At 37.7% G+C, this 288,358-nt stretch overlaps 4 protein-coding genes across 6 annotated transcripts; 3 read left to right on the top strand and 1 right to left on the bottom strand.

Moving 5' to 3' along the window:
• Window positions 1-71,571: 71,571 nt before the first annotated feature.
• On the bottom strand, window positions 71,572-85,000 carry NMBR (neuromedin B receptor). The gene is made up of 3 exons (XM_008494096.2): window positions 84,582-85,000; window positions 74,308-74,656; window positions 71,572-71,984 (listed from the first exon to the last, which is right to left on the bottom strand). Exons 1-3 carry the CDS (start codon window positions 84,995-84,997, stop codon window positions 71,583-71,585), a joined length of 1,167 nt encoding a protein of 388 aa, XP_008492318.1. The 5' UTR covers window positions 84,998-85,000; the 3' UTR covers window positions 71,572-71,582.
• Window positions 85,001-92,813: 7,813 nt separating this feature from the next.
• Window positions 92,814-94,478, top strand: GJE1 (gap junction protein epsilon 1). The gene is made up of 3 exons (XM_030447542.1): window positions 92,814-92,852; window positions 93,462-93,644; window positions 94,083-94,478. Exons 1-3 carry the CDS (start codon window positions 92,814-92,816, stop codon window positions 94,476-94,478), a joined length of 618 nt encoding a protein of 205 aa, XP_030303402.1.
• A 3,586-nt stretch (window positions 94,479-98,064) lies between these two features.
• On the top strand, window positions 98,065-136,489 carry VTA1 (vesicle trafficking 1). Of its 3 annotated transcripts, XM_030448326.1 has the most exons (9): window positions 98,187-98,270; window positions 108,837-108,925; window positions 110,438-110,532; window positions 112,128-112,255; window positions 112,917-112,992; window positions 118,591-118,702; window positions 125,409-125,588; window positions 127,345-127,425; window positions 133,762-134,915. In XM_030448326.1, the coding sequence occupies exons 3-9, from the start codon at window positions 110,452-110,454 to the stop codon at window positions 133,905-133,907; spliced, it is 804 nt and encodes a 267-aa protein (XP_030304186.1). In that variant the 5' UTR covers window positions 98,187-98,270; window positions 108,837-108,925; window positions 110,438-110,451; the 3' UTR covers window positions 133,908-134,915. The 3 variants fall into 3 exon arrangements, with proteins under 3 accessions (XP_030304184.1, XP_030304185.1, XP_030304186.1); XM_030448324.1 differs by lacking the exon at window positions 108,837-108,925 and having other exon boundaries at window positions 98,065-98,270; window positions 133,762-136,489; XM_030448325.1 differs by lacking the exon at window positions 108,837-108,925 and having other exon boundaries at window positions 98,081-98,270; window positions 125,412-125,588.
• A 39,979-nt stretch (window positions 136,490-176,468) lies between these two features.
• Window positions 176,469-288,037, top strand: ADGRG6 (adhesion G protein-coupled receptor G6). The gene is given in 27 exon segments (XM_030448117.1): window positions 176,469-176,643; window positions 182,570-182,670; window positions 219,448-219,506; window positions 219,508-219,790; window positions 225,456-226,076; window positions 230,886-230,954; window positions 234,044-234,127; window positions 241,230-241,315; window positions 242,663-242,715; window positions 242,796-242,849; window positions 254,068-254,207; window positions 254,912-255,026; window positions 257,029-257,090; window positions 258,591-258,798; window positions 259,275-259,440; window positions 262,838-262,978; window positions 265,903-266,019; window positions 267,037-267,082; window positions 268,836-268,942; window positions 271,076-271,203; window positions 272,417-272,685; window positions 274,185-274,299; window positions 275,389-275,672; window positions 279,492-279,593; window positions 281,942-282,094; window positions 282,805-282,851; window positions 285,126-288,037. Coding segments are annotated over 26 exon segments (3,579 nt in total). The 5' UTR covers window positions 176,469-176,641; the 3' UTR covers window positions 282,819-282,851; window positions 285,126-288,037.
• The last annotated feature ends 321 nt before the right edge of the window (window positions 288,038-288,358 follow it).

Below are 288,358 nucleotides of genomic sequence, written 5' to 3'. Positions count from 1 at the left end.
GTACTTTCCTGTGAGGGTGGTAAGACACCGTGACAGTTGCCCAAGGAGGTTGTGGCTGCCCCCTCCCTCGAAGTGTTCAAGGCCAGGTTGGATGGGGCTTGGAGCAACCTGGTCTGGTGGGAGGTGTCCCTGCCCATGCAGGGGGGTTGGAACTAGGCAATTCTTAAGGTCCCTTCAAACCCAAAGCTTTCTATCATTCTGTATCCCTTTACCTGGAAAAATGAGAACTAAGTAATTAAAAACTTGCTAAGAATTTTGCAATTGGGTCCCATGCTACTTAACATACTAAAGCAACCATCAGACTGTGTAGGCACACAAAACAACAGAACATCTGGAGGATGTGAACATAAAAAAAATTTACACTGATGTCAGAGTTGGTCCAAGTTAGTAGTTGTCTACAACAGTCCTTTTTCTCTCAGGATTTGATCAAATGAGTAAAATCACTACCCACCAAGACTTTCAATAGGACTTAGCGCATATACCTACAATTCTCAAGATACAGAAGCACAACAACAAACTTCTGTTTCAAGGAAGTACAAGAAAACAAAATCAGACAACCTTTGTAATGTTAGGGGAGTTGGTACAAACAGGTTTTGTGATAACTGGAAACTAATACTGCAGGAATCCCAAAAATAGCTTTATTAACACTTAAAAGATGACAAAAAGCAGTGAATTAAGAAACACCGATAAGAAAAGATAGAACTGTCCATACACAGACTTGTTACAGTATCCATAAGTATTCCACAGTAAGTACTTTTCCTAACAATCCCAACCAGGAATTAAGGCTCAGCTTCTATATCCTGGACAACAAATGTCCCAGTCAGGGAGGAAGATGTAGCAGAGAGGAAAGCAGATCTCCACTGCATCTTAAGAAGGACAAGCAAGCAGCCAGGGGTCACAGTACTGTCAATCTTCATGTACAGTTACTTGTTTGAGTAGTAATGAACAGGAATGGTTTGAACATATTCCCCAAAGCAGAATAAAACTATGATGGTCTGTAAGGAGCCACTGAAGAAATTGTAATAACACAGATTCATCCAGAGCAGAATCTCCAAGAGGCACTCTCTGCGTCAAAAAACCTACAGGTTAATTTTTTATCAGGGGGTTAGTGGGATCTTTGAGCTGCAAGGAAAGAGACAACTACATAGTCTCTTCACTTTCCTGGTGTTGGAAAGTGCGAACATCAAAGTAAGACAGCACCCAAAGAGGAAATAATAGATTAGGGGAAAAGCAACAGAGCTGAAAGATGAAAATAGTCAGGTTAAAAACAGAGGGCTGAATCTCACATGGTATTGTTATTTTTCAGGTGCATTCTTTGTAGCCAAAATTCAGTGAAAGCTCTTAAGATGACTTTTATAGAATAGATTTTTTCTGAATTTCAAAGCCCTTCTATGCTATTTTATGTGTCCGTTTCAAGGAAGGACTAAAATAAAATCAGTATGTTTAAATATAATTAGGTGTTTATTGTTACAAAATATGGTATTGTGTTACTCTCAAAGGGGCAATTTATTTCCAGCTACTGCAAAGGCTACAGAGAGCTCTACTCGATTTACTCCAGGGAAAACTTTGCAATTCAAAGTAAACCTAGGAAAAAAATACCATTGTTCCTTTTAAGGAAGTGGAAAAGAACTGTTTTGGGTTTGTTTACTCTCGTTTTTTATAGAGATACAAGCTGACCTCACTAAGCAGGGTGCAGCTAATCAGAGAAATTAGTACATGAGTGGATCTTATTTTGTGCCCCAGGAAATATACTTAGCATTAGGGATGAAGCTCTATAGGGTCAATGCCATACTGCTCACATCTGTGAAGAGTGGATTTTTTTAATTTAATCTCACTTGAAATGCTGAAAAGAAAGTAAAAAATTTTGCACCTAATAACAAAAATACAAGAAGCAAGATGCAGGTCACTTATAGTTCTCAGGTGCTAAAAGGTGTGTTTTCTTCAGTGCTATATCATCACCAGGAGACAGAGAAAACCAAGCCTGATATATGCCAGCAAAGGGCATCCTTACATATGTATCTACCAGTTCTCCCCAAAAATCACCAAGAGCAAAAGAAAGCTACTTAGTTTAAGCAGACAGGTGCAAGATGCAGAGGTCCAGCATACAGGTCTAGAATAAACTTACCCCAGTATTCTTTTACAAAGCTGTGTTAAGCAACATCAGCTGTCTCTGCTTTTACTGAGGTCTTGTCAGGAGGATGCAGTATGTCAGCAGGCTAGGCAGGTAAGGCATCCAGCTCTCAGCATCATCACCAAAGGCAGGAAGAGTAAAACTCATGGAATATCCTGCAGGTGTGCAAAAGGCATCAGGTGTGCAGGACCACAGCAAAGTCTAGGCAAAAATTTTTGTTGTGAGGACCCAGGGTTTTCCTCTATGTATGAAGCCTTTATCTAGAGACACATATTTGGACTTCATCTGAAATTAGAGAAATCTTTGATTGGTCTAAAAATTTATTAAAAATTGGTATTTCATACATGTCTAATATCTGTCCAAAGCATTACTTCTTTTGACTTTTGTTTTCCTGCTTTATCTCATGTTAAAATTTGTTTAGTGCATTTTATACTTTACAAAGGTTTTTGTAAATAAGGAAAATCTGATTACAGGGAATAGTAGCTAAGAATTCAACTATACAGAAAGTAGGAGATAGAGTCCTTGGAAAACAGGCATGTAAACAGGCAACCATGAGAATGTAAGTTTCTCTTTGTTTTGTAATTCACTTTATGACCTGCAATTGGTTTTAACATTGACAGATATAATAAATCTGCGAGACAAACAATGCAATTGGAGTGGAATTGAGAGATTATTTTTATATAAAATATATGTACAAGTGGTGATAGTAAATTACATGCTTGATGAATTGTTCTGGCTTTGGTAAAAATTATTTGGGACAAGATATTTATCATCCTTTTAGTGATATAATGTAGGTACTATTACTATAGGAGAGAGTTTGGATTAATAAAAAATACATTACTGTAACAGCTGCAGAGACGAATATTTGCATGCAGAATCATAACCAATATTTCCTCCTCCTTCAGTTTTCTTTTCAAATAATTTATATAGTGATTCATTTTAAACTTAGCTCACCATTCCACTTCATTAATAGTTAAAAGAAAGATGAGATCAGAAAGAGAACATTCTTTTTGCCTTCAGACTGTTAGCAAAGACTGCACAGAAATCCGCAGCCTCATTTTTTTTCACTGTAATCACACTTAAGATGCATCTTATATTTTCTTGCCTCCAGTATGATTTTACTGGCGCAGTGATGGATGATAAATTTTGTCAAGTTGAGAGTCAGTACAAAAACATACTAAAAATGCAATACCACAAAGAATATCAAATGCACTTAGTAAGGTGACAGTTACAGAAGCTTTTGAAACATACAGAAACAAAATAATGCTCAGTGCCTATCAAATTTAAAATGTGAGGGATCTACAAGTGATTTTTTTAAAAAAACCTATCCACTGTGCTTTTATGTGTGAAGATACATATATGTGTATGTATAAAATTTTTGAGAAAGTAAACTGCTAATGAATAGTTTATGTATTCTCGGCTATAATAATTACAAGAATATTTCTTTAATTCATAAAATTTTTACCTTCTTATTATAAAAGGAATAATTTGACTAATATACTACAGGTTATTAAAAATTGGTTTTTTAGTTGACTGTTTTGTTTCCAAGACGGGAAAACTAGTGGAGATGGGCTGATACTCAAACTGTGTTATTGAAAATCACATTTTGAGAAGTCAGCTCAACATGACCATCAATGCTGTCCTGAGGTCCTGTGAGGAAGTTCCAAGACCCTGCAGAAAATATTTCTAATATTTATTTCTAATTTGTCACTTCTCCTTGGAAGTGTTCAAGGTCAGGTTGGATGGGGCCTTGAGCAGCCTGATCTAGTATAAGGTATCCCTGACCATGCAGGGGGGTTGGAGCTGGATGATCTTTAAGGTCCCTTCCAACGCAAACCATTCTATGATTCTATGATTCTACAATGAGGCAACTGTGAGCCTGTAGTAGTTGGCCTGTTATAGTTGCACAGAAAAGATAGCAGAAAGGCATTGCCATGGGGGTGTCCTGGTTTGGGCCAGGATAAAGGTGATTTTCTGTCTTGTACTTTTGTTTTTAGCTGGGTCTCTTGTAAGTAGTTGCACTTGCTGAAATTAACAGCAAGTTTCTCAGACAGTGTGTGCTTCTAGAACTGATAACACTTGATGTTTATAGTTACTGCTAGAAACTGGTGTGCAGAGCCAAGGACACTGCTCAGCTCTGAGGAAAATATTTTACCGTCCAGGAGGATAAAGAGGTCCCACCTGCAGCCCTCCTTTGGGGAGGAACGGACAAGATAGACGCCAGAATTGACCAAACAGAGTATTCCATCCCATATACATCACACTCAGTATAAATTTGAGGGATCACAAGGGCCAAGCCGGATTTCCGGATTTCCTGATTTCCTGCTTCCCTTCCTTCAGCCGGCATCCTGGAAGGATTCCGTCCGTTCATCTGCCTGTGGTTCTGATCTGTGCCAGCCCATATCTGTGTGTTCCCGCCTCCAGTTCCCGACTGCTGCCGACTCCAGGAGTCCAGCCTGGACTTTCCCAGGGCTGCCCTGCAGCCTCAGTGGTGACGTGAGAGTTACTGGGGGAGAGAGGGGAGGAATGTGGTACCCATTTTCCTGTATATTTGTATATATTTAGTAATTTTTCCTATTTATCATTACTGTTTCGTTAAAGTTGTGTAGTTTAGTTTCCAACCCATAAGTCTCTCTCCCTTGTTTTCTCTCCTTTTTTTATCAGGGAGGAGAGAGACATTAATAGAGAGCCTCTGTTATTCGGTTTAATTGCCGGGCCAGTGTTAAACCATGACAGGGGGGAGCCAGTCAGATTTCTCAGAAGTACTTCAGGTTTCAGGTACTTTTGGGGAACTCAGTAGATGTTCTCATTCATTTGAAAACCTTTCACAGAGCTGATGGAGAAAATGTTGCAGAGTGATGATCAGAGTCCCATTCTCATACGTTCTTCCAGTTCAGTAGGAGATTTAGCATGAAGAACTCCTTCCCATTCTTGTTTCTAGTGAGATTTGGAGCCCTTCATTCTCCCTCAGACTGGAATAAAGATAATGGGGCAAATTTTAGGATGTTGAGGTGTTACTTTCAAAAATGTTCTGACAGATAGAAATTACAGTGAATATCCTCTTTTAATACAGCCCAGGATGCCATACATATAAAAAATAAAGGCTGATTTGTGTCTAACTGGATTCCTGGTATTCAAAGGTTTATGTTGTAATGCTTCTTGTTTCTGGTGACTTAAATGTTATAAATGTGGATGTGTTTAGCAGTACAAGACATTGACAGGCAATATTGTCTATCATCCTGACAAAGAAAGGCAACATCTCTATTCAAACTTAACTCAAAGTAGGATTTGGTCAATTTTTGAAATCCAGGTAGGTTTTCCCACCTGTAAATTGAGGGATCAAGAACCCTGGATGCACTGAATCCACTCCACAATAATGTCCAAGATAAGGCAAAACTGCTGGATACTGCCCAGTTTGGACCTGTAAGGCTCCACTGGGAAACAGCCCTGTTTGTCTCTAAACTTCCTCCACCTTCATGAACTTTCTGTATGATGCTCTTCATTAGCCAGAGCCCAGGACCATGCCATCAGTGTGTGTAAAAGCAGGAGAAGGATACAATATGCATGCTAAACATATTATGAATTTTACTGGTCAGTTCCTCAATGAAGAAGCTATAAAATTTCATAGTTTATCTCTTCCAAATCATCCTCAGATGTGGGTGCATCCCACAGGCCCACTTTTTGTATGCCAACAAAAAAGACTTGTTGGGTTTAACAGTCCCTTCAATTTTATGGTTACTGGATGATAAATGACATAAAAATGTCCCGTTCTTGTCTGTACTTGTTTTAACACAGTTTCACTAGACACTTTATAGTCTAAAAGTAATCAGCATATTCTTTGGAGTACGTTAACTTGGGAGATATTTTACTGGCAGATGAAGGAAGTTTGCAAGCTCCTGAAAGTCACAGACCTGGGATTACTCGTACATCCTGATTTTTGCCCACTTCAGAGCTCGACGTCTCACTGCTGCAGGAGGTATGAGGAACTCCAGAGGAAAGAGTTACGTCCAACATTCCCAGATGAAAACACAAGAGCAATTACTTCTCTGTGTCACAGTCAAATAACACCAAGTTTCAATTTAATAGCAGGTGGCAATCTTATTTCTATTCTTGTTTCTGATTTACTTGTGGCTTAGGTGATATTTTTTTCCCCTGTTTAGTAAAACTATGATTTGGAAGTGGATTAAATCCCCAAACATGCATTGAAAAATACCTAAGAAACACAGAAGAACAATGTTAGAATATGACTCAAATGCATTTTAAGATACAAGAAGCTCAGGATGGTAATGGTCTGAGTGGCTTCCAAGCACATGCCTGATGGGGTTCTTTACACCAGGAGACCACAGTAAATCTATCAGAAAGAAGACTTGCAAAAAAATAAAAAGAAATTAAAAATGTGCTGCTTTGATATAGGGGCCCAACCACTGACTGCTTTGATATACAGATCTGTTCCCTGTGTGCCCAATTACTCGCTCATAAATGAATGACAGAGGAGACATTCCTTCAGGGAGCATTGGTTTCTTATTTCCCACCATATAAACCATAATTTAAAGCTGGGAAGATTGGTAGAAATGTGTGCTGCAACCATGTCTTGAAAGCAGGAGAGGACTTAACCTCTCTTTTGATGCAATAGCTGTAAGTTGGTTGCCATGTCACAAGATAAGCCTACAGCAAAGCTGGGGTAGGGCTTTTCACACAGGTATATAATGAGAGGACATGGGGAAATAGCTTCAAAGTTGAAGACAGAAGATTTAGGCTGGGCATTTGGAAAAAGTTCTTTCCTGTGAGGATGGTGAGACACTGGCTCAAGTTGCCCAAGGCAGTTGTGGCTGCCCCATCCCTGGAAGTGTTCAAGGCCAGGTTGGATGGGGCTTGTAGCAACCTGGTCTAGTGGGAGGTGTCCCTGCCCATGGCAGAGGGCTTGGAACTAGAAGATCTTTAAAGTCCCTTACAACCCTAACCATTCCATGATTCTATGAAAGCATTGCTCCAGTTCCTGTAAATAAGTGAGGCTGGGGCAGAGAGGACTTCTGCCCTCTCTTGCAAATGTATGTTACAGGTAAGTGAGCTTTGGGTGGCTTTAGGCAGCCTGAGTACCGGTAGGACTCTAGATGTGGCATCTGAGAAATTACATTTGAGATATTCATTCACCAGCACTGACATAAGAATATGTATAATCTTGAATGACTGATGTGTAAAATGTGATTATGGGATGTACTTTATAAATTATGTCTGCTATGGTGTGGAATGAAATTTTCACATTAGGAGCTGTAAGAAGGATTATCAAGTGCAGCAGGACAGGAAACCTCACCGTGCAATAACCTGTTCAAAGGGAAAACTTCTTTTCCCTTTTCAGTAATTTCTGGCACAATCTTATGCCTCAAACCAAAGGGATATTATTACTTTGCAGTTCCACATTCTTTACATAAGACTAGGTATTCAACTGCATGTAGAAGTATTAAATTCACTTTTATTCAGATTAAGCAGCTGAACTCAGGAATGTCTGCTGACAGCGAATTGCAGAAATCATTTCTGTGCTGTGCAAAAATAAGAAATGGGCCTGGTTCTTAAGTATAAACGAAGACACACTGAGCTCTTTCTTCCATCTGAAGAGGGAAGAAGGTCCATGACTAGAAATCCTCAGTCTTTTTCAGTTTTCACTTCAAGAGCTGTGAGAATTATTATATGTCCTTGAAAAATGATTGATGTTGTAGGTACTAAGGTACTTTCTCAAACCTCAAACTTTTATCAGTACTCATTCTTCTTTTGATACCCACAAGACATAAAACACAGAAAAAATATTTACTGATTTATCCTGGAAAAAAAGTCTTTCACTCAGTCATGCTGAGCACCTCATGAGTGGGTAATCCTTGGGATACATAACCTACTTGTATGGTACTCTATTGCTAATTCTACTGCGTAACATTCCCTGGTTAGGTCAGGCTGGATCTACCTTTTGTGCTCCCCAGTAAAGCTATAGTTGTTCTAAAATAGTTGCAATACCAAGAAATCATCTTTAAGAAAAATGAAAAATGTTCCTGGGGTTTTTTAAGAGTTTTTGACTTCTGAATGTTTTGGTGACTTCTGAATGTTTTGTTATGGGTGGGCAGCTACAGGAGAGACATGAGAAACTTCTTGGTCTTCCTGAGACTTGACACAGTGGGGCAATCACAGAGTATTTTCTACAAACATCTATGTAAGACCCAAATCTAATAGAAGTCCAGTTTGAGTGGCAAGAACACCAAATCCTTGTGACTGCCTTTAAGTTAGCATAACAAAATTTCCATTGTTTTATAAGACTAATTTTATACAATTAAACCAGCAAGGAACATAGTTAATTAAACTTGAGAGAATGAAAATGAAAATAAAAATGAAACTCAGGTGGTATTGTATATATCTTTCTCAAGGAAAATCTTGAACTATAATTGTTTTTCTGGGCTAACCTTACATAAGTTTATTGCCTTTAGGGAGTACTAAGGACTAAGAATTCCTAATAATCAACTAAGAAATGTTTGTTCAGACCTTCCTCTACCACTCAATGGCTCCCATTACTCTCTCCATCAGGGACCCCTCCTTTTATCTCCAATTTTTCTTACGAAAAATAAAACAACCCACAAAGCAAAACACTTCTTAGGCCTACTGGTTTAGCCAGCAAATCACCATCTACTATCAGCCCACTTGCTTTATGTGAAAGAAATCCCTTGGAAATACCCCAGGCTGCTCATGAGAGCACAGACACATCAACACTTTCCCAAGTACTGGGTGGGCTGAACATGGACAGGGCCACCTCTGCTACATTCATGGCACAAAGAGATAACCCTGAACTTCCAAAGCACCGCACAGACAGCTGAAGCCCAACCTGTGTAAAGTAACCAGATGCCAGTTTATTGTCTTGCATCCACATTTCCACCATCTCTATGTGATTTTCTTGCCATTGAAACAGAGTCTTACTGGGATTTTTTGCACTTCATAATAGGCTGTCAGAAAGGGTTGGATACGTTGACTGTTCCCTGCTGCTGCAAGTTCCCTGAGCCTGTCTGGTTGTTTCAAGCAGATGATTCCTGTGAACACTGGAAAAATACTTGGCATCAGACTGTGAAAGTTTGGGAAATCAGAAGCTTATACATTTAGTTAGCTTGTCAAAATGGAGAAAATTGAATTGAAATTGCCATGCTCACTGATGTCTTCTAGAAATTGCGCTGCAAGACCAGTTATTCTTTCTCATAAATAGTTAAGAAACCAATATGTTGATGGAGTACAGTGTCTATACCTTAACTATATTAAGGTAAATTAACAACAAGACTAATTTAGCTTAAGATGTTCAAAGTAGGTGTCTTTAGTAGGCTATCAGCAATACCCTATAACATACAGGATGTAAAGGTATTCTTTTTTATATATGTGTGTGTGTGTGTAAAAATGTATGTCTTTGTATGTATACATACATATAAGTATATATAATCCAGGATACTACTAATAGATGAAGTATTGCTTCATATGCATAACTATGTATGTGTAACTGTTAGATACAAACATATACATATTTGTGTGTGTATGTGTATATAAATATCTTTTTTTTATTATTTAAAGATATAAAAAGATAAACAGCGTGCAAGTATCATCCTTATATAAGATACATGCAATCTAAATTGCTGCTGTTTTAGGAGATACTGTTGCAGCTCACTGCTGTTGGAAGGAGAAAGAAGATAACCCTAATATGTCTGACTGAGCTTTATTTATTCTTTGACTTTGAGATGGCTCCTTCCATTGCCTTCTAGTTTTCTATTGTAAAACTGTTAAAGCTTTAAGTTGCTTTACTGTAGAAGGAAAGGCTAGGAATGAGGACCCAGCTTTTTCCTTATCACAGGTAGCTATTAGGAACCTCTTCAGTTAAAATAAGAGGGAATCTATTCTGTTGTATGATTTGTTATATTTGTCTTGGTTGTTCAACATATGTTGGCTTGCACACTGCTGAAATGTCTGCTAAATCTTGCAATGGCACTATTGAAGGGTTAAATATTTGAAAATTTTCAGCGTCCCATGTTGCATTTTGGATTCCATACTATGCATGTTTCTGTAATCTTAGAATGTGATTTTTGACCTTCAAGTTGGAAAAATCTGATAGAGACTATCCATCAAACTGAAAACAGATAACATTTTTCTGTAATATTTCCTTTGCTTTCAGAAATTCAAGTTTATTTAGGTATGTTTTATATATTTTTTGTCCCAGCCTTTCAACACTGCAAGAAAATTACTGCTCATAGATACTTAATGTAATGCTTCCACTATTCTTCAGAGAAATACAACTTAAATAGTTTTCTAGTAACAGAGGAAAACCGAATCCAGAGCTTTAGATATTGCATATTCTTATTCTTCTTATATTCATATAAACTATATTGTAAGTTTATCCTTAACATTATTTTTTTTTAGAAATTTAATTATTTAGAAATAAATGGACTCCTTATAATGTCATCTGAATGTTGTAAATCCATTTCATTTTCATCCATGGTATTTTATTGTCTTACTTGAGAATTACTTTCTATGTTAAAATCTAGCACTGTTACCAAGTGTAGGTGTTTGCTTGCAACATTTCAGTGTCCTAAATTCTCTACCGTAGTTCTGAAACAATGGAGAATGAATCCAAAACAATACTGTATCGGGGCTTTCCATTCAAACCTATGAGGATTGAACAAGCACAAATCCAAGTAATAATATTTTCTGCTTTTAGAACTAAAAGTTACAATAAGTAATCTCATTAAATAATTTCATTTGCTAGTTAGTTTTAGACTGAATTTTCATTAAAAATTCAGTGAACTTGATCTGACATGGTCATTTAATGATTAATTTTTCCTGGAAGTTTTCTAGTCCCAGACTTTTCAAGTCATTATGGAAAAATAATGACTCACAGCATTTGTTTGCATCTCTTTTCTAAGGGAGAAGAAAATACCTGAGGGACCTTTAATTATTGAGAAATACAAGGTATTTTCCTTCCCTTCACTTTTAAAGCAGTATAATCAAATGTCTGCTTATTTTGCAACTATAGTAGAAATTTCTAGGTGATTAGTAGAATTAATTTAATTTCAGAGTAATTTAGAAATGTTTTATTTAAGAACAGAATAATTACATACCTTTTCAATAATGAGCTACACCTAATTAATACTTTAATGTTTCATTTCATAATGAAGAAAACAAGAAATGCTTTCAATTTTCATTGCTATCCTTCTCATAAAGTGCATATTACAAATGAAGATCACATTTCTCAGTGCTCTAATCAATCATTTTTGATATGTGCTAACTTGTATATTGAGAAATAATACTGCTGGAAATAATTTTCAAAACAGCTTAGAACACCGTGGGATATTTTTTTAAGCAGCATTGCTGCTTTTGCAAATGACTTAACTAACACTTATTTTTAAGTCACTGGAACTGCACAAGCTGAATAATTAGTTCAAATCTTTCACAGCACTCCACGGGTTGGTACATTTGTATGCAACAGAAGGGACAGTCAGATGAGTTATTTACTCAGCAGTTCATTTTTGCTCATTTTGTGGATTAACTCCCTGTGTGTCCTACAGAAGTGCTGGGGACCGTGTGCTGACAGTGGGCATTCCTCTCTCTGACTGCCATCTCTATGTTTATGTTCAGGGCATTTGGCTTCATGAGTCTCGAGCCATTATACCTTTTCCCATATCATTTGACTTCTGGCTTTCAGATATGAACAGTGTCTGAAGAAATCCATTGGCTCTATGTTTCTTAAGCTGGTGTGAGAAGAAAAAGAATAGCAGGAAATTAACAGAGCTAAGATGCTTCCAGTGACTTCAATAATTTATAAATTGAAAGAAACTACACATGGAGTCTAGGCCTGAAAGGTAGCTGCATCAGCTCCAGATAAGGAGAATAAATTTCACAGGTTCATATATAAAATTTATTTCTTGAGAATTTGTTTTTAACAATATTCCTTTTCAATGGAACTCTAGTTGTTTTGTTTTGGTTTTTTTCATACACAGCTACCAATAGCCCTTGAATCATGTGGAAAAGTCTTCAGAAATCTATCAAGAGATAATTCATTCAATGGGAGTTAAGAGCCAAACATCTCAGCTTGAGTATTTGTCCAATTGGAGGTGCCTCTGGAAGTCAAACTGCCAGTTTCCTTTCCTGAGTAATGCAAGACATTCATCTGAGTTCTCATCTGTAATTTCAATCTATTATGTTCATGCATCTGATTATACCACTGTCCAACTTATAAACATGAAAAGATTCTAATTGTAGAGGAAATCTTTAAAAAACTCTAGCACAAGAGGGGACAAAATGTCAGAATTTAGCAAGCTTTTGGAAACATGTTGTCCTTATTAAAATTATACTATCTGTTCTGAATAGGTATCAGCCAAATAAATACAACCGTTTAGATGATATGAATAGAAAAGAAATTAATGAATCTCTAGAGATCACAAATATGAAAAAAAATTTAACTGATAGAATTTGGGCTTTTTAAAGTGAGATTATAACTATGTATAATTTGTAAATCAGCATGGTTTTACTGCTGATGAATTTTTTTAAGAATTTTTTAAAGAATATTTAGGGTCTTTTTTTTTACTTAAAAAATATAAAATCCACAGATCTATTCCAATCACTTAGCTTATCATCTACACAGAACTCAAAAGAAAAGAGCATCCTCTATGTACAATGGCATAATAATGCTTGCGAAGCAAAAGGTATCTTAACCATGAAGCTCCCAGCCCACAGAGCTGTCTGACTGCAAGTCCTGCTTCGAATGAGAAGCTCTAACACACATCAACAAGATGTTTGTTTATAGTATAGCCATATCACTCACTCACTATACATCATCAACACTGCAGATCTCACTTCTTAGGGTTTTTTTCACTGCCCTTCTGCTTCTGTCACCTTTCTCATTTTGCTTTATCCTGGCACTTATTTGCACTGAAACAAAATCCATCTTCTCCGTTTTCTCAGTTCATAATCACTATTACCAGAAGCAGAACAAAACGTAGCTTTTACATCTAGGTTTTCAGAAATATATTCTCAGCCTTCATTCTTTCAGAGTAGTACCCCACCGTCTAAAATCACCACTTGAACTATAATAAATTTTATCTTTCGTTTTCCACTTTAACAGTTTGAATGTGAAAAACAGACTATGAAGAAACAATGGCAAAATTTCCAGAGACTACAGTTAATTAGAATGATCACTCAATTGCCTAAAATCATCAACCACATTTTATAGAAGTCCTTTCTTTTTCAAACTGCACAATTCTCTACAGGAATATTCAAACAAATCTGTCTAGTAAGTGGGGTGGGACATCTGAGGCCCTTATAGTGGATTGATAATTCAGTGCTCTCTACTTGCTGTATTTCTTTGTGTGACATTCAATGATTACATTACCCATTTTTCAAAGTCTTTCCTCTTCTCCTTTCCCAATATATTTTCTCTTTAACAGTCTTTTGCTTTTTCTCTTTGGATTTTTCTTATTCATTTTGTTTCAATTTTCTAAACTTCTTGCCAGCTGCTATTTTTTTAACCTCTGTTCTTCCTCAGAAAAGGAAGACCTTTAAGAGTGGAGGTGGAGCTGCAAATATATCATTTTGCTTCTGCATTCTGTGGAGCTAGAAAGGAAATATGCTCTGGCAGGCTGCACCCATACTCCACAGTTGAGCTTCCCCTGAGGTAGCTCCTAATATAAGAGAGGTAGAGTATGCTGTGATGTCTGTACATCTCAAACTGACAGTTCAATCAGAATCAGGAGCCAGCTTTAAAAAAGGGGGGAAAAAAATCAATTCTTTAATCCATGGGTTCCCAAGTGGAGATCCAGGGGTCATTGTGATATAATTTCTGGGTCAACGTCTTATAAGTTTCTTTGTTCTCTTCCATTTTAATTCCTTTTTTCTAGTCTCCCTCTTTTTGCTGATGGTGGGTGTCACACAAGTTAAATAGTTTTAGAAATACATGCATTTTAAATGGTGATTCTGTATTATAGAATCTTTGTTTTAAAAGTGTCACAAAGATGTCATCCGTGACTCTCAGATCAAGTTTCCTGATCATCAGAGAAAACAGAACTTGCTGACAAATTTAGTTTAGGTTTCAATAGATGTTTTTCATTACTAAAGAAGCTTGACAATCATGGTGTAATGCAAAGACAGCTGAAACCTGACAAGAATGTAGATGCAAAGCAGGAGGGAAATGTTCTTTTGAAAAAAGAATGGAGTATCTGGAAGTTCATACCATACCAAAAAAATTACACTGTTACTAGTCAAGTGGCAAAATCTGAAGAAGACACAAAGATAAATATATATTTATACAAATATAATAAATAATTATATATATATATATACAAAAGTGAGAAGAATCCTAGATAAATTAGAAAGAGTTAAGTGATCTAACCAAATAGGTGCTGTGTCAGTAAGCACAGAAAGATAAACTACAAACTTCTTCACAGGATCTGAGAAGAGGTGCTGGCCTCTTTACATATCCTGTATTTTTTATATTTTCTACAAGATCATTTACTAAAGACTAATGTTTAACCTGCATCAAGGTTAAGAAATTTAAAAAAGGTAAGTTTGGCATGAGATGGTGATTAATATGAAAAACACAATCACAGAGTCATCAAGGCTGAAAAAGACCTCTAAGATCAAAGAGTCTAACTGTCACCCCAGAAAAAAAAAAGACATCTTGCCCACTACAGCTTGTCCTGAAGTGCCATATTTGCATATTTTTTTAATACCTCCAGGATGTTTACTCCACCAGCTCCATGGGCAGCCCATTTCAACATCCAACTGCCCTTTCAGTAAAGAAATTCTTCCTAGTCTATACCGCTACTGCTGCAACTTTGGGTCTGATCATTTACTTGGGAGAAGAGGATAACACCCATCTCATTACAACCTCCTTTTAGATAGCTCTAAGGGGCAATGAGGTCTCTCCTCATCTCCCTCTTCTCTAGGCTTGACAAAACCAGTTCCGTCAGCCTCTCCTTGTAGGACTTGTTCTCTAGACCTTTCACCAGCTTGGTTGCTCTTCTCTGGACACACTCCAGCAATTCAAAGTCCTCCCTGTAGTGAGGGGCCTAGAACTGAACACAGAACTCAAGATGCAGTCTCATTTTCAGGCATGGCCAAATGCAACATACCAAAATTTGCTGTAAAGCCCATTCTTCACAGAACAGGCAGATGTCATCTCACAGTAAAGCCTTAGAGATTAGCTTGTGTAGAACACGGTCACTTTCTTTTCATGCAGTTTTTTAATGTTTGAACTGTATTAAATTTGTTTTCTGAAGCCATCCAGTTTCTGACCATAATTCATGCATACTCATGATGGAAAATGTCAATGTATGTTGTAAGTAATTAAATCGAAGAGATGTTGCTGATGTTGCTATTTTCAATTGATTCCTTGTCTGAAAGTTAATAAAAGTTTGTTGCCAACAATTGAAAATTTAAAGACAGAACACTGAATGATCTACCAGGGCTATGGTGTCACTTGTAGTATCTTCCCAATGAACTGAGAGATTTTAAGATACTGAAAGAATTCTAGTGGGTATTTTTGTATCCTCTGGAAACAGATTCATAATTTCACAAGTTTTCATCTCCAGAAAGATGAAATGGTACTTAAACTGCGACCTGTTACACACCTTCATGCTGTCCTTTTCTCTTGTTTTTCTTACTTGGTAATTGAAAAAATCAAGAGCTCACATTCTCTGCTAAAAACGAAAATCATTGAACCAAAAATGCCACATTATCCTTAATTCAGAATCACATGCCTAGCCTGTAATCATCATTTTTACCACTGAGGACTATGAGCAATACCTGATTAATGTCTAAACCTGGTACCTACCCAATAGATTAATAGTTTTCTAACTTCCCTTCTTACATTCAAGCTCCACAAGAGTAGTGTGTGGTCCTAATGTGAATTATGCAGTTACAGCTGAATGCTTTGTTCTAAAAGTCCCGTTATTTGTCTTGTTTGTAATTATTGATCACGTATATGTGAAAAGAATGGTTGTATCTAATTTTACTTTGAACATTAATGGAGCTAAATGTCAAACTATCAAGTCTCCCTATAACAAGCTTGATAAATGTAACATAGATTGCATTTTAAAATTACTGAAGCTGCCAGCAGCATTTCAGCATTTTAGTACCAAATCCAACTTTGCTGCCAAGCAAATACACACTAACAAAAAAACAGTAAGAAGACCACACCTTTAAAAAAACACTTGAGTTGATTGGTTTTTAATTTCTAAAAGTAATAGCCCAGGCCAGATAATTGCATGAGAAACAGCACTGAGCTGTCATTAACACTCATGAACAGTACTTCAGACATTCAGGCTCCATTAGCCAGTCATTCACTCCCACACAACACTCAGTAGTGAGCCACGTATTCATATAAAAAACTTCATTAAAAATTACAGTGAATCACACTTTTCAGTCAAATGCTTGACTTTATAATTAAGGTCTATATATATTAAGGTAAAGTTATATTTGTAATGCATTTATATAAATCATATCTAAATTTATATATTTGTGCATATTTATATAATGTTTGTAAGTTCAGGCAAAGTTCTTAGTTAAGTAATTATTAATTGAATCTTAGCAGTGGAAGTCTGGAAGAAAGATAATGCTGCAGGGCTTTTTCTTTATTCTTGATTTCTGCTACAAGAACCAACAAGTTCACACATCTAAACTTGTCCCATGACTGAGGAAGAGAGAGTGTTTATTACTCTGTAACAGAGAGTAAGAGAGTAAAAGAGAGTAACAGAGAATACAAAGCACTGCACAAGCAACGAACAGCATCTGTGTCAAGGAGACTACAGTCTAAATAAATCTCTGAGTTGCACAACATTATGTGGTTATTCCTGGCAAGCCACAATACTGAAAGAAATTAACTGCTGGTTACCTACTGGAAGAGATTAGCTGATGATGATTAAGATTTTTCCAAAACAGATTTTTTTTTCTCTTTTTTTTTTAAAGAAGTTTTTTTTTTTTTTTTCAAATCTAGTACATAATATCTGTAACTCAGTCTGTCTTCAAGCTATCAGATTAAGGACTTCTATTTTCACTTCTTTTCTGAAATGTGTTTGGATTTAGTTACAATGAGCTATTACTCCAAATCCACCAATGGTTAAGCTTTAAAAAAAAGATCACAGAAAAATAAATTTAAAGCTGAGTGAAATCATACTGCCAGGGTTAGACTTAGGGTTAGGGTTAGGGGTTAGAGTAAGGGTTAGTGTTAGCATTAGGGTTAGGTTAGGGTTAGGGTTAGAATAGGGTTAGAGTTAGTGTTAGGGGTTAGGGTTAGGGTAGGGTTAGGGGTTAGGTTTAGGGTAAGTATAGGTTTAGGGTTAGGGTTAGGTTAAAGGTTAAGGTTAGGGGTTAGGGTCAGGGTTAGGGATTAGGGTTAGGGTTAGGGTTAGGGATAGGGTTAGGTAAGCGTTAGGGTTAGAGTGAGGGTTAGGGTTAGGGGTTAGGGTTAGGGTTAGGACTAGGGTTAGGGTTAGGGCTAGAGTTAGGGTTATGGTTAGATTTAGGGTTATGGTTAGGGTTAGGGTTAGGCTTAGGCTTAGGGGTTAGGGTTAGGGGTTAGGTTTAGGGTTTAGCTTAGGGCTAGGGATTAAGTTTAGGGTTTGCATTACGATTAGGGTTAGGTTTATGGTTATAGTTAGGGCTAGGGTTAGGGGTTAGGGTTAGGAGGTTAGGGTTAGCGTTAGGGTTAGGGTTAGGGTCATTAGGGTTCGGGTTAAATTTAGGGTTAGGGCTTCGGTTAGGGTTAGGGTTATGTGTTAGTTTTGATGTTAGTATTAGGGTTAGGTTAGGGTTAGGGTTAGGTTTAGGGTAAGGGTTAGGTTTAGGGTAAGTTTTAGTGTTAGGGTTAGCGTCATTAGGGTTAGGGTTAGGGTCATTAGGGTTAGGGTGTTAGGGTTAGGTTCAGCACTGTAACCATATCTTTTAGTCCCATTTAATGGAGTTCCTTTCAGTCACAATGGATGGCACAATGGTTGAGGGAAAGTAGCATTAAAAAAAAAAGTTACCAATCTGTACAAGAAATTGATATTCTAAAGGCAATTTATCTATTTGTTACATGATATGTTGAGTAATAATGAAGATTTTTTTTTTTTAAACACAATTTTTTTATGAAGAAACTCCATGGAGTGTCAAAGCTTCACGTGCTTCTGTGGTTCATAGGGAACTGGTGACTGAAGAGCTCTGTCTTCAACCTCTTCAGTGACACATTAAAGGTGCCTGTGATCTTATTTTGTGGCAATAAAAGTCAAAACAATATATTGTTTAAGTTCCACTCACAGATTCTTTATTTGTGACAGGACAGACAGAGCTGAAAAGGCAGAGCTAACAATCAATGTTTCTGCCATTGGAAGGCACTATATGTTAAATAGAGGCAAAATTTCCTGCAGAACTCTGCTCATATTTATGGACAAATGACATTGTGTGTTTATCAGATATTTCCCATTAATAATAGCACTAGAGAGCATGGATCTCCTTGCCGTGCTTGTCTTATTTTCTTTGCAGCAAGTAGCATCACATTTTCCCTCATATCTGAGCAATTGCAAACTTTGTGCAAAACTGCATTTGACAATGCAATCTCCATATTTTTTTCTCTGAACAAGAAGTTATATAAACTAGAGCACACTGCTAGATGTAGATACAACAACGAAATATACTCCTAATAGTTTCCAAGAAAAAAAGATATAGTTAAGGGATAACTCAATATGCTCATTAGGCTACATGTTTGTAAACCATGTCATGTAGACTGTCACCAATTATATATAGCACTGTAGGTATCAAACAGATGCAACATTTAGTAAAGAGAAGAATGAGACAACATTAAAATAGGGTACATATCATCTTCAGCTAAACATGCTCTTTCAAAGAGCTGCAAAGAATTTAAATTAGGCAGCTACTACCACAGTGGCATAATGTGATAAGGAGTTGTTTGACAGCCTCTGGGAAGAAACGGGAGCATTATTAAGTTGAGGGTTTTTTCCTATGATCACTGTCTTGGTAAATTGGCAAATTAATCTTCTCTTTATCATGCAAAGTCTTGTGATGGGCCTGTAGTTTATTTTTCTGTTAAGATCTACACACAACTTACACTGTGTGTATGCATACAACCTACAACAGTGCCTACTGTTTTATTTCAAGACCTACTTTAAAAAAGATTGCTTTCAAACTTAGCTAACATCACTGGATTATAAAAATCAGGAGTCTTTTGGTTTTGTCTCTGTAAGAACTTTCTAAATGGAAATAAACATTTCCGATATCAATGTTCTCTGAAATTACTTGAGTGAACATCTAAAAAGGAAGCAGCTTAAAAACTTTAAAGGACAGTCTTTTACTGAATCATTAAAAGACTGGAAATATATTTTTTATCATTACTATTTTAAAAGAAAAATTTAATTAATCTCTGGGACTGTTGTGAAGGAAGTTTTTCAGTTTAATTCCTGTGAAATGTGCCTCAAAAGAATTGGTATAGGTAAACTTGTTCATGATTATTCTAGTAGTCTCAGGACCACAATATACTATCAGATGTTTCAGCTCCTGACTAAGAATGAACATCACTTTTAAGTACTCTTAAATGGAAAGAATGTTAGGAGTCAACAATAGCCAACAAGAAAAATACTGTAGAGAATTTCAAATACTTTACCTGCTTACAGTATTACTTGACTCCAGCTATGGAATAATGTGACTAAGTCAAAATATTTCATATTTAAGTATCAAAATATTCACTGATGTGGGGATGTCTCTGTGGAAGGCAGCTAGCATGATGATGAGCACATCTGCATTCAGTAAGTAAAATCTTTTCAAAATCTTTCCAGAATAAAAGAATTCTAGCTGAGTTTGAGAAGTTCAGTTCCCTTTGAATTTCAATAGGATCAGGTTACCAGATTCTTTAACTTCTTTTTCTTGTTTCCACAGCTTTAAAGTGATGACAGTATTTTAGTATTTGCACTCTCCTTTGATTTGTTTTTGGACTGGTATTGAAGAGTGATTTTCTTCAGCTTACTCACAAATTTAAGCAAGTCACTGTGAGATTTGCCAAGCTTCAGTTAATAACCAGTGTTCTGTTACAGTCACAGTGGGAAAAAGGCAGCTCTTTATTCTCAGGCACTAACATTTGCAGTGTTACCAACTGGACACTAGCAGTTTATAGGTGAACACTGTCCTTATTGATGCACTAACTTACCTGGGGTTAACTTGGATCAATGGTATCATTACACAGGATAAAACACCAAATGCATATTATTTCTGATCGCATAGTTCTATGAAATTTACTTGAGGAGAAACAAATTACTATCAGTCTCAGTTAAGGCAAAGTACATGCATTTCAACATTCTTGAAACCACACCGTAATTCCTCTGTGTTCTGGAGCACTGATAATCCAATGTTCATTTATTGTGTTCTCTGAGTAAAACTGACAAATACCTTCAACCCTCCTCAAAGAAGTTATCCAAGGGACTGGATAACTGAATTTTTTTATTTGATTTTCTTATCAAAAATATACAGTCCTCTAATGCTTCAGGTCTTTAAGAAGCCAAATAGAGGATGCAATGTCCAGTTCCTCAGTATAAGCACTGGGAGTGTTTTGGCTCACTTTCAGGTATTTAGGCTCTTACAAATCAGGAAAAGGATTTGCTTTACCCTAAACATCTTCAGAAATCCCATATCATTATGTTCCCCAACATTAAAAACTTTGAAGAGTATCTCCAGCAATTTCATCTCAGCATCTCTGTTCATTTTAAAATTATATAGAAGTGCTCCAACTGTAGAGTAGCAGAAGTGTATTTCCATTTCCATAAGCAATGTAATATAAACAGCCGTTTAATCTATTTTTAGATAATATGTTTTTCCTTCCCAGATACAAAAAAATCTGCATAAAAAATAAGTTCTTTTACTGTTTTTCTTCTCTGCATACTTATAAATATGATGTAAGGAAGGCTTTCAAGGAGACTGCCTGAAATATTGTTGTTCAGTTAAAACCCCAGAAAGCCATTTGTATTAAGTTTTTTTTTACCAGTTTTTGTTCTTTACACATACTCATTGCATTTTATTTCATATCAGATTGTAATGGTTTTGGCAATGCAGCTTACAAAGCCCAGGAAACAGAAAGTGCTGGAAATTAAGCATTACAGCTGTGAAACAAGTTTCCTGAGGAGATTAGAAATGGATGTGCTGAAATATGCCTCTTTATATGGAAAATCCTTAAGATTTCATTATTTCTAAATCTTTTGGTTATCTTTCCTAACAGTAATACATCTAAAATGAAGAAACAACGTGTAATATCCCTCTGCAATACCAGTGGGCTCATTGCTCCAAAAACCAGCAGAATTAAATACTCTGTGGTCAAATGTATAAAGAATTTACCTAATTAATCCAGCCTGATATTTGCTAATCTATATGCTCTTCTTCCTGCCAAGAACACTTTCCACATTTTTCACAGACATTTGTGTATGTAAAGGAATTCAAAAAGTGACAAAATCTTGTTCTTTACTCTGAGCCAAGAATAACACATAGTGTGGAAACAAGATCTTGCAAGCTACTGAGACACAGCTGCACAAATAAATACTACGCTTGCACAGAGTGTTCTGGGTCTACTCTGGACCCAACATTTTTGACAAGATGACGTCCCAGAGTACTTGTCAGAAGATGATTTGCATAAAATAGACACCAGTCTGGCACTGGCACTGGTCACTATGAATGTTTTCAGACCCAGCTTATTATTAAGATCCAAAAAGTATCCATGAATGTGAATTTTATTCTCCCACCTGAAACAGAAAAGTATAAAAGTTACAGGAAATGCACTTTACTATCTGGATACATGATGTGAAGCAAAGACATAGAGCAGGAATAGCATACATGATTCTTCCTTTGTTGCAGTGTGAACCAAACTGAAATCAAGCTTGTTTTGTATTGAGAAAGGAACTCTTTATAAATTATTATGGAATTATTATTGTTGTTGTTGTTATTATTATTATATACAACCAGGAAGAATTAAAATTAGTTGTTAGAGTTATATTTTTATTGCAGACTTGGAAAATTAAATAGCTAGTAAAAGTGAGGTAAATAGAATTGGCAAACTCTTTAAGGAGAAGACTCCTTCATTGTGAAGAAAAAAAGAGAGCTGTTTCAGACTTATACCATGAATACTTAGGCAAGCACTAAATTTTAAACATATATACAACACTGTGTTTTTATTGCTCTAAAGGAGAAAAAAAAAACAAAGTATCTGATCAGGGAAGGAATAGACAAAATGTCATTAAATATAAACTTGTGAGTTGTTCAATAAATATTTCTGAGCTGTGCTTGGAAAGAAGCAAGAAAATATATTGCATATGAATGTTGAAGTTCTTTTCATTAAAATAATTTTTAAAGGCTTTAATCATCTATGAAGATGTTGGAGAAATAATGTGAGGAACCTCAGACATTTTAATCAGAGTAGCAAAAGGTCTAGCTAGTTTACTGATGCTTATTTTCAGTAAAGTCTGGAATATTTGGCAAGTTCCTGATGACAACTAGCAACTTATTCAGCTGTTCTGATCCAGGCTCACCCATGAATTTATTTCATCTGGACCAATGTTTTTTTTCAGGGAAGGAAAGATATCCTCAGGATCCCAAGCATTCATCAGGCTCCCAGCCCCCTTGTCATCTCCTGAGTATCCAACCAGCATTCCCCAAACAACGACATGATGGATGGCAATGGCAACACAATGTGCTGCTCTTGTCTGAATCAACTTGGTCTGGGGGGTGGTGACTGCTACTATGGCACTTTCTACTGAGAATACCAAGATCCAGCTGTTGCAGCAGCTGAAGATGGACCAGTCAGTATTTGTTTGCTCTATTCATGCCCTGGAACATTTGTATGTAGGCCCATTGGTCCAGCCATTGAGTCTGTAGATGTATAAAGAATTAACTTCAATCTCATAAAGAATTAAAGAGAAAGCAAATAGTGAGTATCAGTCAGCACAGTTTTATGGAAACAAGATCCTGTCAAACAAGCATGGTATCCCTTACAGTGGGCATTAGACATAAGAAAGGCACAGTATAGGTTGAACCAAGATATTCAGCCGAGTGCTGTGTCAGTCTGACTGAAAAATGAGGAGTAGACACAGCATTCATGAAATTTAATAGATGAAAATTTATACAATTAATGGATGACAAAATGCCATTCTCAAGGGGGGGAATCATCATAAAATAGATGCATTTCTAGCATTTACAAAGCCCCACAATAGACTGAAAGCTCTGAGTACTTCAGTGATGTGAACCACATAAAGCAAATCCAATAATATTTGTAGATGATACAGAACTGACAAATACTGATAAGGCATATCAGAGAGACTGCTCTGAATTGCTTGTAAATTAAACTTGTTTAAGCACATTTCAGTACAGCAAATGCCAAGTAATAGATCAATGTCAAGGACAGTATCCTAGAAAGCAGTATGTAACATTAATCGTGCAAAATCAGAACTTTATTGAGATTACAAGTTATAGTCCAAAGGAGGGCCATGAAGATGACCAGAGGGCTGTAGCATCTCTCCTATGAAACAGGCTGAGGGATTTGGGGTTGTTCAGCCTGGAGAAGTGAAGGGTTTGGGAAGACCTTTTAGAAGCCTTCCAATACCTGAAGGAGCATACAGGAAAGATGGGGAGGGGCTTTTTACAAGTGTATGTAGTGATAGAAGGGGGGGATGGTTTCAGTCTGAAAAAGGGTAGATTTAGGTTAGCCATTAAGAGGAAATTTTTCACTGAGAGGGTGGTGAGCCACTGGCACAGGCCGCCCAGGGAAACTGTGGATATCCCATGCCTGGAAGTGTTCAAAGCCAGGTTGGATGGGGCTTTGAGCAGCTTGGTCCAGTTCGAGCTGTCCCTGACCATGATGGAGGGGTTGGAATTACATGACCTTTAAGGTCTCTTTCAAAAATACCCATTCTGTGATTCTATGATTCCAAATTTTATTCTTCTATGAAGGTATAATAGATTTATTTGCATTTGGTTTTAATTTATTCTTTATTTTAAAATAAGTTGATTGAATGATATTTTAAATGAGCAAAGACACAATGAATGTATCAGTTTATCCATGCTTGAAACTGACTTTACATGATGAAATCTTTCAATGATGAATTTACATCTTGCAATTCTAATGTGTCAGGGGTAGTATAGAAACCTGGACAGCATTTGTAGCCTTTCTGTGAATTTTCACATGGGAAGTTATACAGCTTGTTATGGGTTTTCCTGTTTTTGAGGGTACAGTTTATGCTGTTTTAAATACAGAGAGAAGCTTGCATTTGATTGCTAACCTTACCTTTCTTCTTTCCAGCACACATAGATTTAACTGTTGTTCAGACTGGAACCTCTGTAGACCAGTGACTGTCACGTCTCTTTTCTTAGCACAATTGAACCCTGGTGCACTGCAAAGCTGCACCAGGACACCAAAAGACCTGAATGGTTTGGCTATGGCAATTCATACAATAAGGATATATTGGTTCAACTGAATTTTTCTTTACCTACTTTGCTTGAGTTCAGTAGCTTAGTGACTAGAAGATCGGTAGCACTGATCAATACTGAAATTTCCACAAATGTCTTTATTACTTTGACACACTCAGCTTATAATGATGAATATAATTAAACAGATGGAGTAAGTAATCTAATGTTATCATAATTTTTTAAATTAATTACCTTTAAAGTAAAATTGGTATAAAACAAGGTAAAGTAATTTTATGTCTAAAACAACTAGTTAATTAATTATTTATTCAATATGCCATCAATAATTTTATTCAAGAAAAAATAAGAAGATTATTACAATACTGCATATAGAAGTACAGAGTCAGCTAGAAGCTAATGGAAACTGTCCTCAGCAATGCCTAAAGGCATAATATTTATGATACGCTGTGTCCTAGGTTTATTGGAGCAATACGTTATTCAGCTGTTGCAATCTGCAAAAATTTGTCCAAAGATGATGAGCTTTGTGCAATGCAAGGTCATCGCTTCCATTTTCTGCCCATGGATTAGATAAATGTCCATAGATTCCTGTGATTCTCAGAGAATTGCAAGCTGACATAGGAAAGTTCTGCAAGATTAATGCTACTGTGCCTTCTAAAGTTTTAAAGTCCCCTCCTTGACAGCAACAAACATTCTGACTGTGCTTGTGTTAGTCAAAACTTAGACAGATGTTACTTTCTGTACTAGAGCCGAGAATTATATCCCTAGGATATAAGGCAGACACTTGTCAGATATAGTTAACAATTTTTAAGCAGAACTGGAACTTCTTAATCAGATATTGAGCAAACAGAAAATCTGTTGGGAGTGAGATGTTCAACAATAGGTTTATTTTCAGTTGTTATTTGAAGTAAATTGCTATATGAAAGTAAAAATTGCTTAAAATCTATTGAAAATAAACCCAGCTAGCTACCTGCAGAACAATTCAATCAATTTAAAACTTCAGAAGTTAGCTGTTCCATTAAATAGGCTAGGTCACTCAGGAAATCATGTGTATCACTTACAGTAAAATGAAAATTATTGCACTGTCAGGAATTGTATCCGTGATAATTAAAAGACTAGAGAAAGGCTGTGCAATCAGGGCTCCACATGTGCAATGAAATCATTATAACTGCTCAAAATCTGGCCAAGTCCTTTTTGTAGAAGATAGCTAAAATGAAAATGAAAAGGTGGATAGCATTTATGGATTATTAAATACAGTGATTCTTTCAGAGATTTAAACAAAGAAAAACAACAAAAAACCTTGGAAGCATATAGATATAGACAACCAGTTTGACTCTTTTCATACATCAAATAAACAGAGATGCTGGCATGCAGATATTCATTTGGTAACACCTAAACTATCTGTGGTCTGGGTACAACATAAATGCATTTGTGTAGGACCTGCTATTGAGCCTGAAGCAAATGTCTGCTTAGTGCTGTGCCACACTACACAAGAAAGGAAAAGAGAAAAATTCACTGCCTTAGATGATTTCTACCCAGTACATCTTCACCATGATGCCGTCATGCCACAAGCATATTTTTAATTACAGTTCTCTCTTCCAGAAAGCCCTCTTTACTTTTCCAGACATTTGAGGTGGTCTGTGCAGCCCTGTCCATCTTGCATCTCATTATTTGCTCCAACATGTGGTGTGGGACTGCTTTATGACCTAGAAGGATACCATGTACTTCTGTCCTAATACTACACTTTACAGGAAGCAAGAGAGAAGCAGGAGATATACAGGAGATATATATAAATATATATATATTTAAATTGAAACCAGCCTTGGCAGTGAACCTGAAGTCACTTATCAAGGACAATTCTCAAACTGTTTTTTGATAGATTTAGTACAGAAATTTAATCTTACATAACCATATCATACAGAATTTTAAGATTAACTATGCAATCCTGATTTATCCCTCGTGTATTAGGGCACAGTCTTTAATTTTATTGCAGTTCCTTTTTTTTTTTTTCACTCAGGACCCTTGGCCCATTCAATACTCCAACTAAAGATTTTAATGGCATTATAAGATCTGAAAATAAATTAGAGCATCAGAAGCAAATTTGGTATGATCTTTGTCATCTACAATAATTATTCTGAAGATTTTTTTCATTCAGTTAGAACAGGGACCTATACTATGCAGTACATTACTGTCATTCAGAATTAGTAATGACAACATACAGTTTGGCTTCCTTACACAGGTAAGACCTGACTAAGCAGAAGTGTCTTAATGTCTCTCCTATCCTTCCCTCTCAACTAATATTGCAAATGTGCCTTTAACTCTAGAAAGGTGTGGAGAAAAGTTTGCCTCACCTTGGCAGAGTGCTAGGATGCTCTGACTACCCCAGGCTCTTTCTGACAGTAAATGCTGCCTTTCTTTCACCTAGAGAATAACTTGGATTAGAAGGAAACAACTGTGTTATAACAGTGTGATTCAGAAACAGTGGAAAGGCATCATGCCATGAATATTTTAAAATCAGTTTGGGACAGTTAGGAAAAACATAGTGCAAACAGGAACCCTTTCATCCTGAAAAACTGCACAGAAGAAGCCACTTTTACGCTTCAGAATACTACTGCTTACTTCTTGTGCAGCAGCTTTACAACAAAGGAGCAGACTTGAAGAGATCATGAGACTGATCATCAGGCTAGAAAACACCACTGCAAAATGAACTAATATGAGTGGAAATCACATAAACCTTGCACACAGTGCATCAGCAATACTCAGCTCACTTATTTACAGATGAAGGAAGGATGCAGCAGCCACCTTGGGTCTGACTTTCTGCAAGCAGAGAAAGCCAGGACAGTGTCTCTGCATCCTCAGTGTGGCTCCCTCTGGAGATTGCTGGAGCTGCAGTCCTCCAGCAATCAGCTACTTGGTACATCTCTGCAAGGACTGGACCAAATCCCATCTCTGTGATTTGCCATTTATAACTGAACTGCAAGACATTCCCTCCCTTCTCCCCACTGCCTCTATGCATCTCTAGTTACTGCTACTGGTTAGTGGTCATTTTACAAAATGTTTCCACAGTTGTTTTGGTAGAGGATAAAACCTGTTGATTATAGAGAGAAATTTTCACTGACATTAAATCTCAAGTTTTCGATAAAGTGGTTCACCTAAAAAATTTTGCAAATGTAATCCAGAAGGAGCACTTCAGTATTTACAGTTTGTCTTAGCCAGTTGTGGAAGAATTAAAAATAAGTTAGTGGAAGCTGTCAGGCATAAGTTCCATGTGTGGCAGGAAAGCCAAGAGGCCCAGAATAGCTTCTATTTTCTCTAGGATCAGTGTGAATTAATGTGTGCTCTTTGAATTCATTTTGCCAGTCTGTGTAGGTTTACAAATTAAGTAACAGTGGGCATTTAAATTGGTCTCAGGGTTGTTTTTTTTTTTCTTTGTTTCATTATGTTTTAAAAATTCTAAGTAGCTGTTTTTTTAGAAAAAAAGAACAGGAGAAAGGAAGTGTTTCTACAAATAGTATTATACTGGAAGCTGCTAATGACTGTTTGCCAAGAATCAGTTGGATCTATGAGGATTAGAGACTCAGTCCAATGAACACATCAAAATTGTAGTTTTGGCTCAGAAGATGGAGAGGTTCAGGCGCCTTAAAATAGTGAGCACAATGAACGGGCAGGCCAGTGCAATTATGTCAGAGATAATCTATGTGAGTTTATGGATCTGCCAAGCTGCAAAAGTGGAAGGATGAAGAGTGAACAGAGGAGCAAGTGTATGAGGTGGAGACAGAGAGTCTGGAACAGCTGCTTAAGGTCAAAATAATTCCAGAGGGAAAGAGGCTGCCTGGAGCTGTTAGGTCAAGAGTGGACATCCTTTCTCAAATGCTCTGTTATTCCTGATGATCTGTGGATTAGGAAAAAAATGTTCACACTGTGCTCATGAAGAGGTAAGTGCCAGATAGTTGGTTTGTGGCACGCCAAGCTCACTTATATCCACAGAAAAAATCTCTATTGAAGTTGTGCTAGACCTGTTGCTTGTGTGTAAATGTGTGAATGACTACTGAATGACTAGTCTAGACTTGAGACCAAGATTGAGTATGTGCTGAGTGATCAATCTGGAGTGTCCTGGGCACATAACTGAAAAATTTGGTGGGTTTCCAATTATTAATTTTAATAAGTTTGGAATTGGTGTGCATCAGTGAGAAACAACAACAGCAAAAATAGAACAAATCTTGGATAGTTCTTGTTGCAATTAGTTATGGCAATAAACATTTTGGTTAATGGACTGAGTTCCATCTTGAAACACCTCTAAACAAAAATGAAAGTAGGCTTACTTGTCAGTTAGAAACCTACTGGTTTACAAAACAGACTCATTGACTAATACATACAAAGTATCTGCTGTGTTCAGTGACATGTAGATTTGCAGTTTTGCAAGTCCCATGATGTCCAGTTACTGTAGCTTTCAGCAATATTTTCATTTACTCTAATTTAGTGTCTTGTTTTATAAGTTTAGAAACATCACAGTTGTGTTTTATTTATAATAATCAATTTTTAATCACCATGGAAAAAAAAAGCCATGTAACAAAATGAGGAATAAGATTAATGTGATGAGCCATAGGTCTATTACCAGAAGAGGTTCAGGAAGGAATCTTGCCAGGGGCAAGAACACCTATTTCTGAAAAGGTATGAAGAATTCACACCTTGTAATAAATTTCAGGACAAATCCTCTTCAAAGGCTCCTATTTTGTTAGAATGAGACCGACAATTCCTAGACACAGATTCAGATGATATTTTGTGATATTAATTAACCCTTCGAGGAAGCCCTGAGAGAAGTAAGAATCAGAATTTTTGTGCCTGACTGACGATGACAACTGGAGGCCACTTGACCTTGACAAAGCACCTTATGCAGAAGACATCTGTACCATCATTCCCTATGCAAATGGAGAATGGCTGTGAGAGATTATAGCTGCAGAAATCCAAATCATAGAGTTTTTCATGCTCCCTTGATATGCCTTCGTTGTGATCTTTATACTTAATAGTGCTGATGAAAACAAATCAGGTTTTTATCAGTTTTGAATTTGCTCTGTGAATACAAGTTGATTTTCTCTCCTTCAGTCACCCAAATGTAATGTAACATCCCCCTCTTCCACATATAGCATTTTCTCCTGAAATCAAATTACATTCATTTTTTACCAATTACATTTTTAGGCTTTGCACTCTAATATGAGCATTATGCATGCTATTCTGTTTGCTCGTAACTCTGCCAAAAGCAAAAATTATCAGTTCCTGTAGTGTGCAACATGAACTTAATTAGGCTGATGTTCAGGTTTGGTTTTCAATTTTTACACTATTAGGAACATGCAAATTGTAACACAGCAGGTAAATAATAATCTGAACCTTTATTTAATAGCAATTACAAGGAAGCCAAAGTACATGTGTGAGTTACAAATGGATTTAGAAAGCACAGTGGGTTTAATGACTTAATGCTTATATGGATTATGAATCTGTGGTGTTTCTAATAGTCAAAAACTCATTAACCTTAGTATAATTTGTACAACAGAAGAGTGCCTTTTGATGAGAAGACAGAGAGATCTGTAATACTACTTCCAGCGCTACATATACAGGACAGGGTAAGTAGTTTACATCCTTGTTACAAGAAGATGGAAGTAAAGCTTCAATCTCCATCAGTAGACCTGATGAAGAACCCACTGGAAGAAAGCAATCATATGCATAGATTTGACCAGTCTGATGGAAGTTCTGAAAATACATTAGGTAATAATGAGATGACTCAATATGTGCAGCTGTCATAGTACCACCTGTTCTTGTGGCAAAATGCTGTGATAAGAGGGTGACACTGATGTGCAGTACCACTGCTTACTACTGGCTCTAGAAAATATAGTAACCACTGCATTCAGAAATAGCCCTGTCTTTATTAGGATTGACCATTAAAGTTGGTTTTTAATAAGTTGTAAACTAAGACGTCCCTGTTTCTTTTTCAACTTTCCTTCTAAATTCTGCCCAAGGCCCCAGGTTTTTTCCAAGAGATTGTTTTAAGAGCAAGAGACACAGGTGTGACAGTTTGTAGAACTTCAGTAATTTAAACTATTTGTACAAACCAGCCCTTATCCTGAACCTACATCCTTATAGGTAGGCGAGCTGTTGTCACTACAGATGGGGACATTTGCATCATATCTGAACAATAACACTATAGATAAGGATATTTGCGCCATATCTGAACAATATGTCCCATAGCAAAGAAAAAAGGCAAACCTGTAGCATGCAGATATTCTCTCAGATCAATTACAGAGGATGGTAAAACAAAGAAAATATTATTAAAAAAAATTAAAAACAAAAAAAAAAACACCAAAGAAACAAACATCCGCTACCTAAGATAAGAAATGCTTCATAAGAGGTATCATGTGAACTAAATAACAGCTTTTCCTAAATGATTAGGTTTAGGCTACCTTGGATCCTTTTTGCTATCTTGTGATAGTTTACGATAAATTACTATTCCCTGTAGCTACCAATTTTTCATCCTCACCCCTAAATTTTATGATGTCTTTGACAGATATAAATGTAATTAGCCTGACAGTCCAGGCATGAAAAGAAACAATCTCTATACTGGATTTTATCTTTATATAGAGTGTTCTGGCAGGGCCAGGAGGAAAACATTCAGAAAGATAAGACCAAGACTTACAAAGCTCTTTGTGAAGGTGGACCTCAATATATCCAAATTATGAGCCATTCCTCTAACACACCCCAAATGAAATATCCCTCACTGTGTTAAGAAAATTTACAGGAATTATTTTTCATTTCTGATATCTGACCTATGAAAATGGAGTTGGAACAGGGCTTGAGGTTTTTTTATTTCCTGAAAACTCTGCAGTGTAACATTTACGAATATTACTTATTTATTCCATATTTACTTCTCTACATGAGATCAATGATAACATATTTTCCCTAAATATCTCTATTTATATATCCTTTAGAATTTCTCTGAAACAACAATTGATTCTCAGTTTTCCGTGGGATGGGGATCTTTCAGAGACAGCTCCTTTGAGTCAGTAACTCTAATATGTCTCTTGTCTTGCAACACTCAGCAAGGTAAAATTTCTCATGTGTACTCTGAATTTTTTCTTTCCTAACAGATACATAATGAAATATTTACCCTATCAGTCAAATTCAGTAATTTCTCTCTGTTTCTTGAAAAGGTCTCTGAATAAAGAGTTCTTGTTCATATAATGGCAATAAGTAGCAATACACTAGGATTGTCAGTGTTATCAAATGCTGTTGACATAGCTGAGCTGAAACCAGATACACTGACCTCATCCCTGATGGCCTGACACATCTTCTCATGTGCATTTAAAATGCAATTGGAGACCTGGTATGAGATCTTTCCATGCCTGCTCAGTGTCACCCAGTCTTCTGCAATCTGGCCCCTTCAGTCAGGATTCCTAACTTGATTTATACCCTATTCCCATCCCTTTTATGAAGATTAAATCCAAGAAACCTCTGTAGCAGAAACTGGAAACATATCAAACTGCCTCTGCCCCTCCCATTTTTTTGCAATATTGCTAATGAGATACAAGGTCAACATCACAGCTTTCCCCAGAGGATGTTGGCCTTAGTCTAAACTTTCCATTAGAAAATATGTTTGAAGATTAAGTCCTGTTTGTTAAATCTGCTCCCTCAATCGTAAAACTAGTAAGATGCAATAAATCCATTTTAAGAAAAAAAATATTAAAAATGCTGTCTTAAAAATACATGAATTTCCAAGAGAAAATAGGATTAAACAAGTGACACAGGAGTTGCACAAATATAACAGGTCAGAGATAATGCAAGAGAAGTATATGACTGAAAGAGGCAGCCTTTTTTCCCTCTCTCCTGCAAATGGTAGAGCAACTAAAAGGAAGCAACAGAGCCTGAAAATTAAAGACCAAGTATATGAAAAATGGGAACAAAAGAGGAAATTAATAATTTCCTGTACAACCAGAACAAGATATTGTATCTTCAAGGTACACAATAGGTTTAGAAATTAAAACAACAAAGGGAGAAAACGTTTCTAGAGACCATTCTTTCTTCTTGGAGTATCAAAAAGCAGAAATTCACTGGATGCTTGAAAAGAAGTCATTTTGAGAAAAAGATTTGTGTTTGGGTCAAATTTAGCAAATATGTGTCCTTGTTCTTTTTTTATACAATTAAGTGACTCTGAAATGTATAATAGCATTCATCCCATAAAATATATCATAATAACAGCTTTTCATGTGGAGTCTAAAAAGAGACAGCTAGAATGCTTTATGCATAAAATTATGTGACCTTATTTATGCTAACTATGCTATTTGCTTTAAATAGCAAGCTAAGGATACTTATCTAGGACATTATTAACCCATGAATAAACATTTTGGTAACATAGAGTATAGGAACACTTTTAGGGCATGATAGTTCCTAATCTCTAATGTAGAGGAAAACACTCTAAGAAGCAGAACACAGCATGGGCTAGCATACATTGCTACAGCTCTACTCATGTTGGTGACACTGGTTTACATCAAGTGATGGTTTGGAATCAAGCACTCTCTTTTTCCCATCAACAGCCACCAAGAAAAGTAGATGTAGATATGCTCCAGGGCAACTGAGTGATGTGGTGCAAGAGAGTTGATCTGTGGCCTTTTAATCTCCTGCAGCTTTCAAACTTCTCCAGATGTAGCTCCCTCCAGGGCAAGGTCACACAATTAGAACTGAGATTTGGTGTCTAAAGATTGCCAAGCAGTTCAAATTTTCAGTTTTGGAAGCACCTGAGCTAAATACAGGGTAATGAGTCTGATAATCATTGACTGCTTTGATGCCTGAAGGGACCTCTTTCCACAGCAGAACCCATAAATATGATTCTGTGATATACAGCTCTTTGCTTTGATTTTTGTGTCACAGTAAATAGCCAGCACAGTGTAATGGACAGACACTCAGGGGATAGAAACTCAAGGCAGAAAATTTGTTCAAATGTTAGATTTTGATCCTGGAAAACTGGCAAAAGATACTCCTAGCTTGATATTCAAAAACTGAGCACTCATTTGGTATCAGCTAAAATCAGTATTTCTTCTTATTGCTAGGACTGTACCAGAGATAAGACTGCAAATAGTGCATAAGAGAATAGGAAATGTAGGATTAGTTTTTCTGTTTCAGTGTACTTCAGTACTTATGAATGTTAACTTATTTTGCTGAACACTAAAAAATTTAAAAGGAGTTGCAAAATAATTTCCAGGCCAGAGCAAAATGGCAGGTAATTCATAAAGACTATAGAACCTCCTACCAGTTATGCTTGACAAGCAAGACATGATGAGTTTCTTCACCTTCATTTCCCCTACTATTTTGACATGAAAATGAGAGAAGGATGTGATGTGTTTGCAATGTGTATGCAAGAAAAGAAGAGGAGGGGCTGATTTTTTTCTGCTTAATTACAAATCATAAATAGACATTGTACTAAACTTCTGTCTTTAAATTTAATTTAAATTTTAAAAGAAGTTGAAAAAATTTATGTTTAAAAGAATAAAAACCATAGAAATAAAGAATGTATAGATGACAATTTTCTGTTTGCTTGAGGTAAAAAGGATATCATCTATCCCATATGCTGGTTACACCGTGCTTAAACTGAAAGCTCATTTCAAAGGATTTGCTGGCCTCAAACTCACACAATCTGAAGTACTTCAGCCTTACTGTGCATGTAACACTGCAAGAACTTCCTAATGGGACCAAAAATGTGCCCCAAAGAATGTTGTAGATTTTAAGCTAGAACATCACTCATTCCCAGCAGCTGTCTGAGTTTACCTCATCAAGATAACAAGGAGTTCAAGCATCAGTGATTTTTTGTGGAATACCTCAGCCACTAGAGGTTTTTACTGATTCAACTGCAAAAAGTTTTTAGGATTTTTATTATGTATTTAAATACCAGCTCTGAAGGAGTTTGAACATTATCAGTGGTGCAAGCCATTGGAAGCTGATGAGATACTCTGGGGGTTCATTAAGCTAATAATTCTATTTAACACAATTATGTAATAAAAGATGACACAACTACTTTAAACAAACAGAACAACATGCAGGGATTACAATTATTTGGCTTACAAACTAATCCTCCCATTAGTCCTCTACTAGCAGATTAATTTTATAAACTCATTATGCATGTCATTCTATGATTCATGGGGTCATTAAACTGTGGACTATATGTAAATTTCACCTTCTAACAGAGAACCCTTCTGGGATTCTCCTGTGTGACCAGAAGTGTTCTGTTTTAGTTACTGAAAATCCTCTGAAATACTAGTAGTTAATAAAAATCAAAGCCCAAAAACCTCCTGGGTTTGATTCAAAAGGTCATTAAAATCAGAAGAAAGTTTTCATGGGTGTCATGGTTTAGAAGCAAGTGACAGCACAAACATTAACCGGATTTGGATACCAAACCTCCAAATAAATGCAAATCATTTTAAATCCCAAGCTTCCCTGTTCAGTGGGAGAGTCAGTGCCGTCCTGGAGGGTAACCAAAGGGGAGTTACTGTCATGGCCCTCATCACACCACAAGCTGATCAAGGAGACTAGGACTAACCTGTGATCCAAATAAGTTCAGGTTTAGCAATATAAAATAAATTAATAGAAATATGAATGTTATAAATCTTCTAAACTCTCTGGTGGATTAGATCAAATAGTTTCCCAGGACTGAGAATTTAAACCACAAGATTCAACCTCATTCCTGCCCTTAGTTTTAAGTGCGTAACTTTAAGATCTTCCATTCTTAAATTTGAAAAAATCTGTTGGAAACAAACTAGTTTTCAGTCCTGTGCAGACATAATCTCTATTACATAAATTATTTTATTAGAAACCCCCCTTTTCTCCCTCTTTTCATGTCATGTATATTTGTGAAGGCTGCAAAGAACAGTATCTTGATGACTGTGTCTGAATTTAGTACTCCTATACTTTTATTAAGGCTCGTGTGTTTTTCAATAGACAGACACTTACTAAAAATTAAGTTCTGCCTACTCAATGTCCATTATGACATATTGACAATGCAAACTCATTTTCACTGTGTAGTTAAGCTGTACTCATGATGCCTGGAATCGTCAAAGAATTGTGGTCAATCCAAGCATTTCTTCTTAGTGACACTTGTGCTGTAGATTTTAAGCTGAATATCAGACTTGAAACTTCAAATACACACTAGAACTTGCTACTCACAATGACAAGTCATAAAAAGTTGTAATTGTTACTTACTAAATAGTGTTCTGTGTAAAGAGACCTCATCCTCTTACAATATCCAAGTAAGCAGGTTTATTTTGAAGGTATATAGAGCCACTTTACATATTTTTGTACTGGTATTTTCAGTCTGGATTTGACTTATGTTTCTTTGTACTGACTGCATGGTTACTGTAAGCAGAAAATTGATGCAATTTTTCACCAAAAGAAAAGATATTCCTATGAGAAAGGTAAGTATAATTTACAAGATTTCATTTAAGCTTTTGTGATACAAAAGGATTCTCCTTATGACCAGCAAGAAATAAATATTTTGATCTAGAACTTTTCAAAATTATTCTTATAAATATGTTTTATGTGTTTAATGTGGTTTAATATCTTACCCATGTAATAAAATGCAAAATAAAAACTAAATTACCAGTCTGTGACTTCACAGTATTTTCTACATTCATCTTGCAGAAAATTCTGAACTACTGAGTTATAACTTGTGAACATTAATTTGTACACAGGTGCTTTACATTTAAAAAGCAAAACTGAACTTCTTGCTAGTTGGTTCATATAGATTTTCAGAAGGCATATAATTTAAAACTCTAAGACACAGTGTGTTCAATGCATGAACACTCAATAAGGGTCCTGTGGTAATTTCCTGGGGGAGAGTACGGTTTGTTCTATGTGGTGGTTTAAATCATGGCTCTCCCTCACCTGTGATGCTACAATCAGAAATTAAAAGTGAGAGACGTCAGAGAAGCAGAAAGCTTTTATAACTTGATGAAGTAATTTTAATTGGGAAAAAAACTTCAATAGAGTTGTATTTATTGCTCTGAATAACTCCTAATACTCTTAGAGTTTGAAAAACTGTCTGAAAACTCTTATTTTCACTCTTCATAATTTTAATAAAATGAAGACTCTTGAAGAAAACAGTAGAGTTCACACTGTTTCTCCTACAGCTATAACTACACACAATTCTGATAGGAAACTGATAAAAAGAGAGGGTGGCACAAGAGGGCCTTGTGGCTGATGTCTGTATTATACAGTTGTTACTAACAATTGCCAAGGATTAATGACTTTGATTTGCATTATTTATTTGCACCAAATGCAAACTGCTTCTCATTTTATTTTTATTTTCAGTCATAGTATCTTTAGACTTTTTTGTTAGAACTGGAATGAATGCTATGAATCCACAAAAAAGCAATGCCCTGGATGGGGGAAGTTTGGTCTTAAACCGAAAGAGGGTAGATTTAAGTTAGACATTAGGAAAAAATTCTTCACTCTGAGGGTGATAAGACACTGGAACAGGTTGCCCAGAGGATCTGTGGATACCTCATCCCTGTAAATGTTCAAGGCGAGATTGGATGAGGCTTTGTGCGTCCTGGTCTAGTGGTAAGTGTCCCTGCCCGTGCAGGGAGGTTGGAACTAGATGACCTTTGAGTTCTCTTCCAGCCCAAACTACTCTATGATTCTGTGATTCTATGAAATTATACAGCACTTCATCTCACACAGCTAACGAAGACATGAGTCATTACAAGGAAAATATAAAAGTGCTTACAGGAAATTTAGCAACATGACAGTTGCCCTCTAGTTTACCAAACACGGTATGAAAGTAGAAACAGAAGAGTAAGGTAAATGGAACACCAATTCTTTTTTCCAAGCCTACATTTGCACCCCACAATCAACATTTTTTAAAACACACAAATACCTGAACAGGTCTTACAGTGTCAGTAATAACAATAAAATAGAGTTTCATTAGCCTTCATTTTCAGTAGCTTCACAGGTGATTCTGAATAGAGTTTGGAAAGAGTAGAAGCAAGAAAGAAGCAGTCAGTAAATGTAGGAAATCCTAAAAATATTCAGATGTAGATTTTCATTCATACACAAAGGTTTATTTATATCTGTATATATTATACATATTATTTTGTATACATGAAGTATAAACATAGAACATGCACAAATATGTAGATGTTCATATGCACATAAACAGATAATTAGATTATGTTACCTGATATATAATAAGCCATAAATAAATTTTGTGCTATAATGTAGTATATGGAGAGAGAAATCCTGTGTTTGTAACATTTGACATCTTGGCCTTGAGTGCCCATGAAACTTTTGGTCTGAGAGCCTATGAAACTTTGATCAAACACCATTCTTTGGAAAAGATTTGCCTCTGTAAATAATCCCTATTTCTGGAATTTTTAATTTTGTGACAGACATTTTTATTTTCATAACATGTATGCACAATCTTTTTGCAAAATGAGGAATATTTTTTACATAGCTTTAAAGTATAATTGTAATTAACATTATCACTGGTGACAGTCTTTGGTTACTTGACACAAAAGCAAAGACTAAGCTGTTGTGCCTCTAAAACTGCCAAGACTAAAGGGGGAGACATCAGGCAGACTATTTGCATCAAAAGATTTGCAAATTAAGAGTACTGACAGTAATTTTAACTGTATCAAAGAGGCTAAAATTGTAGTATCTGAATACAAGCTTCCACTGAGCCTTAATATTTTGGCTTCAGACCTTTGATATAATCAAGTTCACATAAAGGGGGGAAAAGGAACTTTTAAAAATATTGCAGTTGTTCAAAATTTTTATCTGTGTTCAGATGGATTATATGATATATTATTATTACATATATTACATAAGCATATCCCATTCTATGTCCCCAGTTTCTGTGGAAATTTCTAACAGTAGAGAGAACAGAACACATGAGAAGTTGGTGACCCAGGTGACAGTGAACTATGTATGTCTGCTCATCTCTGGAGACTGGATTGCCTGTATCAGCTAGGGACAAATGAAGCTGAATATAGTAAATGTCTGCCAAAACCCAGCACAATTTGGCTAATTCTTTCCTCCTAATACAATTATGCATTTAGCTCAAGAATTACCATATTCATTATAATTCTGAACATCTCCCCCATCTATATTAATTATCTGGATAATACTGTTTAAAACACAGAGCTCACGGAGTCACATCACCAGTCAGGGAAGCATATTAGCCATAGGCTAGTTGCTCAAGAAAATTTTAGTGCTTCTCTATATATGGTTTGGATCCTAATTCTGTTCACAATATAAATTATAGCTGACTTTGCCTAAACTATCCTTTCAGTAGAAGTTCTTATGCATGCTTAAAAGAAGGAAGTTTCTTCCTGTACAGATAAAGAAAAAAGGTTTCATTTATCTTCAGGTGTCTGTAATTGCAATGGTCATCCCCTCAGCAGTGTCTGTGCCCTTTTATCAGGAGATGGAGGCATAAGAATGAAAGAGAAAAACAGTATACACACAGATTTAATGGGATCTTGCTTCTTAAGCCCTTTGTAAATCTAAGCAGCAAGTGTATTCTGCTGCATAAGACAGGATAAATAGGAAGTGATAAGGTAGCTGCAATGCAAAACAGAGAAAGATAATTATATCAGTCATAATTGATAGGGCAATAAGCACTGAAAAATGTGGACACATCTAGCTGGCTTTGTTGACAATCAACCAAAGCCATAAAGTTCATGAATTTTAGCCTTGCAGAGGGGACTAGTCTAGCTGTGTTTTGCAGAGCAGACTGCAGAGCATATTCCCTTGCACAAGAAAAAAACATCTGACATATCTGAATACTCTAGCAAAACATAAAGTGAATAGACACCAGAAGCCATCCTTCTTGGTACAATTAATTTGAAAAATTATAAATGCAAACCTGGTTTTTCAATGATTCTTTCCATTTCATGTGTAAAATGGCACATTTTTAAGACATCATGACTAAGTTGAGTGGGATTACAAAATAGGTCAGCGGTTAAGAGAAATGTATTACATCTGCTTTAAAATCAATTAGGTTCTGTGAGGGGAAGTTTGGGACTCTAGAATAGGCAAATTTACATCACCAGATTCAGTGAAATCAGATCAAATCAGATTCAATTTGGGATATATTTTCAGTCCAAAGATGTGTTAGGAACAAGATGTACAGCCATTTACACAAGCAAAATTTTAATTTTATAAACTGTTCTTACCTTGTAACCAGTCACAAATGAAAATGGTTTCTGTCTTCTTAGACTTATAAATAGAATCATAGAATCATAGAATTGTCTGGGTTGCAAGGGACCTCAGAGATCATCAAGTCCAACCCTTGAACCACCGTTGCGGTTGCTAGACCATGGCACTGAGTGCCACATCCAGTCTCTTTTTAAATATCTCCAGGGGTGGAGAATCCACTACTTCCCTGGGCAGCCCATTCCAATGCCTGATCACCCTCTCCGTAAAGAAATTCTTTCTAATATCCAACCTAAACCTCCCCAGGCACAACTTAAGACCGTGTCCTCTTGTCTTACTGAGAGTTGCCTGGGAAAAGAGACCAACCCCCACTTGGCTCCAACCTCCTTTCAGGGAGTTGTAGAGAGTGATGAGGTCTCCTCAGAGCCTCCTCTTTTCCAGGTTGAACAGCCCCAGCTCCCTCAGCCTCTCCTCATAGGGTCTGTGCTCGAGTCCCTTCACCAGCCTGGTTGCCCTCCTTTGGACCTGCTCCAGGACCTCGATATCCTTCCTAAACTGAGGGGCCCAGAACTGGACACAGTACTCAAGGTGTGGCCTCATCAGGACTGAGTACAGGGGCAGAATCACTTCCTTGGACCTGCTGGCCACACTGTTCCTGATACAGGCCAGGATGCCATCGGCCTTCTTGGCCACCTGGGCACACTGCTGGCTCATGTTCAGCTTCCTGTCAATCCAAACTCCAAGGTCCCTTTCTGCCTGGCTGCTCTCCAGCCACTCTGTGCCCAGCCTGTAGCTCCCCATGGGGTTGTTGTGGCCAAAGTGCAGGGCCCGGCACTTGGCCGTGTTGAACCTCATCCTGTTGGAATCAGCCCAACTCTCCAGTCTGTCCAGGTCCCTCTGCAGAGCCCTCCTGCCTTCCAGTTGATCGACACTTCCCCCCAGCTTAGTGTTGTCTGCAAACTTGCTGATGATGGACACAATCCCCTGATCTAAATCATCAATAAAGATATTGAACAGAACTGGGCCCAACACTGACCCCTGGGGGACACCACTAGTGACCAGCTGCCAACTGGATGCAGCCCTGTTCAGCACCACTCTCTGGGCCCAGCCCTCCAGCCAGTTCCTAACCCAGCACAGGGTGCTCCTGTCCAAGCTGTGGGCTGACAGCTTTTTCAGGAGGATGCTGTGGGAGACGGTGTCAAAGGCCTTGCTGAAGTCCAGGTAGACCACATCCACAGCCTTCCCCTCATCCACCAGGCAGGTCACCTGATCATAAAAGGAGATCAGGTTGGTCAGGCATGACCTGCCCTTTCTAAACCCATGATGGCTGGGTTTAATCCCTTGCCCATCCTGCAGGTGCTGTGTGATTGCACTGAGGATGATCTGTTCCATGACCCTGCCAGGCACTGAGGTCAGGCTGACAGGCCTATAGTTTCCTGGGTCCTCTTTCCGGCCCTTTTTGTGGATTGGCGTGACATTCGCCAACTTCCAATCATCTGGGATGTCCCCAGTGAGCCAGGACTGTTGGTAGATGATAGAGAGAGGCTTGGTGAGCTCTTCTGCTAGCTCCCTCATCACCCTTGGGTGGATCCCATTCGGTCTCATAGACTTGTGGGTATCCAAGCATCTCAGTAGGTCACTGACTGTGTCCTTCAGGATTACAGGGGGGCTGTTTAGATTCTTGTCACCTTCTATAAGCTCCAGAATCCATCTGTCCTCAGGGTAACCTGTCTTGCTGTTGAAAACTGAGGTAAAGAAGGTGTTAAATACCTCAGCCTTTTCTTCATCTTTGACAAATAAAATACGACTCTGGTGGGACACCTTAAACATATCTCCCCAAACATGACTGGTAATCTGCAGAAATGGGAAATATCATTTTCTATGGTGTATGACACAGCCCTGCACTGTTTCTGTTTGCACTTCACTTCCCCTTGGTTAAATGATCCTTCAGCACAGCAAAAGGCTCATTCTGAAATTTTCTTAAAAACAGACAGGTTCCTTTGATGTTTGTTTATAGTCTTTCTGCTGGCTTCAAACAGCTTGGGATTGGCTGTTTTAGATAAACAAGGGGGAAAAACAAGGCTAAAATTACCTTACAAAAATGATGTTGGTATTCTTAAATGCATGTGATAAAGAAAGGTGTTGTCATGTAAAAATTGCATCATAAACAATCCATTTCCCATGCAGGGGCATTTCAGAGGAAAATATCACAATTATCAGGTCTGTAGACAGTATATTACTGAAACTAATGCTTCAATATAGCACACAACTGAGGTAAATTTTTCCAGAAGACTTTCACTCCAACAAAATCCTCATTGCTACCTATTGCTACCATGACTCGAACCACCAAAGCTTATACTGGGAGCTGTGTTCACCTAAGGCTGCCTGTAAACTGACATGTCCAACCTAGTGACAGCACCTCCTGACTACGATGGACCTGACATCCTACACCTGCACAGTATGTCTGCCAGGCTGTGTGAACTTGTGTCCAATGTTAGATTAGGAACTCTGCTTTGGTTTCCATTTGTACCGCAAGCATGCTCTCAGGCATCCTGACCATTAATATTCCATGGTATCTGATGCTTCTGAAGATGTTAAATTAATCAGGAAATTTCATCAGAACAACACAAACATGGCAAGTATTCCTGGCTGCTCCCAGTTGGCTGAGACTTGCCCATTGCAAAGTGATCGTTCTTCTTGTAAAAAACCTTCAGTAATTAAAGGATTAGGAACCCTTCTGCATGAAGTGATTTTTGCTTTATTACGATTGTTTTCTAATCCTAGGCTGTTGTTTTGAAAATCAGCAGCTTAGAATACTGCAAACTTCCACAAAGCAAGCCACAATCACAGAATTCCACTGCTATAAGCAAGGTCCTGATGTCAGCTACAGTGTTGCTCTGACTGTCCATCTGGTCATGTTTTTCTTTCTAAAAATTATGTTTTCTCATATTTTGGAGCAGAAATTAGGAACAGAGGAGCTTATTACCACTTTCCAAATTATATTAGATATCACAGCTGTTTTTGAATGGATACATGAAATAGCCTGGCCCTGTCTCCTCCAATATGCTTCATGAATTTATCAGTTGAACTGGCAAGTGCTACCTGTAGTTCAGACATGGTAGTATTTTGCTAAGTATCATCTCCATAGTGCTTTCTTACCCATCTAAGATAAATCTTTCTCTATACAAGCTTGCAATTAAGAAACTACCCTGACAGTTTTGGTGAAAGAGAGGAAAGGAGAGAAAAAAGTATTACAGGAGATGCAGATTTTCCCTTTCTACCACTACTTGTTCCTATACACACCCCCTTTATGTCTGTTCCATGCAGACTGCTGCATACATACACAGTATGCTCTAAAGATAGACCTGAAAATGCTGATGCAGAACATGAAAGCTGGGAAGGACTAGGAATTTCTTTAACTTCTAATATAATTAAATTTCTCAGTTTTTCTCATGTTAACTTCAGTAATTTGCATTTGGTCAACATGTTTTCCCAGAAATAGTTCAAACACTTCATTTGAAGAACTTAATCAATAATAACTGTCATAATAAAAATACTGCTTATCTTAGTAGCTTGCATAATTGAGTAATTATGACTTTTGTAAAAAATGTGGTTAATTTCACGTCAGTTATTCAACTTTAATTCCAGATCACTGACTGTCATATTTTATTTTCTAGTGAGCTGAAAAAAAATTTTAATAAAACTTGTCTCTTCTTCTCCTGCAGATACTTGTACAAGTGAATCACAATGGCTCTCAGTCTTCCTTTTGATAAACTAAAGTGAATCTTTATATTTTTTAAAAGGAAGCCATGTGTTAAAGACATTTCATCACTTCTAGTTTTCATATCTCCCCCTGTGCAATTTTCCATCATCCTAAAAATGAGGCTAGCCACAATATTCACAGTATGTTTCTTCTGTAGGAAAAAAAACTTACATAGGTAAAGCCATGTTTACATTTGCCAGTTGCCTCCCTCTATAAATAAAAGTAATGCTAGGATTTTTGCTACGATGTAATATTGTGGTTTTATTCTTTGTTACTTGCTTCTTTGGAAAATGCATTTTACCATTACAGAAATGTAGAGGAAGTACTTCTGTACTTGGGTCTGGTAATGCTTACACATCCCTTTCTCTGGAAATTATTTGACAAACTTGTGAGAATGGCTGTCTGGACTTTGTTGTTTGCCACTCAGTGGCACCTTTGTGTAATGTGTACATTTGTATTAATGCTATTATCATTTTCTAATCTGGTTCTTGATTTAAAAATGCTTGTTGAAAATTCTCAGTGGAAACTGCAGCAGTAGCAACTCCATTCACCTGCCATATCTTATTAATGACAAAGACTGAGAGCTCCAGCTCTCAGCTCCTCATCGTGTGCATAAATTCCAGTTTTCAGTCTGAAAGTCACCAAGAATAAATCAAACTGCTTACCAAAGGCTTTATGTTTTACAGAGCCTTTATCAGCCAAACTTGTTATCTCAATTTAAGCTGATTATATATATTGCAAAACAGCTGTGATCTGCACTGGGGGAAGCTTGTGTTCTGTTTCTAGGGGGGTGGTTTGCTTTGGGGTTTTTTTTCCTCACAGGAAGCTACAGTGGCTGTCACTAACAACATTTTCTCTACTTCTTTATGGATCTAATCCAGTCTGATTTTTTCTGCTATGGCTTGAGAGCAGACTGTGACTGTCCAAGCAAAATAATGTGCAGGAGCAGTGAAACAGCGTTTGATGCTTTTGTCATGACAAGGTGTCTACAGAAAAAGAGCAGGATTGTTGTTCAGGGTAATACAAGCAATAATAGCCAGCATGGCTGATTATCTTTCTAATTCACTGAAATTTCAGAAACTGGGAAAGTTACCAACAAACCTTCTACACACTGCATAAAGCCTTGCATTTCACAAGACACTCCTACTTCCTAAAATTTGTTGTATCCATAGAAACACAACCCAGAGATTTCAAATTTTCTTATCTGTGACCCTGATCCCTGAGTTTGTATGAACTCAAAAGCTGAAAGTATCTTCTAAAATTTGAACACCAGTGATTTTGCTCTTTAATTTTGACTCAACTCAATCAGTTAATTACAGCTTTTGAACATATATGCTTACTTTTGTTGCTATGATTCCTGTTGCCATGTTGAACAAAACCCCAAGAAGATAATTTGCATTTTGCTGAGAGAAATCTATCTTCTTCTCAACAGATTATTTCTCCATGACATTTCAGTCTCTTGCTGAGAATATTGTCTTAAAATCACAGAGAATGGTCACCTTATATGACATGGCAATATCAAGAAATATATCTGATTATTCTTGGAACAAATATATTATAAAGATAATTAAAAAGAACACCTCGATCTTAGTTTTTCTTTTTTTCTTTTCAGATAGAAACAAGAATGTATGGGAATACATTCAATGAAATACAGAAAATTTTACTGCTTTTATTTTCATAATTCACTATTAGAAAAAAAATCAGTCGGATATCACAAGAAACTTTCAAATACTTTAGGTTTTCACCCCAAAAAGGAACAAAAAAATAAAAATAGGCTATTGTTTTTATATAAATTTTGTAAGCTAACATTTTGTCTTACAGTCTGATGTACTTAATACTCAGAAAATCTGATATAAATAAAGTACTTAATGGATTAGGGAGTATCACTTACAAATTTATTTCATCTCCTGAACTGATTGCATTTATAGAGAAAAGATGAATGTATATTGTAACTGTCAAAAGATGAGGTGCTTTGTGGTGCTATTGAAAATGCAGAGATATGATTTTGCTTCAGAACACTATATCAACCTAGAAGGAAAAGGCAAGTCTAAATTCAGCTCAGTACCAGGATTCAAGTGAGATGCAGAGACATCCTCATACACTGAGGATTTATCATTTGTTCCATCTCTCAGTAGGCAGAGAGATTTGGAAGTAAAGACTATAGGACCCTCTGGGTTTTCTGTCCATCGATGTGCTGTTGCTAGTCTAACTTAAGGCAATTTACATACATATGGCTATGGCATGTGTCAGCTTGACATGCTAATAATTACAGTAATAGTGGAGATGCTATGTGACTAAACCTATGCCTTTGAGCTGAGCCATGGTTGAGTTTCACATTGTTAAGTTTTTGTTCCAGTAAACAATGGATGTACCATTATTTACCTGCAATAATGATTATGTTGTTCTTTTTTCACTTCAGGAGCTTTTATTATTTGCTGGTTTACACCATATGGGAACTTGGTCATAGAATCATAGAATCATAGAATCGGCTGGGTTGGAAGGGACCTCAGAGATCATCAAGTCCAACCCTTGATCCACTACCGTTGTGTCACAGTCCAAGACAGGGACCCAGTTTGATGCAAACAAATGTCCAACTTTATTGAATCAGAAGGCAATATTTATACACTAATCTAAGAGCTAGTGCCACGTATACATATTGCTGATTGGTGATTTCTACATCTCGTTACACACGTTTTAACTTGATTGGCTACAAAGCATTTAGCAACAATTAACTAACAAAGCTTATCTTTCACACATTTGAGCTTCTTTGTAGACATTACAATCGTGCCGAGTCCCTTAATCTAATCGTCTTGCTTACTCCTTAACCTTCGAGTGTTCTAACGTACTGGTCCCTGCGGTTACAAAAGTTGCTTCAAGCAGAATTGTCCTTGCACATAGCCCAAAGCTTATGTTGAAATTATCAGCAATTGTTCGGTACTGACAGTCTGAGGCTGTACTGCCTCACCGTTGCAGTTACCAGACCATGGCACTGAGTGCCACATCCAGTCTCTTTTTAAATATCTCCAGGGGTGGAGAATCCACTACTTCCCTGGGCAGCCCATTCCAATGCCTGATCACCCTCTCCGTAAAGAAATTCTTTCTAATATCCAACCTAAACCTCCCCAGGCACAACTTAAGACCGTGTCCTCTTGTCTTACTGAGAGTTGCCTGGGAAAAGAGACCAACCCCCACTTGGCTCCAACCTCCTTTCAGGGAGTTGTAGAGAGTGATGAGGTCTCCTCAGAGCCTCCTCTTTTCCAGGTTGAACAGCCCCAGCTCCCTCAGCCTCTCCTCATAGGGTCTGTGCTCGAGTCCCTTCACCAGCCTGGTTGCCCTCCTTTGGACCTGCTCCAGGACCTCGATATCCTTCCTAAACTGAGGGGCCCAGAACTGGACACAGTACTCAAGGTGTGGCCTCACCAGGACTGAGTACAGGGGCAGAATCACTTCCTTGGACCTGCTGGCCACACTGTTCCTGATACAGGCCAGGATGCCATTGGCCTTCTTGGCTACCTGGGCACACTGCTGGCTCATGTTCAGCTTCCTGTCAATCCAGACTCTCAGGTCCCTTTCTGCCTGGCTGCTCTCCAGCCACTCTGTGCCCAGCCTGTAGCTCCCCATGGGGTTGTTGTGGCCAAAGTGCAGGGCCCGGCACTTGGCCGTGTTGAACCTCATCCTGTTGGAATCAGCCCAACTCTCCAGTCTGTCCAGGTCCCTCTGCAGAGCCCTCCTGCCTTCCAGCTGATTGACACTCCCCCCCCAGCTTAGTGTCATCTCCGAATTTGCTGATGGTGGACTCAATCCCCTCATCTAAATCAGTGAGGATATTGAACAGAACTGGGCCCAACACTGATCCCTGGGGGACACCACTAGTGACCGGACACCAATTGGATGCAGCACCATTCAGCACCACTCTCTGGGCCCGGCCCTCCAGCCAGTTCCTAACCCAGCACAGGGTGCTCCTGTCCAAGCTGTGTGCTGACAGTCATAAATAGGAAATACCTGTGGCTCTGTGTACATGTTGTCCTTTTTATGTCATCTAAGACAGAAGGCATATTCAGACATGGAAGTAACAGAGCTGGCTGACAAACTCTAGGGAACTGAGCTCACTTTTTAATGTTTAACCATATTTTGACTGTGCAAATTAATATGCCTGCACTCCAGCAAATATTAGGTTTACCTAGTACTAAGTTGCTTTCAAAGAATGAATTACAGTTGTTGGAAACAATACTTTATGAAAAAATGGGTTGATGGAGCTCCACTACTATGTTAGCCAAGAACACTGCCTCACAAATGAGGCACACTTTCACAACGGCAGATTTGAAGCCCTGCAAGGCCACACCTTTTCCATTCACACTAATCCCTCCAATGAGCCTGCATATACTGCAGATGCACCTAAAAGTAGTGGGAGTAATAATAGGAGGAAGGAAACATGAAATAACCACTCTCTTCTTCTTTTCTAAAGCAGAAAGGAAGAGTTTAAACTGCCCTCTTTAGTGAAATGTGGACTTTGGAGTGACACTGCACTCTGCTTCCCTCCTTCCTCCTCCAGGCTGAGTGAAGGAAGGACAGGGCAGTCACAAGGTAAATGCTAGTGCTGTTCCTAGTGTTAACAGGTCTGAATGCTAGCATGTGGAACTGTGACTTTTGTCAGAAGAGGAGAGAAAAGTTATTTCCTACAGGCCCTCAGGCAGAAGAAAATAGACAGGACACCACGGGGATCTCCAGAAATGGAGGGCATTACTAAATTCTTCTTTATGACACTAGGAAGTAGAGAACAAAATCAAAACATAGTTTGGGAGATATACATTTTGAAATGTTCACAATGTTTAAAACCATTCTTTATAGTATCTGCCTAGTGTCTTATAAAGCTGCTTATTATTCCAGGCCTAGCCATCAGAAGATGGTTCCATCTTAAGGTTTTAATGTATGAATCTGATCAGTAGATCAGCTCTGTGAAGTATTTAATATAATACCCAATGCTAGACTTAGACTGAGCACCCTCAAGCCTTACAGGATTAGAATGCTTTGGCAGAGTATTTGTGCCTAAGACCAATTATCTACTCAGAAAGCAAATCAGAGAGCACCTGTGCATGAGCTGAGCTTGTAAGAGCAAAAAATCCACTTTAGCTTCATGAAAAAGGGCATTCTTCTTCAAAAGCTCAGTCAGATGTCTGATGACAGCCAGCAATTATTCAAGCAGATAAGTCAACATTGTGTTGCTAGTGGAGACAGTAATAGAACTGCATTGATTAATGTAATTAAGTCTAATTCAACATTCAGACTTGCAGTCTGAGTTGGCATTAAGTATTTTTCACACTTTTATCTTGTAAGAAGCTCCACACAAACATATTCTCTAAAAAAGATTAGAAGATATTTTGCTGTTGCAGGTACTGGCTCCTAGAGAGATTTTTAAAAAAGGTTGTTTTCACTGTATAGATAAACACAGATGCTGAACGTATTGGGGTAAGTAAAGTTATAGGTAATTCTATTTTCTTTGGTGTCCTTGACATATTGTAGTATACATGTCTCAGAAATACACAGCTTTTAAGACCAGAGCAGGAAAAGCCACCAAATAATTTGCTCTGTCTTTGTATTTAACACAGTGATATGAGCACAGCTTCCTACTTAAAGATAGCAGAACTTGAGAACAAAAGAAGATAAGGCATAGCCCTTAAAAAACACAGAAAATTATTTTTCCCTCTTTTCCTATGGTAAGCAGATAGAAATATTTATATTTTATTTGAATCCAAAGTACTAGTACAGACACCTCCATTTCCCACCTCATTCGGGTGACATTAAATGTGTGTCATCAAGGAACAAACTGGGACCTGTCTGGCCTGGGTCCCTGTCATGGCTGAGGCCCTGATGGTATCAGCCAGACCTCTGCTCACTCATCTCTACCCCCTCACCGTGGGACAGGGAGGAGAAAACCCACCTTAAGGCTCAAAAGGGAGGTTTGCATCCCCCAGTTATGGTAACAGGCAAAAAGCAGACAGGTTCAACTTGTGAAGAAAAAAACTAATTTAACCTACAAGGAGAAAGGAGGAAACATGGCCAGATCTTAACACCCTCTCCTCCCACCCCTCCCTTCTTCCCAGGCCTGGATTACTTCACTCCTGCCTTCCCCTCAGCGGTACAGGGGAATAGACAGTGGAGGCTTAGGTTTACCACTCTTTCACTGCTCCAACATGGGATCCATCTCATGGGGGAAAATCCTTCACAAACCCCTCTGACATGAGTCCCTCCCACAGGTGCCGTACCTCAGGAACTGCTCCAGCCCGGGCTGCACACAGAGTCAAGGCTGCTGAGGGAGCAGTCACCTCCTCTGGCACGGGGTCCTCCATGGCTGCAGATCCACATCTGCCCCTCTCAGCAATCCTGCACTGGCTGCTCTTCATGTCTGCCCACTTGTGACACTTCAGGGGCTAGGAATCCACATTTACCCCACCGTGGCCCTTCAAGGACTGCTCCGCCATGCTGCTTCAGGGACTGCTCCCCGCGCTCCTCCACGGGCTGCAGGGGCACAGCCGCCATCTCACCACAGGCTGTGGGGAATTCAAGCACCTTTCCCCCTCCTTGCTCACTGACCTTGACATCTTTTCTCTAGCATTTCTCTCTCACTTAATTCTCTACTCCGCCCTGTGGGTCCTTTTCTTATATTTCTACAGTTTCCTTTTCCCTTTCTTGAATATGTTACTCTCAGAGGCCCATCCAGCTTCCCATATCTGCTTTGCCTCAGGCAGACGTGGGGCAAGGATTGTAACCAGGGGAGCTTCGAGCAGCTTCTCACAGGAGCCACCTCTGTGGCCCCCCTGCTTCCAAAACACCACCCCACTAACCCAAGACAGTCATGAACATCACAGGATACAGTGTTTCCCTGTAACCATTTGGATCTCCAAAATTGTTGTTTAGATTCAGTGTGAGATGACAGATGGTTTTTTACCCATGATTACTTCTATTTTACTATTTGAGAGACAGATTAATTAATAATCAATGAATTAACTTTATTAATTCAGATAACTTCCTGTGCCTTAATATTTTTTTTTATTCTCTTGAACATGTAGGTCCTCAGAATCCCATTTTTATTTGTTGTGTCAACAGCAGATTTGTAAAAAGGAATATAAGTTTTACAGGATATGAATACATCAACTACAGTCAAAGAAGCACTGCAGAGTGGAAGGACATTCAGCAGCATAGTCTTCTGTCAACACAGTAAGGTGTTTAAGGCTTTTTTTTGATTCGCAAAGGCATATCTTGTCTGGGAGAGGTGGTGGGAAACGGTGACATGCTGTCCAGGGACGGTAAAAATGTTTAATAGTTTAGATTGTGCTCCTAGAAGCACTTCAGCTACTCACAACAGTATTTCGAGGAGATTGAAACAAAAAGCATTTTGTGATCCTCTAGAGTGAAAACCAAAATATATCATGATAATTTTTTATTATTATTATTTCTTGTGAACTGCCTTCTTTTTTTTTCAGTTAAATTCAAGAGACAGTCTAAACTAACATTTTAATTAATATAATTAAGAAGGCTAAAAAAATAACATCTAGGGAATGACAAAAGGATCAGAGGGTTCTTTCAGTAACACTTCTCTCAGTAAATGATTTATTATGGAAAAGAGGAATAGGAGATAATTCTGTCTAAGGTCATGTAACTCAACATTTTAGGACAGGAACAGGCCATTGTAGTTACTTCAGAGGAGAAAATAAGTTACTGTCCTACTAATATACAGAAGAAATATCTGAAAGGAAGTTCATTAGTGCCAATGTATCAAATATAAGGTCAAGGGTACTTATTGGCAAGGCAGATTATGGTATCATCCTTTTATTTCAAGCTAGACTCCATATTTCTTTTATCAGAGGGTAAACTTTCTGTGATAGAGAACTGACTAGGCAAGCCCTTAATTTTTTTTTCAGTTCATGTTATTTCAGGTTTCTCATGTACTTCTCTCCTTTTACCCCAAGAGATAAACAGTATTATTTCAGCCTTGGAGAAAACTGCATTTGAGATTTCCTGAATCCTTCATTCTGGAAGTTAGTGAAATTCTTTAAATGTATTTAGGAAAATCAGTCTTCACAAGTGATTTAAACTTATGTCTGAATTCCACTAAAATAAGTCCATTACCTGTGAAGAAGCTGTGATGAACAGATAAAACAGACAAAATAGATTTTTCAAATTGATTTAACTTTCCTTTTACTACAATGATTGTCTTTTATTTTCTATACTTTTTCTGCTATTCTTCCCTTTTCTTCTTTTTCTGCACACTCTTGGCTACAATAATTGCAGCAATACTAACTCATGCTCTTTCAAAAACCACATGGTGCTCATCTGATGAATAGGGTGATTAAGAAAGTGATTGTAGCAACAGTTCTTGAGCATTTGTAGGATAAAATCTTCTATCTTCTAATAGACTCTGCTATGTTAGCAATGCATATAAATGACCAGACATACAGAAATGTCGTAGTACTGATAAGTGAAAATAAAACAGAGAAAGGGATTAGATAAGTATTTACAGTGCCTGTGATTAGCTTTGGCTTTCTTCCCAAAGAAATCAAATGTCTTCAATATTATTAGAACTGGTATTCAGCTGAGAAGGCAACACATTCTGTTAACTTATCAGTGGATCTTCATATTCAGATCTAAATGAAAGATATTTCCTTTATAACCATCCCCTCTTTTTCTGATTTAGATTTTTTTTCTTATCACATTACTGACAATTAGTTTACCCATCTTTCTATCATCATTGGCAAACAATTTGGTGAGGAAAGAACGCCTCAAGTCTCCTGTTTGACTTGCTGGCTCTTTGGGCCTTGTTTTCATCAAGAAAAAATGCCCTTTAACTGTGTTCTAGCTGAAACACAGCAACTAACCCTAGTAAAGGAAAAGCAGTCTTGTAAATGTCCCATGAGTTAGCAGACTGTAGTAAAGAATCAGAAGAAAAAAACATACATCTTGAGCTGATATCTTGGTAAGAACTACTAATTTTAAAACTGTGTCACCCCGTGGCTTTTCCATGGCCGTCATTAAAAAATGGAAGTTTTGCCTTAGATCACAACTAAGTGTCCACCATATTATAAAATGAAATAGCTAGAGCGAAATAGAGCAAGAAAATTTATTGTCTCTGTTACTATAAGATGAAATCCATCTCCCACGGAGGTGGAAAGAATTGCTAGTAAAATTGTTAATACCCCTTTGGGGTGAGTTAATAAGTGGCCCTAGTTGTGTCAACCAGCTACCTATCTTCTCTTAACATTGGTTCTCTAAGGTTTGACACTGAAATTTTGTTTTCTTTTCCAATTGAACCTTTCTATCAGGTACTAAAATTTCAAAAATGAAATAATGAATTCTGATATATCAGCATCAATGAATTGACAACTAAAGTAATTTGTTAGATCACTTTGTACCCACATATTATCTTAAGGAGACTGTCAGTCACACACAACACCACCCACAAGCTTTGGACTGAATGATTTCAACACAGTAAGCACACAGAAAACAATCTCCTATTGACACTTAAGAACTTGTTAGATAGAAATTTTCATTATAACGGTCTTTATACCTTCATTTGTTTAACCTGGTATTCAATTATGCAAATTTTTACAACCTTAAAAATAGTTTTGTCTTTATAATACCCTTATCTTAAGCAACAGGAAACAACTGTTGCTGGGTTGTTGCTAATCTACACTACATAAGTTAAAAATAATTTTAAGCAAAATTATTTTCAGCAAAATTTTTTCCTCTTCCACAGAAAAGTGTTTATTCAGGGAAGGATGACTAGAAACTATGAAGCATCATCTCCTGGTGCTATGAGTTGACCTCTGTTTGCTGTAAGGTTATACCAGGTGAGAACTGGAAGGACACAACTGCACAGCCTTTCTGGGATGGACCCTTCCATCACTGCAACTGGCAGTAAAAGGAATGTAAACTAAAGAAGTTCTAACACAGTTTTCATTTGAACCATTTTTCTGTTAATTTTTACTGGCTCAAAAAACGAGATGAAATGGAAAACCCCACAAAACACTTTCCAAAAATTATGAGATATCATTTAGCCAGCTGCCTGGCAAATGTTTTTAAGGCAGACACATGCACAAGGATAACAAATATGTTCTATCTAAGAAACTACTGACTCTGCAGCTCATGGTGACAGTGAGCAGCTGCCAAGTGAGCCAGGATATGGAGTTAGAAGCAAAGGCACCCAAGGCTTCTATCCAACTTGAAGCTTACTCTCCAAGAGAAATTCTCAGTGTAGTTTCCTCTGTGCCATGGAAGCTGTTGCAGAAAATACCTGAATGTTTCCTGTAGCACAGATCCTGAAGGATTAGGACTGGCTAGTTTTCATTGGCCATATCCTGAGAGAAATCAATATCCCTGATACTAGAATCAACATTCTTAATTACCTCCACATAATTAAGGAATCATGTGATTTGGCCTCAACCTGCAAGTTTCCTCCCTTTGCACCCTTTCCTTAATGGACAAGATCCAATTTCCATTGTTTCCCTCTAGACCCTTGAATTTCTTTCACTTTGATGCTTATGTGATACTATTCTTACTATTGTAAGATCTCCCTTTGGTCCTTCTAGAAGTTGCTTTTTAGCTGCAAGCTGCTTGTTTGACCCATCCACCCATGCAGAAGATTTTATTTCCTGGCATTACCCAGTTGCTTTCAGGAGAACAAGCCTCCAGAGACAGCCTCAGGATCCAGGCAGCACCACCAATAACTAAACAGCTTTCCTTCTTATTTCCCAGCTAGACCTTTTTCACAGAAAACAATATAGAGTAAATTGAAAATAAATCAAGCTGTTACAGAAGCTGCCAGAAGATGCTGCACAGTTTTATCACTATAGTCATCTCCTCTTAGTGCAGCTGTCTTTCTCAAAACTGTGAGAGCTTCCTCATGGCCAAAAGGCATATGTGAGTACTGACACACATCCTGAGGGGCTTCAGCTTCCCCTACCCCAGCTCCTTACTACCCAGTTTCCTCTTCCCCCTCTAGTGCCTTATCTCCAAGCTGCTGGATCCCAAGTCACTGCTTGTCCTCATCTGTCTACTCCAGAATTTCCTGCATGTCTTCTCACATCCCTATTACCATAGGGCAGCTTCTTGGCATCTCTCTACTCTACACAGTTCATCAGCCTTCTAATCCCTTCACCAGTCCACTATACATGACACTGGTAAGCAAGTCATTAATTTTCCCCCCTCTCCTTCCCTTGCCATTTGCTCTCATAATTGACCTAAAGGCAAAGATGGTCATGAGGAGATCATCACTTTTATTCTACTGGACAAATCATTTCAGATTTAGGATCCACAATTCAGTATAGTATGTGGAAATTGCTGCTGGTCCACATTCTGTTAGGATTACTGGCTTCCCTGGAAGGCTTAGTTGATCACATGCCTTACAAAAGATAAACCAAACGGAAAGAAGATGCAAGATAGGATGGGAGCATACCCCATGCATGTTATCCAGAAGCCTAACTGGAGAATTACCAGTCTTAAATTCATTGTGAATTCTCAGAGAAAGTGGTAGATTGGTAGAGTATACTAGTGAATAAGATTTAGACATTGAAACTGTCCCTATAGGTTTCAAACTGTTGTCTACTTACCTCAGTAGTACCTATTCTGATGCTTTCCTGCACGCTCTCTGCACTCAGGGAACTCTTCCTCTCAAGTTTTTGTTGTGTGATTTGCAGAGCTGAAGCCACTTCATGAGTGGTGGACTCAGCTATTGCTACTTACATTCAGTCACATTGCTAGAGACAAACCAAAAGAGACCCCGTTGCCAAAGAAAGATAATTTTTTCTCTTTTTTTTTGTGAGGGTGACTCTTCAGCTTCATTTTTTCCTCACAAACAGCTTTAGTCTTCTCTGTGTTTATATTTTTGAAACATCTTCAGCATCACAAAATAGTTGGCTTTAAGCAAACAGCTAGAGAATTAATTATCTGAGACAGAAATATATATTTGGATACCCATTTGGTCAATTCCAAGTACACAAATACTTTGGAAATCCCGCATCATAACAGGTTATCTTTTCTGCAGCACCAGAACATCCTCCAAGAACTAGTACAATGTAGCAACCCTGATTAAAAGTACTGTGCTGAAAACTTCTGAAAAGATTAGGTGTGAGATACATATTATGAAATACTATTCTAGGAAATGACTTGGCAAATGTGAGGGGCCAGTTGTTGAGGGAGTAAGTAACCTCAAATTCCATTCAGCTGTATCAACAGAGTCTAGTCCACTGTGGCTTACTATCAAAATGTGAAATTCACAGTCTTGGAGAGAAAAACCTTAATTAGAAAAGCTACCAAAGTATGAACTAATCAACCCTCTTCTTGACAGTCTGTACAGCAAGGCCCACAGCTGAATGAACACCAAGTCTGGGAACCAGGAAATTGTTGACAGTTTTTGAGAATAGGAGGTCCAACTGAGACTTATTTATTATAAGTTGTAGGTATTGAATATTGTCATTAGGGGAGAGCCATTGTATTGAACTAAGACAAGTGATTAGGCCTCAGATTTGTCACCTTCTTTTTCCCATAATAATCACCTTTGTGCATATTGTTTTAATCTTTTCTTACAGCTGGATCAGTCAGTTTCAGAGAGAGGAAATAAAGAATCAAGCAACACACTTTTTGCCAGTTTAATACAAATACTTTCAAATTACAACTAAGATGCATAGTTCAGACTAACATTGTTTATTCTGAGATTGTATATATCATGCTGAGATAGGGAAGAGAAAAAAAATAGGAAAATATTTCACACCAGAAAAAAAAAATAAATATATCTATATAAATTAATGATGCATCCACTTGTCTTCTGAGTAAAGAAGACAGTAAGGTTGAGTTTTTAAAATGTTCTTTTAGAAACAGACCATAAGACAAGTAAAATTCAGGCTCCCAAAATTCAGTTTGCTGTCCCAAATGAGAAAGCACTGAAGGTCACAGAGTGTACAAAAAGCAAGCATATTGTACATCAGCGTTTACAGAGAAGAATTACACATTAGGTATTTTGAGCAGAATTTAACGAAAACATTCGTCTAACATTACATCCAGATGTGAGAAATAGGTAACACGACATTATTTTTATTAGCACTGGTTTCATTATGTGAATGCTTAAAACATCAGTAAATGGTAGGCACCTTTGAAGGTTTCTGCAGGCATGTATATTCACATGATAACCAGATAAGCCAGTGAAAGAGGAGGAAATGAACTGATCTTAAAACATATTATTGCCAGGAATAAAATGCACCACTATGTCATGTTTGTGATCATCATGCTGGACCAGTGGAACATCTTAGCAGTGACCTGCACTGTAATGCACCTAAACCTGCCTGGGACTGGGTACATGACCAGGAGAGTGCAGTCATACAAGCATGCAGAGCCAAGCCCTGAGCACAAGCTGCCCCTCACACAGGAGTGCTCAGCTGGTGTCCTCAATGGGTCCCAAGGCTGTTCTGTTTGAAGCAAGCCCAGCCAGTGCAAAAAGTGCATTCATTGTAGTGAGTCTGACTTTTGTGGGGCTTCCATATTGAACAGGTTTTGAACATAAAAACTGGAAAGAAGGTGTTGAGATAGCTTTTGCAAGAGTTTGAGAATTACTCCAGATATTATCTGCCCTTTTACTTTTGTTTATCTGCTCAGGGTGAGATGACAGTGTCCTATTTCAGTAAGGCTTTTAAAACAAATATAGGATCCCATCTATCAATACAGGATGCTGAGATTTACTTCTGAAAGTAAATAATAGTATTTTATGACCTTTTCATCTACCCCCTCAGCTAGTTTCCTCTCTCTCTGCTACAATTCTAATGAAGCGTTCATCCGAATCACAGTAAGGCTCCTAGCACAAAGAACTACCATCCTATATTAAGATAATCACAAAACAATAGAAGTTTTCTTTTTGGTAAAACTCCATGTATGTGGTAATTACTGTAGAGAACAGCTTCAATGATACTGTATTCTTTCCTCCTGAAATGCATACAGGTGCTGTAAGACATGCCTGTATTACAAGGTACTTCCTAATTCTCAACTTTCGGGTCTGGATGAATGCCCTACCTACATCTAAACTTCATATCAGTGGAAGACCTTGGCACATACTACATTTCCCACCACATCACATAAGTACTCTGAAGACAGCTTAAGTAATTTGCCTTCGTAAGCCCAATAAACTTTCTGTAGCTAAAGTTAGTACTCAATAGTCTGGGAATTCTCATATATTACTTCCTAAGGCTTAAAGGCTGGTCTCAGGTGGCTCTTTTCACCACTCCATAAAACTATGAACCTTATGAGGACCATTGATTTTTCAAGTTAATGTTTCATCTTCAGCTTTCACCATAGCAAAAATGGTTTTATCTTTGCACCATGGAGCTTTTCCAGAATGAAAAACACTAACGCTGCCGCAAGAATGGGGAAGGAGAAAAAAATCCAAATGTTATTTACCACCGTAGCCTAAGGGCATAAAAGCAGACTGAGAATATCATATTCCTCTGCTTTTCTCTTAAGGCATTTCTATCAGGATATTATTATATGAAAGATTAATTTATGGGTTTGGGTTTTGGTTTTGGTTTTTTGTTTTGTTGGGTTTTTTTCTCTTGTGGAGGTGAAAAACTCACTGAATTTAAATAAAAAGAGAAAAAATATATCTCTAAACTACTAGAGTACAAAATACAGCACATTAAATTTTCCAGTTTCTCATGGTGGTAATGATGAGATTACCCGGTAGAATGGAAAATCCTTGTGTGTGCATGACATGGTGAGAAATGCCCGCTGAAAGGGAGCAAGAGAAGCTCTTTCTCTGTCCAGAATCCCTGATGAAGGATGTATTGCTGTATTTCTCCTCTTTGCTCACAGCACACTGTACCCATGCATCTTCTTATAGAAAGGGCTCTCCTAGCAGGCAGATGGACAAATGCCTACATGGCATTGACCTGTTCTTGTCCCCCACCCCCTGAGAAAATATAAGATCATTGAACTACATGTCCAGTTCCCCCTGGGCTGTAAGTCCCAGCATGAAACAGTAACACCTTTCCAGAGTAATGTCTCCTGTTTTGGGAAAGCTTAGGAGCTTATTCTCTGGTACCTTTCTATTGTCTTCTTTCCTGTTATTTTCCATCCCATGTCAGAGGAACTCATAGAATTACCTTGGCTGGAAAAGAAGTTCAATATCATCAAGTCCTTCTGGGTGGCCATGTCACTGTAGCACACAGGTGAGAGCACACACAATGCCCAAATTGTGCATGCTGAGTTGCTATTAAATTATGCAGAAAAGTATGCAGGACTGATCAAGCTGCCTTTTCCAACCATGGAAGGGGGCTGTTGTTTAGGGCAGTCAAAGAAGCAGTCACTGTGGCCATGGTCCAGTGTTCTCCGAGATGCCCAACCCCTTCTGCCTTCAGCACTAGTCTTGCAGAGGTTATGACTTTCTCTCTTGTCAGAACACCACTATTTACAAATCGTGGAATATTTCTGTTATCAAGTCTTCAAAAGAAGGATGGATTTCAAACTTTTTTCTGTTTTTTTTCTCTCTCTTCCCCCCACCTTTTTTTGGTTGTTTTTTGGGGTTTCTTTTTTGTTGTTTTTTTGTTGTTGTTGTTGTTTGGTTTTTGTTTTTGTTTTGACAGCAGTTATGATGATTATGATGAGCAACTAAGACTGTGTGCAGAAACTAGAGTGTGTTCACTTGTGACTGCCCAGCAAACCCCTTCTTTCTAGTTGCAGGACTGTATAAAAATCCAGGAATTTGGGCTGTGTATTACTCTGGATAAGGGCATAGACATCTACTGTGCAACACACACTATAGAAGCTGGATTACGAGAAGCTGAATTATCTGGTTTATGAGGAGAGGATTGCAATTAAAATTAGCACCAGTTCTGGAAGACATGTCTAGCCTACCTTTGGATGAATGCTTACAGTCAGATGAAGTGCACTGTTAGTATTTACACTACCATTGTTAGTGTTAAATTAATATTTAAGATCTGTGTTTATTTATCAAAAGACTGATGCTGGTCTGGTTTTGAGGGGTTTGTCAAGTCCATTTTCCTGATGAGTCCTGTGCTTTTAGCTGCCCCCACTTCTGACCAATGCCAGAAGGCAACGAAGTCTCTGAAGGGTACAGAAGCCCCCAGAAGCTCTGTATGAGTCTCTGCTCAGCAGTATCAGCTGTGTGAACATGTTTGATTCTCTGCTGAGTATGTATGGCTTGTGAAGGGTTTATGCCTTTCTAAAACTATTTGCCTCTTAGCAAAGAAAGCACAATACAGATACACTGCAAAATCAGCACTCTCCCATTGTTTAGACCACCCATGGTGCTTTCTGCTTGTTTGTCATGCTTTTTTCTTACATTTTTGAAAACATAGAACAATTAAAATTCACAGGCTTGACCTTTTCTTTTGTTCTTTATGAGCATTGTACACAGTCATTGATCCAACAAGACTTCATGAAAGACAATTTACAAAAGAGGAAAGATTTTAATCTTCTTTATATGACTCAAGGGTATACCGAGGTCTGGATCTGCTGTGTACATTTTTTTTTTCAATAAGAAGAGAAACTGCTTTTGCATTAAAACTTTGTCCTGGCTCTGCAGTCTCTGGAAAATGAGGAAAGGTCCTGATGTACTATGGTTTCACATGTCTGATGTAACACTTTGTCAGAAAATATCTTTATTTTTACCTGATAGACTGATGGACTAATCATTTCTACTTTCTGCCTTTCAATCAAATTATTATGTTGTGTTTGTTCATAGCAATATCTTTCACACAAAAGTCATAGGTAACAGCTAAAAATAAAGGAGATTCTCTAGTACAAATTCTCTGGGGATAGGACATATCCTTTAAAACTTGACCTTTTGCACATATCACTACTGCATGAGGACTGTCAAACAATCCCTTAGATTTAAAAAACAGTGCCAGAGGATTTGACTTTGGTAGTTTGGGTTCCTCTGCTGCTCAAAACCAGAAAACCTCTGGCATTAATTACAAGATATGATTTCTTTTCTCTGCTTTTTGCTTAGATTGAAAGTGGACTGACATTTTTCTTAATAATTTTTTTTTTTTTTTACATAAAATGTGACATTTAAAAAAAAAAGTTGAGGTTTTCTGTATAACTTATTTTCTTGGAAAGAATTTCCACTTTCAGGCAATCCTAGTGAAAACCAACGTTCAGGACACCTCAGCGTGGTTTTCAGTTGTTCTTTGTTGGCTTTGTGCTTCTGTGGGAATTATAGAGGCTAAATCAGATGAATAAATGGATTTTAACAGGCTTATCACAACGAACACTTGCCAGCATGTTCTCAGCTTGAAAAATAAAGCTCTTAAGATTTAATTTTTTAGCAGCCTTTCTCCAAATGTAAAATTGAATTAGAAACAAATTACATTGAAATTGAAGTAACTGCTGAGGTAGTGCAATGAATACTCAGTCCCATATGGTCTGATTTATAATCCACAAGCACTTTGAAGAACTACCTTGTTGTCTTATCTACATTTATATGCTTTTCCTATTAATATCAATAAGAATTGTACTGCTGATTTGCATGCATTTGATGAAAACTGAGAGTCATTTAAGAACCCCTATTTCACTATTTATTTACTGTAGCTTTACATTGCCAAGAATAAACATGCAAAAATTCATGTTAAAATTCAGAACCTTTAAGCTTCTGTTGAAAAGGTAGATAGGAAAGCAAGTGAATATTTTAGAAACACCAGTGTCAACTTAATTCTTTAGCACGAAATCCCTTCCTAGAAAATAGAGTAAGGTTTCCTATTTTTCATCTACTTACAGCAATATGAGCTCAAAATAATGTGTTTGAACTTGTGATTTCTCATAATCTATATGCCAATTCAGAACACAAAACTTTTAAAAACAAAGAAACAAACAAAACCACACAGATATTTTGACAGCCTATTTTCTTGCCTTTCATCATTTTTCTATGAGGGACTTCCTGACACCTCTAAAGGGCTTGTACTTGGGAATACTAGGTAATTACATGACCAGAACTTAGAGCAGAAAGCATATTTATGTTCTCTACATAAGGGACAGCATGACACACAAGAAAACAAAGAATCAGGAAGGACAGGAAAGAATCACTGGAGGGACACCTGGTCCATAGAAATGGCCATTCTTAACTCATGCTCTAAATAATTTTAAGTTCAAATGAGAAGCAGCTGCAATTGCTTACCCAATTGCTTACCTCTTCATATCTAAAAGGAAATGTTAATAGTTCAGTTGGCTATTTGCTCAATTAGCATTTCCTACAAGGTCACTCTGATGTGGATTTAGGCTACTTTGTTAAGATCAAGCTGTTTTCTCCAGAGATTATTTTCACAGAAGCATAGAATGTCGGGTTACAAGTGACCTCAAGGATCATCTGGTCCAACCCTTCTAGGTAATTCTATTGTTTATATGAGGTGTCTCAGCACCCTGCTAAGCTGAGACTTAAAACTCTCCAAAGTGGGGAAATCCACCACTTCCCCTGGGAGACCATTCCAATGTCTGACTGTCCTCATGGTGAAAAATTCACCTCATGTCAATTCAGAATCTCCCTAGGAGTAACTTGTGCCCATTTCCCTTGTCTTGTCCATGTGACTCCTTGTAAGTGGGGAGTCTCCATCTTCTTTGTAGCCAGCTTTTAAGTGTTATATTATTCTGTATTTTCAAAATTATTTCCATAATAGAGTAACCCACAGTTGTTATAAAACAATTTTCTCTGTGATTATCATGATGATCAGATTTAGCAGGGTAACTAAATGGCAGAAAGACAAAAAGTGAGTGTACTAAATAGGTGTTTCCTTAAAACCTAAAAGACCTATTTTTTGTAACCAAAAGCTCCTTTCTTACACCCTCTCATCTAATGAAGCTTATTTCATCTGTTTTCCCAGAAGTTCCACAGTCCTACTGCAGATCCAACAGCATCATGGGAACTGGCAACAGTTCTGAATGTCACTGAATGCTAAGACTGTATGTTACTCTGTAACTTCTCAGACCACACATCTGCAATCCAAACACTTCCTCAGAAAGCTAATGAATGCTCCTAGGAGGAAGCAGGACTCTACAACCTCCCCAAAAAACAGTCATTGATCTTCAGCCTTCAATGGTTGAGCACACCCTGTTGAGAGCTAGGAAAGTCTATAGTGATGTGCTCTTTTATTTATTTATTTATTTATTTATTTATTTTTAACCCAGTTCAGGCTGCTACTGTCATTATAAAAGCATCATAAAACATGTTTATATCTTTGAAAGGAACTTGAGAAGTTGGTTATCTTACTTGCTCATTTGGGAATCTTGCAGGGTGTGATCAACAGCACACTGGCTCATCCATATACACTGTGTGAAAGGACCATTTCCTCTCCTCTGCACGTAGTCTCTGTTCTCTATTGCATTTGTGGGCAAAAGAGCCAAACCACGAATTTACATCTGCTCCGGTTTTAATAATATTATTCTGTAATAGTTGCTTTTCTGGTCAGGCACTGCTAAATCCTGCCCAGGTATAAGTTGATTTGAAGCTTTGATGTTTAACTGAAATGTGTTCCTTGAGTCTGTTATTAGTGTTGGCCAGCGTGCTGGAAAATGCAGCCTGGCTTCTTGTGGTACATGTTGTTAGGGTGACCCAGCCACTTTGTTTCTATAAAAGCTAAAACCACAAAAACACTTGCTCTGTAAACATCACACAGAAGATTAAAGAAAATCATAGTAGAAGGTTATTATTTGAATTGCAAAGCAAAGCTCTCAAAATTAAGTAGCGCTGGATTTAGAGGGACCCTTGCTATCTTTAACTCCTGCTCCATGCAATGAATGGAAGAATCTGTGGTCATAGAAATAACAACCTCAATGATGTCTCACTCAAAAGTTAAGTGAGGAGAACCAGTGATTTTCACTTTTTCTTCTTTTTTGGTTCTTCGGTCCAGTAGTTGAGACAGGCTAGTAGAGCAGTCACAGATACAATGTTAAATTCAGGTACAGGAGCTCATATATGGCTTCTGAGGGTACAGAGGTGGTTCAGAACACTGTCATTCCTCCACCGAGTGGAGCACTGCTATAGTCTCTGGGTTTTTCATGCTGAATATGCAGGAAAGTGGTAATAATGAAACATCAGAAATACATCTGTCTTTTCCTAGAGAGGAAATTTAAGCAAAGAGTGTCTAGACATAGAGGCATTTAAATGAGACTGTGCACACAGTAAAAGCCATAATATTTTCCATTGCTGGCATTCTCTCCCATGGATACTTCCCCTGCTGTTGACAGCTCCATTCTCTGCAGTTACAGGATCGGATCAGCGAAGTTGCTGTAGGCTCATGAGCCCACCCAAAGATGTTCTGTGCTTTTCTGAAGTGGCTTCACTGTTACAGAAATTAAGTAAATCTGCTCTCAGGCTGGCAAAGCTGATAGGGAGCTTGGCAGCACTTAGGTTCAGACATTGGGATTCTGAAAGTAAAGATACTTTGTCACTTTAGAACTGACAAAGCTTTTAGATCATATTGATTTTATTTCACTGTCTTGAGATAATATACTCTTAGCTGTAAGTATAACTCCAGGCTCTCATGACTCTTGAAATATATACAGTCCCTGACAATGCATAACTTAAAGGTGGAGTGCACACCCCAGCTTGTCCTGGGCAATAGGTTGTGCACAGCTGTGCAGAGCACTGCAAAAAGTCCAATAGAGGATACATACCACTGGGAACAGTGGTGCTCAGACAGGAACAGTCATGGCACTTATGCAGGGGCTATTTGTCCATGCCAGGTGCTGCAAAAAGTTTCAGCAAAAGGAGGCAAATCTTGGGATGTGCTTAGAGGCTTTAAGTAAGTCTGGGGTTGGCAGAGAGAAAATTGACAGTCACAGTGATGGAGAGAAGGCACAAGGTGCTCTCAGGCACTCCTCTTTTATGCCTAAAATATATATGACATTTCTATTAGTAGTTCACATGGTCCACAGCCAACTACATGAAGCACAGCTAGCTTTCCAAGACTTCACCCATGGTGGTATGGATTTCCCGTTACTCCCATTTTTCATATAGGGAGGGGACAAGCATGTATAGGATACATCTGAAATACTGTCCTATCCTTTTTCTGGTCTCCCTTTCTAATCCCCAGCTACTGTGAGAAGGTGGCTGCCACATGCCTTGAGCATGAAATGAGAAGATGGTGAGAGAACTGATATGAAAAGGACCTTATGTAACAGGCAAGTAAGTACTACATGGTAGAAACACTAGAGAGTCTGTCTACTGTAAAGCAAGGTTTTCCAGAACTGGTAATGTCAACAAGGATATCTTGTCTCAGATGCCACGTAGATGGGACCCCTATCTTTACAGAAGCTAAGGCAGAATGTTGCAGCGCACCTCCACAGTGGGTCTGCTGGGGGCAGACTGCTGGAGATACGTGGGAAATGCATTCTGTAGGCACTGGGCTGCAGTTATGTAGATTGATTCATAGAGAAAAACTGAGAAGGACTAAAACCAGCTATGCTGGTACCATCCTTCTTGAGAGACAGCATTACTATCTTCTTGTGTTCTGTCAATAGAAATGACTTTTCTGAATCAAACATGAAGTACAAGATAAAGCTGCGATGCATTGAGGCAGTAATGACACAGAGGTTGACTCACAATTTGTTCCATTATTTAACAAGTTCCATTATTTAACAAGAAGTAACAAAATCCCTCTCTCAGTGGACTAAAACCAGTTCATCAGATTAGTTAAGCATGGCCACATTTTTTGCCTTATCTGTTCAAAATCAATATTATAGAAATTTGCTAACTGCATCATGTTGTAATACAAATCCAAACCTTTTTAACATACCTTATGTATAGTCCTCACTATACCCTCCAAAAGAAAAAAAAATATATTTTCATCTCCAGTATATTGCCATTTTTCTGTTGACTTAGGCCATAAAAGTCATTAATGGGTGCTTTTTGAAAGCAAACACAATCCTTTTACATTGTTGCTTGTCACTAAGTTAACAACAGTATTGGGAGTCAGAAATTACAGTTTTTCAAAACTGATTTAAACACCTGTCTAAATTAAGTGAGAAACCAAAAGCAGACATGTCTAGGCAATGCACTTTTTGTGCTGACCTACCTGTTCAGTGGCTGCAAAATGTGCTGTAATATAAAGCATGGGTCAAGCTCTTAGCTCTTCACTTAGAGAGTCACAGTTCCTCTTTCACTCCACTGGATCAGTACCAACCAATCCCAGAAGTATCTGAATGTACTTGTGAATTGTATTTGGTTTTACCTTTGTTGTACATTTCCCTAGCTTGAAATATGAAACTTCTTTAGGAACCCACAGCTCTTGAGCTAGAGCATGCACATTTACAGTTGTCTTTTTCTTTTATCCAGATCCCAAGGGACCTGCACCCTATGAAAACATTTCTGAGTTTGGACTCTGTTTCCCAAAATGCAATCACTCTGGAAATCTTTGATCTAGCAAAGAACATTAGAAGACATATCTTTTTTGGTTTATCGTTGCTCTCATTCTTCTTCCTCCTGTACCCCCTTGCCACACAGCACATGTGGTCTCTCCAGCCTTACCCCAGCAGGAGAATGAGAAGACTCATCATTGGACCAGAAAGGAGGAGGAAGCCTGTAGCATGGACAACTGAGCATCTGTGCAGAGTCCTGGGGCACAGGTGGATTTTCAGAGATATCCAGTGATTGTGTTAGGTTGAGTTGTGACTTCACTGAAAGGAAGTGAGCAACGGAATCTCATTTAGAAATAAGAAAATAAATAAGTGGTACTGGAAATCAACACTGCAAATTTTCAACTTACTATGAATTTCTTTAAATTATGAAAAAGCATTTTTCTCTGCTACCCTGAAATTGATTTTTCTTGTGTTTATACATCAGTAAATTTGTTTTGACTGAGCTAAGAAAAAGATCTATGGTGAAGGTATGTTTTGAAAAATAAGGACATTTTTCTTTATTTTAACCAGAGTGGGCTTGTTGAAGACAACTATCACTTCATGCACCTAAAATTTAATGAGGTAACTGAAGTCTCTTGAAAATTCAACCACACCAACACTTCCAGTTGCAATGTTGTAACATTTCTTTTCCAGGTAGGGTAAAGTGACAAGATGCCATTAAACATACTTGGTGCTAGATGCAGTTTAAACAAAAAAACAATAAAAAAAAAAATCAAAATAAAGTCTTACAGAGTCAAATGAGTAAGTACCTCTATTCTCTCGTTTTTCAGCGAGTGAGAAGAACTGGTAGTTTTCTTAACCACTGCAAAAATATTACTGAAAGAAATGTATGGTTGGGCTTGATTTCAGAGGTCCTTTCCAACCATGACTATTATGAGATTCTGTGAAACCAAATTGAGGAGGGGAGGACTGAAAGGAATGGATGTTTCTGTACTAAGAATTTTTTCACAACAGTAAAAATAAAAATAAAAAAATAAAAAAATAAAAAAATAATCAAATGTTATTTTAACAGTCATTTTGACATAGATCTCAATGTAGTACCTGAAAAGTTGACATGATCTCATTTACTCATTTACATATTTTCTTTGTTTCATTGACTACGGAGTTAGAAGAAAGTACTGCATATAATGTATTCTACAATCTTTTTTTTTTTTTTAATTATTAGCAGGCAGTCTGCAAATACCATAGAGCTGCACTTCCATATAACGTATACAAAAGCACAGTAGCAGACACTTCCAAAATGTGCATATTGGGTTAGGAATACACTTAGTAAAACTCCAGACAGATTAAATAATTCCTCTACATCATGCTACAAGAATTTGAGAGGAGGCACATACAATTTAGGTTACTTATTCAAAACAGGCTTTCAGTATTTGGTCTTGGAAATAACAAAACAAAATCGCGTTGACTTCCTGACAATAAGGTGATAATCTACTTGGGAATACCTCCCCTGCACAAAGAAAAACAAATAAACAAAAGCAAACAAAAACAAACAAAAAAGAAAAACAACAACAAAAAACTAAAACCAAACCAAAACACAAAAAACTGCAAAAAAACCCTGTAGCTTACAGTTCTGCCAGAAGGCAGATTTATGCTGCCCATACCACACATAGCAATTTAAGATATTGAATGAAGAGTATAAATGAAACAAAAGCATCAAATGTACTATAAATTAGATTATTATTATTATTTTTATTTTTCTGGTAAGGTACTTGTGTCATCCAGTAATGTCCACAGCAAACAAATGCTTTTAGGAAATAAAAACCACAATGGATTTAGAAAGAAATGTTATGCCATGTAGGGAGAAATATCCTGGTTTGGGCCAGGATAGAGCTAATTTTCTGTCTTGTAATTTTGATTTCAGCTCAGTATTTGTAAATAGCTGTACTTCCTGAAATTAGCAGCAAGTTTCTCAGTCAGTGTCTGGTTCTAGGACTGATACACTCAATGTCTACAGTTATGGTTAGAGAACAGTATGCAGCACTAAGGCCACTGCTTAGTTTTGAGGAACATCTTATTCTCCAAAAAGAGAAAAGGAGTAAGGAGGCCACACGTGTGACACTCTTTTAGGGAGGACTGGACAAGATAAATGACCAAAATTGACCAAAGGGAGTATTCCATCCCATATGCATCATACTCAGTATAAATTTGAGGGATCACGAGGGTCAAGCCCCTTCCTCTTTGGCCTTCACGTTCACCCTTCTTCACCTGTTCCTGTTTGCTTTGGCATCCTGGGAGGATTCTGTCCCTCTGTTTGCCTGTGGTCCTGATCCATGCCATCCTGAATCTGTGTGTTCCTGCCTCCAGCTCCCAACTGCTGCTGACTCCAGGAGCCCAGCCTGGACTATCCCAGGGCTGCCCTGCAGCTTCAGTGGTAATGTGAGCGTTACCTGGGGAAGGGGGGAGGAAAGTGGTATCATTTTTCTGTATATTTGTATATATTCAACCATTTTTCCTTTTTATCATTTCTGGTTCATTAAAGCTGTATAGTTCAGTTTCTAATCCATAAGTCTCTCTCCCTTATTCTCTCTCCTTTCTTTATCAGGGAGTGGGATAAATAGTATATATTCAACCATTATTTGTATATTTGTATATATTCAACTGTTTTTCCTTTTTGTCATTTCTGGTTCATTAAAGCTGTGTAGTTCAGTTTCTAATCCATAAGTCTCTCTCCCTTATTCTCTCTCCTTTCTCTATCAGGGAGGGGGATAAATAGAGAGCATCTGTCATTCGGTTAATTGCCAGCCCAGCATTAAGCCGTGAAACCAAACAAAATGAGATGCAGGGAACTAGAAAAAAAATGCAGAAACAAAAGAGAAACTTGATCAGCCAAGTGTGAATTAAAAAAAGGAAGCTTTTGTGCTTTGTGGGTGTAAAATATCTGAGAGTAAAAATTATTCAAGACTGATCAGAATAGAGGAATCCAAAATTCTGGTTGGAATCCAGGGATAATTAGTGGTATAAAATGAAAAAGGAGTACTGAGAACATGTGGGGTCACGTGGAATTAAGTCATGAGGAAAAAAAGAAGGATATTAGGAAGCCAATGATGACAACTTCCTAAACTATTACATAGAGAAAGATCATGTCTATCTTCTCCTTCCTATAAAGTCTTCCAAGGAACCATTGAAACCACAGAGCCACTAAAGTCAGATAGGGCAGACAGTATGGAGCTGCTCCACTCTAAACTTCACAAATCTTGTCATTTGAACTTTGAACACAACTTTAACTGCATTACATACTATAGGTTTCCCCCATTCCCCACACTGGTTGACATTCAGAGCTTTCTCTGTTGAGTGCAAACAGCTGCAGATTTTTATCAGGTAATTAGATGAAATTGTATACAGATTACATCAACGTACCCTCTTGTTTTTCAGGCTGGGGGAGGGGGATAATTGGCCTTGAAAGTATGTGAATTAGGAAAAAATTTTCAACTACAGCTGGTCCCACATATTTACAGATAGAAGTAAATTATCAGAAAGTGCATTAAAAAGGGAAAAAAGGAACTATAAGCTGCTACACTGTAACAGCACTTCAGTTTTTGAAATTATATGACCAGCAACTCATTCTGAAATCCAATCTAAATTTCTAGTGTACTTTCTACTGCTCACCTTAGAGAAGTCACTGCAGAAGCACCAGCTACAGCATTGTAACAGAGGCAGTTCTGTGCAGGAGCAGTTCCACACAATAAGGGAAAAAAAAAAAAAAAAAAAAAAAAAAAAAAAGCTATTTAAATCACATTTGGCTCATGAACTGGCCATGAGAAAACTGCTTCCACAAGGTGCCATCAGACCCATAATGGAGCCTGCCCCAACTAACTACTCACCTGGCTTGGGAAATGGTTATTATTAGTCTGACAGTAGGGAGAATTAGTTCTGACCCCATCAGCTTTTTCAGCAAAAGCTAATGCAGCCATACAATAGATTAGAAATATTCACATGGGTGGTCTTACATGAGTTTTTGCAGCAACAAACTTCAGTCACTGTGTCTGTTTTATTATCCGTGTTGCTACATAAACTGATTTTTTTTTTTAAAAAAAGGGGGTTAAAAAAAAAAAAAAGCCATTTGAAAGCTGACCTTGTTTTCTTGTTGTCTGAAGGGCAGCTTTGCAAGACTTGTGTAAGGTATCTCCAGCAGAGGAGTATGAATGAAAAGAGAGAGCAGTAAACCCTCCTAGGAAATTTAGTCTGGACTGGATGGTAATTTACAGCTACAGCCTCACCCAGCAAACCCTGATGTTTTAGTTCCAGCTCTGCCCTTACCACATATGCTGAAAATGTTCTCCTGGAAATACTGACAAAAACCTCAGCGCTGTCCATAGCACTGGAAAAACTCTTAAAAAAACATTTGAAAATCTTTCTTTTAGGCAGCCTATCTAGGATTTCAGAAGTGAAATGACTATTTATATACAAGAGCTTAAAAGAAAAGAAAAGGTGCCTTTTAAAGGAAGATTTTTGACAGTATTTCAGTACTGTTTAGACTGGTAAACAATGTATGCAAGAGGAGTAGTAGATCTAGAAAGCAAAACAGCTGGTATGGAGCCACCAACTAAAGCTACCCATGTCTCATTGTTTAGCATTTATTTAATACTAAAGCTTGTCTGGTCCCTCAGGCTGGATGATGATTAGTGATCACAGTGTGTCAGGTGTGTTCCTGCAAGGCATCCTTCAGTTTGGTTTTATCTGGCAGTAATCTGAGTTTTGCACTCTGAGACTGCTCTGAGCTGTATGAAGCCTTGCCACAGACACTCTCTGAAAAAGCTGCTTAGAACTTTACCTCTGTGAATGTTTAATCATTCCATTAGACTTTGCATCTTTCTTAGCCATCAACAGATATCAGCAAAATCAGTTAGTAGCAGCAAATATAGAGCAAGTAGACACTCTGAGCCAGTGGCACAATAGACATAACAAATCAGAGAAATTAACTTTCAGACACTGAGTTCTAGAAAACCTGCATGTTTTCACGTTGCACACATTTTTCTTTCAAGATGCTTATCATTAAAAGAATGTAATTTTAACAGAGAAATTTCTGACCTCAACAGCAAATGGAACACTCAGAAAGTAAATTCTCATCTGCATGTCTGCCAAAGTGAAAAAACAAGGCGTATTTAAATGAGGTAAAGATCTGGCACTTAATACTTGAATATTTTTGTTTTTGAAACTGGAATCTATACATTGTGATGGCTCCTTAATTGGTTCAAAAATGCCTACCAATCTTAGTGAATAATGCTTGTACACACAGCACAGCTAAAATCATGTAAAATCTGTTAGAGTAAGACATAAGCTGAGATCAATATTCAGTTAAAAACAAGTTTTTTCAGATCAGAAAATCTATACTTTTGAAAGCAATGTTAGATCAGCCACACCAATATTCACACCATTATTTTGCTTCCTTATATGTTTAAACATATATTAGCATCTCCTTTGAAGTACCATATGAGGTCAGTCAGTTTTGTTTTCTCAATAAAACACACTGATTGCTTCTTTCTAAAAGTATGACCAGGCATGAAATAACCTCAGATGACTCAGGCTCAAACAGATCCTCAGCTCTGAGGACTCAGACAGTCTAAGCATACAAGAGACAAAAGTGAGTTAGAAACTGACAAGAAAAAAGTTCAGATTTGTTCCACAGCCCAAGTCACACCTATTAAATCACAATGACATTTCTTGTTTCAAGTTGTGCCCATTCACTTGTGTCATGCTAGTCACTGTGTTCCTGGTATTGCTTTTCAGAGAGGTCATTTGAATGGCGGAAGAGTTGTGCAGGTAGCTGGCAGATCTCTCTTGCTGAGCTCTCCTCCTGCAGCGAAGCTGGTTGTTGAAATGTCTTCTAAAACTCTCACTGAGAAAATACAGTGCAAAGGGGTTGACACAAGAGTTGCAGAAGCTTAGCACTCGGGCCACTAAGGTAACCACCATATGTCCTGTTGATGGATCAATCTCATTGTAATTAAAAGATCGGTACATGTAGAGCACGTGATTAGGAAACCAGCAGATTGCAAAGAAGCCAACAAAAACCAGAACAATTTTTGCCAGACGTTTCCGAGTTTCCATCTAAAAAAGATTAAAAGAACAGGAATGAACAGCAATGAATATAATTATTCCACATAACTTAATTATAATATGCAGCATTTTGCACAACTATCATACATAAGTCAGGCCAGTAAAGATGTTTCCTTCGGGCCTTCAGAGGCAAAATCACTATTTCTATCTCCTTTACTTTCCTTTCCCATTTTGGGTTTACTTTCAGTGAAAGATCCTAGTTGTTTGTGGTTACAGAAGATTGCTCTCTGTATATGATACATGCAGCAGGAGTGATTCATGACTCAAGTGAACATTGCCTTTTAGCCTGAAAGCACACACCAAAGGATGCCAGGAAACATAACCTTTTCTGATGAGATCACAGCACAAGGCTTGAAGGTTACCTTTAGTAAAAAAGCTATTTAGAAAACATTGGCTTTGTAATGTGGAGACAATGAGAGTCAAATAAAGAGACATTTCTAGGGTGTCAGCTATACAATGCTACTTGCATCCCATTATTTTGCCTCAAATGCCTCAGCTTGCACCTCTTCCCTAGATTTCCTGCATTGCAGAAGCTGAAGCACCTTAATTCCAGGGTAAGTGAGAGGTCTGGTTAGTTTTCAACAATGACATAAAAGAAACGTACCCTATTTGCATCTCCAAAGTATAATTGGATTACAACATACTGAGTATGCTTCAGCCACTGAGAGTGGCTGAGAAGTTGAGAGGAAATGAGCCTACTCAGTGGTTTCAAACTGAGAGGAAGTGAAACTGGCCAGGTAGAAGGCACAAAAAGAGAGACAGAAACTTTCTACATATTTAAGTCTAAAAAATCTAAAGATTATTTTAATATGCCAAGTGCCAAAGTTTTGCAGAGGTAGGAAAGCTTTCTGGCTTTACTCAATTTTCTAACAATTTTAACCTGAAAAAAACGCAAGTGTATTTATTCTAAAAGGGTTTCAAAAACTGTGAAATAAATCTGTAAGTAGTTTTCTTGGCTCCATCTAAACCAAAACCAGTGGGGAATTCACAAAAGATGGGAAAACTCTATCATTACAATTTGTCAGGATTTCCACTCAAGCAGATTGCAATGGCAGACTAAAAGGCACAGAGCTATAGTGTGAAAATTATACTTCTTTGCTACAGCCTAAAGAAATGCGAGTTGATGGCAAAAGTCTGAATTTACTTCTTCTTCATGGGAAATATGTAAGCACACTGGAATTTTCTATTCTTCTGAGCCTCATATATTAACAAAAAGAAGAAAACTAAGTAGAATAGAAAAAAACACATTCTTATTTTGAAAATACATGTGAATTCAGAAATGTGATATAAATTACACATTGTTCCACCCTAAGAGTTCAGCCAAAAGGCTCACTATATTTCACAGGAAAACAAAATAATACATGAAGTGCTAATACATCTGAATTTTTGATAAAGAACAGGCTAGAGTAGAAATGAAATGCTGAGCAAAAAAGGACATGAGGGAATGTGGTCTTTCTTTTTAAAAGAATATATATATTCTATATATGCAAAAAGATTTCAGTGAGTATAAAGGTACTTTCTGACATATTGGCAGAGAAAACCCTTGAAACTATGTATTTGCCATAAGCATTTTTCTCAATCAATACTAATGCTTTTGTAAAGTGGTTGAGGTGCTTTCATTGCAAAAGCAGTTGTTTGTATATAGAGATCTTCTTGCTAATTAATAGCCTCTTGCTACCTTATTGCTTTCTGTGTCTTACAGGGAAGCTGGCTTTGTCCAGCATTTTAAAAATTTTTGTCTCACAGGTATACAGAACCTAAACCTAGTGTTTTATAGCATCAACTGAGAAAAAAAAATAGTTCATGCTCTATGTTCATATTTTCAGCACTTTTTGATCTAAGAAGAATCTTAGATCCCCATAGAAAATTTTCCCTCCCTATGATGGGTTTTTGCATTTCCAAGCACAAGTAAAAAAGGAAGAATTCTCAAAAAGTTTATGTAAGATTTCTTCCCAAAATGGCTGCCTGTATAGATAGGTAAAAGCAGTATTATTAACTACAAAAACATTGTTCCTCAGTAAGAAGACAAGTAATGGTCACAATAGCAACACATACAAATATAGTAATCCTGTTTCTTGTTAGAAATATGTGTTGATGTCACTGAATTTATTCTTTGCTCATATTCATATATGTACTTGGCTTAATACTGCATAATTGTGAAAATTTTCAGATAATCATTGGCTTAGTTCATGCATGTGGAAACTGAATACTCTGCCAAGTCCAACAATTTGGAAGGTTTAGTTGCTGTGCTTTCATTTATAAATGTATACACCACACAAGCACTTCATCAGGGTGTAAAAAGCAAATGGCTTACCTGTCTTCTGGAATGCTCGCTGTATTCTCCAGGGATGTTGTGAGCACTTTTTATCAAACTCTTTGCAATATGATAGTAATAGATACTAATAATGGCAAGAGGAATAAGGAAATACACAAGGAAAATCATCACAGAATGGATCTTGGGGTGCTTATCATCTGTCATGGGGTATGGTATGCATGCTGTGAAAGTGACATTATTCATGTCATTGATGTGTGCCAGTTGGGAGAAAACCACTTCAGGGACTGCTAGGAGCATGGAGATCACCCAGATGGCAATGGCTTTGACACAGGTCCATAGCACTGCACTGGAGGTCTGGATGTCCATGGGATTTACAATCGCTTTGTACCTGAAATCGATCAAAATGCAGATGTCAATTGAAAAGTATATTTCAAATTCAACATGTGCTTCATAAGGCAAATTCAAATTCAATTAAAATAGTGTCTAAGTTGGTTGCAATTTGAAATGTTAATGGGTTTCTACTCTTCCTTCCATCTGTATTCTCTAAATCTCTACCTTCATCCACATATCTAACCAAGAGAGGTGGCAAAAGGAGCCCTGGATGCAACCTGCAGCTGGAGATGCCCATTCTATGCTAGCCTGGTGAAAGTGCAGAAGCAGCCGTGACTCCACTCTTTCACTCCTCAAATCCTCCCAGCAAATTCAAAAACATGCACCCTACCTCTGTACTTTCACCTCACTCCCATATGAGCACATTCATGCTACACTCTGTCTTCTCAGCTCCCACAGGCCAGGACACCACAGCCCACCACAACTTTCCCAATCCCAAAAGTCACCAGCCCCCTGGAAGTGCAGGACAATTATGAGCATCAGCCACCTCTTTTCAGACAAGCAAAAATCACGGCTGTGGAGACTCTTGCCTATCCACCCACCACACAAGACATACTGTCCCAATTGTAATGACATCTTCATAAATTCAGGTAGGAATGACTCCCAATGGCCTGTGCAGAAGTATTAAATTCTTAAAGAAAGTAAATATTTCTACATCACTAGTTGGATGTTCCCTATCTTGTATTTTGGGAAGCTGTCTCATGACATATGATTATATATAAGCCTTTGCAGCATTGATAATTTCATAAGCATTACAGCGCAAACAGGAAGTATTGGGATGAATGAAACACTACAGCAAAGTAAAATAAATGAGCAGCAGTAAACTCAATTCAAAAATTCTTTTATTAAAAAAATTTGTTACAGAAGGTGATACAAAGTGAAAGCTGCCACAAGAAAAGTCAAAATATACTTTGAGAAAAATGTTTCAAGTATACCTTAATATTTTGCCTAGATTTTTAGTTTATTTTAAAAATGTTTATTTTCAAAATTTAAGTAAATTATAGACTCATAGTCAGAGAATCACTATGGCTGCAAAAGACCTTTAAGATTGAGTCCAGTCAGCCCACTACTAAACTATGTGCCTAAGCACCACTTTTATAGTTTTTATTAAAAAAAAAAAATTGAACAAAATATTTTTGTTTGTCTAAGCTGTGGTTATTTGGAAGTCTGTTTTATCTGATATTCTTGGTTTTTTGATTTTTGGTGTGTGGTGTTTTTTTTTGTTTTTTTTTTTTTGCTGCTTCAGGATGGGGATCTTTTTAGTTTAGGTTTGGGACAGGTGAGTTTGTTTGTTAAATTGCAAAAGTTTCAAGAAATGGAAAAGTGATTCTTCTTTAACATCTAAAGAAAAGTTTAACAGGAAGAAGGGAGTCAGGACAGATTTTTATTCCAGATACATAACTTTATTCATGTTAAGGTATTTCTAGCCAGTGGAGATTTCAAAGGGTGAATCAGGTTTTAGGTGCATTACATCATGCTCTGAGGCACTTTTGTTTTTTTCTCTATTAGCTCTACAGTGAGCTTAGAGTGAGAACTGTAACTTATAAGTCTCTACTTCTATCCATGCATGTAAATACATATACATGAATATAAATAAGTAAGGCTATGAATAGGTGTCTAAATACATACCCAGGGTTAGCCTATGGTTAAATATAACACTGCTGCTAAAGGTAATGCTGAGAAATGGAGTTGTGATTGCAAATGCCTTTTATGGCTGAATTGCAGGCCCTGACAGGTACGCCATAACCCCTCAAAATCCTGAGCAGATGTTTGAGAAACTGCAGATAAAAGATGTGTCCCTATACAGCAAGCTGTGAGTTTTCTGTAAAGCAGAAGTGGAAACAGCTATGCCATGAGAATGCCTGGAGCAGAGCTCTGTCTGGGTACTCTAGCAAACTTTTTCCTTGGAGAATATTTGAATCAGTATTGGAGTTCTCTTTATCAGGATTGTGATAAATTGTCTGATCAGTAAATAATTAAAACTAATGGTTATTTTTGTTCATACCCTCTCTAAATTCAGAGAGAGGAATTTTGCTGTGTCTTCACTCTTATAACGGAGTAGAAAATTAAACTCAGTAAAATGTTGATTTATGTTTACCATTTCTTCTAAGACACAATGGGAAAATCCCTCGACACCAAGGCGTAAAGAAATCCTTTTTACTGGAAAGGATAGAAGTTTCTGCACAAAGAATGAGTGCTCTTCAGATCAAACTGTGGCCTTATTATTCAATAATTTGCTTCCTATTGCTGTCTGCCTTGATTTCATTATATAAAGACAGACCTATTTCATTTCATTCAACAGAGGTGACGTCAAGTCTTTCCATCTGCTCATTTCTTTAAAAATTTATATTGCTGGTTAAGAGCTGATCTGGGGATTTTGTGGGGCAGAAGAGAAAATATTGGGTGAAAATTACATTATGTACTGTAGATTTTTTTTTCCTTTCTTTTCCTGTCGCAATCCATCGAAATATTTTCACCACAGCACTGTAACACAAGACAGTGAATGTGTCATAATTCATTGTTTCAGCAGCACTTGGTCAGGTTAATATCTAGATAGGAGACAGAAAATGTGGCACATATTTGTGCCTTGGCATATAAAGCTGTTTCAGCAAATAGCATGCTTTCCCCTGAGCTATGACTGACTCCAAGTTGGAAGGCACTGGAGCAGAGTGCCCTTTTTCACAAAAACATCTGAGTTCAGCCCAAAAAACTTCTTTAATCCTATCAAAATTCTGCTTGCTACTTCAGCTACAAGATGGCACTCTTGCCAGGGATTCAGCCCTCAGCACACAGTCACAGTGCCAACGGGAAGGAAAAGGCACTGAAAGTACTCTATAGAATCTGTCATCTTGTTTATATCTCTGAAAAGATACAGAGTGGAGGCAGGTTACAGATAAAATCAAACATAAACTGAGTGAAATCAGAAATGTTCCCAACATGAACACCCAGCCTCTTCCTTTGTGTAAAACCAGCGCAGGGCTAAAACATAGCACCAACCATTCAAACTACAAAGTTCATATGTTCTATCAATAAAACAACACTTAAATCAGAGTAAAGGGGCAGATTATTTAGTGAAATAAGTAAACATAAGCCATTTTTTCCTTTACTTCACTGGTGAAAAAAAAAAAAAGATAATTATAGGTTGCGATGAAGATCAGGAAATATAAATATGCACTTGGTTTTAATGAAAAGCCTTCATGTAAATTCTGTCTTTGTACATCCTCTATCATTATCAAAGGCACTCTAACCCAGGAAAAACTTTTGTAATGCCTCCTTTCTTTGGAGCTGTGCTTTCTGCCAACAGATACAAGCACACACTTGCCCATTCTGCGGTACTGAAGTTGTTTGTACAGCGCATTTACAAAGCGATCTCCTCCCTTCCATACAGCCCCCAAAAATGATGAAAGAATATCCTCTCACTCAGGAGCTGAATCATGTCTTACAAACTCCACTATAGCTTATCTAGTCCTTACATCTGTGTTCCCACTGGCCTTTGTAAAGGTGTTTCTTAGCTCCCTGTTAGTATGGGAAGCTCTACCCCTGTCTGCTGAGTCCAGGATGCTATTCCCCTCCCACACACTGGACTTCAGAAGAAGCCACTTCATGATTAGTCTTAAACTGTCCCTCCATTGCAGTGCTATCTCTTTTTCTACAGTACTTTTTTGTGACACCCTTCAAGAAGAAAATAAAAATACAAACCAAAAAAACCTAACCAATACTTAGGCAGCCACTGAACTATGATTACAGACTACCATTTTTCATAGTTAGTCACAAGATTTTTGTTCTGTGCTTATGTCTTAAGTGCAGAAAACTGCATTCAACAGTAATGAGCAGCTCAGAGCAGGCTGATAGCTGAATATAATGAGCACTATTTGAAATTAAGACTACCAAACCATGTGTAAAGACAATTAAACTCAATGTCAATGGCATGTGTTCTGTGTCTCTCAGAGGGAAAATCCTAAGAGGAATAAGGGATAGTCCTAAGTGGAAAAAGTTAATCCACTCTATAGAAATACACTCTATTGAGCCAAAAACTACCAATTATATTTAAAAAAAAAAAAGTCTGATTTAGTCTTTTGGATGCTGATTTATTAACCCTAAAAGTAACCAAAATGAAATTTTTCTAAGATAGGTTTGATGTTTTTCTTTTTTTTTTTTCACTGCGTGAAATATATTACCTGTCTGTCCACCAAAGTGTTTTAAAGGAGTTCTTCCTTCTTGTCATTTTCTCTTCCCTTGCTACTTCCTACTCTTGCTGCTCACCTCACATTAGCTAATCATATTTCTTAGAAGCTAGCACAGATCTTGCAATGCTAGCTTACTGCCTGCAATCTGGCTTTTCTGTTCTGCTTGCCTAACCCCATTTACTTATAACAGCACTAGTTAAAAGCACCACTTTTAATTTGTTCAGTTGTTCTCCCAAGATCAATAATAGTAAATTGTTCCACTGACCATTATTCAGAACCATTCATACATGTCAGTATCCCCATTAGATTTATACTTTAGTTGGATAATGGCAAGAGTCACTGATGAACATATTTTTACATATTTTCAGACTGACAAATATGTCCTTACTGTTGCTGTTTCTGCAAGCTTCTACTGTGAAAATGACAGGAGAGGGGAAGGAAACAAATTATCCTTTTTGAGAAGGAAGCTTGATAGATCCACCACTCTGCACATATATAAAAGATATCTATTATTCATTCCCTAACAAATTTATCATCCCAGAAAACATATGAAATCTATTCCTCAGAGCACTGGTAGAGCATATTTAAGCACTGACATTACTTCCAAGGACCCGCTGAACACATACTGGAGGATTCCCATAGTCCAATTTGGATAAGCCCATTGCAATGTAATATATAAGAGAATTGTGTGCCATGTTATGGGAAGAGACAAAAATTAAACTTATAAAGATTTACATTCAGGCCTGCTTGATAAGAATTCAGCTTGGACCTGCTGTTTAGCAGCTATTTCATCTGTCACAGGCACAGGCTTTTACTGAACTGATCAAAGACACAGAAAATAGGAGAAATGGTTTTGTAACAGTTTCTCATGGTCTAGGTTGCAGCATCTGAAAGGCTATCTGATAGAAGACTGTCATTTTCACTAATTGCAGCACAGTTGGCTGCTGCCAGCACAACACAGTCCTTGTATCGATCACTGGCTAGGCTAAGTACCACAGCCATTTCTCACCTCACCATCCTCAGTACTGAGCTGTTCCATATAAGCTGAAGACCACCCACAGACAGGACACATGGAGAAAGAGGGGAGTTTAACAGATGTGAGTGTCTGCATGAAGCTTGAGAAAAATTTGCCCAGTCTGGAAAATTGTTTTGTTACCTGGTAAATCAATTATTTGTTTCACCAATGGTGTCTTTCTGACTTTTTTTTTTTTTTTACTTTTTTTTTTTTTAATACAAAGATGCTATTTCAATTGCAGTTGCTCCAGTGTTCAGCTTCACTGTCTTCATTAGAGTGCATCAAGACTGTATGTGAGCTAACACATTTAAACCTTTCATTAGAATATTCAACCTAGAAAAAATTAGAATCAAATTTAATCTTATTTCTAGAGATCATATAAAAATTTAAGCATAAAAGACAGCCAAAGAAAAAAGGAAATTCCAGGTGGACAAATTTAAAGTTGTTTTAATTTATTCCTTAAAGTCTATTCATCCCATGCCCCTTGGCATTTTGTGGGTACAATAGTTTTCATCAGCATGCACAACAATGCAACACTGGTCAGAGGTGAATACTGCAGCACTAATCTTTAATCCACTGTCCCCACTTCTCCAGCCACCTCTTCACACTGTACTTTATCCATCCCTCTAGCTCTGAAAGGCATTGTGGAAACATCTGTCTGTATTTGTGCTCCACTTCCTTACCTTAGAGTCCTTCCCAAGTACAAAATGGCAACATCTTCATGATAAGAAGAGGGTGAGGAGCCCCATGGGTCCAGTTTACACTCAGGGCTAACTACTCAGGGCTACTACTACTACATGGCCCAGGGACGATGTAGATTGGAAAGACACTCCCTGGAGCTGTGAACAAGTTCGTGGGATGGCTCAAGTCAGACATAATTGAAGTCAGGTTCATCTCTGGCTTCTGTCCTTGTTGCAGTGAGAAGATGCTGTCACACATTTTCTTCATGTGTGCCATGCTGCAGTCCCTCTGCCTACACGTCTCTCTCACCGCTTTATTTTTACTTTCCTTGGTGTGGTCTTGGGATACTCTCATCAATATCCATTAGCCTGGCCAAAGCTGCAGCCTATGTCCCCTGTAGAAACAAGCCTGACAGGACACTCATTTAGTTCCTTGTCCTGCCCTACCTCTAGAAAGTGCTCCTCTAGCCACCACACACCAGCTCTGTGTGCACTTTCAGGGTGTGCTGAGAGCTATTGGGAGTGTTCTTTCCTGTGGTCCCTTTGGTTGCCTTTTTTTTTTCTGTTGCTGTTGTTTGTTTGTACATTTTTGTCCCTCAGCCCCCCTCCTTTTTTCCATTTGTCATCCACTGTAATTGCTATAGGGTTTGACCCATAACAGAAACAGTGCTCATGTTGTCACACTGCAAGAGCATCTGGTTTGCAGCTGGGTACTTCAAGCACTTAGGACATGGTTCCATATGTGATTCCCTATGTAAATCGCCTTGCCTTTCAGAATGAAAACTAACATTTTAAAAGCCTCTTTCTGTAATATACCCTCTATTTTTTCTTGTTTTGTTTGTGTTTGTTGTTTTTTTTTTTAAACCAGAGAAATATCAAGGTTTCTAGAGATAGAGTGGTGTCTCCACAATAGAGGAAAATCAACAGAAACAGTAGCTAGGAGGGGAAGGAGTGCTGTCCCTTCACATCTCCTGTGTGGCACTGAGAGAGGATGACTGGCTCAGCAGCAATGCTCCTGTGTTTCCTTCTACACGCCAGAGGAGAGGGAGAACACACCCCCTTCTGATGCCAACACACTGAACTGCCAGTGCCACCATTGAATCATCTCTGCTCCCACCATCCCCACGATTGCTGCTGACCTCCCAGTCCCCTCTGCCTCAAAATGCATGGGGCTGCAACAGGGCATCACTTCCCCCCCCGCCAACCAAACCCACCAGAGCCTTAGGGCAGGAAGGACTGTTTGGTGGGACCAGCTGCTATTCCTGGGATGGGGATGGTCAAGATTGGCCAGATCTGCTCTGTGATGCCAATTTCAGTCCACAAGTCTGCTCTAGGGGAGTGTGGGAAGCACTGTTATCAAATACATATCCTGTTTGTATATTTAAAAAATCAAAACCCCAATAATCTCAGTACTAAATAACAAGGCTTCCAGATAGAAGGCGCATATTTGTCACACTGAAAGCACTAATGATGATGAGAGAGACTTCTGTGGCAAAAAGCCATATGAAATACAGCAACTGTAGAAAAGATGTATGTGTAGTGAATACTACTTTTTCCTTCCTGTAACTTCAGTTTGTAAGTAATGATCATTTAGAGTTTATTGCTTCTGTAATCATTGCTAAATGCCATCACATACACGTAATTTGCCACGAAAATTTCCACATAAACAGTAAAATGCTAATTACACTGTGGAAACAAAGACAACCTCCTTTTTTTTTCTGATTCACACAAACACACTGTAAAGAGTTTTATAAATCTGTTCCTTAGTGATATCCTAGTATCTGGAGTTCTATTCAGTCCTGTTATCATAGGGAGTAAAAACAGGAAAGGCTTTAAGGATCGTATATTAAAACATACTTTAAGCTTTACCTCTAAAAGAAAGGGTCACTGCAAAGACATTTTATACCAGACCAAATAAGAACTGGATTATATTGGAGCTTTTTTAGAGATATTACCACTTCCAAACTGCTAACATCCCATGTTAGATTTTCTTATCTGAAGATAACCAAGCCTGTCCACAGCCAGGCCTTGCCTCCTCATCACCTCTTAGGTGCAGGATGCTGACACCACCTCTCAAGTGCTGACATATTTACCTATACAGTTTCCCCATAACCAAATCTAGTCTAGATGACAGATGTTAGGATCTGGCTATGAATGACAGTGACAAATAACCCTCTGTACCAGTGCCTCCACTTTAGTCCAACACAAGTGTCTGTCGTACAATAAGTAGACCTGACTCCAACCCATACCCAGCTGAGTACAGCCAGCTTCGCTCCCTGGGAGATAAAATACTGGTCTCTGAAGTCAGTGTCTGATCTTCTGACTGAAAAAAATGGTTTTTATTCTCAGTAACTGAAAGTATAAATGCAGGGGTTAAAGAAACAGTTGTTAAATCCTTGCTATAGTTTCTGGTATTTATATATATTATGGACTCTGAAATGCTGGAGGAAAGTAGCTATTATATGTAGCAGCTTACAGTCACAGCAAAACCATCTGTAGCTGTTTCCCAGGATGTATAATTCTAAATGCATTCAGTGTAAACAGATTCAGCATTCTTGTGTCTCGAGTGATATTAAAAGGATGATATAAAATTATATGGAAAAAGCAAACAATTAATGCTCTAATAACTTCTTCAGTTTCAAATAAGATACCACAATCATAATTTTAAACAATAGAAATGGAAAAGGAAGAAAACTTCAAGGTTTTCTTGGCTCTCCATGGACAGTTTTCAACATACTGTTTAAATGAGGTAATCAGAGAGTTAGAAGTGTTTACTGTATGGTATATTTTGCAAGTTCTTAAAAAATATAATCCATTTTCACAAGTTACAAAGTCTTCATACACAAGTATTTTAAGTCCTGATTCAAATACCACTGAAAATGATGGCCACTGAAGACTGCCCTCAGGTGTAATCAAGCAATTTACTGAATTGGCTAAAACAACAAAAAGCTAAAAATCACAATTATACTCTATTAAAAGAAAAAGGATTAAGGGTTTTAAAGAAACATCACTGGAAGTGTGAATATAAATGACTGAACTCAAGACTACATCATGCAATAATGTAATGCGTTGGTTCAGTTTAAAACCCAGCAAAAGAAAATGGGGTAATTCCAACAGAGAAAGAATTAAAAATTTTAATTTCTGGCTAAAATAATTGCTTGGATAAGGGAAGAAAGATAATTTAATTTAATTTAAGGTTGCCAATTACACTGGGGGATTTTGTCTATCAGAGTTTGAAGCACAGTCCAGCAATGACTCGGTTACTATAAATCCCTTAAGTACCCATTTATAGTAATTGAGAGGGAAAATCTGGGGTCCTGGTCTTTGTTTCTTCTGAGCTTGACAAGTACTGGAGATGGAAGTGTTACTTTCTGGTATGTTGGGGGGAGGGGGTACGTTTTTTTTTCCTTTTTTTTTTTTTTTTTTTTTTTTTGTAAGTTCAGAAGAAGCTAAAACAGAACCTTAAACAGAAGTCTAAGGTTGACAGTTACAACAAAGCAGTTTGGTTTCTCCAGATTCCCAGAGGCTGAACTAGTTCTGGCAGTCACTTCTGGTAACTTGTTCTTCTATTAGGGCTCAAACACACACACACACACTCACACTTTCTCAGCAGAAAGAAACAAATGGATTAAAAATAACTATGCGCTTGACTTGATTTAAGCTGCTCACTGCCTGTTGACATATCACTGTGACTTGGCATGGGTCAGATGTAGTGTCTGAAACTCTGATGAATAAGATTGCAGTACATGGGATGTTAAAGAACCATCTCAGAGGTGCAGAAGACAGAACTAAACCCAGTTGTCACATTTGGCACCCTGGAGGCCCAAGCACACCCATTTTCAGAAACCCTTTAGCTTCAGTTAGTATCAGACTTGCCCTGAGTCAGTGAGGGAAGCACAAGCAATGAGCACCTCAGAAGTTGCAATGAGGTGATTGCAAACCAGGGATACATTTTCAGAGATGATTAACCTTTCATGCCAGGTTTGACAACCCTTAGCCTAAGCTGCAAAGAGCCAAGAAGGGGGAGAACAGCTTTCCTACCTGTCAGCACTGAGGACAGTAAGGGTGAAGACGGAGACACCAACGGAGGTGAGCTGGATGGCAGGTATGAGCTTGCATCCCACCTCCCCAAAGAGCCACTCCTCAGAGAAATACCGGGAGGCATCCACAGGCACACAGGTCACTAGGAGCAGCAGATCACCAGCAGCAAGGCTAGAGATGAAGATGTTGGGCACACTCCTCATGGCACTGTTGGATATGAAGATCTTCATGAGGGTGATGTTGCCCAGCAAGCCCACAGTAATGATGAGCAGGTAAAGAGAAGGGATCACGCAGCGGACGATGAACATGGCTGTGTCCTGCACCGAGGGCAGCGGGGCTGTGGCTGTCACCAGCCGGGCACTCCCATTCACCCCGAGGGGCATTGCAATGAGCTCGAACTGCAGCTCTGGTTCCATCCTCCAGCTTCAGGCGGACCGGAGGTCTCCAGCGTGAAGTGCAGTGGGAACCACTGCAAACCTTCACCTCTCTGTAAGTCAGCGAACTTTCTCCCCTTTCTTTCCTGTCTCTCTTCTTTTCCTTTTTTCTCTGCCGAGTTTTCTCCCTTCCGAAATGCAGAGGAAGCACTGCCCGCCGGCGCAGTGGCGGGGGGAGGTAGAATGAAGAATCCCGTGCCGGTCCCCCTCAGCTCTTTGGACGAGCCCTCAGCCCCGGGACAGAACCTGCCATCAGGACGGCAACCCGCCATGTACCCCGGGACCACCCTCGGGCTCTGCCTCCGCGGAGCCGTCCCCCGCCTCCCCTCCGCCCTGCGCCGCACCCGCCGGGGCCTCAGCGACCGCCGGGCGCTGTCGGGGGCCGGGGCCGCACTGCCGCGGAGCCTCCGGCGCTGTCCAGCCGCTCCGGTGCTGCCTGAGTCCGGTCCGGCGGCGAGGCGCAGACGAAGCCCGGTCCGTCCGCTTCAGGTCCCGTTTATTTATACCTGGTGCTGGGAGGAGCCGCCCCGCCTCTAGTCCGGCGAGCGCTTCTGTCCTCGCCTCAGCCCCGAGACGCCGAAGCGGGGGCACGGAGCCGTCCCGCGGTGTCCCGGACGCTGAGCGCTGTGGGGAATGACGTGGAAGCAGTGGAGGGAGAGAAGGAAAGAAGGGTCTTTTCCTCCCGACGCTGCCCTGCACAAGCAGTTTCTCCCCCACCTCCCGGGAGGAGCTGCCCAGCAAACCCGAGAGCTGTCCGCCACGTCGGGCGGAAGGCGGGATCGCCTCCGCTAAACCCTTCCTCCATCAGCAGCTTTGAAATAGAGTCAAGGGGATCGAGGGACTTGGAGATGAAGAGATTTTTATTGCTGTCATTCAGATGTGGGTTCTGAATGGAACCTACTCAAAGACATCAGCTGCTTTTAAAGTTTCAGGGTTTGACTTGAAAAGTTGCATTTCACATTATTCTTGACTATGAAAATGGTGACAGGTGATGTTTTTTTATCCATGACTTACTATGCAGTTGGTATAATACAGTGGAGAATAAATGCTGTTTGCCTCTTAGAAGTGTAGCTTCTGACCCTAGTAATTTTTGCTTTTAGTGAGGTAGTATCTACTACTTCCTAGTGTTTGCACATGTATAGACTTTCCAAACAGCTTCATCAGTTTCCAGCAGAAGTTGTGAATGTAAGCAGAGCAAATATGCTGACAAACAGACAGACCAACTGGAGCTAAGATAAAGCTAAGGTAGAGAAATGACAGCATTTGCCAGTAACTTTCTCTGCAGACTGATTCTTTCACTTCCTCTTCTCAAAAAGAAAGATGTATGAGCTTCTATTATTAAAATTGTTTTAAAATGGAAACCCTATAGATTTATGAAAGGTATATGGAGAAAGCAAATGAATGCACGGAGGACTTGCTGCAGTGGAAGAAAGAGTTTTACCACTGAAATACCAGAAGAAAGGCATGTCACATGGCCAGTAATACAGAGCAATGGCATGCTGTCCAGTGTAGGAACTAAATTTAAAACTTATATTTACTTTAAGTAAATGTACTTTAATTCTTAAATTGCCATGCCTTAAATAACCTTTTACTAAGATTATCATACATAAAGTATTATGCTTCTTAAAAGTTACACCTCTCTGTGTCTATTGATTGATCTTTATGACTCTTTCCTCTTCCCTGATTTTATGAATGTGTTACAGTCTCATGTAAATTGCTGATTCATATAATGCTGATTAATTTATTAGAAAACCCAGCCAGTGCTCATCCTCAGAAATGATCAAACTAGAGACATCACCTTTACCACAGGACAGCTGATAGGACTCATCACAGAGCTCCTCTGGAAGGGATTCTTGCTACTGACCAAGGTTCCTCCCCCTCTGAGACAGCCTTACTGTCAGCTTGGATATTTATCACAATTCAACTTTGCTGGATGTACACAAACTTTTCTAGGACCATCAGTATTCAGGTTTCTGCAAGCAGACTGGATCAGTCTTTCAGTTCCCATTGTCTGGATCAAATATGTGCCTTTGACACTTCAGTCTCTGAGTATGGTCCTTTTAGACCTTTCACATTTTTTCTTTTTTTCTTTTTCTTTTTCTTTTTGTGAATGGGTTTGTATTTGAACAATCAGTATGATACCCATTTGAAGAATAGTTTAAAGTCAACATGTCTTTAGTATTGATTAACCTGAGACATCAAGAAGCTGAGTCTTTTTGCATTAGTATCAACTGAAGAGCACTTTAAAAGCTTCTAACAGTGGCATAAACTTCATGCAATGTTGCACTGAGAAAGGTGGGATCACTTGTTTTTTGTTGCACAACACCACCATTCACATTGCTGCCCTCCAGGGGAATTTCTTCTAGCCCAATAATTTTACCTGTCCTTCAGTCCAAAGGATGGAATTCCTATGGCTGAGGAATAAGAAACATATTCAGTGGAAATTTATGTTCCTGATTTTTGTCATTACTTGGTTTTATTTACTCTGTATTTTCAGAACTCCAAACAGCAAGGAAATAAGCTTTGGAAGCTGTGAGTGCCTCCAGCTCAAAGGAAGCAAAAAATCAGATTATGCTTCTAATGCCATTCTACAGGTGTCTATGTAAAGACAACGGAAGTGGAAGATTCACAGATCCTGACTCAAGCCATCTGTAATTCAGATGCTCACATACAAACTGGTTGTCATTCTCTGTTCAAACAAAAGGATCCATCTGACTCTTTGGATGGTATTTCAGATTATACCTTATTGAAAATCTCATCATGCAGCTGTTGAGCTGCACTTATCACAGGAGCAAAGGAGACAGTGCCACAGGTAAGCCCCCTAAGTGGGAAATAAACTGTGCAGAAGCTGAAATAATCCTGTGCAGATGAAACATATCTGAGAGTGCAACACTGCAGAGCAGGGACTGCAACGACTCAGAAAGGTGGGAGGCAAAGCCACTTCATCAGTAATTGCCAAATGCAGAGATGTCAGAACAGTCCCTGTAGGAATGAGGAACTCCATGCATCTCACAAACGCCCTCTGCCGAGAGCTGCTTCCAGCTGGGAGAAGAGACCTTCTGCTCCTTTGTGCATCTCCAGGCACTTGGCATTTCCAGGGCTAACTAAAGGTTTGCCCATGACAACAGACTTTGTGTAGTCCCATGAAGTCTAAGTTGTATCTGCCAACAAATCTACCTGCAGTAAGTAGCCTTTAATTACGTATGCATGCCTACAAACTAAATAAACACTGTATTCAAACATAAACCTGAAAGTGATCATGTCTGAAGGCCTGATCATCAATCATTCATAAAAAGAAACAAGGCACCCAAAAAGGAACAACTACTATTGGATTTTATAATACTGAGGATTAGGAAAATGGTCTAATCACACATCAAACCAGCAGATACAGCTGGAAAAAGCAGACAAAGATTAGAGCAGAAAGTGACTTCTCCCAGGGAGTTAGATGAACAATAACTTAAAGTAAGTCATGTATTCTTTCTTGTTACTTGAATACAGGTTTTCTTAATTTGGTGGAGATGTTTTTATGGGGCAAACATCCATTACGTTTCAGCTTCTTGAGTAAGAAGCTCTATTCAAAGGACAAGAGAATACAGAAACAGATTGCTTCCTCTGTTCTGAGGTTTCAGAATGCACAAGGGGGTTTGCTACTGATACTATGTGGGTGGCTGGAGAAGGGTCCAAGAAGCATCTGGAAAGAATAAGGGATGGAAACAAGGACTCTGTACCTGGGTATAAGGCTCTCCATATTGTAGAGACTTGAAGACGGACAGACATCTAAGGCTTCTAAGGCTACATCTCTAAGGCCAGACCTCAAATTCTTAGATTAGGTATCTCAACATCAAACCTTTGTGACCGACCCTTTGACTAGTTAAAGAGCACTGAAAGTTAATCACTGTAGACAATGCCAGTGCATTACCTAGGAGAAATTAATAAGAGAAAAATTACTCTAAAAAGAATTGTTGTGGTCTTGAGTAGAGAATGTCACAAGTGTCATAAACTAGCAAACTAGATATGTTCAAAAGAGAAATGCTGAGTTCAGCTACCATTGCTCAGGGATAAGATCTAAGAAGCAGCTAATAGAAAAGATGTCAGATGTGTACATGCAGCCCCTTTCTCTTCAAGAATCCAGATAACAGAAGTAGCTACACTCTCTGGTCAGAGCTGAGCTGTGTCTACCAGCAGCACTATGTGCTCAGAGCACTAGGCTGCAAGTAGGAGTAGTTTATGGCTTCCCAAGCCTCGCAAAGCTGCAGAAAAAACTAATATGGAAATTCCTCTTTATTAAGCCTGCATGACTGGCCACAGTGACAGCAGAAAACTAGAGTGATTCATCATGCTTATTTCTTAATTTCTCAAAATACACTTTTTTAGATCAGAAAGGCTTTGCATTAATTTTAAAAAAGCGGTGAAGAAAGTTTTACATGGAACACATCTCCCCAGTCCTAGCACCATGTTTAAAGCCCAAACTCCTGTGCAATAAGCCCAGGCTTTCTTTAGTCCAGCCTTCTCAACTCCCAGACTTTGCATCCTGCTCACTACACTTCATGCTAAACATAAACCAGCAGGCTGTCAGGAGGATCTGAGGAAGCCACCTGCCTCCTAAGCCTCCTAACCTAGCTGAAGGTGAGGCAACCTGCGTCTCAGGAGCACATTGCAGTGGAGGCACCACTCTGCAGTTAGCAGAGGCCTCCACTAGGTCAGTGTGGAGAAGCCTGCAAACCAAAAGAGAAATTCAACTACTTTCATCACTAGGTAAAGCTAGAAAGCTGGCAGAAGAGGCTGTTCTTTAAAATTTAGGAATGCAAGCTCTCTTTCATCAGGTAAAAACTTACCTTATTGATACCAGTTCATTTTTTGTTCCTTTTTATTTTGTGCCATTTCCATGGTGACGTTTTTTTCACAGCACAAGGAGAAGAGGGGCCACTGCATTTAACTGCACTATGAAAGCAGTGAACTGGGTGCCTAATGTTAAACTTGCAGATCATTCTTCTAAGAGCAAGGGGAGCTTTATGCATGCATTTAATTTCCATTTGTTTAACTGCAATTATTCAATAGGACTTCAACTCATTAAAAGGTGAAAGAGCACACTGCTGAGCTTCAACCTTGGGCTGAAAACTAGGCTTAGAATTCGCTTAGAAATAAGTGTGATATCATCTCCCCATTTGTACATGACAGACAACCAAGACATCCCCTCCTGCAGATTCAAAACAAATTATTTTCTGCCAACAAAGTCATAAGGAATGGCTCGAGTTGCCTTAGCAGATTGCATTCATCAGGACTGTACAATGCCTGCTTACTCTACTCTCATCTTGAGCCATCCTCTTAATGTGGTGTTACGAAGCACATTATTGAACACACATGAAAAAAAGGAAAAACATTGCTATTAGTTCCTCCTAGTGTGAAGATAATGGGCTTCCTGTGCTTCAGATCACGTGGCACTTATTGAGCCACTTCAAAGAAACCAACAGTTTTATTGTGGGCCCATTCGTCATGTTCAGCAGGGCTTGAGTGCAGAGACCCATGGGGTTTGTATTTGGTTTATTTGGCAACCCCTCTAGAATTCATGTTTTTATTTCAAAGAAGCTTTATTACTTATGTGTTCCCAGAACTAATATAGAGCATTGTCAGGTAAGTTTTTTAGCATCTTTATTACAGAACAGAACTTCAAATTTCCATGTTACTGGTGTAATACAAAGAATTATTTGATTGTCTTAGATTAGATGATTCAAGTCGGATAACTATATTATCACCACCCAGCAATAAAAAGATACAAAGTAACATTTGTATAGTGCAGATTTTTACCCAAAATGCGTTCTTAAATATTATTTCTTTTTATAATGAAATCAAATGCTTCCTGACCAAACTTAAAGATTATTGTGGGTTTACATTCATTGGTTAATGTTAAAATAATGGCTACTATACTAAGAATAGTAAAAAGCATTGAAAATTTTTTCTCAGGTTAGAAACTAGGTTAGTTTCTAACCCATCAACCCATTGTTGATTTTTTTAAACATTTCTGCTTAAAAAGATTGTAAGAAATACCAATATAAGTATTCTTTGAAGTACATTCAACACTAGGTTTCCAATAACAGTTAAGATTTTAAAGGAATTAAATGATTAAAATATTACTGGCATTAAACTTCTGTTCAGCATGATGAGATAATTTAGTAATTTTCTAGTATTGTAGAAGTATTAAAATTCTTTTGTATTAAAATTAAGCTCCATATGCATCACGAGCAGAAGACAAAAAATTCACTGTAATCACAATTATTTCATTGTTATGAAGGTTAGGCACACACCATGAAAACAACAGCATTTTATTGCAGATCTTATACCACTATGAGGTATTGCTTTTAGCTCTGTCAGTATATATACAAATATTCTCTCTACACAATAGAGCAGCAGATTGCATTAAAAAAGTTTAGAAACCCCATCTCAGTGCTACTAATGCAACACCTTTAAGAGTACTTCAGCAGACAGACATTTAATTAACAGCCTGAAAAAGGAGCTGCAGTAAATAATACACACTTAATGAAGTGTTTTTCACCTTCTGCACCTGCTACTTCAGCAGATGCTGGGCAGCTTCCCCTTCAAAAGTTGTTCTGGAATCTTACAGCAGTTATGCTAACTATGTCATTAGTACAGTCATTGTCATATCTTTTAGAGCCACAGCAGCCAAATCCAGACATAAAAATGAACCCTGATTCTCTTCTCCTGTCTATTTCCATGCCTGCTAATACAATCACAGAGCAGGCAACTCTTGGTTACATCTACCTGAAATCACCCTGCAGATGAGAGGCTCTTTCATGAGTTTAGAGGCACAGGAGTAAATGTCACTCTTGGATTTGGTGTAGTTTTTACTTTCCTGTGCTTTTTTTTTTTTTACTTTTTTTTCTTTTTTTTCTTTTTTCTTTTTTTTTTTTTTTTTTACTTTTCCTGTACTTTTCCTCTTCAGAATGCTGAATAAACTACTGTGAATAAGCAACTTAATTTTAAGATGCATCTTACTCTCTTCTGCTTTCCCATCTCTATCCATTCTCTCTCCACCTCCTCATAAAACTCCCTCTTAGCTCAAACTAAGATATTGAGGTATGTCCCTGTGTTTCACTCTGCACTTCTTCAACACCAGCAGTGTCTGGTGCACTCACAGCCCTTTTGAAGTTCTCTCAACTGTCCATATGCAGTAGGCTGACAAATTACTAAAAGCAAGTATTGCCATTAGTTATTTGCTGTAATATTGGAGGTGTTAATATTACTTTATTCAGTTTTGTTATTTATTTAAACTCAGAATCTTGTACCTACAGCCTCCAAGTAGGGTTGCATCCTTACTCTTTATTCGACTTTCAAGTTATTAAGCTCCAGATAGTGTACATCGAAGGTGACAGCAGCCCAGGAAGCTGCAAGAGTGTTGAGTGCCCCAAGAGTAAGTGCAGCGTTGGGGCTGCTACTGCTGCCCAGTCCCTGGCTGGAGCCTAGAACCGGGAGCAAGGCCGGACCTGGGACGGCGACGGGCCCCGGTCCCGGTGTGGGGTAACAGTCGGTGCTGCAGGTACCCCGAGGCAGGGGAGATGCCGGCGAAGGGCAGCGGGGCAGGGGAGAGCCCGGTAGCGGCTGCCGGCGCTGCTGACGGTGCTGAGCGGGGATTACCGTCCGGCTCCGGCTGGACCCGATTTTGCTGCGCCCGCTGCCTGCTGCCCCAGAGCCGGGGCCCGCCCGGGGGCACAGGGCGGAGCGAACCCGGGTCCGGGCGTTTGGCTCCGGCCTCCACTGCCCGCGCAGGGCGCTTGACCCAGACATGTCCCCCAACTACATGCGGAGCTTCTCGGAGGGATGTGTGAGTACGGTGGGGAGGACTTGGGGCCCGGAGAGGGGTAACGGGGGTTCTGGACCCAAAGCACCAGGGAGCCGCGTTGCCCCATCACCCAGCAGCGGTGCTGGATGCCGTCCCCCAGCGGCTGGGCTACCCGGGCGGGACCCGCCACCCACCCCAATGGGCCTGCCTGGGTGCTAGAAATGCCTCTTTGGGGAAGTTGTAATTCAATTTGCGAGAATGAGTATCATTAAGTTTGATGGTGGCACGGAGGTCCTTATTTTGGCATCACCTGACATCGCGTAAATTGATAAAATAGCAAAACAAATGGACTTTTCTTTCGGTCGAAGCTCAGCTCCATCTGGTGCATTCTGCAACAGCAGCATGCAGATAAATGCAGCGAAACAAATTAACTAGTAACTGCCAGACGAATGTTTTTATAAAATTGTTAGCAACAATAAAGTGTTCTAAGCCAATATTTTGTTAGAAAGCTACTGCAGCCTACACAGACAAGCTCCTTTTTAAACAGGTAGAATAAAATAAATATTTTGGATAATGAAAAAGAAGAAGTAGGCCTCCAACAATAACGCTGTTCATTTTTATTTTCATGTTGAATAACCCTGTGATTTACAGCTCAGGCCACCGACGGTAATTGGCCAATTCCACACTCTTTTCTTTGGCTCAGTCCGTATGTTTTTCCTTGGCGTTTTGGGTTTTGCTGTTTATGGAAACGAGGCCTTGCATTTCAGCTGTGACCCAGACAAGAGAGAGGTTAATCTTTTCTGCTACAACCAGTTCAGGCCTATAACTCCTCAGGTAATTTTATTTTATTTTATTTTATTTTATTTTATTTTATTTTATTTTATTTTATTTTATTTTATTTATTTTATTATTGTAGAAATCCAATGTAGAGAAAATAAACTGCAAAAATGAAGCATAACTGTTCCATATAAGAGGTAGCAACTCATTGAACTTATTATCACTTAGCTTTTTCATGAGTATTTTCTTTTTAATAATCTTTTATCTGTGACTAAATATGGAACTGTGTTTTCTATCCTTCCTAAGAACAACCCTCATGTTTCAGAAAGGAACTGAGCTTTTAAAAGTAAAATGTAATAGTGGTTTTTGCTTTCTCATGTAAGTGTTTATAAATTTGATATATGTAAAAACAGACAAAATGTTCAATATGAGCACATTTTAGCTGTCTCAATGCAGTTGTAAATGACCCGGCAACTATGTTTCTGCTACACTTAGGTATTCTGGGCACTACAGCTGGTGATTGTTCTGGTACCTGGAGCATTTTTTCACCTTTATGCTGCATGTAAGAGCATCAAACAGGAAGATATCCTCCAAAAGTCACTCTATAGTGTTTTTTATATCTTCTCTGTACTCTTAAGGATTATCCTTGAGGCTGTGGCTTTTTGGCTGCAGATTCAGCTTTTTGGTTTCAAAGTGAATGCAATCTACATTTGTGATGTAGGAGCACTTGAAAAAAAGTTTAACATTACCCGGTGCATGGTGCCAGAGCACTTTGAAAAGACAATTTTTCTTATTGCAATGTACACGTTTACTGTTATTACAGTGGTCTTGTGTGTTGCTGAAATTTTTGAGATCTCATGTAGAAGGCTAGGTTTCTTTAAAAATCAGTGATGTTAATCACTTCTAGTCATTTACCACCCTGTCCATCTGCCATTTTGTAACAAGTGATTTCAAGCTGTGTAACAAGTGATTTCAACTTCTCCTATCCTCCATGCAGTGTTGCAGAAGAGAACCACACTCATGATTATGACTTAGTTTTAAGAGGTTTAGAAGTGTCAAAAGACAATCTCAGAGAAAAGCCTTTTCTGGGTCCAGTCATGCCTTGATTTCAGTGAGAGTTTTGCTTGTGTGTGACTATAGAATTGTCCCCCAGAACTTTTTGCTGTGTGTATCACATCAAACTTCCTATTGCTCTGACTGCTTTTGCTAGAATGACAATTAAATGACAATTAAAAAATCTGAATACTAAAATTTCAGGCAGTAAATGTATTTGAATAGGTTAGATTTTAAACTCTGTATAGGTATCAGATGTTTTGGTGTGCCAGTTTCTTCTTGAGGACAAATAGACTTCTTGAACTTAGAAGTAATTTCATTCCATGTGCAGAAGTGAGATATGAGGGGGAAGGGTGGGGTGCAAAAAGATTTCAGAATGGGAAAGAAAGGAAGAAGTTTCCTGCCTATAAAATAAGGACAAACATAAACCATAAAAATTAGGTATTTTCTACTTGTTTTTCAAATATTCTGAATTCTAGGGAAAAAAGGGTGGTTTCTTAACCTTTCATCATTTTTTACCGTAATTAAACAATTCCTGTTCTGAATCTCAGTAAGACAAGTGAAACACTACTTAATAGTGATCCAGGAACCAGCAAAGTCCAAAGGAATCTGTCAGAATCTTTAGAAACACTTTGAGGCCTGTAACACTGAAATGAAGAGCATCTCTGCTGCTTTAATTAAGTTTAACTTTTGTGGAAAAAAAATTGTAAAAAAACCCTGAGATCCCAGTAACAGTGTTTGGGTCTTTTCAGGCAGATTTGGAGAATTCTGGAAAATTTACTGCAAAATCGTTTAGCACCAACAGCTGGTTAAGCAGTCCTAAACAATGTCATGTTATAATAAGCTTGTAATCTACACTCCCAAAAGGAGTCCTTGTTACGTAAATGGAATTGCATGATTTAGGTGTCATGGTTTTGATTGAATCTGGGACATCTAGATCAGCAAGGCTCACAACTAGCTGTGTGATTTTCTTTAGTATGCTGATCAAGAACAAGATGATAAATTTCAAAACACTCGCTGCATAAAAGTATTAAAGTTGTGTTATTTTTTTCCCTATGGAAATAAGTTATATGTTGTCTTAAAGACATGTCCGGTCAACACTACCAGATTTGTGCAATATTAAAATACTTACTTGATATTTGCAAGCATAACAAGTGGAATAAGAATCACTGTGCTAACTTCTTGTTTGCCTAATATGCCACGGACTTTGGTTAATACATGCTTTATTTTTTTGCCATATTCATTGGTATCCATCTGGAATTATTCTTTGCAATTTAAACTTATAATCTCAGGAAAAAAAATCTTTATATTTATAAATAAAATACAATATATGCGCTACTACTAAAGAGAATTTATGTACGTGTGCTTGGTACAGTTGTGACCAACTTAATCACACTTAATCACATACTTGTATAATAATAAAGTAAGTACATCACAATCTTGTAAGTATTTTCTCTAGTGCTTATTCTTTCCATTGCTTGCTCTTCTTCTTCTTCTGAGATTTCAAAACCTCTCAGAAAGGTTAGAGGAATTCCAAAGCCACTAGCCCCTCAAGGGGTCTTCCCTTTTACCATCAAGAGACAGGACTGGCACAGGACTGCCTGAGGACCTTGACAAGGTTTCTAGGAGGTGGATGACCACGGATCACCATGCCCTTTCCCACGGTTGTCAAAATCTGAAACAGGTAAAAAATGTTCTTTTTCCAAATCAGATACAACACAGATTATTTTTTTTTCTGCATTTCCTGTTAAGATTGTCAAAATCCTCATTTTCAGTTTTTCATTTAAAAATTATGTTCATTATTGGCTTTTAGTGCACATTTTTTTTTATCTGACTGATTTCATCATTAGTCTCTGGAACATGCTGATGGAGATATATCCATGTAAAGAAACTGTTTCCCCACGGTTGTTAACCATTTTCTTTCCTATATTTGCCATTTTTTTTTCCCTGGCACTCATTGTATTCTCAAGTCTCTAAACTTTTCTTTCAGATTCCCACCACTTTTATCCTCATTTACATCACTTTTTCTCAGCTTCCTTCCAGCCTTATTCCCTCCGAGATTTATAACATGCCTGCATGCATTTCTCAGTGTTGTACTGATTTTAGCTCAAATGCTAAACAAATGTTTTGAGATAATCCTGAAAGCTGCTTTTTTTTTTTTTTCATTATGAAAAGAATTACATAATACACTTGGGTTTTTTTTATTCAGTCCAATTTCTTTACACAGTGAACATGAAGTCATTGTCTCACAGAACACAGTAGCAAGTATTTTTGCTTACACTAGGGCCACATTGTAAGTGCCCCTTTGACCCTTTCATTGTTAGCCACCATACTCTATCTGCCTCATTTTCACAGAGGGAGCACTTAAAGCGATCCCCAGCTTACGAGTTTGCAGTCAGTTTTGTCTCTAGCTAGCCATCATGCCCATTTCTGTTTTCACTTAACAAAGAGCCATAATTGTTCCCTCCACAATCTCCAGTGAAACCAGCTGAATCAGAAAGTGACGTGACTGCCTTTACATCAAAAGTATCATTGCTCTGGGCCAGCCAGCTTCTAGTACACCACCACCACCACACTTTCCGTCCTACAACTGTTCCTTGCCCTGTACCTTCCTTGTTTTCCTTTCTACTGTTCAGGTATCATTTCCCTTCCGTTGTCTCTTTGGCTCTCTCCCATGACAGCAATGAGACAACGCTCCCACCTGTCCCACTCCGTGCCGCCTCCCTCTAACACGCATCTTTCCTTATGCTCAGGAACACTGATATCCTCCTGCCTTGGAGACAACAGTCTTGAGACCAGGAGGACCAAAACAGGGCCAGAAAAGAAGTAGAAAAAACCCAACACCCCCAAAAAACCATAAAGCATTCGACTACACTATCAGGATAAGATGGCAGACACCAAAATAATTCACACTGCAATGCGTGAGGTCCATTCGAAACCATTTTGCTTCAGCAGTTCTCCGTTCCTTTCTCGTTCCTATCCCCTCTCTCAGCCAAAAGACAAAAGCCTTGGGGGTTTCTTCGAGGAAAAGTTATCTGGGAAGTGGTGATGCTGTGAGATGTACTTTCCAGGGCTTCCAGACCCGCTGACAGCCGCTGGGCTAGTAGCCAGGCCACCAGCCGCACAAGGCTTCTCCACAGCACCCCAGCGGAGAGGAGAGGCCTGAGAGCAGAGCTGTGGTCCAGCCCTCGAGTGTCTCCTGGACCTCCGGTGAGCCTCGGGGCAGCCCAAGGGAAAAGTTTTTCAAGCTGAAAAGTAATTTTACTTGCAGCGGGAGGAGCCCTCAACGTGACTGTCCCGGGACCAGGCCAGACGAGGAGTCCCACCTCATTTCGCCCCCCGCTCCTCCCGCTCAGCAGGGGGCGCTCCTGCCAGCCTCGCCACCACCAGTAGAAACCCGACCACCGCGCATGCGCCTCGGTGTCCCCCCCGCCGGAAGCGGAAGCGGCCGGCGCCGGCCCGGTGAAAGGAGAGGTTGTGTCAGCTGCCCGTGGTCGGCGCTTCGCGTTGCCGCCCGCACGATGGCGGCCATGGCGCTTCCTCCGCTGCCGCCGCAGTTCAAGAGCATCCAGCACCATCTGCGAACCGCGCAGGAGCTGGACAAGCGCGAGCCAGTGGTGGCGTACTACTGTAAGTGAGGCGGCCACAGCGCCGCTCCGCCCCGTCGGCCCCCGGGCTGGGCCCGGCCCGGCCCTTCGTCTCCTGGTCCTCCCTGCCCTCCCCTGCCGTCGCTTTCCGCGGGTGGGACCGCCACCCTCTGCCTTCGGTGCGCCCGTCCCGCTGCCTCCATGGCTCGTTGGGTTGCGTGGCGTGGCCGTCGGGTGTGCTGAGGAGTGGAGGTGACGGGGGAAGCCCCATTTCGTGGGGCGGTGCGAAGTGTGCGTGGTCTCCCGTGTCTGTCGCTTGAGCTGCGAGCCCCAACCCGCCTATCGTGGGCTCTATTTTTGCAGGTTTAAGCCTCTTTGCAGTCGTAATGGTTATGTGGGCAGCCTAAATACATGATGTCACGCAAGTGTACGATGAAGTCAAGTCTTTGATGTTGGGGTAGTCCTAATAAGTATCGCAAAAAACTAACATTTTAGAGACTTCTCAGAGCTTTGCTGATGGGAAAGACCTGCTTTCTGTCCTGTACCTGAATACGCAATTTAAATTTCAAAGTCTTTAACTCTTTTAATAGTATTAATTTTCTTTTCTGTGAGCCTTTATCACTTAAGGGTTTTCTAAGGGGAAGAGTGGGTGGCTCTTCTTTTAAATGAACATTGCAAAAGTGATTTTGCTGTAAATCTTAATTTGTAAATTTTTCAAGCTAACTTGAAAAAGCTAACTTGCTGGCTTCTAGGTTAATACTTGTCAGGGTGTCTGTGAGCTTTTCTAAAAGGCTTTCCACAGTTAATTAAATGAAAGCCTGTTAACAGTCTTGGGTTCTTGTCACAATTAATTAATTCCTGTCACTTGCAAAATCTTTAAGACTAGCAGGTCACCAGAAATGTGTGTTATGTTTTGTTGTTTTTTTTTTTTTCTTTTATTGTGTCAGGAGGACTTAATCCGGGGGAATTACTTTTCAATGGCTTGTCTTTGGAATGTTGAGAACCAGAGGTTAAAATCGGTCCTTTGACTTATAAGGGAATATTAGGTTTAGAAGGATCACCTTTAAAAATTCATGCTTCAGCAAGCTCTGAAAATATTGCCAGCTGAGTTTCAGAAGAACAGTCTATGTGGTATGCAGGAATACTGTTCTAATATGAAAAAGTGCTACCAAAGAAGTGACATGGCAACATATTGGAACACTGAATGCTGTGAATTGTACTAGCTCTTTTTCACTGGGAAAACACAGGACAAATCATGACTTGCTGTGGTAGGAGGCACCAGTTAAGTTGCATTTTTTTTTGTTTTTCTTAATTTGTTTGGGTTTGTTTTGAGTTTTGTTTGTTTGTTTTACAAGATGAAATAGGCTGCCTGGCTATGTAATAAAAATACTAGCATTTACTATCTGTAACAAAATGCAAGTCTGTATTTATTTTAGAACAGAAATGTGGCTTATCTCTATTTTCTTAATGTCTTTTCCATTCTGAAAATCTTGGTGCACAGGAAAAAACAACTGTGCTGAATGATTAACATTTTGTTAAGTTCTTTGCATTATCTGTTTTGAGTAGCCTGAAAATTTGCATATTTTATTTTTTCATTTGAGTACATTAGTACATCTTACTCATTCCTGAGTATAGGGAAGACTATATTCTAGCAATATCTGTCTCATTGTAGTATTACATAAAGTAAAAAAGCAGTGGCACCTTTTTTTCAAGACAGGGCTTGCTTGGATCCTTTGTTCTTATAAGTACACAAAGGAGAAGAATAAATTTTCACCAGTGTTCCACTGAGGACACTTACTTCATCCTGCGGGTGATGAGTTTGTCTGGATTGACTAAAATACAATATTCCTGTTCCATAGGATTTTTTTTTTTGTTATTTTAGTTCTGTCTTTGAAGCAAAAGTAAGGTTTATGAACCATTATTTTTGGACATTGTGAGTTTGGAACAATTATGTGGAATGCCAAAGTATTAATTATCAGTATTTCTACTGTAGTGCTTCTAGCTTATTATGAAGAATAAAAGCTTTCCTAAACAGGTAGTAAGTCTGGGTATACTAAAAAATAAAAATAGTTTTCAGATGACGTTTTGAAAGCAGTACAGATTTTATATGGAGTTTAAGCAACGTTTCTGATTAGATGCTTTACTGAAAAAATCCTGAGCATCTCTTTGTTGAACCTTTGGGATGTGTTTAAGAGGATCTCTACGCTTTGCTAGGATGTGTGGCAGGAATAGCTTGAGGAAAGCTTGGGAACGTGCACGAGGTGTTCTCTGGGCTGGCAGCTCCTCTGCTGGCTCCGCCTGCAGGCGGGCTCCCGGCATTGCAGGTGTCCTGGCCTGGGAAGGCGGCGTGAGCTGCAATAGCCACCCGAGGGGATTTTGTGGTGAAGGTCGTGGGATGGGGCAGTGCTGTGTGTTCTGTCACAAGGCTGCTGGCACACTCACTGTGTGAGGAATTTTGGTTACATCGTGGATGTAATGAGTCTGAAAACAAGAGTGAGGTGTTTCTAGCTTTTGAACGTTGCCAGGAGTAGTTCATCCCTAGCCAAAAGCTTTGGTCCTAGTATGTTTCCATGGCACACAGTACTTCTCTGTATGGATATATTTGCAACACTTTCAGTTGTGTTCCTTTTAGCTCAATTCCACTTTGTATGTTTCTGATAATAAGAGCTGCTACACAAACTGATTTGAATATTGGAAGCAAATGAATGCTGCTAAGGTATGTTTGCAACCTAAAATACTACTTCCTTTAGCTCAGCATTAAAATTATAAGGAACAGCTGTTAATTGCTCATCTTATTCTTTTTGTTTCTCATCAGCATCCACCAGTCAGTATCAGAGGTGTGCACTTAAAGCTGTGAATTTGAATTGCAGTTACACATTTCTTTTGCAAACACCATTTTAATTGTTTTCCTTCTATGTTTTTTGTTTCATTTAAAGCTTTAACCTAGCATAAATCAGCACTGCCACCTAAAGAATATACTGTAGCACCCTGGCTTCTCAGTCGCAGCACTCATGTGCTTTAGAGGCAAACATTGATGTAATTGTATGATGAAAAATAACAGTAAGCTGGTTTTTGTCCAGGCCTGTTCACTACTGCTTAAACAGCTGTTCTCCCACACAGAAACAAAGACACAGGGCCTTAGTTAAAGTACAGGGTGAAGACAGGACTCCTGCTTTTTTGATATTGCTAGCATATGTTGATTTAAAGAAATTGTACTTTGAGGAGCATGAATCTCTATTACACACAATATGGATAGCTACAGCAGAAATTATTTGTAATTTCCAACTGCCATATAATTTTCCTCATGAAAAATAAAACATTGAAGAACAACTTTGTTGCTCTTGAGCACCAAACAGATCACAGATGCCTTTCGTTGTGGTACTTGATTAGGTACATAGCAAAAATGAAAAAATGGTTTTATGTCTGTTAGTCTTCTATATTTCTTTCAAAACCTTCAAGCTTTACTCCATTTTCAGGTATTCAAATTCAAAGCAACATATAATCAGTAGCTTTGTGTTGTTTGTAAACTGTTACCTTTTTTACCCCTAGCTAATGTTAGTAGAAGGTCATAATTGATTGAAGCAATAAAAATATGTTCACTTCCTGACAATATGTACCATAAATTTACATGGCTGTAAAATTTGTGCTGCTTAGAAAAGAAATTGCAGAGAAATAAAGAAACCAGGCTTATTTTTCTTCTTTTTTTTTCTTTTATGTTTTACAGAACACAATCTTACAAAATTTTTTAAATAGGTAAGATGCTTTATGGTTAATAGGTGTTCAGGCTGCAGTAATCCACCACTTCTTCTTAATATGCCTCCCCATATGATACTTTTCTCCCATTCATATTATTTTGTTAATCACTGTCGTTAATTATCTAGCTGTTTCAGGTTCACTAAGGGTCAGCTGAGTGAATACCTAGAAGGGAAAACCATTAAAGGATGTTACACTGATTGCTTAGCAAAAGGAAAATCAGTGGTTGGTGGTCAATAAAGTAACTTAATTTAAAAACTTACTCGAGTCTGACTGACTACTTCAGGATGTTTTTCAGCAAACACAAGGAGGCAGGCTTTGATTAAAAACATGGTCTGACCTGTATAATGACTAAAGAAATTATATCTCTAATGCTATAGGTAGTTTGACTCAGAAGTTATTTTTGGAAGAATTGCAAGGTTTAAAAGGTAGTTTTGTCATCTGGAAACTTATATTTTAGTGTTTAAAGCAAGACTGTTTTAAACAGTTGTTTCAGCCTCTTAGTAATGTTGTTTAGCTGATGGTGATTAGTAGTTTGTTTTATACTTCTGTACTTATTGGCCATTGATGTTCTAATTGAAAAGTATTGAGAGAACTTCAATGGATGGCTAGAAAAGTGCTGATGTTTTGTTATATATAACATCCTAACATCCAGTGCTTGGATATCCAGTGAATACCACATGAAAAAATACTGCAATGGCTTCAGAAAAACAGGGCTGTGATGTTTTTTTGCTTCACAGTCTGCTAAGCTTCAGTAAACTTTCATGTGAGATCAGTAGATTTGGGTCTGTTTAAAAAAGGTGTGAAGAAAATTGTGGAGATAGAAAAGCACCTGAGAAATCCTTCTGAAGGATCTTACCGTTCTGTTGACATTTCTGTTTTTGTGGGATCAAGCAGGAGAAAAAAGCAAGAGAATTTTTTTCCCCCCAACTAGTTGTCAACCATTTGAATCAAGTAATTTAGCTTTTAAGAGAAATACCCACCTGTTAAATGTGACTGTTTTGCTTTCAAGTTTAGTCAGACATCCACAAAACAAGCTGCTCATTACATAACAATTTTAAGACTATTTCTAATTTTTAAAAAAGATAAAAAATAAAGTTCATTGCCTGACTCAGAAGTAAAATTACACAGTAACTATATTTCCTGAGTTACTGTTATTATTTTACTGATCCTTCGTCAAAGCAGAGGACGAATTGCAGAAATATTCAGTTTTTAATTTATTCTATTTTTTATTGTATCTTGATGCATTTTGAATTACTAATTTAGAAGATACATGCAATTCAAAGGTATTTAAGTGAAAGTAACTCGTGTTAGCTGTATTTCACTGTAGAGGTTTGACACACACTGGTTTCATTTAACTGAGACGTTGTAGAGCTGAAATGCATAAAATAACATTTTTTATAACATTCTTTATATAGAAAGATTGAATTCCTCATCTTTACAGTTTAAATATTCTCTTTTTTGGTACTTTTTTTTTTTTTAAACAATATCTTCTTGAAAATACATTTTACATATTCACACGTTGCTGGTGGCAGAAAACTGTTGTCTGCTACTAATCCTACAAATTATTTCAATCCTATTATTAGAGATTACATACTGAAGAACAGATTTAATCTGTTCTTTACACGGGATAAATTAGTCAAAATGATCAAATATTTTAAGAACTAGTTATCTATTTTGTCATGTACTGTGAGACTTGTTTTGGTTGTGCTATGAGTATAAGCTAAAAGTATTTTATTTTTTTTCTCTGTGCTTTCTGTTTTTTCTGTCTCCAGTCTTAGATTGTTTGCTGTTATTTGTTTCAGAGATTTGTAAAACTCTATTAAAATTCTGGTTTGTCTGTGACAGAAAAACAGTGATAAGTTATTGGAATAACAAAGATAAATACTTAAACCCCATGTTCCTCAAAGCAAACTGTGTGCACAAGAAAAAATTAAAGATTATTGTAACTGTTGTGTAGTATTTTTGGCACTTGCTTTGATTGGATGTGTAATGCTTAAAAATAATGAGCTCTGCCAGGGATAGAAGGGAGAATACAAAATAGAGCAAGTGAACTTCAGAGACTGAAACTTTATTTCCTAGGTATGCGTATTTATATAAAACCGCCAAAGTTCAGTTGTATGGTATAAACATACTAATATGCATTTTTCCACCATGTAGTTCACTTTCTTTGGGATCCGTCTTTATGCTGCTTCAAGCTCAGAAAGCAGAATTAAGAACTGTCTTTTCCTGGCTGAGGTTTTCTGCTGATTCTGACAAAAGGATTCCTGGATATCAGCATCAAGTTTGTAAAATCACAGAATCCTTGAGATTGAAAGGATTGTTGCACATCACCTGGTCCAATCCCCTGTTTAAAGCAGGATTAATAGTGCAGGTTGGCCAGGACTGTGTCCAGGCAGGTTTTGAGTCCTCCAAGGATGGTGGCTTCACAACAGCTGGAGAAGATTTTTTTCTTACACTTAAATGTGTTACATTTTGTGCCCTGTGTCTGAAGGCACCACTGAGAAGGTACACACCACTGAGAGGGCACCACAGTGGTATCCCTGCACTTTTCAAGTCCTATCATTCCAAGCTCTCTGCTTTCCTGGAGTGACAGAGGTTCCTAGCCCTTTATGTGGCCATTGCCTCTTGTCTCTTGTACTGGAAGCCCAGAGCTAGAACCAGCACTCCAGTTGTGTCAGACCAGTACTGAAAGGGAGAGATCGTGGTCCTCAACCTGCTGGGAGTGCTTCTCCTAATGCAGCCCTGGATGGATGCTTTTTGCAGTTAACATCAGGATTGGACTTGGGAAACTTACTTTGTGGTCGTGCCCATCTGTGCAGATTTGTTTCACCTCATAGGGTAGTTTGAGTGTATGAAATAGGTTTAAACTTGCTGTTTAAACTAAAGTGAAGATTATTCCATGGGAGTGCTTTGGATTTGTGCTCTAGTCACTGTAGGCTGGTATGTTCATATGCCTTGACCATGACTAATCCAGAGTTGCTGCCTTCTCCTCCATTTGCCTTCTTGAGATTTCAGTTGCTATAAATCCTACAGTTAAAGTAGTTTTCCTGTTTTAATTAGAAATATTTCATTTTCTTTATTAGGCTATAGACTGCAGCTTTTAAAAATACTGGTAGTTCAAATATTGTGCAAAATCTTAGAAACCCATGAAATCTACATCCAGTCTTACTCAATTTTTTCAAGACCAGAAGTGGTCCTTAAGCCACACTGAAAAATGATAGTGTAGAATACTGGGTGATTTTCTAGGATTCAGAATGGGTATGTTTTTGTCACCTATCTTTAATAATTTCCAGTTTTGTTTGTATTTGCAAATATTGTTTCAAATATTTAGTTCATTTACAAATTGCTGTTCTTCAAATAACTGTGAATTCTAATATAATTTACTATAACTTCCAGTAATTTTTAATAAGAGACACTTTTACTCGAGCTAGTTTTGATGTAAAGTTTGTCTGGGTTGCTGACATAAACTGGAAATATACTGCCATCGGTCTGGTTTTCTTGATAGGATTTAGAATACTATGAAAGAATCTGATAAGAGGGGATCATTCTACTTTTTTTTTCTTCATATTAAATTTATGTGTAGTCTTCATTCCATACATTTTGTATCAAAATATTTTTTTTGTCCATTTTTCCTTACACTAATTTTACTTGAAAATAATTATTTTAAAGTTTTGTTTTCTATGGAATGTTTCAGATTTTGTATTGATGCTGTCAGCTTCATACTTGCCTTGGGTTTTGGCAGTTTCAGCATCATATAATGGAGAGAAAATATCAGGCCCTTCAGATCTGGTTTGTCAGTGCTATTAGATCTATTCTGAAAGTCTTTGAATTCAGACAAATTTACTTAGCCATATAGAAATAGAATATATTTATGATCTGAATTTAGAAGTTACATTAATGAAGTATGATACATTAATGTTCATGAAAGCAAGAATAACTGTTTTTTTTTTCTTGGCAGATTCCTTCTTTATGAAAATACATGTACAGTAGTTTGAGTACAATCCAATTTAATGGTTTTTTATACCTTTCTTCCCGCATTTGTATTCCAACTGTTGTCTTCCTGTACCAAGCAGTTAATAAACATTTTTCTTTTAAAGGTTTGACAAAGGGAAGAGAAAGGTGTAGAATATTTATGAGTAATAAATTACAGCTTGGAAAAGCTTTCATCTCTTAATCAGAATCAAAATATGTTTATGGCAAATTTTTATTATGCTGTTTAATTTTATCAGTCTTAAATGTCAAAAATAGTCCAGTTCCTAATAATTTTCTTTCCTATACAATTAAAAACATCTGGGGGAAAAAAACCTAATCTTTTGATCCTGTTAGTCTGGGAAAAAGAAAGATGGATAGTAAGTCAGAATGTAGAAGTTAGACTCAATCAATTATGCATACTTACTAACTGGAACTTTTGTCCTCCAGTATTTTTACTTGGCACGGAATTAATTTAAAGTGGGAGTGAGGGGAGTTTCAGTTGTTATCCAAACATAAATCTGGAGTAACTTACTGTGTGTTAGGAATGAATGCCTGGCTCGTACTAGAGACAAAATACAGCTCTGAAATTGTGCTGTGTATTAGCAGAGGAAAAATAACTTGGTATTACGTGACATAAATAAAAGCAGAGAAGTTTCTGTAAAGCTCACTGTATAATTCCTTCCAGCACTCCCACACTTAGTATTTGCTGAACAAAGATTAAGGGCAACAAATCAAGACATAAATTTTGTAGTTGTCTTGGCTAAACATCTTTCTGAGAACGATCACTTGCCAAGTCTTTATGAATTTGAGGATAAATGTCCTGTCTGCAAACCGAGAGCAGGCCCTCTTTTAGTTAATAATTGGCAAAATAGTTCTGTCTTTGTGCATAAAAGATTACAAATTACTTTAGCTCTACTAATGATACTAATTGCTATTTAAACATTAGCTCTGTGTAGCATCCTTTACCTATTTCATGTTTTACTTTATGCATATGCTACCATTGTCGGCCACACAAAAATCTTTCTAATTTGATTTGAATAAAGGAGGCAAAAAATGTAGATTGTATCTGTTATTAAACCAAGTACATAAAAAAAAGCTAAAAACAACCATTTATTTGTTTCCAGGTATTCCAGATCTTCATTACAAACAGTGGAGACTGGCTTCATTCTTCAAATACTTCATTTAGGCTTTAAAAACTTGAAAACTTCTGCAACTACAATGTATGGTTTTAATTGTCTTTTTAAATCGGAATTTCCAGCAGCTTGGCTTTCCAGAGGAAATTTTTTTTTTAAAGTTATTAAGCAAATACTCCTGTAAGTTTTACAGTATATTGCTGTAGTCATTAGGGACATGCACTTTAAACATTTTTTCAGTGTGTAAAGAGAGGTTCTGAAAAGAACAACTCTGAAATAATTTTCATGTAAAATTACATCTCAGGTATGATGTTTTTAAATGGCAAAATAATGCAATTGTAATAGAGAACACTAAGATTTTTTTTTTCTGTGGTGTTTGTACCATTCCTGAGATTAAGTTGTAGTTATTAGAAGCTGAACCACTTGCATCAAAGCAAAAGTTTTGTGACCTAGCAAGCACGGTAATACATTACCAAAATCTTGTTACATTTGGCTTTCTCAGCCAGAGATGTTGAAGGCGGCAAACTTCTAGCCTTTTGCTTATGCATTCTTTACTACTGAGATTACCTGTCAACATAAACACGTACGGCAGTTCTTTCACCATTAATTGCCAGTATAAAATTTCAGTAATAATATTAATACAGGAAAATTGTTTTGCTCAATGCTGCAGAAAATTAGGTAATGAAGCAAATTTGCCCATTGTATCATTGCAAGTAATGATACAAGTTTACCTATTGCTTACAGATTCACTCACTTATTGCTCTTTATACCTGTAATTTCAAAAGCAAAATTTAAAAACATTAAAATAATATTTTAGTGTATGTAGAGGCAAATAACAAGTTATTTCTCTTCATCCCCTTCCATCAGAGGAATTTCTAGTTCTTTCAGTTCAAGTATTTCACTTGCTGCAGTGAAATTAAACTTCATGAGTTTAATGATTGTTGATGGAGATTTTCCAACCCCCAAGCTTCACTTTTGAGTCTTGACACTTGTGGCTTCACTTTTGATTAAAGGAGTTAAGTGTGCCTATATGCATGCCAGAATCACTGAATGGTAGAAGCTGAAAGGGATCTTGAAAGATAATTGAGTCCAACTTCCCTGCCAGAGCAGGATCACCAAGTGTAGGTCCCATAGGAACGCAGCCAGGCGGGTTTTGAATGTATCCAGAGGAGATTCCACAACCTCATTGGGCAGCCTCTTCTAATGTTCTGTCACCCTCGCAGTGAAAAAACTTTTCCTTATGTTTACACAGGAACTCCTATGCTCTAGCTTGCATCTGTTATCCTTTGTCCTATCATTGGGCATCACTACTTTTCATTTTTTTGTCACTGCTGAGTTTCAAACATGGGAGAATATACTCTCCATCTGCAACTTCCGTTCATCAATTGAGACTGATGTTTTGGGAGAATTAAAGGGTTCAATCTTTTGACCTGGCTATTTTAGTGAAGACTGCCTTTCAGCACTGCATGCCGCTAGTTAGGGATTCTCTGTCAGTAATAGTTTTCAAAAAAGTCTTTTTAATCACTACTTGTTTGAGAAGGAGGGAGTAGCTTTTGCCCTTACCTCAAGTGATTACTTCATCAGAGGGCAGCACTCCTATCCAACATTTTACTGTAGTGAGTATGTATAAATTATGAACTTTGAAAGTTCTTAAAGACTGCAGTAAACTCTCTTGTTAGGGTAACTTAAGCATGTCTGTTCTTAGTCTGTAGAGCTGGTGCTAGAGTAACTTCATGTTTTCTTGACAGGCTGTGTATGCTTTGGATAAAAGTCCTTCGATCCTGAATGACCTGAGGACTCTTGGGCACCTTGGTTCCAGAGTCTTGATAGCAGGAAGGTATTATTGATATCGAACACTGATTGATGTCACTCACAGTGTATATTTATATATGGACAAGAAAAACATGTTTCTTATCTGTAACTCTGTATCTCTGTGTGTTCAAGGCTCACTCACATTTGTTCATCGGAATGCGTGGAGGAGTCTTCAGGTTTTTCTCAGTTTCTGAAATCCTAAGAGGGAAGGGGGATGGCTATTCAGGGATGCCTGTGAAGCACACAGATGTCACAGTACATGTAACTACACCCCTTTGGATATTATTGAGGAGAAAAAAAAATTTTTTTTCACTATGTAAATGGATGTATTTGCAATGAATGTGAGGAAAAGCCACACGTACACCATCAGTGCAGTTTAAACCAGCTGTGTTTATATTCATGTTTACTGAGATAATCTGAAGGGAAAAGGCTGTCACTAATGCATAAAGACTTAGCTTGGAAGGAAAGGGAGGAAGAGTGTTCTACTTTGGTTACTGAATGCTTTTGTCCATATTTTTTTTTTCGCATCTGTTTTTGTGTGTGTTAATCCTAGTAGATAATAGCTGTTTGGCTTTATCCACAATTTCGCGAAGCATATGAAGTTCTGTGTGCATATCTATAAATCATAGATTTATTTTTTTTTTAAATAAAAAGATAATTTTTAATCAGAAGATGTTAATCATTCCTTTTCAGGATCACAAGAAAACCTGGCAATTATACTTACAGGGAAAGTTTAATAAAATCTGTCTTGTCTGATTTAGAGATCAGGTTTGCGTCATGTGTCTTTTGGTGATATGTAGCATATACGTGGATATAATAGGTGCTTAATTCAGTTTGTTAATGTGGAGTTTAATGGTAGGTAGTTCCTGCTATACGAATTTCCACTTTTGAGATATATCAATGCACTCTATTCAGAGATACGAAAATTATTCAGCTAGCAATAAAAAGTAAATATAAAATTCCTATTTGAGAAAATTGCAAATGAGGATGGTGGCTCTACAAAAGCACTAAATAGTACATCCTGGTGATACAAACATGAATCTGAAATCAGTAGAAATAGTCACTGAGAAAAATAAAGCATAAAAATACTTCCTAGTATCTCTGCAAGGCTGAACTTACTTAGATGGAAAAGGTTACATTTAGGTTAGAGAAAGAAATTCTTCACTGTGAGGGTGGTGAGACACTGGCACAGGTTGCCCAAGGAAATTGTGGCTGCCCCCTCCCTGGAAGTGTTCAAGGCCAGGTTGGGCCTTGGATGGGGCTTTGAGCAACCTGGTCTGTTGGGAGCTGTCCCTGCCCATGCAGGGCAGTTAGAAATAGATGACCTTTAAGGTTGCTTCTAAACCATGATTTGTTCATGATTTTGCTCTTAATGATTTTGCTGTCATTGCTCACTGGTACTGTTGTAGTACGTTGTTAAGCAAGAAGATGAGTTAGTCTTTCAGATGTGTTGGGAGGAGCATTGCTTTGTTTACTTACATGTTTTACCTCTAGGTAATAACTTTCGGTTTTTTGGTGTGTTTTGTCTCCTTTAAAGGTCGTTTGTATGCAATGCAAACCGGGATGAAAATTGACAGCAAAACCCCAGAGTGCCGTAAATTTTTATCCAAACTTATGGATCAGTTGGAAGCCGTAAGTAGAAATTACTGCTTTTCTCCAAAATTCTTCACTATATTACTTTAATTTTTATTTAAGCTCTGCAAATACTATCTTTGCTTTGTCACCAGTCATTGATGCAGCTATTCTGTATGCAGACATACTGAATGAATTCAAGTTGTATGTAATAAATTGACAGGGGGTTTGAAAGGAGATAAGCCTATATGTGTATGTTTGTGTATGTATTAATTTGCAAACATAACTGAAATTTCATACATCAGACGTTTGCTGTAATGTTTTGTATAAATAATATGAATTACAGTACTTTATTCACACATACGATAAATCATAATTATATTATTACAAATTAAATGCAGGAGTTGTAGCAGACTTTTTATTGGTTTGTCTTTGATTTTTTTTAAGTCTGTTAGAGTTACTTTCACTGCTACAGTACTGGCTTTCCTGGGCTGTTCATAAATACCTTCTTGGTTGTTTTTTTGAAATTTTTAAATTAATCAGCTTGGCTTACTTTAATTACTTGAGTATATTGAGAAGCACATGTCATTTGTGCATTGAAATAATCTCTGTTAAATATCAGATCAAGTATAGCAGTAAGTTATTTTCTGAGTGTAAGGTGCACATATAGGCTGGTGGAATGCATAAATAATTCTCTTCTTCCATTGATTTCAGTGTTCCGTTTCATGTATATATCATGCAGTTTACAAATTGTCACATGCTTAAATACCTTTTGAAAACTATGTAGAATATTAGTTTGACAAAAATCTTCAAAGTTCAAGTTCTCTTTTGAAAGTTTATATTTCAGTGCTGAAATCAAGTAACTTTCCTGGCAACATTCTGTGTATTAAAAAGTTGGCAGCCATCTAAAAAACACAGAAAAGCAGCCTGCATGATTAAACTTTCTTCACACGCACAGTGAAAAATAACTGCTATTCAGAGATTGTTTTTAGTTCTTTTGGCAAAATAAAGGTTGCAGGTTAGTATCATGCAGTGTTCCTGTTTTTGTTCTCTAAGGATAACCTGAGATTTCCTTATGTGTGAACAGTAAGCCTATTCAGAAGCTGTAAATTCACCTGTTGTAACTTTTAGAGGGTTATTTGCTTTACTGATTTTTATTAGGAAACCTCAGAATTGTACTTTAACTTCTTTGAGACAAGGTCTTTGTATAGCACTACACTGCTTACACTGAAAATTCCAGTGAATCCATAGGTCATTAGACCAGTCAAGGTAGGCCTCAGAAGCTTTGAAAGATGTATTTCACTACGGTGAAATAACTTCATAAGAGAGAAGATGCATGATCACTCTGACCTACAGTAGCTTTATAAAGTGTTCATTAATTCATCAGTTGAACCATGCTGAATCCTAACACAGGTTTCTGAGTGCTTGGACATTTAGGTAGTAAAGGGAAAAATACCTCTAGTTGTTACTTCACAATATTGTAGTGGTGTTTACTTTTTACTTTTTGTTTTGTTTTTGCTTGAGTTTGTTGTTTTGTTGGGGTTTTTTTAATTGCACTTGGTTTTGTCTAAATAGCAGCTTCTTGTGTTTGAAATGTATTGCAGAACTGCTAGGGTCTAATAAGGTAATGAATGTATTTTTTCAACTTTTTTCAGATGAAAAAGCAATTTGGTGATAATGAAGCAATTACTCAGGAAATTGTTGGTTCTGCTCATGTGGAGAATTATGCTTTGAAAATGTTTTTGTATGCAGACAATGAAGACAGAGCTGGACAATTTCATAAGTAGGTGAAAATTTTTGGTTATTGGAAATAAGTGATGAGAAAAACTTGGCTATCACAAGTGTTTTAATTTTACTGGAAACAGGACTTATGCTTTAATGCATTTATTTCTCTTTCATAAATTTTCATTTGTTACAACTTGTATATCTCTAACTTCACACATTAGCTGATTCCTCACTTCTGTGTTCTTTAGGAGGTTGCTCACCTACTGGCAGGCCTTCTAAAACCTCAGGCTAATACTGAGCTTGAGCTTGGCATCAAGCGTATTATAATTTTTACTGTCCACTGATACTAAAATAGTTCTGATGATACATTGTGTGGTTTTATTTACAGCAATTACCACAGCATGTCGATGCCTTTGCAAGGCTTTTTTTTTTTCCTTCAGTAATATCCCTGTATTGAACATTCCAAACTAGAAACTAAGTGCAGAACAGATGACCAGTGTTGAAAAATAACAAAACCTTTCTACGTAGTAGTCCAGAGACTATCATATATTGCTATAATTTAAACATCATGAAGTAAGCTCTGTAACATCAGAGTAAAAAAAAATAGTAATTACTGGCTTGCAGTAATCCAGTGTTATCTAAAATACATACTTTTTACATGTGATTCTCAGACACTTGACATTACCAAGTTAATGAAATGGTTTGGGTTTTTTTTACAGAAACATGATAAAGTCCTTTTATACTGCAAGTCTCCTGATAGATGTTCTAACAGTATTTGGGGAGCTCACTGAAGAGGTAAGAAATATCAGTGTATTATTTGATTGCTTTTCCTAGCACAGGTGCAAATTACTGTTGTAGTTCTATGGAGGGTTTTTTTTTTAAATACGTGTACATGAATTTCAAAGAACATAGGTTTTAATTGTGCAGCGAAATACCTGTCAGTCACAAGGAATTGTGGTAACTGTTTCAAATAAATTATATGTGAAACTTTATTAACTCATGACTTAAAAGGCTTCATAACTTAAGTATAAGAAATGTTGTGGAGTACATAGCATTGTGTTAAGCAAGTAGGAATGATTCTAGGAAAAAATGATGCAAGGCTTTTTCCACCTTCATGGTTTTTACTGTGCAAGCAAGAACTTCAGTGCTCAAGTGGAATTATATACAGTTTCAGTTAGAACAGATATTTTTGGGCTTGCAATATACCACACTTTTAAAAGGTGATATGTTAAATTGGAAGAGTATGAATTTTCATTTAAAAATGGATTGCTACCCAGCTATTAGGACATTAAAGTTTTAATTAAAAATTATCTACTTAAGTAACTAGCAGCATGCTCTTCATGGCAGGTAATTTTTTAATCAAACAAGCATTCCAGAATTGTCAGAACAGGGTAATCATTACTTTTATTAAGGCACACCAGAATAATCTCTGGTCTGTTTTAAAAAAAATTATTCTATTTGGCACATATTCAGCTGCTCTCTATTTTTCATACTGTACAGAAAAAATAAACTTGGATATAGAGGAGCAAGTACTCTTAAGTATTTTTTGTTCTGAAAATTAAAAGTGAGGTTTGCTTCTTAACTGAATAAGAAGCTCATTTTGGAAGTGTCATTTATAGTTGATAACTTTTGGATAAGGAAAAAAATATAGAGAAAGCTGTTACTGAATCATGAAGAAAAGTTTCAAAGGTTGTTCAAGGAAGTTTAAAATACCTGGGGAAAAAAATAAGAAACAGCAGTGATACTAAAGAACCTTAAACAAAAGCAGGAAATTCTGATTATTTGTCAGGACACCTGAATCCACACAAGAAATCTACGCTTTTTTTTTTTTCAACATGATTCAGTGTTACAGGCTTCCATGCTGACACTACTAAAAGTGCCTTAGAACCCTAAAGTTCTGCTGCTTTACAGGTTCATAGCAAGCCAGTGGTTGTGTTGTTCCCAAAGTTTTCTATGCCCTTTTTGGAATTCAGAGACTTGATATGGATGCATGCAAATTGCTGATCTGATAAGCATGCCTACTGTATAAAATGTAGCCACCATGGCTACTTTCATTTGTACATGTTGGTAGGAAAGTAAAAGAATGGTTGTGATAGGATGCATTTCTTTTATTTTATGAGATATAGAAATATAAGTGTAGCTATTGTCCAAGAAGAACACTTACCCAAGTGTTCTTGCAAGATTCTGCATCTTCCATAGGCTGAGACTATACCAATATGCAATTTCCATCTATCAAAAGGGTAAGATTGTTCTTTTGTGTGATCTCTTAAAATTGGTTGCTATGGATGCTCACAGCCTTTAGGCTAGCAAATAACAACAGGTTTTAGAGCCAGAAAGGGAATGCACATTTAATTGGACTGAAAAGACATATTAAAAAGTCATATTAAGACTGGAGGAATCCAGTGCACAGGATAGTGCACTGATTTGGTGATTCCTCAGGGGTCCTGAAGCAATCCTTCTTGTAGATGGAAAAAAATGTTAAAAATGTCTATGTGGAATGCTAGCAGTGGTGTGTTTACTACTGAGTGTGGGGGTGGGGCCTGATGCTGAAAGGACAGAAGTGCTTTGTAATTGGAAAGAAACAGAATTATCTCATTTTGATTATTTAAATAGTTAAGATGAGATTAAAAGAGAGTGCAAGAAATACAGTAAAAGGTTTGCACTTCTGGCTCATATCACTGTGTTTTAACAGTTTCCCTATCCAATATCACTCAAAGGAATGGTGTATAAGTAGAATGTATTTTGCAAAAACTTTTGTTAAGTAAGCTAAGCCTGACACCTGATCATACAGTAAGACATCTAAACTCATTCATATTTTTCAGACATTGTATGTCTTTACAGTATGCAATTGCCTCCATATGTATGGAATATCAGCTATTGATTAAAAGGCTTTTGAATCAACAGCAGAAGGCATAGAAGGCAGATACTTGACACTTAAAATTAAAAAATGGGTATTGTAAATATTATGTATATATTTATAAAATGAGGTTTAACAAGGTCAAGTGTGGGGTCCTGCCTGCACTTTGGTCACAACAGCCCCATGCAGTGTTACACACATGGGGAGGAGTGGCTGGGAAGCTGCCACACACAAAAAGGACCTTGGTATGCTGGTTGACAGTGGGCTGAATATGAGCCAGCAGTGTGCCCTGGTGGCCTAGAAGGCCAACAGCATCCTGGCTTGTATCAGCAATAGTGTGACCACCAGGAAGGGAAGTGATGGTGCCCCTGTACTTGGCACTGGAGACTGCACCTGGAGTGCTCTGTTCAGTTCTTCCCTCACTTAAAGAAAGACCTTGAGCTGCTGGAGTGAGTTCAGAGAAGGGCAACCAAGCTGGTGAAGGGTCTGGAGAACAAGTCCTGTGAGGAGAGGCTGAGAGAATTGGGGGTGTTCAGTTTGGAGAAGAGAGGGCTGAGGAGACCCCTTATTGTTCTACAGCTACCTGACAGGAGGTTGTAGGGAGGTGGGTGTTGGCCTCTTCTCTCAAGTGAACAATGCTAGAACTAGAGGAAATAGCCTGAAGTTGTACTGGGGGAGGTTTAGACTAGATTTGAGAAAAAATTTCTTCACCAGCAGAGCAGTTAGGCATTGGAATGGGCTGCGTAGGGAAGTGATGGAGTCACCATCCCTGGAAGTATTTCAAAAAATATGTAGGTGAGGCCCTTTGAGACATGCTGTAGTGGGTGACATAGATACCAATAAATACATCTTTTCTTTGAGGTGGAGAGGGATGTTGATGGTTGGATGTGGTGATCTTAGAGGTCCTTCGCAACTGTGACAATTCCGTGATTTAATTGGCAAGTGGTTGATTATTGTGTAGTATGAATAGATGGTGTCACAGAAAACAGTGGATGTATTTTATGTCAGTATTAGAACTAGGCAAAAGGATTTTCTTGAAGATATATTTTACAAGACACAGCTTACTTCAGATCAGTAAGAAGCTCTGAGGCAGTAGTGTTATTTGCATTTGCCTTAGTAGTAATATTCATACAAGTAGGGCAGCCTTCCAAAAAGGGATAGTAGTGTGCATTAATAACAAACTAAAAGCAACAAATTTTAATTTCTCAGTTCTGGAATTAAAAGCTTTGCAGTTGGGATGCGTAATAACACACACTAAACACTCTGTGTCCTTCTTACTCCATCGAGTGTTTTGCTGGGTTGTTTTTTTTTTTATCCCATTCTTAAATGTGCTCTCTCAGAGGCCCTAGCAGTCTGGCTGAGGGGTTCGGCTGTGTCCTGCAGCTGGACTGCTGGAGCTGGCTGGGACTGGCAGGAGGACAGCCCTGGCCTCTCTTCTCAGACATCACCCCTGCCACCCCATATACCGGCACCTGGGCACAGACACCTGATACAACAAACAGCATCTTCACACTTCATCAATAAATAATTGCAGTATTACATCAGAGGGGAGATGTACAAGCAGTTGAATCTTGTGCAGTGTTCTTTTCTGAAAGTACTCTACTCTGGATTTGTATTTCTGTATTTTGTGGCTTCTAGTTTGTTTGTGAATGATAAAAGAATTAATCTGTAACACTACCTGGCCAGGAAGGATTATTAAAATAAATTAGGTAACAGAAAGCAATTTTTCAGCTGTGCTTACCTTTCTGAATTACAGTGAATGCATTATAATAAATCTGTCATTAGGTTAATTTTTCTGGAGAACATGTTATTTTCTAAAATGAGGACTACATCTTTCCCTGGGCTGTATGAGCATTCTGGTGGATAACAGACAATGTCTTGAATATGAGCAAGGAGGCTTGCTGGAGATACCTGCTATACTGTCACACTCTACCCTGCTCTAGAGACCAGTGCAGTAGCCTTTGTGAAGTGCAATGTTGCATTTATTGTATTGATTCTCAAAAATTTTGCATGTAATTTCAGTCAGAACTTTAATAGGGATTATTCTGAGTACCTCAGTTTCCAAATGACTTTACCTGTGGTTGTTACAGGTGATGATGTTGACATGAAACATAGTGAACCGATGTTGTTCATTTGTCCAAGTTATTGCATTCATCCTTCCACATATCTCTGTTTATATTCAGCCTTGTTCCTTCCAACACATTACCTCATAACTGTCAGAACAGTTTATTTCTCTTATAGCTTTTGACAAAGTAGTTGATTTGCATAATTAGTTTAAGATTTCTAGTAACAGTTGAGAACTCTGGATTAAAGAAACAATGTTGTAACAGATAGGCAGTGGCCAGTCTTCATTTCATGTTTTGACATATTGAAGCTAAGCCTCAGAGCAGTTAACGTATACTTTTAAAAATTAAATGGAAAAATCTCAAAATACAAGATTCTGACATTTATTTCAATCATTTATGTTCTATGAAAAGAGTAATTTATGAAAATCTGTTAATTTGGAGCAAGTGCAGCTACCTACAAGAAATCCAGCTGAAATCAAAAGTACAAGACAGAGAATTACCTTTATCTTGGCCCAAACCAGGGCATTGAGGAAAAATGCTTTTTCTCAATCCCTTTTCCTCAGAAACTGAAATCAGTGAAAAATTAATTTTCCTTAAGTATTGAAGATACTACCACCTTTTTTATTTATTTCAAACTACTACCATCTACTACCATGGAAATGAAATGAGAAAGGCAAGAAGAAAATTGTTCTTACTGCTATTGCTTTATGTTGACGCTATTTCAGAAGATTGGTTGGCAAAAATTATATTGACTGTCAAAGTAATAAGGTTTTTGAGAATTAATATTTTTTTCCAAGAACTGAAATATTAAACCTGACATTAACACTTTAAATAAAGTCATTATTATCATGACCTCTTACTCTGCAGGTATTTTATGTATTGGCAAAGTCCTTAGTCTGATTTTTAGTTATGTTTTGAAGATACTAAATCAAAATAGTTTACGTCCTGAAATATCCCACTCACACCACATGATTGTGCAGCTACAGTAGGCTTTCTGTGCTCATGCTTTTAAATTTTTATAATGTAAAATAATTTATTAAAAAATGTTACACTGTTTATCAGCAGGAGTAGCATTTTGTTTCAGATATTTGAATCTAAAATAAAAAATAATCTTAGTTTTATGGAGATAGGAAGTTTTTGTTTCACATCAGTCATTACTTCTAAGTGTTCTGTCTTTCAGTCTAGATGGTCCTGATATAATTTATTTCTTTCTACTGACATGCTGCCCTAATTGAAGATCCACACATTTTATTTCATGCTGAGATCCTGCTAGAGCTGTTCTTTTTCGTTTTTACGGTTAACTGATTAATTTCACATGTGTTGTTAATCTTGAAAGGAGTATCAAATGATAGCAGAGAAAACAGTTCAGTTTTATAATCTCTTCTCAGGCTGGAAAACTTGCTTATATTTCTGTTTCGAATGCCCTGATTTGTAGAAATGAGTGGCTAAAATGCCTTTTCTCTTCTCCAGAACGCCCAGCATAGGAAGTATGCCAGGTGGAAGGCAGCATACATCCATAACTGCTTGAAGAACGGAGAGACTCCTCAACCCGGGCCTATTGGAATAGAAGGAGAGAGCTTTGGTATGTGTTTCCCTGTTCTTATTAAAAGAGCAGAGGGCTGGGCCAGGATCAGTGGTGGTATGCACAGTTTTTCAGGGAGCACCGTGCAGGAGGCACATCTTCCTTGTTAAATTTTCCATTCACAGTGGACCTCCTTCAGCTTTTTCTTCTCTGCTTCCCTTACAGTTATTTTAATTTACCACTTGAATTCTTTTTTTCTTTTTCCTTTCTTTCCTCTGTAGGGGAGATTATTATGTTGAATACTACTCTAAGAAGGCATTGTCACTTTTGGGCCAGAACTATGCATTTCTTAATGCAACCCACAGTCTTTAAAATCTGCTCTGTGAAATTATCATCCCTTTGCTAGTTTACATTCTGTCAGAAGTTAAATAGGAATAGAAAGTGATTGATTGTCGATTAATTGAACTCCAAAGAAACTACCTAATTATTCTGAGACAGTCCTTTCTTCCCCGTATATTAATGTGGTTTTCTAACTACATTTATGGCCTACTCTTCCTATGTAGAATTTCCTGCTACTTTCTCACTCATACCCCTGTTCTTTGTTTTTTTTAGTTACTCCCTTTTTCTGGCTACCTGACTTTCCTGTACAGGATTCCTTTAAGTTACCTTCTTAACTGTTAGATAAATAGTGGTGATTTCCAGTGCCACCCATTACCGAAACAAGTGTTTATCAGAGCATGTTGTTCAAAACCTCCCAAACTGTAACTCCTGCTCTCTTCTGTTTCATGCATTCAGACTTGTCTAAACTCTGCTGCTAATTTAAAAGTTTTAGCTCTTCAGTAGGAAATAGTAGGGGCATCCAAACATTTCTAATTTTGAGCTTATTTAAGACAGACACACTGGGAGCATGCAGGATAGCTTCTCCATGAAGTAACAGAACACATCATAAGCAGACACTATTACACGGCTCCTTGATCACATACTAACCTATTCTGAGAAAGACAGTTCCGTTAACTTGTGTCATTATGCTTACTTTTACTAAAAATAACAATCAAAACAGTTTCCATATTATTTCGCAACTTCCTAGTGTCAGTGTATTTGTAAACCAGAGGCTTCACAGATACATGATGTGAATCCTTTTTTTTTAAACTGTAAAATAGTATTACTGTTCTATATACTGTGCTTTTCAGTTGTGGGTTATTGAAAAAATACACGAAAAAATGATGCATTTCTGAAATATGAAAAATGCTCTTTAACTTTCAAAATATTTCAACTCATTCACTTTTTGATTGTTTGCTTTTTTTCTATGATTAATGCCTTATGAATGGCTAATTCTTTCTGCATTTCACCAGTTGTTTTTGATAGTGATCAGTTTCATTATAATGGGTTTCTTCATTTTCCTCCTCAGTCAGCATGAAAGCTTGAAAAAAAAGTTTTAAATATGAATCTCTTATGGAAATAGGCTGTCTTTGGAACAGATACTTTCATTATGCAAATTAATTAGACAAATTCTGCACAAATCTCTAGGTATAATCCTTTACATACCTAATAGAAACACTTAAGAACATTAAATTATTTGAAATTTTCCTCTGAGCTAATATACGAGACCCCAGGGCATCGATAAAGTCACTTACGTTGATGTTCATTTATCTCTTTACCTGAACTTGAATTTAGTAACAGAATGTTTTTTAATTAAAAGGATCAGTAAACAAATGTACAGTGCAAAAGAAATGAATCTAAATTGTCAGGTAGTTGAAGGGTTGGCTAAATATGTATTAATGAAAATAGTAATGAAAAAAGTTTTAAAAAGGGGTTCTCTAGTCTTTTAACATTGGTATCTCCTGGCCACCGTTATGTTTTAAAAAATATATTTAAAAATTATAAAATATGTGACCAATTTTTAGTGAAAATGTGAACTAAACATCTGTCCCTCTTTATTATTAGCCTTTATTTTGTTAAAAATAACATTTTCTAAATGCCTCTGTGCCAATTATAATTTCTTTTCCTGGATGAAATACTGCTTGGGTATTAATACTCAAGAAATACTATGGCATTAATAGTAAAGTAAATTCAAATATTTATGAACGAATAATAAGTATGATACAATTTGATTTCCATGCTACCATTTTATTCTTGTTGCTTCAAATTTTATTCTTACAGACTTAAACCCTGGAACAGCTGGTTTATCTTGCCCATGTATAATCAAATTAGGCATGGCTGGTTTTGAAGCGAAGCATTAGCAGACTAATTTCTTCTCCCACATGCGATGTTTTTCAAAGCAGTTCTTTAAACTGTTGGTGCAGCTGTAGCAATAGAGATTCAAGATGCAGTTCCAGGTGCAAGAAACGTGGGAAAAATTGTTTTGTTATAATGAATATCCCAATTAAATATTTCTAGCTTTAAATGAGTGCTCTTCAGTACTCTGGCTCATAGAGTGGTAATGCTCATAAAGCTCACCTGATTAAGTGAATTGTATTATGAAATCTAAACAATTGCAAAAATAGAATTTCTAAGCAAAGATTAGAAGCTCTACTAGGAGGGAAAGTAGAATTCAGACTTAAATCCTCATTATTCATTGCAGGACATTACAAGCCATTGCGTGAATACGTGAAGATTATTGCTTTCATTAACAAGTAATGTCTACATACAACTTCAAAGGGATGCGAATGCTGAGTGAGCCAAATTTTTAACATCCTGATTGAGGAGGAGCCTGCAGTTTGGCAGTATCTTTTTGTTGAATTGTGTTTCACGTAATAATAATTTCTTGCATTTTTATTCTCTGAGCAATGAAACAAAAAATACTTTTTGATGTTTATTTTTTGAAATCAGCTCCATAGCGTAGGTGTCCGTAATGCTGCTTTACACAATCAAGACAAAAATTTTATGCAAATTAATTTTTATTTGAAGAATCAGTGAAAAAATTGTCAATTATTACTTTGTGCATTATAAGAAGAAAAGCAGCATTGTTTGCATGTACGGCTGAACCTTCCCCATTCCTTTCTGCTTGCTCATTTTCTTCCTCCCATTGCAAGTGGAAAAAGTCTGTTTAAACAGTGAAACTAGGTCTCTGTAGCTTGACAGATGACCATTTTTTTCCAAAGTGTTATTTTCTTTGTGATTCTTGAAAACCATACTGTAACTCTTGGAGATGTTTTTAGAGTAACATAGGCATCCTTTATGCAGTTCTGCTGTTGGATTTATGGATGATTTGTCAGTATGCCACCATGGAAACCTTAAAATGACATGCTTAATTTATTAATGCAGTTGAAATGCAAGACCTAGAGTACACATGAAGGTCACTTTGCAGTAACCCTAGGTCATCCAAAAGGATTTTATGCTAATGGAAAAAAAATAAAAGATGTAATTTGAAATATGAAGTAGTTCCTCATTTGTCACAGTATAGCCATAGTAAAATACATTAAATGTCACCACTTTAATTGCAATATATAATATCTATTCTACAGTTATATTGCAGAATTTCAGGAAGTCTTTATTTCCTGAAGTCCATCTAGTAGAACAATGTATAAAAGGTTTAGATGCTTTTGAGTCTGTTTTTGAGTCTGTTTCTCAACATCATGGGAAAAAAAATTGTTGTTTTTAAAAACAGTGTTCCAATAGAACCTTAAATTGTACATCTTTTACTAGCATCTCAAGCTAAAAAGAAGCAGTGCGACAGAATGAGAAACTGTTTTTATATTAAAATTAATATATTACCCTTTTAATTCTCTGGACTCTATAAAAATAAAATAAAATATAAAAATAGGAGTCCAGAGAACTGGTGGAATTTGGACACCTTAATACTAACAATTCTTCTATTTTTAAATTTAGTGCTCTCAACTGCAGCAAAGTGATAATTGGTTCTTCCTCACACTAGAGAAGGGAATGCTATTAAGCCTTGAGAATTCCCTGTAGGAAAGTATCTTTGGACAGTTGTTTATGGGGCCAGGGGGTGTCAGCCTTATTCTACAAAGTCTTGCCTTCAAGAAATAAATAATAATTTAAAACAAACAAAGAGATAGCCTGGGTATACTCAGACAAATGTCTCAGGAGCACATGAATTTTGTTATGCGGGGATCCAAGCACAAAGACAGATGAGGGTCCAGACAAAAAAACTCATCTGGAGCTGGAAATGTGATACAATTGTGCCACTGTTTCACAGCCTGATATTTCAGCATCCCTAAGCAAATTGCAAGGAACTTTAAATTCTAGGTTTTTACTGCTTTATGAGAAATTAATTCTCTAACTTCTGTTGTGTTCATTCCCTGAAAATTATTTGGTTTTCAATAATTTTATGGATGTTGTAACCACAAAACTTAAAAGTTTGTTGATTCAAATCTTTTCCAGCAGCCTGAATTCCTTCTGTTTAGCACTACTTTAAAAACCCTACAAGAACACTGCAAGCACAGATCTCAGAATAGTTCTAATAATTCAGTCTTTGATAAAGAATACTTTAAATATTTACTTTGTAAATTAATATTTACAATGCTTCTGTAACATTTGGGCACTTAAAACACCTAAGAAGAGTTAATTTAAACAAAGCTACTTTTATGCTTAATACAGTTTGTTTGCCAGTTGCATAATGAGCAAACCAAACAGTTCAGCTTGATTTCTTTATACATATAAAAATTATATTGCACTTCTGTGAATTTGACTCTTACAGGCACTTATTAAGGGTGGTCAGCCCTTCTAATGTTGGTTTGTTTGGATTTTTTCCATTCCTTTTTTTAACATTGCCAGACTTTTAACCATTTGAGTTCTTACCTTTAATGTCTTGTTACTACAGTGACTAGAGATCATAAACTGTGCACTGAGGTTTTTGAAGATGAAACTGGTGATGTTTTGGAGAGAAGATGGGGAGGAAGTATAAAACAAACACAAGGATGTGACAAAGGATTGATACAGGATATGATGTCCTGATGTGAAGAGAGAGACATCAAAATGGGACTGACAAATAACAGGAGCTGCAGGAGAGCAGAATGAAAGAATAAATGCCTTAATAATTTAAGTCTGGGAAAAAACCTTAAAGATAAATTCTCTAATTGAGGTACTAAGTACAATGAAAGTATGTTTTCTCTCTCACTCACTCGGGCTCAGAAACGGCTTAGTAATTTTTACAACAGTTTTCCCAATATGCTACCCTCAGGCAAATACCCAACATACAAGATCTAGTTTATGGCTACAGTTTGATCAAGCTATAAATAATGATAAATAATTAATATTTTTACAAGTAAGTACAGCCAATCTTACCTTCAGGCAGCATGATGAGTATTGTGCTATTTCTTTAAACTTTTGTATGGTACATGTCTAGGATATTAAAAATACATTTTATTTTCTGAAACTGTTTTAAAATTTTTGTTAACTCCAAAAACACTGAAAAAATAAAGTACTCAACCAGTGGTCTATTCCTATCATTGCATTAATATTTAAAAGGTAGTATATATGGTGTTTATTTTTGAATCTCACCCTTTTTTTCTTTTGCCAGTTTTAACACATTCGGTTTTACTTCCCTGTGTGTTAACCATATGCTGCTGCAGTATGAATTACTAGCGAAAAATAGGAATTTGTCCTAGCAAGGAAAAATCTGGCACCTTAGGATATCTTTTGCCTTCCAGAAATCTGCCAGATGTTTGTTTGCCTGTGTCAGAAATAGTTTCATAAAACCACAGCCTGAATTACTGGTTGTAGCAAATGAAAGTAATCTTCACAAGAGTAACAGAAATTTTACCATGTACCATGTTCTAATGTTACATTTTACTAGCATTCTTACATTTTTACTAGCAGTAGTATTTGTAAAGTCAGCTGTTTTATTAAACAGTAGAGCTGTTTTCATAACACATAATCTTGTACAGGTGAAGATCAGTGTAGATTTCATAACACCAAAACATATCTTTTTCCACATCTAGACACAAAGCAGGTTTTTGCTGCCATATTAATTTTATTCCATTTCAAGAACTGGCTGTTAACAAAACCATTCACCAAACTGTGGTTGTTCCACCAGACATTTTTGATACACATAAAAGAAAATTAGCTTTTTAAAATTGAACTGAATTCAAACAAAGGAGCAGATATTAACGATATTCTAAATTAAATGGGTCATTAATATAATAAAATTGGATCATTAACCTTCAAAGCAACATTGAATAAACTAGACCAGAACATTAAGAACATGACTAGATTGAAAAATGTTTTTGCACATACTTTGGGATATATTAAACCTCAGTGCCCTTATAGTGCATTGTATATACCAGCTGTTCTAGATATATTTTTGACTTGGCTAAGCTGCATTTTGCTTGCTTGCTTGTTATTGCTTTCCCAAAGCTCCTTGGTTTTGTTACTTATTTGTAGGTTTGTAATTGATATGGTGTGGAAGGATTTGCACCGTCTTTCTTTGTACAATTCCATATTCTGATTCCTGTGTATATTAAAACAATTACTGCATATTGGTAGTATCACAGTTCAACTGCTGTGGATGCAGTACATTGAAGAGCATGGGATGAGACAAATTACTTCTATTCAGATCAGTAATGACGTGATCCTTAAGTTTAAAGAGAGGAGTAATTTGCATTTCTAGATTTTTGTTCTATGGTACCTTGCTTTATGTTCTCAAACCATCCTTCAGTAATCAGGGTTGATAAATGTTTTATGTGACACTGTGGTGGCAATTTTTCTACTAACAAACATTTGAAAGGAGGTTTTAAAAGAAAGCCCACGTTTTCAAGTGTTTGTACAGAAGAATTGCAGTAATTCCTACTTTGTGTCATCTTAGCAGATGCTGAAAGGGAAGATGAAGGGTCGTCTTCTCTCCCAAGTGGAACAACTCAACCGACATCATCATCATCTACTTACGAAGCTAACAACACACCAACCAGTAATTACACTGGCATACATATACCACCAGGTGCCCATGCACCAGCTAACACTCCAGCTGAAGTACCTCATAACACAGGTATGTCTGAATCACACCCAGAAAAATCATGCCTTCATTGAGAGGTGAATGCTAGCCCTCTTTCCATTACATATAAAGTAAAATAATATAAACATCTACGGCAGAAGTAATTCCATAAATTAACATCATTAAAAATGCCCTTGGAAAATTTTTTAATGTTTTTATGGTTTTTTTTAAATGTAATTCAAATTTCGGAGCTTTTTGCCAGAAGAGATGTATGGACTGAAAGAGTGAGTGTTCCTGCAGGCAGAATAGTTCATGCATTGCAACATCCAGACTGTAGTGCACCATTTGAATTGTTCACTTGATAAATTATGTAACTTCATTTCATATTTAGCTTTTCCAGTGCAGATAGACTGCTGTGGGAACATATTCCATATGGTGTTGAAATTGAGAGAACAACACTATATTCATATCATTCTTCTGTTTGATGTATGTGGTTTGCCTCAGATAATATTATTATTATTATTATTAGCCTCAGATAATATTATGATGATGATGATGATGATGATGATGATGGAAATTTTTTCCCTACTACTGTTTGGCTCCTGCATCCTTATTCTGTGTCATTTTTGGACCAAAACAGAGTTCTTAAAAATCCAAAATTCTTCCCAGTTGCTGTATTAAAAAAGTAAAAAAATAAGTTATATTAAATGATTTGTGAATAGTTTTTCCACCTCATGTTAAAGTCTTATAATGATGTTTAAAAATCAAAAGCTCTTTTAATCCTGATGAACATTTAATTGTTCAGATACATTTTTATATTACAGAGTATATGAGATATTTTTATCACACAGCCCCTCCTTTTCTTATATGTTCTCATTTTAAAAATGTTGCACTCTGTCAGAAGTTCAGAATGCTCTTTTTTTTCAGCTTTATCAAAGGGAAATCCTTCAGTTAGGTGGGGTTTTTTTGGGTCTAGGAGGAGAGTGTTAGTTTTTTATATTCAGTCTTTTGTTTACCAGATCTGAAAATTATGGAATATGTGCCTTTTTGTAATATATGAATTCTTTGCATTACTTAATTTTAACCCTGTCAGCCATTCCATGAAATAACAGATAATTTAGAAAAGCAGTTATACAATTTTCCCGCATAGCAGATGATGTAGAATTAATTTTGTGTTAATCTGGTATGTTGTAGATATACTGCAAGAATATAGTTTTGGGTCACTGCAAATGAGAGTGTTTAAAATATGAATGCAGATACAAGAAAACTTCACACTACAAAGTGCCATTTCTTCTTCTATTGTTACCAATACACTTTAAAATCTATCTAGCTTTTTATTATAGATACTGGTTTTGAAGGAATGGAGAAGGAGATGGTTTGCCAGTGTGAGATGGTGGGCATGCAGCTTTAAAAATGTACTAGCATAGACTGTCTCTGATACTAAATGCAGATTTTTAACTTCAGACCTAAAAATCTACTCCTATGCTTGTTTAGCAAGTATTTCTCAATTCTCTTGGGTAACAAGTATCTTTTAGAGTACTAGTATTTGCTTTTTTTTAACACTTAAAAGTATATTTCTGTGAAATACTGTACTGATAAAATGAATGATAGCCAAAAAATTATGTATTATTTCATAAAACATTCATAATCTGAAGTGAGTTTTAAAATTATTGGTTACAAACTTTGAAAACTGGAAAGCTATCAAATGCATAATTTAAAGATCATTTAGTTTACCTGTTCTCTTATTTTCTCTGCTTACTTTTAAAGTCTATAAATAACCCAAGTCCATTTTTTCTGCATTGTTTTGCAGGAGTGACGAGTAACACCATTCAGCCTTCTCCTCAGAATATTCCTCTAGTTGATCCTTCCCTTTACAATGCTCAGTCTGAAGGTAAGATAGTGGCATTTGTACTGTCTGTGTCCTGTGTGTCTCCCCTGTAGTGATGGAAGAAGTTTGAGAACTAATGTCATCATTATCTGAATGCTACTAATTCAGAAATTTTAAAAAGAATATACATAATCTAAAAATGGTGTTGCCAAGAGTTTAGTAGTTTCTGAGAATTTTTGTTACATTGTATGGTGAGTGATGCCTATGTGACTTTTTCAAACCAATGAGCTAGCCTGGCATTATGCTTTTTGTTAATGCTGTTGCTCCTCAGATGAGCTTCTAATATACATAGCAAAGCTTATGTTCATGATGGCATCACCATATTATGTTTTTAGGAATTAATACACATTGCCTTTACTCCAGATTTCTTCTACTGGGTCAGTACCCAAGTTACTTATTCACTTTATTAACTAATTAATCATCACATTCCAGCTGATACTATAGGTAACTGATGTTTTAAATTCCAGTAATATTTAGTCAGATGTTGCCTGTTGTGACTGTAGTTTAAATAGCTATATTCTTGTATATTTTAACTTAGAAATATTTTGTTCAATAGTTTATGTTGTTGAAGAGGGTGTCTTAAAATATCAGCTTTACTGAAAAAGCATAGGTAATTCAGTGGAATGCTATAATGGGAATGCAGTGTGCAGTTTTATTATAGTCTACTGTTATAAGAGCACTTAGAGTAGTGACCATCTTAATATATTAGGAAACCATTTTAGTAGAAGATGAAGGTAAAAATAATTTACCTTTGATAGCCACACATTCACCTTTTGTATTCTCTTGAAGAACGGGAGTCACATCTTAGTGTTTGTCTGCCATACTCTGTAATGTCTCATGTTAATAAGTAAACTCATTTTATTGAAAGCAGTGCCTCAGACCTGTAGCCTGTAGACTACAGACTTAGTAATAGTTTTTGAGTTTTGGGGGTTTGGGTAGCTCCCTAACTGAAAGAGCTGAAGGCTTTACTTAAGCTTTCCCTTAGTAACTGTTAGAAAGCAAATTTTATGGTTGGCAGCAGAGCTTTGTCATTTAACCATACTATGATCCTCTAGACAGTCATTCTAATAGGTTTTTGGTTAACTATTCTGAAAATTTTAGTCATTGTTTTGTGATTTGAATGATTAATTCTAGTTTTGAAAAATGGTGTAAAACTAGAGGTTCCATTATTCAGTATCATTATCCGTAGTATTAGTGCATTGCTCCCTCTAGCCACTTATCTGTGATAACCTGGTTTAATAAGTACCTAAACATAAATAAAAATTATTTGAGTTAATTAAGATAGCTTATGTTTGTGAGAATTCATAGTAGCTACTATCCTCTAATGAAAAGATAAAGAACCTTGCTAAGCACAGTGATGAGTAACTTGATCTAACCTGAGTATCTGCATGTCTGCATTCCTTCTCCGTACATCTGTTGTGCCACTACAAGTTTGGTTCTTGTAAAAGCTTAAAGTTTTACATTTCTTATGAGGAATTTTAGCAGAAGTGCAGTGGAAGAGGTGATACAGCACATACAGATTCTCAGTTCTGAAAGCTTAGCTGCCAGTTACACAGGAGTTTGAGAGGGCATAAGGGATACGTCTTCTCGTAGTGATGCAGTAACATTTTGTTTGCATACAAAGAATTAAGAAGCTTGAGAGAGATGGAAAATGTTTGTCCTTTCCTGTCACCATCCTGTTATTCATGCCTGGTCCTTACCTCAGCTACACATGCAAGGGTAATGGCAGATGTCATTCTTCTCCTCATGCTACTGAGGAGTCCTTTTTATGTCAACACTACCTTGTTCCAGAATAGCCTTGTTCCATTACCTGTGAGTAGATTTAGAATTGACTATATCTCACAGTGGACACACTAAACAGTAGGACCCAGGAGATCTCCCCAGTTCCTAGTTGCAACATATATATTCAGACTAGATCCTGGATGCATACTGAGGTTAGACTTTTGTATGCACCGTTCCTCTGGAACTGAAGTTTTCTTTGGATGGGAAAGGGAGGGATCAGTGTTGCCCTCCAGTAGATCCATAGGGTTAGCACAGTGCAAAGTACACTTTCTCCACAATTCAGACACAGTGTCTGTGTGTATACTAATAAATAAAACATGCCTGTAAATACTTGGTTGTGCCAGCTGTTCCCAGAGTCATTCACATCCATACTATTAAACTTTTAAACTTTCTAAACAAGGTAGTTCGTGAAGGCTGCCAATATTGAATGGTCTCTAGCTTGCCCTAACCACAAGTCATGCCCAGGAATTGTTTGGAAAAGTGCTAGCTTGCATGGGCCAAAACCATACTGAAGTCTGTTCCAGAAGTTTTAACAGTGTAAACAGTGAAGCTTGAGTGCTGAAACGCATTCCCTGGCACTGTTGTATGTACTGGTATAGGCATAGCCAAACAGGATATTCCACATACTCCTGCAAGACTCTGGTTATAAGAGTAAATGTATATTTTAAAATATACATTTTCTTTCCTTAACATGGGAACAGCAATTTGATTGATCTTAGGGTGGGAGAGAAATTTTGGTGGGGAAGAGTGGAATATTTATCAAAAGAAAATAAAGTAACAGTATATTTTTTATTTTAGTCAGTATGAATCCTTCAGTGGTCGTCCTGTCCTGTCCTGTCCTGTGAGAACAGGTTTCAAAGTTTAACATTGACTTCTGAAAGTGTCAAAGCTTATGCAATTCATTGCTGGTTAATGTCTCTCACAACAGAATGTACAGATACACAGCAACTTTGTTTAAAGTGTGCCTGCACTTCTCTCATGTAGTTTGCTTGGAAAATACCCTTGTATTTTGCTAACACTAAATGCATTCATGGCTGTGCTACCCAAAGTTGTCGTAAGATCTTCTTACATTACCACGTGCTCGCTTCCACAGGTGGCATAGTGTAGAGAAATTATTTGTTTGTTCTAGTTGTGTATAATAATGTTTGATTTTCTACACAGAGAGCAGAAATAATAATTTGCCATTTTACATGTTTTCCTGATCTTAGGAAGAAATTTTTGAGAGTTTATATTTTCAATATCTTAAGTCCTTAACAAGAAAAAAAGAGCATCTTGTTTCAAAAAATTTAGTTACTTTTACCATCACTTATTATACCCCAAGATACCTTACTAAAATGTTGTTAAATCAGCTACATTGTATTTGGGCAACTTCATAAAACTGAAAAATATCTGATAATTCAAAGAGGATACCAGAGAGAAGCATATACATCATAGAATCTACTATGGGTATGAAATACACATTATTTTAATTCTAAAACTACTTTTTTTCCCAACGTGGTTTTCAGCTTCTCTAGTCAAATCATCTTTTGGTTCAGATTATTTTTTTCCTCCTGAGGTAGAAGGATCATGCTTATTGACATTAGTTACTGTCTCCATGTGTCTGTCATGTTTCAGTAATAATTTCAGTTTAACACTGTAGCAGGTTTGTTTCAGGATTAATATAGTGTACTTTTCCCATCTTAATGCTCTAACTCGGAATGACAGGGTGCTTGAGGTTGGAAGGAACCTCTAGAAAGGTTGGACCTCATCTGGTCCAACCTGTCTGCTCAAACAAGGATCCTATAAAATGGGTTTCTCAGTACCATGTTCTTTGTGTCTGCCCCCCTTCTGTGCACTTCCCCTCCCAACATCTCTGGTCATGTCACTGAGCACCACTTGAAAAGAGCCTGTCTGTACCCTCTGTGCACCCTTCTTTCAGGTATATATGTGGATAAGATCCTCCTGAACCTGAACACTCCCAGCACTCTCAGCCTCTCCTTATGAGAGATATTCGAGTCTTTAATTGTCTTTGTGTCCTTTTGCTGGACTCTCCAGAATGTCAGTTTCTCTCTTAGAATGAGTAATCCAGGCCTCACCAGCCCTGGAAGTGTTCAAGCCTGGTTGGATGAGGCTTTGAGCAATGTGATCTCGTGGCAGGGGCTTGTAACTAGATGGTCTTTAAGGTCCCTTCCAACTCAAATGATTCTGTAATTCTGTGATCAGCTCCCTCCATGTGCTGGCACCACTTCTCCTAATGTAGCCCAGGGTGCCATTTAGCATTCTTAGCTGCAAAGGCGCATTGCTGTTTTATGGTTAAGGTGGTGTTTACCAGAACTCCCAGGTCCTTTTCTGAAAAGATGCTTTCCTTTTCTCTAAAGATTCTTAACTCTTAGAATATATGAATCAAAGTCAGTTACTAACTTTTGTGGTTATTTGTTTGATTTAAGTACAGGCATTACAGTTAAGTTTCATTTCAAAATAATTCTGAAATAAATTTAAAAAAAGCCGCAGAGCTGTTTAATTTCTATTCCACTTGGCCATTGTGAGGTGCTGACTTCAGTAGAAGCTGAGCCCATTGAGCACATCAAAAGGTTAGCACCCTTGCTGTGTAAACTTTGGTTTATAAATTTAAAATTGTTAACTTTTTTCCCCCAAGTTACATCATAATAGCATCTGAAGTAGATTTTGTAATAAATAAGGCTTAATGCCAACAAAGCATTAATAGAGTTCATACTGTAAAAATAAGATTAGACTGGTGGATTTAGGCTTCTTTCCAATAAATTAGTTGAATACTGGACTGATGCCTTGGCCTGTTTTTAAAGAATTATTCTGTAGTTTCTTTTGGCATCATAGCATAATGCCACTTTGAGGGGAACATGGTCTTTTTAATTTCTTGAAGATGTTCATTAATGTAGTTACATATTGACCCCAGCTGCTTTTAGTCTGAGACTTTATTTAAGTTACAGCATAACCTAAGTGTCTGCCTCTGTTTATGCGCTCCCTCATGCATATTTACTCATATGTGTATGTATTTTAAGAGATTTAATGTGGCTTCACTTATTCATCAGTAAGCTAATAAACATTGCAGTAGTAATAAGCCCACTGAGTTCTTATCTGCCTCAACATTCAACAGTTAATTTGTAGTTTATTGAACAGAAAATGAGTAGGCTTCCAGAGTGCATTTTAAAAATCCATAAAATTAATCTTAAGCGCACTTACCTTTCTGCTTCTGGGAGTGTAGGGTTGTTTTGAAAACCAGACCAGTCTAGTTTTTAATATTCCCAGGTTTTCCATTTTATTTGTTCAGAAACAGTTTTTAAATAATAGGCAAAAGGAAATCAAATATAATAGACATTTTCTGGTAGTATTGCTAACAACGGTTTTGTTTGGAAAGAAAGGGATCCAGCTAATTGAAATTGTACCATTAAAATGCAATTAATTTAAGTATATTAATGTCCTTGGTTAAAGTTTGGAAGATGTATTTAGCTAAATGTTTAAGTAATTTAATATATATGGTTCATTTTTAAATGCATTTTTTCATAATCTGTGAAATTGCTTCATTGCTTACAGTATTCTGTGTGGGAAGCCTATTAAATAAATGCACAATTCTTTAGTTTTGCATATAATTATTTCTCTTCCATAAAATGTAGTTTTTTACAAATTAAGTAGTTTTGAAATAGAATGAATAAAGGTTTTAATTTATATCAATGGACTATTGGAGTGCATGGAATTAGCCTTAAAAATCCCAGTGAATTTGTGAGTGGAAGGAGAGACAGGAACAGAACTGTGCTTTATTTTATGCGCTCATCAGTGATGCTGTTTGTGTATTTAAATCTTCTGCCAGTTGGAGCACAAATCCCTACTGTGCTTTCTAGAAGAGTGAATGCATGGTTGTGAACATTGCAGAATTCCCAATATTTTAAATTATGCTTGGAAAATATTCAGATTAATAAATGATAGTTATTTGTTTTATACTATATTATGAGAGTATTTTTTGCTAATGTTCTCCGCTAGTACAAAAACGGGCACGTTCAGAGAAATCGGTGTTGTTTTCAGTCACCTAAAATCAGTATAATAAACATCACTTGGGTAAAACAGAAATAGAAAATGGGCAAAAAATGCCAGCAAGAAAGGTGCCTACATTTTGAAAATTCATTCCAGTTGAGAAGGAACAGTTTCTTTGTATTATTCCTGAAGAAGAGAGCAAAGTAATTATATTGTAAACACAAAACCCACTGTTCTTGTTTCTTGCAGGTTGTAATGTGATTACAGATAACTTACTGTCATTAGAAATCTCTCCTTTGGAGCATTAGATGAAGAGCAGGTCTTACTGACTTACTTTTGAAAGGCACTGGATCATACTAATGCCAGTCCTCTTATGTTTTTCAAATGCCAGCAGCAAAGAAGTTAAGCATTGTATGAATGGAAAAAAAAATTAACAGAAGAAACACTGTAGCTTGGTATTTCTAATGTTATCACAAACAGTTGCAGATACAAGTAAAACACGGAATTCATGTGAAAGGAAGCCTCAGTGAGTTTTCTTTTATAGTAACTGTGTAATACTTATGTTTCTTTCAGGGGAAGTACGTTTGACTCCAGAGGACTTTGCCAGAGCTCAAAAATATTGCAAATATGCTGGCAGTGCTTTGCAATATGAAGATGTGAGCACTGCTGTGCAGAATCTACAGAAGGCACTCAAGTTACTGATTACGGGCAGAGAGTGAAGCCTTTATCCAAGAAATTCATGTCTTTTGCCTAAAGAACTAACAGCTTATTACTGTACCTGTTAGGGGAGTGGAGTTATACAGAAGTTCTCAGTCCCATTATCCATGACAATGAAATCACTGTTTCAGTGTCAGGTTAGCAGTTAATGGTACAGTAGGAATCTCTGTTTTCATTTCACAAACAGCAGAGCTAGAAACATGAAAGCAGTGGCTTGATGAAAGCAAAATACTGAAGAAAGTACTGTGAACACTGCTCAAGAGTTAGAATTCATCTTGCAATATTTAAGGTTTTGAGAATGGGAAAATGCGAAGTCTCTGAGAAACTTGAGCTTAATAATATCTGTTAAAGTTCTTACCCTGATTTTGTTATTTCAAGCAATTGTTTAATAAGTATAATAGCTTTAAAATGGTAACTAAGATTAGTGCTTCCCTTCTGAAATGAGAGCATGCGAGAAGGCTGAAAGATCCACAATGGAAAGGACTTCTTTTCTATACATAAATTATTTGGTTATTATCTGAGACATAAATCAAAGCTGAGGGAGACTAGAGGTTATTTTTATTTCCTTTGAAAACAGGCTGGATAAAGCATCTTGATACTTCTGAGCAAGTAATTTTGTTTTTACTCCAACCTAATCCACCACAACTCTATGGACTGCTACATGTATTTTTAAATAATGCTTCTTACTCCTTTTGTGTGAACACTTACAGTTTTGTATATGTATGGGTAATTAAGAGAAAGTACTAATACTTCTCAGAGATGATCCTGAAACCAGAGGTAGTGATTCTAAACTGGAACTTTTAGGGAGATGTGCTTCTTAGGTATTTCATCTTTTTAAAAGACTGAAAAAAGAAAAAAAAAGGCATGTTCTTCAGCCATTAAAGCACTATAGGTTCATCTCTGGTATTAGTGTCATAGAGCTTCATATTTGCAGCTAATATTCTTCCTGTCTGCTTTGTTGTAGAGACTTTTCTGGATTTGGAATTTAATTAAAATATCTTGGAAACTGAGTTTTGAGTCTTTATGAGGTCTGCCTTTGTAATTATAGAGCTCTTGATTGTAAAAAAACTATCGATGCTCTTTAAAAGAAAGAGTAAGTAGTCTTCTAACTGATGTGACATAATAATTGAGTATACCATAAGGCATGTCTGATTTATGTAATAGTTTTAATGACATATTATCTGACTTGTCTTTCTTGCCACGATGCCAGGTCAAATCCATGTATGCTTTTTAGCTTCACTGTTTTACACTGACTAAAATGTCTGATTTTTAAAGGAAAAATATGAGAAGAAAATCAAACGTAAGCATAGATTAAAGTTTAGCTTGTCATATCCTTGTAACAGTATATAATCTTTGACAACAGGCTTGAAAAGAGTAATATGAAACCTTTTTAAATGTAGTGTTTAGGCTGGTCAGAGAATGGATTGAGAGCAGTCCTGAGGAAAAGGACTTGGGGGTGATGGTTGATGAGAAGCTGAACGAGAGCTCACAGTGTGTGCTGCCAACCACAACCTGGGCTGCATGAAATGAAGCATGGCCAGCAAGTTGACAGAGGTGATGCTCCCCCTCTGCTTTGCTCTTGTGAGACCCCACCTGGAATATAACACAGGAAGGATGTGGAGCTGTTGAAGCAAGTCCAGAGGAGAGCCATGAAGATGATCAGCAGTCTGGAGCACCTCTCCTGTGCAGACAGCCTGGGAGTTGGGTTTTTTTCAGCCTGGAGGCAAGAAGGCTTTGGTAAACTTGTAGCAGCCTTCCAGTACATGAAGGAGGCCTGCAGGAAAGCTGGGGAGGTACTTTTTAGAAGGGCGTTTACTAGTAGGAGAAGGGGTATTGGCTTTAAACTGGAATAGGTTAGATTTAGGTTAAATATTAGGAATAAATTCTTAAGTTTAAAGATGGTGATACAGGTTGCCTATGGAACTTGTGGATGCTCCCTCCCTGGGAGTGTTCCAGGCCAGGTTGGATGGGGCTTTGAGCAAACCTGGTTTAGTAATAGGTGTCCCTGCCCATGTGGGGGGAGTGGAGCTAGATGATCTTTAAGGTCTCTTCCAACCCAAACCATTCTATGAGTCTCAAGTATTTTAGTTGACTGAGGTTTAATAGATAAAACAGCTGGTATTGTTTGTGTTGCTTTCTGATACAGGATAGAATGCTAATCTGGAGAGTGATTTGAATTATATTTTGATTATTTTGGGAAATTTAGAATAAATCAGTCTGAAACTTTTTTCACAATAATGCTTTACAGACCTGTACAGACCCAGTGCTTTATGCAAAATAGATCCCTCAAAGTGAATCATTGTAAACCATTCCATATATATTATTGTGATGTTACACTGTGATTGGAAAAGCTGCTTTTCAGTTGAAAGAAGGATGCAGAACACTGATCAGTGTGAATATATATTTTGCATTGCTATAAAAAAATCAGAAGTTGCTTTCATTTGGGGATCATACTGCTGTTTACTAATGTCATCTTTAGTCTCCAGCACTGAGGGAGGAAAGTTATTTTTCCTGTTTCTATTTATAAAATAATGTGCATTCAGACTTTCGTATTACATGAAAAAATAAACAAGCTGTGATATAGTACTATATTAATTTGAGGCTTTCAGTTCAAATGGGTATTATTAATTTTTTTTTGGTGATGGAATGATATGAGATGGAGATACATGACTAAGAAGGTTATAAACAAATCTTGAAGTATTTCTTAAAGTGTTTGAAAGAATGTCTGTTGGCTGTAGTTGTGTTGAACCTCTTATTTGCCCTAAGCAACCAGACAATCATGAATGAAAGAGCAGTAAGGAATGAAAAAGCCATAAGCAAGTTTTTTGAGTAATCATTTACAAATGTGTAACCTTTTTCTGCCCAGAAATTAAATTTAAGTGACTCTGATAGGAATGGAAATGAAAATGTTTAATATTAAAGTTTAAGAATTTCTTAGAAAAGCTGTCAGGACATTCTTTCTGAAAAGAAGTCAGTGTTTAGAAGCTTTATCATATAAAATTCTCATCAGTTCTTTAAAATCAAACATCCTAATACCAACACTCAGACCACACTACTGAATTGGCATATTGAATTTTATTTTGCATAAAATTATTTTGCCCTGATAAATTATTTGGGTCAGAATCAGGGGGAAGGCAAACAAGGCTGATATCCTTGTGGGAGTATGTTACAGACCACCCAACCAGGAGGATGAGGGTGATGAATTATTCTACAAACAGTTGGTGGATGTTTCAAAATCGTCATCCCTCGTTCTCGTGGGTGACTTTAACCTGCCGGATGTCTACTGGGAACTCCACACAGCAGAGAGGAGGCAGTCTAGGAGATTCCTGGAGTGCATAGAAGATAATTTCCTGCTCCAGCTGGTAACTGAGCCTACCAGGGACGGAACACTTCTTGATCTTCTTTTCACAAACGGAGAGGGGCTGGTGGGAGATGTAGTTGTCGGTGGTCGTCTGGGACTCGGCGATCATGAAATAATAAAGTTTTCAATATTCAGGGATGCAAGGAGGATCGTCAATAAAACCTCTACGTTGGACTTCCGGAGGGCAGATTTTCGCCTATTCAGAAGACTAGTTCAGAGTATACCCTGGGAAACAGCCCTTGAAAATAAAGGGGTCCAGGAGGGATGGACATATTTCAAGGAGCAAGTTTTGAAAGCACAGGAGCAGGCTGTCCCGGTGTGCCGAAAGGTGAGCCAGAGGGGAAGACAACAAGTCTGGCTGAACAGAGAGACTTTGAAAGAAATTAGGGTAAAGAAGAGGGCCTACCGGTTATGGAAAAAAGGGGCTAACTACTGAGGAGGAATTCAGGAATATAGTCAGGTTGTGTAGAAAGAAAATTAGAGATACAAAGGCACAACTTGAACTGAATCTTGCTACCTCTGTGAAGGATAACAAAAAGTCCTTCTACAGATACATCAATGGCAAAAGGAGGTGCAAGGAAAACATCCGTTCTTTACTGGACACGAGCGGGAATATAGTTGTCAAAGATGAAAAAAAGGCTGAGGTATTTAACACCTTCTTTGCCTCGGTTTTCAACAGTAAGAGAGATTGTCCTGAGGACAGCTGGCTTCTGGAACTTGTAGAAGGTGACAAGAATCTAAACAGCCCCCCTGTAATCCTGAAGGACACAGTCAGTGACCTATTGAGCTGCTTGGATCCCCACAAGTCGATGGGATGGGATGGGATCCACCCAAGGGTGATGAGAGAGCTAGCAGAAGAGCTCACCAAGCCTCTCTCTATCATCTACCAACAGTCCTGGCTCACTAGGGACATCCCAGATGATTGGAAATTGGCGAATGTCACGCCAATCCACAAAAAGGGCCGGAAAGAGGACCCAGGAAACTCCAGGCTCGTCAGCCTGACCTCAGTGCCTGACAGGGTCATGGAACAGATCATCCTCAGTGCAATCACACAGCACCTGCAGGATGGGCAAGGGATCAGACCCAGCCAGCACGGGTTTAGGAAGGGCAGGTCATGCCTGACCAACCTAATCTCCTTTTATGATCAGGTGACCCGCCTGGTGGATGAGGGGAAGGCTGTGGATGTGGTCTACCTGGACTTCAGCAAGGCCTTTGACACCGTCTCCCTGAAAAAGGTGTCAGCCTGACAAAGCTGTCAGCCCACAGCTTGGACAGGGGGCACTCTGCGCTGGGTTAGGAACTGGCTGGAAGGCCAGGCCCAGAGGGTGGTGCTGAATGGTGCTGCATCCAGTTGGTGTCCGGTCACCAGTGGTGTCCCCCAGGGATCAGTGTTGGGCCCAGTTCTGTTCAATATCTTTATTAATGATTTAGATGAGGGGATTGAATCCATCATTAGCAAGTTTGCAGATGACACTAAGCTTGGGGGGAGTGTGGATCAGCTGGAAGGCAGGAGGGCTCTACAGAGGGACTTGGACAGACTGGTGAGATGGGCTGATTCCAACAGGATGAGGTTCAACACGGCCGAGTGCCGGGTCCTGCACTTTGGCCACAACAACCCCAAGCAGTGCTACAGGCTGGGCACAGGAAAGTGGTTGGAGAACAGCCAGGCAGAGAGGGACCTCGGAGTTTGGATTGACAGGAAGCTGAACATGAGCCAGCAGTGTGCCCAGGTAGCCAAGAAGGCCAATGGCATCCTGGCCTGTATCAGGAACAGTGTGGCCAGCAGGTCCAAGGAAGTGATTCTGCCCCTGTACTCAGCCCTGGTGAGGCCACACCTTGAGTACTGTGTCCAGTTCTGGGCCCCTCAGTTTAGGAAGGATATCGAGGTCCTGGAGCGGGTCCAAAGGAGGGCAACTAAGCTGGTGAAGGGACATAAGCACATATCCTATGAAGAGAGGCTGAGGGAGCTGGGGCTGTTCAGCCTGGATAAGAGGAGGCTCACGGGAGACCTCATCACTCTCTACAGCTCCCTGAAAGGAGGTTGTAGCCAGGTGGGGGTTGGTCTCTTTTCCCAGGCAACTCTCAGCAAGACAAGAGGACACGGTCTCAAGTTGTGCCTGGGGAGGTTTAGGTTGGATATTAGAAAGAATTTCTTCACGGAGAGGGTGATCAGGCATTGGAATGGGCTGCCCAGGGAAGTAGTGGATTCTCCATCCCTGGAGATATTTAAAAAGAGACTGCATGTGGCACTCAGTGCCGTGGTCTGGTACCTGCAACGGTAGTGGATCAAGGGTTGGACTTGATGATCTCTGAGGTCCCTTCCAACCCAGCCAATTCTATGATTCTATGATTTTTTAATTAAGAAGTTTTGTAACAGCTTATCGAACCATGTTTGAAGCCACTTTAAACTGCTAACATTTGATGCAACACACTGAATCATTACTGTACAAACTAATGCCTTAAGTAATTTATAGCAAAACGCTTCCATTCCATTAAGTGTAGCCTCTGGGACAATTTTAAATGTGGCAAATAACCTAAAAGTACAAATCAGTGTTGCAGAACAGTTTAAAAAGTGTACAAATTTCAAAATGTCTGGAGAATGTAGGTAGATAGCCTGTAATTATTCCAAATTGGAGTTTGTGATATGCACTGGAATTTATGGCCCCATTGTTAAATACTGTGTGAGCATTAAGTGTTGGCTAATTCATTTTACAGCTGCTCTGAATGATGAAATATCTACTCACAACTCCTCTTAAACCACTTCCCAACATGGATGACTACAATATAAAATAAAGAAGCGTGCCAGGTTTTTTGCATGCTACAGCTGACAACTCTGTCTCTCTTCTTCATTATGGTTGCAGCGCACATGCTTTTTGGCCTTTCTCCTTTGGATTGTGAGTTCCCAGTCTTCTCAGTCTTGCTTAGGGAACAAGAGGGAAGCATTTTCTGTCAGATACTCTGTTTGTTACTTATGCAAGCTAGAATTTGAGTAAATCTCTTCAATGTTTATTACGAGTTACTGTCAATCATAAAAGTCATTTGGTATGACCTAATGTTTTTGCAGTTCTTCGCACTTTATCCTCTTTTCAGGGGAAGTTCCATATTTCAGGATTCCTACAAAAGTCTTTGAAAAGTGTCTTTTGTCACTGTTTATGAAATGGTAAAGATTTTTTCAAATTCACACTGCTTGGATTTGCTAACACTTGAAGGTGGGTCTTTATCAAATTTTTGCAGTCATTTGAGGTGGAATTTTTAATCATGTCCTTTGTAAGTGAAGAGAAAATTACTGTCCAAAGTAGGGTGGAGGTGGTGTGGTGGTGTGTGTGCAGACATGTGTCTGCATTTATAATACAATGCCTGTAAAATCAGTGGTCAACTGTAACAGTGCCTTAAAAAAACCCACAAAAAACCCAATCAAAAAAACCCATGATTAGTACCATGTTTACAGCTTGGGAAAATATTAGATACAAGTACTGTTTACTGTGATACTGCTGACAGAATCATTCTAATGTTAAACTTGTGCGGTTTAACATTAGTAGCTCTAAGTTGTGCAGTATTTCAAATTAATCATATTTTGACTTTCGTCTTTTGTAAAATAGGAACCTAGTACAGAAAGAATGAAAGCACAGATGTAGAGAGAGAGAGAGAGATTTACAAAAGATCAAAGATAGTTTGTTATTTTTAAGACTTTGTAGTAATGTTCTCATTGCAATTGGAAAGGCCTCCCCCTGCTTATCAAGTACAGTTCGTGCTTTCTTTTAAAATGTCCTTTATTGTGCAGTCTATGGAAGTAGAGCCTGAGCCTGGATATCTGGATTTGATGCAAAGTATCTAAACCACTAGTACATCCTGATACTAACTGCAACTATCCTGGGAAAAGGAGCAATGCTTTTTTTCTTACCACATTGCCACCTGTCATGGTTTAACATTGGGCTGTCAATTAACTGAATGACAGATGTTGTTTATCCCCCTCCCTGATAAAGAAAGGAGAGAGAATAAGGGAAAGAGACTTACAGGTTGGAAACTGAACTACACAGCTTTAATGAAATAGTAATAATAAAAAAGAAAAAATATTAAATATATACAAATATACAGGAAAATTATACCATGTTCTTCCCCCCTTCACCCCAGCAACTTGGTTGTTACTGAGGCTGCAGGGCAGCCCTGGGAAAGTCCAGGCTGGACTCCTGGAGTCAGCAGCAGTCAGGAGCTGGAGACAGGAACACACAGATTCAGTCTGCTACAAATCAGGGCCACAGGCAGACAAACAAATGGAATCTTGCCAGGATGCTGAAGCAAACATGAACAGGTGAAGAAGGGCCCAAGGAAGAGCAAAGGGCAAAGTAGAACAGAAGGGCTTGACCCTTGTGTTCCATCAAATTTATACTAAGTATGAAGTGTATTGGAATTGTCCATTGGTCAATTTTGGTCATTTCTCTTGTCTGCCCCTCAAAAAAGAGTTGCAGGTGTGACCCCTGTACTCCTTTTCTCTTTCTTGACCACAAGATGTTCCTCAGAACCAAGTAGTGGCCTTGGTTCTGCACACCATTCTCTAGCCATAACTATAAACAGCAAGTGTTATCAGTCCTAGAAGCAGGCGCTGACTGAGAAGTGTGTTACTAATTCCATCAAGTGCAGCTATTTAGAAAAGCCCAAACGAGGACACCACTTTTCAGTGCACAGTTTTGTAACGAGGATTGGAGAAAAGATGAATTTACATCATGTATTTCTCTATCAGCAAGAAGAGAATATTGTATTGCAGGCAGAGGTGTTTTTGGTTTATGAGAGTATTGGAACAGTCGGATCATAGAGATTGTTCTGAATGTAATGCCCTGAATTATTTCAGAATAGGAACTTTGTAAGTAAGAGCATTTGAAAACAAACTTCAAAGTGAGTGGAGGCATACTGGGGAGAAAAAAGAAACCACGCTTTATTCAAAATGAGAGGAGGCACAGGGATTATTGCAGAAGAAAATGGAAGAAATTGTCACAATCCCACATGGGATGGGATCAGGGCAGTGACTGGATTGAGGTTAGAGTTGTTGACTGATTTTTTTAAAACGTTGAAGGAGATGAGAAGGAAGGTTGATCTTTGGGCAAAAGATTCCAGGAAGATCAGAGAGGTGGGAAAGAGCACTAGAATAACAAAAAACTCGCTTTTTTTACTGCAAACTGGAGAAAAAATAGGAGTTGTATCACTGGAGAAAGTTAAAAGAGTTGAGGAAATTAATAGCAGAAACTAAGTCTAGCTCTAAAAGGAATGAAAAAACATAGAAGTTGGCAGCATTCTGAAAATGTAGAGGAGCAGATACATCCTTAGAACCTTTGCATCCTAAATATGTTGTATTTATTAAAGAATTAATAATGGTTTGATGTGGCCTTTTTGGAAAACTTGAGATTCTGCATTAAGTAACTATGATATCTGCAGAGAACTGTAGTGATCCATGTTTGTCCTTGAAATACTCTCTTCCTGATCTTGTGCTTTCTTTCCTGCTGATTTGAGTCTGTGTCATGGTTTTAGACATTAACCAGTGACAGATGCCCTCTGTCTTTTTCCACTACTCTCCCAGGGGAAGATGAAGAAGGGAATAAGGGAGAGAGACTTTAAGGTCAGAAGAAAAAACTTTGGTAGGTTCAGTGAGGTAGAAATAACAAATTACAAATTTATATTACAAATACAGTAGTGAATTACAAATATGTCAAAACGGAGCTTGCTTTCCTTGGTAATTACTTCCCAGCAGGAAAAGTCCCACACTGGACTGGGCAGTAGATTTGAGTACCCAAGTCCAGGGTGTCACAATTTGCAACGTCTTGGAGCAACCAAGCCAGTCCTACTTGGGAAGGTAGAAGGCAACCTGTCTCGAATGGATGATGTTCTCCCATGAAGAAACAAGGAGCAGTGACAGAAGACCTTAACCCAGCTGGCACACCAGCCAGGGAAGCCTCCAGAGGGCTCTCTTGGGAGCCATTTTATACTGGGCACCATAGGAAGGAATACTGTGAGCCAACTGGGTCACCTGAACCATCCACTCCTCCCATAGGCTCTGCTGCTCCCCATTGTATCTGCCCCATCAACACCCGGGCAGTTGCTGGAGGGGTCCCAGGAAGGGTTTTCCTGTCCCAGTCCTCTCAAAGCAGGACAATCCCCTTTTACCCTGTCTGCATTTATTCTGTGATGTTCCCACAGCTAGAGGGGTGGTTGAAAAAAATGCTAAGTATGAGTGATAGCCCACATAGTCAGATGTTCTTGGGTAATTTAGGAAGATGAACAGATCTCGATTTTACCTGGTATGTGCTATGGAGAAAAATGTAGTGATTGTACTTCCTTCCTGAGCATCAGAGGCTGTTTTGCAGGAGTGTGATTACAATATTTAAAGAACATTGTGTGTAAATTAACTCTACTTTGAGCATATTCCCAATTGGAGCCTAAAAAAAATAAATTAGGAGTTTGGAGACCGCCAGCTAAGCAGATGGTGAAATTGTCAACTTTTCCTTGCCTCAAGGAACTCATCTGTAAAACTGGCTTCTTTAGATTTAACACTTGCTAATATAGTCAATATTTTTGTAATTCTGACCAGAAATTAGAAGACAGTAGATTATGATAACAAGTTCCCCAAATAAATAGAGTTTTCAGGAGAGACAGAGAAATTATTAATATGTAATAAGTAAATAGTTAATGAGAATTGAAGAAATAGAAAAAAAAATCTGACAGGATAATTCAGAGGACAATGGGCAGGAATTAGGAGATCTAAGATACGCAGTGTAGTAAGTCATGGAAAGCAATTCATTCGGAGTAGTAATATCTAATGCAGATCTTATAACCTCCAGTCTACTGAAATAAGTATAAATCCAGTAATAAGTAACTCAGCAATATGGACGAAGGGATTGAGTGTACCCTTAGCAAGTTTGCTTGTAACACCAAGCTGTGTGGTGTGGCTGACATGCTGGAGGGAGAGATGTTATCCAGGAGGACCTTGACAGGCTGGAGAGGTGGTCCCAGGCCAACCTCATGAAGGTCAACAAGACCAAGTGCAAGGTCCTGCATCTGGGTGGAGGCAATCCTAAGCACTGATACAGGCTGGGCAGTGACTGGCTTGAGACCAGCCCTGAGTAAAAAGGACTTTGGGGTGCTGGTAGATGAGAAGTTCAACATGAGATCTCAGTGTACACTTGCAGCCCAGAAAGCCAATGGGATCCTGGGCTGCATAGAGAGAAGCATGGCCAGCAGGTTAAGAGAGGTGTTTCTCCCCCTCTACTCTGCTCTCATGAGACCCCACTTGGAGTACTGTGTCCAGTTCTGGAGCCCCGATTACAGAAGGGACATGGATGTGCTGGAATGTGTCCAGAGAAGAGCCACGAGGATGATCAGAGGGCTGGAGCAGCTCTCCTGTGAAGACAGACAGAGAGTTGAGGTTGTTCGGTCGGGAGAGGACAAGGCTCTGAGGAGACCTTATTGTAGCCTTCAGTATCTGAAAGGAACATACAAGGAAGCTGGTGAGGGACTTTTTAGGTTGTCAGGTAGGGATAGGACCTGGGGTAATAGATTGAAACTAGAGGAGGGTAGATTTAGATTAGATGTTCAGAAGTTCTTCACCATGAAGGTGGTGAGACACTGGAACAGGTTACCCAGAGAGGTGGTGGAAACCTCTTCCTTGGAAGTTTTTAAGGCCAGGCTGGACAGGGCTCTGAGCAACGTGATCTAGTGGGAGGTGTCCCTGCCCACAGCAGAGTTGTTGGAACTATATGATCTTAAAGGTCCCTTCCAACCCTGAAAATTCTATGATTCCATGATAGTAACTTCTAACGTATCTGTCAGTTCATAGTATCTTACAGCAAAAGAATGGTAAAAAAAATTTATTAGAAAAAGAATAGTTTTGATCAACATTTGACCTGTTAGGTTAACTACAAGATTAAGAAAAATCTTCAAATTGTAACTTGAATTTCAAACATGGGTAAGATAGTATATAATGTTTCTTCCTAGCCCTTTCATTCTGCCCCTCACCCCAGGTGGTATGGGACACAGATTTTTAGGAAATGAACATCATTAATTTAATCTACTTAGGGCTTGACATAAGGCTCTAAAAATGCTTATGTGTATATAGATTAACTTGAGAATTGAAAGATGGATTGAAGCTGGTGGAAAAAGAGATCACAGTACATTCTAAATTATTTTCTGCATGGAAATGGAGGGAGATCAATGTAGGGACACATTTGGATTCATGTATCAGGTTGAGGTTGCCATCTAAGTGACATACAATTTATATATAAGATGAAGTTGGGAGGTATTTCAAGTATTGCACAGAACTGGAAAAAATTCTGTGACTTTGTCTGAAGGACAATGGAGTGAAACTGGAAGTACAAAATACAAAATCACTCCCTTGGGTTCTAAGAAGAGAATTTTTAAAAAATAAAAATCAGGATGCTGGAAGTTGAAGTAATTCTGGTCAGCCTCACCTAGTTCAGTGGGCTAATGGAGATTCAGGGTCCATGAGATGAGATTGTTTCAGTACAAAGCACAAGTAAACTATCACCACACTGAGTTTGATTCTGCTCATTATTAATGGAAATTTTTCACTCTTAAGAGAAGGAAACATGGGTTACGGAGATTATTGCAATCGTATTTATTGAAAATTATTATGAAATGGCTTTCTTAAGGAAAAAAACTTTTTCTGACATCCTGATAGATTTATGAATTGGGTTGGATTGCAAGATTGAAGTAGTTCTAGCATTAAAATTTCAGTTGGTCAGTCACTGAGGTTTTGAGAAGGTTTTTCTGGCTTCTGCTCAACCTTGACTAATGGTCCATCTCCCAGACTACCTGGAAATGTGACTGTAAAAAAAAAAAATTAAAAAAAAAAAAAATTGCAGGACCTGATATATTGTGATGACCTAATCTATCTCATGACATAATGTTGTCCTCATTAAGTCTAATTTTTTTATGCAGTAATGTTTCTATGTGGTAAGCATTTTGTGAGTAATAGTAAGCATGCAGAAGAATAAAGGTATTTTTTATGCATTGTATGAATTCAATACCCAGAATATGTTTGTGATGGTGGAAGAATATCCATAGTCTGCATGCTTCTGATTGCAGACACCTTTCAAACTTGCAATATGAAAAACTTATCAAAGATTTAGATGCATATTGCCAAGACATGGAACCACTCAAAATCTGCTAGTGTGAATGGAGCTTTGCAGGAACTGCATACTGAAAAAAACAGCAAATATTTAGTTTTTGCTGAAGGTAATAAAGTGTGCCAACTCAGTCTTGGGAAAAATACTCTATTCAGTGTAGATATTAAATCTGTATTTGTAAAACAAGCATGAAGGTACTTATGACTATTGCATTTCATCTCAGCTGCCTTTTGATTACAGAACCTTGCACACATGTGGCTTTTAACCTACCCTTACTTGTAACTTTAGCCATGTGACTGGTCCTATTGAGGCAGTAAGAGAACTCATGTTCTTAAGTGTTTGCTTTGTTTGGTAGAAAGCTTCACTTCTTGTTCAGTAAAATATAAATAGAATAATGGCAATAGCTTTAATGGATTCAAGTGTGGTTATGCTACTAGTTAGCCAGTCTCACAGTCTGTACTGACAAACTTTGAGACTTGAATTTTTTCCATTTCTTTTCTTCTGTTGGAAAATGCTGAGCTTTTATTTGTACTTTAAACAAAATGATAAATCTTCTTAAACTTAACTGCACTAGACTTGCAGAAAAGAACAGTGCTCCTTTGAAGGCTCTATCAGTATATTTTATGATACAGATAGATATGAACACAGCTCCCATTAGCCAACAGATTTTGTACACAAGCCCTGCCATGAAATTCACTGGAGGTCATGGAAGTGGGCAACTTAAATTCTTTTTTGCTTTTGACCACCTACTTAAATAAGAAGATTCAGTGCTCTTTTGAAGATAGCATTGTACATGCTGTTGAAGCTTTCTTCATTTTACCACATAGCATTAAATGGTAACTTTCTCCTCCATACACTTTGGACTACTTAGCAGTTGTCTATGCTGGTGAGATAAGGACAGAGTAAAATGTGAAAGTTCCTTTCTACAGCCACTTTTCATAATGACTAATATGTGTTGGTACTGTTCCATCAGCTTTCCATTTTCCATTGTTTGTAACTGTTTCTACTGTATGTGTTAGGTTTACAGATCCATGTGTATTTGATCAAATCTAAGCTCTGAACCTAAGCACACTGGAGTAGGCTTAACACTGTATTTCTAGCACCTGCAATTTCTTCATTTGTTGACAATGGAAATACCTATCAAGATTATTCTCTATTGAAATCAAGTCCTAATTCCACAGCTTCTTCCTGTCACCATTCATCTTTTCAGACATCATCTTTCTTTTGACTGCTTTGATCAGCCTTTCTAGTCACTGTAGACACAAATTCTGCCTGAAACATCTGTACACTGTCCAGATCTTCAAGACAAGCCTCAGGACAGCCCCCTGCCTTCATCCCTTGGTTAACACAGCTCTAGTTATAGATTAAAAATAAAGTGAATTTCTCCAAGCATTTTTTCACAATGACTAAGGTTCTCTTAGTCTCATATCTAGAAACTTCTTGATCTACAGTCAACTTCCTTGAAATTTCGGTAACACTTTTAAGATTTACTAAATAAACTCTTCTTGGATTTGGGTGTTAGTAGCAGAAAGCTATTGTCAAACAACTCCCTGGATTTCCCAGGAGGATAGCAGAGCAGAAGTTTTAGTGTATGCTGTGTGTCTGTTGATTCCTGAAGAATATTTATCCTGCAATGAGAAATGACCCTTTGAAAAAAATTATGTTTAGCACTTGTACAGTGAGGTTGTCATTTTTCACATGGATAGCTACTTGATAGTTTTTGTCTGTTAAGCAAAGATACACTTTAAAAACCAATAAATCTATTGTATATGCTGTGGCCTTGTCCTCAGTCTCCCAAATCCCACTCCAACTTTCAAGCAACTTCCTGGAGACTCCATCCTGGAACCTTCATGAAGGTATGGGCATGAGCTCTGGTGTTACACATTCTAGCTCTAAAGGAATTGTTTTGAGATCTTTTTGCAGAATGCAGTCCAAATTGTTTATTCTCCATGTACTGTGAGCTGCCTCTTTGACCTAATGTCATTTTGCGTGCCTGTTAGTGTCAGTGTTGAATAGCTATTTACCTCAGACATACTGAAAATTATGAACCCATTTTTCTTCACTATATTTGAACTCCCAATCTTTAGTTTCTCTTCTAGAACTCCTCCCATGAGACCTCATTACCTTGTTAGACTTGCTAATAGAATAAGGCTCAGAATATGCCTAAGAGAAAAAGGCAATTATTTCTTGTAAATGAAAATTAATGTATTCTATTCCAGTCTTAAACCTTAAAAACATGAAAATATTTTTGAGTTTAAGTGAAGAATATCACATGACATCTTCAGTGGTTCCAATTTCTCAATGAAGTGAGACCTGATCAGGATTGGTCAAGATCAGTCTTTTTTGTAGTCCCAAAAGGGAGTCCACTTTCCTGGGAGTTAGAACAGATCAGGTGCTTCATGCAGTAAATACAGAAGCTGAGGTACAGGTTGTGGTTGTAGCTGCAGGTTTCTTAATATTCTTGCCTACTGCCTTTGAAGCATTTGGTGATGACATCTCCCTTTAATGAAAGGCAGGATCCTTACTGTGACTTAATCTTGTCTTTGTGGGGTTTTTATTTACCTGACTTTTAACCAAAGGCTGTCTCCTGTCAAAAGTTACTTTTTCAACTAGCTGTCAGGTCAGGAAAAAGTCAGCTTCTGGGGTGCAAACCTGATGTTTTACTGCTGTGGGGGAGAACATTAGTTTGACAATTGACCATAAGTTTTTTCTGAAGAGGGTATCAGGGTTGAACTTGTAGCCATTGTCTGCTCTCATCCGTAATCCTACTCACAGACCTGAGGCTAGATGAATGCTGTACTGGCTTCATCTTTTTCTCTTCATAGGACAAGTTCATTCGTGTTTGTGTCTCCAAGCAATTGGCAGTTTTGATTCAGAGGTCCATCTGTGGGCAGATGCTGCTGGAAATGTGCTGCTGTGAAAGGAGTGGATGGAGATGGTTGAATACAGAAATTTGCTAGCTAATGCTGCTTTATCTGTAGATAATACACCTTATAGGCAACTAGTTTTAAAATTACTACTAAAAAATAATAAAATGGCATTTCATACAAATTTTATAACATCTTTTCATCACTAAAATGACCATAGCAGATGTTGTTGATGACGATGCAATGTAAATTATAAAGTTAATGCCCATGCAAAATATAAAATACTAGAAAATTTAGGGCAGGCATTCATATTTATGCTTCTTTCCAGCAATGCTATGGGCAGCGCCCAGTGAAAGATCTTTATTTGGAAAGCACATCTCACACAAAAATTTCCTCACAGAAGTGGATGGAAGAAACAAAAATTAACACAGATTCTAAAATAAAACACATATTGAAAATAGAACTGCCTACATCTTTATTGTTGTGGGATTCTGGTGGACATTTATGCTAATTTCTGCTTTCAGTATGTAGGCTTTTGTTTTTATTTTATGTAGGTGTCATAAGATGAATATGTGCATCATTCTAGTGCAAGAACCTACAGGTTATAACATTAAAATTTGTCTCTGGCAAGATATAATTGAAACAAGAGGTTTTATATATTTGAAGTCTCAAAATAGTTAAGTGTAAGAAAGAGTAGAAGTGGGAGAGGAAGTGGGAGAGGACCCCTCCCCAGCAAAATTCACACATTCTTCAAGTATTTTTCTTAATGGATTATACCACAGATTTGTTTGGTTGTCCAGAATGAGAGAGATTTGCTCAGAGAGTTTTTATCCCGAGTTTTGACAAAGTAGACATGTTCAACTATCTAATGTTGTATTTAAATTTATATTTTAGACCAGATAGAGGTGAAGTAAGAAGTTTAGGAAGTATTGATGCAAGTCTGTATTTTGCCTCATAGACACTTAAACATATTCCACACTTGGGAAGCTTGGCTTTAGAAGCATAGCACATCCATTTTCATCTGATATTTCTTTAAATGCTATACTTGCCACCAATTTGAGGTTCATTTAATTATGGCATTTGCAGCCAAGCCAGCATGCCTCAAAATCAGTCTAAATCCTGGAATCTGTTGTAAGCATTCAGGTGTTGAATGCCAATAAAGATTTCTTCAGAACCACAGAACCACAAATTTTTATTAGTGTCATCAAAATAAGGAGAGGAGAAGAAAATTACCTGGTCAGGTTCTATGAAAAAAAAAAAAAGCAAGCTAATAAAATTCAGCATATGAACATTGGTTTCCAGCTTAGTAATGTCTGAGCCTATCATATCTAATTTAGTGTCTAGATACCTGGTTTTCTGCATATGGGAGGAGGAATGTAGATCCATAGAGATTTTTTACTAAAATGATGAAATTAACACTTGCCTGGGGGCAAAATAAGAACTTTCAGTAAGTATGTAGAATTATCTGAAGAGACGATTATGCAGTGAGTATTTATGTGCAATAAAAATTCTTTTTATTCTGTTTACCTCTTTCTTGACTGCTTTCAATTACAGTTTCGTGCATGAAGCCAGCTTGTTGGTTACTGCAGTTGCCATGAGTCATGAACAAATCACATAAACAGTTTAAAAGAAACCCAATCCCACCCTTGAATGTGGCAATAGTAATGGTAGGTACTTTAGACTTGTCAGTAGCTTTTATTAATTAACATTATGTTGTAAAAACTACGTGAGTTCCTGGTGAATGATTTGCTTTGTTCTGCTGAGGTGGGGCATGCTTATACATAGGTATTCTATTCTACACATTGCTTCAAGGATGATGTCCATGAATTTATATAAATGCTGCAGGAATGGTGGGTTCTTTGAGAAGGGACAAGTTGGTGACGTGATTGCAAAGCATGCGAAGTGGGAAAAACTTTCAGGAATTATGGGGGGAATAATTTGAGGATGCTGGTGAACTTGCATGCAGATTGCCTTAAGTAGAAGCAAAGAGAATTTTAAAAGAAAAATAGTCTTTAAGAATCAGTTCAGAGGTTTAAGGCTTAAATTCTTCTGGAGACTTGGGCTACTGAACTGTGCTCCTAGGGCGTTTTATACACAGGTTCAAAATTTTCACAGACTAAGTGTTATGAGAGGCTACCATGATTTTCTCAGTTTGTTGTGCATTACTAGGGTCTGCTAACCCCAGAGTACATGGTATAAAAAGATCCATGCATATACTATGAAGGTTTTGTGTGTCACATTTGTTCAGATATTTTGCTTCCTACCTTTATAGTATTTGTCACTTCCAAGATTTGCTTGGGAACAGCAGTTGTAATTACTGGCTGGTGTACCCCTATCTGGGCATCCCTGGAGAGTTCAGTTTTCTGCCTGGGCCATGATATTGTTGGCATGCTATAGATTTTCCTTAGTTCTTCTGCAGTCTTCCACAGCTGCTCACTACTTGTCCTAGGTATATGTTCTTGTTCAAAGCAGCCTAGTTCTGGATGGAAAAATTCATTATTTCTGTATCTTCCCAACTCAGACAGCAGACTAACCAAAGATGTGTTTTTTACTCCTTAAACATATGGGTTTTCTCCTTAAAGATAATCTTGAATGTATTTTTCTTAAGCATCTTGCACAAACAATTTTTAAGCCTGAAGGAGATAATTACATTACTTTATATGATTTTTTTATATAGTCGTTTGTCCACATGGGCAGATACTAGGGTGTGGGGTTTTTTCAGTTATTCTTTCCATTATATTTTTGAGCTTACAATTTCTTAACAACATAAATTCTGTATATTTTCTCTAATTACTGTTTTGGATGGGAAACTTGACCAGGTCTGCCAAAATTACAGTCTAGTGAACTGCGATTAGTTTAGGGGGGAAAGGCATGAATAAGTGTTTTGCAGTGTAGATTTCATCTCAGTCATTTTCCTTTGTCTTTTGGAAGGTTCTTGAGTACCAAAACCTTAGGTGAAAGCCCAGATTAACCCAGGCAGGAGAGTGGGATGAAAACTGCTGTGTCAAACAGAATCCTTCAGCTTCACATCACCAGCTGTCACTACCCTGCATAACAGCTGCCAGTTTTCTCTATGTGGCATTTATGTATTCAACAGGTGTGCTTTTTTTTTTTTTTTCCCTATGATTCTAACTAATTTCTTAGATGCCATTCTGAAAGCAAAATAAGATTTAAGTATGTATTAATTTTGTCTTGGAAGCTGCATTGATAGATATCCAGGAGCAATACTTCTGAGCACAGTATGATGCATTACAAAAGAAGCAGGATATAAGCATGCCAAAGTTTTACAAACACCCTTCTTTTAAAATGGGAGTTTAGTAATGTGTTGAAGTCTATCCAGTGTCAATTAGAGTACAAAGGAATAGCTATCTATTTACAGACTAGTTAGACTTCCTACTCTTGCCTATTTGGAGTCAGCAGATACTGTTGGCTGCTTCTTTGGCAAAACTAGGAGCCATGCAGAGAAGAGGATCAGAGAGCACTTTGATTTTCCTACTTTTTTAATGGATCTAAACTTCTGAGTTAATTCTTATTTTTACTTACAAATTCTCAAGAGTCTCATTCCACTAATGACCTTTCTATTAAGCTTGTTTTCTATTTTCTTTAAAAAAAACTTAACAAAACTGGCACATTTTAAGACAAATGGAGGAACCAAAATCATAACTGAGTGTTTCTTACTTTACCTGATACAGTTCATTGATTGTAAAATGCATTAATGATAAAGTAATAATATTATTAACTTCCCAACTTGCCATTGGTGTACAAAGGATCAAATTAATACCTCTGCAAAAAAAAAAAAAAAAAAAAAAAAAAAAAAAAAAAAATCACCACTGTGGTAGTTCTTCAGTCATCCATAAGGAATGTACATATGGGGTTCTGACTTTCCCAGCCAATCTCTCTGCTTTGCTGCAAAGATAGCTGTCAGTATACGTAAATGCTTCTCATAAATTTTCAAACAATCCTGAAATGCACAGTGAGACTGTGCTACTAAACAAGACTTTCAGCACAAATTCAGTTCATCAGAGCTCTATTTCCTTAGGATCCCTCCTGGAAAGCCTGCTAAAGAGGTGCTGGTGCAGGCACGAGAGAGGCAGTGGTTGGGGCAGAGGTGCTCACGTAGCACTCAGCCTGTTCACTCTGTGTCTAACCAGACTCCTGGCTTTAATGAAGCAGTGACTGCACCCATTTTCCTTGCCTGGCTGCAGCTGGCATCCAGCAGTGTGCTCAGTGACTACAGTGAACAGTTAATATGCTTTCTCTGCTTTCATCCCCTCCTCCAGTGCCTTTCTGCCTCTTTTTTTCCCCCTGTAACTGCTGTTCTAATATGTATTTTGCGTAAATGCACAGCCTTTGATCCTGAAGTGGGCTAATACAATAATTTAGATATAAATAACACCAGTGGTGAAGAAGGGAAACAAACGGGCAAATGGTGTATTCTGTCCAAGTAATCTGAGGAAAGGATATCTGGCTAAGTTCTACTTTCCATTAACTGTTGCATATTCTAAGTCTTACAGAAAATCTAAGCACTCAGCATTGCATAGGAGACGTACAGCTGGTTCCACATGGCATTCAAGTTACCAAAATGATAGAAAGAGAAAATAAATCAATCCTGGAATCCAACAAGTGTGTTGGTTTTAGAAAGCATAAACCAACCCTTTCTTTTCATTAGTGCTCATACTTCCAATTTCATAGTTCTGCTGGTGTTTGAGTTTTAGCTGTGCTTTCGGCCTGGCAATCACAACTCCTGGACCAAGAAAACTGAACAAGGTGTAAGGCTATGTACTACCATACACTGTGGAAATTATCATGATGAAAAACAAATAAATGGTGGATAAACAAGTAAATAAGTATAATTGGAACAATCTTACTGTCCACATGAAATAAGGAATTTCTGAATATATCTTTTTAACTCTCAATTATGTCGGTATTAAAATAAATCTTTTAAATACATGAATTCTGGACAGATTCACAAAAACAATCTGAGAATAACCACAGGTGGTGTAACTTTTTTTTTTTTTTCAACAGTATCAACTAAGCAGGATCTTTAATTGCATTTCAGTTTCTCTCATTACTAAAGACTTCACTGGGGAGAAGAAGTTATAATGAAATACATAGTGACATCATACGGTAGGTCTGTATTAAACTTACTGCACATACAAGATGTACATGTATGTTATGCATATCCAAGAAAAAGATAAACTGTAAGGACAGTGTGAATTAAAAATTTCATTTTTATCACTGCACTATTTCCACTTCTTCTTGTATCCAAGTGAGCAGGGTTAATAATTCCATTTATGACAATCTGATACAGTACAGACTAAAATTTTGGAATCATCATATCTTATTCTAAAATGTAAATAGATATGCCAAACTTTTGCTTTCCATTGATATGAACTATTTAAAACTTCTCTGTTTTTAAAATACCAGAGGGATGCCAGTTCAGTTTAAATTGCCCATCTGCCCAGGTGAAGAGCTGTTCCAGCCAGCAACTTCCATATGCTCCTGTGGTTCCTGGGACAAGGTGAGGAAACTTCAGGCATGTGTGATATATGCAAATTATAGCTGTAAGTGCAGGAAATTTGGGGAAAGCAGTATATTCATTAACTCTGGTGTCTTTGTAGTTACTAATCCAATATTGCCCATTCCAAAGGCAGCCTAGTGATGTGATATTAAGATTTCTCATGTCAGTGAAAGTTTTTATGCCAGTGATTGCTTTCTGCAGATAATTACTTTGCATAGTTGAAAACCATGTGGTAATCTCTTCATTTTTTTTTCACCAGCACCAGAGATGTATTGTCATCTCAAATCATAATCTTGTGTGGATGGCCAAAAAAAAAATAGTGAAGGGAGAATCTTATCCTCAGTAGATGACTTGAAGCAGATGAATGGCTCTTCTGTTTGTACACACAAACACATTTTCCCTGTTTAACATCTAATATAATAGCACTATCATTTATGAACAGTGATTAGCTAAGTACCTGTCATGTGAATTTAAATCCTGTTTCCTTGCTGCTTATCAGAAAGCTAGAGGCGATACGCTGTTTCTGGTGTTCTGTTCCCAGAGGAGACAAAAGTGCTATAACTGCAGCAAACATAAACCTGGCAGACACTGGAGACAAGGAGGGGGAAGGAAGTACATTGAGTGCTTAAAGTTGAGCAGTGTAAATATCCTTTTCCCACTCCCCATGTCATTGAAATCCTGAATATTAGATCAACCGATAAAGTCAAGAAAAGGGATCTCTTTGTTTCCACGTGTGAAGCATGGGCATATTTTTAAAGGCTGTGTAGCTTCAAGTGAGGAGCATTATTGCCATGAAAGTAGCTGTGTCTAAGTTATCCTAAATACTGCAAAACACTGCTAACAGTGATGCTGGTTATCCCTGCTGGCTGGAGCTTAGGAGTGCTGGTACAGCAACCAATGCCTGTGTTAGAGTGCTGGTTCGCTGCCATCTCGGCTGTGGGTGGATGCAACAAGTGGTTTATGATGCTCTCCAGATCTGTGTGTATTAAATGTTGCTGCCTGTACAGTGCTGTTTTAAATAGTGAGATTATGCTTGAATTATTAAATTAAGAGTGCTAAACAGGTTCCTCTGAATGGTGAAGTAACAGTATCCTCAGTTACTCCTTCGTCAAATTAAGTGTTTCAGCAATGCCCTTTACTGGGTAAGATCTTGCTTTAGGAATATGACTCCTAATGCATTAAATTTGCATTTTCTGCTAGCTCAGAGCCTTTAGCCAGCGTTCATGCTCTGTTTTTTTCTCTCAGATCAAAATGCCTTTGAAGATCTTTTTACTGCTATACAATAATGGCCTGATTTTGATACTCAACTGCACTGAAACACCTTTGAAGCTATACCAAAATCAACTTTATTTGCACAAATATTTTCAAAAGACAGAAGCAAAATCCCTTCTAATAAATCAGATGTAGGAAACTATTTCTCATCAGCTGTATTTAAGTAGTCTATCCCTCTAACAGAAACAAAAAGCATTTTGGGTTTATATTTAATGTATTTTTAAATTTTCATGTTAATTGTTTATACTTCAGAAGCCAAGTATGCCATTGTAGCAAAATTAATGCAAGATATTCCTATGCACTGTTTTCCTCACTAACTGCTAGCTTGTGTCTTTATGTTCAGGTAGGATAGATTATCCACCAAAATTTAACTTAATCCTAGGGGGGGTGAATTTCCCTAAAGTATATTTCTAATCTACTGTTCCAGGTAATAATTGTTCTTCAGCAGCAGCTAAGCTTGACTCCAGAAACTTTGCTGAAGTTGTACGCAGTCTGCAGGAGCTACCTGAATACTCATTAGGTATAGAAAGTAGTTTATTCTAGTGCAAAAGATATTTCTTTTTAAAGTGAGAAAAGTTGAATTGTAACTATAATTTGACTGTTGCCTGAAGAAGTTATGAAGATGGAGGATTTTACCACCAAAAACTGAAGGAACTGCTTACCTCCCTGCTAGGTGGTGCAGTTTTGAGCTGCACATAGCTCTCCTCTTCTTAAGGCTGTGTAAACATGTGCTTTGCTTTTCAGTGGAGCCTGACTTTTTAATTTGTGCAGTGTTGCACCTTTAGCCTTTATTTGGTGTCCTGTGAACTGAAGCAGAATTTAACTGTCTTTGTCTGAGTGCAGCCTGCTCTTTATACCTAGTATATTGGTATCATAATGATTAGTTCTAGAGAAGACAAAATAACAGTTTTTGAGAGACCTGTAAAAAGCAGTAAACATAGAAAGTTTCATTAATGGCAGTTCTCTGATGTGAGAGAACTGTAAACAATAACTGGAAATACTAGATTAGGCATAAAAAATAAGTCCTTCCTTGAAATTGACTCCATGCTATTCCTTAAGTCTCATCCTACCCTGGAACTGCTTGTTTGAATCTCTTGAGTTAAATCTTGGTGCTGAGGGCTGTAACAATTATAGCCTTGTTCATGACAGACAATAGCAAAGCTTTCTCTTTCAGTATCCTCATTTTTTATACAGTATCCCAGACTAAAGTATTGGGACGGACACTGTATCTCTGTTGTCCTGGCTGGTTTTTTTTACTGAAGAGCTGCTACATCAAACTGGGTAATTCTGTAGCCGATTTGGGAAATTTAGATAGTATTTGGTAAAACAGTATTTGGTAATAGCTTTCAGTAGCACCTTAGGGATGGTTCTGCTTGATTTCTGTTTTGGTAGAAGTATGTAGGGAGATAAATCAGTGCAGTGCTGTTTGGAAGCATCAGTATGCTTCTTTGCTAGCATGGTTTAGTCTTCCTTCCAGATGGATGTAAAGTATTTCAGCATTAACAAGTCATTACTAGGGTATGATTGCACAGGTTGTCTCAACTGATGAACCACAACGATCTCTTTGGGAAAGAAAGCCTATATCCTCATGTAGTTAGTTAGTTATTAGGGAATAGCCTTTACCTCTGAAACTATCCTTACATTTAATCTATTTTTATATCAAATCTTAATTAATAATATTGCATAGTGTTTTGAATTTGAAACTGCCAGATTAAGGAACAGATGTAGCTTTTAGCCAAAATACATGCATTTTACAACAAAGCAAAGAAGTAAATGGAAAACAAGTTGTGCACAGAAATCCTGTGTGTCCAATGGAGTGTAATGAAATCAACAAAATAATTAAAGCATTGTGCTGTCCTCTATAAAGTATTTTTCTAATGGAAGCCAAGCATTTCACGCTCACATGAAATAGACTGCACCAGGCATTCTCAGTACTGGAAAAAACTGCAAATCACTTGCAAACTGGCAAACATTTTCAGTAAATGGAAAGCTCTTAAATAGTATAGCCAACTAACAAGCACTACAGCCACCTGCAAGCTCTTCCAAGGGAAATTCCAATTCTTAAAAAGACTTCCAGCAAAAGGAGGGACAGCATAAGCCAAGATGAATTAATTAAAAGAAGTCCTTGACCCTTTCCACATACTGTTAAAACCCTGGTTATGTTTACATATGCTAATTGTTAAGCTCCTCTTAAAATGTGCTTCCCAAACTATTCAACCATATGTAAAAATGCCTTGGATGGGAAAGCCTCAGATTTTAAATATTCATGTGCAATAGTGAAAAGAACAGAGATGTCAGAAACTTGGAGCAATGAAGAGCAAAAAAATTCAAAGAAGCCTTGGAAGAACTATTGCTGCTTACAGGACAAAAGTTGTATTTGGCATAGCATCTATTGAAAAGTGAAATACTTTCACCCTTAAGAACCTGTTGCTCATGTGATTAAATACACTCTAAATTGTTCCATATGGCTCTATAATGTCTGTAAATGAAAAACAGCCCATTACCTAGGGCCATTTGAGGACAGTTAAAAACTTAAATTCTATTTCTGAATTAATTCTAACACTGATGTGCTGGCAATTTTATTTTTTTTTTTAATTTTATAAACAGATGGGTAAATAGATTTTTTTGAAAGGTGTTTCTCAACCTAACTTGCTCTGACAAGTTCAGCATTCAGTACCTATAAAAAAAAAAATCACATTTATTCTGGCATATTCTTCCAGCTTCTTTCCCTTTCAGTGGTAGTTCTGTTTCCTGCAGAGAGAACTATGAGTTTCAAGGTGGTAGTCCTCAAAAAGACTACAAATACAAGCCTCCATAGCTCATCCTTGCAATAGGGCACTCATTTAATCAGATGTATGCACGCTTAGTAGACAAATATGCGTGTGTGGTATCTAAAGAGTGTGTATCTTGGTCCTGCTGTCCTTCAGCTGACACCCTGACTCTTCATAAGCTTCTGTTTTGCATAATGGAAACCTGAGATATTTGTCAGCTATATCATTAGTGTATTTCCTGTCAAACCTGGAGGGATGTTTCTTTCCGGTGTGATAAAAGGTGAGATAAAAACGCTCATTAATACAGCACTCAAATGTATTCTGTAAGAAGGGGGTCCTGGTGACAAAGACATACAGAGAGCATCCAGATAGAAGGCAGAATTTTATCTTGCAACAGAGAAAATAGAAGCATCATTTTCTAAAGTGACAGGACAAAGTCAAGTAAATTTTCTGTTACCGTGTGCTAATTATTTGTAGTTCTAACAAAATACAAAAGGACTTTAGAAAGAATTCCAAAAGTTTTAGATGCTCTCCTGCAAGTAAATTAACCTGGAGCAACAGCCAAAAAGAATCTCAAGAGAAAGACATAACAAAGGTTTAGCTTAAAAGGAAGGGTAATGTAGACTTTCCTTCAAAACCCATAGCTCTAATATATTCAGTGGGGTGGTGGAAGATCAAATGCATATGGCTGTCATCCCATTTCCTCTGGGAAGACCTGCAGAGAGCAAGAAAAGTGTCTTATTAATGCTTTCAGATCTTGAAAATAATAAAAAATCTGAACATTCTGAACTGCTCAATCATACAGACCCTTGTCTGTAAGAAAGGTGTTCTGAGTAAAGGTGAAATTCTTATTCAGTATCAGAGGGAGAAATAAGGTGGAGATTTAAACCTTGCCACAGCCCCTGCCAGATGGCCCTGCAGCACCAGATGTTATCCAGGGAGGTGGATGAAATCCCACAGAGGATGGGATCTCACCTGGCATCTAGTTCTCTGGTGCTCTGCTAAGGGTAAAGCAAGTGTTTATGATCATGAAAGGACAACTCATGAAACCATTATGATTCTGAGGAGCAGTGTCAGGAAAGGAGTCAGAATAGCCCAGTCTGGACCACTCATTTCCTTCATTTAGGGAAAAACCTTCCTGAGATCTGAGACTTTACTCACTATAGGCAATAAGTTTTGGGAGGGTAGAGCAGGAAGGTAGATTGGGCCAGGTGGAGAGGGAGAAATTGAGACCAAAGGATGACTTCCAAAGCCATTGCATAGATAGATATATTATTGATTGTCTCCATAAACATATTGTTGGCTTGTTGCTATACTTTACAAAAATGAAAGCAAGAATCCTTCTCCTCTTCAAATTTTCTTTGTTTAGATGCCAGTATCATTCTTAAGAGAGAGAGAAAATACAGCAATTGCATGGGGTCTGTTTCCATCCTTTGCTTGCTGTTATTGAATCAAGTTGTGGTCTATCCTCTTTTTTTAGTAATTCTTTAAAGGAAAGAGTAGAAGTGGATGACAAACTAACAAATACTATAAATGGTCATGGCAACCATTAGAGAAGGTTTTCCTTCACTCATTTTAAGGCCATCTGAGGAAAGTCTAGTCACTTTATTTATGTGCACACAGGATAAATGGCCCTTGGCTACTGAAATAATCTTCTGAAGAAATACTGGCAATCTTTTGACTATCAACTAAGCCAACATGAGAAATGGGAAAAAAATTTAGAATATTTTCTTAGTTCTTAGACTCCCTGAGTCTAAGAACAAACTCTGTTGGAGTTTACCACAGTCTCCTCTGGTAGATTTTGTACTCTCCATTTTTAATTCAGTAATGTTGTGTTTATACAACAATAAGGGTGTATGCATAAAACTTGAATCATTGGTTTGCAGTCATTTTGATTAGATTAAGCCTAAAATATGTGTGCACTGGGAAATTGCAATTTCCTGTCTTAAAGCTTATAACAAGATATGTCAAGAGTTATATTTCAAGTTCCTTGATATTGAATTTAATTATATGGGTCACATCTCACATCTTATATTTAAAGTGCCTTACCAGTAAAAAAAGCTTCTTGTTATTCTGAGAAGCGGCAAATAAACATGATATTACCTGTTGCAAAATAGGAATTTGTTTATCTATATACAAACATAGCTGGCTTTTCATGAAAATAAACCTCAGTTTGCAAGGAGGAAGATTTTGCCTGTGTCATCTCAGTATGTGAAATTCAATGTGTTTATCAATTATATTCACACAGTTTAAAAAGTCAGCAGTGAGTTAGTCCCTCTTGGAATTTTTATTGGAAACTGTTAGTTAGGGTCATGATTTTACCTGAAACTTTCTGAAAAACATTTAGGCTTATTTTGAAACAAGAAGGAACATTATTGTATGTAAGAAGCACCTATAGCCCTCCATGACACGTCAATAACAGAGGCAGAGCTGGGGTAAGAGGGAAGAAGTTATTTGCTTATAAATACCAGAAGGGGTCTTCAAAGGTGCTGTGGGCAAAACAGTGCCAAAATTATTTTATTGCTAGTTATGCAACAGGTAACCCACACAGCTTTTGGAGCCTTCATGATGAGTTGCCCCTGTGGGTTTTAGAGGCAGGTGAACCCAGCTGTAGCCAGCACAGAGGGCAGCTCATGGCCTCTTCCTGCACAGCTCTTTCCTGAAGCCACCTGTCACCAAACCCTGGCAGTTATATTCAATGCAATATCCATGATGATTTTGAATATGTGATACCTCCTCTATAGAGAAATAATATGAAAGAGTAGAATTAATAGGTCTGTAAGTTACAGAAGGATATATAGTAGTTGATTGTAAAAAGTTGGTGAGATAAAAGGCAAAGAAGAACATTATAAATTTGCAGAGGAAATATGGGATTCATCTCAGCTGACATCTGTCAAGTTCATTAGGCATCCATCATAAACCAATTGTCTTCAGTCCCATGGTCATTCCATCCCTCACTAAGCAAGTCTTTGCATGTGATTGCATGGTGAGTTGCCAAGGAGCTGTTACCTCAAAGATAAAAAACAAACAAAAAACCCTCAAATGTTTTGATCTATTGTGCATTAAAAGTAAAAAGCTATTCCAGGCTAAAAGAGACCCAAGTCAGAGGACCTGTAATTCCATCAAGGCTCATCCATATACCTGTTTCATCAACTAGCAGAAGTAAAATATAAAATACCGCATCCCACTTGCCTGCAACAGCTTTTGCATCATTAACTACAATTGCATAGGATTAGGCCCCACTCTTTAACAATCTAATTGTCAGGTTGACTTTTTTAGTCATGCTGTGGTAAGGCAACCCAAGTGTATCACTCTATTTGTTTTCTTGCCAAGTTGGGCCTTGGGGTGTGGTGAATGGGCTACAGTCAAGGGATTTTTATTAGCTGTGTTTCCCACCAAAAAAAGCTAAAAAATGTCAGTGGGAAGCTTAACTTTGTATTTTCTACAGAAGAAAACCTCAAGGGCAACATTTTTTCAGAAGTTTAGAGGGTAATGTGTAAATTGCATGTATTTGCACTGCTGACACTGGGAAAGATGAATGTGCTTTCTGGCTCAGAAAAGGAGAAATGCTTTCCTCTGTACTGGAATTTCACAGTCTTTATGAACTTGCTTCCCTACACAAGTCTTTGTTCAAACCTGGTTTTCTGGTAAAAATTATCTATTTATTATCTTTTTAAAACAGCAACATGCCACAATGAATTTAAATGCATTTCATACATTTGTTGCTTTTGTCCATCTGTTTGCTTGTGCAGAAAGTGCTTGAAAACAAATATAGTCATTAGTACATTGATTATCTGAAGAACCCAAAGTTTAATCACTTGCAGTGCCTAGTATGAAAATGTTAATATCTGTCCAGACTGTGCCATGAAAATTAATCAATGTATTTAATTCTGGTCTGGTCTGGTATGTAAAGAATTTATTTTCAAGCCCTGCACCTCCCTCAGTAATAGTTTTTAAATTTAATGTAATTCAGAAGACATTAATATTTGACTAATTTACACACAGGGAAACCAATGAAAAGTCTAGAGAAACATTACTAGATATAATTTAGAATTTCTGCTTTGTCCCTGCAAAATGTATGTCTATATCCATACAAAATCAGCTTTTGGAGGGATGTTTTGCTCCAATCTCAATTTAAAATGCATTCAAAAAAAGGGATATTTCTTGGCTCTTAATATTGCCAAATTCAATAAAGAGGGAAGTACTGTTATATCAAAAAGGATATCCCGATATTAATCCTCAGACTGTTTCCAAACAAGCACAAAACAGATGCTGGCAGGGAGTAGAATTCTCCAGTGCACATTCTGACATTTAACCCCAAATCTCATTTAGAAGAATTGTCCATGGGTTCTAACACCACTGACTGTTGTCCTAGGTGATAGCTTCATATATTTTGGTTGTTATCACTGTTAGTCAAGACTGATTAGAACAGACTGGTTTCTCATGAATGTACTCACATTCTGTTGAAGATTTGAGAGCAAAAGAAAAATTCAGTCTTTTCTCCTGTTCTTCCCTCCTGTTTTTTCTTGGATGGAGAATAACTAGAGCTAAAAAATCAAAAGATAAAAATTTTTGTCTATTCCAGGAATGAAGCATTCTGAAATTCCCTGTTTCTCTTTCCGTGTTTATCTGGCAGAGCCCCGGGTTCTGTCATCAGTATTTACTCTGCGCTGCTCCCTACTCACAACTTAATCCAAAGTCTGTTGAAGTCAGTGGGAACCTTTCCCTTGACCTCAGGGGGAATCAGCTCTGCTTGTGTGGGCAGAACACTTTCAAATTATTTCCAGTGCTGATTACATTATAAGTACTGGTTGAAATCAGTAACCTGTCCTGAAATCCAACGCTACAGCTACACTGATGAGGTCTTAAGTTACTATTACACCCTTAGTTATGCTTTAAGAAGCTTAAGTAGTAACAGCTGCCAGAAAAAAAAAACACATTAATGACTTCTCTACTGAGAGGAAAGAAGTTAAGAAGAACTGCACAGCTTCTAAAGATCATGTCATTAATAACCATCACTGGAGACATGGTAATGATTCTTCTTGTCTTTTGAAATGATTAAGTCAATAATACAAGGTAATTTAGTCATTATATCTCAGGGAAAAAAACTTTTGGTTTTGTCTGGAGATTGTTTTAATGGTAGAGGAAGTTCTGATACAAGATAAAGGGAACAAAATTGGGAATTCATCTTAATAGATGCCGTTCTTACTGACTTCAATAGGAGTTTGGGGTGTTTGGTCCTCTCCAGATTTGAGATGGTTATTTAAGGAAACTGCAAAAAGTCAGATTTAAAGCTTTCTGAATATTGAACCAAGCAGCACTGGGAGCCATTCCAGGTGGACTACAGCAAATTCAGCTCAATTTTCCTCCTTAGCCTAATGGATGTCTGCATTCAAGTTCATAAAAAAAGGTATGGGAAATGGAGGAAGAATGTAATGCTTGTCAGTTCATGGCTTTTAATGATTTAGATTGTTTTCTTTGTAATATTTAGCATAGTGGGCATTATCTCTACATGCACACTCTCACATAGTATATGTAATACCTAAAAACAGTACTCTGAAAAGTCCATTTCCAGTCATATTCTTAAAATGTTTACAAAAATACCTGTTCATTGTGCATGAACTCCAGGTCCAGGTTTTGCATCTTCTTTTCTATGCCCATTTCCTTTTGATCTAATAATTTTAATTTTAATAAACTTAATGCTTATTTCATACTTTAAGTTTTCCAATTTAATTTGTTGTTTTTCTTCTGTAACTCTTCTACGTTCTTCCAGTCTCTGCTTTTCTCACTACCATATCTGCCATTTTTTCACTCTGTAGCAGTATTTCCATTTCTCTTTGTTATGTGGTCCTGTATCTACCTTTTCAGCACCTCTTGGGTTTACCCATCCAGCTTTCTTAGCCATATTCAATAGTTCTAGCACTTTCCCAGCACCTTCCTTCTGAACTTCTCACATCTAGAGATTTCCTGTATCTCATCTCCTTAATCATCCCACAGATGTCTATCTTCTGACACCTCACACATTCAGCCTTCCTCCTCAATAATGTTTAGGGTTTTGCATCCCTCTCTATGCATGCACCTTATTTGCTAAGATGATGTGTGAAATTACAATGCAGAGTGGATCCAGTTGCCTATTATTAAGGAAGGAGAAGGTGGAGGGGGAGTGCTGGTGCCTGGGGAGCAAAAAGATGGCTGTGGAGCCACTGTTGTGGTCTGTGGACACAGTGCTGTTTCCTTTTTCATCCTCTGAAAACACATGAGACAACTGGGGCAGAGATGAGATGGGGAGAAAGCATTTTTTGCAAGGTGAGAGAAAGGACAGTACCCAGAGGAACACCAACCCTGTATAGTTCAATGCAGTCTTTTATAGTAGGTTTATTTAATGATGCACAAAATAAGTCTACCAGTACTTTAATATTTCTAGCATACTACTGTAAATGTCCCAAGGCTTTTATTTCTCAGTAGGACTCTAGTGCTGCAGACTTCCTTTTCAAAGGAGGAATTCAGGGTAGACATTTACCTGCTGTAGGTGACCCTGCTCTGGCAAGGGGGTTGGACCAGGTGATCTTTTGAGGACCCTAATTTTTTGCAAAATTACTGCCTTCCCAGGTCATTCAGCTAACATGTCTTGTCCATAAGTTCAATGGTATATACCTACTGTAATAGAGAGCTTGACACTCAAACCAGTTCCATTTACTTATCCACTGAGACGTTAAAGATCCCAAGGCAAATGTTTAGAGTCATAATGTGATAATGGTAAAACCAAGTCATGGAGAACCAGACTCCAATAACTTAGGACATAAAAGAACCTGTATATTAGATCATTGCTGTAGGGACATATTTAAGCTGCTGAGTCATTAATTCTAACTGGTTCGCCAAATAACTCTAGTTTGATAAATTACTGACAATATTAATATAATGAAATTAATAAGCAGAGCTAACATTCAGCTGTCTGAATTTCCTTTTTCATTTGAAAAAATAAATAAGTATGTTCAGGATAGGTTAGGCAGAGGTTAGCTGCAGGAAGACATTTCAACATCACAATGAAAATGTTGAACTTCAAAAGAATTGCTGTATTTTTTAATTAATTAATTTTAAATTAATTAAAATTAATTTTTTTTAAATTAAAATTTAAATTTAAATTTAAAATTAATTAATTTTAATTAATCTTTGTGAATTATCAAAAAAGATCATTAAACTGGGTTTAGATGTTTTCTTACAAGGTATTTATTTGGGATTTGTTCTTTAATCTTCTGCATTCTCATTTCTAATTAAAACATTTTAAAATAGCAAAATAAGGAAGTTGAATGGTAATGATATTTAAGCAACTTTAAACTTTGGGAATCTTGAATATTTATGTTTGTGTCAGTATTTACATGCTTTGCAGTAATTTGTCACTGTTCATTGTAATAGATTTCAGGGTGTGAATTACTAGCCAGTATTTATTATTAATAATATACCTTATTAATAATATATATATTAATAATATACCTTTCTTATACCTTAGAAGGACAATAACACTAATATATGCTATATATATGCTGTAAAAGTAACACTGAGCAGTTAAGTAGCAGCAGCTCTCATGATTTCTAGACCCTAAGGCTGAAATACGAAGCAAGCCACAGGAACCCATGAACATCTACAATTCCTGTGCTGTGGGACCTGTCCTCTTCTCCTGGGTCCTGGGTCCTGGTCCAGAAGCAAAGCTTGCTCCTTGCTTCAGGAAATAATGAGTGATTTCTTCTCACCAGCTGGCATTTACTGTGGGAAAGCTATGGAATCTTGCTGCAGTCATTGCACTGGGAAATGCTGTCCTGTGCCTTTTGAGGGGCCATGAGGAAGATTACACTGCTGGCTATATCTGCACTTAATTCCCCCTGGCAGTCAGGGATACAGTCCACAGAATTATTTTGTATATCTGCATATAATGTAATGCTGAGGGAAGGAAAATAAACACTAGCAAAAAAGCACAGGAGACGCCTCTACCAAGCGTAGGAGGGTAGGACTGGTCCATATTTCCCAAACAGAAATGGAAAACATGATGTTTTGAGAAATTTAACACAATTCAGGGAAATGACTGAACATTTCTAGGTAATACGAGCTTGGAGTTCATGGTTTGGGGTTTTTTTCCACAAATATATATTAATCTCACTATTTATCAAAATACATGCAAAATATATATATTTTAATACTTTTAAAGGTAAGTCATAAATTTCCTTTTAGTATGAGTTTTAGAATGAGTTATGTAGAGTTATGTTGAATAACACTGAATTGAGAATTTCTAATTAAAACAATTCTACCATCAACTATTTGTAAGGGAAAGAAGTGAGGGGAAAATGGACAGGGAAGGGAGAGAAAGCAGGGCAGGAATGAAAGAAGAGGGGAAGGAGGGTCAGAAAAAATTTTGTAATGGTAAGAATGAAACACCAACATTTCACAGAGGGTTAAATGAAAAATATTTTCTTTTCTCCTTGCATACTTTTTCCTGTGACTTGTCAAGCACTGATTTTGAGTTAGGGAAGTAGACATTCCATGTTTCTTTCCTCTTGCCCACAAAATTTTCCAGGTCTTATTTATTCATCATGAATATAACCTCAACTCTTTTTCTTTTTCACTCTCTCTTAAATTAAGGAAAAAAAGTATAGATCAAACACAAGCCCCATAGAAGTAACAGTAGAAATGTTCACTAGGAGTGAATTCAATTCCTGAGGCTGTTTCAGAATGTTTTACCGTGTCTTATCCTAAGAGAAACTGAAGAAAATGCATAAACTTTCACAGAGTATCTAAATAAATAAGGGTGTCTTGGGCTACAACAAGTTCTAAACACATGCTACAAACATAATCACTTAATGGAAAAATCAGGGAACTGAATATTCACATTGCAGTACAAGTAGGTCCAGCCTTTCTTGTATGATGAGTCACAGCTCTGTTTGAAAAAAAAAAATACAATAAATTGAAAACATATGCATCTTGCTCAGCTTTCACAATGAATTAAGGACTTTCAGATGCTCTTCTATTACAATCCTGAATTAAAGCTGTCTAAATGCAGCTCTGGTGTATGTTTCCCCACTGCTGACTCCCTTCCCCTGGTGTGTGGAAAGTCACCTCTGGTACCTTTCTTCATCCCTCGGAATTAGAAAAAGATATTGCTGTTCCAGTATCATTCTCTTAATCGGGTTGTGCCTTTGCTCTTCAGGTTCCTTTCAATACTTTTTTTTAATCCTGTAAATAGCCAGGGGGTCTGCAAGGTGTGTATTCCTCAGTCATCTTCTGGAAAAGTACAGGTTTGGGTGAGGCATGTACACATTATTCTAGTGATCCTGAGATTATCTTGGCACATTTAGAGGTATTCCTTTGAGTAAAAAAAAAAAATAAAAATAACCTGTTTCAGATAAGCTCTTTTCCCTTACAGCTTGTTCTTCTTTAGTTGCAGGTCCTAACAAAGATGCTTTGTCAGTACCAGGTCATTTGGATTAAAATAAAGTGGCTTAATGGAAGGCTCTGGAGTTAGATGGTCCAGTTTCACAAGGTGCTCAGTGAGCTGAGCACGGTTAGAAAGGAGCCACATAACCAGATGTTCTGTGACATAGCCTTTCATTTCTTACCACACCCTCCTTGAGGTCCCAGATTTATTCACTGCTGGGATTCAATGCATTTTCCTGGTAGAATCAGGATTATTTGTAGAGTTCAAGGTGACTCTTTGCTGTGAGAAAGAGGTAATAACACATGGGAGAGTGGTTGAAGGTAGGCAAAAATTAGTTTAAGGAAGCTATTAAGAACTGGCTCCTGCTGCTGCCATAGAAATTTTTAAATTCAAAAAAATCATTCCTAGCTGCTCTATTTCACTTCCCTATTAGTATTCTAAATGAGGAAGCTTGAGCTCAACAGGAATAAATCTGAAAAATATAGAGGTGTTATGAATATAGTACCAAAAATCACAAGGAAAAATAATATCCTAAGAATTCCAGACCCAGCACTCAGTCTGTGGACACTTTTCTGTGTTTTTGTCATTAATCTCTCTGTCTGTCAATTCCCTGTTTGGAAAATAAGGTAAAACCATTAATTCTCTCAAGGGTGCTGTGGTATCAAGCATTCAGATATCACGGTGAGGGTAATTTATAATGTACTTTTAAAAGTTCAGGTTTGTGATTTTTTTTCTCAGATCACACTCTTATTGGAAGGCTCTTTTTAAAAAAATTAATTGTTTTTTTGCGGGTTATGGCTTAGTAATCTGAAGAATGAGTCTAATCATTACTCTGAATTCATACCAGAGTCTGTCCTATAGAGTGCAGCTATTTAAGCATTCCTAATTATTTGGTTTGGGTAGCTGAAGGCTGCCAGACTAAATATTACCTGTATTACACCATTATAAGTTTCATGATCACTAAGCTGTCAGGTTTCTTGTTTATCTTGTGGAACAGATACTATATATCTCCTTGTGCCATTCATAATAATGCATTTGCACTTGAAATGAGAATTTAAATTATACAAGCAGATCACATTTTCAGGTAGTTTTGAGACAATATTGTTCTTCTTTGTATAATTTACTGAAAAGTGGAAGTTCAAGAACTTGTTCTCATACCTTCAAAACAATACCTTACAGTACTGGCCTAAACTCTGTTGTGTATTTCCTGTGGTTTCAGCCTGAATACAGTGAAAAGTTTTAGAAGAGAGGTTGATAGCTGCTAATTTCAAACACGGCGCTATCTTGGTTTTATTCTTTCATTCTCTCAGAAGTCAGAAAATATTTATACATCTGCACCTTTGGTGCTTTCACCCCACAACTCTGTGCTTTGAAAACTTTTTAATGTTGCCCCAATTTATTATGATTAGCGTGCAATCATTTCCATTTGCGTGCAGTCCTGTGATTTAGTTACCACTTGTGTGGTTTTCACAAAGAATGATGAATGAACTTCATAATGTTCACTTTGGTGTCAGTTCTGATAAGCATTCAAATATTTTGATGGTTACTTAAAGCTTATCCAAAGTTTCCTAAGCTCTTGAGTCTGCAAAACTAGTCTGAACACTTAGACAGAGAAAGGCTTTCCTCACAAGGTTTCCAGTTGTTCCACTAGTGGAACCTGATGGAAATACCATGAAGTCAGCTTTTCTTCCAGTTGTTCCAAATCTTTAACATCTGGACAGCAACCGGAAGTGAGAAATCCTATCCAGGAGTTGTATTATAGGAAAAGTTGGGTTCTAAAAATAGGTGAAAAGCGACTGGTTTTTTTAGCTCCTCCAAACTAGTTCATTCATGACTGAAAAAAAAATCAAGAATACAGAATTGTAAATTAATTGGGTTAACTAGTCCCAGAAACTACAGCCTACTCAGCTAAAACCTTTTGATCCTTGTTTATTTGTGAAATTACATGTGAAGGGCAAAATTCAAATTTGGTAACATTTTAGAATCTTTCAGGACTGAGTATTTATTCTCATTCCAGTGTAGTATTTATTCATTCATGAGAACATATAACATGGATCCTGCTGGGAGAAGGCTATCTACATTTGGTAAAAATGTTTTTTCTCCCAGTATTAATACTTGGGGAGAGACTCTAGCTATCAGTGTTACCTTCTTTATACAGCTCTAATTTCAGACTTATTCTGTTGAGTAGGTGGGGGGAGTTCAGCTGGTGTTGAAGTTGGCATTGAAATGACTTGCAGCCACAGAGGCACATTTTTAGACAATAGAATTATACAGCTTAATGCATCCAAAGTAGACTATGTGTAGTGAAATGAGGCAACCAGGTGCCACTAATTGCCAGGGAGTGGGCATGAGCTTGTGTTAAGCCCACCTGTGCCTGATTAAGGCAGGCCCTAACTGCGCATGAGCAGGATTAGGGGGCCAATAAACCAGGTTGAGGCTCAAGTGGCGCAGCCGGTTAGCGCGCGGTACTTATACAGCAAACCCAAGCAATGCTGAGGCCGTGGGTTCGAGCCTCACCCTAGTGGTGAAGAGCTCTGATGGCACAACCAAGTTAGTGCGGTGCTGAGACAAAGCTCCAGGGGTGCAGTCAGGTTAGCGCGGTGCTCATAGAAGCAGTACAAAGCCAAGCATGCCGAGGTTGTAAGTTCCAGCGTGAGCTGAGCCTGTGAGTTCAGGCCTCACCTTTTATTGGCCCCCTAATCCTGCTCATGCGCAGTGGGGGCCCGCCTTAATCAGGCCCAAGTGGGCTTCAAACAAGATCATGCCCACTCCCTGGCAATTAGTGGCACCTGGTTGCCTCATTTCACTACAGCTATGCAGAAATTAATAGTCTCTTTGATGAAACCCATCTATTTTCACTACCCCTGATCTTTTTTTACTGCACTTCTTCCCCCATGCTTCATACCACACCAAGAATAATGAGCTCTCTCTTCATATCCTCTGATTCTACAAGCTCTTATCTTCCTGTCCCAATACCATACACCGGCTCAGATCAGGCTGATAATTGCTCATTGCTGAGACCAACATCATCCTACTGGTTCTTCATATTAAGAGAATACATCACCATGTAATGTGAGCACTGCTCTCAAGATCATTCATCTGAAGCTGGCAAAAAGGTCTGAGATTCCTCTTCCCTTGAAAGAAATGAAAGTTCAGGAAGCCTTGATAAGTCAGCAGGCAAGGACCTACAGCATACTCCCACCTCTACAGATCAGAAATATATGGAAAATAGCAGTGGCAGTATGGTGAAGCAGGCTAAAATTAGGACCCTAGGAGTGCTGGATCAAGACTAAGGAGTTGAAATGTGCTCCAAAAGAATAGACTGATTAAAAACCTGAATATTTTGTGAAAAGTATCTTAATTAGTTTGCTCCCCAATCCATCTCTTGCTTTGTTTGATATGACATCACAAACTTAACAGAATTTTATAGAGTGCAATGTGTGCAGGCACCAAATGTGCCATGCTCTCAGCACTTCATTAAAGATATTTCATCTAGCACATATTTTAGGCGTTGGTAACCTCCCTGACAGGAAATATTTCATAACATAAGTGCACACAAAACCACACATAGAAAGCACCAACGAGGGAAGTATATGACTGGTTTAGCCCCCGAACTTCTGCACATGCACTGTAAAAAAACACTTTTGTCTCTTTTGTGCACTGAGTCACATTTTACTTTATGCTTGTTTCAGGGAGATGAAAAATGAAAATTGAAAATATATAAGACATTGCAATAGTTTATAGGCAGTATCACTGATTATTAACTTTAGACAATATGTTGCTTCCAATTCCCTTGCCTCCATGGCAGCCCATATTTTCTTGCTCAGGCATATAAATTGGGTGCCATTTGCCCCTATCTACTGAATCAGCAGCCTCACCCAGTGGTCAGCCATCCCTACCCAGCAAGCAGGTGAAACCATTGTATTAAGGACCAGAGTGAAAACTAACCAGCCTTGTCTGGATGGCATCTCAAATCTTAAAGGAAAATATGTCTCCATGAAAAAGAACTGAACGAAGAAAAAGACCTGCTTGGTCTTGTTCTCATCTCATCTACACCTGAAACAGAAAGGTAAGACTTTTAGTCTCTTAAATAAGGGAAAGTAAGGAAAGAGAAGCTGTTGAGAGAACATCTGGCAGACTCCGTAGAAGAATGAGGAAGTTAAGGCAGGTTGTCCTCTGGGCTGTGAAAGATGCTTCTGCTGTAGCTCATCTAGGGGCAAAGAAATCTGACCAGGACTGGGAAGTCTGGGAGCTGATTAAGTAGACTTCAGGAAGACAGAAGACTCCCAAAAAGGACGAGCTGCAGGACTGTAAGCATTACTTTATGTAAAAGCATAGTAAAACAAAGTCCCTGTCTGCTATATCTCAACAGTTTGAAACAACTTTTTAATTACAAGTATTGGGAGCAGCAGTTCACATCAGCCCTGCTACTCCGCCTTCTACATCAACGCTCAGACTTTGATCCTCAAAACAAGCTTCTGGGAGCTCACCTTTGAACTTCCAGACTCAGCTGGGGGTATCTATCATGTTTTCTCCAAGATAGGAGAATGACCAGGCAGAAAGCCAGAAATGTGGGATGCAAAGCCAATTTTTGTTTTCCGTTGCACTTTTTGAGAATGAATATGGTCTCAAATTTTCTTTATAAGCTTATAGCATTGCACTACTTATTTTAAGCTTCCTTTTATTGTTGTGTGTTAAGTGTTTTCTCTTTTACGCTGTTACAGGGAGTAAAGTTTCAGTATTTGCACTTCTTTGGAAAATAAACACAGGCTTCCTAAATGTAATTGATATAATAAGGAGGCAAATTTTGAAACAAAAGATTCAAGAAAAATCATGTTCCTCAGACATTAAAATTAAGTACCCAGACATAAAATATATTTCATACCATTATTTAGTGAAATATTTGTTATCATTCTTTTAAAATATTTCCAGAGTTCCATGCAGTGTTGCACGAACATAAGGAAACCATCCTGACAGCAGGTTTGAAAAAAATATATGAACAAATCCACACAAATAAGGGCTTACAAAATTCTCACAAAATATTTCACTAATAATCTCAGCCTATTCATAAAACATTCTGGAATGTTCACAGAATATGCTATAGCTGTACCTAATAATTTTCAGACAGTAGTAATAATTTCAGACAGTATAATAAAAATATACATATTATATTACATTACATTATATTATATTATTATATATAAAATATATAATCTATTATAATAAAAATAATCATAAAGCAACAGTATCACTACAGAAAGAGAAAATAGAAAAAGATTTGCTTGCCTTTGTGTTGGTATTGTTCACTAGATACCGATTTAAAGAATCTTTCACTGGTTGGTTATAACACTGTTTCCCAGACTTCGCTAATTTTTTTCCTCTTACTCATACTGTGTGCAAAACACAGCCTGCAATGTTAACCTGGGACAGGTGTTGTAAGGTAGCCTGCAGCCTCTCACTCTGAGACAGAGACCTTAAAATCCCTGTAATCTGTACACACAAACTCTCACTCTTGCTAACCACACATATCAGATAGCAGGCTTCCTCAGCTGTGACAGTAGTAGTTAACTAATTCTCTCAAAATTAGCAAAGGAACATTTTAACACCATTAATGCCCATAGTGTTTTTGAAAGCAAATACTCCTTTTTTCACTACAGGTAAGTGGTGAATTCCAAGTGGCTTGAACCTTTCAGCATTATCCTATGTTGACATGGTCTATGATGTCACGTTCCCAACATTAGGGAAGTTAGTAAGAAATATCTATATCTGTTAAAGAGATTATTGCCCTTGCAAAGACTTTGTTTCAACAATATTAGGCCAGATAATTTATCCTAAAAATGTTTTCCTCAGAAAAGTAGCCCCTCTCTGACTATCCACCCCATACCAAGTTATTTCACTACTGATTAAAGGCAGCTGTGACACAGTGAGTGGCTGCCAGATGATGATGGGCATTTTCTTGTAAACAGGGTGCTCTACACTCTGTCCAGCTCGGAGTTATTCTCCAGCAATGTGCTACTTCTTCATCCAGAAAATCTGCACTGCTCATTACCCCCACTCTTCCTCACAGGCATTTCTCACCAGGCAGTGTTCTGTCTGGGGATGCAGAAGCAGCAGAGCTTCTGCTGTGAAGGGGAAAGCAGATGAATGATTAAGAAGTTCATGACAGCAAATTCAGAATGGGAAAATTAACCATGGAACAGTTCAATGACAGCATGGCAGGAGAAAAAGAAAATTTTTTTTATTTATTTTTTTCTTGCACAACTCCCAAGTTCTGGAACTGCAGTCAATTCTAATGCCTTGCAGGTAGGGAAGGAAAATGTAAATGCCCAACAAGACCAGCAGATACACGTTACTTATCTCTGCATGAACAGCAGATTGACTGCTTCCAGATGCTCTTGACTGACTACGTACATCATGTACATAGAGCATCCAATATGCCCGAGTTATTGAACTTCATCTTCAATTGATCTGCACGCATACAGAGAGCCCAGTGCATTCTGGATGCAAAACTTTGCTGTGCATGTGAGGTAAATGCAATCCGTGTGTGTACAATAAACCCAGATGGCAAGAACTTGTAGATTTATTGCCCCAGCACAAATTGACTGTACATAACAGAGTCTTATATTCATTGATACATTACAAATGCAATATAAGTGTAATCTACACAGACTTTATCAAGAAACAGAGCAGATTGCTACAGGAGTGCAACAGGGCAGTTGACTGCAAGTCTTGGAGGAAACCTGGCATGTACCCCTCCATGGGCCTCTTGCAGTCCTTTAGGGGTAGTCTCCCCTGTGACACCAGACCAAGAAGCTAGGTGGAACACAGAACACAGAGCTCTTAACACACAGAAAAGTCCAACTGTGTATGAAATTGTTCATACTGACTTTGAGTTGTTGTTGGCTACTTAGATTTGTCTAAACCAGTCTGTGTTCCTTCCCAGGAATTTACAATGAAAGCAAGCCTACAGCTTACTGTTTTTAAGGCGGATAGTAAAAATTAGCCAGAATGAGTGAATATTAATGTTAAGTATGGAGGTCATGAAAAATTTAGTATTTTTTTCTTCATTTTTATTAATTAGGAACTCTACTTGCTTTTAACTGCCATCGCATGCCGATAATTTTATTGAATGATTCACTATGCCAAGTCTTCTTTTCCCCATCTTTCCTAGTCCTGCCAACTCATATCCAAGAAGTACTGGGAAAATTTTGTACTTCTCTTGTGACCTTGTGTTTTGCTGTGTTTCCCTTTCTACCGTTTTAGTGTTTACATACCTAGCTGTAACGCAGTGTCGTTGTTCTGCAGGTTTTCATTGAACAAAGTTATTCATGATCATCAGCAAATGGTGCAAGCTACCATCCTTTAAAAATGCTACTCAGGAGTGAGGTGTGGTCCAGGACTCTGTGTGGGCAGCATACAGCCTCGTATGCTTCAGAAAATGGGTCAGAGATGCGTCACCTCCACCTACCCATCTTCTACGCCAAGTGTAGTGTGTTGTGTGCATCAGAGAAAAATGCCATCCTGCAGGGGCCTTGGGGTCTGTGCCAGCAGCTCTAGGACACAGGGGGGTGGTTTGTTTTCTGGGAGTCTGCATGCAGACTGTGTGTGCTCACCTCTGCTGTGTGTGTTTGCCCCCAGGGACCTGCTGTCACTGGGATGCTGTGAGGTGCTGCGTGCCCAGAAGGCTGTGACCACCAAGTGTAGTGTCTCTGGTATGGGATCACTTAAGATGGAGGGTGGCTTTGAGCCTGTGACTACCGTCTCCGAAGGGGTGTAAACTTACTTGGGGACTGTACAACCCTGGGCTACATCCTACCCAGTGGTGGGGCACTGCATGGTCGTGACAGCGTCAGGGGTGCTATGCGGTGCGGCCCAGAGAGCGCCCCTCGGAGGTAGCAGGCAGCGGGGTTCCGGTAGGCACCCCTCTCTCCGGAGCGGTGCGCCGGTCCCGTGGTGCGGGTCCCGGAGGAGGGGGCGGGGCCCCTCGGTGGCGGATCCCATCCTATCCCCGGTGCGGCGGCTGGCGCCTGGCCAGCCCCTGGGACCGCGCCGGAACCTCCACCTGAGCCCCCGGCGAGGCGGGCGCGGCCGGGACGGCCTCTGCCCTCCCCGGGGGCGGCTTTCACCGGCACCGAAGTTTCCTCGACTGGTGCCGAGAGAGGCAGGGCCCGGCGCAGGGCGGGGGGTGGCATCTCGGCGGAGGAGGAGCGGATCGGCGCGGTCCCGACCGCCGCGGGCGGCGTGTGCGGAGGCGGGCGTGGAAGAGAGGTGGGCGAGCGAGGATGACCTTTGCGAGGAGCCGGCGAGGGATCGGGCCAGAGGCAGAGCGAGCGGCAGCGGGGGAGGATGGTTGCTGAGACCCGGAGGAGAGCCGCCTCGTAATGTCACCATGTAAGTCTCTACTAAGGACTCCGGGCCGAGGGCTGCGTCTTGCCGCCCGCGACGCTCAGAGAGCTCCGATAGCCCCCACTGGTTCCTTCCCGAGGCAAGAAAGCCTGGACAGATAGGCAGGGCTCCCCCCTTCGCTGCCCTCCCCTTAGTAGGTGATGAGTAATGTCAGGTTTGAGCCGTGCAAATAGGTAGGGCTGAAGGAATGGGGAAACGAGGGAGTTTCACGTCGGGAGCTCAGAGGGCAGGGCTGGCAGGGCGGGCAGGGCTCTGCCCCGTCCAGGCTCCGAGTCCGCCGGCGGCTGCCCTGCAGGGTCCCGAGCGGCCGCTGCCTTTCTGAGAGCACTGTAATCCCGTCCTTAGGACCGTTCTGGTGAGTTTCCCCGTGCTTGGAGGAAAGTATAGCGAAACCCTCGACTCCGCTTGGTGCCCGCTGTAAACCCTCTCGGGGTGGTGGGTGCTCACGTCGAGGAGTCCCATCCACCACAGGCACCGTTCCCAACCTTCCAGGTGCGGTGCCAGCACAAGTAGGGGAAAAAGGAAAGGGAGAGCCGGACAGACGCGCTAAAACCTTCCCCAGCCCCACCGCTCCTCCCTGCAGCGCACAGCGGAGAAGAGGCACCGCGGGCTCCGCCGCTGTCGGGAGCGAGCGAGCGAGGGGCGGGCGGGGGCGCCGCGGGCGGGTCGGGGGCTCTCCCCTCCCTCCCGTCCTCTCTCTCTCGCACTCTGCTTTCCACCTTTCCTCCGTCCGTACGCCGCCGACCCCTGCCAGCCACTGCCGTGGCTTCTGGTCGCCTTCCCCGATATGTTTTGCCTTTAGTGACAGGCTCTCGCCAAAGGTAAGGCAAGTTACTGAGTTTTGGGATAAGGCGTTTCGCCGGTGCGCTCACAGCCAGCTGGGAGAGGGGAGCTGTGCCTGGACCTCAGGGAATCCGTGCAAGGGGAAAAGGGAAGGCTTTTGCAGCAGTGCACGGTGAGGTTAAGGCAGAAGTGAGGGGTTACAGCAGACCTAATGTTGCAATGCTACTGGGTTGCAAACAGCCACCAGGCTATTTCTGTGCAGCTGAGGGAAGTTCATTTTGAAAGGAAAGCCAAAGGACTACGACGATCTATGTGGCTGGCACCGTTTAAATTAAAAATCAGTTGTTGTTTTTTTTTCCATCTCTTTTGGTAAGTGTGAGGATGTTTTCAAAGCTGACTGTAAGGATAATAAGAAAAAAAACTTTCATTAACAAAATGAAAGTTTGAAGTGTCATTGTGTAATTAATCTTTCAAGACATTGGTGTACTACAGTTCAAAGCAAGGGTTTCAAAGTTAAAATCTACTCCTCTGCAGGAACTACACTGTGAGTTGTAATCACTTCTCACTTCTTGTAGTTCCACTTAAGAATGATTAAGCTTAAAATCTTTTTGTTTACAACATATATGAAAAAAATTGTGAAATTGATGTTATCTTTCTTGTAATTTTAAAGTGTCAGCAACATTTTTCTTTAATAGCTGTAGACATGTCAAAGACCAAAGAAAGTCATGTCAGCCTGCCTGAGGCAGAATTCACATCCTACTCCAGGCAACTTTGCAGAAGCTATGAACAAGGAAGGTGGTGTATTCATATCTGTATTGCATGTTCTGAGACCATAGTATATACAAATTATATGCTCCAAGATTATTCAAATTTTCTGTATATTTTCATGCAGACTTGTATACTCCCTAAAAGGTGAAGATGTGGTAGCTGACTGCTGGCATGTAGAGTAAAAAGTAGTTAGATATAGCAAGACTTCCACTGATTTAATCTAGAATTATGTCAGTTACTATCCATTTGTGGTTTAGATAAATTACATGTCTATTTTGCTCTTCTGGAATGAATTGTGAATGAGTTCATTATCTCCCTATATTATAGGAAATGAAAGTAACTGTGGACTGGACTATATTGAATTGGTAACTAGAGTGCATAGATGGTCATGTCACGCAGTGTCTACATGGGAACCGTGCAAGTCCATAGAAAAAGTAGTATTTCTTATATCAGACTCCATACATTACTTTCTAATTTTACAAGAGATTGCTGTTATGAGACTATATCAAACTGTAATGGATGTACTCCTACCATAGGTGTCCTAGTAGTCACCAAATAATATTGGGTAAAATTCTGTTTTGGCTCTGTGCTTAACAATCTACAATGATTTGTTCAGAGCTGCTAGCATGTTACCAGCTGGGGACAGAACAGGGGTTTTTTTCCATTTAAAGTTAAACCAAATAGGGAAGAAAACCCACTAGGAACACTTTTCAGCAATTTCAAATTTATCCAGGGTTAAAAACTGAAATAATCTTTATATGTTCTAAGTTCCGTGTTATGAACTGCTTTGCATGCTTACACTCTTGGTGTGTTTTTGTACTGGTATTCATTCTCTGTGTTACTGATGAATATTAAATGACAGAACACATCCTTTTTATGCTGCTTAATACTGCTTAGGAACACAAACCAGTACACTTGGGCCATTAAGTCAGTGGTGCTGTATGAGGGGATCCTACCATCCCTTGGTAAGTTATAAACTAGCCCAGAACTGTTGGCTGTTTTTTCTGTTGAATTATTCATATGCTATTTGGATTCAGTTCTAGATGTTAATTAACACTAGCCATCTAGAAAATTAATCTTAAATAAATATAATCATAATGGGTATTAAGAGGTGATTAATTTCTGCAACTAAGTTGGGCTTTTTTAATGCTCGGGAAGTATTTACCAGTTGCTCTGGCTCCTTTTCATAGTTGCCTGCCAGTTGGGTTGTCACATTATAAAAATATCAGAGATGGATTTTGTTATGGAAGAAACCTTTTTGTTGACTGTGTGTTAGCTGACTTCCATCCCTGACAACTTCTTGTGTGAAGAGGGGTATTATGCAGGACACAGTGTAAAGCTGTGAGCAGTCAGGTTTCTGAGTTCTGACTTTTTCTCTATGCAAGGTCTCAAGAACATGTAAATAAGTGATTTCCAAAAGAAGTGGATCTGACTCATGGTGCCTGTGTTAGTGGAGTGTTCTGGTAGCGTGCTTCTTCTGTGGTTATTCTTGTTCAGGTTTGATAAACCTTTCTTTTTTGTCAACTTATATGATGCAGTGTTAAGAAAATAGTTTCGTCCCTCAGCAATTGAGAATGTAAGTGGAGGAGGCAGGTTTGCTATATTTTATGTAATTTTTTAATTTTTTTATTTTGGTGGTATATTTTTAATAGCATGTGTATAATCGTCTAGCCTTTTTCAATGGGGAAAATATTTATACTTACTCCTTTCGCCTCACTGTTTGCACTTACTATGCTCTGCTTTGTTGTTCTTGAGATCTTTCTTGACTTGTGCCTTTTACAAGGTGAGGGTGAGGAAACAGACTGTAAACTAACACCATGGAGTACTGGCTTGTAAGCATTACCGCAATACAAGTAAATATTAACAAATAGAAAATAGCCAAATTAAATAGCTCTCTCACACAAACACAGAATCTCAGATTCTTTAAGAAAGGTACTAAAGGCAATGTGTCTAGGTTTAGATTAACTCCAGAGCTGAACAGCACAAGCTTGTCATATTATTTTTCCTTGAGTATCTCAAAAGTTGTGTCTTGGGTTTTCCAGCTATTCAGTGAGCAAAACTTCCGCTGAGTTCATGGAGACATCAAAAGTGATGATTGCTGTAACACACAGAAAATGTATCAATATGATGAAAACCAAGATCGATTTCCTCTAAATTAATAAATATTGTAACTGTTTCCTAGTCTGATAACTTCAGTTTTGCTTGCTCAAAACAAACCATAAAATGAAAGCCAGTAATACAACTACTTCTAGACATTTCCATTAGTAGATTATGCAGCAGGCTGGAATGTATCTCATCAGTAGCTAAAAATTCTTTCTTCTGGAGAAACAGGAGTATTCTTCTGTATCTTTGATACGTCATGCTGTTATCTTCAAAATTTCCATTTTATCACTCTGTGAGTATATATGCATGCTGAATATGTTTCCAAGTGCATATAACTCTTTTCATGTTTTAAAAGGACTTCTATTTATAGCCGGTTTTCTAATTTACTATGAAGGGTATATTATGGATTTATGAATTACATATACTGAACAGGAGCTGTTCCCAAAACTCAGCATTCTGTTGTCTAAGATTTTAATAAGGATTTTGGGGTCATTAACTTGATGGACAATAATTCTGTTGTTTGATAATCTGGTTATTTTGTGTGTCTAGTTTCATCAAAGAGATTCTTGTTTTTCAGAGACACGTGCTTTCTGTGCTTGTCTTCAACACTTGTTAAATTTGACTTTACAATATCTCAGAAATATAAATCAGCTTCAAATCCCTAATTTGATACAGCTACATGTAAAGAACTGGACTTCCTTTGTAAGCAGACAGCTGGGCTATGTAGCACTGCACTGAAGGGAAACCTGACTGCAGCAGTCTGTGGAGGTGAACTTCACCTGGGCACATTGATGTCTAGCCACTAGGAGTGGTTTGATAAACTAATGCTTTTAAAACTGAAAGATTGGTTCTTCCTTTACAATGGTTTATCTTGCTGCATTAAGTTTGGCTTGTCTGCATTACAGAACAGAAGCTGATACGGGAAAAGGATTTACATTTGCTGCCAGGTTTCACTGGTGGATTCACAGCAATGTCTGCTGAGCAGAAGGAAGTCTGTTTTCCCAAGTTTAAGAAAATTAATTTTTCTAGCCACTGAGTATGAACTCTCTGCTTTCTTTCACTTGCCTCTTTTACATTTCTGTCCCAGTAAATCATGCCGGTGGCCATTCCAAAAATACCTTTCTTTTTTCTGTATTTAATATGCAGAAACCTTGCAGACATGCATGTTCATTGGTGTTTCTTCATGCCTATTCATTTGTGGTTCTTTTTCACATACTGTTGCTGGGAATAGACTTATGAACTATTTTGGGAATTCTGTTAGAGATTTTCTCCCAGTACAGGTGGAGGATAGTATCTCACTGAACAAAAGCCAATTATCATACCCAGATAGAAGGGGAAGGAGTTGATCAAAATAATGTGCGTTGGGTTTCATTACTTGTTGCTGTCTTTTGCTTGTTGCTAACTTGTTGAATAAAATGATACAGTAATGCAATGGAATTGCATTTATTTTGGATGCATAGTTTAAACTCTGACCAAATTTATTAATAGTCTTTCTTGTTTTCTCTTCTTCCCACTATGATGAAACATTTTTGGTTTCACCATTACATGTCCTGTATGCTTCAAGGCAAAGGAAACCTCAACTTCAAGCTTTAACCAATGAAGTTCTTTTATACAATTGCATTTTTCTAATTAAATAATAAATACGTCCCTGATTTCATTAGCAGCACAGATGAACCTCTAGATTTTGGCAAGGAAAGATTCAGGCTTTTCATTAAAGTTGTTATAAAATGTAGCTATCAAAATATTAGCACTGAAAAATATGAAAAGGCTCGTTAAGGACAGAGACAAATTATCTTCTACAGTCTTTATATAGTTAATAACTATTTATATATAATAAATATATATAAAGCTGGCATAAATGTATTTGTGTATGTAAATTATTCAAATAGGCAAAGTAAAACTTTGCAGCCTCCAAAAAAACCCCTATACCTTAACTCTTTCAGACTGTCACCACATGCGCTGCTTGTTTCTTTTGCTGAAATACCACCCACACCTATCTCCTCAGAGGCCTAGTGCTGACCAGTCTTCTGTCTTGCTGTCTGCTAAGAACCAGACAACACAATTTCTGACCCTTTTTAGCAAGCATAGAGACTTCTGTCTGTTTAAGCAACACGAGGGCCATCCATAATTTTCAAGTTCTGCTTTATTTACTGGTAGTTACTAGTTTGACTGACAACAGTATTTTATACTTTTTTTTTTTTTTCTTGGCTTACTTTAAAGCTCCTTGACTTCTTGCTCCCTTTTTTTTTTTCCATAGGATGTCTCATGTAAGTGAAATGTGGTGCTATCACTGGAAATGGAAGCTGCGACACTGTCTTTGCTTGTTTACCACCTATATTATATACATGCAGCAAGCAGGTAAGTTGGAAGATAATCTTGTTTACATAAATTATCTAGGAGCCAAAGTTTTGATGACTAAAGATTATGCTTACATATGACTGAATTATTTACAATATAACATATTAACAAAATGGGTGAGTTATAATTATTAGTTGTGATTTTATAAGATGGGTCATATTTTCTGCTGCTACTGAATTTTCTTTTTTTTTATCATTTTGCTGTTATAAATATTTTTATTTTTATCTTTGACTATGTTCTTTGATTTCCTTCATTTTGTCCTTTCTTTGCTTTTACCTTGTTAATACCTACCTCTCTTTTGAATATCTTTTTGTTGTTGGAATACTGCTTGTGATCACATAGTTCTTCCATTTTCCACTATATTGTTTGTGCCTGTAGGTTATGTACTCAGTAACCTTTCACTCTAGGTCAAAGCTGTAAAATAACTGTAGTGTGCTTATTATTTTTAAATGCTGTTATGATTCAAATAATAGTAGCATTCCCCAGAAAACTATATGTATGCAAGATAATCATATACTGTAAAGAAAATTCATCTTAAATTTATCTTATTGGTCAGTACTGACACAAGTACAGAGTAATGTAACGCATTCTGACTGTTTTCTTTAAACATATGAATGAGAGATTTCATTTACTAAATGTCTTTTCCTAACTGCTAGACTACAAAATATTTTAGGAACTCCAGCTGCTTTACTGGGAAAAAAACTCTGGAGTTTATTCTGGAGCATATAAAAGTTTTGGAGCAACTTATACTGCTTTGCTAATTCCATATCAAATGGGTAGTTTTGCTGTTACAAACTTGCCATTGGAAAAAAAAGATGGTTTATATATAGAGTTTCTAGCTTCTTTTATACTGTTTTTTCTCTAAATAAAAATTGCAGGTTTGAAAAAAACCCCACAAAACAACTTGTGCTTTTTATTTAGAGAAAAAACAATGAAGTAGCTGTGCAGTAGCAGTTTCCAGCTTCATGTCACTTTAATAGGTGTTTTCCATTTCCATTAAATTGTGTAGCCAGAAATGTACTTAGGACCAAGCTCTCACCCATGGCTACTCTGGCTGATGGCCTTTGTGTCCCTGTGTTCCTGGGCTGTGCAGCTGTCATCCTCAGCATAGAATAAATCAGCAAAATCTGCTTTAGTTTAGAGCTGCCATGCGCTGTTACCTGGAGACTATAACCTTAAGAGCCAAAGACCATTAGTCTTTGCTAATTCATCTTGTAAAAAAAGCTTATTTATTGAAAGTGCAGGAGTCACAGTGAAAGTTCTATAGGCTAGGAGGTCCCAGCCAGACGAAGCCAGCTACAAGCTCATCTCTGCATCCTGCTAGTTGCAGCTCACCATTGCTACCTGTGCTGGTATTGAACAAGTAGTCGGGCAAAAGCCCTTCTCTAAACTACAAGATAGACTTCTACAAAATCACATATGCCCCTGGCTAACTGCAACATCAATGAAGTGGTTGGTGCCATTGGATTGGTAAAAGCAGCTGAAAAGTTTTAGTGAATTCAGTCTCCTCTGTTACAGTTACTGCCTGTGCTCCTTTCTCAGGCATTTGTTTGTCATGTAGGAGACTCAGAAGCAGGTTTCTGATGATGGAAATCAGAGCAGAGTCCTGAATCTGAGTCTTTTACAGATCAAGTGCATGCCTGTGGGGGCTTTTTCTTGCTCGCTTTGACTCAAAAATTTGTGATATTAAATGTTTGATAAATGGAAAAAACTTTTCCCTATCTGCCTGAAAGATGAGTAGATAAATAAGTTACAGCTACACCGTCACCCAGGTTCGTTAGGCAAATGTTTGCTGTTCAACAGTGAAAGACATCATAGATAGTCTGATGTTGATATATCTGACTGAAATGAAAATGAGACATTTGTCTTCTCAGCAACCTGTCATTTGGCAGTTCTTGCCAGGGTTCATGTTTCTTTTTATGCTGATGTAAAAGAACAGGTTATGATGCAAAATTGAGTCTTTTCATTTCTTGTTTTTAATAGAGCAAGGAAACACTGTTGCTCCTGCATTTGTTAGTTTGTATTCTTAAAAGGTATGGGTCACTTTGGCTGTGGATTCATATGGCATCCATAATCTTTCTGGCAGCTTAAGCTTTAGAGAAGTTACAGTAGAAATAAAATAAAATAAAAACTGACAGTCACCCAGCTTCATTAGTGGGCTGTAAGCTTAGAAAGCTATTGGGACTTACTAAGCTTTGCCTAGAGTAGATTATGTACAAGCAAGGGATTAAGATCATCAGATACATGCTTCATCAGTTATATAAGGGGCTATTCATAAGGATAAATATATCTGTCATGCTGTGACATGGAAAAAAGTAGAAATTAATAATTTTATATTTTAACATGAGAAAAACTACAGGACTTGTCCTGCTTTCAGAAGCAAAGCTTAGAGGAAGGATTACACAGCAGAAAACACAGAACAGGAGCAAGATGGCATGTGAAAAGAATGTTTAGCCACAAATTGAGCAGTAAGTAAGGTACTGACAAGCAGGTGCAGTGGTGGAGTGTAATCCCAAAATGCAGGTCTGGTAGCTCAGAGGAGTCAATGAATGGACTCTGACACTTTAAACCAAAAGACAGAAAGAAGTAATAGAAAGAAAAAAAAAATCTAAAACCCTAACATCTACTTTATTTTAAATCTCCGCAGCCGTAACTGGTTTGGCATACTGGCTTCAGGTTATGTGTTGTGACATGGGGTGAAGTTAGAGAGCAGCTCAGTAAGCAGCTTGACAGGTTTCTGTTCCTGTCTGTAGTAGGCATCCCAGATGGCCTAAAGTGAGTCATTTAGCTGTGCCTCAGTTTCCCTATAACCATGAGTGGATGTCTCACCTCCCTTGTAAACAGCTTGTCTGTCTTCCAGGGAAGAGGCTGCATAGAAGATTAGATAATAGACAGGTGGTGTTTTAAACAGAATTCATTAAGTCTGCTTTTATCTGAGAATTAGGCATTCTCAGCTTTTCATTTGTATATATATTTTGTTGGTGTGGGGAGCCCAAGAGAGAACAAAGAGTGACAAGAATTCTGGAAAACATAACTTGTGAGGGCAGACAGAATGAACCAAGAGTTTTTTTAGTCTGGAGTAGGCAGAAGAGGGAATGTGTAAAAACTGAGAATATTTAAATAGCCAGCTGCAGTGGGAAGGGATAGACTGATCTTTCTGGGCACTTGAGAAGGCAAAAAGAATGGGCTTAAATTACAGCAAGATAAGTGAGGGGAGGACAACTCATTGAAAGGTAGAGAGAGCAGTGCAATTGCTGGCCAAGGAAGGATGGGGAATCTCAGTCTTTGGGAATATATAGTGCTATCTGCCAGAAATGGTTTAAAACTATAGTTATCTTTCCTCGGGGCTGAGAAATGCATGAGATGATCTCCAAACTTCCCTAATTTCTGCAGTGCTTCCTCACTCTTTGCCCTTTGGAATCTATTTTTGTTTAAAATCTGGGAAATGAGGAGACCAATTGGAAATTGCACTTCTCAAAATATGGAAGTGTTTTTACTTTGCCTACTAAATTGTGTTGGTTTTCGTCCTGTTGTAATGGCCTCATTTTTATCTGGCATAAGGAAGCAGCAGTTTAGTATGAAAAGTATGTCTCTTGTTTTAGGTGTATGTAACCTGACAAAAAGTGTTCAGTTTTGTTTGCCCTTGCTTTTTACCTTTTCTGCTCTTATAGCACAATGTCTGATGTACTGTAATACCTCTTGGTTTTGAACGTGCTCTCTGTGGTAATCTGGGAGTAGAACTGGAACTTTTTCAGTGACCGTAAAAGCTAGTTGCAGTTTGCATAATTGCTTTCAAATCTAGTTTTCAAGTGTCTTGTCAGAACTGGACTTCCAGAATCTTGAATATTGCCACATTTTGATGAGATTACAACATCCTTAAAAGAGTTTTGCTTCTCCTGTTGTTAATAGATACATAATTATGTAAGAGACCGTAGCCATTTTAAATATTCACTACCATTCAACCATATTGTTTTATCTAGGCCAGGGAAAATATTTATTTTAATAAATCAATTACTACATCACAATTTTTATTACATTATTATCACAGAATTACTATAACTGTAGCTAATGCTAGAGTGAGCATTTGTCTTCTTGTTCATCCATCAGTAAAGTGCATTGGTGTCTTTAGTCACCTCTCTAAGTCCTCAGAAGACTTTGATCAATCTTCAGAAGCTTGCCAAAGAGTAAGTTTCAATTCTACTCAAGTCCCTGAAATTTTGTTTTATTTTAAAAATGTTTTTAAAGTTGTGATTTAAAGAAAACCTTTGTACTATTTTTAATTCATGAAAAAGAGAGTTTAGAAAAAAGAATAAAACTGAAATCAGGTCTTTCACCCACATAGCTGATAACATTCTCCAATATAGGATCACTTCTGTCCATCAGGGTTCTTGGTTGGGCCTGTGTAGATAGGGGAGGGACTGAAGTCCTCCTTGTTTATGGAAGAGTTTCAGAGTGACCCTGAAAGGAAAAACTCAGAATACCTAAAAAGTTTGAAAACAGATTTCAGCCTGGCAGTCTCTTTCTTACACAGGCATACATGTATCATGTGTAAATGAGAGTTCAGTCACACAGGATCTGGATGTTTAATGAAGTAGTTTTATTTCCTCTCTCTCTGTCAATCTAATGTATTTTAATGCAGCTTAAGCAAAACAAACCAAAAGCAATTCTTTATGTTCAGTTTAATATCTAAATTTCTCCTGGCTTCAGGCATATGTTTAGACTTTCTGTTCAAATAATTCTTGCAGAGAAAAAGTTACTAGTTGTCTTTCTTGTATTACTTTTAGTTGATAGTAAATCACTTTTGGAATGAACTTCACAGGAAGCTGCCTCATTATTTCTGTTTACCTTTTAGCTATATATTTTTTATGGGGCTGATAATTCTTTTCACTGAAGTGTTTGGACCTCATTGTATTAACCATAACAATATCGCCTTAAAAGCACAGTGATTTTTTTTTCCCTTTCTTTCATATCCATCTTTAGCCAAACCCAAATGGAATATTGTGAAACATCAGAGAAATTCAAAGCTGACTAGGACCTCATCTTCCAGGTTCTCTGCACTCCTTTATTAGAATATAGGCTAAATAATGTACCTTTCTCTAAGGAATAAACCTTTTAAGAAAGAATATACCTTTAATGAAAGAACAGACCTTTGAAGAAAAAAAATATCTTTCAGTAAAGGACCTATTTTTATATTGTTTTTTATGTAGGTTTTAGGACCTGATATAATTTCCTTTTTCCTCATTTTTTCTGTTTGTTGTTAAAAACTAAAAACCTAGCCAAACAGCAACTTGTCAGTTTCTCAATATGGTCTGTGGCAATGCACAATAAAAGTATCTAGCCCAGTGGTTTATCCAGCAGTAGGCCCAAATGACTTGCAGCCAACTGGACTGTGCTTTACAAACAGCTGCCTCTGGTAGAGGTTATCATGTAAAGAAAGCTGCTGTTTTTGGTATCTGTCAGACGCTCTCATAAAGTGAATGAAAATTTTAGAAAGTTAGTTTCTGTCTCACTAAAAGCCTGTAGTCTTTGCAAAAGTCACTTTTTTCCTCTTGTGGATTAGTGATGTGGTAAATGTTGCATCTTGAAGTGAAGGACTTAATTAGGGATAGTTTTCCAGACAAAAGCTCCTTGGATGTAAGTCTAACAATCATGTGATGCATATTCTAATATTTATTTCAGTTAACACAGAGTAATTTAAATGGCTGATTTCATATACACTGTAGAAGCAAGTGATTACAACTGTGAAGTCAGCCCCTGACAATTAATAAGGACTTACCTTGCAGATTTTGGATGCATATTGCTATGTCCATGATTGTTTTGCTAGAAGATTGGATTTGCTTACTGGGATTGCTTAAGTGACGTGTGCCAGGTGTAATGGGTAATGTCCACTAGATCAAGGCCTCTGTTATCACTGCCTGATCATTGAAATGTTCAAATTAGCATTTTTATTCCAACCATAGCACAGAGATGTCTGATATAGATATACTTAGGCCATGCATTATGTATGTAAAATGCACGGGAAAAAAAATTACTTTTATTTTACAAGAATTTTAAAAAATGAGGTGTAGAAATCTTAGCTACAGTTTAATAAGCTACTAAGAAATAAGAAGACATAACCAGAAAGTTTAAATCCTTGTTAAGAATGTGTGCAGAAATACCTCTAATTGAGTAATTCAACTGTGCTGTTTTAGAATTCCTTTCTCTCATCATGGAAGAGAAAAATCTCTCTCCCATGAACGGAAAATAAAGGATTTAATTTGTAGGCTGTAAACATTTTCTACAGAGTTTACTAGAATATTAGTGTAATAATGCTAAATACATCCCTTGTTCTGATACATTGAATCAAAACTATTTTTCTTGCCCTAAATTTGATAATACAGGCACTCATATCAAGGGAAGGCTCTGCTGAAAGAAACACCTCTTGTTTTGTCTGGACTCCATGCTCACTGGTCTGCTCAGTTCCTGTAAATGACAGACTCAGCTCTAACTCTTGCCGCAGTACAGGAAAATTAAGTGCATAATTCATAGTTAAGAGTTCTCCTTATGTAGTCCAACCTCCAGGTATCATCCAGACTAATTAATTTTATTTGCCTTCTCTTGAAGAATCAAATCTCCTTCCACTCTAAACCCATTTCCAATCATAATTTTTCGGTACCGCTATGGGCTCATACTCCTTTTCTCTCATCTTTCATGTCGATTTCACCCTATTGTCTGAGATAACAGCAGCTTGAGCAGGATGTTTACTGTTTTCAATTTTTTACTTGGAAACTGACTGAAGTCCTCAAGATTTTAGCTTCTGAACATGCTCACCAATTACCATTCTGTGAATTTTTCCTTTGGCAATTTCTGAACATCTTTTCCATTTTATTTAATGTGTGTGTATATATATATATGTATATATATATATACACATACACTATTTGTCCGAATTCCAATGTAGCAAATAATCACTTTGGACAAGAGAGGCCACCATGGTGGTAACTCATATTGTTTAATAATTACAGCTATATCAATTGAATCATAAGATTAATATTCAAAGATTAATATTTCAAAGAGTGTGGCGTATTTTCAGAGAACACACTTTTTTGAAAGTTCTTGTAGACTGAAAAAGTGTGTCTTGGAAAATATTTTACACTTTTAAAGAGTGTCATAAAGTTATTTCCTATTCTTGAAAGGAATACTTTTTTTTACTATCTTTACTGTAAAACAACTGTTTTTCAGGAATAGGTATCTGCAGAAGTTAGTTCTTGGAGAACACAGGGTAGATCATGAAAAGATCATCACACAGCTAACCTAATTTTTGAAAGGATACAATGCAATCAAAGTTTTCCCAATTCCAGCTCTTTCCCTCATGAATGTGCTTCTTAGTGGGTGTCAGACAGAAAGCTGCAATGCCCTATCTTGAACAGAGTTTGTTCTGTTCAGATGCATGCTCTGGCTTCTCACAGCTCTTCTCATTAAGAGCTGTGCAGTGACAAATCCATACTAGGAAGCTGAAGTCATTTTTTTATCAGAACTTGCTTTTTAGGTGAAAAAAATAACAACTTATGGTTGAAGCTGTCACAGAGGCATTTGTACAAGTCCAAGTTCTCAGTGATTATTGCTTGGTGGTGTGAGGGCATGTGTGGGGTGGTTTTTGTTCGGTTTGGTGTTCGTGTATGTTGTGTTTTGTTTTGTTTTTTTTTCATTGTCTTGAATTTGCAGGAAAGACAAATAAGCAAGTTTAAATTCCAATTTTTTTACTTTTTTTGTTTAATTCCATGTCTAAATATTTTAAATATTTTTCCAGTTCTGAAGTACGTTAGTCGTATATCATACTGCACTTTACAGAATCTGGAAGTAGAGAGGGAATGCTGAAATCACCTTGCCTGCCAAGTTCTTAAACATACACAAAGAAACACTAATAATGTATCTTTTGTACTGAAATCTAAAATAGCTAGGACATTTTATGCTGGATAGGAGTGTCAACATATCCAATATTGTGAGTAACAAAGCGCCCAAATTGTGCCCAGCTTGTCTTGGATTTTAACTTTGGTTTAGAAAATTGCAATATTTAAGCACATCATATCTGTAACAGAGATACAAAAATAACAGGGTGAAATGCTTTTGTTGAATGTAGTTATTGTTTATACAGTGAGTTAGAAGTTGTAGGTTTTTTGAAAAACAAAATACTGTTTGACTGATTAAAAATATTTAAAGGAAATGTAGGTATAAAAACAGTAAGCCCCCTCCCTTCCATGTCTGAGCCTGGTAGATCAGATGTGCACCAGCTGCTCTGCTTACAGCTCATTATCTAAGTATTTTATAAAATGTAGGCTTTTTTCTTCGACCTGCTAGTTTTGGCAGTATATAATTTCCATGATGTCAGGTATTTTGGCCTTATTTTGAATTGGGTATGCTTCTGCTAAAATCTTACCAGATTTGGCAAAGATATTGTATAGCAACAATACCACCAGTCAGGGCTTCTCTCTCACTGCGTAATGGGGAATTACTCTTCTATTAAGTGATTATTTCACTGCATTAAGAAAGAATTGCACTTAACCCTTTAACATTCTCTGAAAAGTCTCATCAGTGAAAGTCAAAATGATTGTAGTAGCATTTGAGTAATAGTAAACTTCTTTTTCTGGTGGCACATGGCAACTGGAAGATAGTACTAAAGATTAAAAAGGCAAATATCCTTATATATATGCACTTGCTCTAATAAGATCTGCACATTTTTCACATGTGGATAATACCAAATGAGTGGCTTCTAAATCTCTTGCCAAACACTAGTAACTTAGAAGTTACTAACGAATAGTATATGTCTGCTTAGTCTTTAGTTTTGGGTAGTTTTCTTCCCCCCATTGGCAGCATTATTCATATATGTGATGCAAGTGTTCTATTTTAGGCAATTTCAGTACTTACTGAAGTTTTCTCTATTGTTTATAGCATAGCGTAATTGAGTGACTGGCAATTTATTTATATAATCAATACATGGACTCAAGATCTTAGGAAAAAATGCATATTTTCATGTGCTTGGCTGCATAAATCTTTTCTGAATAGCATGTCACAGTAATGGAATGTGTCAGATTCCAGTACTGTTGCTGCAAAGAGCCCAATTTTTAAAGCTATTGTTTTCAAAACATTCATTTTGCTTTATCATCTTGATCAGTTTCCTGAAAATATTTTTAATTTGAAGATTACAGTGTTACATTTAAATTTCACCATGCTTTCCTACTTCTAAAAAGAATAAATTTTCTTAAATTAAAAAGATTTTTTTAGAAAGTAAAAAAACCCCCAAAAGTCTTACTCATTCAATTTTATTTCAATCTTACTTATTCTTACTTAATAACTCTTATACTTAATAATTCTTAATAATGTCAATCACTAACCTGATTGAAAAAAATAATTAAAATAATAAAATAAATTCATAACAAGCATGCAATTTGCTTTTTTATGCTTAGGAATGGTGAAATTGAGACATCTTTTTTAACCTTGAAATAGTTGTGCACAGCTTTTGGAATAAGATACATTTAAACTCTTTGGTAAATGTTCAGCTCTATATAGTCTAGTGGTTCCTCCATTTTAAATGGATTGCATAGCACTGATTTTGTTTGGCCCCATCAAAGTCAGTGCCAGTTTTATTGCCCCTTTGAATATGAACTGCGGTAATCACTGTTTAGCACTTTGGTAAATCCCTTCCCAAAAGCCCAAACAGAAACTATTTGGAAGTTGGTGTGTTGGGCAAATGATGTTGTTATGTCAGAGGAAGCTGAAGACCTCCCCATGCTTTTATAAGATTGAAGTTGCATGTTGCTGCAGTGTTGCTCTTCAGTGGTCAGAAAGAAAAAGGCTTCGAGAATGAAAGAAGAGTTGCTGTGTGAATTTGGCAGTGATCATGTGTTGTAACTTGTGGGTTTTGTCTGCATAGTGCTGTGATCTCACCCAGTAACGCTTGAAATGGAAGAGTGTTTTGTATTCTGCTTTTTGTCTGTGTAATCCCCATGTCACGTGAATCCTGACTTGGTACTTAAGGACTGACCTGAGCTCCAGCAAAAAACTCAAATGCACAAATTCTGCTGGTAGGACTGATGCTGAAAGACTTTTTTTTCCACTGCTGTTCATGCTGTACCCAAGACGCAGTACCATTTGCAGAAGTCTGGAGCAGCTCAGATTCCCAAAGAGTCAGTGGGAAATGAGTATTCTCAAGACTCCCAACAACTGAGCCAAGGAGAAGACAAAATTTATGATGTATCACCCTCCTTTTAGCTTGGTTTACTGCATCCTGTTGGAAGTTGCTCAGAAACTGACAGAGCCAGTTATAATGTTGTAAGAATCCAGACATCCACTCTTGTTCCTATGTACCCATCCATACTCTGCCTGGGTTTTTATCCTAGCACACAGAAAGCTTTCTTTTTGCTCTATAAATGGACTGCTTTTGATTTTAGAGGCATGAAAAATTTTTTTTGAGCTTTACTCATATTTCACTGTGGTGTGTGTGTTTCTTGTGAGAAGACAGCTCAGCCTAGCCAGAATCTTAATCTTTAGGGTAAGGCCTTCAGTGCTTATCTTAATCAGCTACTGTGTTTATTCACTTGAAATATTTGAAAATCTGAAGAAAAATCTTCTATTAGCAGGAATCAAGACAAACAAACAAACAAATAAATAAATAGCATATGGTCTTTTAGCAATTCATGGTATTTTACATGAGATTCCTATTAGCTTTCCTTTGCAGCACTTATTGTAAGGAATGATACAACGGCAGCAGAATGCAAAATAATCTTGCATATTTTATAAGCAAAAAAAGTCTTAAACTAGAATCACAAACATATATTACTTAATGGCAGTTGGTGGAAATTAGAGGAAACTTTTTTTCTTGCCAGGAAGCTCTTCTGTGCTACTTGCAATTTGTTCTTTGTGGTTTGTCATGTTCAAGTTGTCTTTGTTTGTAGTTCAGTTTTCCATATTGCCCACATAATACATCTCATAGGCAGTCCCCATTAGTATCATTCCTTGTAAATCTTTCAGTGTTGGAGTGTAAACTTACAAGTATGTGTACAAATATCAACATTAACAAGCATAATGATAATCAAATGCTATAAAAGTAGCCTCCGCATGGCCAAGGTAGTTTATACATTCAAGTACCAGTAAGCTAAATTGCAAGGACCTAATCTGCACCATTGGGTACCATTGTTGGGCTATACTTTCCAATTTGTCAACATTTATGAAAAACACTGAAGACCAATATGCCCAGTCTAAACACTGATCTAGTGAGTATGTTCCCATATGGATCTCTCTTGGCATTGAGATGCACAGAATTTCAGTAAGATTAAAAATCCACCTGCTATGTTTTTAAAGTTATAATGTAAATGCATGAGGGTTGTCCCGTACAATTATAAGTAGTAGTAATGGTGGTATTTTTTATTTTTCTCCACCTAGTGTGATCTTGCATAAGTAAACTAATACTTGTTATCACATCATTGTATCTCACTGGAGATACATTGTCGGGATGGGGGATGGGCCATCACCCTGTGCTTGTGTACTGCCATAAATTAAATTCCTTGACTTATTATTTGCCATTATTTAAAAAAATACAATTAATATAAATTATTTGTGATAAAAATTACTGATAAAAGTTCTACAAAACAATACAATTTTTATACAGTATAGAAATATATATACAAATACATAGGATCTAGATTATGTATACGTTTATCTTGTATACGTTTAACTTGACTACAGGAAAATGTTGAAATCAACTTTTGGCACAGTTTAAAGACAAATATCCACATGGCACATGCTGATGTGCATATTTGGATTGTGCAGGTGGATCTCCTGTACTGAGTATGAGCGCTGACAGATTTATAATCTGTCCCAATAGCAGTGAGCTATTGTCCACACTTGAAGTGAATTGTATATTTGAGTATGGGAGGCTTTGGTCATGGAAAAATATACCTGTATGAGACTTGAAAGACTAATATTTTCTGTTATGAGCACCTTTTTATCAGCAACTATACAATAGGTTGAGTGGGTATATATGCTTTCAATTACATATGGATATTACCATTTCCCTATAATTTATTTTTTCTAGTTTAGACACAGTATGTTTATTTCTGAAATTTCATGTGCTATTAAATGGCTCTGACTAGTCTGTTACTGGTTTAAGTTCCTACCAGTTCTGACAGAGAGTAAGATATTTACATTTTTTTTACTTTGTAAACATTTCCTGTTTCATGTGGAGGTGAGTAAAAGATTGAGATTCAGCTATGAACCAAAATAGAGAATGATAATCTAGAGTCAACCTTTGGTTGAACTGTTGAAGACCTTTGTGGTAGAAATAAAGGTATAAACCAGGGTCAGTTGCCTTTTATTGTCACACAGTGGCTGTTCTCAAAGTTTAACTTATTTTAAATAACAGAGAAAGCTCTAGGGAGAAAATATTATCAAGAAAACACTAAAAAAAACCCTGGAAAACTGGTAATTTAATAATTTGGAAATAACAGAGCTGAAGTATTCAAATTGCCTATGGAATTTTCCATTTTCTCTCCCTCTGTGATGGTGCAGGTTTTAATCACAGTCACCTGCTTTTTGTCGCTGGCTTCCAGCTTTGTACAGAGCAGACATGTTATGAGGCTGAAAACAAATGTAGTTTTTAAGGCCCTTGCTTAATGTGGCCAGAGGTGGAAAACATAAAATGAGGCATTGGCTTGCAGTAAGATCTCATGGCTGTGGTGGCTGAAGGCTATGCTAGAAAATCCAGTGCTGACTTTGACTTCTATGTGCTAGGAGTGGCTGAGCAAGTGAATTTCATAGCTGCCTTTAATGTGTCTCATTAACTTCCCTTCTGTAAAATGAATTTGAGAATACATCTTCCCTCACAGTCATGTTTTAAGTTTTTAATTAATAACTGTTGGATAAACATTCAATGCCATAGTAATAAGTCCTACAAAAGAGGTCATGAAGAAGTCAGTCAGTGCGTCTCAGGACGGGAATAGCTGTAAGGCTGAGGGTCACACAGTGAAGAAGAGGGGTAATGCAGGAGGCTTCAAAGTTGCTTATTTAATGGGTTTTGTCCTTCCTGTGCACTGAATGAGGTACTGCAAAAACGGTAGTGTGTGATTATGTAATTGAGGATTTTTTTTCAATTATCTGTGCACAAAGGCCAAAGGAAGGTTAATTCTGGCATTTCCTAACTCCTTGATTGTGCAATCCTAATGGTGTCTCCCTGTTTCTAGGAGGGGTTTATAATGATGGAATGTGTCTGTATATGCAGATAAAGATATAATTACTGTTAGAGATGCTTACTTAGAACTTTAATTGAACCCATACGCAGAACACAGAATCTTGTTAACAAAATGTTATTTAAATATTTTTTCTTGTTTCATTCATTTTCACTTAATCAGGTTGTTCTCCACCATATTTTTCAGACAGTTTAAGAAGTCTGATTCACAATGATGGGAGTAATCAAGCCACTTCACTGTGAAGTGAAATGTTCCAAGCATTTAGGAGTAGAAGAATTTCCCTTTTAATTTAATTATTGTAGCTTTTGAATGACCCAGAAGTTAAAACAATAGCAACCTAGTTTTTTAAGGCTCATGTAACATAGTATTTCATAATGGAAAAGAAAAAATGAATAGAGAGGTATTCTGTGGTAGTAGTTTTGTAAGATTTGTATTTTGTAAGATTTTAATTTATTTTAAGAATTTAATTTTTTACTTCAAGTTTTTATTCCATGTATAACCTCAAGGGGATTTCTGGTTACATATTTGAAATTTCTCCATCTTTTCCAATATTCTTTCCAGGGTGATGCTGTGCACAAGAATTTTTGGTTTGGGCCTGGTGTTTCTGGATTTAAAGCACTATAAATCTTAGTTTATTGATGATTGATTTGTGTTGTTTTGTTGGAAAACGAAAACAAGTCCTTTGCATTTGGAACAGAGGGCTCAATGTTAACACTTGGCAGAAGAGAGACAAGAAAATATCTAGAGAAGAGATGTTAAGGCTTCTACAGTTTGTTTCTGGAGGAGCACTTGGGGACTGTAGGGGCTCAGTTCCCTCTGGGGACTGAGGTTTGAATGAATATGGCATTTTGCTAGGAAGTGGGGTTCTCTGAAAGGCATAAAATCTTCTTGTATATCTGAAGTCATGGCAGAGTGCGCAGAGCTTTGTGAAAAGATGCCTACTTATACAGCAGTAAATAAATAAGTAAAATACATTTAGTCAAGGATAGGATATCTTTGATGTGACAATCTTCTGCTAGATGAAAGACTTCAACTAGCACACAGTGCCAAGCATCCCCGTTTCCTTAGTGCCTTTGGTGCCAACATCCTTAAAAAGATCAAGGATTTTAATCCTTAAGACATCACATTTGAAAAGGATTTCCTCTAGAGCTAGGTTGTTTTTCTTGCCCCCCAGATATGTGGACAAATGAATCCCAGAAATTAAAAAAATGTTAAATAACTATGGCAGTTTTCAGATTTCAAGTCATCAAATAATTTAATTTTCCTGTAACTGTGGCCAAGGTCCTGAAGCCCATCTGCCTGTCCGACATACTCAGTGGTTTAAGCCAGGGGTCCAACCGGCTCCATGCTCGTAAATGGGTGTCTGGAACAGAAGAATTAAAACAAGGCTGATGTGTATCATACTTCCCCTCAAAACACTCCCATTCTTCAGCTACTTCCATTTTGGGAACGAAAATCTCTCTGATGCTGTTGCAGCTTGCCAGTTTAGTAGTCTGCAATGGATTTCCACCAACTTGTTGCTCAGTCTGTCTTTGAACTTGCACACCCACAGTTGTCCTTGGGCAGGGAGTGCCATGGGTCCACCTCCAGCTGCATGAAGAACAACCTTGCTCTCCTTGCTTTGAACTTCATTCCTGTAATAATTCCTCCACCAAGTGGAGCAGCAGGAGCTGGGTGACCCGTTATGGGGAAAGATTTGGGAGCTAGAGTGACCTCAGTGCAGACAAGGCCCTTGCTGACTGGGCACACTTCCACCCTGTCTGAGGTGTGTTAGCCGAGTGAGGCAATGAACGTGTCCAGGATCCATCAGGGGAGTTGCATCAAGAGCAGCCAGAGACAGACAGACCTACAGGCATATGTCCAGCAAGAACTGGAAGCAAATTAAGGGCTTTTAGTACACTCAAGCACTGTCATACTTACCTATGTGAATTTGTAATTTTGTTGGCTAATCACTCTGCCTAATCAGACCCTCATTTTTCAGTTCTTTACAGTTTGTGTTCAAGTCATGTACTATCTGGAGTAGCTTTCTACCATCAGCAAAACTGTGTCTGTACTCTTCTAACTACTTTTCCAGATACTTTTTGCATATTTTGGGTAACGTGGAGCCCAGCAAAGAACCTGCAGAACTCTGCTGGTGAACTTTTTTATCTTTTAACAACTTCACATTTGGTTCTATGCCCTGCCTCTTAGCCAGTTATTTATCTGTGCCAGAACCTACCTTAATATGTAAATGGCTGCTTAGTTTTCCCTTTAAAATCTTTGGCAAAAGTCTTTTTCAGAAAACTCTGAATATCCAAGTGAACTGTGTCAACTAGGTCACATTCACCCACACAGCCCAACTGAACCCTGCAGAGAACTCCAAGATGTTTGTTAAAAAAAATGTCACTTTACATAAGTCGTGTTGACTCCCTCAAATAGATTTTATTTATCCAGGTGTCCACTAATTCTAGCATTTCTTATACCACAGAACCCTTGTGGTAGCTGAGGAACTGGTTGGCTCAGTGAGAAATATAAAATTGGAGTAAAACCAGTTTTACCTGACTGCCATGTGTTAGCATTACCAGCAAATCTTCAGGATGTATGACTTTAATTACACTGCAGTTCCACTGCTCTAGACTAAAGCTGCATCTTGCAGAAATAGGCTTTGAAAATAATAGGATGTGTTTGATCATGTTGACAAGGCAGTGGAAAAGGACTGAGTGGTACTTCTAGTACTTTATTAAAATGTAATGAAAATGGTTGAGCAACTCACCTGAATGGTAGTTCCTCATTATAATTTTGTCCTGGAGCCCACTCTTGTGGCTCACAGCTATGAACATTAGCAGAAGACCTTTTCAGTTGCAGCAAATAGCTAGACCATAGTTTGAGCATCTCAAGAAATCTCCCTCAGACTCTGAAGGAGAGAAAAGAACCACCACTGGAAAAAAGAAATTATGAATTTCTACTTTCTTCTGAAATGCAGAAGGAATCAAGATAGTCCTGCAGTTCGCAATATATGCTATACATCCCAACTCACAAATGCAGAGACGAACCTATTACTCTGCAAATTGCAGATCTGGCACTAGCAGTTCTGCCTCTGCTTAAAAGGATGGAGCACTATTGCATATCCTCATGTTGAACTCGCATATGGTCACATAAATAGAAGAGATTATTTCTCATTGATGGGTAGTTCAGAAGCTCAACTTGTTGAGAGATTGGAGGTTTTATACCTTTCTTTTAAAAGACCACGCAGAAATCGGTTTTTAAGAGGAAGGATAACACTACTGTGGCAAGTTTTGTTTTTTTAGTAAAACAAAATGCCAAGAAACTTCTGATACTATTACTTCCTGGAAAGTAATTGTTTTCTTAGAACAGGAAGGCTTGTCAACTTGTAAGTGAAATACCAAGGTTTGCATTTGCAGGGAATAACAAAATTGGTTAAAAGCAAATTTAAGTATAAGATAAAATATTGTGAACAGGATCTGCTTGCTCACCCCCCACTCCCACTGTAGGACAGGGAGGAAGAAAATCTACCTTAATGCTCACTGAGACAAGGACAGGGAGGTTTTCATTACCCAGTTACAGTGACAGGCAAAACCAGACAATGTAACTTGGGAGGAAAAAAAAACCTAATTGAATCTAACAAGGAGAAAGAGAAACATGGCCAGATCTAAAACCTTCCCCTCAACCCCTTCTTCCTGGGCACGGGTCACGGTCACTGCTGGCCTTCCCCTCAGCAGCACGGAGGGACCAGGGGGAGGGGTTTAAGGTCAGTTCCCCACACGGTGTTTCTGCCGCTTTTCCTCCTCAGGGGAGGACTCCTCACATTCTTCCCTCACCTCAGCACGGGGTCCCTCTCACGGGAGAGTCCTTCAGGACCCCTCCGACATGAGTCCTCCCACAGGTGCAGTCCCTCAGGCACAGACTGCTCCAGCCCGGGCTGCCACACAGAGTCACGGCTGCTGCGGGAACAGTCACCTCCTCTGGCACGGTGTCCTCCACAGCTGCAGATCCACATCTGCCCCTCTCTGCAATCCTGCACAGGCTGTCACTTCACGTCTGCCCACCCGTGACATTTCAGGGGCTACAAATCCACATTTATCCCACTGTGATCCTTCAAGGACTGCTCTGCCCTGCTCCTCCACAGAGTGCAGGACTGCTGCCATCTCACCATAGGCTGTGGGAATCTCTGCTTGGGACCCTTCTTCAGTGGACCTCAGTTGTCTTTTCTCTGGCATTACTTTCTCACCCTCCTCCTCTCCTCTGCTCTGCAGGTCTCTTTTCATAGTTTTCAGTTTCATTTTCCCTTTCTTTAATATGTTACTTCTCAGAGGAGCATCCAGCTTTTCCATATCTGATCAGCAGAAACAGAGAAAGAATAAGAACTGGAGGAGCTTCCAGCAGCTTCTCACAGGAAGCCACCCACATTATTTAATGTATTTAATCTTTTAGGCTTTCAAGTTCTTTGGCATATCAGCATTACAACTGGAACAGTAGATTTTTGTACATTGCACTTTACAAAATACTGAATATATAGAACTTAGAATTCTTTTAAAAATTAAGGACGCTACTGGTGTGCAAGGCTAGTTTCCATGACCAAGAAGTCGATAGAAGTATGTGCCTTTGTAGCTGCCTAGTATCCCTGCCTGAGATATTCTATTTAAAGTTCTATTTTACCATTTTAAGTGCCAAAAGGGAGGAAAACCTTGTACTTCTGAGTATTGAAATACATTTTCTAACATGCCAGTTTTCTGTAGCATCTTTGTTCTATAGAATGTTTATCACTTTAACTTCTTGAGGTTAAGAAATTTCCACACTGGAACTACAGTTTTTTTATTGCCAGCGTCCTTTGTCATTAGATAATAGAAGTTGCACATTGCATCTGTTCTAAAAGTCATGGGTTACAGCCATTACAGTGTTAGTTTCCTGCTATAGTTCCTGCTTTGGCTTTTGAAATTATACTGGGTCTTTGGTTAGTCTTGGAGACAGTTCCTAGGGAGGAGGACCAGCTTCAGGGTAGAGCAGAGAGTTGCTTTGAGCAGAAGGCTGCATAGGCAACATAACAGCCATAGTCCCGCTGCATACAGCCCAAGGTGGCTTCCCTGACATTAAGGAAGGGATGAAAACATGCAGCTCATGCTGTAGGAGGAGTAAGCAGCCTTGCAAGCAGCAGCAGTCTGATAAATACCTCATGCTGATAAAAGCAGTAAGTGCTGCAGGGTTTTTGGAAAGTTGGTATGATCAGTTGTTTTAGGATACCATAGTATTTTTGTCTCTGCTATCATTTTGCATTCGTTTTTCCGGTAGAGTCAGCCTCAGAGGTAGTACTTAAGTGCAGACAAGAAAGTTGTAAAGAAAAGGTACAATTGTCTGTCTAGTCATAAATGAAAGAGGACACTTCTGGGAAAGTTTGCAAGTTATACCTGATGATGAATCTAGGAGTTGCCTGTTTACTTACAAACAACCCTCCACCATTTCCGTAACTGAAAACTGCTTGAAGTTGCTGCTGGCACTTCATTTGAGTTAAGTTTAGAGTTCAGGGTGGAGCAGTTTTACCAGATGCACCAAAAAAAAGTGTTTAGCATGGCACCATCACTACCACATAGTGCAGCATGCGGTTCCAATACTAGAGGATGTGGTCATGGCCATTTAGATCAGTATAACATCAACCATTTCTTACTATGACATTGATATGAGTGGGTACCTGGATGGGTCTGTTCAGCCTGGTAGCTTTTCCTCATTCGGACAGAAGCCCTCTCACCCAGCTGTGCCCTGGCCAGACCATCAAACACTGCTCTGCCATTTTCAGAACTGATCCAGACCCAGCCCAAGAAAAGTTGCAATCAGTTACTGTCTGAGTTATTTAGGAATTTTCTTTCTTATAATTATTGTGGCCCGATCATAACGATTCAGTTATCACATGCTATAAAATGCTGTAATTGCTGTTAGTACTGGGTGCTCTCAGAGCCTGTTTTGGCTGTTCTGATTGAGTAGTCTTGAGACTGAATGGGAACTGCCTGGACAGAGAAATGCCTGCAGCCATGAGAGTCACAAGAGGGTTGTCTAGCACACCTGGAGGCTTTTCAGGTTACAGCTGGATCTCCAGTACTCTGTCTCACAGCAGATTTTACAGCACAATAACACTTAGAATTAGAAAAAGAAAAGAAAATACCACAATTCCTGGAAAGCAGTTTGGATGAGGAATGAAGTTGTTATTAAATCAGACTGTTGGGTTTTTCTTCCAAATGCACTGTTTGTGTTGAAACTGAAAAGTGTATCAATTTTTAAGAAAAGTGCCAGGGTAATAATTCTGGCTGAAGTGTTTTGATAATGAAAGAAAAATCTCTGCCTTGAAAATACAAAGCAAAGTTTTCTATTGTTGTTTTGAATTAACTTCAACATACAAAAATGGTTTCTTACAAGTTTTAAAGGCAATAGCAATGAAGTTATTCACTTGAAGTGACATATTATTTTGCAGAATATTTTTGAAGGACCTTTATTAATTTTTAATTTTATGGAAATAAGATTTCCTGTCTAGTTATTCATATGCTACCTATTTCAGGAGGCCAATCTGCAGTTATCACATTTTAATCTTTATGTTTCTTCTTTGCTGCATCAAAGTAAGAAGTCTGGATAAGCTGACTAGGTATTAGGTTCATAAAAGTTTTAGGACCTGCAGGTATTAAAAGATTTATCAGCTTTTCTCTGCACACTGGAAATACACTGAAGCTGTCCTGAACTGTACTGAAGACTTCCCTGTTGGTTCGCACATACTGTTCAGGAAGTTTCACTGAAACATTTGCAATGAGTTTTTTATGTTAAGCGTATCTTAGTTGAGCTACTAGATGAGAATTCTTGGCAGAAAAATCTAGAAGAAAGAAAATATAAAATCTCAGTTTTATTGTCTGAACCCTTAACCAAAGACCTAGTCTTAACAAAGTAGACCTCTCATAAATCAAAATAAAATTTGGATAATATGTAAAAATTCTGCCATTCCTGCCACAGGAGTGTACCATAGTTCTAGACTTAGTCACTGACTTGTATTAAAAAAATACGGCTGTCACAGGATGGTAGCAAGGTGGATTTAGGATGACATGACAACATGCAGAATACCATGATTACTTGGTTTTGCACGTAGGTGGTGTGAAAGGAATTGTTTAATTTTTCTTATCCATGGCAATTAGACACTGTGGTCAGGGTGAAATGCAAGACTTCCTTTATTTCCTGTTTACACAGACTTTATCCTCTTTACTCTGTGTTTCTTAATGATGGTTTTGGACTATTTCTCCTTTTCCTCAGTGCTCTGACAGTCTGTCCAGCTTGGCTCTCCCACGGCTGTGATGTTGGACTAATTTCTGCAGAGCTGTAATGAAATAATTCATGACTCATTCTCCTCTTGCTTGCATGAGTGAAATATACCCGTTACAAAAATCTCACAATAGCATGGCAAGGAGCACTTACCAACTTGTTGATTATGCTGAGCTGTGACTTAGCAGGTCTGTACAGCACGTTCCAGCCTATACATTGTGGCATTACTATGTCTTTTCTTAACTCCTACCCATAGGGTGGTCTAATAGACATTTTGGAACATTCTTGCTCTCTGGATGCACTATTCAGGAGATACAAATAGGAGAAAGGGAGGGTTAGATATAGCTCTCAGTGTTTTTCCATCAGGCTTTTGTTGCCCTGTATAAGTACAATGATATGATCATTTAGCAAGCAAAATGGTGTTACAGTTTGCCTTACCTTATTTCCTTATTTTCCATGTCTGTAGCTTTTCTATCATGACTCTCTGTTACAATTAAGACAAACAGTGAGTTTTACACTTTTAGGCCACTTCTTGCCTTTTCTGACACTAGCTCTATGAAGGTAATCTATTGCCCAGATAAGGCCTTGCTTTTATTTCCCTCTGGAAATGTTTTCTGATCAGCTTCAGTATCTTACAACTTTTCTTACTTTCTGCATTCAGATGGATGTTAGAGGGACCAAGGGCACCATTGTTGTAATGATTAGTCAGGTTACTTTTATTTCTTCATGCAGAATTTATCTGTGCTCTGTATGATCTGCTACAGATCATGTTGAAAAATGACTCAAAACTAAAACTGTAGATTTATGATGTACTAAGAACTTTTTCACTCTGTTGCCTGCTGTTTCCTGATTAGATATAACCATTCATAGGTAGTAAACATTCCATGTAAAAAACTGGCCACACTTAAGATGTTCACCTTAAGCAACTTTATTTTTCTTTTGAACTTTTTTGTGTGAAGATATTGAAATAGGTAATACGTTTCCATTTCAGAAACTGACCAGCAATCATATCACCCTCTAAGTTTCCCTTATTAACAGCTATTTTCATTAAAAATTTTGGTTTTGAGTCAATAAGGTTTGATTCAAATCCCACTGTAAACAGTGAGAACATTTATTTGAGGTAAAGGAGTTTTGGATGAAGCCTAAAACTAGATGCTCTGGCCAAGGACCATGAAAGGAGATAAGCTTCTAGTAAGCGTAGAATGTCTTACAAAAACAGTTAGTTATATTTTATGTGTTTTCTTTGTTTAATACATTTAAACTTCTTCAGAACTTGAAATTTATTACCATGAATTCCTGTTTTTACATGTTTATCTGGACTCCTGATAAAATATCCAGAACATCTGGAACACAACAGTGAATAGAGTTCACCCTAAATTTGTACTTGATAGGATGATAGGATGCGGGTGTGGGGGCAGACACTATTCACACCAGGCTCCTCAGGCTGCTTTTGAACACTTCACTGATACACTTCATTTGCCCTGGCAGTGAATTTTCAATGCAGGGAAATGATCATTGAGATAAGTCCTAAAAGAGGTAGGATAAAAGTCATTGATGGGTTCACTTATGAACTAAGTTTACAGTTTGCATTCAATAGGTTCCACAGCATATGTGAAGATGTTAGGTTAAAAAAGAAAAAAAAAAAAAAAGAAAAAAAAAAAAAAAAAAAAAGAAAAAAAAAAAAGAGAGAGAGAAGCCTGAGAACACTTTGTTCTAATTACCAAAAAAAAGAGAGAGAGAAGCCTGAGAACACTTTGTTCTAATTACCATGTGAGGTCAGTTAAATACCTCGCTCTGCTCTAGTTAGTGCATTGTGAAGGGTCATACTGGTAATATAATGGTGTTTACCATAACAATTTTTATATGCTTTATTTTTTATTGCTTTTTTATTAATAGTTACACATGGCAAATTTTTGTTAATCATTCTGTTCCGTGACACTAGGTTATTTCTCTTGCATTCTCCCTCCAGACTTTGCAGTTAACTCTATAATCACAAGCCTGTACACATGGGGAAAAAAATTATAGTCTCTGTTGTGTACTTCTAAGTCTTGTTATGGACTGCTACTGCAAAGTAAGTTTACATTCAGGAGGCAAAATTCCCCTCCGTCATTTTGAGAAGTATGCTTATACTCTCCATGCTGGCATGGTTAATTATCTGGGCTTGCACAATTGCTTGCACCACAGTTCAAATGCTAGCTCAAAAGTAACATTATCATGAACTTCAAGATTTTGAGTGTTTACAGAATCAGAGAAATTCCAATTAAAAAAAATAATCAAAGGTAAGCAATGTGAAAGCAGTGGGAATTGTAAGCACTCTGGGCACTTCAAAGAGTGAGGTTTGATAATAGAGGTTGATTAGGGTCCCTTCTGTATTTGCCTTTTTTAATAAGCCTGCTTTTTTTTAGATGTCAGTGAGGCTCCATCACTGGATAGTGCAGGCCTTGAGGAATTCAATTTTAGAGGCTTTGAAAATTTCAGCAATAATAAACCTTCCAGCAAACAAGGCCTTGATTCTCAGAGGAGTCCATATACTTGGTACTGTCTAGATATTCAATACTGGTGGCAGCTCTTCAACATTTTCACCATGGATTTTACTAGAAATAATAGCTGAAAAAATTAATAAGGATGTTAAGTTTTGAAAAGTTGACATGTGGTCTTTTTATCCTTGAAAGCTTTGTTGGATGCAAAACAACTGCAGATTTTAATATTTCAGGAAAATATTTTAAAAAATAATCTCAGACAGAAGGCATATGGCAGCAACCTGGGGTTTACTTTACATTAATTGAGTAATTAAGGCAATTAGTGCAGTACAGTGTGTTAAAGATCAAGTAAAGGTACGATACAAGTTTGTAAATGTTAGTATATTGTCATTATTAAGAGAGAACAGTTTGTACGTTTAGTTTTATAGGAGGATGATGCCATAAAGTTCTGTCTCATACTCACTTCCCGTCTCATTTGAAGGAACACTATGCACCTGTCATTATGCTTCCTAATCTTTTAAAACCTCCTTATAGTGTGTTTCCAGAGCTAACAAAATACCTTTTTCCTGTCTGCTTTATATGTAAATAACAGATACATGAAAGAGGTTTCCTTTGGTTGATTGGCTTGGTCTGGTTTCAGAAATTATAGAGAAAGTCAATTGTAAAACTGCAGTTTCCATTCAGTGGCAAGTGTTCTAGATGTTGTTCCAAATAATGCTGATGAATGCAGAACCACCACACGATATAGTGTAAGTTCCCTCACATAAAGCAAGAAAGAGAGAAAGCTAAGACTGAGAAGAAGCCTTTTTTCTTATAATGAGCTGAATAACTTGCTGATTTCAGCTTGGGGAATCAAGAAATTTAAAGTCTGTTTTCAGAATTCCTCTTTCAGTGAAGAGTTGAATTCTTCTAGTTTCTGTAGGGAGATAATTTTTTAGTACATAGTTAAATGTGATACAAGTTCTGAACTTACTAGTTTAACTTGCAGCATACATGTTGAAAACATCACATTGATATCTGGAAACCTGTTCATTAAGATGTAGAATAGATAAATAATAAAAACAAGAGGTGAAGTATTTTGAAACCTAACAGAGAAGTTTTCAAGCAAAACTTAGTCAAATCTATCATAGTTTTCTTGTTAAAGAGAGAGTATTTGCTGGGTTTTATGTATTAAGCAGTCATAGTGGACAAGAGAGACATAGTTCAAAATTTGTGAATTTCTTGCTTTCAGTGATCCTTCTTTGCAAGATGCAAAAAGAGAAGTGGGGCACACACTCTGCATCCTGAAGGAGTTAAATACATGTAGTCTGATCAGAATCAAATTCCTAACTTGGAAGTGCATTCATTCATGGAATATTTTTCTCTAGGGAGCTGGTAGAAAAAGTGGATAGAATTGGACAAAGCATTGGAATGTGTGATTGATTGCATTTCAGTGGCTAGAGCTGTTGGAGAACTTGAGGGAGGTTAGAAAAATAAATCACATACCACGGACTTGTGAAAATAAAAGGCTCAGGTGTAGTCACACAAAGATCAGTCATTGTAAGCTTAAGGGAAGCAGTAGGAAGCACTTGGGCTTTGGTGTCTTTGTTAATAATGTTTTCTTTCTCTGCTGTTATGTAAAGGAGAAGGATGCCAACAAATCAGGGTGGAAATTAGTAATACAGCAGTGAAGGAATTGCTATTTTGAGCTAGGTGTGCCGTTCCCTTCCATCTTCACATCTGATAGAAACACCATGATAAGAAAGCAGTTCTAGATGTTCTGTCTCTGAAATAAATACTAGTGAATGGCTCATTTGAGAATATAACAGTAGTAGAGATGTCAAAGTAACACCGAATGCCAAAAATATACACACTTATCCCTAACAGATACTAGCTTGCCATATCATATCTAGCATTATTCCATTATTAGCAATGCAAACTACTGAGACATTATTTCTCATATCACTTTTACTTGTGTAGCTTCACTATGTCCAGCAAGTCCCTAAATGAAGTGTAAGAGGTGAAAGCTGCAATTAATAAATAGGTTCTAACTTCACATATATTTTGACTTAGATTGCTCCTTCTTGCAGAGCAGATGAGACAGATATATTACTGACAGCATCTATTTTTTAATAGCTTACTGAAAGGACCCAGAAAATATTAAAGTACTGAAATATAAGTAGCCCAAATAATAATGAAATAGATACTTTGAAAACTAGTTGAAAGGACAGGTAAGAAAACCCTAAAAATATTCAAAACCTCTGATTGAAATTGCTTTGGGATTGATGTTTCTCTTTGGTATCATGTGAATTCCGACGTAAATGAATTGTGTTTTGTAATTTCTCTATCTTGTTTAACACTAGCAAAACATTGTAGTGTAACAAGGTGTAACCAAGTGCCCCTAATTGCCAGGGAGTGGGCATGAGCTTGTGTTAAGCCCACCTGTGCCTAATTAGGGCAGGCCCCCACTGTGCATGAGCAGGACCAGGGGGCCAATAAAAGGTGAGGCCTGAGACACAAGCTCAGCTCAGTCCCGAGCTAGCCAGCAGAGAGGCCAGTTGCTCTTGCAGCAGCAGCAGCAGCAGCAGCAGCAGCAGCAGCAGCAGCAGCAGCAGCAGCAGCAGCAGCAGCAGCAGCAGCAGCAGCAGCAGCAGCAGCAGCAGCAGCAGCAGCAGCAGCAGCAGCAGCAGCAGCAGCAGCAGCACTGATCTGGGCTAGTCAACTCTGAGAGCCGTAGGCTTAGAGCATTGCTCGTGAGTCTCTGCTGGAACAACTGGTTACACCTTGTTACACTACAAAACATAGTTTCAACCTCTACTGCAAGAGATCGTTAAGATTATTAATAATAGATTTTCTGGGATAGCTAAAAAATTCTAAAAAAAGAAAAAAAAACAAAACCCTAAACTTCTGGGCCCAAAATTTGGCCTATAAACACACAAAGCTTCAAGACTATCACTGACTAGAAGTACAATAACCCCCCTACCTGGCATTCTCTAGAGGCCTTCCTAAGACTTAAGAATTATGCTTATACAGATTATTGATAGTAGCAGCCAGAAAACGCATTCCAGTATTGCAGCCTAGAAAAGAAAACTTGGCCATTGAACCATGCTCTTATAAGCATAAGGACAGTTGGGTCCAAAAAAAACTGCTTTGGATATTGGGTGTTGTTTGGATTTGTTGAGTAAAGCACTCAGTGAAGACGTAGTTTTTTTTTTCTTTGATTGCACAAAATATTCTGTTACCCAGAAATTTCATCTTTACAATTTATTTGCTCTGTGTCCAGTATATATGTAGAGAAGATGTATTTCTTGAATGCAGCATTATAATGGAATTTTACTAAGAATATGACCTGTGCTCAGTTATGACATTAATTTACCTAGTGCAGTTTGATAAGATCTCAAATTCCTATAGACTGTGCATCACTAAAAGATTGTCAGCTGTTTTCCCCGTGATTTTTGGAACAGCCTTCCAGGCAAGCATTACACTTTCCTGTGCAAATGGTACACAAGAAATCATTTAGCTATACAGCTTCTCAGGTTGTACAGCCCGGTTTAGCTTTATTGAAGCTCACTGTGCTCATGGATTTACTCCAGTTGAGGATGTGATCCTCTTTGTAACAGTGAACACTTAGGAGCCAGCCTCCAGAATTTCTTGCTGAAGTGCATAAAGAAATTACATTCTTGATCATCATTGCTCTTCTAAATCTCCACATGATTTACAATGCAGTGTGATAAGTAGATCACATTTGAAACCATTATGTTTCAGGAACTCAAAGAACACTTGCCTTTTCCCACCCTATCCCTTTCCTAACCTAATCTACTGACGTGTGTTATTGTACTAGCTAGTGTACTTACTAATTAATACTTTATTAACTATATCTAAACTGAACTATCATTAATATTCTTTGTTTCAAACTTCTACGTTGTGGAAAAAAAAAAATTCAACTCAGGCCAAAACTAGCAACTCAATTCTGTTATTTTTATAAGATTATCACAGGAATGCCAATGAAAATATTCTTAAGTTACAATGGGTGTAACACAGGATTTTCACATTACCCCCTCCCTCTGGGGGAAATCCATAACTTTGTCTACAGTGTGAACTCCACTCATGTGGGTCAGGGCAGATTTACCCAGTCAGTGTGTTTGTTTCGACTTTCATTTTCATTGGCACAAAACCAAACAACTAAGGGGAAACAGGCAGTGCAGGGCCCCCACCCTGGCTCTGAACATATTTTCTTCTATTGTAGCTAGTTCCCTCAATTTCCCAGATCAATCAAAACTTACTGGAGTCATTGCTATGATGAAGTCCATTGTTGTTAGGAAGTAGGATCCTTGTGGTAGAGCGATCAAGAAGGGTAAGAGCTTTTAGTGGCAATGGTAACCCAACAGAAATAAATACCTACTGAATTTCAGTATAAAATGGGGCCTGGGGCCAGTATGGGATATCTGTAAATACACAGAATTTCTAATGGTCTCTGCATTGTGCTGGCATCCTCTTCCGAGAGTGAAGAGCATTAGCTCTGATCTTTCCGTGGCTCTCATGTTTTGGAGATCTGTCATGTAACAAATACCAGTAATGTCAATACTTGTCTGACTCAGTTTGAGGGATTTTTAGGATCTGAGAAGTTGTTAGTCTTGAGGTTAGAAGTTCTAGGTTAGTCTTGAGAAGTCAAGAGTTCAGTTCCCTAATATGTTCAGCACAAAATCTTTAACAGCCTGTGTATGAATGGTATGCCCCAAATCAGTGTAAAGTTCCAGTCCATCCATGTCCCTTGTGAAAAGGATTCAGAATAATGCTATGTTTTATACATTTATTTTTGAAAAAAATAACAAAATCTCTCTGTGCAGGACCATGTTATACAGTTGTACTATAAGGAAGTGCAGATCAGTCTCTGCTATCTTCGTTGTGGTGAAAAGCCTGCTGCTGAGTTTAGTAGTAGCCAATTACTGCCCTTGTTCATGTTTCCTGAGTCAGTAATGTACTATTCTCACTTCTGCTTTTCTAATCTTAACCTCAGATTTGAAAATTAAGCTTTGCTCTTCCTGAATTTTTGGTACATTGTTAGTGTTACTGACCTCCAGTCTATCCTGAAAGATAATTTGATTATCATGTTAGAACCGGATGTACTGCCACCTGTTTCTCCTGAATTTACATGTAGAGTTTGAGCCACCAAACCTAGCGAGAGCTGCTATCTTGGCTCCAATGTAAGACACACAAGATAAGGCCTCATGCTCTGCCTCTCGTGACTGCTTTCCCTTTCCCACACATGACTGGCAACCTCTATTCCAGCACATGAGGTATGCCTAGGGATGTTCTCTGCCTCAGAGGCCAGCTCATGCCATGTCCCAAAGGCACAGATTTATAAAAACAAGGCTATTCAGGTTGTGTGTTGGGAATGGTCCCTGCCCTGTGCTGGGCTGTGTCCAGGAAGGGTTTTGAAGAGCTGGCTGGGCTGGTTGCAGCTGTGCTGGATCATCCGTGTGCTGTGGCCCTATGGGCAGTCAAGTCCCATAGCCTGGATCATGCCTGCCATCACGGGGGGCTATTAATGCTGTTCAAGTTTAAGCCAGGAGATTTACAATTGCATATAGTTGCATCTCTTCTTATCAATTATTATATAACTGAAGGATTCAGAGGTTTTACTTGATACTTGGAAAAGTGCCTGTTGGGTTTCAGAATTTTATGGTACCTGCTCAGATCAGAGTTCCGTATGGGCTGTATATTGTAACATAAGAGAAAACATTGACTTATATCAGTTTTCAATTCACCACATATAATTTAATCGCTTAAGTGCATTTTTCTTGTCTTACAAAGGAGGGAAAATAATCAGTTTAATTTCATGTGTCAAAAACCTTAATTTGTTAATAATTTGATAAGCAATAAGTGTTAGACCACCAAGAAGTGACAATAATGACTTCAAAGAAAACAGTTAGATTTTCATATGTGTACTATATACCAATCTGTGAGGAGATTTTTTTAATTACTATTATTTCATCATACTTCTGTGCACCAGCCAGTTCAGCCATTTAAAGGACATAAAATACATCAGCAAAAGCAGATGTGAGGCAAGCTGATATGACTGGCCAGGACATAGTACCCTCTTTGTCTCCTGCTGCAGTGCCAAAACTCGATTGTTGAATTATTTTGTGAGAGCACAATCTTGTCTTTCATTGAATTATAAAAGGCTCTGCCAGGGTTATGTGATACTTCCAGTCAGGAATATGGAGGCTTTAAATTCTTGCTGGGTACAAGGAGTACTATGCATATGATGCAGTGAGAATGCTGCAGAATGGAGTCTGGAGTGAATTTGTAAGAGTGCTTAAAATAGTGTTAAAATCAAAGACAACAAAGTTGCATTTGCACACTAAGAATAACACAGAGATGAAAGATTCTTCCCAATTACATCTTTATTATACTCATTCTGTGCAAAATGCATTTGATTATGTGTTGCAACTTTAAGCAGAGTAATTGACATTTTCACTTGTATGCTTAGAAATTTTTATTTTTTGGCTTACACAGGTGATAGTACTGATGAATCTATGCAGGTGGTTTCACATGAAAACTGGTGATGTTCATCGTGTTACGGATGCTCTTTATTCAACACCTATTCATATAAAAAATTGTTTTCGGAATGTTGTAGAGAAATTTTGTACCGGGTTTCATTTTTTGATGACCTGCACTACACTGCCAGGTATGTTAGTCACCAGTAGTCTTACTGTTCAGTGTTCTGAAAAATTTAAAAACCCTCAAAGGAGAGCTGCAGTATGTGTCTCCTCACACAAGTCATCTGCCATCAAAGCCTGCTACTGATCCCTTTGCAGAGCTGGAAGTTAATACAACAAACTACTAAGAAAGGGTGATAGGAGGGGTTTGAACTCTACCCTCAGATTATTGCTTCTGTTTTTAAGTGGAAAGGGAAAGGAATAAGAGATTTGATGACGCTTAAAAAGTTTATGACTGAACTAGAATTAAACCTTGCCTCTTCTAGTCCTTATGCAGAAAGTAATTTGGGAAGACTGAAAGATACTATTTCTGTCACACTTTGATGTACAAGACTAAGCTCTCACTCACCCCAGATTCAGTCAGCAACATCTACAATGTGCTCAGTGGGTTGGTCAGTAAAGGAAGGAAGACTGAATTTCTGTGTGGACACCAGGGCAGGTGTAAAATGGTTCGTGACAATTATTTAGTCAAATGCTTACCAGCTTTTCGTGTGCAACCTGTGTATCTGAGAGGGGATCTCTCTCACTGAATAAGTGTTTGCATATGTTGGTCCAGATATTACTCCTCTCCCTAAAAAGAAAAGAAAATGATGAGCACTAGAGAAGATGGCACAGCCCTCCTCCCATCTTGGTCTGTGCAGTGCATCCCCCCTGGTTTTCATACAGGAACAGTGACAGAGCCGTCCCAGTCTGCCTTAAGGGCCTTCAGGGCTGAAGATGGATCTATAAAACTTCAAACACAGGACTGAAAGGCATCATTGTGCAGGAAAGGGCTTTAAACAGTTGCTCAATTTTAAGTCCATGCTTAAATATAAATCACATCTTTGAGATTTTAGGATTTGCTCAAGTTTTTTGTGAATTCAGGGCTGTGCTCACTGCAGAAATGCTGAGGTAGAAATGGTTCATTATTATTATTACAAGTGTCACAGAACATATACATTTATATGCAATCGTATTTCCAACCAGTAGACCTCAGTCCTGTACTGCCATATGTGCAGGGACAAACTTTTGTACTCATCAGGATGAGAGTTTTACTTCCTGTCAGTTTGCTTCAGAGATAATACTTTTCTTCTGTTGTATTTTACTTTTTTCTTTTATTATTATTTTTTTTAATTTGGATGTTTAAATAGTTAAATTAGGATTGTCTGTTTAATTTGAGGATTAAAATGCATGCTAAGATTAAATTATATGTTTCGTATGGTAATTTTCATCAGGCCAGCATACTGTAGCAAAATAAGGTTCTTTTGGGAAGATCAAACAACTCTTACAATGTGAAAAGTAAATAAAGAAGTAAAAATAAACCTGCCCCACCTCCTCATTTGCACTCTTTGAGACAGCACTTGATCAAATTGTGGGTTGCACAAAGCACAGACAACATGGTTTGGTGTGCAGAGGCCCCAGAAGACTGTTATGCTTAATGTTTTACTTAAAAATTTGTAAAGAAATTATATACATGAGTATAAAAGCATGACTTTATGTCCAGACACTTATTTGCAAGTAATATATTTATATTTCACATATAGGTCTTCCTGAGGATGTACAGATCCTCTTTACATCCAGAATTAAGTGAAGATAAGCTACTGTTTAAGCCTTTGCCATATGATAGTTGTTCTGGGTTTAGTGTTTGTGTCTCACTGGAATAACACAGGTTTGTTTGTTCTGTAGCCATTCCAGCCCACCCACATCTTGGTGGTTTGGCCCTTCCTCTTGCTTGTCTGCAGGTGCGCCCATTGCTGACCTCATTCATCCATCTATTTGGAGTCATAAATACATTTAACCTAATGTTTGGCCATATCACTTTTGTGGTATCCTTTAAATAGAAACAAAAATCCCAACAATCAATTGCTTATTATAAAGCAAAACTTTTTTCCTAATGTTAATCAAAATAGTTTTGGTTTTTTTTTCATGCTGTTACAGTAAATGATTGTAAGGTTTCATTTCTATTTTAGGCTTTGCCACACATTTGCAAGTGCCTACACCTCCCCATGCTTCTCTCTTTCTTAGTTTAAAATCACTATCCTTGTAGAAGTGCTACATTTTCAAATGTATGTAAAGTGTTTAAAGATTTTATGATGTCTCCATGAAAACAAATAGTTCTGTACTGCTTTTTTGTGTCTAAAGTGCTAGGTACTGAAGCTAAGATTTTCTGTGGTTTAGGATTGACCTAATTCTGTCGGGCAGAATTTTCATTTGAATAAGACTAGGGTTAAACTATTTTGTTTTCTATACATTTGTTCCCAGAGCTACATAAATTTATTCCTGGTTATTTTCACACAAAAGTTGTGTTCCTACAAAGAGAAGTAGTGGTAATTTTCATGCCATAATGGAATCCAGCAGCATTCTATCTTAATTTTAGGACAGGAGCCTTTAATGGATTTTAGAAAAATAACATTTAGTGTTGATTCAACCCTCATTGGCTGTCATTGGTATCCTGTGCCTCTGACTACACACATGTAGTAATTTACACTTCTGCCAGGTGGAAAAGACCCGCTGCATGCTACAGCATGAAAAAGAAAAACACAATACAGTGTGTAACTTAATGTGAAAACAAGCAGGATAATGCACGAATTGCAAGTGCAGATGTTTTCTTTTGATCTTGACCTTCACAAACTTTGAAGTCTTTAGGACTCAAAGAGGCATGTCCCAAGCTGGATTGCTTTTGTTCTTTTAAAAAGCTGGGCCAAACAACATTTGTTGTCCAGAATTTCTCCAAGGTTGAGTAAGTGCAGAAAGGAAGGCAGTGGAGAGGTAGAAGTAGAAACTGATGCCTGAGAAAGAAATTCAGAATGTAAGAGGTTAAAAGATCAGGATTTGGCAAGAAATACTGACAATGAAGAGAAGTAGAGAAGTGTGAGGAGCTAGAGGAAAATACAAGTATTAACAGAGATTTTGGAGGCATGTACAGGAATGTGTTAGTCATGTAACAAGAAATCAAAAATAGAGAAGTATCAATGTATGAAATGAGGTTATATAAAGAAGGTTTCCTTCCCAAATATGTAGTTCAGCATTGTAACTCTGCATTTAACTCTGGCTTCAGCTGCCTGTAAATGGGTTCTGAAAGTCAGTTTCAAGTTGTGTATCGCAGTGCCTTCAGGTGTCTTCATGAGTTCAAGTGGCGGAATTCTGTGCTGGAGCTCTAAAGAGACAAAATCTGTAGATGGGGCAAGCTGGGCAGTTAATTTTTTTCCATAGGATATGAGGTTTGCATGTGCACGTGTCTGTTTGTTTGGTGCAGTCTTTAATTAGTCACTTAATGTTTGCCTCTGCCCCTTAGCTTCAGCTTAGTCTTCAGATAATTCAGCATGGTACAGGAAAGACCAGTATGGGATACTTTCTTCTTGATAGAAATTCAAAGGTGTGTATGTGGAATAGGCAGGAGACTCATAGAAGAGAGGGAATTGTCTCATAGTTAGGAAAATTGGCAACCATGAGAATGGGATACTTTCCCTGCCTTTACTGATAAGTTCCTATTGAAGATGGCCAAATAGTTTTAACCAAAATTTTCCATTGACCACTATGTACTTTTTTTTTTGGATTTTCTACCGTGGGCCAGATTGGCAGACTGCTCTCCTAGCTGCAGTTTAAAGTCGTGTCCAAGTGTGCTTTGGACATATAAAACCCTGTACAAATAATAAGTAGTAAAGGAAAATCAGTACTGTCATTTCTCAGATTAGGAACCCAAAATCCTCAGAAATTTTTGCCCATTATATTTGTGCCTGTATTTATCCTTATAAAATGGGCATGGTAGGAGGGAAAAAAACATTTCTCCTCAAGTCAGTTCCCGTTCTTAAGTAAAATGACATTTGTGAATCACTTAGATAACTTCAGTTATCTAAGTTACTCCAGAGGAATTTATTAATTTTCCTTGTTAGTGTAGTGTTGAAGTGTCACACTAAGTACTTAATTACTCTTTTCTTATCGGAAGCGTGAGTCTTGCAGAAAAATGAATAAAAAAAAAAGTAGCTACACAATGAAAACCATACTCCAGGGTATTTTCATGGTGAAGACAAATGAATTGCACAGTGAAACTTTCAGTTTAGGAAATTTTGAAATCAAGTGCCTGATTTCAACATATGGGGAAGGCATTCATTTTCATTAGGAGAAAGAAAGAGTAGGACAAAATGAAGACTTTTATTATATAAAATATATTTAGAAAGTGAATTTCCTTTGGCCTAGGGTGGTAAAAAATACTTGACAGGAAAGTTCTGCATATGTGGGTTTCCTGACCAAGAACATCGAACCTAATTTGTTCCCATTAAAATCAATAAAATATCTCAGATTGTTTGTGGTGTGTATTGCAACAAGTGTTCAGTATCCACAGTTCAGAACTGTTCTGGGCCAATCGGATTGCAAAATATCCGTCAGCTTTGGCTGACAGCCTGGGGTTGCCACAGCAATTTTTCTCTTTAATGAGTAAAATAGGTGGTGTTTATAGAAAAATAACTGTCTCATGAGCAGTGGTGCAAAAAGTTCCATTCAAAACCATTCTGTTTATATATAGTTTTGTTGTTTGTTTTCTTTTCTTTTTACTTACTACTGTGGACATTTGCATGAAAACAGGTTATTTCTCCTTCAAATTGCAGTCATGGACAGAATAGCTACTATGCCAAAATGGAACTAACCCACTTCAAAAACGTAAACTATTTTCCTCACCAAATCTGTTTCTTCTGTGTATGTAAAGTTTTAAGCACTTATTTTCCTATCTAAATATAGGGGCTGTTTTTTTTGCGTTAATTCTGTGAAACCCAAAAAAACAATATGGATATAATAAAATGAAAACATGTTAGTCAAAGGATTAAGTGAGGAAAAATACAGTAACATAAATAACATTATGGGGTTTTATTTATGGTGACAGACAACAGGGATAAAAGTATTTTTGTTACATGTGCTGATGATTTTTTTTTTTTTACACAGCTATGGAAACAATGATAAGTACTCAAAAGAAGGTCCTGTTATGGGTGTTGGTGATCAATAGAATTCATAGGGACAGGGTTCTCTTCTGAATGTCTGTGTTCTTTTAGATGGACTAAATTGACTTTTCCAGTCTCAGGTTGAATGTAATATTCTACCAATATACCAAGTGGCATATTTTTTCTGGTTGTTTTTTTTTTAGTGCCCTTAAGATTTAGTTGATGGGTCCAAGGCTGAATGAGTTTGCATTAACAGCCTTGTTCCTATATGTATTTACATCATTTAACAGCTTAGTCCTTGCCTTCAGGTCCATCTGGATGCACAGGGCATCAGCTGGCCACGCTGCTCTGTCATTTATTTCTCTGGGAGGAATGAGTAGGAGAGTGGGTGTGGTGTGCTGCCAGATCCTCAGCCCCTATAGCCCTCATGCTAGCAATAAGGAAGGCAGGAGGGTGAATTTTTGAGCCTTCCAGCTGCTCTGCCTTGGGAGAGGCTCACTCGCCCTGGACTAGGAGACAGCAGTGGCTTCTGGCCTAGGGCAGGCTTATCCTCTCCCTTCTCCTCTCCATCTAGGGTGGTTCTCTGGAAAACCATAACTATCTGGACAAAATCCACTGGACAAAGCTATCATCTGTTTGTACAACTGCAGGATTTATAGCCACTGTATTGATAAGTAAATATTACCTCTCTGGTTAATAAATGGAACAGCAGAGTTTATGGGCAGGTGAGCATAGTCCTCTGACCGTAAGGATTTGCAGAGCAATTGAGTAGGCAAGCTTCTGTTTGTACTACACAGAAGAAGTTTTGCAGTGTCCTGAGGGCCAAAAAAGCTATCTGTAAATCTTTCAAACACCTTTTTTTTCTCCCTCATTTGAATAAATAAGCTTCCCCCTGATCTTATCTAATGCAACCAGACTGTATTTGTCTCTTTACCTCTTTGGGGCTCTGCAAATTTGTGATTTGCCAATAAAAATTATAAAAGTGCTGTAATTCTCCTGGCAGATGTAAACTGTTGCTTCATTTGCTGTGCCCCTTCACAGAGTAAGGGTCTGTTTGCTTAGGCCAAACACCACTTGAATGTGACAGAACAGTACCAGGACCCAAGCAGTGGAATGAAACACCAAGGGCTCTTTGTAGGAGCTTACTACGTTCGTTCCTATTTTATAGCTGTAGTTTACACCTGAGAACTTTTTTAGTTGCTTTTAGCTTGGGCAACTAATAACGCATGTTCACATTGTCTAATTTTTTTTCATAATTGTAGTACTAGACACAGGATTTTGGCCTAAAAAAATGTTTGCAAAGTAATTCAGTATACATGTACCAGTTCGTTTCTTTCATTGAATCTATTGGCGATATTCAGTTCCCAAATAGCTCGCTCATGCTACTTGGCAGACTGTTGCAGTCTTAAGCAGGAGGCAGTTCACGATAATTATATCAATATAACTAACCAGGCCTGAAATTCTTGTGGATAAGTACAGCATGTTGAGCAAAGCAGTATGAGAAATAGATAAGAGTTGTCAAAGCCTGACTGCCACAACTGTGTCAATGGAGCTGAGTCAGCATGGGAAGAGTGGAGTAGTTTTCACCAGGAAGCTCCCCTTCTGGGTGATGTGGAGAGCATCTGCCGGAAATGCTGATGACTAACCTTTGGGAGCTCTGCAGAGCTGCTACTTCTGCTTACTCTTCAACCCATCTCTTGTGCTGCTGCATTCCAGGGAACATTCCACTGGAAACAAATAGCATGACAGAGAGCTGCTGGAATTGCCACCAGTCAGCATCAGACCAGCAGCCAAAAAAATGTAAATGATGCTAGTCATCTTTTGAGAAGTCACAGCTTAAGAATTGTTTGTCTCTGTGAATTCAAAAAATTTTGCTTTTGCTTTGCCTTTCTCGGGTCAAAATATATAGCAAATACATATTGTTTTGAATAACTGAGTATTTAGAGAGCCATCATTTATATTTTCTTTTCTTTAGGATTTCTTATATAAATACTGTTTCACTGTACTATTCCTTCAGCATTTTGCCTGCTAGAAACCAGGCCATTTTCTGTCTGTCTTCCTCCCATCTGTTTATCTTTTTCTGTGTGGAAAGAAAATTTAGTTATTGTGTTGATGATTACTTTCCTGTTAAGTTATCTCCTCTACCTGATCTCCAGCCTTTCTCTGTTTTTGTTGCCAGCTCATGGATGCTATGACTGTAGGATCGTGCTAACAGAACCCTCTGGAGTTTTCACTTCTCCCTTGCTTCCCTAGTGATTATCCCAACAGCCAAGCGTGCAAGTGGATCATTCGAGCACCTCATGGATTCATCATACAGCTGACATTTATAGACTTTGACATTGAAGAGGCTCCGGGCTGCATTTATGATTCACTGACATTAGACAATGGTGAAAGCCCAATGAACCTTTGTGGCATCACTGCCAAAGGATTATCCTACAACTCTACCGGAAATGAAATGATTGTGTCATTTAAAAGTGATTTCAGCATACAAAAGAAAGGCTTTAATGCCAGCTATGTACGAAGTAAGTAAACCCAAGGCATGTCATCCCTCTTATAGATGTTAGAGGGAAATATCCTATAAGGATTAGAAGAGCACTTCTTGGAGGAATCGGGTCCTCCACGAAAGAGAAGGATGGGGAGGCTGCAGGATAAAACTTCAGAGTTTTCTTGTATGTTTTGTAACTAATTTATTTTTCTTTGGATAAAAAGAAATTAATTTATTCTAGGGGATGACATCAAGTGAGTTGGAAGGGCTTTTCACATATAAAGCTTTTAGGGCCTAACATTGCCTCTCCCTTCAGGGCTTATGCTGAAGCCTTTGGAAGCAGGAGACCTGTCCATCAGGCCAGTGTACCTGCAGAGGGATGTGAACACTTAAATGAGGACCATGAGAGGGAACCTAGTCACATCAGAAACTAGAGGAGTCTGGACCTCTGACCCAGGGGAACACCCAGGAGTGGGAGGAGTTTCTGCAGGAGGCAGAACTTTCTCAAGACCTTCTCTTCTTCCAGCTTCTAGAAAAAACTCCCAGGGATGAACTGACATTGCAAAATGGTTACTCTTGTTCCAGTTACTTGACCTTTCTTTCCCTTCCTTAAATACAGGAGAAATGTTTAGATTTTAAAAGCCTAAGAACTACAAAAACCCCACACTCATGCTTTTTTCTCTAGTACATAAGGGTACAATTAACACAAGACATCTTTGTTTTGTTGTTTAAAAGCATTAATTAGGAAGTTGCTCTCATGTGACAGTAAAAGGCAGTGAGGTAACCGAAGGCATTAGGATGATCACTCACAGGCCCCATATGCTGCAACCTATTCATTCCAGTTCAGGGTTAGAGTTTACAGTTGCACGCTCTCAGTAGGCTTTCTTTTTGTTGAAGACACACACTTTATTCTGAATAGTAGTTGTTACAATGAACTGTTCTATTATTATATAATATTTATTTTCTGTTGGTTAGCTGGCTGCTGTAGAGACACGGAGCATGGACTTTTTGCAGTTATATCTTCAGACCCAAGACTCACAACTTTAATTAAAAAAATATATATTTATCACAGATATTACATATTTTAAAGTACAATTCATTAGGACAAAAGTAGTCCTGATAATGCCAACCAAATTTATGTGCAGTTCTAAAAAGAAGAAAGGTAACATAATATCAGAGGGAGTTTAAAATATTGCTTTCTACTGAGGTCTTTTCATGCTCATGAAATGAATGTAGGATTAATTCTAGGAGCCACCTGTCCTCTTCTGAAAGTGGAAGCAAATTTCTGAGAAGTTTTCCTATTTGAACAAATAGCAGCTCTCTCTGTATTGTTAGAAGTTAAAAAATCAAGTAACTTACAAAAAAATCTACACAATCTGATTATACAAAATTGCTTATTTCTTTATTCCTCTTAAATATTTTAATATTCAAGTAAGAGGATAAGGGTTAAAATTACTTACAGTTGGAAATGAAAGATGCAGTGGCTCTCAGCTGTGTTCAATGAGCAAGAGAGGAAAGATCTGTCAGGAAGCCATTTCTGTTTGTATAACCTATAGGCAGTATATTATGAAAGCAAAATAATTACCTCTTAATGAACAAACTGAACAGTACACTATGTTCATGGATAGCACCATTAAAGTTAAATAGTCTTGGAAGATATTCCTCCATTTAGAGTAAGACTAATCCCCAGTATGAGTAGCAGTATCACTTGTATTTTAATGTTTTATATATGCATATATATTAATTCAGAAACTTTTGTGTTAAGGCTTGCTGAACCTTTGCTATGTTACCCCAAATCTTTAACTCCCACCAGATTCCGAATCAGAGAATCACAGAATGGGTAGGGTTGGGAGGAACCTTAGAGATCAAGATCCCATCCCCTGCATGGGCAAGGGACACCTCCCACTAGATGAGGTTGCTCAAGGCCTCATCCAACCTGGCCTTGAACTCTTCCAAGGAGGGGGGCAGGTCAACAACCTCCCTAGGCAACCTATTCAGTATCTTACTACCTCTTTACTACCCAACTATCCCAGTATCTTACTTGCCTTTCATGGTGAAGAATTTTTTCCTGTTATCTAAAGTAAAATCTACCCTCTTCAGTTTAAAACCATTACTCCCTGTCTATCACTACCCTCTCTGCCAGAAAGCCCCATCCTGTCTTTCCTGTAGACTGCCCCCTCCTGAAGGCTGCTATAAGGTCTCCCTTGGCCTTCTCTTCTCCAGCCTGAATATCCCCAACTCTCTCAGTCCGTCTTCATAGCAGAGGTGCTCCAGCCCTCTGATCATCTGTGTGGCCCTTCTCTGGACCCTCTCCAGCAGGTCTATGTCTTTCCTGTGCTGGGGGCTCCATAAGCAGTTTTGCAATATTCCAGGTGTGGTCTTCATAGGAGCGGAATAGAGGGGCAGAATCACCTCCCCTCACCCTGCTGGGCCATGGCTCTTTTTGATGCAGGCCAGGATCCAGTTGGCTTTCTGGATGTGAGCACACACTGAAGCTTGTGTCGAGCTTCTCATTCTACTACATCACCCCCAAGTCCTTTCTCAGTGCTCTGAGAATCTTAGCTTGAACAGCAGCTGGCATCATTAAAGTTGTGCTAGTTTCTGTATCTAATATGCTCATGAGGATTAGGGTGGCTAAAAAAAATCCATCTTGATGTGCTTTGCTTATTCAAACAAAAAAACACGAGATATTCATTCACCATCCACATAACCGTAGCAGGGCCATATCCTTCAGGTGCAGTAAATTAAGCAGCTTGTTAGTCTTAGGGGAATTACGTCAGTTTACACCAGCTGAAGAGCTGGCATGTTACATAGTTTTCTAGCATTATTAGCTACCTAAGTAATAGCTCCACTGGAGAGATAATCACTCGAGTAACCAAAAAGAGAGGAAGGAAGAGCCAACAGACCTCTGTTAGTACAGGAAGTGCTTGACACAATGTCATGTAAAATTAGCACACAGTTAAGTTAAGTACTGCAGTAGCCCAGATTAAAAAACACAGTTGTGTGCTGTAGAAACAGAAAAAACTCTCAAACAGATATTTGGTATGTAAACACTTGCAGAAGCTCATTGAAGCTGATGCATTTCTTCCAGCATAAGTGAAGATTGAAGCTGAAAGCAGTAAAGCTGGGAGGAGCAGAAGCCACCACTCCAGCACCGAGCTGTGCTGAAAGAGCCTGTCAGCTGGCAGGAAAACAGTTTTCCCTTGCAAGGATTGTTAAGTACAGCCTAGGGATTCCAGGCTGCTTATGTGTTAAGAAGTGTATGAGATGTGAGACGATGAGCTGCAAGTAAGCTAGGAGCTCTAAAAGGCAGAAGAGAAAGGCATTGTGTCATCCCAACACTCCCATAAAAGCAGAATGTGATTCTCAGAACAGTGAGCGTGCCTGTTGCTGGTATGCTGTCTGCTGTGTCTGGGCTGCCAAGGACTTTTGGTACATTCTTTGTGAGTAAATATCAGTGTGTCCAAAAAACCCCCTGTCCACTCTAATCATGTTATCTTTCTAATGTAAACAATCTAACATAATCCTGAAAGTAGTATAAACAGCTGGATGAATATTTCCATAATACGTGTATGTTCTTCCTCGGAGAATAAGCAGTTTCTCCAATACTAACATCTGAAATTCATCAGTATGACAACTGGCTGTGCCAAAAACAATCAGGAAAAGGAGCCGTGCTTTTATGCTGATGTGAGGATTCTGTTTTTATCCACATGAACAAAATACTTGTCAGTTTTGCCCTTTCACTGTGCTGGGGACAGTGCCAGTGCTTAAATCTCTCAGAATGAGTACATCAAAATTGAGATATACTTACGTAGTACCAGAGCAATGTCCTCCCTGTTTGTTTCTCTTCTTATACTGTTTAAGGTCGTTTACCAGGTGGTCCATAACTCTCCTGACCACCCTAACATAGGCTGAAACAAATTCATATAATGACCTTTCTTCTTTTTCAAGTGCTTAGAATCCTTATACTTCTTCTGGGAACACTTTCCATGTTACATAAAGAAGCTTACAGTATAATTAACCCATGAAAAAAAAGCCCCTGTTTTCAATGGAGAGTTTGCAGGACATTTTCTATCTATAAAATTCTTACAACATATTTTGCCATTGGAAAGAAAAAAATCTACAAATTAAATCCAGTAACTAAAAAAAATACTGAAAGTATTTTTCTCTCTTGCTCCATTTGCTGGAATTGTTGGTTGGTGGATAATTGTGCAATGCTTATGTTATTTTTACTATATATATGGTCAATTATGCCCTTGTGTATATCCAAAGTATGGTAGTTTGAAGCTTCAAGAGTCTTGCAAGCATCTGGCAAAAGGAAAATTGCAATACCACGGGACTCCACAGAATCCTTATAGCTTCTATGTCTGTCTCCATTCCTAAGTGTGGTGTGACATTCACCCTTCCCTTGCATGTCTCACCCTCTCATATTGAAAGGTTTTAATTTAATTCTGAGAAGGAAACAGGTTGTAGTAATTAATGCATGTGTTGTGGCATCACTTAAAAAATCCCAGGGAAGTCTAGTGATGGACTACTGTGGCACTTAGTCTTCACAACTCAAGTTTTTCTATTCCAGAAAAAAAACTTCATTTCCAGCATATATACTGTGAAAATGCATATATGAGGTTGCAGACAATCACTGGAGATGTCATCTGCTGCAGAAATCCAGAACCAGAAGTCTTCTGGTCAGTCTGGTCTTTTTGACCTTGATGACTGAAACTTCTTCCATGGAGAAGTTTTACTAGAAGAATTTTGCTGATGTGATGTGCTAATAAAGCTGAACATATTTAAACTTTTTTAAAAATCTTTTTCTAATAACATTTTCCAAAGTAGGGTGAATAGAATTGTCATTAATATACCCATGGAGAAAAAAACATGTGTCGTATGATACTGGTTTTCAAGTTTGGTGACTGCCATTAAGCCAGTGCAAATGAGAATTCTTAGTACATTTAGAGACAGAGTGATTCTCCCCGTGCTAAATACTCTCACTGCAGCCCATATTTGCAAGAGAAGGAATTATTTCTAGGTAGATGTACAGAAATCCAAAACTGCTCACATAAATATTAGCAAGTAGTGAACAGCTTGGATATAAATGAACACAATTGCAGTGTTTTACCAGAAGGCTGCTGGCGACAAAATTGGAAAAATGCCTAATGCTTTGCACAAATCTATTTGATGAATTCAGGAACAAAAGGCTTCAGGTTGCCAAGGAGTGTAAAGGGGGCTTTCTTCTGTTGTGATATTTAAAAGTGCAAGGCCTGAATTTCATTGGTGTAATGCATTCATGCAGACAACTAATTAAAATATCTTAAAAGCAAGTCATACTATGTTTTTTCAAATAATTGATTTATGCCATTGCCTAATGTATCCTTATATGATATACAAGGCTTATATATGAATGAGGTGAGCAGAGCTGGAGGTTAGGAGGTACTATGTCTTAGTATTGCTCTTAATGCAACTTCAGAGGTTGTTGTTAAGTCTGTGTAGCTCAGCATTCTCTGACATTGCAAAGCAATTCTGCATGATTTCAGCTTCATGCATTCCCAAGCCGAATTCCCCTTCCTGCGTTACTGTGCTAAAAGCCGCCTCATGACTGTTGCATTTCATGAATGTTACTTCAACCCCTGTTGCTGGTCTGCGCTATTCCCATAAGATGAATTTTTGTTGTTGTTGTTAATTTATTTATCTGATTTTGGTTCTAGTTGCTGTGTCTCTGAGAAATCAGAAAGTCATCATTCCCCAGGTTCCTGACATCGATGCTGTGTCTGTGGCAGAGACTATCTCAGTGCCAGAGCTCAGCCAGTTTACTCTCTGCTTCGAAGCAACCAAGGGCAGCAACGATGACAACGATGACTGGAAGGTTTTCTCATACACTGATGCACTGTCAACAGAATTCTTCAGTTTTGGGAAGACCACAAAAGGCCATTTTCTGTCCATCTCAGGCACACAGTGCATCCTTGAGAATGCATTGCCCCGAAATGCAGAGTTTTTCACAGAAACCTTTCAACAGCTCTGTATTGTAAGGGATAGCTTCTCACGCAGTATAGGTATATATGTCAAAAGCACCTATCACACAGTGTATTGTCCGGATATCTCTGGCAAAGTAATCCCTGGAAATGGGAGGCTGGTGTTGGGCTCTAACAGCAATGAAGTGAGCTCTCTAAATGGGGACATTTACAACTTCCGCCTCTGGAATTTCACCATGAATGCACAAACACTGGCCAACCTCAGCTGTGATGTGAAAGGAAACATTGTAGACTGGGAAAACGAATTCTGGAGTATTCCAACTTCGGCACTGAAAGCAGGAAACAATTTGAGTTGTGGTGAGTATGCCTTGCCAAATCTTTTTTGCTTGCTTTCCTCCCACACTTCTGCATTATACTGTATATATATACCAGCACAGCAGGGGAAAAAAAAAAAAAAAAAAAAAAAAAAAGAAAAATAGAGAGATTTCCTGTGGAAGAAAAACTACTAGGTCTTACCTTTTTCAGATTTTATCTCAAGTTCTACCAAACACAGAGGCTTTTAAATCAATGATTTGGTTTCCTAAAGAGTAAGATCAAGTCCCATAAGTGTATTGAGTTGCTGCTGGATATCATCTGCAGATCGAAGTTTTTACTAAGTAGTTTGTTTATTGGCCTTCTATTTATACAAAATGGAGATAACAGGAAAGCACCTGCTAGCCTCAAGTAAGATCTCTGGAGGAAAAAAATTAGTGAAGGAACCATTTAGTGAATGTTTTTATACTTCTGGCTCTCTAATTAGCCAGAAAGAGTACTCGATAGTCTTGTGATGTGTGTGCAGCACCAGCAAAAGCAAACAATAATGCATATGAGACAGAAAACTAGGAGAAATGTTTAAGTGAAAGGAGACATACAGGAAGAAAAGTTTTGATCAAAATCACTGGATTTTATCTTCCTGATGACACAATATTAGTCCTTCTTTTAATTGGTAATTACTGAAGGTCTTTCTTCCTGTAGATTACTCCAGAGGATAAATTTCAATACTTTGTCCAACCTTTTCATGGCTCAGACACATAAGCATTCAGGTGTAATTCTCATATATGTGTATATTATTACAGATGGTTGACATTTTTCTATTGGATCATTTTTTCCAGGAAAAAAAATTAAAACTGAAAAATCTTGCTCACTTTGGACCAGTCTTATTTCAAAAAAAAAAACCAGAAAGAAAATATTTTGATTAGGAACAACTTCAGAGATATTTGGGTAATTATAAAATGCATAGGGGAAAATCTGAATCATGCCAGCATTAGCCCATATACATACATACGATGTCTGTGAAAATCAACTGGTATTAAACTGCCATGTCCACAGACTTGGATCCTTCCTGATGTAGCAATTACACATCTGTAAAAAACAACAAAACCAAAACCAAAGCACAACCAATCAAACAAACAAACAGAAAAAAAAAACCACCAAAAAACCCACCCAAACAAAAAAGTAAACAAATATTACTTCTTTCTGAACCATGTGGAGTCTATTAATATCTAATGTTGTCCTCTCCAGTTTGCCTTCTTGCTACTCTGACACCTGACTACTTATTTGCTTAAACATAGTTTAAATAGTGTCAATATAATTAGCATCTCCTGACAGAGCATCTGTCAGCACTCTGAGAATCTTAGCTTGAAACAGAAGCTGGCATCATTAAGGCGTGCTAGTTTCTGCATCTAATATTTTATGAGGGATTAGGGTGGCTAAAACCCCATCTTGCTTGCTTTACTTTACTTAAACCAAAACATGAGGTACTCATTCATAACTGAACTCGCTGGGACAGCTCTCAGCATGCCTCTGCTACATAAGAATTTATGCAATACCTCTATAAAAATACAAGCTACTAGGTGCCTTCTCTCCTCTACCAGAACAAAGAAAAGGCTGATCTAAGCATTGATTGTGACTGATGAAGTCATTCTGGACTAAAAACGTATTGCTTTTCCATCAATACAAACTGATCTGACAGGAAAGAACTTCCCAGAAAGTCATACGCCACTACACTGTGAAGACTACCTTGACACTTCTTTTGAATTAACCTACCCAGGCCTCTGTAAATGTTGAGGTCTCATTTAATTCTGACTGGAGTATGGATCTTGTTCTCCTTTCTACTAAAGACTGTACAGTCCTGTGAAACAAATATAGTATCACAGTGGCGGTCACGGAAACAATACATTTATCATTCCACAGCTTTATTCCCTGGGATCTCATTTTTTGGCAGTTTCCTTACAGCAGAGAATTATTTTAGAAACATATACTAGCTATTGTATGTTCTGCCTCGGTGTCTATACAAGCCACATAAAGTATATCTATATATAAGGATTGTTATTTCCTCTAACTAAACCTACGAGAAATCTAACTCCCTAGCCAGTCTTTTTCTTTCAAAGATGTTAAATAACACCCTGTGCTATAATTTTCCTGAACCGTAGTGTTTCCTAAACAAAAATGAAGGGTGCAGTGCCATTTCAAAAATGGTTAGTAATCCCAGAGATGGAGTTGTTAGAATTTTCTTCTCTTCATCTTCTTGAATAAAAGCCTGCATTGTAAAGCCAGCTTTCAACATAAGAGTTGATGAGTAAGGCTATCAACCATGAATAAACCTCTGACAGCGGGGAGATGACTCTAACTGATTAGGCTTCGTTTAGCAGCAATGGAAGGATTTATGCAGAAAAGAGGGATTTGCTCAGCTCTAATAGTGCTTCCCCAGGAAACATCATGTAACTTTAAAAAAATACCAAAAAATCCCTAAAAAACAACAACAAAAAATGCAAACAAAACAAGCATTTAGCAGTGATCTCAACATATCTGTGCCTGAATAGTGCTTACATTTTTCAAGGGGTATTATTTTCATGGTTTTTCAGACAAAGCTTTTACAAGTAGATTTACAGAGCATAAAAACACTGGCAAACTGTTCCAGATAATCTTTTCATAGTTTTACCTTCTCCTAGTTTATTCCTTAGACTCATGTTTTCACAGCTGTGCAATCACGGTGGGGTGTTTCTGGAAGACTTGATGGAATTCTGGTTTTATTGCCATACCTTCACACAGCTTGCATTTAAAGCTATATGTACACAGCCCGAGTATCTGGACTAATTTTAAAACAAGTAGCCTAGGTGATGATAGTGAACAGCACTAGTTCACAGCTCAGTGCAGTCTAACTGAGGAGCATTTAATCATATTCTGGTACTGATTTTGAAGTCTGCACTGGCTACACCTACAGCAGGGTATGATCTACTCAGTGTCAGGGGAACATGACCACATGTCTGTCCATGCTAGCAATTGAATTTGCTTCATGTACACTTCATGCAAGTTCATACCCAAAGGCAAGAAGGATTCTTAAGTTCGCTGTTTGATTTAACTCATGGTGAGATTTGTCCTCCTTAGGCTGCTGAATGAAGTTTCAGACTGAGCTAATCGGCCTCAGGGCTGCTTCTGAGTAGTGGAATGAAAAAGGCTGTTCCAAAGGTCAGTGCTTCTCATACTGGAGAAGATGCCTCAATGAAGTCAGAAGTTTTTTGCTGTAGGAGTGCCTGTTCCTCTCCACTGACTATAAAGTCTAGCATGACGAGCAGATACGGATGTCTGAGTTTTAGATATTTGGAGTGAGATATATCGCATGAATATATCCATAATAAACATCCATATCTGCTGTTCACATTACTTACCATGACATTTGGCTTCATAAGGTAGCAATTATTTGTTTGCAGCCAATCATTTTATTTTCTTTAGTGGACAGTTTCCACTTTAGTGGAAAGTCTAATCTGGACAGAATTCTACCTAATTAAAGCTTGAAAAAGCTTACTGAATATATTCACTTTAAATACTGCTTTTTATACAGTGTTCTGAATTAAGTGTTTTGTAAAGTTTAATTGGATTTTTAGTTTCACCAAATAAAACCAGAATCTCCTTTTTAAGTAGTTGTTGAAGAAAATATGAAGGTCCACAGATTTTCTGAGCTGACTTTCTTTCCTTTACACAGAACCAAGAAGAGATCACTTATAGCTTATATTGCTTAATGTTAGCAAATGTATTTTGGGGAAAGAGAAGTCTCACGGAGGATGTAGAATGTTCATCTAGAACATCCTTCCTGGAATTCATAGGAAGCGTACCGAGGAAGTGAATTTGCCTGTATTTCTTTATCTACTAAAAAAATAAATGCTAAGCTCTAATATTTGTTGAGGATCATGTTTTAAATGCTGTCCTATATATGTCAGCAATGCACATAGAGGTGTCTGTAACTTGACATGATTGTTGAGCCCCATGCTTCATCTGTTCTGGCGTGACAGGAAATACTTCCCTAGCTATATTTATGAGCTGATGGGTGGTGGCTCTTTCATTTTATGGAAGGATAGAGTATTTCTTGAGAAAACCTCATTGAATCAATATGATTCTGAAGTGTTAAAGCAAAAGGCCAGATCTCCCTGTAGGTTCAGATTATGCCATGCTCTATGGTCCCATTATTTTCAACACAGTGTACAAAAGCAGCTGTACCTGCTGCTGGGATACATGAAGTGGAATGAATGCAGTTCTGTAGCCATTCTCATGTGCCCTGGTTTTGTCTCCAGTTCATCAAAGTGTTGGCCTGTTGTTATGAATAATTCAATAAAGATACGGACTTCTAACATTATCAGCTTATAAATCATGCATACCAGAATACTAATCATGCCCACGCCCTGGGCAGAGGAACAAGTTTAATCACCTTCTGTCTGGTTGGTGTCTGTCACAAGTAGATTACTCAGAAGTGTGTAGTGGGTAACCTGTGCTAGAGCAACAGAGAGTGGTTTCCTCTCTGAGGTGCATGTTACTGCTTACAAAGATTGCATAAATCCTGTGGCCATACTGACCCCTCCCCTTAAAGCTATTTCACAGAGCATACACAAGCTGCATTTATGTAATGCAATGTTACTTCGCAAAATAAAACCAGGGAGTGATATGTAAGAAACTGTAGCTTGCACGTCATTGGGCTTTTCATGACCCCTGAGCTGCAACAGAAGAGGAAAACACCACTGAAAGAACTTAGAAAGCAGACTGTGTGACTGCAAGATATTATGTATTTTGAGACATATTTGTGTCTCATACCTAGTAGCCAGATTTTCCTAATTATTTTACTTTCTTTTTCTAAAGGCTCATACTTAGTTTCCTCTTCTGCAATCGAACCAACCAGCTGTGCAAACCTGGGAAGCCTTTGCCAAGGTAAGAAGCCCAAGTAATTTTCATAGTTTCATCTTTCTTGCTCTTGATTTTTTAATTCCATTTTTTATTTTTTTTAAATTTATTTATTATTGTTTCTGAAAGGGTGAGCTATAATTAAAAAAGAAAACAAAGAAAAAAATTCCTTAGTCTCATCAAATGTGTGGGCGTCCTGTACATACAATATGTGGAAAAAAATGTGATGACTCCCTTGATAATACATTTTCCAAATAGTCTCCATTATATCAGAACTGAATTAATCGAATGCTTTCATTTCTTTCTCCACCTATTTTCCTTCTGCACATTTTGACAGTAAAATATTAACCAGGATAAGAAGTGAGTACATATGTAAATAAAAAATGAGCAGATGTAAATAAAGGAACTGGCTATTATTAATTTCTTTTCATTAAACTATTTTGAGAGTGGATCCTTTTAGATTAGCAGGTAAAAATTTAATGTCAAACTGTGAAATCCAACAGTTATTAGTTAATAAAACACTTGTTACAGCACTTATTGATGGTTTAACATTATGAAAATTACCACATATAAGGAATAATAAGGTCTCTTGAAAAATCAGCTCAGCTGAATCCAAGGAATAGGTTAACCCTAAAGTTTTCCATTCCATGTGAATCACTGGACATGCAAGGACAGCTAATTCCTTCCTCTCGGCCTAGAGGCTGAGGTTCTATAAAAATACCATGAACAACATTAGCCCATTTCCACAGCCCTTTCATGAACACAGACCTGCTAACCAGGTGGTATCCTATGTTAAACTTTAATCTCAGCAGCAGCTGCACCAAAAAGAATGTCTAGCTCTGTAATCCTTCTCAGGCTGAATGGTGGAGGGTGGAGATGGGAAAGAATAAAGTATAAAAGGGGAGGGGGAAGTCTCAGAACTCTTTCAAAACTGTCATTTACAAATAAATCAATTTTAGCTCAAAAATAAAAAGGAAAATGCAGTCTGCTTGGGAAGACAGAAAGAGATCTGTGTCACTCTTTAGTGTACTTCTTCCAGATTTTCCAGAGGTAAATTTGGTTCAAGGGCTTGGAGTGTATTGTCCATGGGGAAACTGAAATGCCAGTTGTATCCATAATGAGATTCCAAACAGTGCTTTTCAGTCATCGTATTAACAAAGCACAATATGGTCTAAATACTGCTACTTTGATGCCTTAGGTATATGTGACAGCAATTATTCAGTATTAGTCTTTTTATACTTCAAGGATACTACCACCATATAAAGATCTTGGTGTATTTTCTTGGAAGAACTCTGAGAGCTTTCCTTTTTTAAAATGGCACAGTGTGAAAGGGGAGAGGATGTCTTTGATTAGGTCAGTTAACATGGCTGCAGAAATGGATACACTTTCAGCAAAGCAAGCCTGTGTTTCTAAAAGCCTCATCCTTTTTTCCAGCTTTATTAACTTGTCTAGTAGAAGCTAATGCCTCTAATAAAAGATGCTACCTTTCAAATTTGCCTCTCTTACCTTCTTAGACCATCACATCTTCAATAAATACTATGAGTACCTTCACAAAGGTAATATTCTTTACTTCACTGAAAAGTATTTGGTAAAGTGTCACTGATATTCTGTGTTTGTCACTGGAAATGGCACATCAGATTTACCACATTCCTCATCATCACTATTGTCATAATAATCAAAATTATATAAAAAAAAAAAAGATGTTCCTCTATTTCCATGAGCACTGCAGACTTATTTTAAACTGAGAGGCCAGTTTGGATTTGGATCTTTTTTTGTTTGTTTGCTTGTTGTGTGTTGTGCAGTAGTAACCAGCTTTGTGGATGCTAAATTATGCCATCTGCAGTGTGGTGAAAGACCCATTTTCTCCATTATCCTTAGCAAATATTTTTCTTCATTAGAAGATGACTTCTCTTGCAGAATTGGCTGAAAGGTGCAATTAATAAGCCTTAAGACTTGTGTCTCAGATGGTATAGCCCTGAAGTTACATGGAAGAAGAGCTTTTTTTGTGTTATAAGGTGTCGCCTTATATATTCACTTTCCCAGTAAGAACCTGTTTGATGCAGTCTCCAACTCCTTCTTCTCTTTCCCTAAGTTTCTTGTTTCATTGAAGCGTGAAAATGAACCTACTTCTGAGACCTGAGTTTATGAGTTTTAGACGCAAAAAGGTTAGCTGAAACAACCCCACAAAACCTCAGAAGTGCAATTTCTTGAGCAAAATATAATTACTTTTCCAGGTTGGTTCTTGGTCAAACTCTGCAAAAATACTGAGATTATGCTACCAACCTTCACATTTTAAAAAGAGTTTAGAAAAAAAAAGAAATTTTTCAGGGAATGTATTTTAATACTCTGGAAGTTACCAGACAAAATTAAATTATTTTCTAAACTGTTCTTTGAAAACTTAGTGGCATGGCCTTTGAATTTCTGTACCCTATATACCTTCCCACTCCACTGTTGGGGAAATGTGCAGTTAGGCTCTCACTCTGAATTTTCTGTTCTAGCTGGTTCTCCTGGAAAATATTTGCAAGAGATGTATGGAGTCACTCCTGCTAGGGTCAGTGGGAACAGCACAGATGAGATGCTACATTAAAATTTTAAAAAATAAACTTTAATCCAGTTATTCCAAGACTGATTTCAATTCTGTCCATTGTGTGTGGACTTTTATGGAGTTAATTGGATCCTTACATGAACATTTTAGTTTCACATTTGTTCATTACCTTAATTTTCTGGGCAAGGACAATTTTTCTTTTCAAAAGCAATATTCTAAGTGTATGCATCTTAGAACTTGTAAGATACATTTTCTTGTCTTTGACACAGATGTTTGGATCTGAAGCTCTCATAAGACGTTTTTGAGCTTATGAAAGCAGTACAGGACTAATATTGCAACCCTTACACTGGCAAAGCTCCCACTGCAGTCAGTGAAAGTGAAGATTGCAGGACTGGAACTTGAGTTCATATCCATTCATCGCTTTGTGCATAAAAAATATGTTTATTTAACATTTATGGCATTGTGTGTAGTTGGTTTCATTTTACATTGTCATGCGTTATTCCCATTTTGTCTTACCTCATTAACATTCAAATTTCATTCAAGTTCACCTCTTTCTCATCTTTATTACCAGCTACTGTAAATGCTACTACTCCTACACCACCCACTGTCACCACTAACATGCCTGATACTAATAGAAACGATAAGCCAAACAATGGTAAGAAATCCTGTGTTACATTTTTCCTTGTACTGTGTCTAGAGCAATTTATTGTATTTTAAGGTGTGTTTTTCATACTATTATAATGTCAAGGGTCATGTCTCAGTTCTGTTCTCATTTATACTGAAATAAATCAGGTGTAACTCCACTGACCCATGTAAGAATGGGGTAAGTGAGAACAGAACCAAACTTGGTGTTGATTTTTACCATGTTTCTGTGGCTCTCGTACGAAAGGGACTCACTTTTTGTCACTCATGGTATCTACCCATGTAAAGAACAAGGCCAGGGAGAGGGATTTATGAAAGAATCCAAAAAGAGCAACACTACTGAAATGTTTTAAGCCTTCAGGTTATGAGGCATCGTGTAGCTCCCACTTGTGCAGCCAGAGTGATAGATAGTATGCTGGGATCTTCTGTTCTTTACTACTCAGGCGCAGGAGCCAAGTGGAATTGTTCCTATGGAGCAAAGCCACTTCCACTGAGTCAACAGGAATCTTTCCACTGACTTCAAGAAGAGATGGATCAGACTTTACTAGGGAAAATGCTGTCAGTGTCAGATATCGTTTACTTTTAATTTAGAAAGATTAAGGGAAAAAATAAGGTAGTAAATGAGCCTATTATTAGCTCAGAAAAAAAGCAGGGATTTCTTTTGAGTTTTTCTCAAATTCTATGATATCACTGTTTCCTAGAGACTAAGCATCATTTTGTAAGGCACTGCTAAACATTTATTAGTTTGTTAAAGATAGTTGTTAACCATTATTAAAAACACAGGGATACAATTCTGCACTTTTCATCCGAGGTTTTTGTAAAGATTAATTTTTTCAGTGTGTTTCATTGAAATAAATTAGAATCTGGGGGGTTTTTTTATTAGTTTTTTTATTCTGGTTTTTTTTTGTTGATTGGTTGGTTGGTTTGGTTTTGTGTTTTTTTCCAAAGGTACCAGTTGTTACAGTAGGATTTAAAATTCCTGGAGCATTTTTTTCTCTTGGCAATCAGGCAGTATAGTAGACAATGTGAAATAATTTATCTGAATTCAGCCTGCTCGCTGAATTTACTAAGCTGTAGAAGTAAAAAGAAAACCTTGAAAATTTCTTCCAAATTGTGCTTTTTTTTTTTCTTTTTGTGGAGCCATTCAATCTGTACTCAAAATGAGCAAATTCACTCTGGTTCTTGCAACTACAGAAATAAGTAAATACCTTATTAATGTTAGTATAAATAAAAAATGAACAATTAAGTCCTTTGGCTTTGAAACTTCTGAAAGAAAGTAGAAAGACTAAGAAAAATAAGCCAGGTTTATTTACCAGTAGGTAAATAAACTGTCCTTGCCAGTAGAAGCAAATTAACCTTTCACTCAGCTAGCTGGCACCATTTTCCGTTCTTGGTAAGTTGATTTTTAGACCACAAGCAGACAGCCAAGAACATACAGCTAAGTTTTGTATATTTCAATTAATCCATTAACTGTGTGACTTGCTACACACAGACCTGCAGGAATTAAGACTTCCTCCTACAGTTATCTTCAGAATGAAGAGAAATTCACCTGAATCCTCACATTCAAGACCACAGAGGCAGCAAGAGTCTAAGATAGAAGGGGTCAAAACCATGGGAATTATCTCAACCCCAATTATTTTGCCAGTGAAACAAAGGCCTCTCCCTTTTTTAATGAGTAAAAACTCATTTGATGAGAACTCAGAGAGAAAAAACATGTACAGCTTGTTTCTTCCACCTGTGTCCACGTCAGCTGCTTCTGAGAAGACCAGCAATGATACCTTGGCTGCTTTTACAGAAAAAATTGGCCTAGATAATACTGTGATGAATCAGCTACCAAATGAAAATATTTTTAATCATTCTAGAAGTTCACTTCATGGCACTTCTGATGCAGCAGATGCTGTTACAGAGCCTTCTGTGAATGCCACAGTTTCTCTTCTTCAAAGCAGGAGTGCTAATACAGAGTTAGCAGGGACTTTGGCAGATGGGTTGGATCCTTCTGACTCTGAGCCAGCATTCCGCTCTCCCATTAGCAGTGGCAGCACTGCTTACGAACACAAAAGAGAAACTGTGTGGATTTCATCCTCCAGCAGCAGCACAACCAATTTCATGCACGTAAGCAACATCTTGGAGCCTGGGAGCTGGTGGAGTCAGGCTGTATTTCATCATCGCATCACCTCTGCCATTCAAGAAGACAGACATCACTCTCTTTCTAGTATATCTGTATCACCTACAGAGAAGAAATCATTATTCCCAAAAATTAGTCTAGATTTTCTGGACTTTGCACCTGAAAATTTTTACCTGGAAATGATAGAAAGTAATTATGATAGGAAAACTTCTTCCATGTGAGCAGCAGACAGTGAATTTCATGTTAGAAAATCTATGCAAGTTAAGGAACATCACTCAGGTGGCATTACAAATTTAACCTCTTTGGAGACCCCACATGGAAACCCACCTGGCTTTCAAAACATGAAAAAAACATACATAAAAATTATTCCTGACATCCAACCAACAAATTTAGTCCTAGGACATAGCAGAGAGCTACTAACATTGTCAACATTTCTGGTAGGAGTAGACTGGACAAGCTCAGCATTTAAGGATATGGTAACTACCCTGCCTGTTTATCAATGATCATTGACTGACATATATTTGGAAAGTGACAGCATATACATATTTATAGCAATTACTGGACACATTATTTTAAAAATTCGTTTTATTTTCTGAAGCCAAATGATACCCTCAGAAATCAAGTACTGGAGAACAATTTAAATGCATTTTATGGAAGAAATGAAAATGAAGAATCAGCTTTTTCTATCTTAGAGCCAGATATTGTAAACAGAGTTGACAAGTCCTGCAATTCAGACTACTTGGATTTTCAAACAAAATATGTACATATTTCCTCTTCTTTAACAGCAGATTTCTGGACTATTTTCTATCATTTGAAAGAAGAATCTCAAGAGCCATCAGAAAATTGGTGGCTCTCATTTAGTAAACTGTTTTCTTTCCCAGCAGAGAGATTGCCACCCATTAGTTCACCTGAAAAGTGTGACAGTACCTCTGAACAAACATCTGCCATTAAAATACTAGGTCACAGAGCGAAAGTAATTAGCTTCTCTGCACATGCATCATCTCTGCAAGCACAAATCTTCAGTTCATTTGTTCCAGGTCTTTCAAAGAATATTTCAGACAGTAATGGAAGGACACTATCAAAGTTGCAATTAACAATGAACTTCGCAAGCCCAACCATGTCTTCCAACAGTAAATTTTATTTTGATTTTTCTTCCCCTGCACTGGAACCACCTTTGAGTCAGTCCTCTCTAAGGGAACAGGTAAGTTCCTTTGATAAGGAATCCACAGAAAAAATAACAATATTTGGTAGCTTTCACATGCAAATTGGAATGGACATAGTAAATGATCAAACCAACATGACCTTTCTAAACAATAAGCAGCAAGCTTCTTTCTCTGCTTCCAACGAATTCAGGAGCCCAGCCTTCAAGCTCAAGAGGTAGCCAAGCTGCTTTGTTATCAGTTACCTGGTTAATAGTTCCATAAACAATGCAAGACCACATGGATCACAGCAGTCTCGAAGTCTTTAAATTAATTATGCTGTAACAAATACCTTTGGTAAAGCAAGAAATGAAGTTCAAACAGGTGCAGGTGTTTTGTTTTTTTTTTTTTAAATGTCAGTTCAGAGAGTTCTGACTTCCTTCTACTGGCACTTTCTTTGAAATTAAGACACTTTCTTCATTCAGATTCAAACTTCAGAGTCAGTGTACCTCCCAACAGCTACTCCACACCTCCACTCCCACAGAGTTTTCAGAATAATTTTGATAAAGTTTCTCCAAGCCTGATCTCTCAGTGGAGGTAGCAGAGTTAAGTTTGCCAACAGAAGTACACAGAGAAATCATCTAAATGTTTTAAGACAAAACTTTGTTGAAAATCATAGAGATAGTCTGAGATACTCTCTTTGTATCAACAACAAGAAACCATTGGTAATAATGAAGACATAAGACGTTCTGCTCTTCTGACATCAAAAGCCATGCTGAGGCTTTCCAAATAGGATTTGGCAGAGAAGTTGTATGGATCCTTGAGCAAACCCAGAGAAGGAATGTTTTCTCTGAATATTGTAGGCACGCATGCTTTGGATTTTGAAAATGCTGAATATGGATGTTTTGCAAATCTCCTATTTTGGAGTCATCAAGAATGAATGATGTCTTTGCCATCTTCATACAGTGCAGTTATTATTCAGAACAAAGACACTGTCCTGAAGGGCATTTTGACAACACCTGCTGCAGCATTTCATCACTCTTTAATGGAGTCTCAAATGCCAGTTTCTTCTGTAATATACCATCATTCATCAAGTTCTACTCATGTTCATTCCTTGACCAGTTTACCACCTGGAACAAAGCAAAATACCACCCCTTACCCACCACTGAATCAACTTACTGTCTCTCCTGCATTCTTTTATCTTGCTTATGTTTCTTCTTCACTAAGCTGGGCTGCCAGTGCCAACCTGAGGTCAACTACAGTATGTTGAGCTGTTAAGTTAAATGCTGAAAAAAAAACCAACAGGTCATCTTACCTATTAGATATTCAGTTCATAGATTGAATATAGAAGTATCTGGCTTTTATCCTTTACATAGAGAACCATTTAGCATATGAAAAAGCAATGGAATAGTTATTTAATTACAGTAGAAGAGGATTTCTAGTGTCTTAATGATAGCAAATGTCATTACTCTGATTTTTATTTTTTATATAATTATCTAAGAGAGCTCTCATGAGACTGAGGGTAATATATTGAGTGCCATGTATTTTATATAGTTGCATGACATTTTATTGTTTGAGGTTGTATGAAAGTTTTTAATTTACAGTATTCATATATTTTTGAGAATTTAACTTTAGAAAAGCAAAGATTTTCAAAAAAAACCACTTTTGGATAATTTTTCTAGCAGAATTTAAAAAACCCCAAACAATCCTGATATTTCATTGATCATTATATTTTCATAGTTGCTGGTGGGTGTGAGGAGAATTGTTTTTCCGTGTTCTTTTTTCAAGTTATCTTTGGCTACTTTTCATCAACTTTCTGCCCATGAAAATATTTTTTTTCATTCAGCATTTTGAGGTGGAATTTCCACTGTTTAATTTGGAGATTGAGAAATCTTTTTTGGTATTCACTATCAGCCAGTGCAGTCTCCTGAGAGTGTTTTTAAATGTAGATTAGTTCTTTGTTCTTGTTCTTTTTTTCACCTCATTTAAACATGCTTTGGGTCACCATCTGGTGGAGATAGTGAAGCTGTTGACTAGTTTGTAGTTACTATGAATTAGATGATTTTGTGTATATGCAAAAGTTTATAAACAAGATTATAATTATACATATGGTTTTATGTGAATGCTTGAGAATATATATAATGCACACTTTTTGTATGTGTGTATCTGTATAGCACATATAAAAGTTACATTATACATATAAAATTGAATATATTTATATATAAAGATATATAAATATAAATGAGATCCAAGTCTTGCAAGGATTTTCTACTTGCCCACAGTCCAGTTTTCTACTTCCAAAGACCTTTTTTTCCGTCTTTTTAATTTAAAACTATCACAGTAATAATAGGAAACTAATATAAATTTTCAGATTAAACTTTACACCAAATTTGTGTGTCTGCTGAGTTAGAGGAAAATAAGACATAAATCAAGCAAGTTCATTCTACTAATATCTAAAATTTAATCCTAGCTTACTAAAGAAGGTAGCTGGTAAACCATCATATGATCAGTTCCTTAATGAAAGGAAGAACAATACTCAAGCCAGTTCATGAACAGAACAATAACAAAGATGCACAAAAAAATGGAAAATACTGAGTTCAGATTTTTTTTTGCAGATACCTTTATTTCAGGCTCTTGTAAAATGATTATCTATGAAGTTGTGAAATTATGAAATTTTCTCCACCTAGAAGAAAAAGTCTAAATAAGGCTGAAGGACAGAGCAGTTCCTTTACAATAAAGAGATCCAAAAGGATTTCTGTAAAATTATTGTCATGTCCTGTTCTGTCCTGTATAGTATTTCTGCAAGATTTGCATAAGATTTATATAAATACATGTATCTGATCAAGACATGTATCATTCAGCAACAACCCTGAAGCAAGCAAGGCCCCATGTGTGCAGACATGCTAGTGAATGCCAGAAGCTCCTAAACTTCCCCGACATTCTGGGAAATTTTATCCAACCAGATCATACAGAATCTTTAGGAGCTTAGTGAAAAAAAAATTACTTGTGAAAACTATAGACTTTTAAAACACAGCATAACTAGAATTACTTACATCACTTATGATTATATATTCGTATATCTATGAGGTTATTAATTAGATGTAAAATTTTGTAATGCTATGTACCAACTCATGAGCTTAAAGTTCATTTATATTTTACCCAGTGCCATTTCAAAGTAATTTTATTGAGGGTAAAATTCCTGTAAGCCAAGTGTTACACATTTTGTGACTGAAAGATGGTTTGTTCAGCTGCCAATTTTGTAAAGCTGGTGTGGGTTCTTCTACTCTTTGGCCATTGCCAGACCTTAGGGCTAAGACTGCTGTGAAAACAAGGTCTGCTTACCCCTCCTTCTAACTAATTCTGTCCTCAGTTATCTTGCTGTTGAGCCTCATGTGCTCTCACAAAGTTTTAAGGCTTTTTTTGCAGTGCTTCAATTGTGGACTATAGCAACAGGACTGAGAGCAGAATTTATCTGTGTTACAGACTTCAGTAATTACGATTCTTAAATTCATGACTCCTTTATAATCATGCTTTTACAGACCATAATAAAGGCATGTTAAATGCTATTATATGTACACTGGTTTTGAGTTTCTGTGTCACATTTCAAGTGCCTTTGAAAAACACAGAGGGGGGGGATTTCTTGTCTAATTTGCAAGGACTAGAGAGAATGGGCCTCAGCTTACAGGGCTTGTTCATTCCAGCATTGTGTAAATCCAACAAGAGCTAGCTTGAGGTCTCCTTCTGTCTGAGATTCTGCCCAATTTTTATATTCATAATGAAACTAAAGTCTCATTATTGAAAAGGTGTATTTGCTCATTTTCTAACACTGTAATGCTATTTTTAATGGACAGGTGGGCTATTCTACAGGATATCTATAACTGTCTTTAGTTCCAAGTCCAACTCATTGTCAAAAGTACATGATGTGGTTGCAGAATGGGTAAGTTACATTTTCTTTTCATTTTTTTTACAAATATTAATCTGCCCATTTGTGTTATGAAACTTAAAAGGAAAGAAAATGGAGAGCAGCAAGTAAATTCTTAAATTACTGTATGTTCTTTGAAGCTTTCTATTATTATCTGTGCAGTAATTAATTCAAGTGTAGGTGGAGCTATTAGGCACTGTTAGGTACTAGGGATAAAATTTTGAAAGGTTTCCACCGTAGTATCCAGTTACTTCTCTAGCTGAGATTTTGGAAAGTATGGAGAAATCAGAATTGTCCACTGAAGGAGATAGAAGTCCTACATCACTTTACAGAGGAAAATTTTTCTCTCCAGTACTAATTTGGTTTGAACATGTATTTTGATAAAAATAATTAAAAAATCAGGAAGTGTCCATTTGTGTGAGGCAATATATTTTCCATTTCACCCTAATATTCTCTACTTCAGAAGTCAGTTGTTGGGTTTTCTAGTAGCCCCTGATTTTTCATCCCATTTTAGCAGACATAAGTTCCTTTCTGGGCCCTCTGGGTGGAGGATTCGTGAAGTTCCTGCCTCTGAAGGTTCCTTCTCTCTGAATACAGATATTCTCTGTCCTTTTTTACAGTTGACATAGTGGCACTCACACGATCTGTAAGCAGTCTTTATGCCAACAGGTTACATGAAAACATGATGTCATAAATATATGCCAATTATTATTTATTTTTCTTTTAATAAACCTGGAGGCTTTCAGCCTTCAGAAGCTAAGAAAACCACCTATAGTCTTACAAAAACCTGAAATACAGCCATCCACACCTCCCAAGGTTGTTCTCTCAGCAGCAGTAGGTAGGCAAAGTTCGTAGTTGCCTGAGCCAAAGAATGTAGAATGGTGTCTCTTGGTCTTGGAAGAGTGTGCAAAAGTGTCTCCCAAGGGGGGAAACTGAGCAGCCATTGCCCACTCAGAATAAATAAATAGTACAAAGATTTTAAAAAAGAACATCACCAGGCTGTGGACTTTTAGGTGAAAATTGACTCTGTAGTTTTGTCAGTAAATCTTTTCTAATGAATGTGTTGCTGAAAATTTAACATGAGGAAGAGAGGGAGAAAAAGAAAAGTTCAGTGTCCTGTGCACTCACCTGTTCACTTTCTCATGACATTATAGAGGTCTCCTTCTGCCACATCTCTCACTACCAGTTGTACATCTAATATAACAATCACCCCACTGAAATGTGAGAGTGCTCCCATTTCTTTAAAAAACAGAAGGGGATTTCTCAAGGAGAAGGAGGGCAAAATTCTAACTCTATCTTAAGCAACAAAGAGCCCCATTAACATTTCACCATTCATGTGATCAACGCCTTCCTGTTTTTCAGCTCAACCGTACTTTCCAGAACTGGAATTACACTGTGTATGTGGTCAATATCAGGTAAATGAAGGGGGAAGATGTTTATGCTACTTTCCTTTTGAGAATTAGCCTACTCTAATTAATGTTTATTTCGTTTCTAGCATCCACCCTGGCTCCATAAAAGAGGGAGCAAGAGAAAAAAGAAGTCTTCAAAGGTAACATTTTAAAAGACATTTTCTTGACAGTGGCAGCGGCTGCTATTACAAGTGGCTTTACAACAGGCTTTATTGTCTATTATTGGATTCTTTGTGTATTACTGGGCATAATCTGTCAGTCTGTAAATATGTGACTGCTGGCTAGATGAGTGCTCTGGATGTGCTCAGAAAACTAATACTGGTTATTGTGTTTGTTTTCTTTTGAATCTACTGAGCTTTAAACCTTGACAGATAATTTTTTCAAAGCTCAGGTTTCATCTGTCACAAAACTTAACTTGTATGCATGGTATGGCACATCCAGCTTTCTTTAGCAACAAGTTCTGGTACACAGATACCTAGCTTCTGTTATTACAAATATTGTCTTGAACCAGAGACTTTTGAGTTAACAGACATTTTACTAGATGCAAAACACTGAAAAACCATGCTGGAGTTGAAAGCCAAACTGGTATGATTTAAACTATTTACCATATGCTCTCATTTCCTGACTTCTGCTGGGCTCAGAGGCACTGGAGTTAGGATGGCCTCAAAGGCGGCCAAAGAAATTGAGATGGCTCACACCCCCTGAAAATTTGGCCTCAGGGTATTTGCAACAGGATGATTTCTGAGACATAAATGAGGAGAGTGAATCTTAGAACCAAAGTAAGGAGAGGGCGCCAAAACATAATCAGTCTTGTGAGGAGAGGGCAACAAGTAGGAATGGGATGGAGTGTAGGCAAAAGTCCTGTAGGAAAGGACTTTAACTGCGGACTACTGAGAACTGCCATCATAACAGCTGGGCTTCTTAATTTTAGAGATAGCCCCATATTCCCAGTTTACCATCAGGAAGTAATTACTGATGCTTCCATTTTTCTTTATCATTTACCAAGATGTGAAAAGATTACTAAGAAGTACTATCTCCTTCCCACACTCACAGCAGAAAGGCAGCTTTTATTGGCAAAACCATTTAATTGGTGTAAATGCAGTGTCTGAAAGTGCTATTTTGCTGCTTGACCTACATTTGCAGTAGGGTGTAGTGATGTGGGCGGGACCTTTTTTCACACTTCTAAATGATATGGTTATGCCAGCAAAATTTTTGAAGTGGAGACCATGCCTTTGGTCTTACTAACAATCCTAGACTGTTGAGAAATGTAAAGCTTTCCCTATCCTTATTTCTACATCTTTTACAAGACTAACAGCCCACCTCTGGGAGCATTTGTTCTCCCCTAGACTGCACACCTTATTTCTTCTCATCTTACCTCCCCACCATCTAGTCCTCTGGATTTTGTTTCTTCTTCCTCATTTATAATAAAAAGGAGATGAAAGCGGTGAAATTATTCTAGAAATTTCCCTCCCCCTTTCCAACATAGAATGAATATGGCATTAAATTACTTCCAATGATGTATCACAAATATGGGGAAGTAACCCCGTTCCTATATACTTTGCTCATCGTGTGTAATTTCAGAAGCAACAGGATTACATGTTCATAGTATGTCATAATGTTTTTGAAGGTAGTTGTGTTTTAATGAAAAATAGTCTTCTCCTGGGCTGTAATGCCCTTTGTGTCAAGGCCAAATGGCTTTTTGTCATAATTTCAAATAATTTGGTATAAATACTAATAGTGTCAAACAAATGGTTACTGTTCTTCAAACAATCAGAATTGTTATGGTGTGCATGTTTTCTTAGAAAAGAAAAAAAATGCTTAAAGGGAAGTCAAGATTCATCCCAACCAAGTAATAACCTGGTTGGAGTAACACAAAGATAATAAAAAATCTGATAGCGCTACATGAAACATGACTAATACAAATTAGATGTGTTTGCATATTTTCTTGCATATTTTCATGCATCTTACAGAGGAAACATTTGAGGAAAGTTGGTGTTCTCATCTTTGGGTCTTCTGAATATGTCTAGTATTATAAATTCCTTCTCTTGTGAGACAAAAGAAGGACCAGCTCCCCAGGAGTCTTCATTGTTCCCAGGTTTAGTGGCCAGATTTCCAGTTCTTTTAGGCTCACACAGCTGTTCCTAGATTTTGCTAGGAAGAAATCTTTTGCATTTCAAAAGATCCAAAAGGCCAACTCTTTTTTCTACTAATTCTCTATCCTTGTTTTCAAAATACTTTGTTGTGTTTTCCACTTTCTTGCATTTGTCCTGGGTAAGATTTTAAGGAAATCCTACAAGACAGCAAAGCAAGATTTTCGGTATAAAAGTTAGCAGACAATGGGTTGAAAGTTTTTAATCTCTGATACAAGTAATGTTAATTTCTCAGTACTCAGAAGTTCCCCTGAGAGGTTATGGCTGAGTTGTTTACGCAACTTGCTCACAGTGTGAGTTCATACAGTTTCTGTTAATTACATATTCCTATCAATTGTTTCCATGAATAGCTGTGCAAAGATTTTCTTTTTTGTCCACTTTGGATAGTCAAGAGTAAATCTCTTGCAGTTTTAGACATTCCAATATTGCCCTTAATTTTTAAGTGTTTTGATTCCATTCACATTCATCTGAACAGAATTTCAATACACACTTAAAATATGACCTAAGTATCATGATCTGAACTATATCTTCTAAAGAAGTGAACATATTAGTCTCACTCTAGCTCACTAAGCCCTGTGCCCCTTTTTTGAGTTTTCCTCAAGTTCATAGCCTTCTTACTTCCAAGGCACTATCAAAATTCTTTAAAACTGCTCTTTGATAAGTTTCCCTTATCTTTACATGAATTCTCATTCTTATTCAGGTTTTTTCCTTACTTTTTGGATTAGTATTTCAAGTAACAGTTAAAAATAAATAAATAAACAACCAATCAAAACCAAAACAAAACAACCTTTCCTGATCTTTTCCATGCATTTTGCTTTGCTTCAGCCCTTATTTACCATGCTGCTACCTTATCAAAGAACTTCTGTTATCAGGCTCCTTACCCAGTCTTCTTGCAAGTGACAGAGGAAGAATTATTAGAGAGAAAATGATTCAGAATAGAAATAGAAGCTGGTAGGGGGAGGTAGGAAGCTTGCTCTTTTGGGGCATGTTAACATACATGTTTTCCAAATAAATATGCATTCTGGAGAAGAGGAAAACAGAACACAAATATGGAATTTGATTGTTATTCTTTCATTGCTGTGTTCTATGAGCTGCAGAAATCCAAATTATACTGTGCTTATTGTGCGTTTATGTACATGGTGATGAAAGACAAATAGAATGACAAGTCCAAAGGTGCCTATTACTATCAGCACTTTTAATATTGTGAGGTCTCTGGATGACAGCAGTATATCAAGCTAATACTTTGGTAGATTATTAACTATTTCAATAGACAGAATTTTATCACAGCTATGCCTGACTTTGTGTCCATGTTTAATTTTTTCCTCTGGTCATACTGTTTCTGTATCTTAATGAGAAGGCAGCTGTTCACAATAAAGGAGAAAAGAAAGAGTTCAGAATAGGCTATGGACATAACTGCTTTTTTGTTCCTCGTGATTTTGCACAAACCTTTGGAAGGAAAGCCTGAGGTGTTCTTTATGTAGATAAGTAAATTTGTTTCTCTCATTTATTCTTTGCCTTTTATTACACGGAAGCGTTAACATAAATTTCTCTGATTTCTGCTTTTCTAAGAAGGGTCCAACTGATCCTAGGTCTTGTTAGATTACTGATACAGGACTGCTTCAGTAGGCAAATTGGGGTTTTTTCAGCAGTTCAGCTCCTCTGCTACTCCTTTCTTCTTTGGTTTTGCAAGCAATTTTGAGTATTCAGGTCCCAATATAATATTCAACTTTTTCTTCACAACATGTACAAATAAGATGGTGCTTGCTCCAACTTGAACTACCTTATTGTCACAATTTTGGCCTATTTCCTGTGGTCAATTGTTTTGCTATGTGAAATAATATCACTAAATCACTCATCTAAATTAAAAACCACAATGGTAGAAATCTGTGTATAAACCATTAAACTTAGACAGAAATCCCTTCTCTTAGGAATGAAAACAGTCAGGAAAACAGGAAATCAGATCTGCCCATGCCTTGTTCTGCCTTTTTGAAGTCTGTGGGAGTTTTGCCACCAGTGTCAGTGAGGCAGATTCAGGCTGCTGCATGCTGTGTTCTTGGATGCCGTGTGGTTTAATGGAAAGTTTAATGCACTTGGATAAAACTTAAACAAATTAGATTGTGTAATAATTTTCAACTGGAGTCAACAACATCATGACAGCATAATTTTGCCTTTATATTCCTAAGTATCTTTGTTGAGTAAAGTATTAGGCTTTTGCATTCTTTGTAGGTGGCTTCAAATTATTCTGAAATAATTCTGCTATTCTTGCTAAAAATTAACACATCTGTGATTCCTATCCATATTTAAAAAAAAAAATACTGGTTTCTACTGGTGAGCATTTAGGAACAACTTGAACCTGGCCCACCTCTACTCCCCCCAAATTCCACCTCAGTGTTACCAAAAGCAGTAAGAGATAGTCTTGACCAGTGCTGAGGAGCTTTTTTAAATGCCACATAATGTGTACATTATTTGGAATAACTCTGCTTGAAAAACTGACCAAGAATCAAGTAGAAATCCACAGGTTTCTCCACAGTGCCCTACTGGCATCTGGTGTCCATAACCTGTAAAGAAAACCTTCATCACAGATTGAGGAATTTGAAAATTTCTACCAAGTAAAAGACTAGTTCAGAGTATACCCTGGGAAACAGCCCTTGAAAACAGAGGGGTCCAGGAGGGATGGACATACTTCAAAGAGCATATTCTGAAAGCACAGGAGCAGGCTGTCCCAGAGTCCCGGAAGGCGAGCCAGCGGGGAAGGCAACCAGTCTGGCTGAACTGGGAGACTCTGAAAGAAATTAGGATTAAGAAGAGGGCCTATCAATTATGGAAAAAAGGGCTAACTTCTCAAGAGGAATTTAGGAATATAGTCAGGTCATGTAGAAAGAAAATCAGAGAGACAAAAGCACAACATGAACTGAATCTTGCTACCTCTGTGAAGGACAATAAGAAATCCTTCTACAGATACATCAATAGCAAAAGAAGAGGCAAGGAAAACATTCATTCTGTACTGGACATGGGTGGGAATATAGTTATCAAAGATGAGGAAAAGGCTGAGGTATTTAACACCTTCTTTACCTCAGTTTTCAACAGAAAGACAGGTTATCCTGTTGACAGCAGGCTTCTGGAGCCTATAGAAGGTGATAAAAATCTAAACAGCCCCCCTGTAATATTGACGGACACAGTCAGTGATCTCTTGAGCTGCTTGGACCCCCACAAGTCTATGGGACTGGGTGGGATCCACCCAAGAGTGATGAGGGAGCTGGCAGAAGAGCTCGCCAAGCCTCTCTCTATCATCTACCAACAGTCCTGGCTCACGGGGGACATCCCAGATGATTGGAAGTTGGCGAATGTCACGCCAATCCACAAAAAGGGCCGGAAGGAGGACCCGGGAAACTACAGGCCCGTCAGCCTGACCTCAGTGCCTGGCAGGGTTATGGAGCAGATCATCCTCAGTGCAATCACACAGCACCTGCAGGATGGGCAAGGGATCAGACCCAGCCATCATGGGTTTAGGAAGGGCAGGTCCTGCCTGACCAACCTGATCTCCTTTTATGATCAGGTGACCCGACTGGTGGATGAGGGGAAGGCGGTGGATGTGGTCTACCTGGATTTCAGCAAAGCATTTGACACCGTCCCCCATAGCATTCTCCTGAAAAAGCTGTCAGCCCACAGCTTGGACAGGAGCACCCTGTGCTGGGTTAGGAACTGGCTGGAGGGCCGGGCCCAGAGAGTGGTGGTGAACGGGGCTGCATCCAGCTGGTGGCCAGTCACTAGTGGTGTCCCCCAGGGATCAGTGTTGGGCCCAGTTCTGTTTAATATCTTTATCGACGACTTAGACGAAGGGATTGAGTCCATCATCAGCAAATTCGCAGATGACACCAAGCTGGGAGGAAGTGTGGACCAACTCGAAGGCAGGAGGGCTCTGCAGAGGGACCTGGACAGACTAGAGAGCTGGGCCGATTCCAACGGGATGAGGTTCAACAAGGCCAAGTGCCGGGTCCTGCACTTTGGCCACAACAACCCCATGCAGCGCTACAGGCTGGGGACAGAGTGGCTGGAGAGCAGCCAGGCAGAAAGGGACCTGGGAGTCTGGATTGACAAGAAACTGAACATGAGCCAGCAGTGTGCCCAGGTGGCCCAGAGGGCCAATGGCATCCTGGCCTGTATCAGAAACAGCGTCACCAGCAGGTCCAGGGAGGTGATTCTTCCCCTGTACTCAGCGCTGGTTAGGCCACACCTCGAGTCCTGTGTCCAGTTCTGGGCCCCTCAGTTTAAGAAGGATGTAGAGGTCCTGGAACAGGTCCAAAGGAGGGCAACCAGGCTGGTGAAGGGACTCGAGCACAGGCCCTATGAGGAGAGGCTGAGAGAGCTGGGGCTGTTCAGCCTGAAGAAGAGGAGGCTCAGGGGAGACCTCATTGCTGTCTACAACTACCTGAAAGGAGGCTGTAGCGAGGTGGGAACTGGACTCTTTTCACAGACGACCTTCAACAAGACAAGAGGACACAGTCTTAAGTTGTGCCAGGGGAGGTTTAGGTTAGATATTAGAAAGAATTTCTTCACGGAGAGGGTGATTAGGCTATGGAATGGACTGCCCGGTGAGGTGGTAGATTCTCCGTCCCTGGAGACATTTAAAAAAAGACTGGATGTGGCACTCAGTGCCATGGTCTAGCAACTGCTCCAGTGGGTCAAGGGTTGGACTAGATGATCTCTGAGGTCCCTTCCAACCCGTCTAATTCTATGATTCTATGATAAGTGACTAAAGGATGATCCCTTTCCCTTGCTGAAGCTACCCACTCTTGATCCATCTTCCAATGATTTCCTTTGACTTTAACTGGACTCAGTCTTGGCCTGACATTGTTAGATGCCATTTTTAGTGAAGTAATGTATTGGGGAATGGGTGTTTCTTTGTTGTTTCTTGGAACATAGTTCAAGCCTAACCAAAAAATCAGACTGTTGAAATGTGAGGGATTCCAGCCCTTTCTGTTTTGCCTTTTTGTTACAGTCTATAATAATGAATAGTCTTCATACAAAATCATCACATATAAGTGCTTTGTGTTTAAAAGCTGTAGCAGTTTGTATTCCCACACCAGATCTGCAAGGAGGAGCAAGGTCTGGAGATGGAAGAGCAGACACAGAGGTGTGACCGTGTTGCCCACAGAACCGTTCTGCTACAGTGGTCATTAATTTAAAACAGAGGCTTAGAATGCTTTTATTTTTAGTAGTTCAAAAAGCAGCTGCAATTTTTTCTCTTGTGTCCCCAAGCCTCAGATTTTGTACTGTTTCTATGTCACCATCTGTTGAGAAAAGAACCTCTTCGTACTTGTCATTAGTTTGAGTGTGTCAGTTATGCCCAGTCCTATTTTTTTGCTCATTGTTCTGAACAGTTTAGTGGTATCACAATCAAATTCACCTCAAGTAAAAGTTTATCCACAACTCGGATGTTTTTGTGCAATGCTATTATTTTCTCTCTAGCTTTGTATTTTGTGTGTGATTCTGTGTGCTTTCTAAGAGTTTGTCTGCTGTTTGTATTACATCTTCACTGAGCAACTTATGCAATAGTTAGCTTTTTTTTGTCTGTCCAGCTAATGTGAAGAAGTTTAGATGACTATCTGTGGGCCTGCCTGTGTTGCCAGTCTTGAGTTTTAGCACCATGCCAGTGCCTATCTTCGAAGCCAACATAATAATATTGGTAAAGAATTTAATGCTGACATCTTAAAACTTTTTAAAATATGCCAGGGCAGTCAGAAATTAAATTTCCAGTGACTTTTAGTCGAAATTTAGATTCACGAAGCACTCAGGTGGTTTAAAAAATATTCTTTCTATGCTTTAAATCAAGCAGCATTAACTACAGAAGAAGCTACTAGTAAGTTGTTAAACAGTGTGTTTGGCAATCACACTAATTCACCAATTCAGTATTAGTTCCCCCCAGTCTAGCACAACTGAAATGAGACGAGAATTACGCTCTGCTAATTATCAACCACATCTCTTCAGGTATGAGACGGCTTGTGCTGCACCATTTGCAGGGTTTGCTAATCCTTCCTTCAGGCTCCTCGCATGGCATAGCAGCGAGACCACAGCCCGTGTGTAGGCACACTGTCCTGGAATAGCTCTGAGTCACGCTGGCAGAGAAGAAAGCTGGCTTTGTGATGTGCTGTGGTGTGCACCAGGGCAGCACAGGCAGCTCCACTGCCTCCTGCGCCTCTGGTGAGGATGCAGCTCCGTGAACTCTGAGCCGGCTCAGCTCACAGGACCAGCACAAAGTGGGATAGACAGCCAGCTTGCTCCAGCTGTCACTGTTTCAGACAAAGAGAAGAGAGGCATAAATACTTGTCCCCGTTGTGTTTACTTACACAACACTTGTATATTGACAGCAGTGACACTAACAGTACAGGTTACTGTAGGTGATGTGTAATTTCTAACTGATTACCAAGCAAGAATCTTATCTACTTTTATATGGGACACAATAAAAGATGTAAGGTTGGATGTTGCAAAGCCAGTGGCACCATCAGAGAATGGCAGTATTGCCATTGGTACATTTTTGAGTGTAAACCTACTGCTTCCCAAATCAAGAATTTTGCTGTTCACCATTAAAATGTTTCCATTCTGGGATCTGAGTGTGACAAAAGTGGAAGGAAGCATTCAGCTTCATATTGCATCAGCTGTCAAGTTAAAAGGTATTTTTTTACTTAGGGAAGCTAGAATGAGTCATTTTGAAAATTTGATAAAAATTGTTTTCATCACAATACAGAACAGGCTCTTATTGCACAGCATACACAAATTGTGCTCTAAGCATATCTCAGGAAACCAAGTGATTTAACAGATTACATTTATCAGTGCTTTGTAATCAATCCTTTCCTCTGTAATTGTTGAAGGTAACTGTAGCAGTTCTACCTCATCTATCATTATCCCTTCTGTTTTGTTGCCTTAATTCTCTGCACAGTTATGGATATCATTTTGGTTAGCTGGGAGTCCTGCAGTCAGCAGCAAAGCAGTAGTATCAGTGTCTTCACTTACGACTTCTGTTTTGCAGCCAAAGTACTGAGGCAGGGAGTGGCATCAGTGTATTAAGTTTTCCTGTTCTGAAGTAAAGGGAATACACGAGTGAAGCCAGAATCTTTTAGGAAAGATGGTTAAGTGCCAGGAGACTCTCGGACTGAAATACTGGGTGGCTGAAGGACTTGGCAGTCCTGTAGGCAATTTCCATGCTTCTGCTAAAAATAAATGCTATAATAAACCTGTGCCTCTTCATATATCCAAGTTGTACAGCAAAAGTCTGCTAATGCACGTCCACCCTACTGAGGTTGCTGCCATATGTTGAACACTCCATAATTCCTTTCAATGGAATGATAGGATGAACTCAGTATCTCAGAGCAGGGCAGGAGCAGCCTGTCCAGCTAGAATTTGTCTCAAAAATACATCCATTGGAGAAAAAACAAGCCAAGCCAGCAGGTAGTCTCATTTTTTTTATCTTCTTCTTCAGAAACATGATACCAGTAAAAACGTGGATATAGAAGAAAAAAGAAAAGTATACAAGAGCTCAGCAAAAAACCAAACCAAACCAACCAACCAAAAAAAAAAACACACAGGAAAAAAAACAACAAAAAATCCCACCAAGCAGGGACCATGTCTGTTTATTAATTTACATCTTTACATCTGCAAAACTGAAACATGTGAAGTATTTAGTTCACATTTGTTGTTTCTTTATGAGGTCTGGGCTTTGCTTTTTTTTTTTTTTTTTCCTAAATGAGAGGTTGTTTTCTAATTCCAGTTCTTTTAATTCCATTTCACTAATAAGAGTACTTCTGAATTACTGTCTGGAGTTATTCAGTTTTCATAATGATGTCTGACAGGAAGAGTGTTAAATCTGCCATCTCAGAGCAACATCTGCACACTAAGCTGTCGTTCTATACTGTAGCAGATTAGGCAGTTCTGGAAAGAGCAACTCTGGGCTGTCATCATGGGGATGTCTTTCTGGAAGATTTTTGGAAAGGAATCCCTTGTCTGTCTAGGAAAGGGAAACCTGAAAGCCTCTCCCATACAGCGCTCCTGCAGGGTTTTTTTCCTACTCTTATTCAAGTAGACCTCAAGACCCATAAGCTCACAGCTGTTTTCTTGCACTGAAGGTTGCTGGTGAAAGCAGCTGCGTTTGATGTGTGCCCTGCTCCCTGGATGTATACTGACAGGGCTGCTGCTTCCCAGGCTGCCAGAAACTGCTCAAACATCATAAAGGTCTGTCTTTATTCAGGCTGCTTGGTATCCAAGGGCAAGGCTAAGATGAAGACAGCTGAAGCAGGCTTGCTTTTTTTTCTTTTTTCCACATTTTGGGTCCCATGGAGATCCAATGTTCCATGCTTCTCTAGCCAGAGCCAAGCAATGCTCTTGGGTACCAACATAATCTCTTCTTCGACATGTATCTTCTGTGTCCTGGGAGAAAATTTTTGAGTCTTCCTCTCTGGACTTCTTTCCTATGTCCTGCTAAATCTGGTTTTCTGTTCATTATTTCCCTTCTAGAAAAGCTGTGTTTTTGGAATAGGGCGCGGGCTGTTTTATTTCTCTCACAGGAAAGAGTCGGGCGCTTTGAACTACTTCTTATGCCGAAGAAAGTAGCAGTGGGCGACAGTATGAAACAGTTATTACTGCTCAAACTTGAATTACTCATCTGAGCAACTAGACTTTCCTAATTAGGACCAAAAGTTTCAGAAGTGTGTTAGGGTGTTTTTCATTCCATAAAAATGTAAACGTTTAGATATCAGACATACGTTCTTCATAAATCTTCTAGTTGTTCTCTGTAGTTAGTAGACAGATAGACCCTCTGGAGGATGACTTGTCCTATCCTGACAAGTTTTGTAAGGTAGAATCAATCAGCTCTTAAGTTTCTAAGCCATCAGCAACCAGATTTTGAAATTTAATTAGCACCCATTTGGTAGTCACAACTTTATGCTTTCATCTTTTACTACCTTTCAAAATAATCTAAATCTTCTGAAAATCTTGATGAAATGCTTCTGTCATGGTAACTAGAGAATGAAATTTCCCAACCATACTTTCTTATTGTAGTCCTATATATAAAAAATAATAATTTATAAATGAAGAGCAACATTGTCGTGGTGACACTGTTCCCTACTCAGAAAACCAGAGTATGTCAGATATTTTTATTTCCATGTATTTGGCCTCTGCTGTTCTGACTCAAACACTTGAATAATTTTCCTTGCAGTTTCAAGATTTTTGCTCTTTTGGTTTATAATTCTACCAACAACATCAATTTAGAAGAGGAAGACATCCGACAGAAGCTCATAAATAATAATGGGACCATGGAAGGATATAAGCTTCACACTGTGGATGTTGATCCAGTGGGTAAGTAGTTTTTGGCTTTGTTACACAGCAGATTTTGTTTTCTTGTCCACAAGTAGCATTTTCTGTGTTAAAATAATCACTGTTTTCAAATGGTATGACTGTTTCAGACTTTATGTTGACCCTTCAAGTCTCATTGTTCCAGTAATCTCAGAGAGCTGTGCTCAGGATAACTCCTTTAGCAGACAGATGTCTAGATTGCTTTACTCAGTGCTTTGAAGTCTGATTCAAAGAGGCTGGGACAAACTGCTGACAGCTTCACTGGTAGCTTGAAGATAAAGAAGGATGATTTACAGCAAGAGCTATAATGAGACATTTTGGACTTGTAAAGCCCCTCATGCCTGCTCCTCAGCCCTGTTGTTTGCACCCCTGTCAGCTGCTGCCATTAATCTCATTTTAGCTCTCATCTTTCCCCATTCAGCTTCTTCCAGTCACAGACTGCCTTTACCTTGGGAAGGAGGAGGCAGGAACTGAATGTTACATGGAAGTTCAATCCTTTCATTCAAGCAGCAGCAGTATTTGTTGTCCCCTGGTATGCACCCCTCCATTGCCACTGCTCTTCTAATGACAACCAGACATTTCAGTTAAGACAGCTTTTCGTGGTAGACAGGTTTGTGAGGAGAGGGCAAGAAATGGAAGATGATTAGATGAATACATTTTCTATTAACACTGGGGTTTGTTTGTTTGTTTGTTTGTTTTTTTAATAGAAAAATGTTTAGCTGAAGAAAACCCTCCGAACTATTTTTGGCCGGATACCAGACCAACTGTGACTAACTACACATTATGCCACGGGAGCTCAGTTCAGACTGCATCAAGAACCTGGTAGGTGCTTAAGTAGCTAGGAGGTGAGAGCTTCAAATACAAATTTCTGGTAATATATGTAGTTAAACTGAATCCTCCATAAGGGTGCCATTGGCTAGTATTGTGTTTCAGGAAGATGATTTCTGTTCTGTGAGAGATGATGTGTGTGCAGTAGGAAGTACACTTCACTGGTGAGGAAATAAAGTTTAACTATCACTTCTGTAGGGAATATTGAGACCCACAGTTAATACATGTTCAAAGTGGCTATAAAAATGGCACCTTTTCATTCTTAAAAATGAAACTGCTTTCTTAAAATAATGGCATTTATGTTAACAATACCAAAGTTTCAGATTTCCTTCCACTGTGCTACTAATGTCTGACTTGTGTAGGAATCTCTTAAAAAAAATTCTGTGAAGATGAGATCTGTATTGGCTTTAATCCAGAACCTCTCATCTCATTAAAGGAAAGTAAAAGAAATCTTGGGAAACAATAATCTTGCCAGTAATTAGTCATAACTGAAGGTGGGGATAATCTTATGCTGAAAGTTAGAATTTGTGTTTTTTAAGATTTAGGGTATGTTTTCCCAAATGTAGGCTTTCTTTGTGAATATCTACAAAAGATTTTGATACTGTATCTTTATTTCCCTTTTGTAAAATTAGGAATTATTACTTCCTTTGATACATTACCAAAACAATATGGCTTTGATGTCCTTTGAGTGTCTTGCATATGGCTATGACGATGCAATATTAGTAAATTTCTTTGGTATTTAGAATGATTACCATTAAATGAAACATAGGAGTCTTATTGGCCCACATTGCATTTGGAATATTTTCTGAGAACACCAGATCTTTTACTTTTTGAAAACAATATGGAAACATGGATATGAATCAGCTTTGAGGTTCTTTGCCAAACAGGAAAGAAACCAGCATTATATTTAACTAACTCACTTCCTCAGACTCTTAATCTTGTACAAGAACTGCTGGATTCTGATTCACCAACGTTTATTGTAGAGTGAATGATGCAGAAGTCAAATTGGTTTCATGTCAGAGCCTCAGAATCATTAAAAATTAAAGCTTCTGGCTTTTCCTGCCCCAGTATTGCTTATCTTTATTGTTCATTTGTGGTCTACACAGTACCATTGATTGTCTGTGTACAGCACTTCTCATAAAAAAAAACTAGTGTCTCTCTGTGCCTCTGCCTCCACTACCTTTTGCCAATACAGAGCACAGAGAAGGGACAGTCTTATAATTATCTCTTCTAGTCCTGTGATTCCTATAGTACAAGGTTACCTGCAAGTGTGTGGTTATAATAAAGGTGATTAAATGAGGAATAACTTTGTTCTATCTTATGCTGAGCAAAGGATAACTTTTTCACATCCTCTGTTCTGCCTTGGCCATGCTATTATAATATGATTGTCTTTAAATAAAGCTGAGGGAAAGTGGTGTTTAATTTTGTAGCCATATTTGAGTATTTTGCTATAGTAGGCTTTTTGAAAAAAGCATTTGGAAAAAAAATTCTTGATATTTGCCTCTCGCCTTGGACCTGGATCTAATGGTCCTATAGTTTTCTGTTGTGACATAATTTTCTATCTCCACATAGCTCTGTGCATGTTCTTCTGAGTCTTATTACAACTTGCTGTTGACTTGATCAAAACCACTTATATCAAAGGGAAGTTATTGAAACAGCATCTGATTCTGCTATAATGGGGGCATAATAGTTTGTGTCAACATTTGTGTCTTTTCTGAAATACAAGGCCAGAATTTACACTGATGCATTCTGCCAAATCAGTACAGCAATCAGCTGTGAATTTGTCCAAAAGAACGAGGGTTTCTCTCCACACTGTCACATACTTAATTGATCAGGTACTTCCACTGCCACATTTCCTGTCACCAGGGGCCATGTTGCTAGGAAAATTGTGAACTGAGAAAAGTGGACCACTGTGACATCTACTAAAGAATTATGAAACATTTACATAATTTGGCTATTGTATTTCATATGAAATTTTGTCATTTTTCCTCTTTAGCTATTTGGGATTGCAGAATTATACATCGTACTGGGGTCAGCCTGATCTTAGAAATTGCACAGGTGCGTATATTGATATTGGTCATTGGCTAAAGGTGTATTTTTTTGCAGACTTTGGTTACTGTTTGCTATGATAAAGTTGCATTAAGGAAGAATATCTTTGTCCTGTATGCTAAGTTGTTTAAAATCTTTGGAAAAAATCAAGTAAATATTTGAACACTGGGGAAGTGCACCAACTTGAATTCAACCCACCCTGGAAAAGCTATGGATACCAATTAATGAAATAATTCAAACTCTTCAGGTAGATTAAGCAAGAATAGAGACAGGTAGTAGCATGCCTGAATGTGATACTCAGGTTCAGAGAAGTTTTTAAATATTTCCAGAGCCTGTAGTTGCCAGTAGAAATACTTCTCCTCTGTTCACTGGGCTTATGATCAGACATTTTCAGATTTATTAGCAAAATATCCCTTAATGTTAGTCTGGCCTTAAAGGAGTAATAAAATAAAAAGACAGTAATTTTATGGCCCTTTTTTTTAGTGTCAGAACTGGTGAAGAGAATGATACTCTCATAAGAGCACCTGTATTCTTTACTGCAGAGCACCTGCAGTAAGCTTCTGTGCTTTCTTGGAGAAGCCTCTTGGTCTTTCTGCACTGACAGAGGGGTCCTGGGGAAGTTGGCTACCTAACCTAGTTGATTGAATACTTATGGTCAGGCTATAGGAAAAAATCATTTCATGTGAAATAAACATTCTACAGTAAATGCATCAAAAGCTATATTATAAAACATAACATTAAAAAACCCACAGTCAGTTGCAGTCTAAAGAAGCCTGATCTTTCAAAATCTTACTTGCAAATTCCAGTAATATTTGATATTAAAAAATGTTACCATTTACATTAGTTTTCTATCCAGAGGCATCAAACTTACAGCTTAAGGTGTGATTTACACTGCTGTTTGTCATTGGACAAATTATCAAAGTTGCCTTACCAGGAAGATTCTTCTCATGAAATTTGCATATGTGTTGTGCTGGCTAATCTTCTGAGTAAGAGTACAATCCTTTGAAGGAACTGAAACATTTATAACGGGGTTGGACTTTCCCCCAAAGTGTAATAGAGTGAATATTTTGTCGGTAACAGGGACTTTGGATGCATTTGTTTCACTTAAAGAGTGACTGGTTTTCCCACTGAAAAAAATGTTATCATAAGGAGGAAAAAAGAGAAGAAATATGCTTTTTATTTCTTTCCTCTCTTTTTTTTCTTTCAATCAGCTCTTTCAGCAGTAGGTCTGATTTACAAACTCAAGTCAAATTAAGGAAAACAAAGACACAGTCAATGAGGACAGTATACAATAAGCAGTAGGTTCAATATACTTTTTCATAAGCCTAAAAATTTGATAGAGTGATAAAATCCTATGTTCATTACAAGTACCACAGAACATTTTCTAGGTTTCAACACTCAGGTTAAGAATTTGTATTTCTGTATTACTTCAGGACTGATATGCATTATTTTATCCTTATTATTATTTCTCATGCAATATTTTACTTCATTTTATGTGTACAATTACAGAAAATGCAGCTGATATAGCCAATCAGCTTCTGAATCTTACTGGTGAAGGGCAGCAGCTAACATCAGACAAAGTAAATGATGTTGTACAGAAGCTCAAAAAAATTGTGAATGATGAAGAAATTGATGAATCTCTGGGTTCTACTGTGGTGACAATTTTTTCCAATATTCTGACCAGTTCAGACAGTGTGTTGGCAGCATCATCTTCAGAGTAAGTATTTCTGCATTTGAGACAAACATTTGAGAGCAGGCTGCAAGGCTGGAAGTATTCATCCTCCAAATGCAGTACAAAAATTAAACTTTTCAGATTTCCATCACAAAGAATTTGCCAAAGCATATATATACACATTTCTTCTTGTACAAAAATTAATGTGCATGGCAAAGATAAAATATTTGGATGGAAGAGAAGTCTCCTGATACATGGCATGGCATTTATCTAAGTATTATTGGAAAATTATTTCAGGAGCAGTGATATGTAGTTAGATAGTTTCTGTCAATCAAAAGCTTTTGTTTTCAACAAAGATGCATAGATTTACAGCCTGACAGTCTCTCTGTGAATGCACAGATGGGGGATAGAAACTTAGTCAATAGTAAGAGGATCACTTTATAGTTGGAGAGCATACAGATCATCATTGTGTGGGTTTTTTCTAGATTCGGTTTCTAGAGTAATTTTATTTCTATTTTTAGAGCTCTAAAAACTATTGATGCCTTGGCTTTAAAGATCCATTTCACTGGACCATCCATGAGTATTTCAACACGAAACCTTGCACTTGGAGTGTCCTCTATAAACTCGACATCATTCAAAGGAGGTTCTTTCAGTGTCAGTCCACAGAATAATGCATCAGATTTCCAGGTACAGAACAAGCACTTGTATTTGAACACGACATGGTGAAATGTGCCTGTTGATCCAAGTCTATTTAATGTGGTTCCTATAAAATGACTTACAACTCCCTCTTCTCCCCCTACTTTGTATTTCCTTTTTCCTGCAGTCATCAAAACAGATCAATGTAGTATTTCCTTGAGTGTCAGGAAACCCAGATAAACTCGCATGCTCCATATGGCTGAAAAGTAATTTGCTTATTAAATCCAGAACAGAATTTATCCATTTAAATTTTTTTTTCCACTAATAGAAAGGGAAAATAGTCTTTAACAATCTGCTATGTCACCTGCTGTACACTAGCTACCATCTCTATTGATGCATTTCAACTTTAGAATAAGACACCTAAATGTAGGTATCTACATGTAGATTTCTGCAGATTCAATAGGTCTTTCTGTTGTAGTTTAAATACTTATTGCTAACAAAGATCTAAGGCTGATCCAGTTTTTTACATATAAATTCTTAAGTTTGTGCCATTTTGGATATCAGAAGTGGTTCAAGACATTCACAGAGACTTGACAAACCTATATATGAAAAATAAAACACAGATCACTGAAAATGCAGAATGGAATCCAGTGATACAGGATCTATACAGGATGCTATAATTAAGATATTTGTCATAACCTCAAAAAAATTTTTTTTCTTTTTTTCACAAAGAGAGAAGCTCTGTAACCTATGAAATAGCATATGAGATGTCAGGAGCACCTGTTGGGGTATTCCAGAGATTCTACTGAAATTCATAGCTGTGAGGTGTCAAGACTTTACAGTTTTGCTATGTTCCCATAAGCATCTTATGGCACCTAAAAGCTTTAAAAAATGTAGTGTAATGGATTTTTTAACATAAAAAGCCTATGTAAATAGACGTGTCTTTGTAAATTTGCATGTCTATGTAAATATGACAGTGGTAATCTAGTCTCAGTTTCCTCAGAGTCTAAGCATTCAAATACAGTGAGCTTTCCTTGGAGAAAGACACAGAAAAAATTAAACAGAAAAATAAAAGAGCCTAGTATTGTTTGGGCTATTGGAACCTAATCTGAATCCAAACCAAACATGGCAATATTAAAATGGTGAAAGACTAATCATTAGAGTATAAGAATCTTACAGAACCAAATTAGTTCCCTCTGCAGATTGGAAGACAACAATAATAAATGTCTGATCATTTCATGTACCATAAAATTAAAGAAAAATAATGAAGACAGAGTACTAGTCATTTCATAGGCTGCAGGCCTTTTATATTCTGTGTATATAGACTTTGGATCACAACTCACAAGCTGGTTTAAGTAGATACAAATTGGTATGATGTAACTGAGTTTTCACATATTTATAGTCATACAAGTTTTGGGCAAAGTTTCTTTTATTCAATTTTAGTAGAAGTTTTTGATTATTGTGAATCTACTTTTGTTTTAGACTCTTACCAATTAAGCTTGACAGCTGACTGTTCTCTAATTGTTACCAAAGCAATGTTTCTCCTCCCAATCTCATGCTGTATTTATGGAAAGAGGATAGGAAAAATTCTGAAGTCAGGTTTGGGATGTTCACATCTATAATAAGAACTACCATCTGTGGCCTGAGGACATCCAGGAATTTTCTTGCCCTGGAATCATTTATTACAGCACTGTCTAAACAATCATAAAATCCAAACTCCGTCAAAGTATTTTTAATGTTCCTATTGGAACATGAGTTTAGTCTCAGACTTTTACATTTCCAACAGCTGATTGAGAATTCTTAGCATCCTTCCTACCAGAAAAGCCTGCAGCAGCTGTGGTCATCACTTGTATTTTCCATGCTCATCAGGAAAGATACTTGCTGTCCCTGCTAGAGGGTGATTCCCTGGTGAAAGCCCAGGTTTTTCACCAGTGATGTGATGATCTATCCCAGGCTCATCAAGGAGCATTAAACGCTTCAAGCTGTATGTCAGAATGTTTCCAGATTTTATTTCTTTTTGGTTTGGTTTGGTTTGGTTTTTTAGGGGTTTTTTTAGGTCTTTGATTTGTTTGTTTGTTTGTTAATTTGTTAAGTTTTTTTAGTAGATATCAAGCAAAAATATCCAAGGATATTTGGAAAATTTGGGAAATATTTGGAAAGATTCAATTTCAGTTCCCTGTGTTTTTATGTTTCTTGCCAAACTTTTGACTGTTAGATTTTGCTGATTCGTATTATTAAATTGTTCCTGTAATGCAGCCATACCTCTTTATAGAAGCCTCTTCCACTGTGTTTGCAGACAATACCCAGTGGGGCATTTTTATCACACAGACACACGCACTTTCTGTTTAATGTGATGGAATAATCCTTTAAAAACCTTTCATTCAACTGCATTTAGCCCTGTCAGGAGGTATCTATGAATCACTTCTTACTGGTTTCCAAGGCTGCCATTTAATCACAGTAAATCACTGAAGAAAATAGAAGCTAAGTAAATCTATTAGTAGCCCATGGCTTTTAATTTTCTATTAACTATTGATACTTGTAGGATCATAAGACTGATAATGAGAGGTATAAATTCATGATCAAGTTGCCTCTGGAGAAGTCAGGAATATGAGTTTCCTTATCTCACAATAAAATTCTTGAATGCTTTTACTATAAAGCCAGTGTGAAATGACTTGCTCCCCTTCCTTTAATGGCTAGGGTGGCACACCTTGATTATGGCATGGTGGGAAAGCAAGCAGTCATGGAATTGCTACCCTGTAGTAAGTGAAATGCAAGTCTGCATCCTTGTTTATTTCCTTCTTACTTGTTACACCCCTGTGCCATAGAGGGCTTTCAGCTGTCTGACACATTGCCATCATAGATTGAGATTATATTGACAGTAGAAAGTTTCTTTTTTGTGCTGCATAGTATGATAAGTATAGAGAGGATACACTAATCATTACATTTAGTCTTCCTACTGTAATAGAGAAACTAGAAAAGTTCGTCAGAGGATTAATTCAGGTGTGCAGATCAAGCCAAATAATACGACTCAAGAAGGAATGATTCAGAGTATATTTTCAGCTCTCAGCATTGTTTGGTATAAGGAGAAAGTATCTTGAAGGTTACTGAAAATTATTATGACTTCCATTATTGCCATCTCATTATTTCCATATAATCATTATAGCAGTGGAGAAGTTTGTTTATTTGTTTGTTTGTTGGTTGTTTTTTATCTAATAACTTCATGTAGCAGAAGACCAATCTCATGTTGGAAGGGTGGGAAAACCTCCTTAATCTTTTATTTATTTACTACATCAACTGTTACATGGCTACATGTCATATTAGTGCTGATTGCTTCTAGTTCCATGCTTAGGTGTCTTTGTGTTAGAGGTGTATGAGCGTGGACAAAGGTGTCATGGACAATGGATGGTTTGGTTTTTGTTTGGACATGTTCTTCTCTTTTTTTTAACAGATAGATTTTGACAAGGATCAGACAAATACCTTTGCTTCTGTTGTTCTGCCACCAAGTTTACTGAAGAATTTAAGTCAAGATGAGTTTGAAGTTATATCCAGGGCTCAATTTACTTTCTTCAATAAAAATGGTCTTTTCCAGGTAAACTTAGTACGTTTAAAATAATTTCAAGTCAACTCAGCTGCAAAGGCAGGTAGTTTCCTAAAAGTATTGTAATAATTTCACAGCATCTGATGAGTTATAGAATAGCAGAAATAGACACTAGATACAGTGTTATGTTCAAAGTGACAAAGCAGCTGAAGTGTCCAAGTTGAATTAAGGTCAGTGATTTGACTGCAAATTCCTGCCACATGTGAGAAAAAAAATTTCAGGGTAATCTGTGGAAAAATCCCAGCTGCTTATACTCAAAGTCTATACTCATAGACACTTAAAGGGCATAACTTATGTTAAAATGTATTAATATATGTCCTTGATGATCAGTGGAGCCAGGTTCTTTTCTATTAGAAGGGAATTTGCCCTAAAACACTGCCAAGTGCTCTTTTCTTTAGAGGTTGGTTGGCACTCTAGCTGAATCCTTATATTCAGTTGGAAACTCTGGGTTAATGGTCATCAGCCAGAGAACATTTGGTTTTATATGCTATTTTTCTTATCATATATGTGTTCTCATAAGCCCATGATATTTTTAAGTGGACTAAGGATAACACCACTGAAAACTGAAGGGTCTCATTACATGGTAATTACAAATAGTTCCTGCATGGTTTTGCAGATTGAAAAAAAGCAACCAAAACCACATCTATTTGAGGAAACAAAAGGAAAGGAAGGGGGAAAAGAAAAAAAAAGTTACTTAAGAAGGAAACATTGTTTCACAGTGAAATGGAGACTGAGCCTCAAAAAACTTGGGTTTGTGTTCCCATTAATATTTCAAGTGACCTTTGACTCTTGTGCATCCGCAGAACTCTGTAGTATTGTACTGTCCCTATATTGCCATTTTTATTGTCAGTCTATGCAGATTCTTCAGATAATCTAAGCAAGAAAATACTCATAACCTTTAGTTGCTTCTGAAATACATCCTGAAGTATCTTTCTTTAAAATAGTGTTCAGTTTATGCTTGCTATTCAGAAAAACAGGGTAGATAAATTTATTAAAGAAATCAGATTCTAAGAGATACTCAATATGTCACTGAAAAGAAAAAAAACCAGGAAAATTTGCATCTAAGTCTGCAACTACAATCCCTTCCGTTTTATATGTGCTTTTCAAACTATTCATAGCTATTATGTTCAACAAAATTAATTAAAAATGTTTCAAACTCACCCTTTATTTAATCTAAAAATAAAGGAAATCTTGTAAAATGCATAATGGCTAAAAATAAAGCCTAATAATAAATTGATCCACATGGCATCTCAAACCTCATAGGAGTACTATTAGTACAAATACATTTCCTAAATAGATTACTCCTATCTCAGTTTAGAAAATCCCACTGCTACTACTGCTGTACTTCCTATAAGTGTTCAACATAACAGTGAAACATCACAGCACTGAAGTTCTTTGTAACTGCAACTCAGAGGATGCTAGTATGTTTTATCTCATCATTTATTAGAATACTTAGAACACAATATGAAAAATTACATAAATTATTCAGGGTAGGATTCATTTCACCAAATACAAATGTGTAAAGCACAACTTTATAGCCAAATAAGCCATTATCTGTATTTTACTTTAATGTACACTTTATTTCTATTTCTTTCTAAGAACAGATAGGAATAAATTAAATTGTTTTCCCTAAAGAGACCATCTGATATTTACTTCTAGTTGTTGTTACCTTCTAGGTGTAGAATCCACTGAAACCCATAGAAACCTGTCTGAAGGATTTCATGAACTTTTTCAGATACTGAAATTTAGGTGGCAGTCAGGAGGTTTTCTCTTGTTAAATGTTCAAACACTGTCTAGAATTTTGTAGTTTCATTCCTCTGCCATTTTTAAAGTTTTAGGAAATTATGTCACAAAGTGCCAGTATAATCTGAAATACCATGTTGGGAAAATCTTGCATATGGTTCTTAAGAAATTAAATAATCTTCTCAGGATTGTGGATAATAACTCAAGTTATTCCATCTCTCATGAGTGCTGAGATCTCATGAGCCCAGTGCTGAGCTGATACCTGACATCTTGTCAGACCAGCAAAATCCCTAGCTGGGAGGAATTAGGAGGCTTCAGTAGTTTGGCAGCCTAGATTTTTCAAGAGAAAGTGAGTGGTAATAGATTTAAAAGATTTAAAAGATCTACTGCAGCCAGTGACCAAGCTGTCCAGTTTTCCATAAGGCCAACCCTCCATAAGGCCAACTATGCAGGTTTCAATGGAAACTTATTAAAAGAAAATAGTATTTCCAAAGCACTTCCATTTTAACAAATCATCAGTTTCCAAGGAAAACTTCTCTTTTGGAAAATTCTCAACCTGGTACTTTTTCACTGCAGGTTAGAAATGGTATTGCTCAGTGATAATGCCATTCTTCTATTTAAATTGTCATCATACAAGACCTTGTAGAAAATATTATCTCCTACAGCATGTAAAATTGCTTGGAACTTGTTGACTACTTCTTAATTATTCGTTATAAGGTGGAGGATGATTTAGCAACTATATACAGCTAACAGGTTATTTTCCAAAAACTTTGCATCTACTAAAAAATATAGTGTCAACAATAAGATAAGAAAGCTAATTCATTCTTTTTTAGGGCAATGAACTAATCATATCATGAGTTGTTATCTGCTACATTGTTTGAGTTATAATTTTGTTGGCATCAGACATAATGATTAAAAGGGGGATTAATGCCTTCTAACCTTTCTCTGTAATTGTAACTATATATGTTTATATAAGCAAAATAGGGCAACTTCCATGAGGCAGACCCATAATTTGATTTTATAAACATGATGTTCTTATATTGCATGATTAAAAGTGTAGAAATGCTGACAATTTCTTTATTCTGGCATGCTGCAAAAATGAAACTCTGTACCCTGGCTTCTGTGTTATGTGCTGTGTAAGCACCTATTGTATTTTTCTGAATCTTTCAAAGGATGCAGAAAATCCTGCCAATTTGACCAGTTTTGTCGTGGCATGCAGTATTGGAAACATAACCATTCAGGATCTTCAGGATAATGTGAAGGTTACAATTAAGCATACCAAATTTCAGGTAAGACAAGACTGATTATTTAGAGGAACAGAAATGCAGATTATGTGCATTAAAGGCTGAACATATAGCCTGATTGATTTGGAGGGATTTTGAGTATGAACATAAACTCAAATGGAAATGAAAACTTTAAAACAAAAGCAAGTAAGCAAAATAAAAAACAAATAGCTTTCCCCTCTTCACACGTTTTTCCTCCATTCATATCTAACATTTGTCTGAGAGATTGTTGATTCTTCCACTCAGTCAATTTCTGTGTCAGTAACTGCAGGCAAAATATCTCTTCACAACCATGTTTGTGACAAGGGACATGATTTATTACGCTGGAACTTTAAAATTATTTAAATTCTTTGATCAAACATGAATTGCTTTCTTAATAGTTCCCCAAGTTATCTTGTAATGTGGTTTTCAGCAAAGGAAGAATGGACAGAACCACACTATCAAAAGATGACTCCAGTTCGTTGAGGGAAACATAGACCAAATGCAGTCTTTTGGCACATACTGGTACACTTAAAAACATGTGAACTTGACTATATTCTTAGACATCTTGTCAGTAGTTTCTCCAAAGGAGACAATAGCACTGGAGCAGTTAAGGTGCTAAAATTCAATACTTCAGTATCTTGTTTATGTAACAAGAAGCCAGTTCATAATTTTTACAGTTCATTTGACTTTACCTTACATTCCATTATAATTATTATTTTGAAGTCACAAAACAACCTCCACATTAGACTCCATAAACACATCATAGCCATGGATAACTCTAGTGAGACAATAAAACTTCATTATTCTGAGAATGTGGAAAAGGAACAGTACAGAAGAACAGTGCTCTGTAATTTATGATCTGGGCATATCTGTATTTCTAGCAGAATAAGTACTAATTTGACACTTAGACATTCCAACTAATATTTATTCTTCTGCTTATTAAGTGGAAAGATATGTTGTAAAACATTTGTTGTAAATGTATATGTTGGTGAGATTTATATCTGAAGAGGTATGAAAGGTCTACTTTTAATGTGTTCTTAGGAAGATCCTAAGCCTACTTGTGTCTTCTGGGATATGAATAAAAATGGTAAGTTTAAAAATAGTCATTTCTTTTATGTGGGGAATAAAGGCATCTAAGTTTTAAAATCAGTCACAGCCTTGTCTCTTCTTGCTTCTTTATCAGTCCTTGCAGAATTAGGTGAAATCCTTAGCCTGTGTCATGTCTGTTTAATAAGGTCACATGTAACAGCAGATGTTAAGTATTCTTACTAAAAATTTTGTATGTAAAGTTAATTAATATTTTAAATTTCTAAATATAGTTTCTCTACTTTGCTGAATCTGATAGCAGTTTTTCACTGGTGTGTCTCTATGTGCAAATTAGTCGTTCTAGAATGGTTCTTAGTTATACTTCAACTGGCCATTTAAAAAATGTTGGGTTATTTAATTTTGAAATCATGCCTGTTACAAATTTGAAGCTGGGTTTTCTTCCATGGAAGGCTAGAAATGACATTGCACAAATTTCATTTAGGCAGACTCAGCATCCTTCTTGCAAACAGAGGAGTTTACACAAAGAGGTCCCGTAAGGATATACACATTTACAAGGGATCATTTTAGCTCGTTCTTCATTGCTGCTGCCTAACCCATGTGTGATGTTAAACTCAAGCTCTTCATCCTTTGCACAGACAAAGCCATTCCCTGTGATGCCTTTTCAGGTCATTCTGTTTTAGAGATCACTATTCAGATGTTACTTCTCCTTATGATGAAGCAGGCAGAGAGCAAAGAAGTAACTGTCCTTAGCAGTAGTATTTGAGGTGGAGGGGTGTAGTACAGAGTCTTGCAAGAAATAAAATTTACCATCAAAAGTTGTAGCTGAAAGCAGGGAATTCAGACCACAAAACTAAGAACACTGCAGAAGGATAAGAAAGCAAAAAAGAACCTGGTTAGGAAGATAAACTTAAGAAGCACATTAAAGGAGAAGCACACAGGGAGAAACTATTCTTAGTGGCTGCTTGAGTAAGGGAGAGTTTTAAGTGGTTTTTGGACATCTTCACTGACTTTTGAAATATTTGGTATTGAGTCTGAGGTTAACTTAGAGGGCCAGTCTGATAATTAGCTGAATTTTGTCTGGAGTTGTAAAAAAATGTGTTTAAGGGTTCAGAGAATATAAGCTTTAGTTCACACTTTAGCAGGAGGGGGGAAAAAAGTTAAAAAAGAAGAAGTAATCAGAAGTAAAAAAATATCTTGATAACACCTTTTTCTTTTTTTTTAAATAAAATCTTTCTACTTAATTTTCAGAATGGTCTTTTCAGGTAGGGCAGGCAGGAGATAGCTTACTTCATGTTTTTTCTTAATGCTCCAAAGGATAACTGGGACTATGCAATCTGACCATTATGTGCTGCAGGGAGGAACAGTGGGGCCCTCTATGCCTGGGCCATAAATGCATTTTAAGGATACACAAGTAGGAGGAAGGGAGCTGTAGACATCATATCAGTGTGGTGGAGTTCTACTATCTTATTATTTAGTAAAACTAAGGCTTGTTTTAATGCATGATCCACATAGTAAGTTTAGTTCATCACTTGTTAAGCAGGAAGCTCCTCAACTTTATTATAGATCTCCATCTATTGCTTCTTCTCAGTAGTTTATTACTGGGATACTCATGGGGTGTGATTCTCTGCAGAACCTAGGAAATCTGACACTTGCTTCACTCCTGGTTGTTTTTAATGTTCACTCATTCAATTTGAAAAAAACACTTCTGCATTTGCACAAGTGAGAAATCTGTTAGAAGAGAGGGTGGCATGAATGTCTTGGAAAGCACCGTTTCTCTTGTTTCATTTCTGCAGGTGGCAATGGTGGCTGGAATCCTGCAGGTTGCCAAGTGGCCTCAGAGTCCAATGAAAATGAGACAGTTTGTTTATGCAACCACCTCACCCACTTTGGGGTCCTAATGGTAAGCAAACTCACTACTCAGCAAGTTCCTAGGAACTGCAATGCAGTTTTTGTCTTTTGTCTTGCATTTTTGTTTCTTGGGTCATTCCTTTGCCACGTGATTTAAAAAAAAAATACATCATTCCCCTGTTATTGTCATAAAGTTACATTTTACTAACAAATTAGCTAGTGATAAGGACTCAGGAGTGTGGAATACATTTTGTAATAAAAGATTATTGTTACTATTAGTATTATTGATGGGGTGATTGTTGTTGTTATGTTCTTGGCAAGTGGCTGGATGTTATAAACTAAAAAGTAGAACGTGCCATGAAAGTATGGTAAGTTTTGAAAATAGTGTGCCACAAAAGATCTGGTGTTGAGACTTCTTAGCAATACCAAAATGCAAATATCATAACAGCCAGCTGCAAAAACTGGTGACTTGGTGAAAATCAGATACCAATCTTGAGTGGCTGAGGTAGGCAGAGCAGAGTTTATCAGTTTATCAGATGAAAGAGGGAAGCATATAGACCACTTCAGCCTCAATAGCATAATTCCCCTAACATGCAGGTGCCTCCAGCAGTTTGCACGTGTAAAGTGTTTCTGTGGAAAAAAAAAATTAGCATTAAAAAGATGTGATAATGCTATCTTTTTTTTAACAACTGGTGATTTTCTACAGTCCATAATGGACTGAAACATTTCTTTGAGTCTGTTACTAAGGTTCTTTGGCTTCTAAAAAATTCCTCAAAAAGAGATGTTTGCTTCTGACCACAGTAATGCTGTGGAAGTATTTGTTTTTTGGTTCAACTTATTGCAGTGGCACACATGACTTAAACACACAAAGGACCCGCATGCACTGACTTTTATCAGGTTTGGCCTTCCAGAACCTTCTTAATAGAACTGCTCTCTCTTCACATCATGCTCAGATGTAGATATGAAAAAGCCACAAGCTTTTTGTCTTTTTGTAAACTAAATTGTGGGCTTGTTTCACTTTTTATCCTCACAGAGAGAAAAAAAGGGCTTTCTTTAGGTTATGGTCAATGAGTCCCTTCTCTTCCCCAAATGCTTTTGTGGCAGTAAGAAATAAGGCAGAAGTTCTTTGACTCTGGGCTGCGTTCCAGTAGATTTTTACAGTTTTGACCCTTCTAATTGCTTTTCCATTTGAATAATATTTCTGACTTTAGCTATTAAATTATTTTCAAATCGCACTCTCCTTATACACATAAACCATCACATAAGGGTGGCGTGACAGGGTGTAAAAAACTGCACATATATCCTTTTTTCTATGAAGAACAAGTTTTGTAGCATTTTTTCCGTTTTTTTTCGTTTTGCTAAATAGTTTTGCTGGGGACAAAAGTTAGGCTGACTGTAGAATCGATACCATTATATGTTAGTATTTGCACACACTTATACCACAGTGCAATAAATCTTTTTTTTTCTTGTCTGTAAAATAAGGAAGCAACATTGGCAGTTTTTCTCAGATGGTACTTTGTGGCAGTTACAGTTGGACAGAAAAATGGAAAATGAATCCTCAAAATGTTCCTGCTTAATTTCCGTGGGGGTTTTAAAATTTTGTCTTTGTCACTATTTTTCTGTCCAATTCTATTTATAATTGTAGTTTGCATGTCTAAACTCTCCATAAGCCCAAAAAGCAGTATCCTAACTTTGGTTTCACCTGCAGATGATTAGCTACATTGACTCTTACAGGTTTTCAATAACAAGATGCCAGAAACTCCCCAGAATGGTGTACATTTCATTAGAAATACTTGTAAATCAAATTTTCTAAAATCTTCCATCTTCTGAAAGAGAATTTTCTATAAGCAATGGAACAAAAAAAATTTCAAAAGGGTAGATTTTACCAGTGAAGGCCACTTGAATTTCTGAATTTCTGGTACTGAATTATAAGGATCAGCATCAGGCTCTGTCTGCCTCCTGATACCAGCTGTTTTAGTATTTAAAACTCAATGTTTTCAAGAGCTATGGTAAGGAAGTGAGAGGTATAATGATTATAGACTAAGTACATTCAGTTAATATGAACCCTAATGACAGGGTTATAGCAGTATTGCCAAAGTGCTTTTGACTGGTTACCAAAACAGGTGTCATGTTCATGGGGAAGGTGCTAGATATAACTGATGCCTCTTCCTCCTCTCTCATATAGGACCTCCAGAGAACAGTTACGCAAATAGACCCACAGAATACCAAGGTTCTCACCTTTATCACTTACATAGGCTGTGGGATATCTGCTATATTCTCAGCTGCAACTCTCCTGACATATATTGCATTTGAGTAAGTATTATTTATGTGAAAAAGTGCAACAGAAGTACTCATATGGATAAAATAAATTCGTTATATGAGTGGAGTGGTTTATTTTTCTAAAATGGGAGGCTAGGTATAAAAAACTTGTAAAATCATGGTCACAATGTTGTAAGTGGACATATTTTTCAAGGGGACATAAGTTCAGAATATTTTCCTTCTGTTTTTAATGTGTTGTGCTGCTCAGTTTGGGCAAGAAATGTGCCTCAAAGTTTTCTCTTTTAGGACTACAGTCTCTTTTAGATTCTGTAGATGTATTCTTTTTAAAATTCTCAACTAGGCTTTCTGTAAAAACAAAAACTTGCTTGTGTGAGCATAACAAGTACTAAGAATAAAAAGAGGAATTTCCAAGTAGAACAGTTACAGTCTAGAGCCCTTCAGAAAGAGGTGGGGATAGAAGTAATATGAAGATAAATCTTGAAGCGCTCAATAATTTAAAAGCAGTCGCACTGAACAGTGAATGAAGGGAATGTAAAAGTTTTGAACTGGTACAGTTCTGAGAACAGTTAAATGAGAAAATGAAGTCATATTGACACAAAGGAGCCATTCTGCCTGTACCAGGACAAGACAGAGTAGCTGCTAAAGGGTAGTTAAGGGAAGGGGGGAGGCAGGCGAAAGCAGGGGTTTGAGTTCTAAATATCTCATGATTGCATTCCTATTGGATTACCTATGATACAGTGTTCTGGTAGAAGATGACAGAAGTTGTTGTCTTGCCCCTCAGTTTATGCATTTCAGTGTGTATCAGTTAAAAAAAAAAATTACTTAATCTTCATTCTTCCTAAGATCCTATTAAAATAAACAACACAAGAGATCAGTTCCAGGCCAAGATATGTTTCGAAAGTTTTCTCTTAATTTTCTTCAATTTTCATTTAAAGTACAAACTACATTGTATTAGATTTAATCTGAAATGTTTTAAATAATAAATCAGTTGCTAGAAATGTTATGACAGTTAATTAGCTTCTCAATAGCCCGAAGAAGTGCTGGCTTACTCCCACCACATGCAACAGAAGCCTTCAGTAATCTCACACACAACTACACATCACTGTGCATTACTGCCACAAAAGCTTACGGCTATGAGGAGATCCCTGAGCTTTTATTTACTTTGTAAACTTGTAAATTCAGCTGCCATAGCCCATTTGGGTGACTGAAGCAAACTAATCATTTGCACCTGTGTTTCTCTCATCAGGAAGTTACGAAGAGATTATCCATCCAAAATTCTGATGAATTTGAGCACAGCCCTTCTCTTTCTCAACTTGATCTTCTTGCTTGATGGCTGGATTGCATCATTCGACATAGATGGCCTCTGCATAGCTGTGGCTGCTCTTCTGCACTTTTTTCTTTTGGCCACCTTCACATGGATGGGACTGGAAGCTGTTCACATGTACATTGCTCTAGTGAAAGTGTTCAACACCTATATACGGCGATACATACTGAAGTTTTGCATCATTGGCTGGGGTGAGTTCAGTAGGTGCAGTACCTATATAGCATGCATTTTGAAGTGATGCTATATAAAAGCTCTGTTTCCTTACCTGCACCTCGAGGCAGTGCTGGCATGCACCCAGCCCTCTCTGTCACCAGTTCCCAAAAAAAATTCAGTGCAAAACCATCGGAGCAGCTAACAGCCCAAGGAGGAGCAGAGATCAGATGAACTGGTCTTACTTTCCAGAGAGACCAGAATGGGAGAGGGGAAAAGATCGTGCTTATCAGAGGTGGAGAACCATGGCATGTAATGAAAACTCTTGCAGTTACTGCAAGGCCCATGGGGTTCTTTTGCACTGACTTTCAAAAAGCTTCCAATCCACTGTAAAGCTTCTTGCCAACAAGTACAAAGCCTACGGCGGAATCAAAAACAACCAAAATTTCCTGAGCTTCAGCACAGTGTTTAAACTACAGAGAGTTCCTGCCTGCCCTAAGCAATGCACACTGCAGGACTGAAATGGAAAATGTAATACTGAAAAATAACTGCAAGGCTCAGGCAGCAAGGAGTTTATTCTTTTCTTCCTTTTTTTTTTTTTCCTATATCAGGAATCTGTGCCTTCTGCCTGAATGCACATATTGTGTTTGAAATAATACAACACAATACAAAATCATTAACCTCATGGCTAGATCACTGACCTCAGTCCAGCTGATAATTGATGTCTTTCCATTGGCAACTAGCATCCTCTTTGGCAACGTCAGCAGAGGACAAGGAATGAGTGGTCGGAAAAGCAAATTAACCTCTTCCCCTTTGATTCTGTTTTGCCGTAGCAAGGATAAAACATGTAAATAAGGCATGTCAGGAAATGTACATTTCTTTTGTGTGAGCTTCACCTCTTTGTACAGAGGTCTCTTCCTTGCAGTTGCCTTTTAACTTCAGAAAATATTCCCTTTACCTTATTATTATAGATACATAATTTGCTTTATTTTTTTTTACATAAATTTTATACAACATTGTGAAAAAAGGAGACTTTAGCAGTTGAGAGAAGTAGTGGAAAAATTACAGCCTGAAGTTCAAGTTTCCTTGTTTCTCAGCCTAAATTAAATGGCATTAGCATATCTGGAAAACAAAACAAAACAAATAATCTCAAAAAAATCTCAGTATCATTAGATCTCATTTTTGTAATAGTTCACTAATCATCTCACTTTATTATGAGATTGTGCAGCTGCAAATTTAACTTTGAGTAACTATGAGAGATTGTTCTACTTTAGTTTCTGTATCAAATACTCAAATAACATTTTCTACACTACAGAACATTATGAGGTTTATTCATTAATGCCCACTGAGGACTCTGAAAGTTTTATACTTTTGTACTGTTTGAATAATTGTTTCCTTCTCTGCCCAGTTTTCCGACATAGAGCTCAGGATACTCTGTACCAAATTAATAGGGATGGAGACATCAGTAATCCAGCTTTTCCTGATAATTTTGAATTTTTAGGAGATTTGACAGCAAACTAGAAGTTTTCTTTTGTTACAGGTTTGCCAGCTCTGGTGATAGCCATAATTTTAGCAAGTGCTAATGCAAAGGCAAGTCATATTTATGGCAAAGAGTTATATGGCAAAGATGCTAATGGGCAAGGAGGAGACGACTTGTGAGTATTTCTTTTAATCTTTTACAATTTAGCATTTACAGCATGAAAAAAATATCATTGGTCAGATTGCTTTGGAAAAATTAGCGGTGCATTAAAAAGGCAGAACAGTTTCCTAAATTATATGAATTTGAAGTGTGAAGAAGGCTGTAAGAAAAATTGTAGTGAAATCTGCATTACCCTATGCCACATACAAGCACTCCTCTTGTAAGAAAAACAATTAATTATTTTTGTCATGAAAGTAAAATGGAAATACCTGTTTTGGTTTATCTTAAATGGAAGCAATATCTTCAAGGTAAGAGCAAGGAGAGAAGTAATGTAAAAAGAGTTTCCTTTGTAAATAAACCAGCCTTTTGTCAGTGTAGTTCATTAGGTTTCTGTGTTCTTCTCCTGCTATCCAGATATAAATCTCCAAATGCCAAAATGTTTATGTGACTTTGTTACTTCATTTTCTGTTCCTTGCTTGGGAAAGTTTGGTCATAATAAATAAAATGTCATTCTGTAATTTTCTTAAAGTATGATGTTAAGCATTCCTGCCATTTTCTGCTAGAGGAATAAGCTAGATCTCCCACATGGTTATTCTTTAAATGGATATTTCAAAGGACTGCCCAATCGCTGCTTCTTTCCCAGAGCTGTATGAGTTCTCCTTGAACTCAAGGGGCAGAAACTAGAGATCTTGTCACTGAAGATCCAGGTTTGCATATTCTGTAACAAGAGCATCCTGTGCTTCACGGGGACAAATGCAGTGAATCTACTCATAATGAGTCTAAACTTTCCTTGTTGGGATTTCAGTCCCCACAGCTGGTATCTGAGGTCATATTTCCTTTTTAAATAATTTAAATTAAAATGTGGTTTCAGATTTCTGATGTGATACTACTATGTGCCATAATCACAGTTAAGATGTCACTGGGCTTCATCCTATTTACAACCAGAAAATGGACAAAGGTTTCATTCGAAAGTGTAGCCTTACATCAGTGGAATCAGACATGGACTGATTTTCCTTGTACTCATATTAATAATTGGAGAATAGCTTGCTTTGTCTAAAAATGATCATATATTAGGTTGGTGTTTTGTTTTTGTTTTTTTTTGCAGCTGCTGGATCAAGAACGAAGTTGTCTTTTATGTGACTTGTGCCGGCTACTTTGGAATCATGTTTCTGATGAATGTTGCCATGTTTATTGTGGTGATGGTGCAGATCTGTGGGAGGAATGGGAAAAGAACTAATAGGAGTGTGAAGGAAGAGATCTTGAGGAACCTCCGTAGCGTGGTCAGCCTTACCTTCCTCCTGGGCATGACGTGGGGCTTTGCCTTTTTTGCCTGGGGTCCCTTAACTCTTCCTTTCCTGTACCTCTTCTCCATTTTCAATTCACTGCAAGGTAAGCTGAATTTCTGTTCTGTTAACAAATAGTATTTGAGCTGTTGCTCTTTAAGGACATATATCTAATGATTTTACTAAGTAAGTCAGATCCAAGCTCTCTGAAAATTTCCTTGGTACTAAAACTTCACTCATTTCCATTTATGTGAAATAATGATACCGACTACACATGGGGTGATTTTCTTAGTTAAATTAATTTGTTTCAAAGTACTTTCAAGAAAATGCACTTTATTATATATTCCTAACAGCAATCTCTGTTGAAATAGATGCTGCATGGCCTTCAAAATCTCCTTTCCCTGATTATAATAAAAATAGGAAGTCTCTTTCCATTATTTATTCCTATGGGGAATTTGTAAAGCTCATAACTATATTACTAAGGCATAAGAAGGTCATAAAACAAAATTTAGTCCTACTTCAGTGCAGAAAGATAGCTCAGAGATATGGGATATTCTCTGGTTCTTTGAGAAAAATCAAGAGGCTGTTGTAGCCAGCTTATTTTTCTTTCATTTACATAAGTTGTGAGTATTTTACTTTTCCAGTGTAGTTCATCCTTCTGAAAAATTTTATAAATTGTAATTGATTGGTTACAGGCATATACAGAAGTAAATACCTGACATTTAGAAGTATTTCAGCTCAGAGCTGAAATTTGTGTATGTACCAAACAACATAAGAATCTTCAACTCCACTTGCCCTAAGCATTAAAAAACACATGACAACTTAATAAAAAGAAAAACCGAGGAATGTCATTGGAAAGACATGTGTTATACCACACACATATTGAGATAAAAAATAAATTTGCCAAAAAAAACACCAACCCCCCAAAAAAAAACAACCAACCAAACAAAAAGAATGTCATTTGAAGTGTGTTGTGCTACAGAAATATTGAAATAAAATATAAATTTTCTTGGGGTAAGCAACATACCTTCCCTTTATGGAAAAAGTATTTAATATTGATCTGTGTGGATTTTATCTCTTACAGATGAGACATATTTACGGTGCTAAAAGATTTATTGAGCTTTCATGGAAAGAGAACAATTTTGTGGGTTTTGGTTTGGTACAGTTTCAACCTAATATGCTAGGCAAAATGGCAAAATTTTTTGGATGCAGTATTCTTACTAAAAATGTTTTTTCCAAAGGACAGATTCTGATACTCCCCTAGCAGCATAAGGAAGTATTTGCTGTAATGCATCCATGTTAGAAATTCAGAAGAGGCTAGAGAGATTAAAAGAATATAAATTCAACAAGTTCCTTGTAACCAGAATTTCCAGTGCAATCAATTAAATTTGGATCTCCAGAGTGCACACAAGGTTGACCACTGCTACTTACGTCTCTGTGGGGTAATATCATTGTTCAATGGAAAATTAATTTGGAAGGCAGTTAAGTCAAAAGATGAAACCAAAAAACCTGAGGAGTAAATGCACAAAGAAGAGTGATGTGTTTTTTATGGATTGTGGTAGCAAAGATGGCACAGTAAATGTTTAGGCCTGTCATATGATGCATAGGAAGATAACAATGTCTGAAAATGCTTATTGCTGTGTCACAAAGAGCTAGGCAAAGCTAAAGAAACAATAAAGAGGATGTTTAAAATCACAGACAGCTTGTGTTGTGCCCATGTAGTGGTAAGGGGGATGGAATGAAGCAAAGAAATAATTAAGATTTGTATCAAGAAGCATTTCCTAGCTATAAAAAACAGTTCAGTATGGCAAGTTTTTCATCAGTGTTGAGCCATATTTCTTCTCTCTCATAAGTTTTGCAAGCTGCACTGGTGTTTTAAGTTACACCAACAGCCTCCACCAACTTAATGTTCTGTACACTGACAGTGAAAAAGTAAATTGCAGCAACTATTGGTGATGTTGTACTTTGCTATTTCATACATATGAAATTATACTTCTCTCTGATGCTCACAGTAAAAAATCTGGGAACATCTCTTTTTTGGCTGCATGTTTTATATATATGCCTGGGCAAGCCAAATACTTTCAAGTCAGAGCCAAGCTAGAGCCAAGCCTAGGGTCTGATTTGACTCTGGGAAACAAACCGAAGCTGTATTACTAAAGCACATTGTAAACTTAATGAATAAGGAAATAGAGAGAAAAAAATTCAGAGACCAAGCCCAGACAGGGCAAAGGCAAAGTATTTAAAGCAGTACATTCATTTTGTATTACTACAGACATACATATTTTCTTTTTAAACATTCAGAATGTTCTAAACATTCACCACAACTTAAGTAAGAACCAATTTAGTAAGTTTGTAGCTGTATACAGAAAGCCTAAGGAATAATTTGGGCCATAAACAACTGCCTAACTCTGAGCCTGTAAGAGCTGCTAGTGACTGCACTGGAATTACCCTGTGCTTAAAACACATCACACAGGGAAATATTATATGAAACACAAACAGTAGCCTCAGTTCAAGACAGATTGCATTAAGGTAGGCTTATCTTCCTTAAACTGTGTCTCTCCTTTCTTTTCCCATCAGCTCTTGAATAATTTGCAAAAAAATGTTTTTTGGCTGTACCTAAAGTTAAATAATTTCAGAGGTCACAGCCTGGCCTGATAGCAAAAAGCAAACTCAAGTTCAGTTCAATGAAAACCATTCATGCAAATTGAGACCTCAGCACTTTGGAGGATAGAGGATAGTTTTAGGGTTTTTTTCAGAGCAGGTTTTTTTTTCAAGCTATACTCTGGCATCATATTCTACCAGCTGAAACAGAGTAAGCACCAGTATACATAGCTATTCATGATGATCATAAAGGAACAGTCTTAGAGGGTGGCATTTAACCCTGTTTGCCCACATTATATAGCATTTAAGGTAAACTCATGAGGGATTTAGCAATAATATTTTGCCATCAGGTGTTCAGCCCAAGGTTGGCTCTCTCCCAGTGAGTAACTAAAACAAGAACATGCCAGGCCAGAGAACGATGGAAGATTCCACAGCCAGTGCCTGTCTGGGAAGTGCCAGGAGCATATGAGATTTCCAACTTCTATATTTAGCTCCGAAGTATCTCTGTAGAATCATGAAATCATACCATACACCCAGTTAAGACCTTATTTACCACATGGTAGATGATTATCTTCTGTCTTGAAAATAAATATTATACAATTGCATGAGAAATACGAACTCTACAAAAACCTTCTTAAACACATTTGTTGCAACTGCATGCACGAACCAGATAATTTTCTTCAGAAGTAGCTGGACACCTAATTATTACTTTTCAACATGTCTTTACTGTTTTCCTTATCATTTCAAGTAACTGCATGTGATGCACATACATCCAAGGGTGTTTTTTTCAGGGCAGTCTGTAGTACCAGTTACAAGACTTCTGCTTCTAAGAGTAAAGCCCACAGTTCTGCAGATATGGAACAGAAGGACATAAAATATCAACTGTCTAATATAATAGTGTCTGTATTTACTTTGCATTTTAGTTCTTGTTGTTGTAAAATATTCATTTGATTCAAAGACAAAACCTCTTATTTAGCTGTAATTTAGCTCTTATTTAGCTATAATTGTATTTGCAAACTTACATTACCTCAAAAAAGTAAAAAAAAAAAGTTACCCAACTAGTTGGATTTAAATCAACAGTGTCAATAAAGGAGGTCCTAGTCTCTCTCTTCTTATATCCCAAGCGCTTACATAGCAGCTAGAGATGGGAAAGCTTTAATCAATGTCCATAGCTCTTAAATGAAGTGTAGATGACAATAAGAAAACTTGAAGATTGTTTTCTTTTTCTTGTACTTCATAGTCTTTTTTTTAGCAGATTTTAGTTAATCCATCTGTCCATTTATGAGTGCATGTTTCATTTGCTCTTTATTTGCTTTTTTTGCAGGTTTATTTATATTTGTATTCCACTGTGCTATGAAAGAAAATGTGCAGAAACAGTGGAGGAGACACCTCTGCTGTGGCAGATTCCGACTGGCAGACAATTCAGGTAATAGCAATTCACAGTTCCTCTCCTTAGATGCTTCAGTGCTCCCTAAAAGTCCAGGCAAACAGCTTGCTATGTTATTTTTCATCTACTACAATGTACATCAGAGACGTCGAAAACTAAGACTAACCATAGTATGTCACTTCAGTACTAACAAGTGCCAACGGACTTTTCAAGTATCACTTAATGAAAATTCTCAAGTCTTCTCTTTCAGTTTTCCATTGAAGGCAGCTGGTAAACTTTGCGGTGGTATAAGCATAGTTTTGGAAGGCTTTTTGAAGCCTGCAAAACCTAAAAAATAGTAATATATATATATATGTAAATGAAGATCCAGAGATTCAACTTTTTTACTCAAAAGCTGGTTTAAATCCTTTTCTTCTACAATACAGTGTAATAACTGAATTATGTGGACTGTTAGGTTAATGTAGGAGCAGTTCCTTACAAGGCAGATAGAAATACTCTGATGTCTTTTGTTTTTATCTTTGCCTTTTCAAACTGTTCTGTCCTTCTCAGTATAATACAGAGAGAGTATTGGAGACTCAAAAACAGGAATAGAAAATTCCTTTAGCAGAAGCCTGAATGCATTCCAGAACTGAAACTGATCTTTATCTGTGATTCAGATAAAAAGGAGAGCAGTTGATCTGGACACTGTCAGTGCAATGCTTGAAACATTGTGTTTGTGGTCTGATGCACCTCTGGCTACCTGGGATGGCATTAGACTCCTGTGTTTAGGCAACTGCATCTTGCATTGCTGTCTGATGTCATTATTTTGGACCACATCATTCTTGTTCATATGATTCTTGCTCAGTGACCAAGGTTAAAATCTAGTTGATTTAAGGTGGCATAATCTCATTATCTTTTAAGTAAACCAGTGTATCCCAGATAATATCAGTGGTCCAAATACCCTCATGTCCTTTCTCTCTTGTCATCCAAAGTTAGTTTTGAGGTTTTAAATAGCTATTTTGCCATCAAGACTTGCTTTGTCTTACTCTGTTTTGCTTAGGGAATGCATTCTTATCATACACTATATATGCTTTCACTTTGCAGCAAGAAAAACTGATTTGTGACTTCAAAGGGTTAATACCCATTAGGAAAATTATATTCATTCAGATCAGGCATCCCAATTGTTTCATATGTTCAGTTTCCATGTGGTTCATGCTGTAGCTCATGAACTGGAAAACACAGATGGATCAAATTATTTCCAGAGTTTGATGCTGCTTTTAGGCAGCTTGTGGTCATGATGGAATTAATAAGCTGGAGGATATGAGTACTTCAGTGGTATAGTTAATGTACTACCATTATACTTAGCATTAACCAGTCCATCACCACTGCCTGGTTTTGTTCTCTATGAGCCTAGCACAGTTTTTAGGCAAAACAGTGAAATGTGAGCCACATGTGAACTTGTATACCTGCCCAAGTGCAATGTACTTTAGGACATGCTATGATAAAGCAAAGAAACAAATAAGCCGAAGCCTTGCAACATTGCCATATTTCTCATAGCAGATGAGAGAAATAGCAACTTATACCCTGTAGTAATGATTTAGTATAAAATATTTGCCTTGATTTAAACCAAGGCTAAAGTGGCCCATGTGATTTGGACTTGTGTTCCATTTTGTGAATTTCATTGCAAGACAGTGGGTAACAGAAACAAGACCAGAGTATTAAACTACCTATACTTACCTGCAAGTATATAATACAGGAGTAGCTAGGTGTATTTATTCTTGTCATATTGGCACACTTTTGATGAGCTTTTCACTGTCAGTTTTCCTTAATAAGAATGGTACAAGTTATTTCATTTAATCTTGGAAATTGCTCCAGTATAAGAAAGAGCCTATTGTGTTAATGATTTGAACAAAACTCTTCAATGTGAACTACTGAATAACAATTATTATTCATTGTTATTAGCAGTTCACCAAAAATGTTCAAATCCACTTCTACATAGTATATACCTCAGCAGATGAAGCCCTCACACTATAAGACCTCTGCAAATACACCCATCTATCCCTTTCCTATCTATCCCTTTGGATTTCTCTGTTCAGTTGATGAATTTTCAGCATCCTTATATTGCTACAGATCTTCATTGCTCTCATACACCCTAGAAAGCCAGATCTTGCAGATCTAACAGCTAGCCAAGTGACTATTAAAGAGTGTTAGAGCCACCAATTTCAACTACTGTGGTAAACAGCAAAGTAAATCATGTTGGAATAACACTTGTGTTTCTTAAGAACAAAGAGACTACTTGATGGGAAAAGGATAGTTTATTATAAACAACATTAAGAAATGCATCTGATACTTGAAACGGTCATAATTGAGTAAATTAGGCAATAAATAACTTTTCAATCATTTTTTAGATTGGAGCAAAACAGCAACTAATATTATAAAGAAGAGTTCTGATAATCTTGGGAAATCCTTATCCTCTAGTTCCATCGGCTCTAATTCAACCTACTTGACATCCAAATCAAAATCAACAACAAATACATATTGCAAACGAAACAGTCATACAGGTGAGTTCTTGTGCTGTAACATAGGGCATGTGTAAATAAGTAGTTTCACATTAATGGTACTGTAGGGATTTCTACCCAGAGCATAATGTGATAAAAAATCACCAATTTATATAGTTTCAGTATTTTTAAAATGTGTTACTCTTTATTAAGAGTAATAACATAATATACGATACAACCAATATATAATTCTGATCTAGGTATGTTCCCATACTAAACAAAGTAGGACTAACAAAAGCAAACCTTACCTTTTTGTAGAATTTTCATTTCTTTGGCTAAAAGAAGGTAAATTTTATTATCACATTGTAAACACAGAGTAACCAAAGCACAGGGAAACGACGTTCATTGTTAAAGGTAACATGAAAGCTACCAACATAGCTGGAAATAGGAATCTAGTATTCTGAACCCAAGTCCACAGTTGCTTCACTTGCATTTTTAAAGCATTTAATACATGCTCTGATCTCTGAAAATACATGTTTCATGGTGATACTCCAAAGGAATTTTTGCTACTGTTAGATTTGTTAATACTGATATATCTTATGTTGAAATATTATTAAAATTCTGATATTTAGTACAGCTAAACTTCTCAGTTTGATGTATTAGCTAAATTGAAGACAAATAATGTAATAGCTACATGTCTTGGCAGCTCTTGTTAATATGGTTATCGTGTGCTCCCTGAAACTGACACAAGCATTCATGTGTTTATGGTATAGATAATGTCTTCTAAGGCCCTTTCTTCATCAGTGGTGGAGCATTACAGGTAAAGTGAGAACTGCTTTTGGTGAATGCATGGTTTGAGCAGGGTGGAGGGACGCCACGTGCATGATGTCCTCCCTGACACAAAGGACTTGGCTAATCAGAAATGCTGCTGCTTCCTTACTATTACATCTTGCGCAATTGATGCTGAATCACAGGATAAGTGTGCTGCAAAATGTGGGTGCCTACACTCTTCATGGGGCTTGATGCAATTGGAAGTAACCTTTTAGAAAACAGGACATGTCCTGACATTAATAATGACTGTGTACAGTTGTCTGGAGAAAGGAGATTAGGTTGGAACACCCATACATAAAACATGCATTAAAAAGCAAAACCAATCTGTTTTGAGTCCTAGATTATTTTTTTTTCCTATTTTAAAAAGTTATTACAGGAATTGTAAGACACTGCATTTTTATTTGGCTTATGGCCACTATGCAATTAGTCTCTAGCCCCATTGTTTTTTCATGTCCAGTCACAGGAAAGCTGTGCTGGGGACTGCTGGATGAATGTAGACTGGGACATGAATACTGGGGGACCCTACTGGATAGGAAAAAAACCCCAAAAATTTCTTGTAGATAGATAGTACTTAAATACCATATCTAAGATGACTTACTTAGAAGTTAAGATTATTTCTGCATTGAATAAGATAAGCTGACAACCAATAAGATAACCAATAAGCTGGAAAAAAAAAAAGAGCCCCACTGGCTTCAGAGTATTTACATGATTCCTGTGCATGCAAATTTAATGAGGAAATAGCTGGTATTTAATAATGTAAGGATGCCTTGTTGAATGAAGCATACATATTTGCAAGGAATTACAAAAACCTTCCCTCCTAAGAGTTAACTTTTCATCTTTGTAATAAAGTTATAATATATAGATGTAATAATGTGTAGGAAAACTTGAAAATGTAGTACATTTGCTAATGGATGCATACATTTGAAAGGCACACAGTACCCAGCACTTTGCTATTGGACGTGGAGTTATTTGCTGCAATTCATGGACATTCTTGCATGCTTTGAAAAAATCATTCTGATATGCCTGAACACGCCTGTTTCTATTTTCATGAATACAGCTGTTTTGATTTCTCACTCTGCAATCCATTTCTCTTTCATGCAACACTTCATACTCTTTTATGGCTTTGTATCATGGCTCTGCAGGGGTGGGCTACTTTTTATTTTAATTAATGTTTTATTTCTAAGGGAAACAAGGTTTGAATGAAAGCATAGTTTAAATAATATGAACATTCCGTAAGTGATTCTTTACCCAAGGAACTTTTGAAGGGGATTTCACCATGACCATGTAAACAACTATGAAAAATGTGACTTGTATAAAACATTGCTTCACAGGATACTCCATCTTACTGTCAGCTTGCAATGGGCCAGACCTCACCTGCTTTAAAAGAATTCCAGTTTTATTCACTACAGTGGAAAAGATAAGGAAACTCATTAGGACAGTGTGTTTGAGAAAATGAAATACAGGCTCTTTGTCATTGCTCACTACATGAGCTCTATCTACTGACCGTTCTCTGAACAGCAGTGCTTTTAGCTGCTGAAACAGATTCTCCCAGTCTGTCTGGGGCTTCCTTGCTCCTTTTTTCTCTTCAGCTCCACCCTTGGCTTATAGCAAAGGGGTTGCCAGTTTTCTGCATTTTTTCCTTCCCACAGCTGTTCAGGCTGTACCTGAAATTATTATTGGAAAAGACAAAGTAATGTTAGGCAAGCACAAAAGTTAGGCCAGTTTTGTCTCTGGTTACCCGATTTAAGATGCAAGTCATCTGCTAAATTCTGCACAGAATATATTATTTCAATGCATACCTAAAACCTCCACTGCTGAAATAATTAATTCCACTTTCTGTCATTTCCCACTACTTTCTTATATGAAGATATCATGTAACAGACATTATGGAGGTCAGCACTTTTCCAGTGCTATCAAAATGATTTTAACTTGTAAGATTCAAAGCATTATCAGTAAATTCAGTAAATATCAGTAAATTTACTGAAGGGTCACAGGAGTCAGCTGCACTTTAAATAGTGACTAGTGAAATAGTAGGCTGATAGTTTCAAGAGGAATCTGAGAGGTCTGACCACAAAACCAGGCATCTGAAAATAATTTAGAAGCAGCAATGCCAAGCCAAAAAGTTGTCTGCTGACTTTCAGGGCAGCATTTTCATTAAGCAGCAGTGGCTATTGATGGCGTATCTATGTGGGAGTGACTCACCTCTTAAACTATGAGTTAGCTAAAAAGCCCTAACTTCTTTTTGCTTTTTTCCTCTTCTTAGAGAGTGTTTTGCTTGACAAGCCATCATCAAAATTTGTCCAAGAGGATGGAGAACAAACATCAATCATCCCTGTCCACCAGGTCATTGACAAGGTCAAGGGATACTGCAACCCTCACTCTGACAACTTCTATAAAAACATCATCATGTCTGACACGTTTAGTCACAGCACAAAGTTCTAACTGGGCCTCTGTATTTTCTGAACCAAAGCAAGACAAAAGTCTCCCTGGAACTGAGAATACTGGGTGGCATACAATGTGACCTGTTTAGTTATTTTTTTCCTAGTTTACAGTGTTCTCCTTTAAACAGCATCCACTTGAGGACCAATTTCTCTACCTTTTTACTGTTGTGGAAAAAGACACAAAGTTGAGCTGTTTTTACATGTGTGCCAGCCAACATGATGTCTGGACAGCTAACTGTATTACTGTGTAAATATTTTTTAAGAATGAAGGGCCACAACCCTGTCTATAAATTATATACTCCAAAGAAAAGCAAGTCTTGAGTCTTGGAAAAAATAGCAGCCATGTCAGTACAGACAATCTCTTATTGAACAGTTTGCTGTTGGTCTTTTTCTGTTGAAGACTATGGTTTTCCCCTACAAGCCTTGTTAGATTCTTGCTTCTTGACTGTCTAGTGCTCTCTTTTCTTTATTTGTAAGTGAATAAGACCCTAACACCAGTGTTAAAGGGTTATTTTAAACCAATTTTTACCAAATAGACTTAATTATGAGAATCTTGCTTTCCAGACCAGTTTGTGCTGTAAAATCAAGCTATTTTGTATCCATGTACATAGAAGCACACTTATTCCATAGATGTGCTGGCTGAAAAGGGCATGCAGGTTTCTAGTAACTTAAAGCCGACAGCTGTACCTATCATTTACATCTGTGCAGAACAAGCACACAGGTGAATCTAACTTTACACAAAGTCATGTTTCAAGTTATTGATTGGTATATATATGAAAGGTGGCATCTCTCATTGCAATTCTATATTTAGTGTTCTTTTTTTCACTAAACCAAATAGAAGGCAAGCAACTAAATTTAGATTTATAGATATATACCTAGATCTCTCTCTGTACATATTTTTACAGTAATGCACACAGCAGTTATGACAGAGGAATCTACAATGTGTATCAAAGACAATCTAAGAACAATTAACAGTGCTAAAACTTAAGTTTAACTATTTAAATACAAGATTAATACTTTGTAAGCCCCTGGTTTCATTTGTCAGTCTCTGTACTTTAGATACACCGTATGTATAGACACCTCCATCAGATAGCATTGCAATAATAGAATAACCTGGAATACATTGACCAGTAACAAATAAATAACATCTTTCTGGGCATGTAACATTATGAGTACCCCTTGACTACCTGCCCTCCCCCAAGTTGGTTGACTTGTTTGAGGCTGTTGGAGGCACAAGGTTTAAAGAGTGTTTATACAACATTAGGGAAATTCGCATTGCTATTCTGTGTGCATAATGACAGAGTTGTGTGTGTGTGAAGAGAAGAAACAAGGGCATAAAATGCTTTCTTGTAAACGCGTGACACGCTGGCACACCGCCACGACTGCCAAAAGTGCATCTCTCCTCACGAAGCACAGCTTTCCCCACAACAGGTTTTGTAAAACTTGTAACTGCAAATGTTGCTTAAAGCACGAGCCAAAGCATTGGTTTGACAAAGAATATTGTCAAACAGTGTTTTCAGTGGAGAAAAACTTCCAATGGAAATTTTTGTTTTTAAAAAGGCACTTTTTTTTTTAAACCAAAATATTTTTAGCCAGATATTTAATGAATTGTATTCAGAAGGTGACCAGACGGTTGTGCTGTGAGATTTTTCAGCTGCCAAGCAGGTGGATGTTCAGTGATTAGGGATGTGGATTTGTGCCTTTCTCTGCTCTTTGCACACACTTTTGGGTGCAGAGATCATTTAATGCTGTGACTGCACAAATGGCAAGTTTTCCCAGGCTGCAAACACCTGGCAGGAGGAGGATCTCCTGGCAGTAATTCCGTACAGAAACACTGCTGTTGCTACACGGACTCGAACCTCAGTCTCCTAACTGCAAATACTAATGTGGTGGTATGAGTGAAAGTCAACCCAATACACTTAAAATGTAATTATTCACAGGGATAAGTGCTGTCCGATGTCTCTAATAAGGGAAATTACATAGGAAGAGATTATGTACAAGCATTTACTGAACATATATTTTATTGGCCCACTTGCTTAACTACTGTAGATAATAGTGTTCATATATCAGCTTACTGTGAGATTTCTACCTGATTAAGGTGTTTGGAAGTGAAGAGAAGGAAAGCCAAACATTCCTGAAAAAATGAGAAATCAATAAAACATAATAAATTAGTAAAATATAAATAAAAAGCAAACACAGTATCCTGAGTGACGCTGAGCTGTAACCTAACTATCAGTGTAATGTACAGCTACCTATATTTTTGCTGATTTAAGATTGTTTTCTCCTTTTTTACTACCATGTAGTAATCTTGAACTGTCTATGTCAGTTAGGTGCTCTTGAATGCTCTCAATTCTACAATGGAAAGCTTCTACTCTGTAGTTGACATGCTGTAACCTCCCTTGTATATACTTATTTATTTGTGAGGTTAAATATGTCAAATATATTTAGCTCTATAATGACCGTTCTTGTTACTTTAAACCTAAGCTTCTGCTTCATCATAGAAGAAGAGAGAAATAATAATTTCTTATATATGTTTTTTCAAAACTATTTGTGAAACAATTTACTGTAGTTCTGTCTTCTACAAGTATAGGGAAATATGTCCATGTAATTTGTATTACTAGCCAGTGGCATATAGTATAACAGGTTTGAAGATGGACTAAAGTGGAAAGAAACATTTTCAAGTCAACATTCTTGATGTTAGTGTTCCAAATAATTAAAGTCTTTTAATAATGAATGGTTGAAAGCATTTTTTCTTCTTCCTCTTTACTGTTTAATGGTAGAAATTACTTGGTGGAATTCTGGAAAGTAATCTGATGTTTCTTGTGTGAGACAGGTACATGCCCAGCCAAGATGTTGCAAATAAATGTGCAAGGTTAATTCCATCTCATCAGGGGAAGACATTTTGCAGTATATGCTTTTCCCTTTTGTGATTTACCCAATGACACATCCACTGAATTACCTGAATTTATTGTGTGGTAGCAGTCATATCACATAAAGGAAAATCAAGGCAACAGACAATATCCAGGGATGATATTTTAAAAATAGTAAGAATGAA

Source organism: Calypte anna, chromosome 3, assembly GCF_003957555.1.
Source record: "Calypte anna isolate BGI_N300 chromosome 3, bCalAnn1_v1.p, whole genome shotgun sequence".
Classification (NCBI taxonomy): domain Eukaryota; kingdom Metazoa; phylum Chordata; class Aves; order Apodiformes; family Trochilidae; genus Calypte; species Calypte anna.
The sequence above is the reverse complement of the archived record's forward strand: the minus strand, read 5'-3'. Positions and strand labels throughout refer to the sequence as shown.

Coding starts and splice junctions, on each gene's coding strand:
- NMBR (XM_008494096.2), bottom strand. CDS start 84,997: ATGGAACCAGAGCTGCAGTTCGAGCTCATTGCAATGCCCCTCGGGGTG. Junction 74,657..84,581: donor ACTGTCCTCAGTGCTGACAG/GTAGGAAAGCTG, acceptor GATCGATTTCAG/GTACAAAGCGATTGTAAATC. Junction 71,985..74,307: donor GCGAGCATTCCAGAAGACAG/GTAAGCCATTTG, acceptor AATCTTTTTTAG/ATGGAAACTCGGAAACGTCT.
- VTA1 (XM_030448324.1), top strand. CDS start 98,162: ATGGCGGCCATGGCGCTTCCTCCGCTGCCGCCGCAGTTCAAGAGCATC. Junction 98,271..110,437: donor GCCAGTGGTGGCGTACTACT/GTAAGTGAGGCG, acceptor TCTCCTTTAAAG/GTCGTTTGTATGCAATGCAA. Junction 125,589..127,344: donor TGAAGTACCTCATAACACAG/GTATGTCTGAAT, acceptor ATTGTTTTGCAG/GAGTGACGAGTAACACCATT.
- GJE1 (XM_030447542.1), top strand. CDS start 92,814: ATGTCCCCCAACTACATGCGGAGCTTCTCGGAGGGATGT. Junction 92,853..93,461: donor GGAGCTTCTCGGAGGGATGT/GTGAGTACGGTG, acceptor TGTGATTTACAG/CTCAGGCCACCGACGGTAAT. Junction 93,645..94,082: donor TCAGGCCTATAACTCCTCAG/GTAATTTTATTT, acceptor TGCTACACTTAG/GTATTCTGGGCACTACAGCT.